Source organism: Ascaphus truei, chromosome 10 (genome assembly GCF_040206685.1).
Source record: "Ascaphus truei isolate aAscTru1 chromosome 10, aAscTru1.hap1, whole genome shotgun sequence".
NCBI classification, from domain to species: domain Eukaryota; kingdom Metazoa; phylum Chordata; class Amphibia; order Anura; family Ascaphidae; genus Ascaphus; species Ascaphus truei.
The window spans coordinates 12,882,801-13,165,091 of NC_134492.1; the positions used below are offsets into that span (position 1 = coordinate 12,882,801).

General features: G+C 45.2%; 8 protein-coding genes across 23 annotated transcripts; 4 read left to right on the forward strand and 4 right to left on the reverse strand.

Moving 5' to 3' along the window:
• Positions 1-11,787: 11,787 nt before the first annotated feature.
• Positions 11,788-27,605, forward strand: SERBP1 (SERPINE1 mRNA binding protein 1). 2 transcript variants are annotated; one of them, XM_075615869.1, is made up of 8 exons: positions 11,788-12,170; positions 15,419-15,623; positions 17,009-17,155; positions 17,270-17,341; positions 17,936-18,013; positions 20,530-20,707; positions 23,200-23,481; positions 24,622-27,605. In XM_075615869.1, exons 1-8 carry the CDS (start codon positions 11,909-11,911, stop codon positions 24,676-24,678), a joined length of 1,281 nt encoding a protein of 426 aa, XP_075471984.1. In that variant the 5' UTR covers positions 11,788-11,908; the 3' UTR covers positions 24,679-27,605. The 2 variants fall into 2 exon arrangements, with proteins under 2 accessions (XP_075471984.1, XP_075471983.1); XM_075615868.1 differs by having other exon boundaries at positions 11,789-12,170; positions 17,255-17,341.
• A 1,799-nt stretch (positions 27,606-29,404) lies between these two features.
• On the reverse strand, positions 29,405-58,952 carry LOC142503527 (interleukin-12 receptor subunit beta-2-like). Of its 4 annotated transcripts, none has more exons than XM_075615864.1 (16): positions 58,582-58,952; positions 55,118-55,277; positions 54,123-54,422; positions 53,119-53,233; positions 52,398-52,570; positions 49,948-50,087; positions 47,990-48,137; positions 45,072-45,151; positions 43,749-43,965; positions 37,409-37,576; positions 35,914-36,015; positions 35,095-35,250; positions 34,579-34,722; positions 33,736-33,832; positions 32,621-32,720; positions 29,405-31,333 (listed from the first exon to the last, which is right to left on the reverse strand). In XM_075615864.1, exons 2-16 carry the CDS (start codon positions 55,191-55,193, stop codon positions 30,911-30,913), a joined length of 2,439 nt encoding a protein of 812 aa, XP_075471979.1. In that variant the 5' UTR covers positions 55,194-55,277; positions 58,582-58,952; the 3' UTR covers positions 29,405-30,910. The 4 variants fall into 4 exon arrangements, with proteins under 4 accessions (XP_075471979.1, XP_075471981.1, XP_075471978.1 ...); XM_075615863.1 differs by having other exon boundaries at positions 29,407-31,333; positions 37,409-37,603; XM_075615866.1 differs by lacking the exon at positions 35,914-36,015 and having other exon boundaries at positions 37,409-37,603.
• An 11,445-nt stretch (positions 58,953-70,397) lies between these two features.
• LOC142503308 (interleukin-12 receptor subunit beta-2-like) lies at positions 70,398-108,863 on the reverse strand. Its single transcript, XM_075615457.1, has 17 exons — positions 108,822-108,863; positions 106,368-106,467; positions 104,900-105,178; positions 102,177-102,300; positions 99,449-99,606; positions 97,066-97,217; positions 94,205-94,349; positions 92,110-92,192; positions 90,813-91,035; positions 88,089-88,286; positions 87,229-87,330; positions 81,508-81,663; positions 79,499-79,621; positions 77,316-77,385; positions 75,922-76,047; positions 72,729-72,819; positions 70,398-71,145 (listed from the first exon to the last, which is right to left on the reverse strand). Exons 2-17 carry the CDS (start codon positions 106,435-106,437, stop codon positions 70,546-70,548), a joined length of 2,700 nt encoding a protein of 899 aa, XP_075471572.1. The 5' UTR covers positions 106,438-106,467; positions 108,822-108,863; the 3' UTR covers positions 70,398-70,545.
• A 2,981-nt stretch (positions 108,864-111,844) lies between these two features.
• On the forward strand, positions 111,845-140,332 carry LOC142503529 (uncharacterized). 4 transcript variants are annotated; one of them, XM_075615871.1, is made up of 9 exons: positions 111,845-112,062; positions 123,488-123,640; positions 123,887-124,066; positions 126,258-126,379; positions 128,298-128,402; positions 131,527-131,670; positions 134,339-134,447; positions 136,393-136,576; positions 137,883-140,332. In XM_075615871.1, exons 2-9 carry the CDS (start codon positions 123,582-123,584, stop codon positions 138,999-139,001), a joined length of 2,022 nt encoding a protein of 673 aa, XP_075471986.1. In that variant the 5' UTR covers positions 111,845-112,062; positions 123,488-123,581; the 3' UTR covers positions 139,002-140,332. The 4 variants fall into 4 exon arrangements, with proteins under 4 accessions (XP_075471986.1, XP_075471985.1, XP_075471987.1 ...); XM_075615870.1 differs by having other exon boundaries at positions 111,845-112,013; XM_075615872.1 differs by having other exon boundaries at positions 111,845-112,013; positions 136,396-136,576.
• Positions 140,333-143,346: 3,014 nt separating this feature from the next.
• SLC35D1 (solute carrier family 35 member D1) lies at positions 143,347-166,924 on the forward strand. Its single transcript, XM_075615875.1, has 12 exons — positions 143,347-143,586; positions 145,613-145,646; positions 145,743-145,829; positions 149,648-149,715; positions 152,345-152,416; positions 157,694-157,762; positions 158,057-158,159; positions 158,657-158,749; positions 160,395-160,462; positions 161,524-161,602; positions 163,088-163,170; positions 163,827-166,924. The coding sequence occupies exons 1-12, from the start codon at positions 143,390-143,392 to the stop codon at positions 163,933-163,935; spliced, it is 1,062 nt and encodes a 353-aa protein (XP_075471990.1). The 5' UTR covers positions 143,347-143,389; the 3' UTR covers positions 163,936-166,924.
• Positions 166,925-169,764: 2,840 nt separating this feature from the next.
• On the reverse strand, positions 169,765-215,169 carry MIER1 (MIER1 transcriptional regulator). 5 transcript variants are annotated; one of them, XM_075615877.1, is made up of 13 exons: positions 215,043-215,144; positions 193,107-193,131; positions 190,825-190,970; positions 188,437-188,601; positions 185,397-185,529; positions 185,210-185,274; positions 183,291-183,363; positions 181,880-182,031; positions 176,930-177,011; positions 175,731-175,822; positions 174,972-175,099; positions 174,000-174,139; positions 169,765-172,954 (listed from the first exon to the last, which is right to left on the reverse strand). In XM_075615877.1, exons 1-13 carry the CDS (start codon positions 215,049-215,051, stop codon positions 172,665-172,667), a joined length of 1,500 nt encoding a protein of 499 aa, XP_075471992.1. In that variant the 5' UTR covers positions 215,052-215,144; the 3' UTR covers positions 169,765-172,664. The 5 variants fall into 5 exon arrangements, with proteins under 5 accessions (XP_075471992.1, XP_075471991.1, XP_075471993.1 ...); XM_075615876.1 differs by having other exon boundaries at positions 175,731-175,825; XM_075615878.1 differs by lacking the exon at positions 215,043-215,144 and adding an exon at positions 196,701-196,811 and having other exon boundaries at positions 175,731-175,825.
• A 15,889-nt stretch (positions 215,170-231,058) lies between these two features.
• Positions 231,059-249,431, forward strand: DNAI4 (dynein axonemal intermediate chain 4). Of its 2 annotated transcripts, XM_075615881.1 has the most exons (18): positions 231,059-231,194; positions 232,840-233,011; positions 233,940-234,133; positions 235,534-235,643; positions 236,705-236,861; positions 237,001-237,140; positions 237,415-237,573; positions 238,395-238,589; positions 238,749-238,885; positions 239,547-239,633; positions 239,881-240,032; positions 240,471-240,628; positions 241,401-241,525; positions 243,293-243,391; positions 244,370-244,596; positions 245,448-245,601; positions 246,184-246,347; positions 249,266-249,430. In XM_075615881.1, the coding sequence occupies exons 1-17, from the start codon at positions 231,136-231,138 to the stop codon at positions 246,298-246,300; spliced, it is 2,442 nt and encodes an 813-aa protein (XP_075471996.1). In that variant the 5' UTR covers positions 231,059-231,135; the 3' UTR covers positions 246,301-246,347; positions 249,266-249,430. The 2 variants fall into 2 exon arrangements, with proteins under 2 accessions (XP_075471996.1, XP_075471997.1); XM_075615882.1 differs by lacking the exon at positions 246,184-246,347 and having other exon boundaries at positions 249,266-249,431.
• Positions 249,432-271,424: 21,993 nt separating this feature from the next.
• DYNLT5 (dynein light chain Tctex-type family member 5) lies at positions 271,425-281,005 on the reverse strand. 4 transcript variants are annotated; one of them, XM_075615887.1, is made up of 6 exons: positions 280,867-280,931; positions 280,364-280,478; positions 275,272-275,386; positions 273,346-273,437; positions 272,614-272,738; positions 271,425-271,988 (listed from the first exon to the last, which is right to left on the reverse strand). In XM_075615887.1, exons 3-6 carry the CDS (start codon positions 275,382-275,384, stop codon positions 271,785-271,787), a joined length of 534 nt encoding a protein of 177 aa, XP_075472002.1. In that variant the 5' UTR covers positions 275,385-275,386; positions 280,364-280,478; positions 280,867-280,931; the 3' UTR covers positions 271,425-271,784. The 4 variants fall into 4 exon arrangements, with proteins under 4 accessions (XP_075472002.1, XP_075471998.1, XP_075472001.1 ...); XM_075615883.1 differs by lacking the exon at positions 280,364-280,478 and having other exon boundaries at positions 280,867-281,005; XM_075615886.1 differs by lacking the exons at positions 280,364-280,478; positions 280,867-280,931 and adding an exon at positions 280,217-280,353.
• Positions 281,006-282,291: the final 1,286 nt, after the last annotated feature.

Consider the following 282,291-nt stretch of genomic DNA (forward strand, 5'->3'; position numbering starts at 1 on the left):
ACTAGGTTCTCAAGAGCAAGCCCCAGATCAGGGCTCTCCGATTCCTACATGGGACTTGCATCTGGTTCTAGATTCTATGACTGTCTCCTTTTGAGCCATTTCAGGACGTTTCAATAATTTGACCATAAAGGTAGTTTTCTAGTAGTGATATCTGCCTGAAGAGTAAGACACTTGCAAGTCTCATCTGAAAATTCACCAGGCTAAGGTCTTGACATTGTATGTCTGCTTTTTTGCCAGATTTGATAAAGAAATAACTGGCCTGGGGGCAGACCACACCTCCTTAATCCGTGTGCAGAACTCTTGTCCTACCCCAGCTTTTAAGAGGAGTTATCCCACCTGTATCTGGCTGCCATAGAGGACTTGAAGAAAACTAAATATTGGGGGTACATTTCCTACCTTATTTATTTTTTGTAATTTCAATGCCGGGTTTGTAAGATTCATCCTCTGTGCTGCATGCATTTGTAGCGTTCCCAACTGCTTAAGTATCATTATTTTATCTGTTCTGTATGGCAATATTGTATTTTTATTTATATAGCGCCAACCATGTACGCAATGTTTTACAGAGCTAATATACGAGACCTGAAACGGAAGAATTGTACAAATAAGTGCAACATTCATAAATTAATCCACGTTGGATAAATCTGCCCTAAAGAGCTTACAATCTAGCTGCTGTGTTGGGAGTCATACATAATATTGAACCCCCAAAATAACGTGTGTGTGATATTTAAAACCAGAGAGACAACATGAAACACAGACAGAGCTCAGTGCTACATCCATTAACACAGGTACACGGTACAGTGCCTATATATAGATATCTTTTGAATAAAATGGTCTTTTAGTTTAATTCTTGGGCCAAAGTGTCTTAAGCCCCTCCAAGGCAGACCACGTCTCAAGGGTCCTAACACTAAAATAAATTCTTAATAACCTGTACATTACAAGGAAGAATGATTTATAATAAATCTGTCAAAATTAGTTGCATAGTTCTCAGCTCAGTAGCACTCCTCTTTGACACATATATATTGTGGTTATTTTGGGGGTTCAATATGAGCTTATTGGGGTTCTGTATGTTTTGCAATTCTGTTCAGCTGGTCCTAGCTGATTTTGGAGGGTGGCTCCTCCTTACCACGTTTGAAGCTCACCCCCTTCCACTATTAAATGGTTAAAAGCTCATTCCATTTCACCTCCACACATGGGAACCTGCATACAGTTTGATTGTGACAAATCTAATACAGAGTGTGTTTCCTGGTAATGTACAGGTTAATAAGAGCTTCAATCAGACTTAGAACTATGCAACTAATTTTGACAGATTTATAATAAATCATTCTTCCTGGTAATGTACAGGTTAATAAGAAATTATTTTAGTGTTGGGACCCTTGAGATGTGGTCTGCCTTGGAGGGGGCTCAAGGGCTTACGACACTTTGGCCAAAGAATTCAACTAAAAGACCATTTTAGTATGTACGTATGTATATATGCGCACTGTACTGTGTATCTGTGTTAATGGATGTAGCACTGAGCTCTGTCTGTGTTTCATGTTCTGTCTCTGGTTTTAAATGAGTCATACAGATGCAAGAGTGCATGGAAGTGCAAATCTTTTGTAGATGAAAAAGATAAAGTGCATGTGCAGGGGGTCACGGTCACATTACAGTTCCTTGGAAATGCTTGGTTGTAAACGTGACTTTTCTTCGGGTGGGTTGTAAAGCACATTTAAGATGGCAACATTTAAACTAGCACATTGAAAAGACACATCGTATACTTTTAGAATTGACTTTATAAACTTTAAATCCTTTTCCGAGCACAAATAGGGCTGTTGCCCAGAACCAAGATAACCCCCAACTAATTCTGTTTTAATTAGGCTGTAATTTGAATTTTTAATTTTAAGTCCATTTATTTGGCATGCAATGACATTATTGCTGCATAAAAAAAAACAATATATGGTGGTAGTACTGAACTTTTTAAGCAATCTTTTGCGATGCCAAACAAGACTTCGGCATCCCCCGGAATCAATGAGATAATGGTATGTTTTCACGTCCCAATTACAATTGTGTCTCATTTTAAACACTTGGCCAAAAGATGATTGAAAACTGGCATCACTCCAGATGTGAACAGAAGGGCCATGAGACTTTTCTCTAACTAAATTGCACGCATTGTGTAGTGTATAATCGATCAACAAAATTCCGGACAATATTGCTTACACGCAGCATCCCTTCAATGAGTGTGGTACTGCAGTATCAGCAGATTATGTCCCTGTGTGACTGAGACTTGACTCGTGACCCTGTGTGGACGGTTGTTCTGAAATAACTGAACTGTACTCCCCGTCAGATTACTGGGGCTAGGGTGTTTCTGTACCTTTTCATCACACGAACCACAAAGCCAATGATCCCAAATGCATTGGTGGCTTCCAGATGACTGTAATGCAAGCTTTCTATATTACACTATTTATGGACACCAGAAACGAGAGGCACATCTCAGATCTAACACTTAAAAGCAAGAGTTCCGCCGAGCTAGGGAATTACAAATAGTTAGGGGAAGAAAGTCAAACAGGGTGTAAACTAAATGATTAAATGCTAATTACACTCATGTAACATAGACTTTCTCTAAGTTTACCAGAGGTGGGAGCATTGACTGGTGCAGATTCAAATGCCTGCGACATTTATTTATAAAATGTTTTACCAGGGAGTAATACATTGAGAGTTACCTCTCGTTTTCAAGTATATCCTGGGCATAGTTATGATGACAAATAACACATGGTTACAAATACAGAGGCATATACAGTAATGGTCTGTTGTGGAGAGTGCAGCGAAAAGGGTAAAACTGCAAAAATGCGGTCTCCTGGACCCTACCAAAAGGGAATCTGGAGCTTTTGGCATCTAGCAAACTTTTCCCAGATTATGCGACAGTGAAGCTTTTGCTTTCTGTAGGTATAACGTCTGTTATGATAAAAAAAAAAAACTGTTCTACGTTATTGCCAACAATAGATAGTTGCACTGTAAAAATAATACAGTAGGGCCCCGCTTCTCGGCATTTCGCTACTGGGCGATCCGCCATGTCCACGCATGCGCAGAACGGGGGAGCGGCCGAGTCTGCACATGCGCAGAAGGAGTAGGAGACATGAAAAATCGCCGGTGGACACAGCAAATGCCATGTTCCACTTTTCGGCACCCTGGAACGGAACCCGCTGTATGAGGGGGCCCTTTCTGTATACATATTGTTACTGGACTACGGATCCACAACGCAGTTACTGTATGATGGAGTGAAATCATTCACTGCACATTGATTTTTACATTCATATGGCTGTTAGAACATAGTGTATTTCTGACTGTATACTTGAAAAGAGACCTGCGAGGTTTTTAAAATCTCCACTGTAATTTCAATAATTTTATGAAGGACTCCTGTTGGTCCAGTAAAAGGTAATGCAACCTATTCCGAATCTACACTTATTGACCAGTAAGGCTACTAGAATTTGAGACTACATTAATATTACGTAACTTACTGGTTTTCAACATGTTGGAAATATCTGTACTAGGATACAGTGCTCATTGTTATTATAGGGATCTACAGTCTCCCTATAGCTAAACAAGTATATAACATGCCAATATTAGGAATATTGTAGTGTCTAAATTAGGGGTGGTCAACTCCAGTCCTCAAGCACCACCAACAGGTCAGGTTTTCAGGATATCCCTGAATGAGCCACCTGTGCTAAAGCACTGATTTCCTGAACCTGTTGGTAGCTCGTGAGGACTGGGCTTGGCTACCTACCCCTGGTCTAAATGGCTATATTACATTAACGACTTGTATTTGTTGTTTGTCCCTGTGTATGTGGGAGTTTTTCTTTGTGCAGACTTGTTGCTTTCTAACGGACTTTACAAATTACATACCACAGTGACCCCCAGAAAAAAACCAAAATAACCATGCTTAAAGCAAATAAATTTTATTTTAATATTTAATTACAAAGTGCGTTTAAAGGCCTCTGAATGGGACAGTGTTTGTCTAACAAATGTTTTCTTTATCCTGCCCTTGTCAGAGTAATGAGAAGGGGGGGCTTGTGTGCACCTGTTCTTGTTTAAAACAGACCTCTCGCACACAAGAAGGAACCCTCCCAAGTCTGGTTACCATGTTTACAAAGTAACTTTCAAATATTGTTACAAAATACTTATAGGAGGCAGATTTTGGTATAAAAAGAAACAATCAACCAGATGTAAACCTTTAAACATGTCCCTTCCATTAGTACAGTAGGACTCAGATTGCACGTTTAAAATGAAAGGTTCATAGTTGGATCAGAAGTGGGATAAAGGAAGATTGGTTAATAAAGGTCTGTTTTAGCAAAGACAAATAATAAAGTACATCTTTGTACATTCTCAGACTATAACAGTCCTAAATATCAGTGTTGTACCTACAATCAAAATTCTGGGCATAACCATGTAAGTGATGCACTGGATTAATTTTATTAGCAAGCCTCCATCCCTTTTTAAAGCAGAAATGTTACCTAGGATTCAGCCTACTGACTTAAGCAGCTCAGCCTAGTTGTGGAAGTGCAGGCAGCAACCCACTTGTATGTATCTATCCTATCTCTCTAAAGGCCAACCATAATAATCAAACCTGCGGACAAGGGAGGAGCAGTGGTCATAATGAACACCACAGACTACCTGCGGGAAGCGCACAGACAACTCTCTGATGCAAAGTATTACACCCAACTGCAGGAGAGATCTCAACAGGATCATTAAAACACTCCTGATACACATGAGAACAAATTCTGGACCTGATACCAGCTAACCCAAAACCTGGCACATTCTACATGCTCCCTAAAATTCACAGAGGGTAACCCTGGGCGCCCTATTATCTCTGGATCTGGCACACTGACTGAGAATATTTCTGGCTGGGTGGGAGGCATTCTAAAACCACTTGTCAGGAACACACCCAGCTATATCCAGGACACCACCGACCTGCTTAACAAACTTAATGCCATTGGCCGCCTCCCAACAGGAACACTACTAGCAACCATGGATGTAGAATCACTTTAAACAAACATCCCCCACAAAGATGGGATTTCAACCTGCAGATACTTTCTGGGACCGCAGGAGATACTCAGAGACAGTGACTAAATGCATCGAATTTATTCTGACCCATAAGTACTTCACATTTGGAAATGACACATACCTCCAGAACCGGGACTGCTATGGGCACACGGAGGGTGCCACAGTATGCCAACCTGTTCTGCGCAAAACTGAAAAGTGACTTTCTTTCCACCTGTCACTTGAAACCCCTTACATACCTTTGGTACATCGATGACATCCTCCTGATTTTTGGACCTCTGGTGAACAGGACTTCCTACAGTTCCATGAGAACTTCAATACATTCCACCCGACCATCAAACTTGCCCATTCACCGGATTAAATATATTTCCTAGACACCACCATTACTATAAAGAACCACAAACTACAGACTTCTGTATACTGCAAACCTACAGAGCCAGCTATTTGAGGGACAACCGATTCCACCCGAAACACACTAAGCATGCAACCATCTACAGTCAGGCCATACGATACAATCGGATATGCTCCAACACAGCAGACAGAGGCCAGCGGATTACAGCCTTGAAATAGGATTTCATAAACTGTGGATATAACCACAGAATTGACGACCAGCAAATCTACAAAGCCACCAGAATACCAAGAAGTGATCTCCTTGAATACACAGACAAGTGACAGGGTACCTTTGGTGGTCACATATAACCCACACCTAGAAGCCCTACGCAAGATCGCCAGGGAACTATAACCCATTCTCCAGGAAGATACAAGACTGCAAAAGGTCTTCCCTGAAACACCCTGATCATACAGATAACCTCATAATCTCAAGAAAATGATGGTGAGGAGTGAAGTATTCAACAGTACAACTGAATGCGGGACAAGACCATGCCAGGATGCAAGATGCAAAACCTGCGCAATGCTCCACGCAGCGGGCACAATACAAATACCACACTGGAATCTGGAGTACAAAATCAGAGGAAGGTTCACCTATTCCTCCAGCAATGTAGTGTACCTCATCATGTGCATGAAATGCCCAGGGGGCTGCTACAACATAGGTGAGACGGGACAGGGGCTAAACAAGAGAATGAATCTGCATCACGCGGAACAAGAGACAGTCCTGTCGGTGAACATTTCTCTGACTCTCTGGCCATAAGATTAACGATCTGAAGGTGGCCATACTCAAAGGTAATCTTAGAACACCGAAAGAGACGGTTGCATGAATACAAATGTATGCAACTGTTCGGAACACTTAGCGGTGGCCTAAACCGAGACCACAGTTTCATCAGTTACTACTGACACGAGAGAACTCTCTTCCCTTTGAGTGCTAAAAGCCATGTCCTTAAATTCTGCGTTATATGCATGCACACACATCTAGCTGTCTCTTACACATACAAATACTCTATGTAATTCCATCCCTATATACCAATAGGGACCACATACTATCTACACACACTTTTAGTAATGCAACACCCTCTTACATTTCCACACATACCCACACCATTGATATACACTCCAACTCCACACACACCTTTTGTAAAGCGATGTATACACTGTGGGCTCTTTGTGCGTATATGTATGTAAATATAAATGTATACTCTTGCATCACTAACATTCAGGGACTATTTAACACCTCATGTCATAAATTGCATACTACACAGGGGGAGGGATTGGTTTCAGTCACAGATAACATTCCAGGATGCACTGTTTTTTAAGTAAAACCCTTGCTTGCTTTATTCAATGTAACATCACCGGAAGAGCATATATATATTATACTAGCTGATATACCCGGCGTTGCCCGGAGGCAGGGGAGGGCGTGAAAGGCGGGGGGTGGGGTGGCGTGAAAGGCAGGGGGGGGGGGGGTGGCGTGAAAGGCAGGGGGGGGTGGCGTGAAAGGCAGGGGGGGTGGCGTGAAAGGCAGGGGGGGTGGCGTGAAAGGCAGGGGGGGTGGCGTGAAAGGCAGGGGGGGGTGGCGTGAAAGGCAGGGGGGGTGGCGTGAAATGCCGGAGGGGGGGGTGGCGTGAAAAGCAGGGGGGGCGTGAAAGGCAGGGGGGGCGACACACAAAGTGTCACACACACAGTGAGACACACACAGTGTCACACACACAGTGAGACACACACGGCAGCCAGAGGGTTAAAAGTCATCCGAGGCTCCGCCCCGTGACGTAACCTAATGACGTTCCACGCCCCGGGGTCCTCCTGACGTAACCGCCTTTCGGTGTGTGTGTGTGTGTGTGTGTGTGTGTGTGTGAACCGAGCGCGACACCCGGCAAGCGGCGTCGGGAGGGGGAAAGGCCGGAGAGGGGACCGCGCGGGGAGATTGTGCCTGTACGTGCCGTGTGTCAGGTGGCACGTGCGCGCGCAGGGGGTATTCGAGGGAGGGAGGGAGGGGGGAGCCGGGCACCGGGAGAGAGTGGAACTGCGCGCAGGTGAGACCGGGGGTCAGGGAGGCTGTGACACCTACCTCTACTTCCGGGCGCCGCCATCTTCTCACTCTGCGCCGCGAGGGAGGAAGGGGGTCGTTCCGGGCGCCGCCATCTTAGGCGCCGCGAGGTAGCCTGCCTGGCCACTGCCTGTTCCCCCGCCGGGGATGGAGATGAGCGGAGCGGAGGGAGGGGAGAGGTGAGCGGAGGGAGGGGAGAGGTGAGCGGAGGGAGGGGAGAGATGAGCGGAGGGAGGGGAGAGATGAGCGCCGGGAGGGGAGAGATGAGCGCCGGGAGGGGAGAGATGAGCGCCGGGAGGGGAGAGATGAGCGCCGGGAGGGGAGAGATGAGCGCCGGGAGGGGAGAGATGGGCGCCGGGAGGGGAGAGATGAGCACCGGAGGTGTGTGTGTGTGTGTGTGTGTGTGTGTGTGTGGCGCCGAGGGGGAAGAGAGTGGCAGTTGGGTGACGTCAGACCCACCAATCTGATTGGCCAGAGGCTGAGGACCAATCAGATTCACCGCAGCTAGTACCAACCATTCGATTTTATATATTAAGATATTATATATTTCACCTCACACACGTTATTTGTGACGATCTCCTCTGTTGTTTGGTACTATACTTTATTTGGGGGTTGAGTTTTATTTGGTTGTGTGGTGATTTCAATGTGATAGAAACAGAAAATGGAGAAAAGCAGGTTTCTGAGGTTATGAATGTTTGCATGCTCCAGTATGAATTTTCTGGGACTTTGTTCTGTAAGAATATGCTTTGTGGATGTCCAGGGAGCAGTGTTAGAACGATTTTGGAAAGCTTAAAAGATTTTGTACAAGGTCTGTGATGCGTCTTGTTATATGCAAGCCTTTTAAACTCGTGTAACGCCTGCATTCACGTAGAAGCTTGTTATTAACTTCTCCATTCTTAAGAGGTTCATAGTATATATTTTTGTGCACTCTGATGCTTTTTTTATTAAATATGCCGCCGGCTGTGAACGGAGCTAACGGCTCACACGTCCATGCAGTTCAGCCGTCGCGCATGCGCCTCCATAGTATATATTTTTAATAATAATTGATCCCTAAAATGTTATGATCAGTGGCAGATTACCCATTAGGCCCAAGCCTAAGGCGGCAGAATTTGGAGGCAACATGCCGGAATGCCGCCCCGCGCATGCGCGATCGGCAAGCACGTGACATCACATTGCCATGGGAACAGGAGGGCAGCATCAGGTAAGTGCCTAAGGGCACCATTTTTTGTTAAATTTTTTATTTTACTTTATTCCGCTACTGTTTGATGCCAATGGCCCATATTACTTACTGTTTTTAATTAGACTAGCAATTCTTTGTAAATCTGGCCCTGAGTGTTTTTTGTTGCTTCTGGAGATTCCTGTGTTGATGGATCTCGCAGTTGAAACCAAGGACCTATGTTTTTGTTGTGTTTTTAAGATCTTATTTATTAAAATAGATTAATACAAATTACAGGCATACCCCACATTAACGTACACAATGGGACCGGAGCATGTATGTAAAGCGAAAATATACTTAATGTGAAGCACTACCTTTTTTCCACTTATCGATGCATGTACTGTACTGCAATCGTCATATACGTGCATAACTGATGTAAATAATGCATTTGTAACAGGCTCTATAGTCTCCCCGCTTGCGCACAGCTTCAGTACAGGTAGGGAGCCGGTATTGCTGTTCAGGACGTGCTGACGGGCGCATGCGTGAGCTGCCTTTTGCTTATTGGGCGATATGTCTTTACTCGCGAGTGTACTTAAAGTGAGTGTCCGGGTATGCCTGTATAGGCTTCAAAATACTGCTACAGATCTCACAAATGCTACAATTTATGCAAATCGTCACCAGTTTTAAGAAGTGCTCCCAAATCATCCCATAAGGAAAATGTTGCGTTTAAAACAGTCTTAATAAATTTTATGTAGTAATGTTCAGTCCCATTTCTGATTTCTATAGAGTAAGGGGAATGAACCCCATAATGTTCGGTGCTCTAGATAGTGTATATATATGGGTCAAAGTAATGATGGACCTTGGTTGCTTGAAAGACTTAGAATAGAGGCAATTCCACTGCAATAAACATATGTGGTACTAAGTAAATAAATGGAGCAACAATGATGCAGACTTAAACCTTTTAGGGGGGGGGGGGGGGGGCCGTTATACAGGGGGTTGGTAGAGAGACTGGATAAGGAGCCTTGTAAGAGACTCCTCTCCTGTACTCACAAATCAGTCAACCGCAACCTGCTGCCCTTAGCCCGCCCGGTATCTTCACTGCTTGCTCCTCTGCTGTACTCTCGGCGATTACTCCATGTGTGCGGCGCTGCGGTGTGACGTCATCATCATCGCCGACTTGGTGGATCCGGGAGCCTTGTGCAGGGCGCGTCACGAACGCCGGCTATCCCCGCGACTGCAAGGGGAGGAGGTGACGTGGCGTCTGCCCCGTAGTGCAGGGAATCCTCAGCGTGCCCCAGCCGTTAGAAATGGAATAGGTAGATAGAAAGAGGTCTCGGCGGTCACTGCATACAAAGGAACTCTGCTATGGTTGAATTAAAATCGGTATTTATTCAATCCTGGTGCTGGACATTTACAGAGATTCAAATCCTCTAACGCGTTTCATTCCATTAGGAACTTTATCAAAAAGTTCCTAATGGAATGAAACGCGTTAGAGGATTTGAATCTCTGTAAATGTCCAGCACCAGGATTGAATAAATACCGATTTTAATTCAACCATAGCAGAGTTCCTTTGTATGCAGTGACCGCCGAGACCTCTTTCTATCTACCTATTCCATTTCTGATTTCAAATCAACAAAACACAGATACAATTTTTTTTTTTTTTGTACAGAAAATGTATTGTAAATTACACACACTAACATTTTGTTACCTTTTATGATTAGGTAGTGCTATACCGTGTAATGATAAACATAGTAAGGTGTGACACTGTTCTACAGCTTAACTTATTCCACTTCTGAATTGTGTAATAAAACGCTGTTCACAAATAGTTGGTACATCTCCCAATAGCAGGCTTGGACTTGGCCACTGGGTACCTGATGAAATTCTCATTGGGCCCTCGAGGTCAAAACTAGTGTCTGAATGACTGGGTGACTCCTGAAATCTTGGCTAGACTCTCGAGCTGTGATTTTCAACCTTTTTTTTGGTTAAGGAACCATATAGTTATATTATAAAATTCTGAGGAACCCCAACTCTCTCTAATAGCATGTCTGAGATCAGATGCATTGTAAATTATTCTGTATTTGGTAAAAATGTCAAATAACCTGAAAATTTCAGGGAACCCTTTAGGGGGATGCCGGGGGAACCCAAGGATTCCTAGGAACCCCTGTAGAAAAACACTAATCTAGAAACTGGTTGAATTGCTCATGGCAGTCTGTAAGGCCGAGTTCAGGGTGCTTACTACACGACGTGCGCGCGCACTATCGGAACAATGACATGGTTTTCAATTTCTTGCGGCGGCAAAGTATAGTGTTGTCGCTGCTACATTTTGCTGTTACAACCGAAATTGTGTTTTTTTTTTTGGGGCGGCATTCGCGTCACGTGAGGTGGTTCAGCGAACCAGCTCCGTGACACGTTGGCCACGCCGCAACCCGACTCCTGCAGCGTGCGGTGGAGGCGCGCACGGGAGGCCGCAGCTGCAGCATGCACCCTGAACTCGGCCTTACTGAGGCAGCAGGGAGAAGTCGGTCTGCTCTGTGTATTGCAGTGGTTCTCAACCCTTCTTTTAAGAACCAGTGTGGGCAACATTTACAGGGAAAGTTGGCACATAGTAGGTGTTGATTATTTCTAATTTATTTTATTTCGCTTTTGTTTCTTATATACTTTAGCAATTCCTCGTGTGTGGGGGCACACACACACACACACACACACACACACATACACGCGCAAGCGCGCACGCGCACATGCACATGCACACACATACATACACACACACGTATTAAATTTAATTTTTTATTATGTATGTCTTTATTTTTTTTTATGTTTTCATAGTGCCATGCGTTGTGCTCATGTCAGTGGCTCTTATTTGCATACATGCAGATACTCATGAACATGTGTTTTTTATTTATTTTATTTCAGGCGTTTGCTAAAACTTCCTGCTGTGTTTTGCTTTTCCTGCTTGCCACAATAATTGCTCCTGCCTCCCTCCCTCTCTGCTGGGGCCATACATCACTGACAGCGAGCAGGCTATCAACACACAGCGCAGGCCGCGGACAATGCGGGCGGCGTGTATGCCGGGAGTTGTAGTCCCCCCTCCAGCACCTCTGGTTGACATCCGCTATTGTTGGCCTACAACTCCCGTCATGCCCTGCGCCGCGAAGTCCCCGGATGTCCATCGCACCGGAAGAGAAGACTGCCTCTTTCCCAGCCATCTTTGGGCTTACTAGCAAAGCGAGCTCGTCGCTCCAGGCCCTCGCAGAATCGGAGGAACATCCACCTCTCGAGGGGCCATCATGCCCGGACACCTGCAGGAAGGCTTCGGGTGCGTCGTCACCAACCGCTTCGACCAACTATTTGACGACGAATCTGACCCCTTCGAGGTGTTGAAGGCGGCTGAGAACAAGAAGAAGGAGGCGGTCGGGGGAGCGGGCCCCGGGGCCGCCAAGACCGCTGCGCAGGCCGCCAAGCAGCCCAAGAAGGAGTCCCAGAAGGACCGGAAGAACCCGCTGCCCGACAAGGAGGAGAACCCGCCGCCCGTCGCCCTCAGGAAGGAAGGTAATCCGCTCCCCGAATCCATGCTGCACGGGTGGGAAAGTGCGAGGCTTTGTGGTGGGGGTAGGCCTGCCCCCCTCCCCCTCTGCTGAGGTCAGGGGTACCCCCCCTTTTTTTGTTTTAACCCAGGCACATGCTGTCATGTGATATTAATGTCACATTATTTTAACCCCCTTTTAGCCCAGGAGGCTATGTTGCTGGCCTCCTGCAGGGTTAGAGAGGGTATGTAGGGTGCAAAGCCAGGGGGCCGCCTGGTCAGCAGCTGGTGACCACACCAAGCTTCCTCTGGTTTGGAAGGGGGTTGTTGGGGACAGGCTCTTTTTGGGGGGTTTGGTAAAGCACGGTGCAGTCTTTTCTAAAGAAAACGTCATTTGGTTGGTGGGGGTTGTTGGGAACAGCCAGATTATGTGTTTTTAATTAGCTGCATAATTAGAGATTGGGCTCCATGGTGTTTGTTTTAAAACTTTTTTTATTTTTTGCAAAGGGCAATGTTTTTGTTTTTAAATGGAAGGGGAGGGGGTTGAGAGCCAGATCACATTAAACAGTAGACAAGACACATCTGAAGTACCAATTCCCCCTGTTCTGTAATGCCCCCCTGCCCGGCAGCAGAGGGGTTACAAGGGTCTCGCACGTGTTGTTCGCCCTGTCACTGGGAAGAGGCTTGTGGCGGGAGATTGGCTGCTCGGGCCTGGCTGCCAACCACGTGCTGAGGGGGAGGGCAGGGGGGAGTGTGCTGCTCACTACACGGCATCTCGGTGCTGCAGGCCGGAGGGGGGAAGATAGGCGAGTGGGTGCAAGTTACTGCTCACCACGTGGAGCAGGTAAGCCCAAATAGTGCCTTCCCTGGAGAGGGGAGGAGGGCACTAGTTGGTGGATTAGTTTGCCCCTCAACACGAACCATGTAGGGTGGGCATGTTTCAACCCCTCCCCCCCTGACAGGCCCCACCCTGGGTAAGTGCATCAGAAGCAGGGCTGGTAAAGTATATGCAGCAGCATACGTTTATGGGCTGGGCTGTGAGCAGCTTGCACTTGGGTGAAGAGAAAAAAAGTTGTGTTTTGTTATAAATAATAATTTATCTGTCAACATCTTGTGCCATTTTATAAAAAAAAAACTGTCAATCAAAGAGTTTACTTCCAGTGCATTTGGGTTCATGTTTGTAGGGACGACCTTTTCATGTTTGAGGGTAAATAGTGCTGACCAGGCGCTTGGCCTGGTAGGGTGACACTGGAGCCTCTTGGCTGTGGTGTTCTGTGGAAACTAATAGAAGACCTGATGTTTATCCCAAACAAAAGATTAGAATGCACCAAGCTTCTAGTTTAGAATTGAAGAACAAAAGGTTTTTGGGGAGAACTTTTGAAACAAACTTTCATCCAGGCCCAAACTAAAGCAACAGTAGAAGGAACGATTTACTCAAATACTTGAAAATAATAATCGGAAAGTTGTTTTTTTTTATTTAAAGTTTTGAAATCAAACCCAATAAATGCTTAAAAACCAGTGTTCGGTGTAAATGTGTTTTAATAGATACATGCGGTTGCTGCATGTATTAAACTACATTTAACAGTAATTTGAGTTTGACATTTAATGTTACTGTGTTTCTGTAGTGTCACGCCTTCCTTATAAAGAGGCGCACAGTAGGGAAAAAAAAAGGGAAGTTGCTGAAAAGTCTGCAGAATATAATCTGAAGGCGCAATGGAGAATAATAAAATTATACATTGTTTTACTTTAGGAAAATAAAGCCAGGTTCCTTTATTTTCACCATCATTCCCTTCTGTCTTCTCTAAATCATAGATGTATGTCTTTATTTATATAGCGCCATTAATATACATAGCGCTTCACAGGTGTTATTACCACTGGGTAAATATGGGGAGGTGGGGAGACCTTTCTGTGCAAAAGGTGTTTTTTTTTTTTTTTTACACTATGATGTATTTCGACTTCACCCAATTTTCTCTCTTTTAAGCGCTTCCCCCAGTGTGTGTTAAGCACAGAGCAGCAGTCCCTGTCATGTACTGTTTGGTGGGTGTGGAAGCCATTGTTTAAAATTGGGCGCAAGTGTTTTTACATAGTCAGCTAGTTTTTATGACCACACCCAAATATAAAAGTTCAAAGGAATAATTGTGAAGTCTTCGTGACAGACATGGAGTCAATTTCTTTTCCCATTAAATCTTGATGCGTTTTTTTTTGTAATGTCTGCATAAAAGTGGTTACATTTTAATTGACATGGGCAGGAATAGTTAATCCCCAATCTACACCACTTTACTGATTTCAGCAGCTGTTGTCAAGGCCAGATCAGTAGTAGTTCTGTGTTTACACACTGTGCTGTCACTCATAACTTGCTACATGCTTTTACTCAACCTTCGTCTCGTCTCTTATCACTAGTTTTCTGCTTTTTTCTATACCAGGGGTGCGCAATCTTCCCCCCGCTGTGTCCCCTCCCTGCTCACGCGCCCCCCTCCCTTACTTTGTCTCTGGCTTCAAATGACGCTGCGGGGTCACGGGACCCGCTGCATAATTTGACTGTTGTCATGGCGACATGTCGCCATGTCGCCGAAGACATGGTAAGGCTGCACTTTGTCTGGCGACGCCGCTCCAAAACAAATGCATTGTCGCCATCGCAAGCGCTTATAGTAAGCGGGGAGCGACATTGCGACCAAAAATTTGGTAGCCGGTCAAATTTGATTTTTCAGACGGTCGCCACGTGACCGCCTCTGAACCAATCAATGGCCAGGTCGCTAGCGATGTCGCTGCAAAGCGAAATACAACTTTCGCGGGTGACGTCATCGGTCACGGGCACTATATGCGCGGCCTAAGGCTATAGTTGCAGAGGCCTCACGCGATCCCCCGGCATTGAACTTAAATGCCTTGGGAAAGCGCTCGGGGCCTCTGCAACCACCGCGTTCCCCCTGAAAAATTATTTTTGACGTCCTGGGAAACGTGTGTGGTGGTATGTGTTAAACAGTGTATATTTGTAAACATTATTTTTATTTGTAGACTTGAATACAAACATTTGATGAATGTAGATCATCCTCTCGTCAAAACTCCCTATAAAGTAGTACATCTTAGTATCTTACGTTTCTCCACTTGCCTGGAAGTCTGTTGGAGGCTACAAGGTTTGTACATTGCCATTTAATGACTTGTTTGGCATGTGCAGCCATGGAGCCCAACATCTGTGTAATACACGAGTTTGTCCCCTGGAAGTCACTGCTGCACAGCAAGATGCTTGTTGATAGGTTTTGTTTGGTGTCTGTGATAGGCATCAGGAGGGTTGGCAGGAGGCCTGATCAGCAGCAGCAGCAGCCACAGCAGCCACCGCCTCAGCAGCAGCAGCAGCAACAGGCCCCTCAGGGGGAAGGAAAACCCATTGACAGGAGGCAGTCGGACAGGCGGCCACCTCGGGAACGCCGCTTTGATAAACCAGCTGAAGAAAAGGGTGAAGCAGGAGAATTTTCTGTGGACAGGTAAGCACGCCTCTTATTGTAAGCACACCGGGTTGGGCGCTCTATAAAACAAGCCGCTCCCATTTACGTGGTCCCAAAAAGGGGTAAACCGTAACTACACTTTTATATCTCGTTCCCATTCACAAAAAAATCAGGTTTATTTCTTTTTAAGTCACTCTAATGGGGTTTTAGGGTGGTAAACTGTTTAAAAAAAAAAAAACTCCTGATCAATGCAATTTTTGCTATTGAATGTTGGTTATTTCCTCGGGTGGCTAATTGTTCCTTCGAAAAAGTGGTGTGCACGGTATATCCTAAAATCATTACGCTTTTCTGAGCTATGTTTATTAGCTTTGCAAGCTTGTTGTTTTTTTCTCATCGGTCCTGAAACTTATATGTATAGTTTTTCCAAGTTCTGAAGGCAAGACGTGAGCATCTGTTTCTTTAGGCGCCCCAGCTTGGATGCACAACTTCTGTAAGAAACAATGTACCTTTGATGGCAATCATTGTACGGGTCAACACCTGCACTGCCAAGCAACCTCCATTCCTACTACTATATACTGTTTGCAATAATGGGAACTCCGTCATGTTACAGCCTTTCATACTTGTTTTCTAGTTAAACATTTTCTTCAGATAAATTTAAAGGGATCATGCCTTGGGCTTCGTCGCCCAGTGTGCGCACAAGGCGCACAGCCCTCTATGGGGCAAGCCCCAGTCGGTGTGTATGCGTGGACTCACAAGGCGCTATGTGCTACCGCCTTTGCCAAAAGACAAGATTTTTATCTTTTGCCGCGGCGGCCGAGCATTGGCCACGTGGCGTTTCAGCCAATGAGGGCGAACTGGTGCAACCGCAGACCACAGGTCGCGGCTGAAACTGGTGTAGGTGCTCCGAAGCGCACATATTGACTGGGACGGGAGCCGTAGCGAGGAATGGTTGCTGTAGATATGATTACTTTTATGAATAATAAATTACAATTTTTTTTTTAAATAGTTTTTGTTTGGCACACAATGCAAGAATACGGTAAAGACAAAAGCAAGCAAGGTGGAGGGATTACCATTTTAAATAGGACTTCTTTATTAGGGCATATATGGAAAGCAACTGTTTTGCAAGCTGTAAAGTGGATTATCGCTGATTTTAAAATGGTTTTGATCATTGGCAACACAAATCTAGACAAATATTTTACAATGGTTGGTTTTAAATCTGATCAGTTGACGCACCAGATAATTGCTTGTTTATTATTTGACTCCTGGAATAGTTGAGAAAATAATTCCACGAATGGAAATATTTTGTTGGGTTATTTATTTGTGAAGTATACTTTGCTTGTTCCAAATGCATCTAATTGGGGAACAGCCCATGCAACACCTTTACTGTGTTTTTTCCAGTGTGAACACTTATTTTTGCTTCTTAGGCCCATCATTGACAGGCCTATCCGTGGACGCGGTGGTCCTACTGGAAGAGGTGGACGTGGCGGTCGCGGTCGTGGAATGGGGAGAGGCGATGGCTTTGACTCTCGTGGCAAACGTGAATTTGACAGGCACAGTGGTAGTGATAGAGTGTAAGTCTTGTTTGTTTCCTTTTGTCTTACTTGCATTTTGTTGCTTTGTGTTTCCCAAGTAACTACCAAAACACTGACAATATAACTCATTTTGGGTAGTTCTTCACATTTCAGTGGCCCGAAGCACGAAGATAAACGGGGCGGCGGCGGATCACACAACTGGGGAACTGTTAAGGATGAAATGAGGTTGGTTGGAAATTGTTACAAGAATATACATGTTCCTGAGTATACTTTTTAAATATAAGGAAAGGTTTAAAAAATGCAGCAGTACACAATATAGTAACTAACTAAATTCATGTATTACTCCCATATTAAATAGCCAATGTTGGGCTGGGCAGTACCAGCACCCACTGGCAAACAGCACTCTTTGGTTATTGCTTTAAGATTTTTCTTGCTGAACCGAGTGGTGTATTTTTTTTTTTAACCCCTTGTGCACCATTCACCTTTACTACTTTGTTAATATGCAGATAATATAATATTTGCACTTCGGCCACTCTTCCCTTAGCCGATGTAATACTCGATACGCCTGTGTTTAAGGATCCTGACTGCTGCAGCAGACACATCCTGCTGTTTAACACTGGCCACATTTATTGTTTAAAATTCTATTAGCATCTCTTCTACAGAGGTGGGGTGGGACTGCAATATATTAGTGTGGCAGAATTATTTTGGCTTCAAACCCCAAATTTGGAACACATGGTAAAGGTGATTTTACGTCATTTTGGCCATCTTTAAGCATGGGGAAGGCAATGCGTTTTTTTTTCTTCCTTGTTTAATTCTCAGTGAATTGGATCAGACGACTGTCACCGAAGAAACGCCCGAGGTAGAAGAACAACAACCCGTTGCCGACTCTGAGAACAAGTGAGTGCTGATACTGTTCTCTTGTGTTACCTTTTTAATGCAGAATAATGCAAAAATTGCCAGGTTGATGGAAGCACCCTTTTAGAGTAGGTAATGCACGTGTAATAAGGCAGAGTAAAAAGTAAAGTTCTGTGCAAGCGTGTGGTCTCTGCTTTCACGCTACAAAAGTGCAGCCTGCCTAGTTACACGGCGGTAAGGACGCTTTAACCGTCTCCACATTCACAGTAGGGCCTGGCTGGTTTCATTAACAGTTGTCGAAGGCATCTCCAGGGTGAGATCCAACTACAGCAGAGCAGACATGACAGCTCCTGAAATAGTTCCAGTCCTGCAAGTGTGTGAACAGCTGTTCTCCCCCCTCCCCCTGTCTTTTCAACTGCTAAATCTGTTCTTCTAGAAGTGCTGTGTGCTCAGGTCTGAATAAGCAGCATGAGATGGCCATTGTGTGAAATCCATCGCTTTTATTTACAGCCATAATGCTTTCAAAATTGGTGTCTGGAGGGGGAAAGGGAGCAGGAAAGGTTTTGCACATCTTACTTTGCTCTTTTTCCAGCCATTAATTTTAGAGGGGGTGTCGTTTTACTCCTATTACACGTCCTGGTGTGAAATGGCAAAGGTCGCTGCACACGCATTTTGTAAACCAATGCTGGTAAATGTCACCTGAAGTGAGCAAAGAAAATGTGCACTGACCCATAACCTTCATACCAACGTCTCAGTCCACATGGTAGTCAAGATTTGAAGCAGGTCCAGGTCCACATTTAAATGGGGAAAGGGTGGTGCCGCATTATCGCTTTTTTTTTTTTTTTTTTTTTTTTGCTCTGTCATGTAAAATACCATAAACAAGTGCGCATTTTATACAGCAGTTTCTGGGGATCTGTGATGTGAGTATTGCTGATATGTTCTCTCTTTTACGCGGGTGCCTTTATGGCTGGGGTTTTTTTGGGGGGGGGGGGGTTACGCTCTTCATTGACTTAAAAGAATCTTTCGTTTAGAGCATTCAGAGCCCTTGGTTTTCTTGTTCTAACTTACTTTCCATGCTCATTGAGACCAGGCTTGAACAGGGGAAGAAAAGCAGAAGTAATGCGTGAAAAATATTAAATGTTTCATATTTACTTTAAGTATTAGACTCCTGTTTTGGAAGCATGATCTGCGTTTCTTAAGGAAAATGTAAGCACAATTATTGTTTACAAAAAAGCGTAATCTGAATATTGCGTTCCAAATGCACAGTCTGGTAACCAAAGTTTCACTTCAACAACTAATGACCGAAACAAAGTTCTGTGTTTGGGATTCTCTAGAGCAAGGGGTAGCCAACTCCAAGTTTTTAAGGGCCACCAACGGGTCAAAGACTGAGCCACCTGTGTTTAAGTAGTGATATCCTGCAAACCTGACCTGTTGGTGGCGCTTGAGGACTGGAGTTGACCGGCATTGCTCTAGGACCAAGGCCTGCACAACTTGTAAAGCGTGAAGGGCCGAACTGCTCCAAGGAAAACAGATTCGGGCCGAACGGGTAAAATCATCATCATATCTCCCACAGCACCCCTCATCATCCTCATATCTCCCCAGCACTCATCATCTTCATATATCTCCCCCAGCACCCCTCATCATCAACCTTTGCGAGACTCGCCCTCTGCGAGACTCGCCCTCTATCTCACACCTCCATCTCTCCCCCTCACCCATACACAATACTCCCCCTCCACATAACACACACTACCACCCCTGTAGACCACACACATCCCACCCCCTAGACCTCACATCATCTCACCCCCTCCTGCACCTCACCTCACACAACCCTCCTGCACCTCACCTCACATAACCCTCCTGCACCTCACCTCACATAACCCTCCTGCACCTCACCTCACATAACCCTCCTGCACCTCACCTTACTTTCCCCCCTACACCTCACATCACGGCAGCGCAGGCAGCGGGCACAGGAAGTACCACACGCATAGAGCGTGCAGTCCTGAGAGCAGGCTCGGGGAGGAGGGGGAGAGCTGGCTCGCGGTCGGGGGGTGAGCGGGATCGAGGTCGACGCGAGAGCGGACTCGCGGGGGGAGGGGGGGAGCGCCGCGTGTTGTGCAAGCCTGCTCTAGGTATTAATAACTTTATGAAGTCTTGGTGCCTCTGTGTAAAATAGTTGTTACATAGTTACATAGTAGATGAGGTTGAAAAAAGATGCGTCCATAAAGTTCAACCTATGCTAAATTTAGACGGCAGATACTTTATCCTATATTTGTACTTACGGTATATTGATCCAGAGTAGCATACGAAAACCCCCAGCTAAATATCTAATGATATCTCATAAATTGGAAAATTAATTCCTTCCTGACTCCAAGAATTGGCAATCAGATTACTCCCTGGATCAACATCCTTCCCATGTTTACTTATTTGGTTTTATCCCTTCTAAAAAGATGTCCAACCTTTTTTTGAACATATATTGTATCTTCCATCACAGCCTCCGTGGGTAATGAATCCCACACTGTAACTGCCCTTACTGTAAAGAACCCTTTCCTTTGTTTCAGGGAAAATGAAGCGGGCGAGGTCAAGGAAGAGGGTCCCAAGGAAATGACTTTGGATGAGTGGAAGGCAGTGCAAGATAAAGAGCGCGCAAAGGTTGAATTCAACATCCGTAAGCCAAATGAGGGTGCCGACGGCCAATGGAAGAAAGGATTTGTCCTTCACAAGGCTAAGAGCGAAGAGGTAAATGCAACTATGTACCCTAAAAACCTCAGTGTGTTTTTGTGACTTGCATTCTTTTCAGGATGTCATGTCTTGGTGTACACGTGTGACCATAACACACAGGTGTTACAATTGAGCTTTAGAGACTAAAACACATCTCTTGTTAGTCAAAGAGGTTGTTTATTTGTGTTTTTGTTTTGTTTTTTTACATTTTATTTTGGGTTTTACGAACTTTAAAGTTATTTGATAGCAGGCCTCATCAGTGTTGAGTTGCATGTCTTAATGCAAAATGTCTTTTAATGAGACTACATCATTAAGGCCGCAGTTACACATCTTTGTATCTAGTAGCCAAGTATCGCTTTAGAAGAAAAATCTCAAACTTTGTCACTTCAGCACCCTGGCAGCAGCTGCAGGTAGTAGAGGGTGCCCTTAAAAATAATCTGCTACGAGTCATAGGTCGCCATATACTCCTTGAGCCAACAGGCAGTAGGAATTGTTGCAGGTTCTAGTGGTCCAGTTTGCAATTGTCCTATATATTTTTTTTCTGTTCTATTTATTAAATCCTTTTATAGCACATGACCCAAAGGTAAACAATTATAAATTATGCTTGCAATCCAATCCGGATTGCACAAATTAAAGCCGCAAACAAATATCATCTTTTCCCCTCCCTTTTTTATTTAACTTTTTAGTTGCTGGTTCTCCGTGTAAATTTTAAAGATGGCTGCTGGGATTGTCCATTAGGAAGCAACAGTCTCTTCCTATAATTATAATAAATAATTGTTTGTTCTTGACCAAAAGCCGATTTCGCAGCCATTTTGACTTTTCCCAAACATGAAGCAAAAACAAAATAGCGCGGTGAAGCACCAGGGAAACCCCCTGATTCAGATTCTTTGCCCCCCGCCCACCTGCAACAAAAAAAACCAGTAGGCAATACTACTGCAGCGACTATTTCATGCAGGAACGTACCGGGCTCGGTATTTGTATTTCTATTCATGGCGGCATTACATTTTTTTAATTTTTATATGAAAGTTATTTTTCTCTTTTTAAATAAGTTATGCGCCTGCTTTTCGTGCTAGATGGATAGTTTTGCCATTTATCAAATCTTTGTTGGTACAAATGATTAAATATGTCAAATGGCACAATCATTTAGGTCAAGCGTGGCCTACTACAGTCCTCGAGGGCTGCCACCGCAAGTCAGGTTTTCAGGATATTCCTGCTTAAGCACAGGTGGCTGTCAGTCACTGAGCCATCTGTGCTGAAGCAGGGATATTCTGAAAACCTGACCTGTTGGTGGCCCTTGGACTGGAGTTTGCCACTCCTGATTCAGAGTCTCTAAATTGTCCATTTTGTCCAAGATTGAAATGCAAGTCTTGTCATATTTATGTTAACGGCACTGTTTTGCTGAATCGTGTAAATCACTGGTGGTATTCCCTCTGTTGTAAATTATTGTTCAGTAAAAACATATATTGTGGCCCATGGTATCATTCATCTGATGTTTTTCAGTTCTGCTTTCAAGACGACATTTCAAAATGGTTTAAATGCCTATTGATTTAAGAAACCGTTTCTTCTTGAATTTGTTTCTTTGAGTGTGGTGTTACTAGAACTGGATTTCATGGGTTATCTACTTTTTAATTCGACAAACAGATATTTTGATAGATGCGGATTGGACACATGTATTATATATGTATTAGATATATCTATCTATATATATATCTTTACATATAATAATCTTTATATATAGAACTTCAGTCCTTTGTTTCTCGGGAGGTCTTCGGACTCTGCCCTGTAAAATATGATGGTACATGTTACAGCTTACAGGCAGTATAGATATCTTATCATCACCAAGAGAATTGTAACTACTATAAAGCTATAAAAGCTGTGTTTAAAACAGCATGCATTGGCTTGAGGATTTGCTTGTGTAATACGAGCTTGAGACAAAAGGTGGCACTCATTTGCATGTCATTTCCCAGAATCCCTTGCTGCAGTGGAAGCGCTGTATGCTGGGCGATAATGGGAAAAGACAGGGTTGCAGACCTGTCTAAGACATGCAAATGAACATACAGTAATATTTACAGTTGCTTTATGCTTTACTGTGGAGGGTTTTTGTCACTTTTTTTACCCACCATAACCTTAATAATTGTGGTTATATATATATATAGATATCTCTCTCTATATATATATATATATATATATATATATATATATAATATTTAGAGATTAAAATGTTCAAACTTCAAACGTTAATGATGCAAATAATATTTGAATGTAGTAATTCAATGTATGTTCCTTGGCAGAGCTGTTTAAGGGCTCAGCATGTTGGCATGTTAACTGCCAGTGTTGTGATCACACCACCAAGTACATTGTAGCATGTGAGGGAGAGGGTTAAAAGATCTCACTTGTATTGTATCATTTGCTTGTTGTTGTTGTTGTTGTTGTTGTTGTTGTTGTTGTTGTTGTATTTGTCATGTAGCAATTTATGGTAATTTGAGTTTTCATCACACAATCCATTCCAGTTATTTCTGGATTATTCGTTTCAACCGAAGGTCCAGGCTGAGGCCGACCCCCTGGATCACCACTTCCGTAAGCCTGCGAACGACATCACTGCCCAACTTGAGATCAACTTTGGCGATCTTGGCCGCCCTGGTCGCGGTACCAGAGGAGGAAGAGGTGGCCGCGGTCGCGGAGGAGGAGGAGGTGGTGGTGGTGGTGCTGGTGGGGCCGGCGGTGGAGGTGGAAGTGGTGGGGCCGGCAGCGGTGGTGCTGTGAGGCCTAGCCGCGGGGCCAGAATTGAGAAGGTAAAGCTCGTGAGATACATAAATGGCAGGGCACCCAACTACTAAAAAGAATCTGGTTGAGCTAAATATTTTATTGTTGTATAAAGTAGACCTTGCCTTTTTAATAAACAAGCAAACGCCAAATAAATTATTTACTTTTACCTGCATATCGCCAATTGTAACAAGTGTTTCCCTTCCCAAATAGAGCGCATTTATTTAATACTAGGTTGTGCAACTTTTGTGTTTCTTGCTTTTTGACCTTCTAGAGCAAGGGTGGGGAAACTCCTGTGCTTGAGCCACCACCTGGTCAGGTTTTCAGGATATCCCTGCTTCAGCACAGGTGGCTCTCAGACCGCAGTGCCTGTGCTGAAGCAGAGATATCCTTAAAATCTGACTTGGTGGTGACCCTTGAGGACTGGAGTTGCCCGCCTCTGGTCTAGATCTGTAACAGCAAATATTACACAACATAGTGTTCCCAGGGGAAAAGATGCAATCACTCTCCTGATCTGAATTTGTCATTGGAGTGTCAGATATATTTAATACTGTGCATTTTATTAAACAAAATAAATAATTTTGCTCTTCCCAGCCTAACAGTATTTTAGTAACTTATCCCCCACCCTGTTGGAAAAATTGTGTGGCGTACATTTTCCACCAAATATTTTTTCATCCGGTTTTGTAGATCAGCGCTGCGCAAACTTTCACCTGCGGCCTCCTTCCTGGGAGCCGCATCGTTCGTGCCCTTCCCTCCCCCAAAGGCACAGCTTCAAATAACGTTGCGGGTCAGATGCACCTTGCCCTGGCGATGCGTGACGTCAAAATTACCCCGCGACATCATTTGATGCCGCATTGCCGTCGCGGCGCCGAAGACCCGGCTGCCAGTAGGTAAGTGAGGTTACAGAGGCCTCACGCCTCCCCGGCATTAAATTAAATGTCTGGGGGAAGAGCGCGGGGCCTCTGTAACAGCCCACGCCCCACCACCCCCCTGCAAATTTTCCCAACCCCCCAGTTTTTGTGCACCGCTGTTCTAAATAATGTAAGCGTAACCTGTAGTTCCCCACAACGTTTAGAAGCCACACTTCCCGTTTTGAGTATAATCATTTCTAGTTTTCCTGATGCCTTAGAACCTGCAAACGTTTTTATTTCTGTTCTCTGTTCTTTCAGTCGAGCGTTTCTGCCCCTGATGTAGATGACCCTGAAGCTTTCCCAGCTTTGGCGTAAACTGGATGGCAATAGTCCAACCCTGGTGCCATTGAGGCCCCCTTCTACGAGGCTTGCATGCTTAAGGAACCTAAACAACTACTACAAATTAAAAGAAAAAGAAAAAAAAGACTGTCAATCATACCATTCACACCTATGGACTGAATTTTATCTGTTTTGAAAATGGACTTCTCTCGCTACACAGAAGCAACAATATGGTAGTCAAGTTTTGTATTTAGAGATGTATTGGTAGCAGAGATGTTTTCATAATTTTTCAGAGATTATGCATTCTTCATGGATACTTTTTTGTATTGCTGCTTGAAAATATGCGTTTCCAAACTTGAAATATAGGTGTGAACAGTGTGTACCAGTTAAAGCTTTCACTTCATCTGTGTTTTTATTCCCATCAAAAAAATTGTAGGCTAATTTTGCAAACTTTAAGCTTACGCTGTCACATTACAGTTCTCTTCCGTAGCGGGGATATTTGGGGATCTGTTTACTTCATTTGGCAAGATGTCATGTGACTTGCTAAATTGTAAACATTGGTATAAATACCTAATTTCAATTTGGAAAGGTAATTTCACCTTTGTCTGTGACAGTGAATATTATTACGGTGAAAGAAATGTAGCACACATTGACATTTTATTAACAGCCATGGCCGCATGGGTTTGCAAATGTCACTCCTGACTTGGTATCAGCACACCTTGAACCCATTCTGTGCCACAGGCCTGCAACAGCGGATTAGTACTGCTTTGCATGCACGACTGGCACCGAACTGCTTTACCGGGCATTTAATAATCTTGCAGATACACACACAACATGCAACTGCATGTAATGTGACCGTTAGAAGCCTCTTTGCTGCTGATGTATAACCTTCTATGTTGGAAAAAGCAGCAACGTGGTTCATCCCAAGAAAAGCAGCACAAGTTTTTAAAGCCGTACGTCAAATTCCTTCCATTGCATCAAGCTTTAAAGCAATCTGCCAAGGCAAAGCCGTGCTGGCTGTTCCATTTGCTGCAACCCTTGTTTGAGAAGAAGATAGTGTTGGATGAAAATTATGCATTGGGTAGCACTGGGGAAGGGGTATTTGTCAAGTTTGATTCCCTGTTCTGCAAAGAATAACAGGGGCGGCCAATGCCAGACCTCAAGGGCCACCAACCGCCAGGTTTACAGGATATCCTTGCTTCGGCACAGGACTGAGCCACTGATTGAGCCACCTGTGCTGAAGCAGACATATCCTGAAAACCTGACCTGTTGGTAGCCCTTGAGGTGTTGTTGGCCACCCCTGGAACAACATTTACTAAGAAGGGGATATCTTTAATTTGCTTGGGAAACGCACCCAAAAAAACAAAACTTGTGAGATTCTCCTACTTTGTTCTCAGCATCTGTTGATGGACACATGTTTTTCTCCTTCAGGAGGGTGATACAAATCCTGCTCCCCTTAGAATTTTTAACATATTTAAATTGTCCCTGAGATATGAATATTACCACTTCAAAACACATGATAGGATAACTTCAAAACAAAAACCAATAAAAAAAATATATATATTGTCTACAGTGTTCGTTAGGATAAGCCTCTTTTATTTAATGTTCTTTTTACTCTTTTTAGCAGGCGATAACATTTGTAGGTTCATAACTATATAGGTTAATTGAAAACAAATCTTACTGCCCTCCTTTTTGTAAAAGTTGTACAGGACAGGCAACAAAGTATTTGGAACCTGTTAGTACCAAAATAGCAAGCTAGTAATTTGTTCAGTGCCCTGGAGGCCTTGCAATGCAGCAGTGTGGGGCAGGTCTTTCCAGCACTGGCTGGTTCAGTGGTGTTTTTATTCAACTGGCTAGCCTTTTCGAGATTATTTTGTAGGAGATATAATTTACTATAAGACTAAAAACCAGAGGTGTTCTGAATCAAAATTAAAGTTTGGTGCATTAACCTATGAATTAAATAAGTCTTCACAAGATGGAAGCACGTTTTCAGCAACTGAGGTAAATTGCTTTTTCTAGTCGGGAGGAGAATTTTTGTCAGGTGGTGGCCAAAGGGCCACTAACAGGTCAGGCTTTCAGGATATCCCAATTTTTAACAGTGTTATCAATGTGGCGCTATCTAATTTAAATATCTTTAAACGTAATAAGTGAATCAAGACACCCTAACAGGTCAGGTTTTCAGGATATCCCTGCTTCAGCACTGGTGCTTAATCGGTCTTTGCTTCAGCACAGATGGCTCTGTCTTTGACTGAACCACCTGTGCTGACGCAGGGATATCCTGAAACCCTGACCTGTTGAGGGCCATTGTGGTTACCAGGAGTTCGCCACCCCTGGTTTTTAGGTCAACTAAAATTATGCCAATATTGCACACTAAATAAATCCCAGGCATTAAAAAGGTAATAACCGTCTTACTCCTGGAATGTGAATCTCAAAATAAAATACCTTTTTAAAAAAAAAAAAAATAATAGAGAAACAGCACAAAAATCAGTGTAATGCCGATAACCAGACATCCCTTCGCCTGGTCACGTTAGACATTCAGCCTCCATTTCTTGGTTTAGCTGAGGAGAATAGGAATAATTAAAGTTTACATTTTAATGAAGTTTCTAAATCTCCTAGTACTAGGCCTTGTTCTTTTTTTACTTACGTGAAGATTTCCACACCCCCGACTTCGGATAAGGTCTCAAGCACGCAACAAACAAAAGTTACTGGAGAGTTGTGGCGCACATTTTAACTTGACAGAACTAGATTAATGCCGGAGTATCTAATGCTAGGTGGTCTTGCTCTCGGCAAAGGACATCATTAGAAATATCCGGTCAAACCCGATCAGGAAGAGTGAATTACTGTGCTGTTTCCCTCATTGATGTAAATTTGCCTCTTTAAAGTCCATTTCTGTGTGAACTGACACTGTGAACAAATCTGTCTTTGGTGGATGCTTATTGAATTAAAGGTTAATTGTCATGCTCTTTTCGGTCTGAGGAAAGGTAATATGATGACTTGGTTTTTCAAATGGTTTCCTCTTATTGTAATGATGGGATTAGATGCCCTTCCCTGCAGAACACATTTCTTTTTCAATTAACCAAAAGAGCCTGCTGACCACACAAGCCTAAATGTAGAAGACCTTTGTGGTTAGACAAGATCAGGGGCGGGCAACTTCAGTGCTCAAGGGCCACCACCAGGTCAGGTTTTATGGATATCTCGGCTTCCGCACAGGCAGCTCAATCAGTGGGTCAGTTGAAGATTGAGCCATCTGTGCTGAAGCTGAGATCCATTAAACCTGACCTGTTGGTGGCCCGCCCAAGTCGCACAGGTGTAGTTCACCTTTTGCAAGTGGCACTAATTGCTCTCATAGTTAAAGATTCAATGGAAACAATCGTCCCGTGAAACAGGGTTAAGAAGTGGTCTTTCAAACCAGAAAGTATGTATGGCTTGTTATGTAGACAACTGTTATTGCAAAAACAAAATAAGACTACTATGTATTCAGTTTCACATTATACTATCTCATTCCCATTTGAGATTGGAATATCCATGACTTGATTTAATAAATGCAGGTCCGAGGCCTAAAAGCTGAAACGTGAGATGTTCCAATCGCTTAATTTATGTGCTTTTTACATCGTGACTCATTGATTTGGAGATTTTACTCGGAATGTTTTATTTATTTTTTGGTTCCATCCATTGCCACGGGTGTAGATGAGTGAAATGAATCAGAAATATGTAGCTTAAAACAGAAGTTTTTGCACTTCTGCAGAAAGTGGCTGCGTTATTTTGTTTGACTACGTTGCAGCCAGGGGTTCTCCGGAGCTGAGCTGCGTTGATTTCACCTCTGTGGACCCCCTGCTTTCTCGGACCCTTAAATTGAAAGGTGGGAGGGGGAATATAAAATATCATATTTTTTGTTTGGGTGTGAAAGCTATAGTGCTTAATTTCTAACCTGTTACAGCGTTGCTTAAGTGATTCTAGTCCTAGATACATTCCTGTTGTATATTTTATTTGGCTGTAAATTATTGTTGCTCTTGAGTTTCTTTTTCGTTAATCCTAGCAATTTATTGGAGTAGAACCTTCCTCTAAACCTCCAGCTGTCACTCAAACACCTCATTTTCAATTTAAATCCCTAGTGCCACTTGGCAACATATATTAGATTTGCATCTCAAATGCTTTTCTAGTTCAGAAATGTGTGTGATGTGCTTACCGGTGGGAAAGCAAACGCAAATTTCAAACACATACAAAATTTACGACTTTTGATAGAAACTGTGGAAAGCAGCAATCCCACCAAAGCAAGCTGCCATAACCTGATACAGAATGCCCTTGTGTACAGGACGGTTAAATAGACGATTAAAAGGGAAGTCTATTCTTGACCACTATATTTTAAGAACCATATAAATGGCATTTGCTGTACTGGAGTATTCCTATTCATATCCAGGGTTTGGCAGAAACGCTGATATGTATACAATGGTATTCGGCCCGCAATAGAAATGAAGAGAATGAGTGATTCCATTATTTAAGGAAATATGGAGTAACCTTTAGTAAACTTCATATGATAAACATTGTATGTAACAGTAGTGCTGATAAAGTTTGCAAATACATAAGCACTGCTGATTTCAGTTTATCTACTAACCTCATACAGGAAACAATGAAAGCAGAAATACTTCTCCCAATCTGGTAGGAGCTTTATAAATAAACTGGTATGCGGAAACGACCCTGTAATATGCAGCAAAAATGTACAAAGATTAAGAATGGTGAAAAAATAGATTTTTTTTTCTTCTAAGGGACGGATACATGAAAGTAAGGGTAAATGTAATTTTCTTAATCGGTGTAATGTGTAAAACTGAAATTATGTATCTATTCTCTAAAGCACTATAATTTTATTTTTTTAACTTGCATGTTAATACTTAATGGCTTAAAAAGGGTGTAAGGCCGAGTTCAGGGTGCATGCTGCGTGCTCCCGTGCGCGCCCCCACCGCACGCTCCTGCAGCCCAGCGATCTGCGTTCAGGCTGCAGGAGTTGGGTGGCGGGGGGCGTGACCAATGAGTCACGGAGCTGGTTCGCTGAACCAGCTCATGTGACGCGACTGCCGCCCCCAAAACATCAATTTTGGTTTTAAAGGCAAAATGTAGCAGCGACAACGCTGTACTTTGCCGCCACAAGAAATTGCAACCTGACTTGGTTCATTGAAAACCATGTCATTGTTCCGATAGTGCGCGTGCGCACGTCGTGTAGTAAGCACCCTGAACTCGGCCATAGGTCGCGCTGTGAGGGCCCCGCTCCTCTGTCCTCCCTGATACTGTAATGAGGAGCAATAAAAGGCGGTTAAGATTTCAGAAGTGGGTGTGGATTTGTTGGGGAAAGGAAGCCATGGTTTCATCCTGTGATAGTTTTATTTGGTAGATTAGTGTGTTTGTACTCTAGCCTAGAAACAATTTTAGGTTAAATAGGAAAGCCTGCTCAACTGAATTACTAGTATGTACAGGGGTGGGGCGCTAGCACCCGGGGGGGAATCTATTGCAGTGCTGTTCAGGAACTTGCAGCTACTAAATGTGCATGTGTATTATAACCGTTTTGACTATTACCCCTTGATTTGGGGTTTATATACAGTGCAGCTTTAAGGATCCGTTAGCTCTTTTCAGTTTTCTGGTTAGAATAGAAACAAGTAACATCTCTTCACATTACCTTTCTAATGCAGTGCTTACCTTGATAATTTGAAGGTAGACACAGTGTTGCATATAAAAGGAAGTGGGTACAAACGATGTGCTTCAGATTAGGCCCATATTAATTAAGCAGCGCTTACAGCCTGTACATTAGGATGGGTGGTAGGTCTCTTATGGTATAGTACAGAGGTGGCCCAGTCCTCCAACGGCCACCAACAGGTCAGTTTTTTAGGATTACCCTGCTTCAGCACATAATGGCTGTCATGACTGCCACCTGTGCTGAAGCAGGGATATCCTGAACAGCTGACGTGGTGGCCTTTGAGTACTGGGGTTGGCCACCCCTGCGCTAGTAGGTAGGCATAGTATTGCGTGGTAAGTCTGGCTCTGAATGGCTTTATTTACAGGTTGTACATTATAAAACAAAATTATAAATTAAATTGTAATAGTCGCAACTTAAATTGTATAATCTGGTTACCTGCAGAACATATTTCAATGCAAATGTTAGTAAGTTTTAATATTGATGCAGAAGTAAATCCACGAGGAACATAGTCTTTTAAACTACAACATGCTAGTCTGAACACAAGTGGTTGACCAAAACTGATGTATCTGATATTGCATACAAACTTTACTCAGCAAGAGCGAGGCAATCAATTTTAACAGCATCCAACGTTAGTTTCCCTCCAGCTACAAACAGTGCTGGCATGAAAAACCGCAGTGGGAAATGTTCGTCTTCACTGCTCTCTTCCTCGCCATCCGTGCTACCAGTCGACATGTTTGTTGGCAAATAGTCTACTGTAATATCTTGGTTGACCAAATAATCGGATATAGGTGCCACCATGCGTTCTTGAGATTTCAAAGTCCACTTAGACAGCACTACTGCATCTTTCTGTTGCAGAATAAGGTCTTCCTTTTGTAAGACATTGCTTGTGTGGTCGCCACTGAAATTCTGGGTTTCATCTCTCCCAGAAACCTCTTCTATTTCCAGTGTTTCAGTTTCATCGTAGCTGGAGGTGCTGGGTAATTGGTTAGGAAGAAGCCTCATTTTGTCCTTCGAAAAAAAGAAAGGAGTGTCACGCAGATGGTGGTGGTGGGGGGTGGGAACAGCGGTTGGAGAGGTCCCACGCTCTCCCCCAAGGCATTTAAATTAAATGCCGGGGGACCGGGCGAGGCCTCGGTAAGTTCCTCTATCTTGTCTTCGAGGAAGCGTCGCCATGGTAACCCGGCGTCAAATTACGCTATCATGGGGGGGGGTGATGTTGCATTGCCATGGCAACATGGTCACATGTCCCCGCAACGTTATTAGACGCCAAAGCTGAGCAGGCAGGGCGAGAACTGCACTCCTCTGTGTTAGTGACTTTAATTCACAAACTGACTGCTTGATTATTAGTTAGTCGGTGTCAGGAAGGCAACATTTGTATACATTTTGGTGTATCAAATTGTCTTGTTCCTTCCTGTACGGTGAAAAACATTCCCTAATATAAATGTTACTTAAGACATGCTTCAAGTATATATTGGACCCCTTGGTTTTGAATTCAGATTTTTTTTTTCCTGCGATGCTGCTTTAATGTGTTTTCATAACAACTTATTGAATGATAAGCCATTCCTGTTACTCAGTTTTTTTAAAAACAACTGTAAATAATTTGACATTCCTAAATCTCAGGGAGGTGTCTTGAGCACCGTCTCAGCCTTAAGCTCTTCTGTTTTGTACAAATTTACTGTCAGTGAAAGGTAAACCCTCCCCCCACACACCCCACCCATTGAGCCACCTGTGCTGAAGCAGGGATATCCTGAAAACCTGACCTGTTAGGGCGCTTGAGGCCTGGAGTTGAGCACCCCAGCATTGCAGTCACTTTTTAGTGACACCACTGCTTAAAACCTCTGCATTCCATCTCTGTCACTACACGCACATGTTAATTACACAAACTAGTATGCAGATTAATAACTAGTTGTCATCGGGTACTCCGGGTTTGCAATGAACAATTAGCCTTCCTGGTCACCTGTTACATACAATGTTTGTCAGGAATTTTAAAGTACCCAGATATTACTGCGTGTGAAAATTATTTTACAGAGTCAAACATAATATAAAAACAGCTGTTTCTTTCCCCCATAAACCGTAATGCTGCTGTAACCGTTTTTAAAACAATATGAACAAGTGTTTATAATACACTAAACTGCCCATATGTTTGTTGGAAATGGGGGATTTTCGCATGCGTCATTAAATGCACACGCATTTTTCTTCTAGTGCTGCTGAGCTGAACATATTTTGGCAGGAATAGCGCGTCAAATGGCATCAAAAGCAGGGACAGGAAAACGTGCATGATGAAGTCTCATTTACCTTGTGAGTTGTGTATTCTTTAGCCCAGGTACTATTAGCTGGGTCAGGAACGGTTTTATTGCACCAGAGAGGCAGAATCCGAGCGAGGGCATGCCGCAATCTAGCAACGAATACAATGATGTGAACACACTCACTACTTCAGGCTTATGCTGTACATAGTCTAAGTCCAAGCCCTCAAACAAACCGGTCAGGTTTTAAGGCTATCCCAGCTTCAGCACAGATGGCTCGACTGAGCAGCTGTGCTGAAGCAGGGATTTCATTAATCAAAACCTTTTTTTTTTTTAGGGGGGGGGGGGTGTCTTGAGGACTGTAATTGAGCACCCCATGGCTACGGGGCCTCTCGTTTAACAATTCAGTACCAGCTTAATTAATGTAACTAACCATTGCAAAAGCTGTAATCTAACCACTTCTGAATGGGGGAAAAGCCACACTGTCTTACATCACATGCTTGCTGGGAAGTCGGTGAGGCCGTGGAGCTCCCCCTGTGGGCTAATGTACATTGGGGGTTTATGAAGGTATATACATGGATTATGTGGCTGTTCCTGTATTAATATCCATGCACAACCTAGGTACTTTAAGTGCTAAACAAATCACATGCCAAAGCCTGAAATTGAGGTTTCCCTGGGGAATACTTTCATAATAAACGCAGCAATTATCGTGCTAATTTCCCTGATAATTAGTGCTCTGGCTGGATATGGAACACACTTACATTTCTGCATTCTTAAGTGATTAATTAAAACTGCAGTCATCCCCCCGCCCTCTCTTACACACACCAGCTGCGGTGACCCCTTACTTGCTGAGATACATACCCATAGGTGTCTTAGCAACTAGGGGGTCCCCAGCACTGTTGAGTATAAAAATTACAGGGGAGCAATGGTGGGGACTGCTGCTTTAATTGGTGCCCCTGGTACTTCCACATATTAAAGTTACCCATGTCAAACGCCATTTTGTTTCCCCTGGAGGTAACTGGTACAGGTGGCAACTTTCCAAGTAAATATCTTGGGAACCAAAGGGTGGGGCGAGGGGAGAGAGTCCAAATAACAAACGAGCAGAGGGAACTGCTCCTAATATCCAACTTTTTAATAATATGTTCTGTTTTTACAGGTTATACTCACTTTTGTCTGACTGGTGGGAAACAGCAAACACAAGACAGCGATAATGCAGATAACATGGTGGTGATCACACAAATCTTCACATAATTTTCAAAAGTACCTAGGAAATAAACAATTCATTTAACCCTTTCTGCGATAGCTGGTCCTGCCTCGTCCCTCACCGGCACTTCCTGATCATGTGACCACTCCTGCGCGATCACATGATGCTAACGGCATTATGACATCGGCAGACGGGGAGCGTCTTCCTGTTCCGTGTGGATTGCAAGCTACCCCTGGGACACTAGGATAGTGCCATGAAATATGTGGTACGTCACTAGGGTTGCCAGGTGGCTTCTCCAAAAAATAGTGGACATGGTGAAAGGTGCGACGCGGTACACACACCTAAATGCTGTTTCCTCTCCTTAGCCCCACCCTCGGGCTCCTCACACCTCCTGATTGGCTGCTGCTATGTAATGCAGCCAATCAGGAAGGGCAGAAGCTGCCCAGCTCCTTAGCAACAGCCCTCCAAGCCAGTAAGGTCACTGTCCAGAGAGGTAATACCAGACACACACATGTCCAATATTACCTTGATTTTTTTTACTGGACAGTGTCCAAATACAGGACAGTCCGGTTCAATACTGGACACCTGGCGACCCTTTACGTCACAAGTGCCATTTGTGTGCAAGCCTCATGACATATACAGGGCATCAATAGGCACTAAAGGGGTTAATTAGCTAATATACCAGTACAGGTAATTCAAGTTGATATCAAACGGGGTCACCCCCTCTCCTCCCCCCCCCCCCCCCTTCATGCAAAAGGAAGTTGCCATTTTGCAGTAGATTGTTTCTATTTTTGTAACATTCTTACCTTCTAGGCTTGGGTATATCTGTTGTAGGAGAGCGTTGGTGCTCTCTCCTGCTTCAGTTGAACTAGTCAGCCATATATTATAATTAACGTTGCGTTGAACGCTCTTTATTTCGTGTTGATTTTTCAGGGATTGATTGGAGAATACTAAAGAAATAAAAACGACGTCACACCTGCTTCGCCACCCATGAAACGGATATGTTTGGGTCAAACATGGCTCCTAATGCAGGGTGGGCCACTCCAGTCCTCAAGGGGCCACCAATAGGCCAGGTTTTCAGGATATCACTGCTTCAGCACAGGTGGCTCAATCAGAGGCTCAGTCAAAGACTGTGCCACTGATTGAGCCATCTGTGCTGAAGCTGAGACCAAGTCACCTGTGCTGAAGCAGGGACTGATTGAGCCAGCACGGTTATCCTGAAAACCTGACCTGTTGGTGGCCATTGAGGACTGGAGTTGGCTGCCCCTGAGCTGCCTGATGTAGTTAAAATACGTGTGTGCTGCTTTTTTCAACATACTCACTGATGATCTTGGTAGTAGACTTTGACAATAGGTTCTGCATGTATATATTATATTTAATAATACATCCCATTTGCTTTTCTGGGGGGATTTCTTTCCATGTAACCAAAACGTTATCATTCTGTACTTCAACATAAAATTCAGGACCGGTCAAAGGAGCTAGACGAACGAGAGAGAGAGAGGGGTTTAAATGGTTTTATTACGTTGTTGGGATTCAGTATACATATATCCAATATTGTAGGCCAACATAGCATTAATGATAATTACGTTGTCTCTTGTGCTAAATGCCTATCCTACAATATGTGGTGTTATATGAATACGGATGCGTTTGGGTGTACTGGCTGCGGAGGGCTCTGGTTTAGTTTCCATTATATTGGAGATTTAGAAAATCAGGTATTTTATTCCCAGGTATTGATAGATATTGGATTTAAAAAAAAAAAAAGTCTTTATTATGGTTTAACACCTCTACAAAGGCAGGGGAATAATTGTAATAGCGGTCGGCTGATTTATCTTCTCAACACCAACATGAAAGGCTACAATATTGTACGCGTCAAAGGAAAGTTTATTTTGAGCCACATTTAAATAAGGCATATTGTATAGCTGCGGTGTCATTACACAGTGCACATCAGCCATTTCCTCCCTGTATTTTGGGGTCTTGTAAGTTCAGTGCATCCTTGGCAATCGTCTTGAGGCAATCATGTCCTGCTAAAAGTGGTGTGTTTGGGAACACGAAGGTGTGCATATTGGAACATTGCCTGGTTAGTGGTACAGCCTCTATTTTATTAAACAAAAAAGAAACGAGTCTGGAATGACCACAAATACCTTTCTGTTTGGAACATGCTGTTGTCTTGGTGGGGATACCCATTCTTTGTTCACTCACTGCATATACCCGAAATTCATAGCACACATAGGGCTTTATGTCGCCTGCATAAAAAATGCACATCATTCAATTAAGCACAACTGGAATCATTTTAGGTAGTAGTAACTTTTGAACATTCGCAATTAAAGGCTGTATATTTAATTGTGGAGAACGGGAAATGAACCCCATATCTGATGCTCAAAGAATAACCAGGCAATGGAAATAAATCAATGCATACATTTGTAAAGACTATATGTTGGTAAAAGGCAATGCTGTTATAAATTAATAATGATATAAAACCCAATGCACATGTGGACAATATAACAGGGTAGGGGGTGAATGTAGCTGGTAGGGGGAAGCCATCCAAACCGGAGCACTCCCTGATAAGAGAAATGCCTGGTAAGAAAACTGCTCCCCTGCACCCGCAACCCCCATCTTGCCCTAATGTCACACACTGGGTCTAGAGAAACCAAAATGAGCGTACGCACTGTTAGAGTTTAGCAGCTGATTGCCTGTATACCCGTAGCGCGCTCCAGCCAGGATGTGTAGCAAGAGTAAGAAGGGGAAGAGGGCAGTGCACTGCAAACCAAGTAGTGAAACACTGAGAGTCACTCTTTGACAAAGTACCCTGCATGGTACGAAACGCGTCGGAGCGGTTTTTGGATCCATGTGTTTTTTTTCCGATTTTTTTACTAAACCTAATTTTTCTGAGATTGCGCTCAGTGTTTCACTACCAGGTTAGCAGTGCACCGCCCTCTACCCCTTCTTACTCTTGTATATTTTATTGGCTATATATAGAGACGTTTAAATCCTTATATTATTTTATTGGAGGATGCTGCAGTACATTCACATGAAATATGTGCAGAATAGGATAATAATATACTCCTCCCCTACCTTAAAAAGTGATGACAAAACTGTATGACTGCTCACGTGGGAACCTAAATAATACTGTAACCCAGGGGTAGTCAACTCCTGTCCTCAAGGGCCACCACCTAGGGTTGCCAGATGGCTTCTCCAAAAATACTGGACCAAATGGTGAGAGGGGACTCTCGCCCTCTAGAGGAAGCTGAACAGCCCTGCTCTGGGAAATTCCGCCGCCCCCCAAGCCTGTCAGCTCACTATGCCCAGAGAGGTAATACCAGGCACAGTCATGTCCAGTATTACCTCTACTTTTTTTTTTTTTTACTGGACAGTGTCCAAATTCAGGACAATCCAGTTAAATACTGGACATCTGGCAAGTACCAACAGGACATGTTTTCAGGATATCCCAGCTGGGATCTCCTTAAAACCTGACCTGTTGGGAGGTCTTGTGGACTGGAGTCGAGCTCCCCCTGCTCTACGGAGCAGGGACTCATGTCTGCAAAAAATTCTACGTGCAGCGTACTATGATCGGCGTACGCTGTCGGCGCAATACAAGAAACAACTTATTATTAGAGACTAAACGGACCAAACGATCACCTGATATTGTTGTGGAGCGGTTAGACTTGGGAACCTTAACCCAGTTTTTAAAAGTCCGATTTCTTTGACTTTGTTCTCCCCACTCCACTACGTATTCTGCCGTCAACATGACACTCCTCACCGGCGACCCCCAGGTTACTGTGATGCTGCCGTTAGAACGCGCTTCCGCTGCAACATCGGAAGGAAAAGGTAAACCTTAATTGGGAAATACAAAGCGGCATTAGGTGAGAGAAATAACTAATAAAATAGGTGTTTGAAAAGTCTGAACACAGACAAGCACGCGGCCTGCTAAACTCCACCGAAATACAGGGACAGAAGACGCCTAATTTTACCAAATAATATTTGTAGGAATGTATTATTATTAATAATAAAGTGTGTTTGCGTAAAGTTATCCTCAGTCCTTACTTAAGTAATAATCCCCAAAGCGCAGGGCATTACTGGCCAATAATGCCCTGGCTGGAGGAGTAAAGGCCCGAGGCGAAGCCGAGGTAACACAGCCAGGGCATTATTGGCCAGTAATGCCCTGTTCTGAGTTGATTATTACTATTAGAGGCTAAATGTGGACTTATTTTTTTTATTTATTGTTTAAAATTTTAATTAAAAAGATAGACGCTTTTTAAAATCGTATTGATTTTTAACAGCGTGATAGTCTACATTCTTATGCTTTTAATGCGTGTGTTTATTAAAATGAAATTGTACATACATACAGCCCCCCTCTATATACACTGCAGCCCCCTCTATATACACACTGCAGCTCCCCTCTATATACACACTGCAGCCCCCCCTCTATATACACACTGCAGCCCCCCTCTATATACACACTGCAGCCCCCCTCTATATACACACTGCAGCCCTCCTCCAACATCTACACTCGCAAAACGCACACTGAAGACACACAGCAGCCCCCCTCTACACCCACAAACACACTGCAGCCCCCTGTAAACCCACAAAACACACACTGCAGCCCTCCTATCACCCTCTACACCCACAAAACACACACTGCAGGTCCCCTCTACACCAATCAGAGAAGAAGGATTTCAACTATTAACTACTTGAACTAGTGGCCACCAGGGGTCACTATAAGCCCTATAACATTGCACTCTGAAGTTACAACATCCAGTTATAGACGTCGTGAATGAATGGATATTGTATATTTAATAGGACCAAAAGAGGGATCCAAAAGACCCCATAGCAACAGACTCAAAAACGTAATTAAAATTAAAAAAAAATTTTTTTATTAAACCAATCAACAAACACAAATAGGGAAACATATAGACAAGGATATTAACATCCCCAGCTGAAGAGACGCTAGTTAAAGGGTAAGCTGGTATCTAAATATAACCTATGCTCGTAAGGAAAGGTATCCCATAAGTATATAAGGTATAGGAAGTATAAGGGATGGATAGGAATGTATATACAGATATACTGACAAGCTTCACATAAAGGTTAGATTGCCTTGTTAGTGATTGTAGCCCCCAAAATAGCTCATGTTAGGTGCATAGAAGGGTTTCTCTCCATATGAGTATCTTTCTCATTATATCTAAGACCATATACATTAATCACAAATGGATATCCGTACAGATACTCGTATATCTCGTGACCAAGGGAGGTGGTATACCTCAAAGGAGTAAGTATAACAGAATGGCCACGTTACCTACAGGTGGCGTTAGTGTGGCACTAATAGCATTATTACCTTAGTATCCGCGTAGGTATGGTCAGGGAGAGGAACCAAGTGTAAGGAATCCACTACTGGCTTTGACTATTGCCTTGCAGACCTGTGCAGTTGCAGGCTTCCTCTGGCAATCTATGGCACAGGTGCTGCCTCTCATTGCAGCTTCTACCCTGTGCTACTTCATTGGAGGAATTCTCACACACCCTCCTCCTGTGATTGGATCTCCGCCCTTTATATTCTAGGCGTTGGCTCTGAACCAGCGCCGAGCATAACTATTCATATCTCTATGTTACTGACTCTGCCACAAACCACCCCAGGCCTCTCCTAGTGTTCTTACCTTCAAGTTCCTGAGTATCCAGAGGCCTGGTCCTGGACGTCTGTGCTGAAGCGTTGTTGCCAGCACTGGCCTGCTGCTATCTCCTTGCAGTGGCCTACCCTGGACGTCTGTGCTGAAGCGTTGATGCCAGCACTGGTACTGCTGCATTCCCTCCTAGCAGTGGCTACCTTTCCTGTCCTGCGGCCTGCTGCTATTCTCCTGCAGTGGCCTGTCCTGGACCTCTGTGCTGAAGCGTTGATGCCAGCACTGGTAACTGCTGGATTCCCTCATAACAGTAGATACCCTTCCTCTCCTGCGTCCTGCTGCTATCCCCTTGCAGTGGCCTGCCTTGGACTTCTGTGCTGAAGCGTTGGTTCTTCCCGACGCTGCCCCGCGGTGAACTACGGCCAGCCTGCTGTCTCCTCCTGCTGAGATCGGCGTCATGGGCCGAGGCCGCACCTCGCGCAGAAGCCACCCCCGCGCTCACGCTCCTAAGCTGAAGCGGGGAAATCCTGACTACCTGTTGCCAAACTCCTGCTTCCATAACGACGATGCTGCCTTCTCCAATCCTGACCCTGCGATGTACGACTTTGAACTGCGCACTCCGGATCAGTCTGCGTGGACTCAGGTCGGTGATTATATAACCCCACCTCAGCCCCGCGGTCCGGTCCCGGTTTGTGGCGAGCATCGGCGTAACACCAAGTACATTTCTATGTCCAGCGCTATACTACCTTATCTTCAAGCCCCATATACACAGACGTCTCTTCCTGGTGTACGTCATACGTCTGACGTCACCATGACCCGACGTACGTTTCGCGTGCTTCAGGCACGCTTCTTCAGGGGGGGGAGTCACATCACGGGATAGTGGATGTCAGGTTTTAAAGTCGGTTGCCAAGGAGGAGCCGCATTATTAACCAATGAGTGGTGGGTATCTGGTCGTGCCTCTGGATGGGTGTGAACAGACTGCGGCACATAAATACATATACAGGGAGTATATATAGGTCATAAAGACACTGTGTATATAGTGTTTTTGGCAGGAAGAGTGTCTGAAATGAAGGGGGAAAAATAATAAAGGATAAAATGCATTGTACAGAGACCTAAAAAATAAGTTATGTTGTCTCTTAGACAGAATGTATGTCTGCCTATGTCTGGTATGTAAGATGCAAGTTACATCGATATTTAGCATCCAGTGATATCGTGATATGGATATCGTCAAAAGATGTGATGTGATCAATACGGAATCCAAACAAAGCACTTAGTGCACATTAGCAGAGATAAATGATGTGCATAGGCGCCGAGAGAGACAGCTGTATTTATATGTGTTAAGATCATAGAGACAACATAACTTATTTTTTAGGTCTCTGTACAATGCATTTTATCCTTTATTATTTTTCCCCCTTCATTTCAGACACTCTTCCTGCCAAAAACACTATATACACAGTGTCTTGATGACCTATATATACTCCCTGTATATGTATTTATGTGCCGCAGTCTGTTCACACCCATCCAGAGGCACGACCAGATACCCACCACTCATTGGTTAATAATGCGGCTCCTCCTTGGCAACTGACTTTAAAACCTGACATCCACTGTGATGTGACTCCTCCCCCTGAAGAAGCGTGCCTGAAGCACGCGAAACGTACGTCGGGTCATGGTGACGTCAGACGTATGACGTACACCAGGAAGAGACGGTCTGTGTATATGGGGTCTGAAGATAAGGTAGTATAGCGCTGGACATAGAAATGTACTTGGTTCCTCTCCCTGACCATACCTACGCGGATACTCAGGTAATAATGCTATTAGTGCCACACTAACGCCACCTGTAGGTAACGTGACCATTCTGTTATACTTACTCCTTTGAGGTATACCACCTCCCTTGGTCACGAGATACACGAGTATCTATACGGATATCCATTTGTAATTAATGTATATGGTCTTAGATATAATGAGAAAGATACTCATATGGAGAGAAACCCTTCTATGCACCTAACATGCGCTATTTTGGGTGGCTACAATCACTAACAAGGCAATCTAACCTTTATGTGAAGCTTGTCAGTATATCTGTATATACATTCCTATCCATCCCTTATACTTCCTATACCTTATATACTTATGGGATACCTTTCCTTACGAGCATAGGTTATATTTAGATACCAGCTTACCCTATAACTAGCGTCCCTTCAGCTGGGGATGTTAATATCCTTGTCTATATGTTTCCCTATTTGTGTGTTTGTTGATTGGTTTCATAAAATGTTATTTTTTTTATTTTAATTACGTTTTTGAGTCTGTTGCTATGGGGTCTTTTGGATCTCTCTTTTGGTCCTATTAAATATACAATATCCATTCATTCACGACGTCTATAACTGGATGTTGTAACTTCAGAGTGCAATGTTATAGGGCTTATAGTGACCCCTGGTGGCCACTAGTTTAAGTAGTTAATAGTTTAATTTCCCTATGCACCAAGTTTTTTACCCAATACTATTAGGTGAGCGATGAGTCACTATGTTCGTGTGAGCAAGGATTTCAATAATGCCCGGAATGTAACAGCTTTAGCCTATAATGTGCATTATTGCGCTGCAATGGTCTTGTCAGTACATTGTTTAGTATTCTTAGAACAATTATTTCCATCTCCATAATTTAGAATAGGGGAGCGCAAACTTTTAGTGCTGCGCCCCCTGTCTCTCTCCCCCCGGCTCTCGCACACCCCCTGACTACCTTCGTCCGCCTCAGATGACGCTGCTGGGTCATTTGACGCCGCGTTGCCATGGCGACGTATCACAGAGCTGCTGAAACCCGGTAAGTAAACAGTTATAGAGGCCCCACGCGATGCCCCGGCATTAAATACCTGGGGGAAGAACGTGGGGCCTATGCAACTGCCCGTGCCCCCCCACCAGAAAAATATCCTGCCCCCCCTGGGGGGGGGGGCGTGCCAAAGAAACAAAAGTTGTGTGCAACTTCTTAAAAATAAAAGATAACATACTATTCCATTTAGACCAGGGTGGCAACTCCAGTCCTCAAGACCCCCCCCCCCCCAACAGGTCAGGTTTTCAGGATATCCCTGCTTCAGCACAGGTGGTGCAGTCTCTGAGCCCCCTGTGCTGAAGCAGAGAGATCCTGAAAACCTGACCTGTTGGTGGCTTTTGAGGACTGGGTTTGGCCAACCCTGGGGTAGTCTATTTGCATTAGGCTGCTCCAAAAATGACCTATATTCAGTGTAGGTGAAAACAGAAAAAAGTTGCGCTCAATGTGGTCTGTGCTAAAGAAAAGTGACTTATATATAAATTAATAATACAACCTGATAGGTGATGTTTTGTGCTGCTGATCAGTGGGAATGGTTCAAACACCATGCTAGATAGAAACAAAAAAAGAACAGCGCAAAAAAACCATAGTGTAGTATATTTAAATAGTTTTATAAAAAATAAAGGTGAGTATTGCACGTACATCAAAAAGAAGGGTTAATAGCAAGACATGTTAGGGACATGTTACCACTCGGCAGGCATAACGGGATACAGGCACCGGGAATTGGACGTCCTCCCTCAAGATGCTGGTATCTGGATGCGGAGTATACAGCTCAGCTCGGTTCACAGCGTTGGGGAACCTTCCCGCGCCTTCACGGAGCTCACAGCAGTTGTTCTCAGGGGTGGATCACCGCGTCTCTTCCTGGTTAGGCCGAGAGACGCTGCCGGATGACGTCACACGCCAACGTGGACTAACCAGGAAGAGACGCGGTGATCCACCCCTGAGAACAACTGCTGTGAGCTCCGTGAAGGCGCGGGAAGGTTCCCCAACGCTGTGAACCGAGCTGAGCTGTATACTCCGCATCCAGATACCAGCATCTTGAGGGAGGACGTCCAATTCCCGGTGCCTGTATCCCGTTATGCCTGCCGAGTGGTAACATGTCCCTAACATGTCTTGCTATTAACCCTTCTTTTTGATGTACGTGCAATACTCACCTTTATTTTTTATAAAACTATTTAAATATACTACACTATGGTTTTTTTGCGCTGTTCTTTTTTTGTTTCTATTCAGTGTAGGTACCTGGATCATGTTTTGAACAAAAGATGCAACCAAACGACTCCTTAGTTACGGAGACTAAATGTAAACGCCACTAGTATATTTTAGCCCAATTTGGTAGGAGCGCAGGATCTGTTATGTTTTGCTCCTTAATCTGCCCGCTCTCCCGGTAAAAATTCTGAAACGATTGTTTGCATCTTTCTGTGTCCGGTTGTATAACATCAAACCTACCGGCAGAATGCAGTGCAGATCCAGCACTGGAGGGGTTAAGGACCCAAGCAACTGGACCCCAGACAAACGCGTTAACGCGTGAATATAATACCGGGAACAGCATTTACCTGAAATGTCCTGAGCGGTTAAGTTGATGTATGTGGGAGGGGAGTTTCCTCTCGAGTTGTGAGCTGACACAGCTATGACATATGAGCTCTTGTCAATGTCTCCAGTATACCAGGTGTTCGTGGTTCTGTGTCTGTGGGACGGGACCTGCTGTTGCCCCTTATGAAATACCACTTCATAATACTGGATCGGCCCTCTTGCTTGTAAGAGGCTCATGTTCTGAAAGCAAAAGTTCCATCTTTACCTGGTTGGACTTATTTGTTTTAGCAAACAAATGGTTTCACAAGCGGAAAAGGAAAAGGCCATCAAAAACTTTCAAAGAAATCTACCACAAGATGTATCTGTTAGATCAGGGGTGGCTAACTGCAGTCCTCAAGTGCCACCAACAGGTCAGGTTTTAAGGATATCCATGCTTCAGCACAGGTGGCACAATCAGTGGCTCAGTCAAAGATTGAGCCACCTCCAGTCCTCAACTCCAGTCTTCAAAGTCAGGTTTTAAGGATATCCCAGCTTCAGCACAGTCTTCGACTGAGCCCCTGATTGAGCCACCTGTGCTGAAGCAGGGATATCCTGACCACCTGACCTGTTGGTGGCCCTTGAGGACTGGACTTGGCCGCCCCTGTGTTAGAACTTTTATATATAAAGAAAAGGGAAAGAGGCAGAAAAGGACAGTGGTTCGGGAATAAAGAAATCAGCGCTACAGAAATTCTCTGTCATGCTTCGGGCGAGATTCACTCAGCGCCATTAAATCTGGGCAAATAACGTGGCATAACCTACAGCAGGAACCGACGGTATTTTCCCAGAGTGAAAGCCTTATTCAAATATAAGAGAGGAGTGCAGGGCTTGTTCACTTACATTCCCCCAAATAGCTTACCCTATGCTCCACGTATGGAGAGATCTGTGAGCACAGCAGGGACACGTAGGGAATATGCTCATTTACATCATTTAAATATAGTTGATATTTTTCCCAGGTAACTTAGGTGTATTCACAGGTATATCTGTCTCTCTCTCTCAAGCACAACACTAACCTTAACAAAGGCATGAGAAGAATAACCCACACAGCAAATAACACAAAATAATAAACCAGGAATATGGTAATGCCGGTACCTATCCCGCACCGGTAACAGCAGCACCGATAAAGATGTGTGCAAGGACACGCAGAAAGAAGGGATTTCCCGTAAACTTGACTCACAGAGACAGTATAGGAAATAAACTGTAATAAAAGCCCCAACACAGTCACAAATAAGTGTGAATTTAAACTTTGGAATTAATGTCATGGGAACTAACTATATAAACCTCATATTGTTGAACTGCATCAGTCTTACCTTCCAAAAAAGAGTAATATTCTGTATTTTGTCATTGACATCCTGCAATCTATACCAGATATCCAGCCGTTCATTTGGCACTAGTTAAAAAAAAAGAAAATGATTAAATGTAATGGAAAAAACGAAAATATATTGTTAATATTATAAACGGTGTGTGTATGTGTGTATAAACACGCAAAATACCAGCAAGCTCATATGTATATGTATATATATATACACACACATATATATATATATATATATATATATATATATATATATATATATATATATATGCAAATACAACTGTATGCTCATCTGCATGTCTAAGACAGGTCTGCAACCCCGCCTTTCCCCATCATCACCCAGCATACAGCACTTCCACTGCAGCAAGGGATTCTGGGAAATGACATGCAAATGAGCACACAGTGTCACTTTTTGCCTCAAAAACCATTTTTAACATGGTTCCCTATAGGCTTAAGCTTGCTGCATGGTCACAGCTTTGAGCACAGCCAGGGTTAAGGTGCATACCCAGATAACCACCCACAGACAGATGTTTCGACCTTGATGGGTCTCATCAGTGTGGGGTTGATTTTAACTGGGTATGCATGAGAGGCTATGGGATAGGCTATACCATAATACTGAGTTAAGTTATGGTGAGTAAAAAAAGTGACAAAAACCCTCCACAGGAAAGCAAATATGCAAATACAACTGTAGACATGCAGATGAGCATACAGTTGTATTTGCATATTTGCTTATCTGTGGAGGGTTTTTGTCACTTTTTTTTACTCACCATAACTTAACTCAGTATTATGATATATATATATATAAACATATACATATATATATATATATATATATACATATATATACATATACATATGTGTATATATGTAAGTGTCAAAAGGAGTGCTACTGAGCGTGGCAAAATGTATACAACAAAAGACAGAAAACCTAATGCTACATCCAATGTGACAAAAATACCCAGTGAAATACCTATATATTCTCTTGAAAAAGGGTCATTTAGTTCAACCCTTTGGCCAAAGCGTTTTAAGCCTGCTGCCACTTCAAGGCATGACCGTTAGCAGGTCCTAACACTCCCTGATACAATTCTCATTTACCTCTATTTTGAGGGAGAATGACCCCATTGTCCAACCCCAGGAGCATGAAAAAGACCTGCTAATTTAGAAAATGGGGAGGGGCGAGCTTAAACCCTGGGGGGTGGGCACTAACCCCCAAATAACTGATACCAGCTGAAAATTAAAGTAAATAAACACAAAACCCCAGCAAGCTCAAGAAACCCCAAAACCCACCACACATAATTATATATATATTAGTGTCAAAAGGAGCGCTACCGAGCGTGGTCACATGTACACAACAAAGGACAGAAAAGCCCAAGTTACAGAGGTGTAGCTATAGCCCGGGGGCCCCCACTCTTGGGGAGCCTGCTCTCCCCCCTGTCGGCGGCCCCTCTGCCTGTCTTCAGGTAGGGACAGGCTTGGGCGGGTAGGAGGAGGGAGGATGCCGGCAGCGGAGTGCGGCGCTGATCACAGAACAGCTGGAGGAAGGAAGCGAGAAGGGCTTTCTTCCGGCTTAACCACTTCCGGGCAGCAGGTGGCGCTGCAGAGCACTCCATAGCTGCTCCTCTGCCTTCTCCGGTAACTTGTGTCTGTTGGTAAGTGTGTGTGTGTGTGTCTGTGTGTGTGTCTGTGTGTGTGTGTGTGTCTGTGTGTGTGGCTGTGTGTGTGTGTCTGTGTTGGTAAGTGTGTGTGTGTCTGTGTGTATGTGTGTATGTGTCTGTGTAAGTGATATACGGGAATATTGACTGAGATCCGTTGTGTATTGACACACGCAATGTGGTGCTGACTGCCATTCAGGTTATTGGCATTTCCTGCCGAATCGGGCGTGTTGCAGACCTTAGCAAATCTTTCCACGGACATATACTTCTGGAATTCGCTCTCAAAGATAATATTTTTTTACAAAAGCGACAAAAACGAATTGGAAATTAAAAAAACAAAAAAGGCCCAGGAAAGGTTCTAGACCAGGGGCATCCAACTCCAGTCCCCGAGAGTCACCAACAGGTCAGGTTTACAGGATATCCCTGTTTCAGCACAGGTGACTCAATCAGTGGCTCAGTCTTCAATTCCTGGTGTCGGCTCTTTGTCACCTTGGGCAAATCACTTTATCTCCACTCCTGAGCTACGCAGTACACCACATAATGACTGAGCCACCTGTGCTGAAGCAGGGATATCCTGAAAACCTGACCTGTTAGTAGCTCGAGGGCTACAGTTGGCCGCCCCTGTTTTAGACACATTACCAATCTGTTAGCAACTGAAAAAGGCACCGAGAATGCAGAACTCAGACAACCTAAAATGAACAGAAAATGAAACCCACAAATTATTTTGCACCTTTTTGTTCCTACATCTTTGAATGCATCAAAAAGAAACTGATGGGCTCGATTTCTAAACTGGCTTGGTGAGGAGAATGCGAATTACACATCACAGAGATTGTAAGCTCTTTGAGCAAGGGACTCGTGCCCGTTCAATTCTGTGCACCAGTGCGACGTACACAGTCAGGGCAATGTAGGAAAAAATATTAATAACATTGTTATTAGAGATTTTGATAGGTTGCCCATATTAGGAAAATGAAGCTTTATCCAGTTAGTATTATCGTACCAAAACACGCTATAAACGTGTAGTAGTATAGTCAGCGGAAGCATGCTGCTGATGGTGTAGAATTGGATAATTTTCTAGGTCCTGAGACCCTTCTGGTCTCAAAATGATTGACGTAATTTGTTTAACTTGTTCATTTTTTTTAGGGTTCTGTTGTACACCCCAATAATACCAATAATATTGATTGAATCAGACCCCCTCTGGCAGTGGAGTGGATAACTGAACGGGGGAACGCAGCGAGGTCTGGAATATATATTATTTACTTACCATCTTCTGGAGTTTGTTCCATCACTATGGGGCTCCAGTTGCTCCATTTTCCTTTGTCAGTCAGAAATCTGCAGGAGACCTGGAACTCGTATCTCGTGAACGGTCTCAGATCTGTCAAGTTATGAGTTCTGGTATTCAGGATTTCTACCTAAATGATTTGTGATAAAAGGAGGTACGTTGTACATGCAAGCTCTACGATTACAAACAAGCATCAAGGTTCTAGATGACGGTGAAAAAACAAACGGGTTCTAGATTACAAATGCCCACAAATGTTCTAGATTATAAATGAACAAAAAATGCTCTCGATTACAAAGATTCTAGATTATAAACACCCGTACATATTCTAGATTACAAACAAACAAAGATTCTAGATTACACATGTACACAGGTGTAACTTGTTAACAAAGGTCTCCTCTGCTTCTTTTCCAAGGGGCTCAAGATCAATATTAACTGGCCTGCTTGGTCACTCGCTTTCAAGGAGACGCGCAATTTTTGGTTGGGGTACCTAGCACGTAGCTATTCCAACTAAATGTAAATGTGCAATCATAATTAGATTTGAGCGGTTATGATTAGCAAAAGAATGAGACTTGGAGAAAGTTCTTAGATCTGGGTATTAAAATGTTTATTCGATTCCATGTCCATTACAAAACACACTTCCACCAGTAAAATACACAGGTGAAGATGTGATTGTTGATCCAATTGTTAGGTATTCCAACATAATTGCTTTTTTTCTGCACTTCAAGAGTGGTTGGATTTTGGTCGCGTTCTAGGTAAACACAGTAAATAATGATCTCATCTTTGGGTAGGTGAAGGCTGGTCTGGGGATTCTTCACTAGAGGTGTACAAAAAATGTTCCCAAGGTCGCGAACCAGGAAACCTTTACTTTTTATTGGCTCCGAAAATATTTGGGACCATGTCAATGTTAGCAAGTGATGTGCCAGACATGAAATAAGTAAATGTTCATCGGGATTTGCTCAATTCTCTAAAATCACTAGATTCGCCTTCAGAATTCTTTCAAAGTTGCTCGATTCGCTTAATGCTGGGAGTATAATTAGGGCTCACACGATGTTGCGTTCATTGTCTGGGGATATTTTGCAGAACGTTGGCTAAATTTAGCTATTAGCCCTTTGATGCTTGGAGAAAAATTTCACAAGGAATAGAATTTTGGGGAAATCCGCCCACTAAAAATGTCACAATTACATTTTGTATAGTTTCCCACAACAGCAAAAACCGCAGTGTACTAGCAGACATATTTACAGGCCTTTTCTTGAGTTCTGAAAAGTAGAACTCAGACCAGGTACTCCTAAGAAAGAAGAATGAATAAGGTGTAATATGCAAACAAACACGAGAATAATGGTAGGTGGATAACCAGGAGGCAAAGGGTCAAAATTGCCCAAAGTTCAACAGACCAACTACATGTCAATTTGTGCACTCTAAGGCCGCACTTACAGTGACGACGATGCGACGTCACCCGAAAACAAATGCATTGTCGCTGCTGCGTGCGCTTATAGTAAGCGCGACGGGGCGATGCAATTTTTGGTAGCCGTAATTATTTGATTTTTCAGGGGCTGTCGCCTCATGTGACACCGCCGCAAAGCGAAATACAACTTTCGCTTGAGGCGATGGGTGACGTCACGCGTCGTGTCGCCGTCGCCGGCACTAGGCGTGGCCTAAAACAGATCATTTATTAATATCCAAAAAACAACGTTCCGGTCCAAATATGAACCTTCATAAGGGTTGGTCCATATTGGAACCGGAACGTCTTTTTTGTGTATCTTAATAAATGATCTTTTTTAGAAGGCACAGACTTTCAGTTTGTCTTTTTCCTGCGTTAAACACTTGCCCAATTCAAATGAATTTTTACAAAACGTAGCTAATAAAAAGTGGATGGGCACCCCGAAAATAGTACTGCAGTAAGGAAGAACAATAAACCACAGGCTTGTTTGTGGAAACGTTACCATTTGCCAAGCGATGTCGTCGACGGGCCGGTATCGTAATCGGAAATGGGAAGTGTCCTGACGATCATGGAATCGGACAGTGCAGATAGTTGAAGAGTTGTGAAATTCCAATAATATAGGGTTTGGGGGATGGGGTTTCACTAAGAGGAGGAAAACACATTTCTGGTTAAGTATAGTGTCATCTCTGCCAGGGGTGCTCAACTCCAGTACTCAAGACCCCCAACAGGTTTTAAGGCTAACCCAGCTTCAGCACAGGTGGCTCAGTAAAAGACACTGATTAAGCTACCTGTGCTGAAGCAGGCATATCCATAAAATCTGGGCTGTTGGTGGCCCTTGAGAACGGCGTTGAGACCCCTAGTTTAGGTCCTCAGAAGATTAAAGTGTTGGCACAGAGTGTAGGAGTAACATGCAGCCTCCCCCCTGCATCCATACTCCATACACAGTTGTCCTGTTTCTATTTGCACCCACTATAAGAGAGGTAAAAAAGAGAATTAACTAGAACCCCCCAATGTAGTGCTATAGCAACGTAATGGATAAGGGAAGCTGCTAGCTCTGATATGTAGACATCCCTGCAGATGTTTCAGAGGGAAAGCTGCAATTATTTATGTACAGAATTACAGCGGCGAGGCCAAAGTGGCCTGTGGTTGTCCCAGGTCAATCGGTACTAGGTGGTACTCTAAAAATAAACAAATACATTTTGAGGACACTGGTTCGTTCAGTTCAATGAACCCACTTACAGGACAGAACAAAGAAACCCAAAGAGAATGGGACACGTACAACAAGGATTGTCAGATAATGTCCATATTAAACGGGAATCAAGCTTCATCTCTGCTTATGAGAAGGATCTTCTACATTGGGTTTCCGTGAAGCTTCTACACTCCATCTCTCCCTCTTTCTTCCTTTGGTGCAGTTGTTGGTTGTGTGAAGCATTATATTCACTTCTAGCAGTGAAAGGGTTTCGTTATTACCATGAAAAAAATTAAAATGACAGGTCAGGTCGCAGGAAACATCTTTAGTGCTGTATGTTCCTCTACCTTTTCCTGTCGCAACCACCAGATGACCAGAAGCGGAGAAGCATGGTGGTATTTCTCAGGGCCGTTGCAAAGCATCTTGGAGCCTGCTGAAAGGTGCCAATTTTCTCCGCGTTTTGGGCACGCAGCAAGCAAACTGACAGAGCTCCCTACAAATGGCACCCCATCAATCATTGCTGCTGCGGCACCCCTGGACTGAGCAGTCTCAATGCCGTGTGCATGATAATCCCAAAGTAGGCTCCAGCACACTATAATAGATGGAAACATGGAGATAGTTTCAGAATAAGCCACAAATTTAATAGCGTGAAAAATATAAATGTACAAAATTGGAACTGCTCACCGACTCATTTAGCAAAGTATACAGCTCTAATTATCACACTAGGGTGGGGGGGGGGGGGGGGGGGAAGAGATACAAAGGAAAGGGACGTGTGAGGTAAAAATGAGGGTATGGGGAACAGAAAAACATATAAAGACGCTGGGGTAGGGTAAGAGGGGCAACGTTTCAGGGTAGGAACCCTTTCTTCTGGCCCGTTCCCTGGGGTTCACAGGAACCTCAAGGTACTTCCCTTGACCCTTATCCCCCCTATAAGACACAAGAATGAAAGCTTAAGCAAAAAGTCACAGAGTTATGCAATCATCTAGCTCTGCCGTGAACAGCTACCCGCAGTAAAGGTAAGTATATCAGGGTAAAGCAAACCGTCCTTATTCTCCGTGTTCACAGGCAACTAGCAAGGGCTTCAGGCTCTCTCCTTCTCTCTAGCTGCAGCTGCGGTGGCAGTTAGAGAGAAGAAGAGTGCCTGAAGCCCTAAGGACGGTTTGCTTTACCTGATATACTTACCTTTACTGCTAAAGCTTTCATTCTCGTGTCCTAGAGGGGGGATAAGGGTCAAGAGAAGTACCTTGAGGTTCCTGTGAACCCAAGGGAACGGGCCAGAAGAAAGGGTTCCTACCCTGAAACGTTGCCCCTCTTACTCTACCCCACCCCAGTGTCTTTATATGTTTTTCTGTTCCCCATACCCTCATTTTTACCCCACACGTCCCTTTCCTGTGTATCTCTCCCCCCCCCCCCCACCTAGTGTGATAATTAGCGCTGTATACTTTGCTAAATGAGTCAGTGAGCAGTTCCAATTTTGTACATTTATATTTTTCACGCTATTAAATTTGTGGCTTATTCTGAAACTATCTCTGTGTTTCCATCTATTATAGTGTGCTGGAGCCTACTTTGGGATGTACATGATTTTGAGTGGGGTTGTTTGGGCCCACTACGCTTCGTGCACCTCATTATTTTTCATCCTATTTTCTGGTTTAGAGTGCGGTCTATTATTGCTTATATTGCCATGTGCATGATGTGTGGGTGCTCTAGTCTCATTGCCCAGCGTCCCTCTGCCCTAACCAGATTGCAGCCTGGGCGATGCTTACCTGCATCAAAGTACGTAAATATGACAGGCAGGGAAGAATTGGTTCCCAGATCATTGGATGCATTCACCACCGCGGTGTATACAGAACCACGGGTCACTGTAACAGGGAGCCTCATAGATTGGATCCCATATTCTGAAGCAGTTACGTTATCCATGCACATTCTCTGGCATAACCTGAAAGTGCACAATAGTAGGCTTTTTTTAGGGGCAAATCAAACTTGACTTGTTACTTATATCCTCTAACTCAGGCGTTGCAACTCCAGTCCTCAAGGGCCACCAACAGATCAGGTTTTCAGGATATCCCTGCTTCAGCACAGGTGGCTCAAACAGTCAGTCTTTGCAATCTTCTGCACACCCTTCAGGCAAGAAACTGGTTTAAGCGATGCAGATTTAAATCAGTCCGGACCCCTTTGCTACTGTAAAATGAGCCTTTTCAGTCATCGTCTGAGCCACTGATTGAGCCACCTGTGCTGAAGCTGGGATATCCTGAAAACGTGACCTGTTGTTGGCCCTTGAGGACTGGAGTTTCCCGCCCATGCCTTTGGGGATACGCGTTCCGCATATCAATACATAAAATGGCGATAACGCTAAAATATAGCGCACTTCTGTGGATATACCTTCGTGTGCAGTCAGACGAAAACTCCCGTTCAAGTCAAGTGGAAGTTATTGCGCCTGCCCCGCAGAGTGCACAGAATACTGCGCTGTACACATAAATACTTAACTGCAACGTATACTGAGTTTTAATGTAGGTATCTCTTCCCTTTTCCCACGAGCAGCGAATACTTCCCAGTTCCCCTTCCTGTTCACAGCTCACAAACCTAGGCTGCTCTGGGGGCACTGCGAAAAAAGAAAGAGAAAGTATGACATTTTTGTGACTGGCCTCTGAAGTGGGAGATACTAGCACCAGGTCAAGTGCCTGTTTTGGGTGACACTCCCCAAGTTAGTTTATGGACTTATACTTGATTTACCAAAATTAGAGTGCAAAATACTTCAAGTGAAAATTAATTGTGTATGTATCACACACACACACACACACACACACACCCTTACTACGTAAGAAAGTCTAGATTACCCAACGCTATTGTATAAGTTATTTATTTACATTGGCTCCTTTTGAGCTTAGTTTCAACGCGTTGAGGGGCTGTTTCAGGTCAAAATTCACAGAGGAAAAGAAATAATGTAGTCCGCGTATCCCATGGCCGCCTATTACACCGATTTTATGTGAAACGTTTTGTTTTTATCGTTACGTTTTAGCAGCGCCCCCACATGGAAAGTTAAAGGATTTTTTTTACATAATTGGAGCCTCCGGTGCTATTCTCCCGGCAGAGTTACCGGTGAATGTCCCGCGATCCTCATGTAACGTGGCCGGCAATGTTGGGGTCGCCAGGTGCACAGTATTGAATCGGACAGTCTGTATTTGGACACTGTCCAGTAAAACATTAGGAGGTAATACATTACATACATTAGTGAAAATCCCTTTGGTTTCAATGGGAATTCATGTTTTTCCTTTGGAAATTCGGTGACATTGTTTTGCCGCGATGCCTATTAATATTAGGATTCAAAATTAGAATGATATGACATTATTTAGGAATGAAATATTCCAATATAGTGACAAAACTCGCTCATGCAGCCACCTCCGGCGTGGAATCCTGCAGCAAATGCCAATTATCTGCATGAGAGACTCAACTAGGATGGGGGTGGGGATGAAATTCTGATGTATACTTACTCCCAACCTCAATATCTATCCCACAGACTAATTTGTCGCAGGCTGTATAGCAGGTGTACGTTGTTCCGGGCGGGGAGAGGTTGTTTTCGTTCACGCTGGTTGAATTGGTTTCATGCACTTGCTTTAGCTCTGATTTGTTGAAAGTGTTAGATTTCACAATTTTAAGACTTTGGGGTTTGTGCCCGCAGCTCACAACCTTCATCAGCGAACAGGTGATGGTGACGGAGGATCCCACAGGTAGCACTTTGGCGGGATTGGCTTTCATCATTCCCATTGTACATGTCTCTGCGAAGAAACCCGCTAACACAGATTTTGGAGTTAAACTTTACTCTCATTGTCCCGTCATTGTTTTCACACGAAGCATTGTCAACTACGTGCATTTTGCCCAAAGCTCATTAGCAGATACAATGTCACTGACAGATAATAATAATAATTATAATAATTATAATAACTTCATTTCATATAGTGTTTTTCTCCCAATCGGACTCACAATTACAGTATAGCGCGCGGTAGGCAGCACATAGGAATGTTGCAGGCACAGGTCCCTGTCCCGTGGAGCTTACACTCTATGTTTTGTGGTGCCAGAGGCACAGGGAAATAAAGTGACTTGCCCAAGGTCACAAGGAGCCGACACTGGGAACTGAACCAGGTTCCACCTGCTTCAAACTCAGTGTCAAAGACTGAGCCACTGATTGAAGCAATGCTATCCTGAAAACCTGACCTGTTGGTGGCCCTTGAAGACTGGAGTTGGCCGCCCCTGTGTTACAAGCTTTCGAACCTCTCAGGGCAACCAGAAGAAGGAATGTTACAGGTTCGAAAGCTTGTAACATATCAATTAGTTAATTAGTCCTATAAAAGGTATCTTACCACCGACTCCCTCTCCTTTAAATAATACCAAACGCCCCCGCGTGCACGCGCCATGAACAGCGGTTTCTTATTTGCCTCATTAAGTGAGAAATGACTATTCTGATTGGCAACAAAGTCTTCAGACTAACCTGCTTCGGTCTTGATTAGAAGATACATCACGAGAATATTAAAGATAATCCGCGACATCCGAAATCCACTCTCCATAAGCAAAACATTTGTCTGTTCCTCGTGTAACTCGCGATGTCACTCGGGGGAACTGACTTCTTTTTAGCAGGTTCCCCAATCACCCTGCAAAAAAGAAAAGGGACTATTGATCATTACAGTATATAGATCACACTTAAATATGGCAATCATGCCATGAAATTGACACTTATACAACAGGTATTGTGAACATGTGTCAATTAGTTACAGTTTATCATAGTGCAGGGCACTTACTCTGTCCCATGTATGTCAGCATGTGATATGTAAAGTGGTTCTATTGAGCAATAGAGAACATTACTGTATGTGGTATTATTGTATGAGATGTTACACAGTGCAGCATCTTCACCAATTGTTCTGTTTTTGTGCATCTCTAACTCAATATTTTTAAGATAAATGAATTTTACTTACATGTAAATATTGAGTGTTGTGAGTTTGATGGTCATGGCAGGTTTGTTATCATAAGCTTATTATAGATACATAGAATCTGTCTTTCCTTCTTATAGTATAAACATTTGGAATATTGCTCATAACTATGTAACCCTTTTTTATTTATCAGGATCACACGCTCTTATATCAAAGTACAACACCGTGGTTTCATTTCTTTCATGTATTTGGGTCACTTGTGATACATATTTATGAATCATTTAGATGGTGTGTCCATCAAATATGTTTCTAAAAATAAAACATTCATCCTTTTATCGTATTGTCGCTTTAACATTTCCAAACGGTGTGTGCTGTGGTAGTCAGATAACATGTTCGTATCCACACTTCCGTCACTGCTTATTGATAACTTTGTATCAGAGAGACAATGTGATTTCCTGGGCGAGCTGAAATCTGGAGATAGCGAGGGGTATTCAACAGGAGTTCAGCCTGTATACCAGGGGTTCTCAAGACCCCCTAACAGGTCAGGGTTTAAGGATATCCCTTTGTCAGCACAGGTGGCTCAATCAGTGGCTCCGTGGCTGAAGCAGGGACTTATTGAGCCACCTGTGCTGAAGCAGGGATAGCCTTAAACCCTGACCTGTTTGTGGCCACTGAAGTTGGAAACCCCTGCCTAAGAGGCATTCCCCTGTGTATTTCCAAGTATTTTAAACACTAGAGGTAAATAAAGGACCTGCCCCGATGGCATGCACCCACGAGTTCTTAAAGAGCGACATTCAGTAATAGCCAAACCATTACATGTAATATTCAAGGACTCCGTTTCCACAGGCTCAGTACAAAAAAACAAACAAAAAATGCTTGTTACATTAAAATTTTAATTTAGAGTTGATTTTTTTTTTTTTTAAATGCTGCAAGTATTTTTTCATAGTGCAGAACTGATTTATTTAATTAAAAAAAAAAAACACATGTAGGATATTGCTTGGTCTGCAGCTTTAAGGTTGGAGGGAAGGAGATTTCACCAGCAACAAATAAATAGTTCTTTACAGTAAGGGCCGTTACAATTGGGAATTCATTATCCATGGGGACGGTGATGGCAGATACAATAAATATCTTCTTTTTTTTTCAAGTTGTACATCCTTTTTAGAAAGGAAAGGTATACACGGATATGCGAAATAAGTAAACATGGGAAGGATGATGATCCAGGGAGAAATCTGATTGCCAATATTGGAGTCAGGAAGGAATTTATTTTCCCCTTATGAGACATCATAACCCACTGGGGTTTTTTTTTTGTTTGCCGTCCTCCGAATCAAAATAGTATAAATACAAATATAAGTATCTGTCGTCTAAAGTTCATGTGGTTGAACTGGCAAATGTATTTTTTAGCAATCTCATCTACTTTGTAACTCAAACATTTTTCAACTATGTTTATTATATGGAGTTTCCATTCTGATTGCACAAATAGTGACTGGTCCGGTGTTAGCTCGTGGCTAAGCTTTTGTAACAAAAAAAAAGAGAAGAATAACAATAATGTAGAAATGATACCTTACTCTTATATAAGGGTATATATCAGTATAACTTCTACCTTACTCTTATATAAGGGTATATAGCAGTATAACCTTACTCTTATATAAGGGTATATAGCAGTATAACCTTACTCTTATATAAGGGTATATATCAGTATAACTTCTACCTTACTCTTATATAAGGGTATATAGCAGTATAACCTTACTCTTATATAAGGGTATATATCAGTATAGCTTCTACCTTACTCTTATATAAGGGTATATAGCAGTATAACTTCTACCTTACTCTTATATAAGGGTATATAGAAGTATAGCTTCTACCTCACTCTTATATAAGGGTATATAGCAGTATAACTTCTACCTTACTCTTATATAAGGGTATATATCAGTATAACTGTTACCTTACTCTTATATAAGGGTATATAGCAGTATAACTTCTACCTTACTCTTATATAAGGGTATATAGCAGTATAACTTCTACCTTACTCTTATATAAGGGTATATAGCAGTAACCTTACTCTTATATAAGGGTATATATCAGTATAGCTTCTACCTTACTCTTATATAAGGGTATATAGCAGTATAACTTCTACCTTACTCTTATATAAGGGTATATAGAAGTATAGCTTCTACCTCACTCTTATATAAGGGTATATAGCAGTATAACTTCTACCTTACTCTTATATAAGGGTATATATCAGTATAACTGTTACCTTACTCTTATATAAGGGTATATAGCAGTATAACTTCTACCTTACTCTTATATAAGGGTATATAGCAGTATAACTTCTACCTTACTCTGTTCTTTTTTTTGCTGTCAGTTTTTTTTTCTCCATCTTTTTCATATATTTAATGTATGAGTCAGCTGTCCCTTAAAAGGTTGATACATTTCATTGCTTAATTCATTTCACACTTTTCTTTTCTTGGGTGTGAAGGGACAATTGACAAGCAAACTTCCAGTAACATTTTTTTTGGGAAACCCAGAGAAATAAAGCACTTTTATAGATGTTTCAGCGTAACTTTATGTCAACGTGAAATTTTGATCCAGTTCTAGTTTGTTTTGTAATTTCGATCCCAACGCATCGCTGTGTCTCTATGAAATATGGCGATCCGGAAAACCCAGAGTGAACTCCGATATCAGCATAATGTGGAATTATGTATGAATATCTTTATTTTATTTATATAGCACCCACAGCTGTACTTAGCGCTTTACAAGAGAGACAATACAGGGAATTAAATATAATAAGTGCAACAAATAAGATCAGACAATAGGAAAGGAAATCCCTGCCCCGGAGAGCTTACAATCTAAGTGGGAGACAATTATAACCCATTCCGTTGTAGTGAGTAGAAGTGTTCTTCTGACTATTAGGCGATGTGAGTGTAAAACTATATCCTTATGTTAGCTGGCTTATACTAGGTGTAAGGAGGATATGTGATATGCAAGAAGCATGGTCACCTATTAAATAAACAAGCAGCCAGGCACCTACCTGTGACAGTGACCCGCCTGGAGTCCGTTAGCTGTAAGAAGCTTCTCACACACCCCGTGCTCTCAGCACAGCCGTGATCATACTCAATGGATCCCCCGCACAGCACAGTGTATACTGTACACCTCTCCTCTGCCTGTGTCCCCCCAGCTTTATGACTGTTTAAATGACACCGCAGAACGCGATTAGTTCCCTCTCAGCAACGTGTGGTCTGATCTGCTGATCTCCTCTCACACATGCTCAGCCAAAGAACCACAAGTGATTAATGCAGATACTGCTCCTCCTCTGTGACAAGCAGCGAGCAGTCTCCCCGCCCAGCGTGGTGACAGCAGTGTGTCCCTCTGCGCTTTCTCTGCGGGGGAAACGGAGCTGCAGCCTCCTTGCTTTAGGGATCAACAATAAACTTCATATATTGATTAGGGATGGGGCTGGAATAATAAATGCAAGCGGATACATTATTTCTTCCGTTTCGTTTCTTTATTTAAAGCAGCAAATGAAAATCTCACATTGCGAGCACAGTCACACGTCTCAGGCAGGTCTGCTACCCTGCTCTTCCCCATTATCTCTTAGCATACAGCGCTTCCACTGCAACTAGGGATTCTGGGTAAAGATAAGCAAATGAGCACACTGTGTGTCACCTTTTGCTTCTTATCCATTTTAACATGGAGCCCTACAAGCTTATTCCTGCCGCATTACACAGCTTTCTCAGCACAGCCTGGGTTAAAGAATTGCAAGCGGAATTATTTAGTGCAGCGAAGAAATTAGTTTATTTTTCATTGTTTCCTAGCACCTTTTGTCTTACAAAAACACTACTACTAAGCGAACCCCTTACCAAATGGTTTTGGGGCAACCGCAAGGACTCACTTGTGCTGCAGCATCCTTGTATAGTGATCCCACGTCCTAGGGTACAGGGTAAAAGAGACACAGCACCACTTCCATGCAGGGACAGGTAAAAAGAGACACAGCACCAGTTCCATGCAGGGACAGGTAAAAAGAGACACAGCACCAGTTCCATGCAGGGACAGGTAAAAAGAGACACAGCACCAGTTCCATGCAGGGACAGGTAAAAAGAGACACAGCACCACTTCCATGCAGGGACAGGTAAAAGAGACACAGCACCAGTTCCATGCAGGGACAGGTAAAAAGAGACACAGCACCAGTTCCATGCAGGGACAGGTAAAAAGAGACACAGCACCACTTCCATGCAGGGACAGGTAAAAGAGACACAGCACCACTTCCATGCAGGGACAGGTAAAAGAGACACAGCACCAGTTCCATGCAGGGACAGGTAAAAGAGACACAGCACCAGTTCCATGCAGGGACAGGTAAAGAGACACAGCACCACTTCCATGCAGGGACAGGTAAAAAGAGACACAGCACCAGTTCCATGCAGGGACAGGTAAAGAGACACAGCACCACTTCCATGCAGGGACAGGTAAAAGAGACACAGCACCAGTTCCATGCAGGGACAGGTAAAAAAGACACAGCACCAGTTCCATGCAGGGACAGGTAAAAAAGACACAGCACCACTTCCATGCAGGGACAGGTAAAAAGACACAGCACCAGTTCCATGCAGGGACAGGTAAAAGAGAGACACAGCACCACTTCCATGCAGGGACAGGTAAAAAGAGACACAGCACCACTTCCATGCAGGGACAGGTAAAGAGAGACACAGCACCACTTCCATGCAGGGACAGGTGAGATCAAACTGAGAGCGTATAGTGAAAAACTGACTCATTTATTGGATCACTAGCTGATATACCTGGCGTTGCCCGGGCGTGGAAGGGCAGGGGGCGTGGAGTGGAAGGGCGGGGGGGGGAGTGGAAGGGCGGGGGGGGGGAGTGGAAGGGCGGGGGGGGGGAGTGGAAGGGCGAGGGGGGAGTGGAAGGGCGGGGGGGGAGTGGAAGAGCGGGGGGGAAAGTGGAAGGGCGGGGGGGAGTGGAAGGGCGGGGGGGGAGTGGAAGGGCGGGGGGGGAGTGGAAGGGCAGGGGGGGAGTGGAAGGGCGGGGGGGAGTGGAAAGGGGGGTGGCAAGGGGTGTAGAAGGGCGGGGGGGCCAAGGGGCGTAAAAGGGCGGGGGGGGCAAGGGGCGTAGAAGGGCGGGGAGGCAAGGGGCATAGAAGGGCGGGGGGGCAAGGGGCGTAGAAGGGCGGGGGGGCAAGGGGCGTAGAAGGGGGGGGGGCAAAGTGCGGGGGGGGGCAAAGTGCGGGGGGGCAAAGGGAGGGCAGAGGGCAGGGAAGGCAAAGGGCAGGGAGGGCAAAGGGCAGGGAAGAAGGGGGCAAAGGGAAGGGGGGCAAAGGGAAGGGTGGCAAAGGGAAGGTGAAGGGAAGGGAGGGCAAAGGGCAGGGCGGTCAAAGGGCAGGGCAGGGGGGTCAAAGGGGCAAAGGGCGGGGGGGTCAAAGGGCATGGAGGGGGGGGCAAAGGGAAGGGGGGCAAAGGGAAGGGGGGAAAAGGGAAGGGGGCAAAGTGAAGGGGGCAAAGGGAAGGTGAAGGGAAGGGAGGGCAAAGGGCGGTCAAAAGGCAGGGGGGTCAAAGGGGCAAAGGGTGGGGGGTCAAAGGGCAGGGACGGGGGTCAAAGGGCATTGGGGGCAAGAGGGCAAAGAGGGGCGGGGGGGCAAAGGGCAGGAAGGGACAGGGGGGCAAAGGGCAGGAAGGGATGGGGGGCAAAGGACAGGGAGGGACGGGGGGGGGGCAAAGGGCAGGGAGGGACGGGGGGGGGGGGCAAAGGGCAGAAATACACAATTACAGTTACACCAAAGCACAGTGTTCATAAAATAAAGACTTCACTACACATTAACCCACTGTAACATATAGGATTTTGGCCAAGGCAGGGGGATGTGTAGGGTAATCTCTCTGATTTCTCCATTTCCCCTTTTGCTCTCTCTGACCATCACCTCATCTCATTCTCTTTATCTCGCTTCTCCCCTTCTCCACCTCCATCTACCCCCCGGTTCTGCAGAAACCTGCACTCTATTCACTTACCTGAGTTTGAGTCCACGTTGCACTCCTCCCTCTCCTCTCTCAACTCTGCTACAGACCCTGACAACCTGGTCAGGAACTACAACTCTGTCTTGTCCTCCTCTCTTGATCTACATGCCCCGCTTTCTCTCTGCCGCACTCGCCCTTCTAACCCTAGACCCTGGTTAAATTCCCACACACGCATGCTGCGTTCCTCCACTCGTTCCTCTGAACGCCTCTGGAGGAAATCTCATACTCTCGCAGACTTCCTTCACTACAAATTTATGCTATCCTGTTTCAACTCTGCCCTCTCGCAAGCTAAACAAGCCTACTTTTCTACTCTAATCAACATGCACAAGTCTAACCCACGCCGACTGTTCTCTGTCTTTGATACTCTACTCAAACCACCCTCAGCTGCCTCTCCTTCCTCCATCTCCGCTCAGGACTTTGCTGACTATTTTAAGGAAAAGGTGGAATCCATACGTCAGAACATCCCCTCTGTTTCTTCCTCCCATCCTACACCTCTTCCTAACTCTCCTCCTCTTCCTAACTCTCCTCCTGCCTTCCTTGACTCTTTTTCCACTGTCTCAGAGGAGGATGTGTCGCTGTTGATCGCCTCTTCTCCCTCTACCACTTGCCCTCTTGACTCCATTCCCTCCCATCTCCTAAAACCTCTTGCTCCTACTATAATCCCTACGCTCACGCACATTTTTAACTCCTCTCTCTGCTCTGGAACCTTTCCATCCTCATTCAAACATGCAACAGTCATACCATTACTCAAAAACAGCAAGCTTGACCCTACCTGTCTTTCTAACTATCGGCCTGTCTCCCTCCTGCCTTTTGCCTCTAAAGTCCTTGAACATCTTGTATTCGCTCGCTTGCTCCATTTTCTCAACACCTATTCTCTCCTAGACCCTCTACAATCTGGCTTCCACACTGCTCACTCCACGGAAACAGCCCTCACTAAAATAACTGACGACCTCCATGCTGCCAAAGACAGAGGTCATTACACTCTGCTCATATTACTCGACCTCTCTGCAGCATTTGACACCGTGGACCACCCTCTTCTCCTTCACATTCTCCATACTCTTGGCATTCAGAACAAAGCTCTATCCTGGATCTCATCCTACCTCTCCCATCGTACTTTCAGTGTCTCTTCTGCTAACACCTCCTCTATTGATCTTTCTGTGGGGGTACCCCAGGGCTCTGTCCTGGGACCTCTTCTCTTTTCTCTGTATACACTCTCTCTAGGTGACCTAATAACATCTTTTGGGTTTAATTATCACCTCTATGCTGACGACACACATATATATTTCTCAACACCCGACCTTACACCTGCTGTACAAACCAAAGTTTCTGAATGTCTCTCTGCTATATCATCCTGGATGGCCCTCCACCGCCTTAAACTCAACATGGCTAAAACAGAGCTCCTCATACTTCCTCCCAAACCTGGCCCTACTACCTCCTTCCACATTACTGTTGGAACTACGATCATTCACCCAGTAGCCCAAGCACGCTGCCTTAGGGTCACACTCGACTCCTCTCTCACATTTGCCCCTCACATTCAAAACATTTCTAAAACCTGTCGCTTTTTCCTCCGCAATATAACAAAGATACGCCCTTTCCTCTGTTGCTCGACTGCTATAAGTCTGACTCAGGCCCTCATTCTCTCCCGTCTTGATTACTGTAATCTCCTGCTGTCCGGCCTTCCTGCCTCTCACCTGTCTCCCCTACAATCTATCCTTAACGCTGCTGCCAGAATCACTCTACTCTTTCCTAGATCTGTCTTAGCGTCTCCCCTCATGAAATCCCTCTCCTGGCTTCCGATCAAATCCCGCATCTCACACTCCATTCTTCTCACTTTTAAAGCTTTACACTCTTCTGCCCCTCATTACATCTCAGCCCTAATTTCTCGTTATGCACCATCCAGACTCTTGCGTTCTTCTCAAGGATGTCTTCTTTCTACCCCCTTTGTATCTAAAGCCCTCTCCCGCCTTAAACCTTTTTCATTGACTGCCCCTCACCTCTGGAATGCCCTTCCCCTCAGTACCCGACTAGCACCCTCTCTATCCACCTTTAAGATCCACCTTAAGACACACTTGCTTAAATAAGCATATGAATAGCACCGTGGCTATTCTGAACACATGATACATAAAGCTGGGGCCCCCTGCAGACGCACTTACCAGAACTCCCTCCTACTGTCTCTGTACATTCTCCCTACCTTCCAATTAGACTGTAAGCTCCTCGGAGCAGGGACTCCTCTTCCTTAATGTCTAAAGCACTTATTCCCATGATCTGTTATTTATATTATCTGTTATTTATTTGATTACCACATGTATTACTGCTGTGAAGCGCTATGTACATTAATGGCGCTATATAAATAAAGACATACAATACAATACGTCCATTTAAGACCTTCCCTTGCAACAAGAGGAGAGGGGGTTGGTGCAATAGCAACAGGACCACACACTAGATGGGTTATTGTATAAGTAATACTATTACTGCTAATCTGAACCCTAAAACTGGTAACCAATACTTACCAAGCATCGGAAAAACAGATGAACATGTTATTTTATTGGCACGTCTGCATTTATACAGCTAGCTACAGATAGAGGGCCAATGGCAGGTAGGATAATGATGTGCATGGAGCCTGTTTTGGTTGTGCGTGGGTGAATGTAGGTAGATCTGTGTACTAAGCACGCACTCCCTCCAAACCAGAAGAGGAAATGTGTCAAGGTAAGAAACACAATGTGTCTGGCATGCACAGAAAAGGGTTATGAAAGAAGGGGGCGGTGGAGTGAGAAAAAAACCCCTACAACGAACAAAGAGATATTTCATTCATTAGATATGTCTGCACCCTAAATGAGGTAATATGGGGGTTGGATTTACCAAAACAGGCAAATATGATCAAAAGAAAAACTCAATAAGAAATCGGATGCTTGTGAATTTCCTGTGTCACGCTATTTATTTTATACTTATTTAGGTAAAATCTCCCAGGCACAAGCAGATTTGGCTGCTTAGCCTCCTCGCTGACAGGCAGAAAACAGGCCAGAAAGGAATAAAGGGTTAATCTTCATTCTCCCTTCTTCACCAAATTTCTTAACCCCCCCCCAAAAAAATCTTCTTTATTTACTACGATTAAGAGACAGTGAAATTTAAAATGTGGATGAGATAATGTACTAATAATATCTTGCGACATCTCATTTATATAGTTATTTTCAAATCCAAATCCCTTTTGTGGCCTAAAATTGGGCCCTAAAAATTGACACCGAATTTGATCACTACTGTATTAAAAAAAAAATTGGTTTCCATACCTCCCTTATCTTCCCTTTGTCGCCAATCTGTATCTGCGCTGCTACACTATGTGGAACGCAATAGGAAATTATGCTTCGTTTCCGATTTCTATTGGTTTTAACTGAACGTGTATGTTGATCGATGGATGGGGTTTTTCCCCAGAGTTTTTTTTGGGTGAAACTTAAAAACCTGAATCCGTAGATATAGGTAAGCAGAGTCAAAGTTAGATAATGTGATTTCTTAAAGTTCTCCCGAAGGGGCTCAGGAAGATATCTGCTCTGTTTATTGGAATAAGGCTTAATGGGGGTTACCCTATATTGACATCACGGGCCATTTGTTCAGCAGAAAATACCAATCGACTTCAATGGGATTTTTGTTCACCAAACTTCCCCAGCAGTGGCTTTGGACAATATAGAATTACCCCCTAAGTTTATTTGAGCTACCAAGGAAGGAGATTGAAATAAGTATCTTGCATTTGGCAACGTTCTAGCAAAACCTGAATTTCAGTAAACATGCCAAAAACTAGCTACAAATGATTGTTCAGATTGTTACAAATACTAGACTTAACACTTTTTATCCGAATGCTTCCCATCTGTGTTGGTGTCAATATGGCCAAAGGGGTAGCACGATTTAAATATGGTCAACGTATTACCACTTTCTGGAAATGGTGTTGGCACATATTCACAGTTCCCTCTAATCAAATGACCCCTGGGTGGTATTCTTTAGGATCCCTGTTAAAAATACTTCTCCCCTAAGCGATAAACTTACCACTCAACTCTTATCTTGCCAAGTGAAACGAGGACTGGCCAGTTCTTGGAAGCACAGCTCTGCTCCATGCAGGACACTTGGGTCTAACAAGATATGGGACCTTTATTAAGTTGTTTGGTCCCCATGGCTACAATATAACAGTCAACAATGTCAATATCTCTCACAAAACTTTATTTCGTAGCACTCGCCGCCTCAAACGTCCTGTGGAAATTACCCAGGCCTGGGTTGCACTGGTGACGTTAATCACGTGATACTCACACTCACCACGCTATAGCATACGCGACCCCTCTGATAGGCCTAACGATTCCACAGTTGATACATGGTAGAAAGGAGATATTGACACAAACTTCCAAAAGGAGAACAATGCCCCAGAGCACTCAGTGGTTCCAAGAAATGTAATCTTCAGGATTTATTGAACCACAGAATCTTTAAAAACGGATACATGTAATGGGTAGACCCCGGTTTGGAGAGGCTCACGAAGGTTTGTTTCTGTGCTTTTGGGATTCCAAACATCGGGGTCTCCCTGTTACATTTATACAACTGTCTGAATTGCATTTTGTGTCTTTAATGAAAAACCACAACATTGCAACCCCCCGATCCTCGTCTCCCCAGCCCCTTCTGTTCTTCTCGTTCTCATGTTCTTTGGCAGCATAGTGCAGGAGTGGCCAAGTCCAATCCTCAAGAGCCGTCAACAGGCCAGGTATTGGTGCCAGTCCTGCTTCTTGCACAGGTGGCTCAGTCAGTTTGACTGCATCACCTGTGCTGAAGCAGGATATCCACAAAACAAACCTGGCCTGTTGGTGGCCCTTGAGGACTGGAGTGGGCCACCGCTGGCATAGTGAATACATACCAGAATGAGTATAAGTGCTGGAGGTTGGACTCAAAGTTTGAGAATACCAACCGTGATTGCTAATAGCTAATCCAAATCGCCCCTTTACAGTCAGGCCTGCACAACATACGGCCCGCCCGGCCTCTCTGTGCGGCCCGCCCGGCCTCTCTGTGCGGCCCGCCCGGCCTCTCTGTGCAGCCCGCGATGAGATTTAAAAAAAAAAAAAATGGCGGCAATTCCCCGCGGTCCCGGGGGTGAGGTGAGGTGCATTGAGGTGAGGTACAGGGGAGGTGAGGTGCAGGAAGGGTGATGTGAGGTGCAGGAAGGGTAATGTGAGATGCAGGGGGTGAGGTGCAGGGGTGATTGGAGGTGCAGGGGGGGAGTGATTGGAGGTGCAGGGGGGGGTGATTGGAGGTGCGGGGGGGGTGATTGGAGGTGCAGGGGGGGTGATTGGAGGTGCAGGGGGGGGGTGATTGGAGGTGCAGGGGGGGTGATTGGAGGTGCAGGGGGGGTGATTGGAGTTTCAGGGGGGGGTGATTGGAGGTGCAGGGGGGGGTGACTGGAGGTGCAGGGGGGGTGATTGGAGGTGCAGGGGGGGGGATTGGAGGTGCAGGGGGGGGTCATTGGAGGTGCAGGGGGGGGTCATTGGAGGTGCGGGGGGGTCATTGGAGGTGCAGGGGGGGTCATTGGAGGTGCAGGGGGGTCATTGGAGGTGCAGGGGGGTCATTGGAGGTGCAGGGGGGTCATTGGAGGTGCATGGGGGTCATTGGAGGTGCAGGGGGGTCATTGGAGGTGCAGGGGGGGTCATTGGAGGTTCAGGGGGGGTCATTGGAGGTGCAGGGGGGTCATTGGAGGTGCAGGGGGGGGTCATAGGAGGTGCAGGGGGGTCATTGGAGGTGCTGGGGTGGTCATTGGAGGTGCAGGGGAGGGTGGTTGGAGGTGCAGGGGGGTGATTGGAGGTGCAGGGGGGAGAATGATGTGAGGTGCAAGGGGGGAGAGTGATGTGAGGTGCAGGGGGGAGAGTGGTGTGAGGTGCAGGGGGGGAGAGTGATGTGAGGTGCAGGGGGGGAGAGTGATGTGAGGTGCAGGGGGGGAGAGTGATGTGAGGTGCAGGGGGGGAGAGTGGTGTGAGGTGCAGGGGAAGAGTGATGTGAGGTGCAGGGGGGAGAGTGATGTGAGGTGCAGGGGGGGAGAGTGATGTGAGGTGCAGGGGGGGAGAGTGATGTGAGGTGCAGGGGGGGAGAGTGATGTGAGGTGCAGGGGGGAGAGTTATGTGAGGTGCAGGGGGGGAGAATGATGTGAGGTGCAGGGGGGGAGAAGGATGTGAGGTGCAGGGGGTGGGATGTGTGTGGTGTGCAGGGGGGTATTGTGTGTTTGATGTGGAGGGGGAGTATTATGTGTATGGGTGAGGGGGAGAGATGGGGGTATGAGAGATAGATGGGGAGTATCGCAAAGGTTGATAGTGAGGGGTTCTGGGGGAGATATGAGGATGATGATGAGAGGTGCTGGAGGAGAGATGATGATGATGATGATGATGATGATGATGATGATGATGATGATTTTACCCGTGCGGCCCAATTTTTTTTTCCTTGGAGCAGTTCGGCCCTTCTCGCTTTACGAGTTGTGCAGGCCTGCTTTACAGGATGTGTATTTCCTGTGGGGGCAATACTTAAGATGGCTGCTTTCCTTTTACGCGTTAGCGTCACTGGCAGTGACGGATTTCCCATTGGGCCCGTGAGGGCCTCGGGCGGCACAAATGTCCGCCCTCATATAGAGATGCCGCTCTCGGGCCCGATGGGAAGACACTAACATGTGGCGTCCGCCTCTTTGCGGCCGCCCTCCTTCCGAATTGCAGCGTCAAATGACACTGCGGACGTCGCTATCGTGACTTAACTTGGCGTCTCGTTGCCACGGCACCTTGACGCCGCGTTACCATGGCAACGCGACGCCGTGTGACACTGCGACTCGGGAGGAGGGCAGCCGCCGCATGTAAGTGCGCAAGGGGCGGAGGATCATGAAGTCCGCCGCCGGTCACTGGTCTGGCTGTTTCTGGTTATTGCAGGCGAAACGCGTCTGCAACAGAGGAACAGAATATGTTCTTTCCCCAAGGACAGACAATTAAGAACACGATGAACTTCTCCCAGCAGTTTCACCACATTTGTAAACACGGACATACCATTAACCCCTTCAACCCCATGGGTTCCAGCATCCCCATGCAAAACCATATATTGCTTGGCTGTGAGGAGGTTAAAGATAATAATATTATTAGAACAATTAAGGCACCTCATCGTTACGGCCATTTCTCCAATGCTAAAATAACTCTAGTTTTGCACTTTTTTTTTTTAAACCTGAAAATAACAAGGTCGTTTCATTGTGTTATATCAGGGGGTGGCCAACTTAAGTCCTCAAGGACCACCAATAGGCCAGGTTTTCAGGATATCCCTGCTTCAGCACAGGTGGCTCAATTAGTCTCAGCTTCAGCACAGATGTTCGACTGAGCCACTGATTGAGCGACCTGTGCTGACGCAGGGATATCCTGAAAACCTGGCCTGTTGGTGGACTGGAGTTGGTCACCCCCTGGGTTATATCTTTCGGTACCCAAATCCTTTTTTTTTTAAATGCAGGAGTAGAACGCGGATAAATCCTCAGGAACCGACTATGTAACCTGAATTAATTTTTGCTGAGATTCATTACTACGAATGTGATATAAATGAAATAAAGACTGTTACTTGTTATTGTGTTCTTAATGGATGTTTACTTTGCATCTTCTTAGCTTGTGCACCAAACTTTAGGTGTTTCACTTCCTTCCTGTGTTGTAAAAAAAAGTCACTCATTTGAGACGTCTTGCAGCATTCTGTGGCTAGTTTTGCTGTCCAATAAGCACAGAACAATCATTTTCACTGAAATCTGTTGATTCGTGTTTCTTGTAATAGTTTGGTTAGGTACTTGCACTTGTTTGCAGTATAAACGGACACTGTTATGTGAATCCCATTGTAAGTGGCGTGGTGACTTACAGAATTATTTTAAATCCCTGCTGTGTGAGAGCGGGGACTGACAAATAATCTAGGTCAATACATTTATTGGGAAATATTCTGTGCTTCTTTGTTTTAGGCCTAGCGGACAGGGGTGGGCAACGCCAGTCCTCAAGGGCCACCAACAGGCCAGGTTTTGGGGATATCCCTGCTACAACACAGGTGGTTCAATCAGGGGCTCAGTCATTAACTGAGCCCCTGATTGAGCCACCTGTGCTGAAGCAGGGATATCCTGAAAACCTGTCCTGTTGGTGACCCTTGAGGACTGGAGTTTCCCACGTGTGGGTAATAATATACCATCAGGTGAAAGCTGTAGGGCAGGCCTGCACAACTCCAGTCCTCGAGGGCCGCAAACAGGCCAGGTTTTCAGGATATCCCTACTTTAGCACAGCTGGCTCAATTAGTGGCTCTGTATGACTGAGCCACTAATTAAGCCAGCAGGGCTGAAGTAGGGATATCCTGAAAATCTGGCCTGTTTGCGGCCCTCGAGGGCTGGAGTTGTGCAGGCCTGCTGTAGGGGGTCAATGTAAAAATGGATTTGGGAACTAAAAGTAACTCCCTCAGTGATGTAATTTACATATGACTACCCAGACTCTCTGTGGGCAGTTTAACAGCTGCATGACATGACATTGGGGTGGATGAAGCAGGTATGGTGGCCTGGGGGAGACAGTCGGATGCACTCCTGGCTCTGGAATTATTGGCTATGCACATTAATCAAAATTCAACAATTTTCTAATTTTTTGTGAACATAGAGCGGCACAAAGCAACGTTGGACTTATATTTGGCAGTTGTGTAAGGCACAGTTTGACTGCATGCAATCGCCTCATTTTAACTCTTTCACTACCAGAGGGGTGCTGCATTGCAAGTCGTCAATCGGGTTATTGCACATAAAGTCTCATTGACTTCGCACTATTGCAGTTACAGAACAATGGCCACACTCTCACGTAGCAACTTATATTACAAGTACACAATGGAGTCATTTGTTTTCCACTTTTCTTAGCGTTAAAAATCTCTGCCGCATCTAAAATGGCGTACGCGCTGTAAAAAGTTTTTTTTGCTGTGTGACTAATCACATTTTTCAGACCCAATTATGTTCCTCTTGCTAGCATCTGTGGAAAATAGGTCTTTGTGCCTGAAAATTCTTCAACTCCGGTAGTTGGACAACACGCACGGTCCTCCGGGGGGAAAGTCTGCGCTTCAATAACCCCACCAGATAATTGGCTTTCCCATGTATATTCCAAAGAGACATTGGGTTCTGTCTGCAGGAGGCCGGGAATGTCATGTTTCTTAATATTACGACTATTTAGGAGGAAGTCCACCTCCTGGAAACCAACAGCTTGTATCCCAGTTCCACTGGTCCAAAACAAGGCCTTTGCATTTGGGTCTACCATATCACTCTCTGAACTCAATGCAATATGTGACGGAATGCAATAGGAATCCCCCTTCCCGACGTTGGTCTGGGCAGTCTGTGGCCTATATCCAACCGTCTGCTCAGGGGTATTAATATGGGGGGAGTTTAGAAGAGTTATGCTCTCGGCGTTGTGGGCATTGTTCTTGGTCACTTCGGCATATTCGGCTCTTAGGATGGGATAACTGATGTTTTCCTGCAGTAATATTTCTTGCACCTCTGTAATCTCCGGATCACTGTATAATGGGGGGGAACAGGGGGAAATCACCCCTCTATTTACCTAAATAAAAACAAAATATTTTATGAAACATTGTTGCAGACAGAATAAGTGTATAGTATGAATTAAATCAATAATCACAAACAGACTTTTTTTTTCCCGCTGAGAGTTTGCAGTGACAGCATAAGTCAATGAGAGTAGTATAGTATAGTATAATGCAGCCTATATATATATGTAATCTCCACCCTGCTATACACAGCAACCCGTTCCGGTGATAGAGGCAGGCGGCTACTTATCATTGACGAGCCGCACTGGGGCTGCGTCTGGCCAGTGACGGAGGCTTCGGTTTGGGGGCCCGTTCACCCCCCTTTACCATACGGAGGGATTTGCCCTGGCTGTGGCTACTGAGCTCCATCGCGGGGATTCCCCTATTTCCTGATGCCGCGCTGTCCGTCATCGGAGGCTTCTGTTGGAGGAGACGTCGGCTCCCAGTGATTGCACAAGATTTATAATCATCTTTCCCACTTCACCTACCTGTGAGTAATTTTACTACGACGCGATCGTGCTGCATGTGGCAGCGAGTCGGTAACAAGCCTTTCATTTACTATCTTTGCTTACTCATTACCTTCTTATTCTACGTTATCCTTACTGGCAATTGCTCACAGGCTGACACACATGGTGTGTCTATTACAATATCTAGAGACACTTATATACAGCACATCCCCAGTCACACACCTCTACAAACATTTTTTGGAGCACTGGATTGTTTAGACTGCCCTGTGGTCTGAATTTCTATATATATATATTAGTAAGTAGCTACTCCATCTTCTTCTGCCCTTAACATTCCACGGTGCAGTTTTCACCCTTCTAACCCTCAAACATCTTTTCTTTCGGGACTTTCACGGAGCCATATTTCCATGTTGCCAGGTGGCTTCTCCAAAAATACTGGACACAATGGTGAAAAGTGCAACATGCACACACACGCACACATGTGCGCTCGCTCCAAACACGCTTGACACACACACACACACACATCTCTCTCTCTCTGCTCTCCGCTCCATGCTGTTTTCTCCTCTCCTTGGCCCCACCTCCTGATTGGCTGATGCTGGGTAACAGAGCCAATCAGGATGTAGGAAGTTGCCCAGTCCTCTAGCAACTGCCATGTTCGGTGAAATCCCGCGGCCCCTCAAGCCGGTCCAGAGAGGTAATGCCGGACAAATATATGTCTAGTATTCTCTATAATTTTTTACTGGACAGAGTGTCCAAATACAAGACAGTTCGGTTCAATACTGGACACCTGGCAACCCTACGTGATGTCCCCTATCTACGTATCCCACAGCAATCATAGTGACTCGACCTCTCCTGTAGTTATAATGTATGGTATTTCTCCTCTTGTTCACGCAATAGCTGTGCTCACCCAAAAAGCTCCCACTGACAGCAGCTCTGTACTTCCCCACTTCTCAAAGTACAAAGGGCTACACAAGTCTTAAAAAAAATACTGACGTCTGAATATTACCAAGAAGAATTGTGTGTGCTTTCTGTGGGATTGTGATCATACAGTACTTGTAATGAGCAGTGCCCACGTGGATTGTCTTTATGGTACTGGAATATCAGTTACATGTAAGGTTACAATGTGCAAAGATTACCTGTAAGGACTTTACCGCTGTGCTGTTTTCAACATGAGGATAGTCTTCATGGAGACATTTCGGTGCCGATGATACAACAAATGTTTTAATTCTAAAGGAGAAAAAAAATAAAATGACATTATATCTATATCTATATACTGTATATATCTATATACTGTATATATATCTATATACAGTATATATATCTACATATCTATATACTGTATATATAGCTATATACTGTATATATACTGTATATATCTATAGCGATATATATATATAGATATATATAGATAGATAGATAGAATAATACAGTGCCCACTGGGATAGAATAATACAGTGCCCACTGGGCTCGAATAATACAGTGCCCAGTGGGCTAGAATAATACAGTGCCCACTGGGCTAGAATAATACAGTGCCCATTGGGCTCGAATAATACAGTGCCCAGTGGGCTAGAATAATACAGTGCCCACTGGGCTAGAATAGTACAGTGCCCACTGGGCTAGAATAATACAGTGCCCACTGGGCTAGAATAATACAGTGCCCACTGGGCTAGAATAATACAGTGCCCACTGGGCTAGAATAATACAGTGCCCACTGGGCTAGAATAATACAGTGCCCACTGGGCTAGAATAATACAGTGCCCACTGGGATAGAATAATACAGTGCCCACTGGGATAGAATAATACAGTGCCCACTGGGATAGAATAATACAGTGCCCACTGGGATAGAATAATACAGTGCCCACTGGGATAGAATAATACAGTGCCCACTGGGATAGAATAATACAGTGCCCACTGGGATAGAATAATGCTGTGCCCACTGGGATAGAATAATACAGTGCCCACTGGGAAAGAATAATACAGTGCCCACTGGGATAGAATAATACAGTGCCCACTGGGATAGAATAATACAGTGCCCACTGGGATAGAATAATACAGTGCCCACTGGGATAGAATAATACAGTGCCCACTGGGATAGAATAATACAGTGCCCACTGGGATAGAATAATACAGTGCCCACTGGGATAGAATAATGCTGTGCCCACTGGGATAGAATAATACAGTGCCCACTGGGATAGAATAATACAGTGCCCACTGGGATAGAATAATACAGTGCCCACTGGGCTAGAATAATACAGTGCCCACTGGGATAGAATAATACAGTAAGAAGATCTCTTCCAATCTCCAACTCAATGCGATTTTTGTAATGACACTTTGGGGGTAAACTAGATCCTTATTTCATACTCCGACTAAATAATTGCTTCCTATATATGCCGTGTAGTCACCATGGGGGGGACTCATTAAATTCCGCGGATGGAAAATGCCACCAGTCTGGGCTCTAACTCTCATTGACTTGAATAGCCCTTAACGCCGGTTCAGGTCCGTTAGCCGCAACTGACCTTAGCGAATCTCCCCGATGAGTTTGCTTGAGACGGAAACTATCATCTGCACTTTAGGTTTCTAAACGTTTGAGAACACTCTTTGCTGGCTCGTTAATAGTTTATGATACACAAAGCAAACATCCCCAGACCAACATACAGTATGACCCAACACGGAATCCATATACACAAACAAAATAGCTTCAGTTGGTCACCCAAGACCAGGGGTGGCCAGCTCCTGTCATCAAGAGCCACCAACACGTCAGGTATTCAGGATATCCCACCTTCAGCACAGGTGGCTTAATAAGTCCCACCTTCAGCACAGGTGGCTCAATAAGTTCCTGCTTCAGCACAGGTGGCTCAATCAGTCCCTGCTTCAGCACAGGTGGCTCAATCAGTGGCTCAGTCTTTGAGCCACTGTCTTTGACTGAGCCACTGATTGAGCCACCTGTGCTGAAGCTGGGATATCCTGAAAACCTGACCTGTTGGTGGCCCTTGAGGACTGGAGTTGGCCGCCCCTGCTCTAGATGACTATAAATACCACGCAGAAACACCTCACAAGATGAGGCAAAGAAAAAGATAAACTCATCAGCTACAATATAAAAAAGTAACCGGCGCAAAATCCCCCCAATAATATCAACTCGCATAAAATGAACACGCACACAGCCACGACCTAACATACAGAGCAGGACCGGCATCATTCATATGGGTTATGGAGAGTGTAATTAGCGGTATGCAACAGACATACTTTATGGAGTGATTAATTTTTTTGAATCACTAATTTTTCTGTCATATACACATATATATATATTTTTGGTTTATTCTTTGTTTATATTTGAGTATTTCTAGCCGGTGTTTCACTATTAGGACTGCTAACGTGTACTCACTAACCTCTACGTATTATGGAACTTGGGTTACCTTATTCAATAGGGGGGAATTCTCGCCAATTACCCTCCCCATTAATTACACTTCCTGTGTGAATTAGTATGGTCCTGTCTTGGCTGTGTGCAGGTATCTAACAATCTGTCTTATTGAATGAACTTCGGGGCCCTACGGCTATGGGGAGAGTTGTCGCCCCGTCTTGTGAGGTGTTTGAGGTTGGTAACGTTTTATGATTCTTCACTTGATAATAAATCAGCAGCTTAGAAAAGAAAAAGCTATTTGTTAGTCAGCGGATGAACCCCCGATACTGTTTCTGTGCTAATTCCGAAAGTGCAAATTCATTAAGATACAGCACGTGTTGCTGTGCGCACAAATCTTTTCTCGTGCGAGCAGATTGCATTGTGCGGTCTTGTGCTGGAATCTGATACAGTAAATAAGGATGATGGTTTTAGGTTTTAACCGGAAAATACCTCCCCGTGATCATCTTGCACTTCCAGTGAAAACCCCATAAAACTTGAAATGAAGCCACATTAACTATTCAGCTCCACCTCTCTTAGAGTCCCAGTCACAGGTAGGAGACAAAATGCAACACAAGAGGAGTATGGGGGGGGGGGGGAGCGTCTCTTTGCGGCCGAACGCCGGTGGAGATCTGATCGCGGCGAGATTGCCACGACCAAATGTCCAATTCCTAATTCAAATGTGTCACAATATGTTTCACTGTGAACACTGATTTTTTTTAATAATAGGTAACTGGGAACCCTCTCTCACCCCCCTTCCCCATCTCCCCCCCCCTATCATGCCCCCCCCCCTCTGATTTGACAAAAAATCACAGAGCACTGAAATGCCTGCTTTATAAATAAATGATATGAATGATAACAATAGGTTTATCCTCCATATTTGTAGGGTAACATGTCTCACCCATTTTTACAGTAGTTCAAAATGAAAAGCGTACCTTCTTCGGATTGTCTTTTTAAACAGCAAAGTCAAAGCAAAAGCTGTCAAGATGATGGCACCAAAACTTATTCCCAGTAACAGTCCAGCGTAGTTCTGCAAACTTTTACCTAAGGGAAAAAAATCGCTACATTAAGGCAGTGTCATTCAACAAGCATGATACATACATATATACATATATATATGTGTGTACAGTACAACTGAATGTGGGACAAGACCACGCCAGGACGCAAGATGCAAAACCTGCGCAATGCTCCACGCAGCGGGCACAATACAAATACCACACAGGAATCTGAAGTACAAAATCAGAGGAAGGTTCACCTGTTCCTCCAGCAATGTCGTGTACCTCATCATGTGCATGAAATGCCCAGGGGGCTGCTACTACATAGGTGAGACGGGACAGGGGGTAAACAAGAGAAAGAATCTGCATCGCCAGAGCATCACACGCGGAACAAGAGAAAGTTCTGTCGGCGAACATTTCTCTGCTCTGGCCATAAAATGAACGATCTGCAGGTGGCCATACTCAAAGGTAATCTTAGAACTCCCTGTCCCGCTGACTGACTGGGATCACTAAGGCTGCGGCCCCGCTGGCGCTGACCGCGCTCATGCTTGAGTGGTGATGTCACCAAGTCTCCAAGCATGAGCGCGGGTGTCCTTTGAATTTTACGCGCGCGGGGGGTTGCATGGGGGGCCTATTGAGCGCGCTTCAAACACTCTTTTTTTGACATCCCAAGCGCACGCGTCGCGTGTGCAGGGACGTGAGAATTCATTTTGCACAAAGTTAACTCGGCAAGTGCCACCCGCTCAGCGCGCTCAGCACTAGCGGGGATGCAGCCTTAGTGGGACGTCGGCTCTCCATGCGGCACCGTGAGATGACTGCAGCAGGTAATCACCACCATCGTGAGAATTTATATCTCTCGCAAATGCGCTTGTTCTTGCTACACTTGTGAGTGTGTTAATTTAGAAGTCTTTTACTGGGATAATAAACATCAACACAGATTTATGCTATGTGGCACGCAGTTCTCTCTTCTTTTTTCATATATATATTGTGATACCATCACGGTCCTCTAGGGCCTGGAATAAGGCAACTATAGGACTTTTTCAACACACAGAGTTAATCTTCCCTAGAGAAAAGCAGCAGCTGAAAACTAATTAATCAGGCTGGACTCCTGAGTGAATGGGGAAGTGTTTTAAAAGACACATGAAGCTGCCAGACAGAGAGGGACTGACACTGCTGTTCCCAGAGAAGGGGGACAGAGAAGAGAGTGACACAGAGGAGAGTGTCTCTGAGCTCACGTGGGTCCGAGTTCCCCTAGGAAGGAAGGATGAGAGATCGTGCGGAAGCGGGGATGTCCGGTCCTTGGCATTTACAGAGGAGAGTTTCTCTGAGCTCACGTGGTGCCTAGTTTCCCTAGGATGGGAGGACGAGAGACCGTGCTGAAGCAGGGATGTCTGTTCCAAAGGACTAACAGATAAGCCAAATGCTTTATTATTGTGTGCAGAGACTGTACACATTGTTGCCTATGCCAGGGCATGTTTTGGGGGTGGAAACCAGCTTAGCTGGCCATCCAACTAGAGAGGGCAAAAGCTATGGCGTAGTTAGTTTTCCCTAAATAGAATAGGTGTTCTTTTTATGTTTTGTTAGGACTTAAAGGAACGGTGGGCCTGTTGGTGTATGATTTAATCTCTGTAAATAAACCCCATAGCGAAAAATACAGTGTTTTCGGCCTTAAATTGGGATAAAAGAGACTGCAACGTGGTGTGGGCATCACAATATATATTTATATTTAAAAAAAGGACGGAAACAGGACAGGCACTCCTATATTAAAAAAAAGTTATTTTTTTTTTTAAATATAGGGAGCCTGTCCTGTTTCTTTCCTTTTTTGTATCTTTTTGGACAGTATGCACCCTCCCTTTACCTTTATTTTATATTCTGTTTTGTGTGTGCGCCCTGTTTCTGATTTTATATGTATGCATGTGTAATGTATATAATGCATTCGGCGCAATAAGAAAAAATATACATGGTTCAAAAAAAACCTAATGGGAGAGGGACTGGGAAATGTTGATAGTAGATCATATAATGTCCTGAGCTCGTTGTATTAAGCAATAAAGAATGTCAAATCACTGGGACTAGCTAGAGTGCAGTAATGAAAGAGTCAATGGTATCTTACAATACTAATAGAGATTCAATAGTGTACAACAGCGCAGAGTGTCTCGGTTTCCTTCTCCGTATCTCTATAATTGTATCCCACTGATTAGTTACCTCAGGCTTAGGCTGCGCTTATAGTGCCGGCGACAAATGCACTGTTTGATTTTTTTCAGCGACGGTCTCCCCTTGCGGCCAATCAGGAGCTTCTCCGTGCTTCTGCCCTCCCCCTTTTCTGATGTCACTGGCCTTGCAGCCAGCTCTGTCACCTAAACTTAAAATATAACTTTCGCAATGGCGATGGGTGACGTCACTGGTCGCGTCGCCGTCGCCGTCGCTGGCACTATAAGCGCGGCCTTAGAGTCCCAAAGCCAATGAATGTAGCAGGTATCAGTGACCGTTCGCTGGATACAATGATGTCCGTCGCCTCGGGATGTGGATAATTGCGGATCACTGGATACAGTGGGACCTTCACGCTGATAGAGCTGATAGCGTCAGGTCCTCCGGTATATGCCGGTTTTGGCAGTTCGGCGGCTCGGCTTGTCTGCCAAGTCGTCACTCACAGTAAATCCTGTAACGGCGTCTCTCTGGTCTCAAAGATCAAGACGAATCACCTCACTTTGCCACAGACCCCCGACCATCCACCGACACAGGGCAGCCTGCCCACACACCGGGCTGCAAGCGCACCGGCTCTCCTCAGATGTTCCGCCGAGCACTGCACCCCTTGGCTCCATGGGGTAGAGACGCTATCACCTCACTGGGCAGCAGACCTCCGGCAGCTCTCCGATATAGAACGGCACGCCTGCTCACCTTCAGGTGTTCCCCCGAACACCGCGCACTTCACTCTGACTCCCAGCTGAACAGAAAGTCACAGCACGGACGCTCCTCCTCAGGTATCTGGATTTAGTCTTGTCGGAGGCATGGTGAGCGGCCTGACATGCATTTACCTCAGCCCCTTTCAGCCGCACTTTCCATAACACCCTCTGTCTCTTGCTTACTGTCTCTGTAAGCTCTCCCTACTTACCACTTAGATTGTAAGCTCTTCGGTGCAGGAACACCTTTTCCTAATGTTATTTTTATGTATGAAGCGCTTATTCCTATTATTATGTCATGTGTTACTGCTGTAAAGCGCTATGTACATGAATGGCGCGATATAAATAAAGATATACATACATGCATACTGTACATACATTGAGTCTCCTATTCAATATTTCGTGAATTTGCTCTGATTTCCATTGAAATTTGTGGAGCTCAAAGCTTCCTAGCGAGACACTTTCACAGAGTGTTGAATAGGAGCAGTAATGTAGCAGTATAACATCGCCAGTGCCAATAATACTCACTTAGTAGTATCACATCTGAAACAAAAAAGTGCCAATTATTAAGTATATAGTGGTACCTGCAAAGTAATATCCTTATTAATGCGCTATCTTACCATGAATAAACACTACGCTGTTTCCGCACGGGCCTTTCCCTGCAGCGGTTGACGCAGTTACACAAACTGAATAAATTGCATCAGGGTTTAAACTGCGAAACCAAAAGTGCCGTACTGACGATTCTGCCAAGGAAATACGAGATCATGTGAAGTTACACAGCAACGGTGATGCATGAAAACCCAACCGGAGCAACCTGCGCCACGGTATGTACAAGTATAACTTCACCCTGCTGTCTCCGGCCCCTCATTACCTAACCAAGGGCAGCTGGTGGGGGTAGGTCATATGCAGTCCTGAGGGCAAATTAATTCCTGCCTGCCCATCTCTATTCCAGAAGGTAGCTAACTCCAGTCCTCCAGAGCTATCAACAGGTCTGGTTTTCAGGGTATCCCAGATTCCGCGCAGGTCGCTAAATCAGTGGCTCAGTCTTCGACTGCACCACCTGTGCTGAAGCAGGGTTATCCTGAAAACCTGACCTGTTGGTGGCCCTTGAGGACTGGAGTTGGCCACTCCTGCTGTATTCTATTACTCTGAGAAAAAGCAGCTGGGCACAGCGCTCTGACACTGAAGAGGTGACCGAGGTGTATGGTAGGGTTGCCAGGTGTCCGGTTTTGAACCGGTCAGACCGGTAATTTGCCCATCTGTCCGGTAAAAAATGAGAGGTAATACTGTATGTGACCGGTGTTCTCCCTCTCTGAACGGGCAGCGCGAGTGCTAAGGCTGGCGCCACGGTGCCTTCGCCCGTGCGGAGGCGTGCGCGGCCGCGACGCGAGTCACGCGGACATGTAATGTCTTTTCAATGACCCAGACGTAATGCACAAAGTTTCGGGGAAATCCCTTCTTCAGGTATAAAACACGTACGTGTCTCAGCGGAAGAAGGGATTTCCCCGAAACGTTGTGCATTACGTCTGCGTCATTGAAAAGACTTGACATGTCCGCGTGACTCGTGTCACGGAGTTTGAGTGCCACAGGATACTGTCCTCTATTAAAGTCCATGGAGGGATTGCTGCGGGGAGTCTCGCTTCCCTGCTTGGGCACCAACCGCCATTTTGAAAGTTGTACAATTGCGTCCGCCATCTTTGGATCCTTTGCTGTTTGAAATAAAGGGAGTCGTTGGTATGTTACAGGTAGTCAACTCCCGTCCCCCAACAGATCAGGTTTTCAGGATATCCCTGCTTCAGTACAGGTTGCTCAATCAGTGCTAAAGCAGGGATATCCTAAAAACCTGACCTGTTGGTAGCCCTTGAGGAACGGAGTTGGCCACCCCTGTGTTACAAGCTTTCGACCCTCTCAGCGTACCAGGAAGAAGGACCATGACAGGTTGGAAAGCTTGTAACATATCAACTACTTGTTGGTCCAATAAAAGGTACCGTACCCCCTCCTCCCTCTGCCTCCTGTGTTACTACATAGCAGAAAGGACCAGCACGGCCCCCCGCCCTTCTTTGCGGGTCTAACATCACTCCTACAACTCTACTATATTAAAGATTTAGTTAACTGTTTGCATTCTATTTGAGCATACCGCCACCGTGTGGTCAAATTATGAAAGACATGCAAGACAAAACCAGTATATAACAGCAATAATAACCTGTTATTATTCTGTGCTACAGAAGCCTGCAATGCATTCCAGAACCCCCCCCCCCCCACCTAACTAAACGTAATATATATATTACAGGATTGGAACTGCGGGTCCTTCCTGTTTTTTAAAGGGTATTTAAATGGCCGTCAAATAGGAAGCCGCCACCGTTGATGTTGCAGTTTCCTATTCCCCCCCCCCCCCCGAGTTCTGGCAGCCATTTTATTTTCCCTGGAGAAAGATTTAAACTAAGTAACTGGTACCACTGGTATCAAGGGAACTCGGGGGATCCACAGAGCTAAAAATCAGTCATGGTTCAGCTGCAGCGGTTCCCATGCTGTCCCAAAATGGAGACAAACAAGAAAAAAAAACAGATGGCTGTTTTAAACACGGAACAACACCATATTAAAGATTAAACGTGTATCCGTGTGTACTTACTGTACTGGGTCACGGAACCGCTGGATCCTTCCTTGAAATAAATTGTGTAGTCAGTAATAAATCCCATTTGTTCACACAAAGGAACGTCAGACCACAGGATAAGTATCTTATCTCCAAAAGATGTTTGGACTGAAGCACTGGGACCTCTTATAGGTTCTGTGGGATACATATTTATATGACGTTATTTTCTGCAGAGGTTTAGGAGTGTAAGAAGAAGGGAAAAGCTGGATGCATGAGTTTTTATTCCATTTCTAAATACCAAATCCAACTACGTTGTGTAAATTACGCATAGATCCAGGAGATTTCAGGTATTGTGTAAATTACACATGGACATACTGTAGAATTGATCGTGCAGTGTATGTGAACATGATGTAAAGATCTAACAGGGTCCAGTTGTGTTTGTGTGGATTACGCATGGATCAAGCATATTGTGTTGGATTTACGTCTGGATTCAGAAGGATCTGGTGGTGTTTGTATGAAATATGCCTGGATCGGCAGGATCTGGTAATGTTTGTATGAAATATGCCTGAATCGACAGGATCTGGTGGTGTTTGTATGAAATATGCCTGGATCGACAGGATCTGGTGGTGTTTGTATGAAATATGCCTGGATCGGCAGGATCTGGTGGGTGTTTGTATGAAATATGCCTGGATTGCCAGGATCTGGTGGAGTTTGTATGAAAAATGCCTGGATCGGCAGGATCTGGTGGAGTTTATATGAAATATGCCTGGATCGACAGGATCTGGTGGAGTTTGTATGAAATATGCCTGGATCGGCAGGATCTGGTGGTGTTTGTATGAAATATGCCTGGATCGACAGGATCTCGTGGAGTTTGTATGAAATATGCCTGGATCGGCAGGATCTGGTGGGTGTTTGTATGAAATATGCCTGGATCGGCAGGATCTGGTGGTGTTTGTATGAAATATGCCTGGATCGACAGGATCTGGTGGTGTTTGTATGAAATATGCCTGGATCGGCAGGATCTGGTGGGTGTTTGTATGAAATATGCCTGGATTGGCAGGATCTGGTGGAGTTTGTATGAAATATGCCTGGATCGGCAGGATCTGGTTGGTGTTTGTATGAAATATGCCTGGATCGGCAGGATCTGGTGGTATTTGTATGAAATATGCCTGGATCGGCTGGATCTGGTGGGTGTTTGTATGAAATATGCCTGGATTGGCAGGATCTGGTGGAGTTTGTATGAAATATGCCTGGATCGGCAGGATCTGGTGGAGTTTGTATGAAATATGCCTGGATCGACAGGATCTGGTGGAGTTTGTATGAAATATGCCTGGATCGGCAGGATCTGGTGGGTGTTTGTATGAAATATGCCTAGATTGGCAGGATCTGGTGGTGTTTGTATGAAATATGCCTGGATCGGCAGGATCTGGTGGTGTTTGTATGAAATATGCCTGGATCGACAGGATCTGGTGGTGTTTGTATGAAATATGCCTGGATCGGCAGGATCTGGTGGGTGTTTGTATGAAATATGCCTGGATTGGCAGGATCTGGTGGAGTTTGTATGAAATATGCCTGGATCGGCAGGATCTGGTGGGTGTTTGTTTGAAATATGCCTGGATCGGCAGGATCTGGTGGGTGTTTGTATGAAATATGCCTGGATCGGAAGGATCTGGTGGGTGTTTGTATGAAATATGCCTGGATCGGCAGGATCTGGTGGAGTTTGTGTGAATTATGAATATACCTTGGAGTATCTGAGAATTGATGAGAATTTTATGTATGGATCATGCGAATGTTTGTAATATACTGTGCATATTAGAAGTACATACAAAGATCACTCAATCAAGGTTACTAGAAAAAAAAGTCGGTGGACAAACCAAAGTAATAATGTTAATAGTTCCGATAAACTTGATAGTTATGTTTTGAAAACCTGTGTTGGCGGATACTTGTGTATAACATACTGTGTCTACTATAACCAGGACATTTTATAAACAACATTTTGAGAGAAAAAAATAGATTCAAATGCATTCTGGAAATGGGGATTTGTCCATTATATTCGCTTGTGTAATGTATATGTTACAACCACAATGCTGGTAGTGGAAATGTACTGTATATTAGTGCATTACAATTTACTTTATAGTGAGCAGAGTATGGGCACAAATGGGAAATTGCAGTTGATGAAGATACAAGTTAATTTACAAGAAATGAAAAATGCACCTTGATAAAAAAATAAAAAAAAGGGACAGCACCTTTAAGACAGTGACATAGTTACATAGTTACAAGACACAAGGAGACAGGAAATGTGTGCTGCTGTGTGTGCGCAGGGAGATACTGAAATGATAACTGCAGGAAACAGCTTTTCCACTGGCTTGAAAAAATCTGAATGGTTTTAGCCACATGACACACACACAAGTAGTCAATGTGGGACGCGGATCCACTCTCTCTTGCGCAGGTTACTTGTGCAGCTGTTGGTAACAGAGTCTGTGCGCTAGACAAATGCAGCCGGTTCCTGATGCAGGACGGTACCGGGTATGACTTTCCCCAGCACATAACCATATTACAAAGACTGTGACTCTCTTTATGTCATCAGGAAAGGGGACCTTCGCAATGGAACATCTTCAACCAAATAACTGGCTGTGTAGTCCTCAACCCCTCCGCTGCCATTAGGGACATTGCAAACTGGATAGAATCAGGGCTGGACTTGGACCTTCTGAGGCCCGAAGCTTATGTCACGTGTAAGAGGCCCCAAACATGAGAAATGTTTTATTCTGATTGATGGGACAATTGAAAATATAAACAGGAAATGAATGAAAGCCTTATACCAGCGTTGTTACATACAGAGATGGCGGAGTAAAGATAAAAGGAATAGTGTGTGTCCATTACATTAATTTTAATATTAAAATCTTTTTTTTCCGTGATTTTTGAAGAGCAAAGTTATTGACGATGTCTTCAAATGAGAAGCTACGAAGTTTGTCCCTTTCCATGCAGATTTTGCTTAGGGTGATATTCAGCGGCGAATTTAGCTTTCCACCGCCATTAGGCACTTGCCTGTGCCCGCCGCCTGTGCCCGCCGCCTGTGCCTGCTGCCCTGCTTCTCCTTCAGAATTCAGCATCAAATGACGTCGCAGACATCAGCAAAGTGCCATCACGTGGCGCCATGGTAACACGGCATCATGACGTCGCGACGTCAAGGTTGCCATGGCAACGAGGCGCCGTGTGACGTCGTTTGTGACGTCCGTGGCATAATTTGACGCTTGATTTTGACAGAGGGGTGGGCAGCAGAATGGAAGCGGCCGTCACACCACGCCCCCACCCAGAGATTAAGGAGCTGAACCCATAACCCGGAGGTAAGTGCCCCAAACCCGTAGTCTCCGGGTCAAACCTGATGTTGTAGCAACCCTGTAAACTGATCTGGCTTTCGCTGGAGTTGACGTTACTGGTAGCTAACCCTGGATCGGGCCGGGATACCCCGGGATACCCACATCCTCCAACGTTTCCCGAAATGCAGAACTGCATACAACCGACTGATTAAAAACAGCACAGGATTGTCAAAGTAAAAAAAAAAACATTACATGGAAAAGAATCATTTTTTTCTTGGCTAAATCTGGTTCTATTTTTGCACTAGTTTTGTACCCACAAAAATGTGATACAGAAGCGCTACGTCTAAAATCTACAAATATCTGTAATCTCGGGGCCTGTAACATACTGTTATCAAAATCCATAATGGACATTATGTCCCCGAAGGAAAAAGCGAATCCACAAAGCTAATTCTATGCAAAACCAACATGCATTAGTTATCTCGTTAGCATAGGCTTAAGGAGCGAGGGGGCAAACCCCATATTTCAGGGTTTGGATGTAAGTAACGCCACCTTTAGCTATGACCTTAATAACGTCAGGTTCAGCCCCTGCAGTACATATATATATATATGATATACGTCTTTTGCATGTCATTAGCACTAATTTATTTATTTATTTATTTATAACAACATGTTTTACCAGGAAGTAATACATTGAGTGTTACCTCTCGTTTTCAAGTATGTCCTGGGCATAGTTAATATGACAAATAATATATGGTTACAAATACAGTTACATAAATGAACAGGGTATACATTATATACAATATATTGCATGCACAGTTAGAGAAGATGTATATTATAGGCTTATGTAACAGTTACAGACCAGATTAAAATGTGAGACAGCCTTAGTTTTGAAAGAACTTAGACTGGTGGCGGATGTGAGAGTAGATTGTTCCAGTTTTGGGGTGCACGGTAAGAGAAGGAGGAGCGGCCGGATACTTTGTTGAGCCTTGGGACCATGAACAGTCTTTTGGAGTCAGATCTCAGATAAGTGCTGCATGTGGTAGGGGTGAGGAGCTTGTTCAGGTAGGTGGGTAGCTTGCCCAGAAAGTATTTGAAGGCAAGACAGGAAAGGTGAACTTTGCGCCTAGACTCGAGTGATGACCAATCTAGTTCTTTGAGCATTTCGCAGTGATGTGTATTGTAGTTGCATTGGAGAACGAAACGACAAATTGAATTGTGGAAGGTGTCAAGTTTGCTAAGGTGGGTTTGGGGTGCGAGCCATATACTATGTCTCCATAGTCGATAATTGGCATTAGCATCTGCTGTGCAATACGCTTTCTGACCAGCAGACTTAGGGAGGATTTGTTCCTGTAAAGTACACCTAGTTTGGCATAGGTTTTGGATGTCAGGGTATCAATGTGCATTCCGAATGTTAAGTGGGAGTCAAACCATATGCCCAGGTATTTCAAACTAGTAACAGGAGTTAGGGTGGTGTTAGCGTTGGTTCTGATCTGGAGCTCAGTCACTGGAAGCTTTAAAAATTTAGTCTTGGTCCCAAATACAATTGTTACAGTCTTGTCAGTGTTTAAAAACAGTTTGTTTTGGGAAATCCAGTTTTCGAGTCTCAAAAAGTCGAACTGAAGTACGTGTTCAAGGTCGGAGAGGCTATGGCCGTGTGCATATAAGATTGTGTCATCTGCATACATGTGTATTGAGGCTCCCTTACAAGCTGTGGGAAGATCATTGATGAACACTGAGAAGAGTTAGGGGCCCCAGAACAGAGCCTTGCGGGACGCCACAGGTGATATCCAGGGGGTTGGAGTTAGAGCCTGAGATGGACACATGTTGGGATCTACCTGATAGGTAGGACTGAAACCAGTTTAAAGCATGCTTCCCTATTCCAGAGCTCTGGAGTTTGTTAAGCAGGATAGCATGATCAACAGTGTCAAAAGCCTTTGCAAAATCTAGGAATACTGCACCAGTGAGTTGTCCCCGTTCCATTCCACACAGGATTTCATTGCAAACTTTTAGCAGGGTAGTTACGGTGGAGTGTTTGGGGCGAAAGCCAGATTGGAATTGGCTAGGGAAATTTGTTTTGGTATAGTAATCGCTTAGTTGGGAGTGGACACATTTTTCCATGACTTTGGATAGGATTGGGAGAAGGGAGATTGGCCTTTAGTTTGAGACAGTGTTTTTGTCCCCACTTTTGAACGATTGGGACAACTCTGGCAGTTTTCCAGTTTTCTAATGGCAATTATAGTAACGCAAGGGCTCGTTACGGCTGAATACAGCACTTACCGCATCGTTACTGAGGTTTGAAGACAACTGTAATTTAAGTTATCGCCTCGGTAAATCAGTAACGTGGTTCTGAGGATCCGGGCCTGAGTTCTCTCATTTTGCCTAAACTATAACATTAGCCCCACTGGTAATACTTTCAGGGGGATGTTAAGATTGTAAAACTTACTTGACTCCTGTGAAAAGCCGCAACCAGTGCTAGGTCTGCTCACTCCGTTACTGTATACGGCGTATAGCGAAATGTTCAGGCGACGTCCTGTCTTTATTTGGTCTGCAACACAATACACACATAAGTCACCACTCGTCTGAATCTGAGTATGAGCCACCACTCGTCTGAATCTGAGCATGAGCCACCACTCGTCTGAATCTGAGCATGAGCCACCACTCGTCTGAGCATAAGTCACCACTCATCTGAATGTAAGTGTGACTCACCACTCATCTGAATGTGAGGACGAGCCCCCTGTTTAACCCCTGTAGGTGCTGATGTGGCTCTGCTGATTGTTACATGAGGTTCTTAGCCCACAGTTTAGATTTGGAAAAGATAACAAGCAGTTTAAACTATTTTATGGAGCTGATTCCACACAAAGAAAACACAAATCTAATTAATGCTGCTATAAAACATAAGTAGCCCAGCCCCTGTAATATACACGTAGCCCCTGTAATACACACGTAGCCCCTGTAATACACACGTAGCCCCTGTAATATACACGTAGCCCCTGTAATACACACGTAGCCCCTGTAATACACACGTAGCCCCTGTAATACACACGTAGCCCCTGTAATATACACGTAGCCCCTGTAATACACACGTAGCCCCTGTAATACACACGTAGCCCCTGTAATATACACGTAGCCCCTGTTACAGATATATGTATACTGTGGACAATACAAAATGAATCTTCCCCACCTATCACATGGTGCGATAAGGAATGAGACACTGTCCCTGTTCTGCCTGGCAACACATGACAGGAGATATGGGATTACGTGTGATAACGTTGGCTGCATCTGTAGATAAGTTACGTATTTTACCTTCTATGTAAAAATGAGTCTCGTTCCTCTGAACTTTTTGCCATGAAACATTTTGCTGCTTCTCATCACAGGGAGCAGGAAGCCATTGAAGCACGAACCAAAGAACAAATTCATCTGTCTTCTCAGGAGGCTCCCATTCAACTAGTATTGATGTCTGAAGTCCGGATGTAATTGTCACATTTTGTGGTGCTGGGAAACCTATAAAATAATAACATTGACAAAGGTTTGTTGTAGTTCCCAATAGCAGCACCCAAAAGAGTAATACAGAGTGTGTATCATTTACCTGTGTACTAACACCGTTCAGTACATATATAATATCTATTCCTCCATATGTAAACATTGGGTCTGAAATTGAACCTGAAACGTGTCCTAAATCAAAAGCTCGAAATGTTTCACGATTGGCTTGTTAACATTCAAAGCCCGACATGCCCAGGCTCCCAGCTACCTGAGAGAGCTTCTAGTACCCCACACTCCTATTCGCTCACTTCCATCTGCAGGTGAAGGACTCCTAACAGTTCCCAGAATCTCTGTGACTTCCTTTGGCGCCCGAACTTTTAGCCACGCTGCTCCCACTCTTTGGAATTATCTGCCTCGTACAGGTGGAGAGGCCCCTCTCTGGGAATCTAGTAAAACAGGCTCAAGACCTACCTCTTTACCAGACAACCTGCCACTGATTGAGCCACCTGTGCTGAAGCAGGGATATCCTGAAAACCTGACCTGCTAGTGGCCCTTCAGGACTGGAGTTGCCCACCCCTCTGTTAACCTGAACAGAGTTAGGTGAATAGGTAGGGTGACCATACGTCCCGGTTTTTTGTCCCTTGTCCTGGTATCCCGAAATGTCTGTAAATGTCCCGGTTTTCTCGCAGCTTGCCGGCTGGGGCACACGCGATCGGAGCTTGCAGGTGGGCACATGCATAGCCGGCAAGCGCACGCGCAGTCTGCACTCGCCGATCAGCAAACTCTGATCACGCTTGCGCAGCTGGCAAACTCTGATTGCGCATATGCTGTCGGCGCTCGCTTTCCGCGCATGTGCGACGTGTCCCGGGAAGAAGATGGTCACCCTATGATTAGAGGGTGATATCACTCAAGATTCATCTGCATATTATTTGCATATTAATATCACTAATGTCCGTTAATAGTTTATAGCTATGCTCTTTAACGTAGAAAAAATGCGTTAATGTTACGTTATTGACTACGTAAATACAGCGCTGCTAACAGCTTGGCATTAACTACGGTTTCTAACTTGGTGGGGCTCGGTGCCGGGGGGGAGAGCATGGGGCTTCTCACCTTGTCTCCGGCACCTCCTCCCGCGGCGCGTACCTGAGAGATCTCAGGACTGACTGTTGGCGACTAGAGACGGGCAAATGCTGGGGGCGGATTTGGATCCGCAGCGGATCGGCCGGTTCCTTTGGTTCGCGGATTTCAGCGGATCAATCGCAAAAAGGGCGGTTCGCGTCGTGCGGATTTCTTGTTATTGTTGTTGCCAGTACACTCTGCGGATGCCGCAATTTGTGGACGGATTTTTAAGAATCCACCAACGAGTTGCAGAATCCGTGGATTGGATCCTACCAATCCGTCCACGGTTTGTATCCAATGGCGGTTTTTGATGAATCCGCGCGGATTAAAACCGACCAAATCCGTTTGCGGATTTTACACCGCAAAATGGATTTTTGGGGGGAAAATGCAAGAAAATCCGGGGGGGGGCAGATTTGCCCGTCTCTATTGAGGACCCGTGACCAGTCTACGTTCTGTGTGAGCGGACGCTGGCTGGAGGGAGATCAGTTATTGCGTGGAGGCCCAGGGACCATCCAAGTGAGAGCAGCAGAAGAAACTCGCACCGTCAGACGGGACCCTCAACAGAAGCAGTATAAAGGGTGCCGACGGGTTTTGTGAAGTACAGACATGCTACAATAATACGCAGTTAAGAGCTCCAACTGTGTGTCGGCACCATCACACTGGCCGTGATACCCAGGATTGGGCGGCCTCAGCAACAGACACTGACTTAAACCCACAAAGCGTTTAATGGGGAATGCTAAGTTACCATTGTTATGTGAATGTATATAGTGGTCCTCCTGTTAGGGATCATAAGGTACCAGACTGAACATTGCTACTTTCTTTATAAATACTCTTATACCATAAACACTACTGTAGTGTGTCTCCCGTTGTCTGACTTAAAACCACGTGTGGTATATCACATAGAGAAGGAGGACTCAGGAGGACTCAGGCGCCCACCCAGGAGCAGGTGCTAGTCTGGGGCGTTTAAGAGCGGTTACACTTTTATACTGTATCTCCATTCATTTCCCATGTAAAAAGTTGACTAAGCTGCCAGCACTATGCAAGAATAAAGTTATTACAAATAAATAAGAACTATAAGCTGAAAAATAAAAAAGTTCTAATTCTGTAACAACGACCACATTTTACATTTAGACAATAATTTAGATTGTAAGCTCTTCGGGGCAGGGACTCCTTTTCCTAAACGTCACTTTTATGTCTGAAGCGCTTCTTCCCATCATGTGTTATTTGTATTACTTGTTATTTATAGGAATATCACATGTATTACTGCTGTGAAGCGCTATGTACATTAATGTCGCTATATAAATAAAGACATACATACAATCATTTCCAGTTACACATCACAGTATTAACCCCTTCACAGCAATGTCTTGCAGGTCTCACTGCCACTGAACAGGTTAAAATACAGTGCAAACGACAGTAGTCACTTACCATTGGTATCAGCCTCGAGTTGTCGCACGGGGATATGACTAGGTGAAGATTGTCCGTGGGAATTGTAAGACGCAATGAAGATGGTGCCTATTCCCTCTGGTACTGCCGTGCTGCATTGCATTTCAGATTTGTTACACATCTGAATCACAGTCTCTTCTCCACCCTCTCTACAGAACACGTTATATCCCACGGTTCTCCCCCACGGGAAGTCAGGAGCAGTCCGCTGGGACACAATAAAATCACAGCAGTGAACAAGCTGTAGAGACTACATACAGATGTGTAGAAAGCTGGATCTGGTTTTATCACAACACAAACTAGACTACAACATGACACGCTCACTGCTTTTTTCTTATTACAGTCAGTCTTTTTAGGGGTTCAGGGGGGTCCCGCTGAGTGCACTGCTCCCATTTCCAGGGACTTCCTGGTTGCTGCTAAGTTAACCCCTATAATATCCCAGACAATAATACTTTGTCCGGGAGATTAAAATGGCCACCGGGTCTGTAACTGCAAAAAAACGAGTAAGTGCAGCCGTCGTCACCAATAGAAAGCAGCAGCAATATCGCCGGATAACGTCGCGACTTTCTGCTTGGGATCCCGGCAGCCTTATATGGAGTTTTATTTTGCAAGATACTACAAAACATTGAAAGTACAATTTACCAGTTACCGGGGCGTCCCTGGAACTTGGCGCAGAACGGATGCCTTTTAAGGTAAAAAAAAAAGAGGTCATTTTGGGTGAGATTGCTGCTTTATAGCCCGAAACATTATTTGGTTCTCACTACAATACCTTTGCTAAGTGACTCCTCTCACGTCACATTTTCAGCATCTGTTTGCAGTTGGGGCCTGCTGATCGATTGCTTTAATGATCCCAAAGGTGTTACAAATGCAGGGCGTGGCAGAGCATATCCCACATGTAGTCCCAAGGTGAAGGAGCAGTTTAATGTCACCTCTTTTTGGCCCAGATCCACAAAACGGTGCTATGCTTCAGCACGCCTTTACTGCCATTCATATGAACGTGAGCTGAGGCGTGCTGAAGATTAGCACGCTTTGTGACCTTGTGCAAGTGCCTTTATCACTCTGTTCCTCAGGCACCAACAATAGATTGTAAGCTCTTCGGGACAGGGGTTCAGTTTGCCTGCCAATTTACACTGCCAACGCTTAAGAAACATATATTATTATTCAGAATATATTGACAGGTCCTTATCTTCCTAAGAAACATATTATTATTATGAATATATTGACTGATCATTACCTGTATAAGAAACATATTATTATTATGAATATATTGACTGGTCATTACCTGTATAAGAACGATGACCTCCTGACTTCCGTTGGGATACACAGGACCAAGAAGCCTCCAGACATTAAACGTTCCAGAGGGAGCTGCAAAGTATTGCAGGTATTCATTCTTCTTATTAGAAACATACATGTCTTTATCATATGGATGAAAGTATTTAGGGCGTCATTTACTAAGCGATGCTACTTCCTGAGACACCTTCTGGCCCTGCTTAGTAATTATGCGCCTTTTCAGCCCATTCAAATGAAGATGTCTTATACAGTAGCACCGCTTAGTAATTATGGCCATTGAATGGGGCATTATGTGACTTCCAGCCCAGAAGTAATTGGATTCAAGAATATATATGAAAAGTGGACAAAATAAGTTTGCCCAACTTAGATTGTAAGCTCTTCGGGGCAGGGCCGCCTTTTATTAATGTTACTGTAATGCGCTTCTTCCCATTATGTGTTATATTATATTATTACGGCTGTGACGCGCTGTGTATGTGGCGGGCACTATATAAACAATGATATACATATACTGTATGTACTTTTAAATAAAGGAGCTGCTCTGGTGCTGAAAGAGACCGGTAACGCGCGTTCTACGTATGAAACATGTCGGCGTAAGACCAAACGGTTTGATATTGCAAAACCCTTACTAATCTCTCTTATCTCTGGCATTTTATAAAATCCCCCGCAAATAATTACAATTCTTACCCAGCCAGCGCCAAAGGAGGTCACTATGTTACGTGTGTGTGTGCGTGTGTTAGTGCGTGTGTTAGCGCGTGTGTTAGTGCGTGTGTTAGTTTTAGTGTGTTAGTGTGTGCGTTAGTGTGCGTGTGATAGTTTTAGTGTGTTAGTGTGTGCGTTAGTGTGCGTGTGTTAGTTTTAGTGTGTTAGTGTGTGTTAGTGTGTGCGTTAGTGTGCGTGTGATAGTTTTAGTGTGTTAGTGTGCGCGTTAGTGTGTGCGTTAGTGTGCGTGTGATAGTTTTAGTGTGTATTGTGTGCATTAGTGTGCGTGTGTTAGTGTGTGCGTTAGTGTGCGTGTGTTAGTTTTAGTGTGTTATTGTGTGCGTTAGTGTGCGTGTGTTAGTGTGTGCGTTAGTGTGCGTGTGATAGTTTTAGTGTGTTATTGTGTGTGTGTTAGTGTGCGTGTGTTAGTGTGTGCGTTAGTGTGCGTGTGTTAGTTTTAGTGTGTTAGTGTGTGCATTAGTGTGCGTGTGTTAGTTTTAGTGTGTTAGTGTGTGTGTTAGTTAGTTTTAGTGTGTTAGTGTGTGCGTTAGTATGCGTGTGTTAGCGTGTGCGTTAGTTAGTTTTAGTGTGTTAGTGTGTGCGTTAGTGTGCGTGTGTTAGCGTGTGCGTTAGTGTGCGTGTGTTAGCGTGTGCGTTAGAGTGCGTGTGTTAGCGTGTGCGTTAGTGTGCGTGTGTTAGCGTGTGTGTTAGTGTGTGTGTGTTAGTGTGCATGTGTTAGTTTTAGTGTGTTTGTGTGTGCGTTAGTGTGCGTGTGTTAGCATGTGCGTTAGTGTGCGTGTGTTAGTTTTAGTGTGTTAGTGTGGGCATTAGTGTGTGCGTATGTCAACCATAATAGCCATATCCCGTCATTTATTTTTTTAACCCTGCAGTACCACAAAGTGGCCACCAGATGTCAAAGTGACACTGGATAAATATAAAATAATTTAATGTAGATAAACCCTAATGGTCAAATCCTATCCAAATTGTGCCTGAGTTTCAACTATATAATAGGAGATGATGATTGATTGATTGATTTTTTTAGCACAAGGTAATACTATAAACTCAAAACACAGTGTGTTTTTTGGTTCCAAAATACTAAATGTAGGCGAGAAAAAAACATTTTAACTACTGTATGTATTTTGTGTGTGCACTTTTGAATATATCTTGACACAATTAACTGTGCTTTATAAACCTTACAACAAAAGTGGTAAAAAAAGATGTTAGCAAATAATATGATTTCCTTAATACATGAAATGTCTCTAATTGTGGATTTCTTGTTGGCACGAGCTGTTTCTAACCGTCTGTTCCCCTTGGGAATCAGCTCAAGTTTACATCTTAGTTTTTATTAGTTATCTAGAAGTGTCATTTTTTTTTAACGGATCATTCACCTGTTTCTGGAATTAAGTAGGGATGACTCCATCCGCTCCAATAACTCTCCCCCCTGGCCTCTCTGCATCGAACTCGCAACGCCTGGGCTTCCAGGCTGATCATCATTAAAAGGACATTGCTTTTGTTCAATACTTGTTCTTCAACCTAGAAAAAAAAATTTTTTTTTTTTTTTTTTTTTTTTTTTTTTTTACTGTCCCACAGCATTATATGTATGTATGTCTATATTTATATAGTGCCCACAGCGGTACTTAGCGCTTTACAAGAGAGACTATACAGTATAGCGAATAATAGGGCATTATATGGCAAGAAGTGTAATTACATCCACGTGTTGTTTCATTCTATTACATTTGGGTTTATAAAAGGGTTCTGGCTGGCACTGCTGAATACAGTGGGCGTGATATTTATAGGGTTGCCAGGTGTCCAGTATTGAACCGGACTGTCCTGTATTTGGACACTGTCCAGTAAAAAATTAGATGTAATACTGCACATGTGTGTGTTCGGTATTACCTCCCTGTACATGTATGTGTTCGATATTACCTCCCTGTACATGTATGTGTTCGGTATTACCTCCCTGTACATAGTGACCTGACCGGCTTGGGGGGCCGTGGGATTTCACTGAGCAGGGAGAGAGCAGGACTGTGGCTAGGGGGCTGGGCAGCTTCCTCCAACCTGATTGGTTGCTCTTGGGTAATACAGCCAATCAGGAGGAGGTGTGAGGAGTCTGAGGGGTGGGGCCAAGGAGAGAAGGAAACAGCATGGAGTGGTGAGAGGTGTGTGTGTCTTGAGAGTGTCACACCTTTCATCATTGTGTCCAGTAATTTTGGAGAAGCCAACTGGCAACCCTTGTGATATATTGTGACGGTAACTTTGTGACAGGCTATTAATAATACACAACAAAAATACCTGGGTTGAACTGAACAAGGCTTAGATATGATAAAATATAATTTATTCCTTGAAAAAGGTGAACACATGAGATATACAAATAACAAACAAAATATGCACTTACTTAAAGTTGGCATGATGAAATAGTCAGAAATCGTGACTAGCAGTTCATATAGCAATCTTGAATATCACAGAAGACACGAAGACAATAGCCATAGGCTGGGCCTTGTTCATATACAATTATTTCCCATTGAACACAACCTAAACCCTGCCCCTCTCATAAATCAGTGGTGAGGTTGACAGGCTTACCCCAGAGTAAAACTCCTCCCACCCAAGGACGTTTAAAAACTGCTTTTCCTTTCTAAATAACTTCATAACTTCAGTTCAGTGGTACTTACTGGCACGTGAGACGTATTAATACATTCCGGCACGCATGACGCTCCCAATAAGACTAAATATTACCGTGTAATACTAAAATTAAGAGAGATATTAATAAGCGCTATGTACTTTAATGGCGCTATATAAATAAAGACATACAATACAATCTGTCTCTTAGTACCTGCTAGACATCATGTGTCTGTAATCCTTATGTGCGAATCAGTCCCACGAATACACATATGTAGCTTTTAGCACGTTCAGCCGAGGACATCTCATAATATTCTTATATTTAATAAGGTCACTCATTCTGATATCACCTTGCGTAACCGCACCCCTGGCCCCCATAACCCCTTGTCAATAAATCCGTTGAAGCAGGGACTCGTGTGTAGAGAACATTTGTCACAGGTGCTAGATTTCACACCCAATGCTCCAGACATGGGCCTAGCTGTCTCTACCAGCAATATACCCTTGGTCTGCCAATTAGGTATTAACATACTGTACACTACACCCCCTTTTGAAGCCCAGATATTTCTGAAAAGACACCACACATATTTGTATTTTCCTAAACTGTAGCTCATTAACCCCTTAAGCCCCAGTGTGTGTGTGGTGCAGACACTGGCACAGAAACAATACATTTATACAGGGGAATAAACAGTTGGATGGCAGAAGCAAGGCAAAAACACATTACTGGACCCCAGTCCAGTTAACCCCTTGCTTCCCAGGTGAGAGTAGAGGGTGGCCAAATGGGGTGTAACCCCTTTAATCCCGGGCCAAATCCTCTCTCTCAATACATATATGGCTGCTGATGATATTGTATAGAAAACCACAAGGGTCATTTGTTGTACAAATTCAGCCTAAAACAGCGGAGTTGGTAAACCAGTGTTCTTTCTTTTGTTCTTCCTCTATTTTTAGTCTTCAGCTTATGTATGATTGGAAGCTCCCAGAATCACAGCCAATGTAGTCATACACTAAGACAACCTCAGCCTAATTCTGATTACAATGAAACATACATGGGCCTGTGCTTATCAGACACAGCCTACAATATATATACAATAATACACTGCGCGCAGGCAGTGACTGGGGCCGTATCTTGTTCACGCTGCGCACGCCATAGTGCGCGCAGCCACGAGCAGTGGGAACGAGGCCTAAGAGAGTTCATTGGGGGTGATTTATCACGGCAAATTTGGAGCAAAATTCACGCAAATTGCATCGTTTTCACCTGGCGTCTCTTTGCATCAATGTATCATGGTGTTTGCTCCAAGTTTTGCGTGTGTGTCCCCTTGCTATTTGGGGAGTGACAATAGGAGGAGTTAGGGGGGAGTCACATGACGCACAGATTATAATGAGATGCAGCAAACTCTGCGTCTCCCTGCGCCACTTTTTATCTTATATTTGCGTAAAAAAATCCGGCCGGTCTGAGGTAACGATTTGCATCGGATGTAAGAAACTCTTTCATACGTGTGACGCAAACAGAAAAACGAAAACGGAGAAATGCGTCAAACGTAGAAACGCGTTTCTTACATTTCATGTCTATATATCTCTCCCGTCGGTCCCTGATTTACGGTGATACCTCTCTCCGTTGTCTGTCCACACTACCTACCCCGCTCCACGCCGGGCCTCTCTCTCGCACCGTCCCGTACCCCAGTTCGCAGGAGCAGTTTGCTGGTCTTTGCTTCCTCCACTGGATGAGGATTTTGAAACGGGAGCCGTTAAGAATTTCAGCCTGGATGATCACAGGCGGGACAGGAACCACTGCAAGAGTAAGAATAGTGTTATTTATGGGGAAACTTGTGGGTTCGAGTGTCAGCTCACCGTGACCTTGTCATTTTATCTGCCTATGAGTTGGGCACCGCGATTAGATTGCAAGCTCTTGGGAGGCATATTGTCCATATACAATGGTGCACAGTGTTGGGGCTGTACACCAAAAAGATTGATGACCCATCCATTAGGCGAACCTAGGTGGTTGCCTATGGCACCAAAGGTCCTAGGGGCGCATTAATAACAATAATAAAAAAAATCCTCTTATTATTTATTTATCTTTTTTTAACTATTTTTCTTTTTTTTGGCCGGTATTTTGGCGCCCTATTATTTTTATTTTGCGTCGTGCTGGGGTACAGTCGCACCCCCTGCGGCCCCAATAGCTACGTCACTATTTATTTTCTTTTTGGGGCGCACATTTTACGTTTCGCCCTAGGGTGCGTGAAACCCTTGCGCCGTCCCTGCCTGTGTCACGCTAATGATTTATCTGGAACAGGGGCGGCCAACTCCAGTCCTCAAGGGCCACCAACAGGTCAGGCATTCAGGGTATCCCTGCTTTGGCACAGGTGGCTCAATCAATGGCTCTATGATTGAGCCATCTGTGCTGAAGCAGGGATATCCTGAAACCCTGACTTGTTGGTGGCCGTTAAGGACTGGAGTTGGCCACCTCTGGTCTGGAATGAACCATGGGGCAATTTATCACAGGGCAACAATAATGGATTTGTCCATTGCTCAGCACGGCTCTGCTCGGCTATTGCAGTTCATGAAACCCTTAGGCTGAGGACATAGAGGGTTGAGCCGCGCTGACGCTGAGGCTCGCCTGCTGAAATCTGCGCGATTTCATGCCCATGCAGGCGAGCCAGCGGGCGCGATCGGAGGCGGGGGGAGACTGAGGGAGGCGGGGCAGTGACGTCGCTGGGCCAATCGCCCGCGACGCACCAACGTCGACGTCACGGCGCCGACGTCACGGCGCCGTGACGTTGACGCAGCTCCACGCTGATTGGATGTTTTCAGCCGACAGCGCTCTGAAAAATAGCTTGGCTGTCGGCTGAAAACTCCAGCGCCTCAGCACGCCTGCGGATGCTCGCGTGAGCCCCCTCTCAAGGCATCCTCATTGAGGATGCAGGGGCTCAGCGCGGAGCGTCCGCATGGCTCAGCGCGGCCTGTCCTTCTATGGCCTCGGCCTTAGAGGTGGGATCCCACATAGCCGACAGAAAACGACATTTTATAAAGAATGTAATAGTCTTAAAGAACCATTTCCTCTCAAATAAAATAAGCCGGGTGAGAAGCCGGGCGTCTCTGGAGCTCATCCTCTTTCATTTCAGCTCCTGGGACCCCCAGCTTCCAGAGATACTTACCTCCGCAGAGGCGCCGGTATCTCTCTTCCGGTTTTTAATGCTCCCACGCGAGCCGCACCGGATGAAAAGCTAGCCTGACAGAGCGGCTACCGGCACCCCCTTTTGAGGAAGCAGGGGGGCCCCCAGTGTTGAAATAATGGGGTTCGGCTCTGGACACTCCCTGTTTTAATCCTATGTAATAATAATAATAATAATAATAATAATAATAAAAAAGGCCAGCTTGGATTGCTACTTTAACAAACGGCGTTATTTCCCGGGATTATTTCCCTATGCGCTTCTCTCTTTCTGAACGCGAGTTAAACACCTGTTTCAGAGTCTGGATCAGACAACACCAAGACGCACTTAACATCCCGTTATTGGAAGATAACACAATGTTATGCTACAGTAACATAACGTTACCCATGTTAATGAGATGCAGAATAGAATGGACGTTGTTTGTGCATATAATAAGCTTTGAGGATACACGTTATAGGAACATCAAATCTGTTCCTATATTAGGTAACATGTATGAGCCCGAATTTAACAGAGCTGAATGGAGTGTCACTAATTCAAGTACTTTTCCATTAAAATACCATATTATTTTCATTCGTTTTGGCCCAGGGGGTGGTTGATATCTCTGATCGTCTCCTACTATTAGTTAACGCCTTATCAAGTGACCCGGCCAAAGGCCATTATAACCGCCCCAATCAACCATCTATGTAAATGTTCGGGAATGAGCAGGAAGGACTTGTCCTGGAGAGCCCCAGCTGAAATACAGTACGGAGAAAAGAAATACAGAAGAAATATAACATAGCTGCTGTAATCAGTCCCGTTGGCGTGTACATATAATGTATGCAGAGAGAGACACTTTGATTGAATAGAATGTACCTATTTCTTCCAGTAGAACGTGTACAAGGTACGATTGTGACTGTCCCAGGGCATTGCTGGCCCGAACTACAACTTCAAATGCTGTGTCCTGTGATCTGTTCACTGGAATTGTGACGTTGTTACTTCCAACAAATATCTGCTCTTCTGTTGTCTGCAAACTAAAGCAACCAGTTAAAATCAGGAACCCGAACTTATACTGACAGGTAGGGTTGCCAGGTGCCTTCTGCAAAAATACTGGGCACAATGGTGAAACTTGTGATGCGCTCGACACACACCCCCCTCTCCTCTCTCTCCGCTCCATGCTGTTTTCTCCTCTCCTTGGCCCAACTCCCAGGCATGTCAGGTTTTAAGGATATCTCTGCTTCAGCACAGGTGGGTCAATCAGTGGCTCAGTCAGAGATTCAGTCACCTGTGCTGAAGCAGCGATATCCTGAAAACCTGACCTTTTGGGGGGTCTTCAGGACTGTAGTTGAGAACCCCTGATTTATTTCTGATGAAAGACCCCACAATAGGTCAGGTTTTCAGGATATACATGCTTCAGTGCAGATGGCCCAATCAGTGGCTCCCTGCTTCAGCACAAGTGGCCCAATCAGTGGCTTAGTCTTTGACTGAGCCACTGATTGAGCCACTTGTGCTGAAGCTGGGTTATCCTTAAAACATGACCTGTTGGAGGGTCTTGCGGACTGGAGTTGAGCGCCCCTGCATTAGGGATCATACTCCAGGTACTTACAAAATCAGCTCTTTTATTAACAAATGTTGATCATTTAGTTCCTTAAAGGAGCAATTCATGCTCTTGTTTTATTGTTTTTTTTAACCCAAGGTTGAAGCCGGGCGTCTCTGGAGCTGAACCCCTTTAATTTCAGGTCCGGGGACCCCGCTTCCCGAGATACAGACCTCCAAAAGGAGTTGCCGGTATCGTGGCAAAGTTTAAAGCTCCTGCATCCCGCGGGCCAATAGAAAGCAAAACCTGATGACGTCACGGCTTCCTATAGGCCCGCGGGAGCTTTGGAACTCTGCTACTACGTGAACCCTGCTAGCCAAGCGGAACAGCTACCGGCACCTCCTAGAGGTCTGTATCTCTGGGAGCAGGGGGTCCCAGAGATTAATTAAATGGGTTTCAGCTCCGGAGACCCCCTGCTTCAATCCTATGTTAAAAAAAAGATTCGCAAAATCAATCACCCGCTTGGATTGCCGCTTTAAGCCCTCTCCTGTGCTTCTGCCATCATTAACAATTTAACTGGGACATATTAGGTTTCCTATACGGTTTTATTAGAAATCAATTGTGATTAAAATCAGAATTGGTTGTGTGGCTATTACCACAACCACATAAGACTCATGTACAGCTGCGAGATATATTTAATCATAGTACCAAATTAAGCATTTTCGCACCTGAACCACAATCTTGTGCTTTGGTGATAAAAACGGGCGGCACTGTTTCCAATCTCTGCTTTTCATGCAGTCGTAAATTGTGGGCTGAAGATAACGTCCCTACAGTATATACAACGTGATACGTACTGGAAGCGACGTTTTGCCAAACCTCAAAGGGCTAACGATGTCGCCAAATTATTGAGGTTTCAGCTAAATACCGTGAGCGGAGCGCGCTGGGGTCCCTGTTTGAAGTCCGCAGAAAGCAAATCTAGCGATTTTAGAGAATTACGCAAATTAGGATTTTGAATGAAATCTCGATGTGCACTAACTTTATGCACGACAAATAACCCTGGCTGAACCGCGGCAAAATAAAGGTCAATTGCGTCTAGTTTGCAGGCGAAAAGGTCTGCTCATCGCTATAGTCAATTAATTCAATGGGAAAATACGCTGGTGAAAGAAAACAGCATCAATATTTGTACTTGAGCAAAAAGAACTTAATATTTTCATTTTTTAAAGACCTAAAATACAGCCTGTTACTCAGATGGGTGGTGATTAGGGAAAGCTTAGAATCATTTGCCGTGCAGTCATAATAAAAACCCATATTACAATTCACAAGTATTGTAATTAATACGTGATAATTTTTGCCATCTTGTTTCTTCTAGAGTGCTCAAAGTTTTAGCGTAATCCTAAAAATATAAAATATCAATGTCATCTCTTCCTCCCCCTGCTTCCTGGAACCCTTTAGCAAAAACCTGACATTCCCACACTGAGATTGCTTCAGAAGATAATGAGGCACTTTAGCTGTGAACATCAGAGTACATGACCTCTTTCAACTAATTTAACCTAGATATATTTCAACCGCTGCTGCTGAAGACTTCCTTTCGACGTGCCCCAGATTAATCAAAACGCAGATACTGAACAACTAAAACTCAACGAGATTACCATCAACGCAAAGAATACGTGTAGTACAACTATTTTACATCAGATATGAAAAACTACAGTATTTGGCAATGAGCTTTCAATAACAGGAAGCGCTATCTTCATCCATCATTTCCAGTACTCAGTCCACTTAGGCCATCTAGTCCAGAGGTCGCCAAAAGGTCAGCTCCATCCGTGGCTCACTCATTATGACTTATGTAATTCCACATGTTGCACGATGTGAATAATATACCCACTATCAAGTTGTTTACATTCTGTGCGCCAGAACCATGGTCCAAAATAACGAGAATGAGAAGATAATTGTATCCGTGTATCTCAGGCACCCAAATTAGATTGTGGACTATTTTGCGGGTAGAGCTTCATTTTGTCAAGACTTTGGCAGCCTTATATAAATAAAAATGAAGTGAACAATGCAACTTACTTGTTCAAGTGCACGGTGTATGCCGTGTGTATATGTGTATACTGGCCTCGTTCCCAAGCACACATCATATACACGGACTTCTCTTCACGTGAACACGTTACATTAGTGGGTCGGTCTGGAGGAACTACAGTGAAATACAAATCATCATTAAGTTTCCATACTCCCCATAGGAACATATTAATACATTGAAATCATAAACGTTGACGAGCTCACTCTGGGAGGATGCAAATTTATGACAGCGCCAACATACGTCTCCTAAACGTAACTTTACCTCTATTGTACTAAATGTTTCAACGTAATAAAAGACAACACTATAAAGGATCTTCGCCATATGTGTCCCTTATTAATGTAACAAAATAAATAAAAAATAAGTAGTATGATGCCTTTTATTGGACTAAGAAAGGGTGAGTGTACAAGCTTTCAAACCTCACGTGGACCTTCTTTAGGTGTATTTGTTGTTAGGAAAGACATAGAACATGGGTTGACCATCTCCTGTCTTGAAGGGCCACCAGCAGATCAGTCTTTGAGGATATCCCTGCTTCAGCACAGGTGGCTCAATAAGTGACTCAGTCAATGACTGAACCACCTGTGCTGAAGCAGGGGAATCCTTTAAACAGAACCTGTTGGTGGCCCTTGAGGAGCGGAGATGGCCACCCCTGATCTATAATATCTCCAATTTGTCAGCACGCCCTCTTGTAAATATTCTCTACCTCGTTGTACAACTTCCCCACCTGAAGAAGGACCCTGTGAGGTTTGGAGCTTGTACACTTACCTCTCACTTGACCAACAAACGGTATAGTACTATCATCTTTTCCCTGACATTTCTACTTAATACAGAGCACTCGAGCAGCGTGATTCTCTTGTCTCTGCTCCACCTACATTAAGGCCTGGGACCCGCTGCGCCCGGCGGCGCGGGCGGCCGCACGGGCGTTCCCCACCAGCAGGGGAATCCTCTGGAGCCGGTCCCAGTCCCTCCTCATGGCACAGCTCACTACACACTGTGACGCGTCAGCCGCTAGGGGATTCAAGAGAATTGTAATCCCAAGCGTCGACGCGTCACGTGGTGTGGCTGTGAGCCAATGAGGAGGGGAGGCTTCGGGAGGAGGGGAGGCTTCGGGAGGAAGGGAAGCTTCGGGGAGCGGGGAGGAGAGTGTGGAGGGAAAGCAGCGTGAGTGCCTGTCTGTGTGTGTGTGTATGTGTGTGTCTGAGTGCCTGTGTGTGTGTGTATGTGTGTGCCTGAGTGCGTGAGTGCCTGCCTGTGTGTGTGTGTGCATGAGTGCCTGTCTGTGTGTCTGTGTGTGCCTGAGTGTCAGCGTGTGAGTAAGGCAGCCCACAGCAGCTCCCTCCTGCAGCCCGGGAGCCCGAGCCCGTGGAGGGGGGGGGGGTAGCGGGTCCCTCCGCTTAAACCACGCCCCTCCCTCCCACTCCAGCCCCGGCTCCCTACAGACTGCATATCGCGGTCTGTGTCTGTCAGCGCCCCGCCTGTCTGCAGTGCGGGCGCGCTGACTGAGGGAGTGGGGCCTTAGGAGCTCAGAGAATATGCAATGAGGTTTAGAGAACTGATTTTTGAATAAGAGGAATGACTATTTCATAAGATAAAAGAAGAATCCAGTCCTATGTAATTCCTGTGCCTCTATAATATGTATTATTACACAGGGCCTCATGCAGAGAGCATCGTTATTTCAAAACTCGCCATTTTTTGTTCAATTTCCTTCAGAAAACGGCATAAAATGGCGAGTTGCGAAAAACGCGCCATTTTTTTATTTCTATGTTTAAAACTCGCCTCGCGGCTGGCGAGAACCTCCATCGCGCCATTTTTAAAACTCTCCGAATGCAGAGAGGTGCGAACGGCAAGTAGCGGCTGTTCGCGCCAAAAAAAGGCGCGATTCTCGCATTTTTGCCGCGCCACGAAAATATGGCAAGATGGCGCTCGCCGCCTATAGTAAAGGGGAAAAAAAGGCGCGAATTTGTTTTTACACGTTTCTGAAGCGCGCATCTCGCCAATTTAAACTCGCCACACGCATCCATGTTAAACATAGCAGAATTCGCACTTTTCTGCATATGGAGAATAAAACTCTCCAAAAAAGCTACTTTTTATGAAATTCGCCATTTTTAAAATTCTATGCTCTCTGCATGAGGCCCTAAGTGTCCATAAGATTGCACATTTACAGTGCTGGTAGGGATGCCTTCAACATTGCTCTCTGTCTTTGAAAATAAAGCATCAGACCAAAGGAACCGGCCGATCCAAAAGGACCTCTGCAAAGAAAACCAAACGGTGAATTGCTGCTTACTTTAACGTAAGCAGTGACGTGAAGCAGGGGTGCGCAAACTGGGGTGTTTCCAGGGAGGTCGCGAGCTTCGACCAGGTATTTAAATCAAATGTCCGGGGATATAAAATGTACGTTTTTGCTAAAAGATGGGGTTATAAGAGCCGCCCTGTCCTATGGGATGGACTTATAAATAAAGATATACATACATACATACAATTGTCTGTCGTTTATGATTGATTGTTTTTTTTTCTTAGCATCCCATACAACATTGAATCCAGTGCAGAGCAAATCCTGATATTTAGGATCATAAAATAGATTTTGAAATGATGTGTAACGGACGACTTGCTCACTTTCACCCTGGCCTGTAGCGCATGGGAGCTACCTGCGTGCAATTGTAGTAACAATATTCTTATTGATCATAATTCATTGCTTATACAAACAGAAAATACTTACATCCCGCATGTAGGATGGCCACGCATAGCAGGTGCTCCCTACCCTTACAGTTGATGAAGCAGGTGACAGTATAAGACTCCCTGACATCGGTGAGCCGAATGGTAGCTGATGTCTGATTTCTCCAGTCTGGTTTGGCGACGCTGTCATTTAGAAACATAGAAAGGTTGTCCAGCGCGGAACAGTCTTTGATTATAGATATGCAGGTTATGGTTATGTTGGACCCCATCAAGAAAACTGGAGCAGGTTCCACCGTGATGTAACCTGAGCATTCCACAAACCCTGCGCAAGGAAACAAAATACGCTCATTATCTATTTGGATCTGGTGCTGTCTGGGTTCAATGAGCTCTAAATATTACTGCAGGGTTCGTGTTCGTCAGAGTTTGCAATCCAAAAGGTACAATCCCCGCTCTCCTCTTGCCCTATCGTCCTTGTTATACTACCACCGCCCTCCCCATCTCCAACATCTCCCCTACTAAGCCCTATTCTTATTAGGAACAAGGAAGGCCAAATTCACGTTTAGCAAATGACTGCCGTGCGCATTCCCAATCAATGTATTTGCAGTTAGGGCACATGGAGATAAGGCCCCTTGACCGTAGTCACACAGCGTTAACAGTTATAAATTGGCATTTCCCACTTCAGAGACCAGCACCTTATCACACTGCCGTAGCTTCTTTTAATTCTCATGTGGGGAAAGCTGACGGCAGGTTTGACCTATATTACAGAAACCGTAGGTGTTTCTATACTGTCTGTTAGCAGAATCCTCTTTTACCCAGTAACATTCTAAGTATTAATACACAAAACCAGCTAAACACAGACCTATGAACGCCTTCTGTAGCAATGATCCCCATCGTTAAGGTCGATGCTGCCAGACAGGCCAACAACGCAGCCCCTCTGGCAGCTAAAGGTTTAACCAGCTTTTCTCTGCTCCTTTGTTTCATTAATATCTGTGTCTCTGTGTGACAGGTTGAATAAACGTCACCAGTCACATACCTGGCAGACCTATGTTTAGTTTTGCAGTGCAGCAGTGACGAGGTTAAGTTCAGTTGAGAGGGCTGCTTAATTAGTCTGATCCCAGCTGCCTCATCAAGGTGCTTTAAAAACACCAGGCTAGACACACATGAGAGCTAGCTGGTCAGGAGACAGGAGTGAAATGCTGAAGTAAGATTACTGCTACAATGTCTGTTTTCAAAGTACATGTTTGATGAACTGTCTGTGTCCTGCATGCTGAAAAGAAGCTGCATTGTTTTTCTATGCTGAAGAGAAGCTATTTTATTTTTGTATGCTGACAAGAAGCTGTTTTGTTTTTGTGTGCTGTATTTTTTTTAAGGCTCAATAAATAAGCCTTATCAAGAAAACCTGCGTGTGGTTGCATGTACCCTGCAACACTCTGTTTTCATGAAGATTAACAACGGTAATAAAATGTAAAAAAATAAAAAGATATATATTTTGGTCACGCAGCACACATCACCTTCACACATGTTCATAGCAAACACGATCACTATCCAGGCCACTTGCCATCTGTAAGTAGTATGACCCATAATGGACTTCTCTCTAGGCCAACATTGATGCTGCAGGTAAATAAGAAAAAGGTGCTGGTTATGTATACGTCTGCAAGACCCCCAGTAACATGACAATATTGCTACTGACTCCCACAAAGGGATTAACCAAGCAAGAGGCTTATTGTGTGGCTATTAAGGGTTTATTTGGAAAGTCTCGGGTAGAAACAAAATGACATTACAGTAATCGCCTCCAGGAGTTAAACTTATTCAATGTTCGGATCTTGTTTCCTGGACATGCCTTGTTCTTTTCATTTATTTCTTTTTTTAAACCTAAATGTTTATTGATTGTCAATATATAATTAATAGAACACAGCAAATAAAAATACTATTGATGAGAGAGAGAGAGAGAGATACAGAGAGTGTTTTCACTGGACAGCCGTGCAGCAAAAACGAGACAGCACACAAAGGCAGTAGTTCAAAAAAACTATTGAAGTATGTGGCGCACACACCGACGTTTCGCTCCTCACAGAGAGACCTTTCTCAAGGGAGTGAAATACACTAAACACATAGTGAAAAAATATCAAATACGAAAACACAGTAGTCCAATGCAATCGATGGAGGAAATAATCTGATAGTGAGTGGTGAATATAAAAAGTCCTGAAAAAGAGGCACAATATGGTAAAGTACACACACAATCTGGCAGGATAAAACAGCATTGCAGGAAACATCCTGGTAAAACACATAGGCTCGGTGGACGCCGCTCAAACGGAAGGTGAGTGGTATGCAGCACGCTCTGACGACTCGTGTCGACCCGCGTCGATCCGTCTCTGGGAGATGACATCAGAGGACATGACAATGTTGAAATGTCCGTATTAGAATTCGTAGCTGTATCTTAGTTAGCAGCTATCAGCTGGATACTCAACCACTTTGGTATAGGGATATGAGCTATGCGATCACTCAGCAAGGAACTCACATAACCCTACGCATTTTGCTTGAAAAAGCTTCATTAGGGGTAATGACATGTGACCGTATCTGACTCCCTACAGAGGCAATCAAATGCAGTGATAGGTTGATTTCATGGGAGGGATAGTAATCAATCAATTCACTATTTAAACAATCGTAGCTTTCAACACAATGTCAAGATTAGATCTATACATATATCAGATGATAACATGGGACAGAAATATGGTTATTAACGTGGAACAGTTTACAGAATACAATAGAGCACAATGTAGCAATCTCAACAGAGGGATAACTACATAATGATTAATACAAGTACAATACTCATAGAAATAGAGCATTTCATATGTGGCAAATTATTAGAGTAACACTATCACAAGTACATAGAAATAAGAGACTAGAGAAAGTAACAATATAGATACACAGGCATATAAACAATCAAGGTTAAGGAATAGATTGAGAGGGAGACATGTAATTGATGACAGGTTGTTAGTTGATGAGAAATACGCCTAAATCTATGTCAACATTTACACCATTTGGAAGCAATGTTTTAAGTGTGTGTATCGATCTAGTTTCTGATTTGGAGATGAAATTAACCATATCTCCTCCTCTCCAGTTGGATTTTAATTTTTCTATTCCTATACAACGGATTCCTAAAGGAGTTTATTGTTGGTGTTCTTTGAAATGTTTTGAAATATTATATTGAAGAAGACCCTCCTGAATATTGGTGATATGCTCTGCAAACCTGATTTTTAGTTTTCTGGTTGTCCGCCCAATATACTGTTCATTGCTTTATTGTTTATAGTATTAAATAGACAATATTTTGTCAGTCACAATTTATAAAAATTGTAACACTGTATTGAGTTCCTGTTCATATTGAAGAGAGCCCCCTGACTTGTTTAGGTTCATTTATATTGAATTTGCATTTTAAGCATTTGAAAAATCCTTTAATATTTGCTGTAACATTCAGGGACGTTTTTTAAGACCTCCTGAGACGGCACAGAGCTATTCTATCTGTTAGGGGTTGTGCTTTTGTAAATACTATTCTTTGTATTTTAGGAAGAGTAGGTTGTAAAATTGAATCTTTTTGGACCAAATGCCAATGTTTATTTATTATTCATGTACCCCCAACCCTCTCTAATAGCGTGTCTTAGATCAGATGCATTGTAAGGAACCCCAACCCTCTCTAATAGCGCGTCTGAGATCAGATGCATTGTAACGAACCCCAACCCTCTCTAATAGCACGTCTGAGATCAGATGCATTGTAACGAACCCCGACCCTCTCTAATAGCGCGTCTGAGATCAGATGCAATGCATTCAGTATTTGGTACAATTTTCAAATGACCCGAAAATTGCAGGAAACGCTTTATGGCTGCCACAGAACACCTGTTGATAAACACTGCCCTAGCACCTATCACATTTCGACCACTGGCTTAATGTTCATAATGTCCTTTTAAACCTACCTTAATCAGTGAGCCGGTGTGTGCTTCTGCTGCATTTCCCCTTCTCAGCAGCTCCTAAAAGTGAAATGAACTTTGCACATCACTACTTACGAGCGTTGCACGCCTACCTGTTTCTCTATCGCTTCAAGAATCTAGGACACAAAAATCTCAGGGCATGCTCATTTAGTGGCGGCCTTTTCTCACAGTCAGAATGCAACCCATTCTCCTGGGGCCTCAGTCTGCGCTCAGAGCCTGCGCTCACAGCCTGCGCGCTCTTCTGGTTCACAGCTTCTGTTTGCAGAACATATCTATTAGGACCTTGTTTTTATGGCGCGATTCATATTTGTATTCTTGAGCGAGGTATTAAACGGTGGAATAATTCAGTGGTGTTCTTTATTTACCCCCTTCTCTGCCAGAGGAGCCTGAATATTGATCATAACTAGACATATATTCAAATGCTTTCACAGGCAAATGAACACACTTGTACTATAACATGCATTTAGAGATTTTTTTTAATACACTTTGCTCAAAATATACAATTAGGCTGAGTCCCCGCTGGCGCTGACCACGCTATGCGCTTGGCGCGTTTACCTCTAAACAAGTAAATCTTCACGGTTATGCTCACGCGGTACGCGCGCAGGGTTACATGACCCTGCTCTGACCAATGGGGAGAGAGAGGCAGAATATGCAGAGTGGAGAGAGGTAAAGGGGGGGAAAGGGGGTACCGGAGAGAGGTAAAGGGGGGAAGGGGGGACGCAGAGAGAGGGGGAGGGGGGTCGCTGAGAGAGGGGGGGTCGCGGAGAGACGGGGAGGGGGGTCACGGAGAGAGGGTGGGAGGGGGGGCGCGGAGAGAGGGTGGGAGGGGGGGCGCGGAGAGAGGGTGGGAGGGGGGGCGCGGAGAGAGGGTGGGAGGGGGGGCGCGGAGAGAGGGTGGGTTGGGGGGCGCGGAGAGAGGGTGGGAGGGGGGGCGCGGAGAGAGGGTGGGAGGGGGGGTGCGGAGAGAGGGTGGGAGGGGGGGCGCGGAGAGAGGGTGGGAGGGGGGGCGCGGAGAGAGGGGGGAGGAGGGGCACGGAGAGAGGGGGGAGGAGGGGCGCAGAGAGAGGGGGGAGGAGGTGCGCAGAGAGAGGGGGGAAGGGGGGAGCGGAAGGGGGGAAGGGGGGAGCGGAAGGGGGGAAGGGAGAGGTGAAGGGGGGAGCGGAGAGAGGTAAGGGGGGGTAGCGGAGAGAGATAAGGGGGAGCAGAGAGAGGTAAGGGGGGGAGCGGGGAGAGAGGTAAGGGAGGGAGTGGGGAGAGAGGTAAGGGGGGAGCGGAGAGAGGTATGGGGGGAGTGGAGAGAGGTGAAGGGGGAGCGGAGAGAGGTATGGGGGGGAGTGGAGAGAGGTGAAGGGGGGGAGCGGAGAGAGGTGAAGGGGGGAGTCAAGAGAAGTGGAAAAGGAGAGAAGGGGGAAGTAGAGGGGGGGAAGGTGGGGGGGAGGGAAGAGAGAGGAGGAAGAGAGAGGGGGAAGAGAGGGAGGGAGAGGGGGAGGGAGGAGTGAAAGGGGGGAGAGGAGTGAAAGGGGGGGAGAGAGAGAGGTGGGAGAGAGAGGGGGGGGAGAGAGGGAAGGGGGGAAGAGAGGGGGAAGGGGGAGAGAGGGGGAAGGGGGGAGAGAGGGGGAAGGGGGGGAGAGAGGGGGAAGGGGGAGAGAGAGGGAAGGGGGAGAGAGGGGGAAGGGGGGAGAGAGGGGGAAGGGGGGAGAGGGGGGAGGGGGGAGGAGAGAAGGGGGAGGGAAGGGGGAAAGAGGGGGAAGCGGGGAGAAAGAAAATGGAGCGACACACAGAGACAACAGAGACACACAATCCATCCAATGACCCACTCCTGCTCTAAAATTATTGCAGGACACCCGTCGCTCATGCTTGGAGAGCTGGTGACGTCACCAAGCATTGGCTGCAACTTATTGTGAAGCAGAACCTCAACAATAAGGCCTAGGACATAGTAAAATCAGCGTCGTTGAGGCGGGCTGAGCCGCGCTGAACAGATGTACAAAGCCCCTGCATCTGTAATCAGCGCGGCTATAGTTTCTCCCTCCGCATGCGTGCTGATGCGTGCGGAGGCTGAGAAAATCAGAAGAGACAGGAGAGTTTGAAATTTTGCCGCTTGGGGGAGCAGAGGAGCGGTCACGTGACCGCTCCCATCCAATGGGGCTGCAGCCTTTTTTTTCCTACTGTGTGGATGTTCTGAGATAGCAGAAGCAGAGCCACCAGACCAGCAGAGGCAGCACAGAGGTGTGTGTATGTGTGTGTGTGTGCCTGTGTGTGTGTGTGTGTGTGTGTGTGTGTGTGTGTGTGTGTGTGTGTGTGTGTGTGTGTGTGTGTGTGTGTGTGTGTATATATTTATCAAAGTTGCACAATGTTAATAAATAATTTATTCTCACGTCTTTTTTTAAAAATTTTAAAATATTATATAATATACACACACACACACACACACACACACACACACACACACACACACACACACACACACACACACACGTTCCCCAGTGACACACAAACACAGACCACTTCAAAGTGACACACACACACACACACACAGTGATACCCGCCTCCCATGCGCGCTTGCTGTCTCCTCTGCCAGGACAGCAAAAAGCTCCTGGGTAGAGCGAGCGGCAGCAAGCAAGAGCGAGCAGCAGCAGCACAAAAGTGTTTACTATGTCCCAGGCCTAATAGCACATCTACCAGTGATGTTGTAATGTGTTTACAGTCACAAGATGTTTTACACACATTACACAACTATCACAACACACACACATACTGTGTGTCATGTTTGCTAAGCAATGCAGTGGGCTGCACCCACGAAGTGCTGTGCAAAGCTTTGCAGGCCTCTGGGGATCAGGAATAAGAGGTCTACAAGACTAGGAAGTCCGATTCATTTGCATTGCTGCTCATGTTCAGCTACGGACCCCTGGTGTGAATACACTGAGGTGTAACTGGCGCCCCCTCGTGGATGTGGCCTTGCCTGTCAGTTGCTGGGTTCAGGTGGAGTGTTTCCATGGTAACCGGGAGGACGCTGCTGGGCGCCGCCATGTTGGTGCAGGCAGGAAGCAGCCCCTATTATCCCAGCCAGCAAGGCAATGAGCTGCAGGGAATAGCAGCAAAGGGGAATCCAACACACACACAGAGCAGCGGGGCAGCACAGGAGCTCCTGTACTAACTGCTGTGTGTGAGGCTGAGCGTGTAAGAGCTGCAATATTGTGTGTGCAACATCAGCTGTGTCAGTCTCTGGGTCAGTGTATAGTCTGTGTGACAGTGTGTCTGTGTGTGTGTGTGACAGTGTTTGTGTATAGTCTGTGTGTCAGTGTGACAGTTTCTGTGTGTTAGTGTCTGTGTGAAGTGCACAGTCTGTGTGTCAGTGTCTGTGTGACAATGTCTGTGTGACTGTCTGTGTAAAGTGCACAGTGTCTGTGTCAGAGTATAGTCTGTGTGACAGTGTCTGTGTGACAGTGTCTGTGTGACAGTGTCTGTGTAAAGTGCACAGTGTCTGTGTGTTGGTGTCATACATATAAAGGCTGATTTCTTTTGGTTAGTGCTGGGGTTGTATTCTATTCCATTCGGAAAATAATTAATTTTTGTTTTGTTATATTGTATCAGATATTAAGACATATTCCTTTTTAGTGATGATTTGTTTTCTTTATCACATATATTATTAGTTAATTAGTACTAATATATTTATTAGCGTAGGTTTTTTTCTATGTGTCATTTTAATTTTAGGGGGTTTTGTTGTTAATGTTGTGTTATTTTCTGTGCAAATGCCATTTTTGTGTGAAACATATTAGTACTGAGTCAAACAAGTTGGTTCAGATTTGTGTTAGTATGAAACTGATATTGATTCATTGTGTGTATCACTTGTTAGTCTTGTTCCAGTTTGTTTGTGTGTCATGCTGTTTTATTCTGTGTTTCAGATACTTTAGTGCTGCCTTATGTCTGAGCTACAGTATTTGAATACTGATGTATTCGTGTCAGAAATTGCTGTTTAGATCAATTTAGTGTGTGTCAGATATGTATATTGATTTATTCTGTGTTTGTAACATATATCACAGCAGACCTGCTTTGTGTCAGACACAAGTGCCGATTTGTTTTGCAATTGTCAGATATGTTAATTGAGATTTATTTTGTGGGTATTTAAATAACCCCATTCACTGACAGAGGGTCCAGCAACACATTGCAAAGCATTGCAGGCATTTGGGTGTCAGTGTGTCAGTGATAATTAGGGTGGGCTATTTATTACAGTCTCAAGGTTGCAAACTAGTCAAAGAAAAAAAATCCCATTACTTTGTGGTTTCAATCAATCCTTCAGTCAGTGTAACTCAGCAGCTAAAATGTATTCTCCCGACTTCAGGACAAGGAGTGGCTCAGTCAGTAAAGACACTGACTGGCACTGAGTTTGAACCTGGTTCAATTCCTGGTGTTGGCTTCTTGTGACCTTGGGCAAGTCACTTTATCTCCCTGTGCCTCAGGCACCAAAAACATAGATTGTAAGCTCCACTTGTGCCTGCAAAATGTCTCTGTAAAGCGCTACGTAAAACTAGCAGTGCTATACAAGAACATGCTTCTATTATTATTATTATTATTATTATTATTATTATATTACCAAGGTCATGTTATCTATTGTTACAGTTTGCTGCTCAAGCTGCTGGGAACATTGGCAACAAATGATCACAAACAGGAAAGTGTTACAAAGATCTGTCACTGCTGAGGAGGTGGGATAAAACTTGCTATAGAAATCAAAGGATGCTCAGTATATTACAACTCATTAAATATGGCATTAAGAGTTTAATAATAATTTTAAAAAAATGTAGTTAGTATTATCTAATGCTACAGAACTGTTTTTTTTTTTAAACACATAGGATATTTATTGCAGGGATAGCTGTATTAACATGGTACCACTATGTCTTGGCTACCCTGTGGTTAACTAAATAGTAGAAGCAGAGATATACACTTGTCAATGGGCAAAAACAAAACAAAAAACGCAGCTGTCAAGATGTGGAAAGAACTTGCTAACCTTTCTTCCTGCCCAGGTAACAATGTACAGGCAAAGTGCTTTTGTGATGGATTGTTGAGCACAAAATAATAGTGAGTTGCAACACGATATTTAGCACGGTGTTTGCAGTTAATCCTTTTGCCCCCAACACAATGAAAATAAGTAGGTCACTGCTAGTGAGATTAGGCAGAGTCTTTACTATCTGTGATCTATCTGTTCCCATACCTCACATACCTCAGAATGATGACCTTTTGTGTGGCATTTTATGACAAGTTCACTGCACACAGCACACCCATCTTCAAATATTCCACCTCCAGAAAATGTCCTTTATATAATCCCCTTTACCAGTCATCATGACGGGGTGACATCTTGAATGGCGTGTGTCCACACGACAAGTTTTTAACGCTGGGCAAAAAGCTTTATTTTGACATCAATGCAGAGCGTACAATAGAGCACATCTCTGGGTTACTGCGTGGGGTTGGGAGCGCGCACATCTCTGGGTTCCATCGTGGGGTTGGGAGCGCACATCTCTGGGTTCCATCGTGGGGTTGGGAGCGCACATCTCTGGGTTCCAGCGTGGGGTTGGGAGCGCGCACATCTCTGGGTTCCAGCGTGGGGTTGGGAGCGCGCACATCTCTGGGTTCCTGCGTGGGGTTGGGAGCGCGCACATCTCTGGGTTCCTGCGTGGGGTTGGGAGCGCGCACATCTCTGGGTTCCAGCGTGGTGTTGGGAGCGCGCACATCTCTGGGTTCCAGCGTGGGGTTGGGAGCGCGCACATCTCTAGGTTCCAGCGTGGGGTTGGGAGCGCGCACATCTCTGGGTTCCTGCGTGGGGTTGGGAGCGCGCACATCTCTGGGTCCCAGCGTGGGGTGGGGAGCGTGCACATCTCTGGGTCCCAGCGTGGTGTTGGGAGCGCGCACATCTCTGGGTCCCAGCGTGGTGTTGGAAGCGCGCACATCTCTGGGTTCCAGCGTGGGGTTGGGAGCGCGCACTTCTCTGGGTTCCAGCATGGGGTTGGGAGCGCGCACATCTCTAGGTTCCAGCGTGGGGTTGGGAGCGCGCACATCTCTGGGTTCCTGCGTGGGGTTGGGAGCGCGCACATCTCTGGGTCCCAGCGTGGGGTGGGGAGCGCGCACATCTCTGGGTCCCAGCGTGGGGTTGGGAGCGCACACATCTCTGGGTTCCAGCGTGGGGTTGGGAGCGCACACATCTCTGGGTCCCAGCGTGGGGTTGGGAGCGCGCACATCTCTGGGTCCCAGCGTGGGGTTGGGAGCGCACACATCTCTGGGTTCCTGCGTGGGGTTGGGAGCGCGCACATCTCTGGGTTCCTGCGTGGGGTTGGGAGCGCACACATCTCTGGGTCCCAGCGTGGGGTGGGGAGCGCGCACATCTCTGGGTCCCAGCGTGGGGTTGGGAGCGCGCACATCTCTGGGTTCCAGCGTGGGGTTGGGAGCGCGCACATCTCTGGGTTCCAGCGTGGGGTTGGGAGCGCGCACATCTCTGGGTTCCAGCGTGGGGTTGGGAGCGCGCACATCTCTGGGTTCCTGCGTGGGGTTGGGAGCGCGCACATCTCTGGGTTCCAGCGTGGGGTTGGGAGCGCGCACATCTCTGGGTTCCAGCGTGGGGTTGGGAGCGTGCACATCTCTGGGTCCCAGCGTGGTGTTGGGAGCGCGCACATCTCTGGGTCCCAGCGTGGTGTTGGAAGCGCGCACATCTCTGGGTTCCAGCGTGGGGTTGGGAGCGCGCACTTCTCTGGGTTCCAGCATGGGGTTGGGAGCGCGCACATCTCTAGGTTCCAGCGTGGGGTTGGGAGCGCGCACATCTCTGGGTTCCTGCGTGGGGTTGGGAGCGCGCACATCTCTGGGTCCCAGCGTGGGGTGGGGAGCGCGCACATCTCTGGGTCCCAGCGTGGGGTTGGGAGCGCGCACATCTCTGGGTCCCAGCGTGGTGTTGGAAGCGCGCACATCTCTGGGTTCCAGCGTGGGGTTGGGAGCGCGCACTTCTCTGGGTTCCAGCATGGGGTTGGGAGCGCGCACATCTCTAGGTTCCAGCGTGGGGTTGGGAGCGCGCACATCTCTGGGTTCCTGCGTGGGGTTGGGAGCGCGCACATCTCTGGGTCCCAGCGTGGGGTGGGGAGCGCGCACATCTCTGGGTCCCAGCGTGGGGTTGGGAGCGCACACATCTCTGGGTTCCAGCGTGGGGTTGGGAGCGCACACATCTCTGGGTCCCAGCGTGGGGTTGGGAGCGCGCACATCTCTGGGTCCCAGCGTGGGGTTGGGAGCGCGCACATCTCTGGGTTCCTGCGTGGGGTTGGGAGCGCGCACATCTCTGGGTTCCTGCGTGGGGTTGGGAGCGCGCACATCTCTGGGTCCCAGCGTGGGGTGGGGAGCGCGCACATCTCTGGGTCCCAGCGTGGGGTTGGGAGCGCGCACATCTCTGGGTTCCAGCGTGGGGTTGGGAGCGCGCACATCTCTGGGTTCCAGTGTGGGGTTGGGAGCGCGCATATCTCTGGGTTCCAGCGTGGGGTTGGGAGCGCGCACATCTCTGGGTTCCTGCGTGGGGTTGGGAGCGCGCACATCTCTGGGTTCCAGCGTGGGGTTGGGAGCGCGCACATCTCTGGGTTCCAGCGTGGGGTTGGGAGCGCGCACATCTCTGGGTTCCAGCGTGGGGTTGGGAGCGCGCACATCTCTGGGTTCCAGCGTGGGGTTGGGAGCACGCACATCTCTGGGTTCCTGCGTGGGGTTGCGCATATCTCTGGGTCCCAGCGTGGTGTTGGGAGCGCGCACATCTCTGGGTTCCAGCGTGGGGTTGGGAGCGCGCACTTCTCTGGGTTCCAGCGTGGGGTTGGGAGCGCGCACATCTCTGGGTTCCTGCGTGGGGTTGGGAGCGCGCACATCTCTGGGTCCCAGTGTGGGGTTGGGAGCGCACACATCTCTGGGTTCCAGCGTGGGGTTGGGAGCGCGCACATCTCTGGGTTCCAGCGTGGGGTTGGGAGCGCGCACATCTCTGGGTTCCTGCGTGGGGTTGGGAGCGCGCACATCTCTGGGTTCCTGCGTGGGGTTGGGAGCGCGCACATCTCTGGGTCCCAGTGTGGGGTGGGGAGCGCGCACATCTCTGGGTCCCAGCGTGGGGTTGGGAGCGCGCACATCTCTGGGTTCCAGCGTGGGGTTGGGAGCGCACACATCTCTGGGTTCCTGCGTGGGGTTGGGAGCGCGCACATCTCTGGGTCCCAGCGTGGGGTTGGGAGCGCGCACATCTCTGGGTCCCAGCGTGGGGTTGGGAGCGCGCACATCTCTGGGTCCCAGCGTGGGGTTGGGAGCGCGCACATCTCTGGGTCCCAGCGTGGGGTTGGGAGCGCACATCTCTGGGTTCCAGCGTGGGGTTGGGAGCGCGCACATCTCTGGGTTCCTGCATGTGGTTGGGAGCGCGCACATCTCTGGGTTCCAGCGTGGGGTTGGGAGCGCACATCTCTGGGTTCCTGTATGGGGTTGGGAGCGCGCACATGTCTGGGTTCCAGCGTGGGGTTGGGAGTGCACATCTCTGGGTTCCAGCGTGGGGTTGGGAGCGCACATCTCTGGGTTCCAGCGTAGGGTTGGGAGCGCGCACATCTCTGGGTTCCAGCATGGGGTTGGGAGCGCGCACATCTCTGGGTTCCAGCGTGGGGTTGGGAGCGCGCACATCTCTTGGTTCCTGCGTGGGGTTGGGAGCGCGCACATCTCTGGGTTCCAGCGTGGGGTTGGGAGCGCGCACATCTCTGGGTTCCAGCGTGGGGTTGGGAGCGCGCACATCTCTGGGTTCCAGCGTGTGGTTGGGAGTGCGCACATCTCTGGGTTCCAGCGTGGGGTTGGGAGCGCGCACATCTCTGGGTCCCAGCGTGGGGTTGGGAGCGCGCACATCTCTGGGTTCCAGCGTGGGGTTGGGAGCGCGCACATCTCTGGGTCCCAGTGTGGGGTTGGGAGCGCACACATCTCTGGGTTCCAGCGTAGGGTTGGGAGCGCGCACATCTCTGGGTTCCAGCGTGGGGTTGGGAGCGCGCACATCTCTGGGTTCCTGCGTGGGGTTGGGAGCGCGCACATCTCTGGGTTCCTGCGTGGGGTTGGGAGCGCGCACATCTCTGGGTCCCAGTGTGGGGTGGGGAGCGCGCACATCTCTGGGTCCCAGCGTGGGGTTGGGAGCGCGCACATCTCTGGGTTCCAGCGTGGGGTTGGGAGCGCACACATCTCTGGGTTCCTGCGTGGGGTTGGGAGCGCGCACATCTCTGGGTCCCAGCGTGGGGTTGGGAGCGCGCACATCTCTGGGTCCCAGCGTGGGGTTGGGAGCGCGCACATCTCTGGGTCCCAGCGTGGGGTTGGGAGCGCACATCTCTGGGTTCCAGCGTGGGGTTGGGAGCGCGCACATCTCTGGGTTCCAGCGTGGGGTGGGGAGCGCGCACATCTCTGGGTCCCAGCGTGGGGTTGGGAGCGCGCACATCTCTGGGTTCCAGCGTGGGGTTGGGAGTGCGCACATCTCTGGGTTCCAGCGTGGGGTTGGGAGCGCACATCTCTGGGTTCCAGCGTGGGGTTGGGAGCTCGCACATCTCTGGGTTCCAGCGTGGGGTTGGGAGCGCGCACATCTCTGGGTCCCAGCGTGGGGTGGGGAGCGCGCACATCTCTGGGTTCCAGCGTGGGGTTGGGAGCGCGCACATCTCTGGGTCCCAGCGTGGGGTTGGGAGCGCGCACATCTCTGGGTCCCAGCGTGGGGTTGGGAGCGCGCACATCTCTGGGTTCCAGCGTGGGGTTGGGAGCACGTACATCTCTGGGTTCCTGCGTGGGGTTGGGAGCGCGCACATCTCTGGGTTCCTGCGTGGGATTGGGAGTGCGCACATCTCTGGGTTCCAGCGTGGGATTGGGAGTGCGCACATCTCTGGGTTCCAGCGTGGGGTTGGGAGCGCGCACATCTCTGGGTTCCAGCGTGGGGTTGGGAGCGCGCACATCTCTGGGTTCCAGCGTGGGATTGGGAGCGCGCACATCTCTTGGTTCCTGCGTGGGGTTGGGAGAGCGCACATCTCTTGGTTCCAGCGTGGGTTTGGGAGCGCGCACATCTCTGGGTCCCAGCGTGGGGTTGGGAGCGCGCACATCTCTGGGTTCCAGCATGGGGTTGGGAGCGCGCACATCTCTGGGTTCCTGCGTGGGGTTGGGAGCGCGCACATCTCTGGGTTCCTGCGTGTGGTTGGGAGCGCGCACATCTCTGGGTTCCAGCGTGGGGTTGGGAGCGCACATCTCTGGGTTCCTGTATGGGGTTGGGAGCGCGCACATGTCTGGGTTCCAGCGTGGGGTTGGGAGCGCACATCTCTGGGTTCCAGCGTGGGGTTGGGAGCGCACATCTCTGGGTTCCTGCGTGTGGTTGGGAGCGCGCACATCTCTGGGTTCCAGCGTGGGGTTGGGAGCGCGCACATGTCTGGGTTCCAGCGTGGGGTTGGGAGCGCGCACATATCTGGGTTCCAGCGTGGGGTTGGGAGCGCGCAGATCTCTGGGTTCCAGCGTGGGGTTGGGAGCGCACACATGTCTGGGTTCCTGCGTGGGGTTGGGAGCGCACATCTCTGGGTTCCAGCGTGGGGTTGGGAGCGCGCACATCTCTGGGTTCCTGTATGGGGTTGGGAGCGCGCACATCTCTGGGTTCCTGCGTGGGGTTGGGAGCGCACATCTCTGGGTTCCAGCGTGGGGTTGGGAGCGCACACATGTCTGGGTTCCAGCGTGGGGTTGGGAGCGCGCACATCTCTGGGTTCCAGCGTGGGGTTGGGAGTGCGCACATCTCTGGGTTCCAGCGTGGGGTTCGGAGCGCGCACATCTCTGGGTTCCAGCGTGGGGTTGGGAGCGCGCACATCTCTGGGTCCCAGCGTGGGGTTGGGAGCGCGCACATCTCTGGGTCCCAGCGTGGGGTTGGGAGCGCACACATCTCTGGGTTCCAGCATGGGGTTGGGAGCGCGCACATCTCTGGGTTCCAGCGTGGGGTTGGGAGCGAGCACATCTCTGGGTCCCAGTGTTGGGTTGGGAGCGCGCACATCTCTGGGTCCCAGCGTGGGGTTGGGAGCACGCACATCTCTGGGTCCCAGCGTGGGGTTGGGAGCGCGCACATCTCTGGGTCCCAGCGTGGGGTTGGGAGCGTGCACATCTCTGGGTCCCTGCGTGGGGTTGGGAGCGCGCACAACTCTGGGTTCCTGCGTGGGGTTGGGAGCGCACATCTCTGGGTTCCAGCGTGGGGTTGGGAGAGCACATGTCTGGGTTCCAGCGTGGGGTTTGGAGTGCGCACATCTCTGGGTTCCTGCGTGGGGTTGGGAGTGCGCACATGTCTGGGTTCCAGCGTGGGGTTGGGAGCGCACATCTCTGGGTTCCAGCGTGGGGTTGGGAGCGCACAGCTCTGGGTTCCAGCGTGGGGTTGGGAGCGCGCACATCTCTGGGTCCCAGCGTGGGGTTGAGAGCGCGCACATCTCTGGGTTCCAGCGTGGGGTTGGGAGCGCGCACATCTCTGGGTCCCAGCGTGGGGTTGGGAGCGCGCACATCTCTGGGTCCCAGCGTGGGGTTGGGAGCGCGCACATCTCTGGGTTCCAGCGTAGGGTTGGGAGCGCGCACATCTCTGGGTTCCAGCATGGGGTTGGGAGCGCGCACATCTCTGGGTTCCAGCGTGGGGTTGGGAGCGCGCACATCTCTTGGTTCCTGCGTGGGGTTGGGAGCGCGCACATCTCTGGGTTCCAGCGTGGGGTTGGGAGCGCGCACATCTCTGGGTTCCAGCGTGGGGTTGGGAGCGCGCACATCTCTGGGTTCCAGCGTGTGGTTGGGAGTGCGCACATCTCTGGGTTCCAGCGTGGGGTTGGGAGCGCGCACATCTCTGGGTCCCAGCGTGGGGTTGGGAGCGCGCACATCTCTGGGTTCCAGCGTGGGGTTGGGAGCACGCACATCTCTGGGTTCCTGCGTGGGGTTGGGAGCGCGCACATCTCTGGGTTCCAGCGTGGGGTTGGGAGCGCGCACATCTCTGGGTTCCAGCGTGGGGTTGGGAGTGCGCACATCTCTGGGTTCCTGCGTGGGGTTGGGAGCGCACATCTCTGGGTTCCAGCGTGGGGTTGGGAGCGCGCACATCTCTGGGTTCCTGCGTGGGATTGGGAGCGCACATCTCTGGGTTCCAGCGTGGGTTTGGGAGCGCGCACATCTCTGGGTTCCAGCGTGGGGTTGGGAGCGCACCTCTCTGGGTTCCAGCGTGGGGTTGGGAGTGCGCACATCTCTGGGTTCCTGTATGGGGTTGGGAGCGCACCCATCTCTGGGTTCCTGTATGGGGTTGGGAGCGCACATCTCTGGGTTCCAGCGTGGGGTTGGGAGCGCGCACATCTCTGGGTTCCTGTATGGGGTTGGGAGCGCACATCTCTGGGTTCCAGCGTGGGGTTGGGAGCGCGCACATCTCTGGGTTCCTGCGTGTGGTTGGGAGCGCGCACATCTCTGGGTTCCAGCGTGGGGTTGGGAGTGCGCACATCTCTGGGTCCCAGCGTGGGGTTGGGAGCGCGCACATCTCTGGGTTCCTGCGTGTGGTTGGGAGCGCGCACATCTCTGGGTTCCAGCGTGGGGTTGGGAGTGCGCACATCTCTGGGTTCCAGCGTGGGGTTGGGAGCGCGCACATCTCTGGGTTACTGCGTGGGGTTGGGAGCGCGCACATCTCTGGGTTCCAGCGTGGGTTTGGGAGCGCGCACATCTCTGGGTCCCAGCGTGGGGTTGGGAGCGCGCACATCTCTGGGTTCCTGCGTGGGATTGGGAGCGCACATCTCTGGGTTCCAGCGTGGGGTTGGGAGCGGGCACATCTCTGGGTTCCAGCGTGGGGTTGGGAGCGCGCACATCTCTGGGTCCCAGCGTGGGGTTGGGAGCGCGCACATGTCTGGGTTCCTGCGTGGGGTTGGGAGCGCGCACATCTCTAGGTTCCAGCGTGGGGTTGGGAGCACGCACATCTCTGGGTTCCAGCGTGGGGTTGGGAGCGCGCACATCTCTGGGTTCCAGCGTGGGGTTGGGAGTGCGCACATCTCTGGGTTCCAGCGTGGGGTTGGGAGCGCGCACATCTCTGGGTTCCAGCGTGGGGTTGGGAGCGCGCACATCTCTGGGTTCCAGCGTGGGGTTGGGAGCGCGCACATCTCTGGGTTCCAGCGTGGGGTTGGGAGCGCGCACATCTCTGGGTTCCAGCGTGGGGTTGGGAGCGCGCACATCTCTGGGTTCCTGCGTGGGGTTGGGAGCGCGCACATCTCTGGGTTCCAGCGTGGGGTTGGGAGCGCACATCTCTTGGTTCCAGCGTGGGGTTGGGAGCGCGCACATCTCTGGGTTCCAGCGTGGGGTTGGGAGCGCGCACATCTCTGGGTTACTGCATGGGGTTGGGAGCGCGCACATCTCTGGGTTCCAGCGTGGGTTTGGGAGCGCGCACATCTCTGGGTCCCAGCGTGGGGTTGGGAGCGCGCACATCTCTGGGTTACTGCATGGGGTTGGGAGCGCGTACATCTCTAGGTTCCAGCGTGGGGTTGGGAGCGCGCACATCTCTGGGTTCCAGCGTCGGGTTGGGAGCGCGCACATCTCTGGGTTCCAGCGTCGGGTTGGGAGCGCGTACATCTCTGGGTTCCAGCGTTGGGTTGGGAGCGCTAAACACTTTTGACCCTTTTTACAGACTGTAACTGCGACCACAAGTGACATTCAATTAGACCTAGGTAGAGCCCATGAAGAAGACAGGCACAGGGGCTATTGTATACAAAAAAAAAGAACTAAAGTAATGTAAAAGTGACACCTTTAATGGCTAACTGATGTATAGTAGGAGTGCAAGCTTGCAGGAGCACTCGCATCCCTTCTTCTGGAATGTTTGCAAACGAGGCTTGGCATATTAATGCAAGGCCGATGTCATAGTAAGACTGGATATACGCAGGGTGTCACCTTCTGCTGAATGATAACCCGGAGACTTTTATTTTTTTTTTAAGTTTTTTATTTATAAATTTAACAGGCTTACCTTCTCTGGCGGCGGCATCATCCTGCATGGTCCCTTCAAAATAGCTCCGCAACATCAAATGGCGTCGCGTTGCCATGACAATGGAACGTCATGTGACGGTGCCATGAGGCATCACGTTGTCATGGCAACACAGGGCACCCTGTTGTCATGGCAATGTGGCACTGCATAGCACCGTGATGTCACGTTGTCATGACAATACAACACCAGTTGGCGTTGCAGAGCCATTTTGATGGGACCATGCAGGGGGAGATGATGTTGGATGATTCCGCCACCGGAGAAGGTAAGAGCCATCGGACCGCTGGGGCGCACTCCTCCCCGGCCGTCCTCCTCTGGCGCCCTGCTTTGCTCCCGCCGTCCAACTCCTCTGAATCCTGTCTTGCGTCACTCTGGCGGTCCTCCGTCCTCTTCTCCAGCCAGCCCCCAGTGTGTGCACCTCGTCTGGAGGTTTTGTAGATTGGTTAGCGAAACCCGTAGTGGTGGCAAGCCTGGATATGTTTATTTATTAATGTCATGCAAATTATTAGTGTAACACAGCAGTGCAAAGATGGAAATGTGCCATTTACTGTACATTTACAAAGGGCCTGAATGTTTGAAAATATAAATCGGTTCCCTTACTGAGCCAACAGTCGATCTTTAAATGTATATACATCTTGTTGTTCTTTGTTTGCAGAAACGAAATTAGGCTGCATCCAAATGATACCTTCTCTGAAAACCCCCCTGATGGTTGATTGGACGTACGATGGCGTCAGCACCGAGCGCTTAGTATGAAAATGACATCCAAGATTGTTGAAGATAAACACGATATTATGTACAAGCCAAGAAGGTGACTAGCTCTACTGTACACTCCAGAGTGGACATACCAAGGGAAAATCATTTATTTCATATATCTTACTAAAACATGTTTAAATACTAATGACCCTACAAAAAGGTAAAGCAGGGAGTGAATTTCGTGAAACTTTGTTACGGGGCCTACAATCCCTCCTAGGACCAAAGTGAAGTAATCCACTAAGTTGTTTCATCGGAGTGATTGATACTTTTTGAAGTGAAACTTCTTTGCTGTCGCCTACAGGGTTTTCATGGGAAAAAATCCTTGCGTTGTAACGAAAAACCGTGACGTGAGTGACGTCACGGTAGTAATAGGTGCGCACTGTCGCACTCACGAGCAATGCCGTCACGCTCGCGCATGTGCACAAAATAATTGTCTGATCTCAGCCTTCAGCGTGCATGTGCAGAGGCCTCCTGCGCTCAGGTACTGGTGCACCAGCAGCAGGACACAGAGACCACACACCCACTGACTGACACACCCACTGACTGACACACCCACTGACTCACACACCCACTGACTCACACACCCACTGACTCACACACCCACTGACTCACACACCCACTGACTCACACACCCACTGACTCACACACCCACTGACTCACACACCCACTGACTCACACACCCACTGACTGACACACCCACTGACTGACACACCCACTCACTGACACACCCACTGACCGACACACCCACTGACCGACACACCCACTGACCGACACACCCACTGACTGACACACACACCCTGACTGACACACCCACTGACTGACACACACACACTGACTGACACACACACACTGACACACACACACTGACTGACACACACACACTGACTGACACACACACACTGACTGACACACACACACTGACTGACACACACACTGACTGACACACACACTGACTGACACACACACACTGACTGACACACCCACTGACTGACACACCCACTGACTGACACACCCACTGACTGACACACCCACTGACTGGCACACCCACTGACTGACACACACACACACTGACTGACACACACACACTGACTGACACACACACACTGACTGACACACCCACTGACTGACACACACACACACTGACTGACACACCCACTGACTGACACACACACTGACTGACACACACACACTGACTGACACATACACACACACACACACACTGACTGACACATACACACACACACACACACACACTGACTGACACACACACACACACACACACACACACTGACACACACACACACACACACTGACACACACACACACACTGACTGACACACACACACACACTGACTGACTGACTGACTGACACACACGCACACACTGACTGACTAACCCACACACTGACATTTGCATACAGACACACACAGACTGACACACTGACACACACAGACTGACACAGTCAGACTGACACACACACATACACTGATTGACACACACACACACACACACAAACTGATTGACACACACACCCACACACAAACTGATTGACACACACCTACACCCACACACAAACTGATTGACACACACACACACACCCACACACAAACTGATTGACACACTGACACACACACAAGGAAATCACAGTTATTATAAATATAGAAGTGCAAATAGCTAAAGCACGCGTTCTAAGTCAAACGTCTTTGCGTTTTGGCACTAAAATTGTGTTTTCATTTTTAATTAAAAACAGCACCATCACAAATACAATTTCTGTGACAAAACAGTGACAAAAGACAAAGACGTTTCACTTAAAATGCGCGTGCTCGGCACACACAGCCTTTTAAAAAACAAATCTGACATCTATCTGTATTAGTATTTTTTTATTTTTAAAGTGAGACGTGTGATTTCACTGTGTGATGTCACTGTGTGATGTCACTGTGTGATGTCACTGTGTGATGTCACTGTGTGATGAGCAAGCGGTTGTACTGTACAGCCAGAGCCCCTCCCACCCCATCACCACCACTTTATTGGTTCTCTGATAAGGACAAATAAGGGTGAATACAAAACTTGATCGACTTCTCCATTCAGAAGACATTTAAGTGACTGACTATGTGGGATTGTACCTTTAAAGACTGTGTTTACAACCACTTCCTCATCTTTCATGTTTATTTATACCTTTTGTAAAGCAGGTTAATAAAGTACATAATATATTGCAGGCTATATACTAGTCACAATGATGACAACACAGTCACCGTACCCAACAACTGGTCATGGAGAGCCAGAGGGGGCGTTGCAGGTTATTGAATTGATATTTGCACAAAGCATCCTCTGATGCAAATTTCAAATGTTTCTAAACAACATATCCCCAAATTAGCAAATTAAGTCATTCGTAATCTAAATATGGGCACTGGATCTTTGAACAACAGGATTGTGAGTTAGTAAAACATTCAATGTGGTTTCTTTCCACCTCATTAGAAGATTTCCCCCCAAAATACATTCAAACCTTCTTCTCCCTACGTTGGTTTGATTGTGCAAAACATTATAGAAATAAAAATATATATGCTAGTGAAATACTTTTTAATGCAGCGAAATAAATGTTTTATAATGCTTATTGCTGTATTTTACTAAGACATGCATACAGTTATATTATTGCAAATTTGTATTACCTTTAGACAAGAGACTTTGCCGTCTCCAACCCCATTAAGGAAACACAGAAGCAGACTGTTTGCTAAGGCGCTAATAAGGCCATTTAGTGCTTTAGGACCTGAAATAATGGAAGAGGTTAAACAGAAAGGTACAGTTCTTCATGGCATTTTTTTCTGTAGCACAGTTTCATTATTACAGTACCAATATTTTTCTTTCTGGCTTTACATGTTTTATATCATTTGATAACATCTATTTGTCCTTTGAAACTAGCACACATTTGTACAGAGAAAATGAGCGCAGAATACCCCCCAATTGATTTATAGGTAGAATATTGAAGGTGCAATTCCATACACTATGTCCAGAAATATGTTGTTTTCAAACTGCCTTTATAACTGTATGTATATCTTTATTTATTTAGCGCCATCTATGCACACAGAGCTTCACAGTCGTAATACACGGGGTATAATAATATAACACATAATGGGAACAAGTGCTTGATACATTTAAGTAATATTAGGAAAAAAGGCGTCCCGAAGAGCTTACAATCTTTATAATTCATTATACATCTTTGTTTCATTTAGTACTAGTCTGTTGCAGAGAAATATTGACATAGCACCAATTTAGCTGACTCGTACGTTCCAACGTGGATTGTCTACAAACTGCTTCATAACTGAGCTAGAATGTGTGCAAAGCTAACTAACTACCTCGTTAAGGAAGCAATGAAAAGCAACAATGCATGCTATTCATTTCTAGAACTGCAGTTCAGTAGTTCATAACCAAGGGCCATAATCTTTTGTTTGTGGTCTGTTATTGAAGCGAATTAACTTTTTAGAAATAGATCGTATACCTTTGGTGATTGATGATGTAATGAGCCTTTCTTCTCAGATTCTCAGTGTCAGCCTAAGGATGCCTTGAGGGCATCTCACGGCACAACCAGTAATGTGGCAAGACCTGCTTGGATAATGTTTCCGACTTTTCGTATATTCTGCACCTGCAAATAACCTGTGTTTCCTTTGCTCCTCTTTCCATTTTGCACTACGATGGAAAACGTGACTTAATTTGAGCACCAACTATAAGAAGAATAGAAGGCTACATTAGTGAAAGATTAAGTGTGAATCCTAATTTATGACCCAGAAAGAAGTTCCTCTTCTACTTTATAACGTTTTCACCGTGACAGCAGTGCATGGGTGGGCAACTCCAATCCTCAAGGGCCCCCAACAGGTCTGGTTTTCAGGATATCCCTGCTTCAGCACAGGTGACTCAATCAGGGGCTCAGTCTGAAGCATACCTGTGCTGAAGCATATCCTCAAAATCTGACCTGTTGGGGGCCCTTGAGGACTGGAATTGCCCACCCATGCAGCAGTATGTAGTCATCCAGGAATTGTCTCTAGAAAAACCCTTCACTAATTCTGCTAATCCAGAACTATAATTAAACATTGTTTTGCTGCACATATTGTTGTTCCCAATTAGCGCATCAGTAATAGACATGTACTAGTTTCTGGAGGTGATTGTCATGTGTGTGATATAATAACATGTTGTGCTGGTTAATTAAAATGTTAAATAGATTTTGCTATTTGTTTTGTGCGCACAGTTTGCGTCAGGCCTTTGGTGACCAGTAAGGTCTTGCCTGTTTCCTGTGATAAGATTAACTACAATGTTATCGCCTTTTTCTATACCCAGATGAAAGTGCATGATGTTTGGTTAACCGATCGAGAGGATACGTCACCCACATGCTTAGCATCATTTCACACCCCATTCAATAGGATTACTAAATACGTACAAATATATATTTATTTCCATTGAATAGGCTCACACGTACAGTAGGCAGTTTATGTTGTGTATGACACAAACTAACATGACAATATTACGATCATGAGTTTAAAAATCTAAATTCTTAATCAACATGACTGATTTTACTTGGCAATGGAATTACTAGGAACAGAGGAAACAAACGGACGGAACAATAATGAATAAAAATGATAAGAAAATAATATTAACTGCTTAAGCACATTTGCAATGAAATAATCCAAAACTCAGTGATTAACTACGTTCTCCATTTGTGTTAGAAAATGTTCCGAGTACAGAGGGAAACGCGAATAAAGCAACAAAGTCAAAATGTAAGTCTGCAAGTGGCAGATTGGACCGTGCTGCGAGGCTCACCTGGAAAACGGAGGAAAGTTTTGTTTATTTAAAAAAAATTGTAATTTTTTTGCAATGGCTATTATGCTTTCTCTATTAAGATAGGAAGTCTGTTTATTTGTTGGGTGCGCAATCCAACAAGAATGCTAATTAAATGAGCTCTGGAACATTGGATTTCCCGGGTTCTCGACTGGTTCTCCTGGGTTCTCTCTGGTTTAGAAACCATTGCCGCATAAATTGGGGTTAGAAGCCTTGAAGAGGCAATCCATGCGGTTTTTTTTTAAAATTCAGGATTGAAGGAGTAGTCTCTGCAGTTAAACCCCAATAATATCGGCTCCGGGGACCCCTGCTTCCGGCGATACCTCCGTAGTTAGTGCCGGTAGCCTCTCCAGGATTCACATTATGGTTTATTTCAAAGCTCATGGGCCCTGTGAGCTAATAGGAAGCCGTGACGTCACTCGGCGCGGCTTCCTATTGGCCCATGTGACAGGGGGCTTTAAACGGCAGGAAACTGCAGAGAGATACCGGCACCCCCTTCAGAGGTAAGTATCTCTGGGAGCAGGAGGTCCTCGGAGCTAAAGTTAATGGGGTTCATCCCCGGAGATCCCAAGCTTCAACCCTGTATTAAAAATTAAAAGAAAAAAAACGGCTTGGATTGCACAAGTAACTTTTTAATTTCATCTCATTTATTCATAGTGTGCCAACATTCTGCATTCTAGTCCAATAGGCAAAAGAGACAATGGCAACCGAAATGTTACCCATTGAACACACATGACGACAAAAGGTGTGGATGCCTCTAACTGAAGCAGCTTCCAAGCGATCATACATTTGAAACAAGCAAAAACGTTTGATGCATTTGCCTCTTAAAGCTGCAGTTCAGGAGGCGCGTACGTGATGTCACGCGGATGCACGCTAAGGCTACGCCTATAGTGACGCCGACGTCAGGCTGCGGTCGCTGGAAAAATCAGATTGAGATTACTTCCAGCGATCGCGACCAAGCCATCGCTCCATCCGGCCGACGTGTGGCGCTTACTATAAGCGCACGCGACGGCGGCAAAAAACACAGATGGCACAGCTGAGCGCGCCCTCATAAAAGGTAAATAAAGAAGGAGAGAGGCAAGCTGCGGGACCTGAGGGGGAGATCCCTGATAGAAAAGCAACCCTTAGAAACTCTGCAGAGAGGGCCACAGCAGAGGAGGTCATGTCCCTGAGTCGGTGTCTGCAGAAGCCTTCCAGCCATATCTTAATAGTCTATTTATGTCAATTGACCCCCAGCTACAAGATGGCGATCATCTGATGGATAGAGCCCATAGAGCCTTAGGTCCGAGATTTGATGACCCTTAAAGAAGCAGAGATGTAGTTCTACGATTCCACCAATATGCAACCAAGGAAAGGATTATAAAAGGCTGCAGAAACAGTGGCTCCATTGAATTTGAAAACAACTCCATTCAAATTTTCCAGGTTTCTGTTCAGGGTGACAATTGAGAGGAGGAGAGGACTGCGACCTGTAACGGCGGTACTCCAGGAAAAGGGTATCCGCTACCGGTGGGCCTTTCCGTTCCGCCTGGTGGTAAACCAAGAAAGCAGACAGATCTCGATCCGCTACCCCGAGGAATTTGCATCTTTTCTGTTGGTGCTGGGTCTGACACCCCAGGAATGGATCGTGCCAGCACCAAAGACCTCGAGAAGACAACACAGATGATGACCGAGCAGCGGAGGGTGTGGTTGCCCGAAGATAAAAGATAAAGATTTAAGACGGACTGTGACTGGTGATCCGGCAGCCAACGGCAACCCAGGGAAAGATACCCTGGATGTGTAGCTACATTTCTTTTCTCTTTTCTCTCCGCTTTTCTCCCTGTTTCCCTCTATATTTTTCCCAATCTATAATAGGGTCTGTTTTATATACGGTTTGGAGTCTACAGCCAGCCCCCTGAGTGCCGGTCTACTACAACTGGTCAGTGGATGAAACCAGTGAACACACGGATTGAACGCCCCAGCGATAGGTGAAGGGACTTTGGCCCAAAGACTTGGAAAGGCTGTAGGCCTTTTGGTTTTAGACATACTGGAGGACAGTTTTGAAATGAATATAAGATGCGTCGGGAATCAAGCTTCCGCTAGACCCAATTTTAATCATTTTGGCTAAGTCTATGGAAGATATAAATCATTACTCAGCTAAATTAATTATGCATATATTATAACGGCGGCTAGGTGCGCGGTAGCAGCAGCGTGGAAAAAGACACTGCCGCCCTCCAGAAGAGTAGGTTATTAGAAGGGTTAACGATGTACAATTAATGGAGGGACTTACCTCATTTTTTTGATAGAGCCTGGGATCCCTGGGATGTTGGATAGGGGGGAGGCCCCAATAGGATTGAGGACCGGGGAGTGATTAGTGTAGGATATGTCGCTGATAAAATGTTATAAAATTCAAAATTGTGTTTGACATGTAATGTGATTGTTGTCATTGTAAGAATTCTGTCACAAAATGGTTGTTCCCCCCCCCCTTTTTTTTCTGTTTATGTTCTGTTTATGTTTGAAAATCTTAATAAAAATATAAGTTTTAAAAAAAAAACTGTTCAAGCAATATCCTACATTGGGTGTTTTTGTTTTAATAATAAATCAGTTCTGTACTATGAGAAAATACTTGTAGCATAAAAAAAAAAAACATTTTAAAGACATTTTTAATGTATTCTATTGTACCAAGCATTTTTGTTCCTATAGCAACCATTTACAAAGTCGCATCCCCTTCCTCTTCTGAAACAGCATCATCTTTTTGAGCCCTGCCCTCTCTCTGGTCACATGATCTTCCTCGCATAACTTTGGCCGTCAGTGCAGCAGAAGAGGACCCAAGATGCATTTAGTGAGCCCATTCAGTGTGTAGATTGTATTGATGCACATATTGAATTAAAAAAAATATATATATTTTTTTAAACGACACCTTGAACTGCAGCTTTAAGAGGTGACACTGTTTGCTCATGTGCATGTCATTTCCCAGAATCCCTGGCTGCAGTGGAAGCACTGTATGCTAAGAGATAATGGGGAAATGCCGGGTTGCAGACATGCCTCAGGAATGCGAATGTGCTGACAAGTGACATTTTTATTTGCTTTAAAATATATATATACATATCTTACATTTTCTTTCTATATTTATCATTCTGCAGGTTGAATGCATTCCAAACCTGAACACTTTATGCCAACAACAATGTAAATTGCCTCTCATGTCTGCCCTGGAGCTCCGAGACATTGCTCACTGGTCCTCCTCTATATCTCCCAGCACTCCAATAGAAGACTCAACTGCATCTGGTTAGTACTAATAAAAAATTAGTATAAATTAATACTATTTGATGCTTGTATGTTTGACACAAACACTGTTGATTAAATGGTTATGAACTACTAGCAGTGCATTGTCTTCCTCCAAGCAGCAAAGAGCAAAAAATGTACTTAGTTGCTCTATGGAGATGTGGATCCCGGCCCCCTTGTTGCTCTGGGACATCATCGGTATTAATGCGATTTTCACTAGGCCCCTACGGGACTCTGGCGGGTCTTTCTTACATGACCCGATACCTTAGGCCTGTTTGGGAACTGCCACTTCCTTACAGACTGTTGAGGAATATTAGTGCAGATCCGCAGTTAGAGCTGATCCGCCGACACCTGGGGGCCCTCTTTCCTGAGGCCCCCTGTGGCGTGCCGTATTCCCTTTCCTGTAATATTCAGGATGCCAGTCCTTCTTTTGGGGATACTCACTTAACAGGTAGTGTCCCTATCTATAACATAATAAACAAGGGGCCTGTTCTGTGCTATTTCTTTATAAACATTACTTATCTACTCACCCCGAGGCTCCTCTCCTCATGGCCTGTTGGAACCTAACCTTCTTGAACTTTTTCCTCCCCATATATACTCTCTCTGTGACATCATGATCCCATGACCACACAGGGTGGGGCCCGGTACACACTAACCTTACTGGTAACCCTTTAGAGGAGGGTTACATAGGATTTTACCTGCCTGTCTTATGTCTTGTTATTGCTATTCCCTACACTTCTAATAGTGGCAAGTATGGTACCTAACCCCTTCCACTAATATATTAAAGGAGAAGTTCTTCCTATTGTTTTATTGTAGCCTTCATTTTTTTCACACAAAATCCACGGGGAGCATGGGGAGGAAACAAAAATAAATTTAAGTGCAGCAAAAAATGGCAACGTGGAAAAAGCCTTCAATTGACTTGGCTCTAATGAATTGACTACTTACAAGATGTAAGAGTCATATAGGCAGGGTTGACTGAAACGGTCAGAGGTAAGTGGATGATGCAGTTGTCATCAAAGTGGATCAGGTCCTCAGGATCATGTACCCCAATGTGGAGAGAAAAACGTCCCGCAACGTTCCCCCACTCCTGCGCCTCAGCCTCCGGTAAGCTGTTACACTGCTCCGACTGGCGTGTGACGTCACTTCCGGTTTCGTCGCTCGGTGAGTGCTGGATCCTCCTGCAACTCCTCTGCTGTATGCTCCGCTCTGAATAAGACTCCCACTCTACGCGTTTCGAAAGCGACTCCTGAGGAAGAAAGCAGTCGTTGCGGGACGTTTTTCTCTCAACATTGGGGTATGTGATCCTGAGGACCTGATCCACTTTGATGACAACTGCATCATCCACTTACCTCTGACCGTTTGAGTCAACCCTGCCTATTTGACTCTTACATCTTGTAAGTAGTCAATTCATTAGAGCCAAGTCAATTGAAGGCTTTTTTCCACGTTGCCATTTTTTGCTGAGCTTAAATGTATTTTTGTTTCCTCCCCATGCTCCCCGTGGATTTTGTGTGTTATGCTGTTACTGTGGGGGTAGAGTGAAGACTACCCCTTCCAGTGGGTTCCAGAGCAGGGGGTGAAACTGTATTTACTTAAATTTCATCACATTTTTCACTTATTTAAGTTTTAGATTAGTCACTTATTATCAGTGTCCACTTTTTATTTGTTTGCGCCTGTGTTCACTTTACCACTATACAATTGCCTTCATTTTTTTTCCACAGGGTGTTCTCTATTGAGCCAAATACTGTTATTTTCAGCTTTGGGACCTCCCCTCCCTCCCCCCTCTGAGTTCCTGAGATACCAATGAAGTTACCGGGTTGAACAAAATGACTGTCAAATATTGCACCAATGGGAAGCTGCAACATCATCAGTTGTGGCTTCCTATTGGATGGCCATTTAAAGTTGCAGTTCAAGCAATATCTTACATGTGTGTGTTTTTTAAATAAATCCGTTCTGTACTATGAGAAAATACTTGTAGCGTTTTAAAAAAATGTAAAGACATTTTTAATGTATTCTAATGTAACAAGCATTTTTGTTTCTATAGCAACCATTTACAAAGTCACATCCCCTTCCTATTCTGAGAGAGGCTCTTGCACGCCTCTTTTGCTCTCTCCAGCAATGCACGAATTGTGTCTAGTGCCTGCCTGGTCACATGATCTTCCACACAGAACTTTGCATCTTGGGTACTCTTCTGCATTTACTGACAGTGATTTAGTGAACCCCCGAGCCGAATCTTTGCCAATCGATCGGCAATTTAGCTAATCACTTGTCAGTGTGAAGATTGTATTGATGCACATATTCAATGGGAACTTTTTTAAACGGTAGCTTGAACTGCCGCTTTACATCCCCTTTAAAAACCAGGAAGGATTGCTCCTTTAAAACAGCACTCCTCTTGCCCCCCTCGCCTGCCCCCCCCGCACCCCCCCCCCCCGCGCCCCCGAAATTGATTTGAGAAAAAGCTTACATTATCCCTGGTCTCACGACATCCATTAAGTTGTGATATATCATCAAGATGGATGTGATGAGAAATCAAGATGAGAAATTCAGCTTTTGCCCTGTTTAAGTTATCCTCCTGTACATGAGAGTGGTATATCGAGTACTAATGATAATGCTTTCATTACTCTAAAATCATTCACAACTCATTTTACATTCATTCATTTACAACTTTCAACAGATCTGCCCACAATTTATGATGCCACGGGCAAATCGGATACTCAGCAATTGCAGAATGAAACCAAGTATGGTAACGTCAGATGCATAAAGCCAGGGTATCAAAGCACCAGGTAATAGTTTGGGTTATACATTAGTAAATTTAGGAGATATTTATATTAAACCTTTTTTCTGTCAAGAAATATTCAAGGTTATCTAGCAATGAAAACAATATGTCCCTGTAAGAGAGAAGACGATACTATACAATGTATCTGATTACCAGGGCCGCCAACAGGGGGGGAGAGAGGGGACAAGTGTCCGGGCCCTGTGGCTGTGGGAGGCCTTGCTGGACGGTTCTCGAAGTTGGGCCCGACCTCAACTCCTGCGTCCAGCTGCCAGGCCCCCCCAGAGCTGCCGGACTCATGCTCTCCCCAGCTACTGTGGGTCTGCCTCTCTCACCCATGCCGGACCTCTGATTGCTGCTGGGCCTCTCTTTCACTGGTGCGCGCCGGATGCCGGAAGCTGGGCCAAGCTTCTGGTGCGCACCAGCAGGAGAGTGGCACAGCGTGGGAGAGGCCTCAGACCACAAGCAAGAGGTGTGTGTGTGTGGGATGGGGGGTATATTGCATTGTTTGGGAGGGGGGGGGGTAATGCATTGTGTTTGTGGGGGGGTATTGCATTATGTGGGAGGGGGTATAGTGTTTTTGGTGTGGGAAGGGGGGCTATTGCATTTTGCGGGTGGGTACTTATTGTGTGGAAGGAATTGTATCGGTATTGGGGGGCTTGTGTGTGGGGGAGGGGGAAGTAAAGTGTGTGTGTGTGTCATGGGAAAGGGTAGAATGGGTGTGAGTGGAGGATTGAGGGAGAGCTGGATTGAGTGAGAGAGGGGTAATTAAGTGTTAGCGGAGGGGGGAGTGAGAGACATACACGGGGAGAGGGGGGGGGCAGAGGAGTTGGCTCACAAGATGGTGTGAAGGGAGGGGGGCAGTCAAAACTCTAGTCCTGGGCCCCAGGAAATCCCAGATTTAAGTCACCTGTGTGACCAGTTTTAGAAAGATAAAAAGGGACGGAAGGTCCACCATCTCAATTCTTGTTTCCTGGATTTTTGTTCTACTGTATGTCAATAAATATTAGGACACAATTTTGCTATCCGTATGAAATAAGTTGTGTTTTACATCAGAAGCTAACAGTTACTGCATGTGTATAGCGGAAACATGTTATACTTATCTTGTTATCTTCTGGTATACTCTCTATTTTAAGCTATAACCTTGGTTCCCAGACTCAGTGATTAACCCTGTACTGATGTTAAATCTACAACTAAAAGTTATGTATGGGATAGCGGTGCAGGAAATGTGTAAACCCTGAATAATTGGCATTGAATACCTTTAATTTTTGTCCCCAAATTGTACTGAATGCACCGTTTTGCCTTTCCTAACAAATGAATGTTTATGAAGTGAAACTTCTTTGTGGGCACCTACAGAGTTTTGATGCATGACGGAAGTGATGTGATAGGCACCGGACTCAGCGCATGCGCAGAAGGGGCCAACAGACTCGGCGCATGCGCAGACACATGAATTGTATATAGTTTAATATAAAATAGTAACTGTAATGATTTATAAAAACAAACACGACGGGGGGGGGGGTGCCGAACACGCGTTCTAAGTCAAACTTCTTTGGCTTTTGTGACTGAAATTGTGTTTTGATTTTTATGGTTTACATTGAATGAAAGACTTTTCAAAGTAACGCCATAGATACTTTTACACTCCAAAATATATGTATCTTACTTTAGTTATCATAAGTCAATTATATCATGTATTCCAAGTGATGGTATGGAGATTTCAACACAAGAATAAATGAAATAAATCATACTCTCAAATCTCAATCATTGAATTACAAACATCACCACGGCAAAAAGAATTTCTTTGATAAACCACAAAGTTTCACTTACAATGCGCGTGCTCAGCACACACAACTTTATTTTGAACTGTAAATTATTTGATATTTGAATCATTTACACCAAACTGGAACGATAACATGTCAGAGATGCTCCACTGGTGTCTATGTGCTGATTCTTTTCAGTAGGCACGTTGTTTTGAAAGGAGGTCTTTGCCACCAAGCAGAACAAAAAAACGTCAGCAAATCCAAGATGATCAAAAGTCCAGTCGTGCAAAAAGAAATGGTCTCTTTGAGTATTGAGGACGAAATGAAGAAACCTCAAGTTAAAATAATAACTATTAGACCACAGGAGATAACATGTGTTCAGGTAATGTCATTTTCATGTGTATTTCCTATTATTACGTTTATTGAGCCCCCTGCTGCTGGGTGGTTTCATGCATTGGGCTTTGCATGACAGAACATGTAATAACAATGTGGTACGTTACCGCCCAGTAACTGCCTATGCACGTAGCAATTTGCATCAAATGCAAATATCCTGAGAGAGGTCCCTATGGATGTTGATTATACCAATTTTAAATCAAAACCAACTAATACCAATGCACATCTTTTAAAGCAGCAATACAAGCGGACTGTTGTTTGGTTTGTTTGTTGTTTTACATAGGATTGAAGCAGGGGGTGTCCGGAGCGAACCCCATTAATTTCAGTTCCAGGGACCCCCTGCACCCCGAGATACTTGCCTCCATAGGGGGTGCCAGTATCTCAGAGCTGTTTAAAGGTCCTGGTTACAAGAGGCCGCACCGAATGACGTCACAGCTTCCTATTGGCCTGAGGGCTGTGGGAGCTTTGAAAGCCGCCATTACGAGATCCCCAGCTAGCCCAGCCGGAGCTGCTACCGGCACCCCCCACGGTGGTAACTCAGGAAGTAGGGGCCCCCCAAGCTGAAATTGAGTTCAGCTCCGGAAACCCCCTGCTTCAATCCTATGTTCAAAAATGAAAAAATAAAAACGTCCGCTTGTATTGCCGCTTTCCCCATCAGCTTTGTTTTAAATGGCTAAAGGAGCGGCAAAGGCAACAGGGGAGCCCGGCTCACATCCCAGTCTGCTCCGTGTGACCTTGGGCAAGTCACTTTCTCACCCTGTGCCTCAGGCACCTAAATTAGATTGTAAATTCTGTTAGGCAGGGACTCGTGTCGGCAAAATTCTATGTACAGTACAGTGCTGTGTACACTGTCAGTGCTATATAAATAAAAAAATATATATGATTACTATCAAAATGGTACAATCTATTTCATTAACTGTGATTTACAATTTGTGGGGATATGAAAGAGTTAACTTCCTGGACCCTGAGTTGAGAAATAAGACGGGGTTAATGATAATGGATTGCAGCAGGTGGAGATGCTGATAAATGTGCATTGGTGGGGATTTCTTGTGCTTTTTCATATAACGCCACTCCTATAGAAAGTATGACGTTTAACATGACTATCCATATTGGGACAGCTTACCACACAGTGTATTCTAGATGATACCATTTTAAAATCTTTTAAACAGATACCACATACACGTAAAAATGTTAGTTGGTTGTAAAATATATACAAATTTATTCTCTTTTTAATAATAAAAGAAATGCCATGGAGCGGTTTAAAATCAATAAAATATGTTGTTTTATTTTCACAGAATGTAAGTGAGACACATCCTGTTTTGTATTACAGTGGCCAGAAACACAATATTCTTAACACATGGCCAGGCTTGCAGAGGGATTTTATTACAAACAAAAACTACTTACCGAGCTTCCCAAACCAAACTGGTAATCCTTGGACACTTAGAGCAAGTTCAGCTCTGCAACGCAACCTGGACTATGCAAAAAGCTTCCTAAATAATAAACAAACTGCGTCACACAAGGCAGCACCAACGAGAAACAAAAAGACTACAAGACTATTATCAGCAAATGAGAAAATAATCAATATTTACTTTTTATCAGCTGACGGAACAAAGCAAATGGTAGAACTTACAAAGGATAGTACAGCTCCTACACAGAGGAACTTGGACCCTGAACGTCCAGGGAAAATTCCAACACAAGAAGGGAAACCAGAGTCAAAATCTATCAGTATCTCTCAGATGAAGCAAGGGGATGTTGGCCCTGTCATAACTGGTGTGAACCCCAGAAACGAAATAAATGAGGAAACATCTTTATACACCTCAAACCCATTCTCTGCTTCAAAGTCACTTTATTTGTCTGGTACAAGGGCAAAGACATATTCACAAGTTCAGAGACCTAACAGTGTGGGTGAAATGCGAAAATGGAACTATATATTAATATCAAAGCCATTAACACCTTTAGGGTGTCATCTTAGTTCCTCACCGCGTAACAGTGCTGACCCAGTAACTGAGGTCAGTAAGGACACAGGGAGACCTGCTGTGCATTTTAATATGACGGGGCCTCTTACAACAAGACCTGTGCTTTGTGAAAGTCAGGAAGGAAGACGATGTGCATTTATGCCGGCAGAAGCAAATTCCCAGCAAACAGACTTAGGGGCGCAGAATATAACTGAAACACAGCTGCATGGAAAGGAAATTAGACAGGAAAATGAGTGCTGTGAAGGTGAGCACTTGAGTAGCGTCAGAGAGACACCTCACATGTCTCCAATAGCCAAGGACTCACAAGAAGGACCTAAGAGTCCTTCCATCGTGACCGGTGAAGAAGTAGCAATACAGCTGTTATCTTCTGTGCCAACTTATTCCAAAGTGTTACCAGTTATCAGCATCCCAACAGCACAAACAGATGTTTCTGAATAAATTAGCTATTTTTACATGCCGACGTTTCAATGTGCAATACCTCAAAAAAAAGTTTTTGAGAAAGGAGCAGGTATGCAAACTACTTAAAAAACATATGTATTTTGTGCAATTTCTTCTTAGAATGTATTTTATACACATTGAATCAAAACTTTTTTTTCTACAGATACCAATTAGTTGCATGTTGCTCAGGATACCTTTTAGTGAACCAACCTTTGAGTGCAAAACGTGAAATCTTATAAGTTTAAAAAAAAAAATCAGTTCTGTAGTATTAGATAATAGTGACTGTTTTTTAAATTAATTTTTTATTCAGCTCTCAATGCTATTTTGAATGAGTTTTAAAGCATCCTTTGATTTCTATCGCAGTTTTTAGCGTGGTGGGAAAGGTTGATCCCTAATGGTGCAATCAAAACCCCCCCAGAGGATGATCTTCTAAATAGGTTGTAAGACTGTGTATAAACCCCTGTAAAATTGAACTATTTTGGAAATGAATCCACAAAACATCCAAAAACCCAAAGTCTTGCTTGTTGTTTGGAAAGTGCCCGTTGGCAAATAAAAGGGGAGGAGACAAGTAAAGAGAAAACTATGGCGCCCGCTGTAAGGAGAGCTCCAGAGCCCACCGGTCCTAATCAATCCATATCCCTCATAAAGACACATGTATTAGTTCACCAGGCACTATGGCCTCTGGGCAACAATAGAGAGCAGGAATAGGAAATGTCCCAGGCTATAATAAGCCTACTCCCGATACCAGAAGTTCCGGATCTTGGCGTGCTTCTGCCTGAGTAACAAACAGACATAGAAAAAATAGCGGAGCACCGCAATCATGAAGTGAGGGCAGGATGCAAAACGATAAAAATGTTTCATTGGCACAAAGGCAATATATTAAGGTAAAAAGGCCTCTCATTTCACACTGTCGAAAACGCTTTACCAAAGAGACTCTTTGCACCAGTATATATAGGGTTTTTTCAGTATCGCAGTGCCCACCACAACACTCTTTTTTTCAACGTTACACAGAAATATGTCCAGTGATTGTTTTTTGTGAACTGTAAAGTTATTGTATTGTCATCAATCTACTCTAGAGAAATATGCCGCAAAGAGGGTGGGGGGCCGTGTTGGTCCTTTCTTCCATGTAGTAACAAAGGAGGGAGAGGGAGCAGGTAGTTTAATACTTTTTGTTGGTTCAACAAGTAGTTGATATGTTACAAACTTTCCACCTTCTCAGGGTAGGACCCAATGAAGGATCCTGAGAGGTTCGAAAACTTCTAATATATACACTACTTGTTGGTCCAATAAAAGGTATCATACCCAATACTCCCTCTCCCTCCTGTGTTATTACAGAGTATGCAGTAATACATTGTGCATTAAACTTTTTGCTGCAGAGATGCATTACAAGCTCACCTGGGATTGTGTTTTATTAAGCCATATACTCGATAAAGGCATTCTGACCCAGCAACGCAGAGTATTCTACTGGACGGCAAATATGCTCCAATCCAAAATAAAGCAAAAACAAATCACCCGTAGTAAGATTTTATTAGCTCTGAACATGCCCATCTGTTCTCAGTTCTGTGGATGACTAAGGCACGTTCTATAGTGCCTATGGGTGCGTGCTACGCCGTGCGCGCGCGCGCAGATTTTTAGTTGGCTGACGTCAGTAAATGTGTGTGTGTGTGTGTAAATAATTGCAGAAGTAAAAAAAATATATATTTATTAAAGTTTTTTTTCTTTAAAAAATCTTATCTAGGACTTACTTTCACTCACACAACCCATGCACATACATACACATACACACACATATACACACATACATTACCTGCAGCTCTCGGCAGTATATACAGGAAAAGCATCCGGCACGTGAACGCGCATTCGCATAGGAACTCACGGCCGCGTGCTGTATATTACAGCCCTAAAACTTTAATATGCAGTCCTATCTTCTGTGCTTTCTCTCAGTAACAGACAGTGCCCCTGTGTGACATGTTCTGTAAATTATGAAGTTATTGCTGCACCTGGGTTTTTTTCTAACATGACGTTATAAAGCCCTAGAGGTTTTTTTACCACTTTGCTTATGATACCAAGATTTGCTTGAGGGTCGGCAAGAACTATAAAGATTTGATTGAGAATGTCAAAAGAAGATTTGGGGGGAAAGGGTCATTAAACACAGTAAGAAATCTACTCCCCCTTTATATCATGAGTCTTTTTAGCACGGGCTCTGTGAGAACCAACTCCTCCAACAGTCCTGCAAACCTTTCCCTCGTGTGCCCGGGTAAACTGTTCCACCTTTCACCCAAAAACTTAGTCAAAGGTCCACTCTGTCAGGGGTCTGAAGAATGCACTGGCTTCATGGGACAATGATCCCTGTTGCACTACCAGAGCTATTCTGTGCTACATTTTTTAAGTTTGATCTGTTAGCAATATATTTTAACATTCAATCTTTATTATGATCATTTTTCATATCAATGACACCTGGAGATTCATATTTCATTCCTGGAGAGTGTTGGATAGGTAACACAGTAGGATTGGTAACCTGTGTTTGAAACATTTTCAAATCTAAAGCATATAAATAGAGTACCTGCTAGAGTAGCCACCTGGTTGCAGATTACCTGAGAAAAGCTGCTTTCTTTAGGGGAATCTGCATTGTTCTTAAATAATTGGGAATGCGGCAGATACCTGTCCCCTGTAATCTGAAGCCACATGCTCACCCTACAGTATTTACCATTCCAATGGTTTCCCCAAATTCTAATTTATCCCAGTGTGAGGAGGAGAGATGGAAATATGCAGAATGCATTCCCAATTATCGCTCCCTGGAACTTATTTGAATACCTAGTAGCTGATGTGATTACAACGTAATGTGGGAAATCAGGTATGATGTAGCTATCGTAAAACTACCAAATATCTTTGTTTAAAGCAAAAATCAAGGCTTTTTTTTGGGGGGGGGGGTGTATTTTCTTAGTGTTTGGACCCCCCAGTTCCCGAGATACTTAAAGTTTTAGGTGCTGATGTCTGCTCTCCCTCTTGGGTGTTTAAAAATGGTGGACAAACTATGGGCCAATGGGAAGCCACAACAGATGATGCTACATCTTCCCATTGGATAGCTTCAGACACCTCTTTGAATATCCAAGAATTGGACCAGCACAAAAACAGTATCTCAAGAACCAGTTGAAAATAGCATGGACCAGTTCCTGGGGACCCCGCCCCACCCCCCATTTCGACTGAGCCACCTGTGCTGAAGCAGGGATATCCTAAAACCTGACTTGTTGCTGGCCCTTGAGGACTGGAGTTGGCCCCTCCTGATATACTTAGGTTTACAACATGTATTCTTTTCACAGTTTGGCTATTATAAGCAATATTACACTAATAATTAATATTGACTAATAGTAGCTATAAATAAACAATAAACAAGACCCGTCAATCTGTTTTCATTTAAATTCTATCAATCAGGTATTCAGCATGAGAAAGGCGTCAAAACTAATTCGAAACAGCAAATCATGAAGTTTGCAGACAGGACGCACATTTTTGTGTTACTTTAAGCACTGAAGTTTGCACACACAATAACATTTCAAATAAAGAGCACAGGCTTTGCTACATTTTATTTGATATCTTCCATATATCTGATTGATCCTCCCAGACATTTGGAAGCAGGAGTGCAAGAACTAATTTGTGGGGGGGGGGGGGGGGGTCCTGTCTGTGCATTAAAGGAGCAAAACATGTGAAATCGTATTCATTTATTAATACATTCATTCTGTAGTATTAGATAGCATTGATTTTTTTTGTTTTTATTCAACTCTTAATGCCATTTTTTATGAGTTTTAAAGCATCCTTTGATGTCTATAGCAGGTTTTTATCCCACCTCCCCAGCAGTGCAAGATCTTTGCAACACTTTCCTGTTTGTGATCATTTGTTGCAAATGTTGCCAGCAGTTTGAACAGCAAACTGTGTAGACAACAGATAATGTTACCTTATGTAAGGATACACTGTAGCTGCTGAGTTACACTGACTGAAGCTGCCATTATGTTAGGCACTCAATCGGATTTTGACAGCTTTATAACAGGGGCACCAAACGATTGCCCGCTTGGGTAAGAATGTAGAATGATACATTGCCACACGCTTTACATACACAAATAAGAAGAACAAGTTGGGATGTAGTATTGCTGCTTGAAGGTATCTTGCTTTACCCTGGGCCTGGAGTAATAACCACTAATACAGCATACACCACTGCCCCGCAGCCCCCACACAACAGATCAATCCCAAATAATATCTATTTTGTAACAGGAGAGATATGAGAGATACATTGTGGGTGTGCTGGGGGAGGAGTCGCTGCGGGTACCCTCCTCCCAGCAGAGGCGGTTTTACCCAGCACAGCCCTCCCTCCTCCCAGCTCCAGCCTCCCCGAAGCCATGGCGGAAGTTCGTAGACGTCAGCATGCTGGGGTTATAGGAGAAGCCTCCCCGGGGCCCCCTGCACACAGCGATGAGGGTTTGGGGACGGAGGCCGAAACGATGACCATGTTCATCAAGCTGCTGGCGGCGGCTTTCTACGGGGTCAGCTCCTTCTTCATCGTGATGGTCAACAAGAGCGTGCTGACCAACAGCAGGTACCGAGGCGAAGCTGGGTGCAAAGCTCAGCCTGGGAGGGAGAGGACTGGGAGCCCAGCCAGCCCTGGGGGGTGCAATGAATGGGATGTTAACCGTTTGGCTGCCAGGTTAGGTGTTGCACCCTCTGATCAGGATTAGGGTGCTGGATCCCTGGCCGGGGTTAGGGTGCTGGATCCCTGACCGGGGTTAGGGTGCTGGATCCCTGACCGGGGTTAGGGTGCTGGATCCCTGGCCGGGGTTAGGGTGCTGGATCCCTGACAGGGGTTAGGGTGCTGGAACCTGGACCGGGGTTGGGGTGCTGGATCCCTGGCCGGGGTTGGGGTGCTGGATCCCTGGCCGGGGTTGGGGTGCTGGATCCCTGGCCGGGGTTAGGGTGCTGGAACCCGGACCGGGGTTGGGGTGCTGGATCCCTGGCCGGGGTTGGGGTGCTGGATCCCTGGCCGGGGTTGGGGTGCTGGAACCCAGACCGGGGTTGGGGTGCTGGATCCCTGGCCGGGGTTGGGGTGCTGGATCCTTGGCCGGGGTTAGGGTGCTGGATCCTTGGTTTAGGGTGCATTTATTTGCTCTGGTCTTCCACGGTTGTGTTTAGCTAACCCAGTGTAGCCCACCCGGGGCTTTATTTAATGTCCCCTTGTGAAGATTTTTGTGTCACTGTTGGGGTTATCTCTGATCTGGTGTCACATTGTTGGGTTATCTCTGATCGGGCTGTAGTTTCTCCCCCCCCCCCCCCCCCCCCCCCATGCTGCACAGGGATTGGGACTGAGTGTCACACTTCCTGGGGGGGGGGGGGGGGGGGGAGGGGGGTCCGCACTGAATGGTAGTGCTGGTGACTTGGGTGAATGTGACCTGCTTTGTGTTGTACATCCAGTCCAGCCCCGGGAGTTTCTGCCACACTGTGGAGGGTAACAGTTTTTTTGTGGGGGTGGATCTGTTTGCAGAATGGTTTATTTTTTTAACCCCCCCACCCAGCCCTGGGAAATCTGCAGGAACAGGAGGTGCAGAATGTGCCACTTCGTGTACTAATGCCCAGGGGTAGCGGGTCCTCCAGAGCTACCAGGTCATGAACCTGCCCTGTTGGGGGGCTTGAGATGTGGAGTTCAGCCCCCCCCCCCCCCCCCCGCTTCCTGTCCTGCTGCTTTGCCTGGGATGTATTTGAAGTTATAGACCCTTTTATTTATTTTTTAAGTTCTATCTTGGTTGGTCATTAACACCTTCGCTGCCACAATGTGGGCTGCACGGTTATCAAAGCCTGCAACAAAACTATCATTAATGGGTTAACTTGGAGATGTCTTTCTTTTAAGCTGCTCTTCTTCTTGCACTAATTCTGTCCACCTTTATTCTGATTTTAAATAACTTTTTGGTGCAAATGACATTTAAACTACTACTAGTCCCAGGTCTACAGTGTGGTTATTTAATCCATCATTATTAAAAAATATTTAAACATATCTGAGCTTCATAAAGGGCTCTCTCAGATCAATTTTTTTTTGTATGATTATTTTTACAAACCTGGCGTGCTGTAAACAAATATTTTAATGTGGTGTGTTAAATGATATTATATATATATATATATATTATATTATATTTATTTTTTATTTCTCCTCCCCCCCCCCCACACCCCTGATTTGATACCTTGGCTTGTCCCTTCTCCCCCACACTTGTAAAGAGGATACATAGTAAGCTTTATAATGTTGAGGTTTCCAGGTTGTATTACACCTCCTTTTATTGTCACCACCTGTTCTTATTAGCAGCGGTTTAGTTTGAAGCCGTGAGTATTCAGCACCGTCCCCTCACATAACATCTGCAGATTCCCTCGCTGAAATTCCTGACCTAAAGGCCTGCGCACTCATGTGAAAAACCCTACTTACCTCTGAATAACTGCTACAATGTTCCTCTCTGACTGGGAAGCAGATGTAAGCCCATGAGCACCTTAAACATGTGCCCGGAGTGGCATGTAATTCACAGATAAATGTCCAGTTAATGAGGATTGTTTTTACTTTTTTAATGATTGTTCTTTGTGTCTTGCAGGTTCCCCTCCTCACTATGTGTAGGACTTGGCCAGGTCAGTCTGAGCGTTTCTAATAACATGTAAAGGTCTTTCTGTGTCGTCGGCACGTTGGGATACTGCTAACGCTGAATGCTCTTCTGTTCCCTGCAGATGTTGGCCACTGTGGTCGTGCTGTGGGTGGGAAAGGCTCTCCGGGTGGTTCACTTCCCGGACTTTGACAGGCACATACCTCGAAAGGTTAGTCTGACTACATCACTGCTCTCTATCTCCCTTACACTGGCATCTTTTATCAATGCGACAACTCGTGGTGAAATATAGCTTGGATGCAATCCCTCAGAAGCCTGGCTGAGGTTAGCTCCTATAATGTTAGTATTGTGCCCCATAGCATACATTAATAAAAACCAGTAGCGTTCTTTTTTTAATCTCTATAGCCAACTCCAGTTTTCAAGGGCCGCCAACAGGTCAGGTTTTAAGGATATCCCTGCTTCAGCACATTATGACTGAGCCACTGATTGAGCCATCTGTGCTGAAGCAGGGTTATCCTTAAAACCTGACCTGTTGGCGGCCCTTGAAGACTGGAGTTGGCCACCCCGGCTCTAGTCCGAGGTGACCATCGTAATCTTAAGGCGGGCCCTGGGGAGACCATCCATTTTAAGCTCCCAGATATGTAATAAGTTACCTGCTCATATATCCTGAAGGGAGCGTCTTATTATTTTATTTTTAAATAAAAACATCCCCTGAAAGGACAAGATCTCTTCTTTAAAAAAAAAAAAAAATGTCAACAGGAACCGCAGCTTTAAAACGCCTGTTCCGTGGTGACCCGATGCCTGGCGTAGGTGAGGCTTTCAAACCAGACAAATCGTAGTATTCTATTTAAAATCTGCCAATGTTTCCATTTTACAATCGGGGAATCTCGGTAGATGTACAGTACGGTGTTCTGTCCGGGGGATAAGGTAATTCTCGTGCCTTTTTTTACATTTGTCGGGTAATTAACCAGAGAAAGGAACAGGATAAGAAAGGGAGAAAAGTGCAGGGAAGCTTCCGGTCCAACTGATTTTAAATATTTCCACGATACACTGGCAGTGTATCTGCCACATTTTTGGGGGTAATTCGGTATAATCCTCAGATGTTCATCCGTTCTTGAATGAAAATGCCCATTGATCGCAGTGCGAGTTTGCACCTGATAATGGCCCGAGTTCGGCTTCGGACTATATTAAAATACACGCTGAAGTAGAAGATGAATTGATTTGATTCCCGTGAAAATGAATGTTACTTTTACTGGGTTCCCTGTTATTTCTGAACTTAAACTTCCTAGAATCTGGTAAAGATGGTCTCCTAATTACTATACAACTAAAAGACCATCTTATCATGAAAGAGATTAGATGAGGATTGCATAAACGTGGTTGCCATAGAAATACTGAATTTAAGATGCAACATCAGATGGGTCTACAGGTAATGTGGAGGAAAAAAACGTAATATGTGAAAAATCAACTATTGCTCAAGGTGACCGCTCAAATTCCTACACCAAAATACTATAAATAAGGAAGAAGGAGCAATTAACGGTCCAAAAAATACCAAAACACTAAAATGTTCAGAATGTATATTGAATCCGATACAGCATTGCAGTGAAATCATAGAACAAGACTCAAATGATCAAAATAGTATACAGTACATATGTGTCTATAGGAAAATCTAATGCATATATCAAATTACAATATAAAGGTAAAAAACAACAAATAATGAAAGAATGACAGGCAGAGGCTGACGCCCTGGGCATTGAGACTTGGCGTTTTGGGCCAAAAACTGCTCTTTATCGAGAGTCAGAACGTCTGTTTATTGCTCATTCTTCCTGAGTTATACCATAGAAATACTAAAACGTAAAAAAAAATTGTTATTACCGTAATTAAAGGCACTAATCACCAATATTTATCCTAAAACATGTAAATCGTTTCAGCCCTAGGAGGGATTTCAACGTTCCGTTTTGATGATTAAGTGCCCTGGTACCATGTTACTAAAGCCTAGAAGGCCACAGTTTGGTAAACTCCTCTAACCCCGTACAGGGGAATCTCACACTTGATAGTTCCCACTTGCTACTAGTCCATCACGTTGTTGGGTTATCACTGCGATTTCTCTCGTGTTGCACGAGTTTTATCATTTCAATCTGCTAAATAAATGGTCCGTAATCCTTTTCTTTTGAAGTTTGTGAATTAAGGTCTTTTCTAATCCTGGCAGAATATACTTCTCATTAGAAATCTTAAACTGCGAGAGGAACCTTACTCGAATTCGTGGAAGGCCCTCCTGCCAGTGAAGAGTTACAATATTCCTAGGTGCACATAAATAGAACAGAAGATCTGGTTTCTTGTAGGCGAGTGGAAATTGTATTGAAATACACAGTCTCTTATCAAGTTTGTGTCTGAAACACACTTTATTTTTTATAACTTTTTTTTATTTATCAGCGTTTTCATGGGGTACAGAAAATAAAATTGGGGGGGAGGGGAACATTCATTCAGATATGGGGAAGGGGGGAGACAATACCCTAAATAAGATCATATTGGTACATACCTAGTAAGAGACATTACTAATAATAGTAAATGGGGGGGAGCTGCCGGCCCAGCAGCCCTTTCTGGATGTTGCAAACACCAAGGAGAACGAGAGCTCGTACTGAGCCTCCGACCACCTCACCACAGCCACAAGGAATTTCCCTAGAGACCACTTGCTACAGGAGTGCCACCGCTATGTTGCCACTGCCTCGGCCCCCGATATCAGACCCCAGTGACCTGGGAACCAGATTCTATTTTTGACCATGTTCAGATTGGGGGCGTTGGGTTTTTGCCGTGAAGCCACCACACAGCATCTAGCTGCCGTTTAATATGTGGGGGAGAAGCTTGGCCTTGTCTAGTGAGATAGGGGCTGCCCTACCCAGGAGAACTGTACATGGTTCTTCTACGAGCAATGTTCTCAGGAGAGCATTGATGAGGTTGAATATTTGGTTCCAGAATGGGATTATTATGGGGCAAGACCACCAGATCTGGGCTAAGGAGCCATTTTGCCCATACCCTTTAAAGCAGGCTGTTGAGTGTGACTTATTAATGTTGTGAAGTATCAACGGGACAGTAGCTTGCACGCGTTTGTGTGAAACACTTTTAAACCCATTTAGTGTCAGATGGCCATGAAACGCATTGCTTTGCAGACATATCTCACTGTCTGGAATGTGTAAGACATTAGAACCAGGCTCTGCAACTGGGGGCTCGCAGGCCAAATGCTGGGCCCACAAATTGCTTTCATGTGCCCCTTAGATGTGGCTCCTGCTAACTTCATAGTTGTTTAGGCAGCTACAAGTAGGTGCTATTTTTCACACTTGACTCTCGCTTGTAAAGTAATATATATAGATAGAGAGATAGAGAGATATCTCTCTATCTCGGGTGCTAAACGTCGCCCCGCCCCCCCCCCCCCCCCAACAGGTCAGGTTTTCAGGATATCCCAGCTGCAGCATTGGTGGCTCAATCAGAGGCTTGGTCAAAGACTGAGCCACCTGTGCTGAAGTAGGGATGGCTTGAGCCACCTGTGCTGAAGCAGGGATATCCTAAAACATGACCTGGGGGGAGGAGGGAGGGCTTGAACTGGAGTTGAGCACCCCTAATATATGGTAGGAAAACATTGTATGTAGTGCACAAGAACAAAAGCAATACAGTACGTACTAAAGTGGTATTTTTCCTCTTGAGTATTTCGGGGGGGGGGGGGTCTCTAACATTTGTGTGTAGTCTGTTTTTTTTTTCACTTTTTTTTTTTTTTTTTTGTGAAGATCATGGAAGTGCTGGCAAAATGTTGAAATATAACAATGTCCAGGTATTTAAGTGTATCTAAAATGGAATTTAAGCTTGTGGCCCCTTCTACTCTTAAATGTTTTGGGATCTGGCCCCTTTTTGAGAAGTGCTTTACAAGCTCTGCTTAGAAACCGCTCCTGGTGGATGATTCAGGTTTTTGATGAAAGTAACCAATGTACAGTTATTGGGTCATGTTCCAAATAAATAATGTTCCCTTTTCATCTATTTCAGACTTTTCCACTACCTCTTCTGTATTTTGGGAATCAAATAACAGGATTGTTCAGCACAAAGAAGCTCAAGTAGTTACTATTTAATTGTACTATATGTTGTGTCGCTTTGTATGTTGCGCTGGGCCTTTCTGTTTTTGTTGGTTATTATTTAATATTTCTTTTGTTCTTTATGATGCAAATCCCCTGTTCCAAAACTCCCAGTTAATGAGTTTTCTGAATTCTCCCGCATATAATTTGATTGGTGATAATGGTGTATGAGTCGGCAGTGATTATTACCCCAGGAGAACACACAACGAACGTGTCTCGAATGCAAAAAGGGATGTCATAATGTGTGTGTGTGTGTGTGTGTGTGTGTGTGTGTGTGTGATATCAATGCACCAAATAGTTGGATATAAGGAATACATTGTGCCTGTAAAATTGTACTCCGCCTGCACTAGGATGCCACATTTGAATTGTAACATGATTACGTCCGTGGCTTGTTGGGCATTGTTAGAATGTGCTATGTGAAGGATGTAGGTCCGTGGTTTTCAACATTTATTTTTTAAGCACTGCAGAACCACTTACATGTATTGTGACTTCATGAAAAAGCCTGAAAAGTTAATAGTAACTTTGTAAAACCCTCTGCCCGCTTATGCTTTGTATAAAAAATACTATACTATTATTCCGTGTATATGTATTTTAATTAACAGTCATTAGATAGAATTGGGACAGTACATCATTGAAAGTTTGAATTACTGTGTTAGATATTCATTTTTTTTTAATCTCCAAAAAGTCATTAAGACGACGTAACATTTTTGTTTCTTGGGGAACCCCATGTAAACCTCGGGGTTACAGGGGGGGGGGGGGAAATCTACAGATCTGGGTTTTACTATGGCTGTGTCAGAGGTGGTGGTGGCATATTATGTATCTGAATTGTTACTGACCACATGGTTGGGAACGTGAGATGCAGATGTAATGTCCGAAGGATTTAATAATAACGTTATTTACATAGCGCTTTTCTCCCAATCGGACTCTAAGCGTTTCAGTTACTAAATAGAAAAAGAAAACATTTAAGGTTATAAAAGCGACAAAACACAGGGAAAGCTACATTACAGGAGGGGACGGGGCTGTAGCTACTAGTTGCCGGACAGGTTGTTGTTAATTAACGCTGGGGTAAATGGGGGTAAACGGGGAGATCTTGAACCTGTCTCTTTATACATTTCCAGAGCGGGGGTCTCTCGAACTGTACATAGAAAGAAAGGGGGCTAAAGTATAGATGCACAGTCCTGTGAAGCAAATGAGGATGATGGTCTCCTTGAGATTACCCCCCCCCCCTCCCGAGCTGCCTCCATGAGATTTCCCCATGAGCTGCCTCAGTGAGAGATTCCCCCTCCCCCCACCTGAGCTGGCTCTGTGAGATTTCACCCCTCACAAGCTGCCCCAGTGAGAGATCCCCCCCCCTCCCCACAAACTGCCTCCATGAGATTTCTCTCCCCCCCCCACCCCACAAGCTGCCTCCGTGAGATTATCCTCCCCCTTCCCACCCCACAAGCTAGCCCTGTGAGAGAGATTCCCCCTCCCCCTCCATAGCTGCCTCCATGAGATTTCTCCCCCCCCACGAGCTGTTTCTGTGAGATTTCCCCCCCCCCCCAACACGTCACCACCTTCAAAGTCCAAATAACAGTCCAATTAAGCACATGACAAATAAGGGTATTGGAAAAAAGACATTTGAACACAGAATAAATTGGTGATACGAACCGCACTCAAGTCTTTGCTTGGGCCAAAACAGGCCACCTGCTCAGATTTTATTCTGAGATATAGATGTATCTATACATAGATATATCTATCTATATTTCCTTATCCATCATGCCCTTAAATGAGCTGTTTTAGAACTTATAAATAACTTGACTAATAATTTGACTTCCACCTCGCAGCTGAGGAATGTCTCCCAGCCTAATCCTTTTTCCCCTCCGCAATATTGACCTTATTTCTCGTGTGATTTTACGACGATCCGTCTCCTATTTTAACACCCCGTTTATCGTGGCTATATAAAGTAGCGGTGTTCTGCATGGGGACATACTGGCACGCTTTTCCTAGACCTGAAATGAGCTCACCAGTTAAAAATGACTCTTTCTCCTTTGTTTGCCCTGCACTTAAAACAGCCGTCGCCTCAATATGTATCCTCACTGGTATACGGGGCAATATTTCCAAATTGCATAAAATGGCCACAAATCTGAAACCAACGTCTTCATTCTTAATGTCTCGGAGGTATTTTCCCTTATGGAGTAGGCGTGGTGTTTGAAAACACCAATTTGCTGCTCTTTATATTTGGCTTATGCTTGGGGTTGAGTTTTTATAATAGTAGGTGAGGTTGAAAAAAGACCTTATGTTCCAGTTCAAACTATGCTACATTTTGACGACGGATACTTATCCCATATTATATTATATACTTATCCCATTTATATTCGCAGTATCTTTCTCCAAAAACAGAGCAGAAGTTAAGACCTGTACTGCCCCAGGAGTTGTTACATGAATGTCTTCAAAGTGTAGTTCTAAAGTTGTTGGCATTGTAAAGCGCTGTATGACAGAGACTCGTCCCACACTGGTGAGGTTACGCTGACCGCCATTTTCTGAAGATGTATCTATGTTTCCGTAGTTTAACAAAATCGCACAAAGTGTTTGCTAAAGTAATTGGCCAAGTGTCCTTCTTCTCTTTCAGTCTTCCAATGTTCACCGTCCTCAGGAGGTTCTCAATCTTGTTTACAATGATGGCGGAAGGAATCTTGCTCAAGTAAGACGCTTCGTTAATTGATTCTTTGGTTAAAAAAGCTTGTTTTTGGTGTTTTTTATCTATGTATTTCTTAACTCCCCCCCCCCCCCCCCATCTCCTTCTATTATGAAACTTGCAATTGGCTAATTGCTCTAGTCCAGGAGTGGCCAACTGCAGTCCTCAAGTGCCACCACCAGGTCTGGTTTGAAGGATATCCCTGCTTCAGCACAAGTGGCAATAAATGTGTACCTGACTGCACCTTTTTGAGTTTTCATACAAACCTGAGGAGAGGGTTTTTATATCCTTGCACTTGTCACTAACAATATATCCTATGTGCCACTAACTTTATGGAATAATCTGGTTTATAGCATGTAATGCTCACAATGCCCCATAAAAAAAAATATTTAAAAAAAAATGGTATTTGTTGGTGAGGCCTATTCAAAGCACTTGCGCTGTGCGACAAAACCAGTTTAAACAGCATTTTGTACGCCGGTACTTTGGCACATCTCCCGAGGACTGGGCAGCGATCCGAGACTGGAATCACAAACTACTGTATGAAGGAGTCGTTATAAATTGAAAGCACTCGGCACTGCAACCTCTAACATTTTAAAAATAATTTGCATAATTTGGCAAGTTTTTAAGTGTTACCAAATTTAGACATGAAATTGTGACTTAAACAGCAAATGCAACTTAAAATTGATACCCATCAAGTACATAACCAGGATGTGGCAATAGCACAATTACTGTGAGGAGGATGTGATTTTGGAATTACTTTCCCCCATTAGGGAGCTACTTTAATGATATTTGATGGTCTGGGATTCGAAATTTTAAAAGGAAGATTTAAAGGTTGAGATGAGAAAATCTTTGTATGACTTCCATGTATCAGTAAATGGGAAGTGCAATCAATGATAGTCTATCCAAATATTTAAACCAGCTTTCTATGCGCTTTACAGGCGGCTTGTTATTATGCAAACACCTAACAGGTTGTAGTAACCGCCGATGTGTTATCACACTACAATTCCATGTTCACCGCCATGGACATGAATGACGGTTAATGCAGGGAAATTAATCTGCCCCCAAAGTTGGAGGATTGAATAGTTTTAGATGTGGGTTTTGTCTGTGGCTTTTGCAGTTGAATTTCTTTATTTATTTTGTATTTTGGGTTGCTGGGGTCAGGGGGAACATTTTGGATTTTGTTCTAAATACAGTCAATTTGTGAATTTTGATGGCGATTTAAAAAATGTAATTTTGACCTACACGATACCAAGTAAGGAGTAGAAAGTGACATTGCCCGATGAGGTCCTAACATCAGCTCTCTTTAAAAGCCCTTTCAGCTGTTCTTCTATTTTAAACCTGCTAAACCAAAATATCAGAGATGGCAGAGGATCTTGTGGTCACTTATTCTCCTGTGCTATATTCACATGACTTAAATATATATTATATATTTGTACCCAGCCTAGAAATATTTCAAACCAAGTATAAACCAACCTCACACTGATACCCATCAAGGTTGAAACATGTCTGTGAGTGGTTTAACTTGCTTTGCTAGTCCCATGCTGTGCTTAAAAGCTGTGTGAATGGCGATGCATCAGCTTAAATGGGCTCCATGTGAATGGATATTCCAGGCAAAAGGTGACACGTGTGCTCATTTGCATGTCATTTCCCAGAATCCCTTCCTGCAGTGGGAGCACTGTATGCTAGGTGATAATTGTGAAAGGCGGGGTTACAGACCTGTCTAAGACATGTGAATGTGCTCGCAAGTAATATTCTTTAATGTGTGTGTGTGTGTATATAACTAAATATGCTATATATTGTCCTTATGTATCCCATCGCTGCCAGAGGAGCTAGCAGTGGCGTTAAAATAGATGTGTAAATGGACAGTTACAGGGGAGTTTAATTGCTGTTAAACCCTTCCAATTACAATATTAATTGCAGCCCTCTGATCTGTAGATTGAGTTGGCTGCTCTGTCGCCCGTGAGCTGGAATAACCCGACACTAATGTTCAAACTCTGTTGCTGTACAACATTGAAAAATGAGTTGTATATTATTTTTTGGGCTTTTAACGTTGTCAAATATTTCTGTAAAAATGTCATTCCCGCCAGTTCTGGATAACTGGTTCTGGATAACTCGTTCTAGATAACTGGTTCTGGATAACTGGTTCTACAGAGCTTGTAGTACAGGAATATGGAGTCTGACAATTAGACTTTTATCTGAAATGTGGCTTTTCCTGTCCTGTAGGGAGAACACTTCTCCCTGTAAGCATTTGACACAATTACAATTTTCTCAAACTCAGACATTTTTAGTGCTGCCCCTTCTCCTCTCCCCCCCCCCCCATACCCCCAGTTTAATTGTTGTGGTTGTTTAAAGCAGCAGTCCAAGCTGGTCAAATGTTTTGGTTTGTATGATTGAATCCCCACTCCCCTCCCCCCCCCCCCTTTAATATGCGCATCAATAGAATCCACACAACAAGTAATTTGCTAAATTTCCGATCGATACGTTCTCTTGTGATCGATTGGTGAAGATTCGGCTCTGGGGTTCACTAAATGGCTGTCAGTGCAGTAGAAGAGGACAAAAGATGAAAAGTTCTGTGGGGAAGATCATGTGGCCAGGCAGTCACTAGATACAATTAGTGCACTGCTAGAGAGAGGGCAGGGCTCAAAAAGGGGTGTGCCAGTGCCTGATTCAGAAGAGGAAGGGGATGTAACTTTGTAAATGGTTCCTATAGAAACAAAAAAAATGCTTGTTACACTAGAATACATAAAAAATGTCTTTTAGAGTGGTTAAAAAATAAAATTTTAAATGTTACAAGTATTTTCTCATAGTACAGAACTGATTTAAAAAAAACACACACACACTTGTAGGATATTGCTTGGTCTGCAGGTTTAAGAAAGAGTTCACTAAATAAGTTAGTGTTTAAATTAATTCAATGAATTATAGTATCATTGCCATATAAAGGTTTTTTTTTTTTTTTTAATTATTTTTTTTAAGCCATTTCCGTGCCTTACGAGCGCTTGGCTAGATCACCCTTTTTTATTTTCTTTAAATGTTGTGTTTTTTTTTTTGTAAGCTGTGATTGTTTGACTCGTGTCATGGCTCTGGAACCCTCATATCTCAGCACGGTGACCAGAGGTTTCCAACTTTTTTTTTATAAAGGAATCCTATCATTTTTATTGTGAAATTCTGCAGAACCCCAACCCTCTCTAATAGCACGTCTGAGATCAGATGCATTGTAAATTCATCCTGTATTTGGTACAATTTTGAAATGACCTGTAAATTACAGGGGACCCCTTTTAGGGGATGCCCCAGGAACCTTTGTTGAAGGGGAGGAAACCCCCAATGACCTAGACTCCCCCAGAACCTCGCTGTGCTTGGTACATCTCGTTGGGTCACTGCCGTTTTATGTGTTGGTGTAACATTTAAGCTGGAAGTGTTATTACACGGGTATATAATAAAACATCTTTTTTAAGGTTTACTGTCATTTAAAGTGCCTAGAGCAGAAATGTGACTGACTAATGTTTATACAAGTGTGTTTTTGCTACAATTGTTTGCATATTGTAGACAAGTGAGCAGGACTCTGGTGCTACCAGACAACCATTCAGCAAATAATATCAGTTATATAGTTTTCGGACACTCCATATGAGAAGTATATATCCTGTGAGAGGAGACTAGTGTCTAGTGTGTCCGGCCGGCCACACCACAGAAGTCTGAAATTGAGAATCCATGGACCATGTGAGGCTCATTAATAAAAAGGACATGAACCACCCTGTGCCCAAACACTTCACAAACTGTGAGCAGGGGGATGTGAGGAATCTCCCATTTAGTGGGATAGAGTTCATTCCCTCTTCCCCCCCCCCCCCCTTGCTAGGGGTGGTGATCGAACTAAGAGACTGGACCAGAGGGAAGCATATTGGATCTTTACGTTGTGTACCCAGGTCCTGGCTGGTCGTGCCACAGACTGGGACCTGGGCCATTTCCTTTGATCCTCTGGTTTTCTCCTCTTATCCGGTCCTCTATTGAGCCTCCCTTCCTATACTATTGGTATATCGTTTTATACATTGACACGCTCTATTTTCTATAGTTACAATATCTCTTTCAATACATTCAGTTTTATTACTTACCGTCATGTTCCATTTTTGTCTTGTAGTTAAAATGTGTGTGTGTGTGTGTGTGTGTGTGTATATATTTTAAATGTATTATCCAGTGGTGTTAATCCACAGTTTTTATTCCCCATGTATTATTATTCATTTTCCTGGTATATCTTTAGTATTATTCCATTCCCCTGTATTCTATGGGGGTTTTTTTTTTCTGCAGTTTTGTGTCTTATTATTTATTATTGGTATTATTATTATTGTGCTAACAATATGAATGATATATAGACCTGAGTGTATATATTCTCTTGATGGTGATCATATTTTTTATAGACAAATATATACTGTATATCTTCTATACTGCCTTTATAAATAGCACCTATGTTCTGCTGATACCTCATTTTCAATGCTATAGAGGTATTCTGACGTTCTGTGGACCCATTTCAGGTCTGGTTTAATATTCTGATTATTTTTTTTCCCAGTTACTTATGTTTCCCTTGTCTCTTTCCCCATCCCCCCTCCTCCCCTTATTTCCACCCCCCCCCCCTTTTTCCCCCTCCATTCCCATTAAGTACATGTCTCCTGCAATGATATTGTGGTATACGATTATTTAATATTCCTTTTTTGTTTTTAGTACTCTTTATTCTTTTATTATTATTCTGTTTTGTTGGTTGTAGGTTAGTGTTTCTGTTTTAGCATTTTGATAAAGATTTTTGTTGTTTTTTCCGTTTTAACCTATCAGGCTCACAGGCCCACTTAGAGGAGGCGTGTATGCCTGACGTAGACGTATGTGACGTCAGAGCTCCCAGAAACCCTCTGTTCCATGTCCATACGCATTTATTAAAGCTTTCTTTGCTTTGAATCTGCCAGTCCAATGGAGAGTTAGATCTCCGATTTAGAGAAATGGAGGCGGGTCCTGACGTCACTCCGTTCAATATGCAGTTTTTAACCCACAATAGCACACCATGATGAAGCGCAATGTGCGAAACGCGTTGTGCGAAACGCGTTGTGTGAAGCTGCCTCTAGAGGTTTTAGTATGATCCAATAAATGTGATTATTTTACTTGTGTGTGAGCCCCCTCGGGACCGTTTTTTCACTCTGGATGGGGCTCTGTTTCTCCTCCGACTCTGCATATTGTACCTGCAGTGTGGCCATACATCATTGCGCTAGTTATGTTGACGTTAAATTGTATCTTTTTTTTTTTGTGCAGGAAGAAGTTTTCTCGCAGTATTCAGATGACAGTATTTGCTATGATAATTGGGGCATTTATAGCTGCCAGGTAGGTCGTTGGTTTGTGAGGACACTGCTGGTCACTAGTCGCATCCAATGTCTGCATCGTAAATGCACTAGACGCACTCACACGTTCATTCCAAACTATAGTGTATGAATGGGATTTGCTGGGTTATCTTTTTCCCTGTGATGTGTTGATATTTGCCTCTCCTAATTTCGAATGTAAATGCTTTGGTATTGATCTGTAGACCTCATGCGTCCGATACAACGCGGCATGTAACCTTTGCCCTCTTGATCAGTCTTGGTTCTCCTAGCACGTTTAGAATGGCTTTTCTTTGTGTAGCGCTGACCTGGCTTTTGACCTGGAAGGATACATCTTCATCCTGATGAATGATGTCTTAACGGCCGCGAACGGAGCCTACGTAAAACAAAAACTAGATTCAAAGGTAAGGGCGTTTCTGACCTTTTTTTTTTTTTTTGGTGTCACACAAAAGCGGTTTAATTTAAGTGGATTTTGTATGTGGCGCTAAAGACGAATCCTCTTGACCAGTCTGAGCATACCTTACACTAATCTCCTTTCGTAATTACCTCTTTGTACCACACGGATCTGCGGAGGGTAGTGTAAGCTAGCCGTGCAACGTCTCTGCCTTATGTCCCTTTAAATGTTTGTGGCTGGTAGAAGGGGTTAAATATTGCACATGAACACTGCAGGTTTAACCCTTTCACTGCTGTGCAATGCATCACAATCCACACTGGCAGTGAACATTTAATTGAGGTGGAGCGTGGAGGGGAACAGAAGACCCCAAACTGACTTTGATGGGTTACTCTGCCTTTTCTGCTTTGGGGGAAAGTTAAAAACATTTAATTAGGCTGCATAATCTTCTCAGTCTTGCCAAGACACCAAGTTAAGTTGTTTTTTTTTTTTTCACTCTCTCTGTTGTAGGAACTCGGAAAATATGGTCTGCTTTATTATAATGCATTGTTCATGATTCTTCCTACACTGGCTATTGCATATATCACTGGAGATATCCGTAAGGTAAGGGTGCCTCTCTCTGTGCCTCTCTCTGTGCCTCTCTCTGTGCCTCTCTCCGTGCCTCTCTCCGTGCCTCTCTCCGTGCCTCTCTCCGTGCCTCTCTCCGCGCCTCTCTCCGCGCCTCTCTCCGCGCCTCTCTCCGCGCCTCTCTCCGCGCCTCTCTCCGCGCCTCTCTCCGCGCCTCTCTCCGCGCCTCTCTCTGTGCCTCTCTCCGTGCCCCTCTCTGTGTCTGTCTGTCAATGATTAGGGAGTCACAGTCCAGGTGGGTTCAACTACTTATTGAAGACGTAGGGCGTGGGGGGTGTACTGTATCATGGTATCAACACTTGCTATATATGGCTTCTTACTGAAATAAATACACATTGCTGCAAGGTTAGTACGGTGGTACTTGGTAGTATTGAAAACAAGTCATCGGAGTTTTAAGAGCTACAAAAAAAAAATGAAGTTTCCTAAAAAATATGTTTTAAGGACTGTTTCACCAGAGTTTATTTCAATACATTGTATGTCCCACCAGCAGCAAATGGGTTAATCTATAGTCTTTTGGACATGAGGACAGATCCCATTTTTCTTCCCGTAGTTTGCACGTTCTTCCCGGCCAAACCTTGCACAATACCTTGTGTGTGCGCAGGCTTCGGAGCTGGGAGACGGAGCAGAAAGCAAACTTTGACACTGCCCTTGAGAGTGACTTGGGCCAGCTGGAATACTTCTTATGGAAAATGTGCTCCTTTCTCCGCAGTAGCCAGCAAACGCTAAGTAGAATGTGATCTTTGTGCTGACATCAGTAGAGCAGTGTGTTCCCAGTACATGTGGAAATGTGCGGCTTGTAGCTGCTGAATAAACCTTTTTTTGCTCATTGAAGCTTCAAACAACATTGGTAAACAAAGGGAGTCTGTCTGCAAACTGCAGGAACTCGACATTTTCTGAGTAATGCGTCTTCATGCTCTTAACAGTTGATTTCTGGTAATTAGCATCGTGATTGCATTTTTTTTTTTATTAAAGCAAAATTTCACGAAGCTTCCTCTTTATTTTTTATTATGTTGCACACCAAAGATTTTGTTTTATATGGATTATTTATATTTTTAGTCTTCTATATTTACAGGGCTTGCTTTATGCTTTTCTATAAATGATTGGGATGGAGAAGATATTGCATGTTCATCATTAATTGTTGGGCACAGATGTCAACGTTGCAGTCTAATGCTCTATGGCCCAGGAGATGAGCTTGATGGTTACATAGTACCTTTTAAGCTCAGGAGATGAGCTTGAAGGTGACGCAAGGTGCTGATCTCTGATAACCCTACTCATAAAGTCCCGAGTAAGGAAGTTCCAAAGGGGCCAAGTATGAAATAAGACAAACCTTGTTTTGTTCTAGTAAACAAATGGCAAGAGAAAATGGGGACATTAAATTGTCTGCAAATGAAAAGGATAAAATGATTTTCCAATTGGCAACCAAAACAGAAAAATAAATAGAAATATATTCTCGATCGTTGATTTAGAGGATTAGGGGAAACGACCCCTCACTTGTTTTTACATGAAACGGTTTATTTTGGTTATTGTTGCTGATGCTTTTTCAGTCTGTACAGGGAAGGACCGATCACCGTTTGTCATATCCGTGCAATTGGCATTAATATTGTATTGTATTTCCTCTTAGGCTGTGGAATATGAAGGATGGGATGACATGTTCTTTATCCTGCAATTTACACTTTCCTGTGTAATGGGGTATGTTCTATTTATTGCTTAGCGCATTATTGTCAACTAGCGATTTGCGTACCTAGATGTGTTCAAATTATTATTTTTTATTAAATGAAAATATTAATATTTATTTTAATGCTTGGCACGTGTAGTCGAATTTGAACACTTTTGTTGGGTAGCGCTTCCGAGAGATCTGCTTGTACTCTTTACATTTCAGGGAGGAATAGTATTGCATCAAAACCGTTCTTTCCAATGGAGGAAATTGCAACTGACGTGTTCCAACAGGGGACGGGATTCTGCAAACATTCACCAGCAGTTTCATTTTATTGGCTGCATAGTCCCAATAATCGTATGTACCAATCCTCCAGGCCACCAACCGGGTTATCCCTGCTTCAGCACAGTTGGCTCAGTCAGCATGACTCAGCCACCTGTGCTGAAGCAGGGATATCCCTAATACCTGGCCTGTTGGTGGCCCTTGAGGACTGGAGTTGGCCAGCGTGTGCGTGTGTTTTTTTTTATGTACAAAGCGCCTCGCAGCACTAATAATACACGTGACATCTAACACATAATGGGAATAAGGGCAGCAGGCATAAAAGTAACATTAGGGAAAGGATTCCCTGCCCCGAAGAGCTTACAATCTAAGAAATAAAATTAAACCTCACGTAGCAGGGCACCAAACTTAATATCACGTTGGATACATTTAAAGACCTAGACGTTGCTATAATTTTGCTGGCATTTAGATCACCGGTAGGGTATGGATTTATTGGCTTTGCACGTGCATGTGCATTTCAGTGCTGCATCAGCAATTGTTATGAAATTAGCAGCAGCAGAGACCACGTTCCACGCTCGGGCCCTTCTCGGGGCGCACTTGGTTTCACTTACCTTCTCGGGGTGCACTTGGCCGCCAGTTGAAGAGCCCCGATCTAGTCTTTCCTCAGGCCTATATTAGGCTGTAAAACTATGCAGTTTGTTCCCATTATTTCACTATTCAATGAGTTAGTACGTGGTAATATTTTGAGCCATTTTTTTTTTTTAATATAACTAATTCTTTATTTTTTTTTATTTTTAACCGCTTCATTCTTTTCCAGTTTTGTTCTGATGTATTCCACAGTACTTTGCACTCATTATAATTCCGCTCTGACAACGACTATTGTTGGTTGCATTAAAGTAAGTCTGACTTTTAAATGTATGTATTCCTTTATTTTCCCCCCTCTCTCATTTTGGAGTGTTTTTCATTTAAAATAAAAATCTAGTTCAAGTTATTGTGAAGTTTCTCCGCTGTATTGTAGACAAAAGGGGAAAGGTTACTTTTTAATACTTTTACATGGATTTCTAGCAGAAAATGTGCCTATGCGCGAGTGTTTCATGGAATTGTCCAATTTAAGTAAATGAGGCTTGCAAAATAAGGACTTGTAATCCCTTCTAAGTTACTATTACAGCCTGCTGTTCAAAGGCGGAAACACATTGCTGTTTAAATCTCCGGTGTAACGCGGACCAATAGGAAGCTGCAATTGGGGTTGCCAGGTGTCCAGTATTAAACCGGACTTGTCTTGTATCTGGATACTCCGTCCAGTAAAAAAAATAAGTAGAGGTGATACTGGACATGTTCGGTATTAACCTCTCTGGACATAGTGACCTGACCGGCTTGTGGGACCGCGGGATTTCCCTGAGCAGGGCTGCTGCTGCTAGGGGGCTGGACAGCTTCCTCCATTCTGATTGGCTGCATTGCCAGCAGCAGCCAATCAGGAAGAGGTGCCAAGGAGAGGAGGAAACGGCATGGAGCATAGAAGTTTGTGTCTTGCATGCGTGGCACCTTTTCACCATTGTCGTATTTTCGGAGAAGCCACCTGGCCACCCTCGCTGCAATGTCATCCTTTGCCACTTCCTATAGGCCCTAGGGACGGGAATTTAAACCGCCACGGAGAACAAGGGCTAGTGTTCCTGGTAAGTATTTTGGGGAGCAGGGTGTCCTCAGAGCTGAAATTACAGCAGTTTGGCTCTGCAATGTGACTATTTTTTTACATGGGGGGGGGGGGGGGAGAGGAGGGGAGAAAGGAACTACTGCTTTAAATGGGAATATATTCTATACATTGCATATGAACTAAAACAGAAATGCCCAGCGCAACATACAAAGTGACACAACATATAGTACAATACTTCAGTGCTAATCTGCTCATGAGTAAGGGTCATTTAGTTAAACCCTTTGGCTAAAGCGTTATAAGCCTGCAGCCAACATCAAGGCATGACCAGGGAGCAGGTCCTAACACTACCTGGTAAAATGAGCATATTAACTATTTATATGCCTCTATATAACAACAAAAAATGGTCTTAATATTTGTCCTTCTGCCTAAAAGCTCTGCAGCTTAGTCAGACTGATTTTGAGAAACATTCAGTGTTCGCTTGGCGAGCTGGTATAATTAATGATTACAACCATTAAGACATTTAGACATGAATAATTTTGCATTCAATATTTTTCCAATAAACCAGATGAACTAAAGACCTTTTAAAAAGAGATTATATATATATATATATATATATATATATTTATCTCTATATATATTTATCTATATCTATTTATCTTACATTGATCAGGATTTTATCCCCCCCAAAGTGTATACTGTATATGTTTAACACCACTTTCCTTTCTTATAGAATATTTTAGTAACCTACATTGGAATGTTTTTTGGAGGAGACTATATTTTCACATGGACAAACTTCCTGGGATTAAATATCAGGTAAGAAAGGGGGGTTTGATGAGATTAGTTGTATACTCTCATGGCGTTGCTGTCATCCTGACTTTAATAAAGACTGTTTTGTAACAAATTGGTTCATAGCACAAGAAGTTAGTGGGAATTTCTCCGTAACCCGCGCTAACGCACGTCCAAAGGTCACAACAGAGAGGCTGGCGTTTTAGAAACTAGGCTGTAAAAATAAATAAAATGGGGGTTATACATTAACCTGCGATGGTGCCGATCGGGCTACTATCACATGGAAAAACTCAAGGATTTTAATGGGCATTTCCATGATTGTGCCCCGAACTGCACTACTGCAGCTTAGTCGAGTACAAAGAACATGCCCATGGATAGAAGCTGAATGTTTTGGGCTAATACAGCCTCTAGCTGCTATATCCACTGTTCTGATACATGTCCCAGACCTACTGTGGACTACTTTTAATATTTCTGTTTTTGTATATAGTTATATATTTCTGTTAACCCATCGCACATTACTCCAGATCATGAGTGCAATACTGCAGAGCCTGTCACCCTCCTTTTTTGTTTTAAACTACTATTGCTGCTTAACAGTGTGTGTGTGTGTGTGTGTGTGTGTGTCATTTATATTGCACGTTATAAATGCAACATCTCAAATCTCATTTTTATTCTTTATTTTTTAGTATTGCTGGAAGCTTGGTGTATTCCTATATAACCTTCTCAGAAGAACATATGAATAAACAGCCGGAATCTATAGCCAAGCTGGACAATAAGGGGAAAAGTGCTGTGTGATCATAGGCACAATCTCATCTGCCCTTTTTGTGATCTCGGACTGTGCTTCGTACATGGAATATGTTCATATACATTCTGCAACATTTCAATTTGAAATGCTATTGCTAATTTGCACTTGTAAAAAGAATGAAGGTTAATGCCTTTATATATTTTAGACATGATTGTTCTTGGTGACACATTTATTTAAATTATCAAGCAGTAAACAAAGTATTTTTTTTAATGTCTAACACAATACTCTAACTTCCAATGCATATCAATCACGGAAATAAGTGTGACGCCATAAACATCTGTATGTTGCAGGGGCTGTTTCATTGCGTACAGCCCTATTTCTGCATGATGGATTACCATTACCTTTTGCCAATAACAATCAATTTTTAAAAAGTCTGTTCCATCTGAAATGTTATCAATGACTTTAACTTTTAGATCTGTATTTCACATATGGCAAGTAAATGCTCTGCGATGTGTTGCAGGCACCCTAGGGGTTAGGTCCATCACAGGCTTGCTGCAGGTTTTTTGACCTCTACGTTTGGAGCTATAAGTTACAATGGTCAATCAAAAAAATAGTTCACAGAGGCTGTTGTAAAGATTGTCTAAACCACTGGCTAAAATGTTTATACAGAATCCTAAAGGTTTGTGATAGGACAGACGCCAGATTTGTATTTTTTACATTTCTATTCATTATGCATTTAAAAGCATTACATTTCACAAACTTGATGTAATACACATTGAGGCCATCTTGACACATTGTAAGGGTTTAAATTATTTTCAGATTGGCTGTATTGTTACATATATCCTATTTTGGCAGGCGAGTGCTGCTTAGCCCTGTGACTGCACAGTAATACAGAAATGTTTACTTGGGGGAATGGATACGCTTCCATTAGTTACTGTTCTGCTTAGACATTATGCTGAAGTCTGTATAACGTTGCCATAAAGGAGACGGCAATTTATTTTCTACACACAAACCACAAGCATAGTACTTTTCTACATCTATATAATGGATATCACGTATATGTGATGCAAACAAAGGTTGTTTTAATCCTAATCTAACTGTAAATTGAGTGAACACTTTGATTTCAATGTGTCCAAAATTAGAATAAAAACATCTTAATAATGCATCACACTTTAACATTATTAATGTTTGGCAGTTGTAAATATAACTCACTGTAGAGTTAAAAACGAACATTGAGTAGATATATACACATGAATTTTTTTGTACACTTTCCTGTAATTTTATACACTTTTTTGAATTAAATTATTTTTGTGCTTATATAGTTTTGTTAATCAGTTCCTTGCATGTAATTCTTGCTGCACTCATTTGCAGCTGGGGGTAGCCTTGGGGGTTTCAGTGCAGGGTAGCCGCCTGGTCATGCACTGGGACACTGATCTTTCCCGATAGGATTAACCACATTGAAGTCAGAGTGGTCTGTATAGAGCATAATGTTTGTTGGCTTTTCTGGCAGTGTTTATGGATCGGTGTGCTATACTATTAACAGCTCACAGGTTCAACACACCCCCGCAACCTCATCGTTTTCTCATTTGAATCTCTAAATTGGCAGTGTTGACTTTGATTATGAGAATCGCAACCTACGTCCATATCTTATATATTCTCTCAGTGCATCTTGTACAACTGTTTAAGGGTTGAATGCCAGTCAGCTACCGGTAAGAGCCTTGTTACTAGAAATAGCCTTTTAGTGGGCAGGAGGCTTTTGACCATAAACTCCTGCAGTACCCAAAATGCCAAAATCCGAAGGCCCATGGGCGATGGTTGTTGTTAATTCCAGACAGGAGACTAAATATTTTGTACTTGAGGGACCTTAGGCTATGAAAAGATACCTACCAATCTGAGCCGATGTCTCATTTAAATCGTGGGGATCAAATTGTAAAACCATTGACCTTTTTATGTGAACCCATAAATGTATTTAAGATCTTGTGCAAGTAATGTGAGCTCTGCCTACTCCAGATATCCTTTTTTTTTTTTTTACAAAGTGTCATCTGAGTGTCCGTATCACTGAAGATAAGTCAGTAACATTGTTATTCTGTTAAGCGCAGACTGCAGCACTATAGTGAATTACATTTGGATTTAGTCTATTGAATAAAAGTCCATGTATTTTTATTGGATGCAATTCAACGAATTCTGCAACGGTAAAGAACCGAGCACATATACTGTACATATCCCAGAGTTTTCAAAACCTGCTTTACCCCATAAACTGCCACAAGTGACTAAATCCAAATGTAATCCAACATGTAGTTTAGGCTATTGAGCCATATAATCTTGTCTGTTAATATTTCTTGTTGCACAGCCCTTTGCTAACCATGTAGAATTTTTCCACTCTAATCGGTAGTCTACATATGCAGATATCCCTCGAATTTCAACAAGTGCCTGATAATGTGTGAAGAGTTAGGGTTAGAGAGCACACCAGTGGTGGTGTTCATACAATATGAAGTGTTTCGTACTGGTATGTGTTGATCACTTTAGTTTGTACTTGTGCTCATGCATTGGTTTGTATAAAAACAAAAGTTCCAGTTGTGGCAGAAATGGAAAATCTGGAAGTCCTGCTCCTGTTTGATGTAATCCTTTACTTGTGTTTAAAGGAACTTTTTAATATTTGGTGTAAATTAATATTTTGGATACCTATTCTTAGCGAAGTATTGTCCGAAGGCAATTTTAAAAGCTCATATACGAAGGAGAAAATGTTACAAAGCTTTGATTTCTGCTATTCAGACATTAAAAAAAAATGGCCATTTTTCACCCCTCCCCCTGTTGAGTATTTTCTGGTATTCAGAGGCATACTTACTGTTCATATCCATAATCTGGTTCTGACGTGTATTTTCAATTGAATATGAACTTTTTTTTTGTTTTCAAATGTCAATTTACACACCATACAAATATAGTATTGCTGTATTTTTAAACGAAAGTATGACAAAATAGATATGTACCCAATTATTTTTGTACATGCTTAAAATAAAAGCTTCTGAACATGTTTCAAAATTAAGTTGAAAAATTATTGCTTCCTTTTTGTGGTGCAGAAGGGGATTTTATGGGATTTAACCTGATTTTTTTTTTTTTTTTTTTTTTAACACCACATGATGCAGAACAAGTAAACCAATGATATTGGATATTGGAAATCAAGTGATCTGGGACAGGGCTTCTCAAATCCAGTTTGGGAGGTAGGGGGTGTTTTGTGTCTTGGACTGGAGTTGAATTTTTTTTAATTGAAAAATTGGCATTTGGGGGTTCTTTATTAAACTGCCCTTGTAGAATAGTGCCATAATCATCATGAAGGCCCACTGACTGACTGACTGACTGACTGACTGACTGACTGACTGACTGACTGACTGACTGACTGACTGACTGACTGACTGACTGACTGACTGACTGACTGACTGACTGACTGAATTACTGCAGTTTAATACATTTTCCCCTTGGTGTTTTGGAAAGGTCGATCAAAACAGCTTCTCTCTTTTGCCCAGCATGTACAGCCTACATCTGGAAGTATCCAGATCATTGAAGTCAGTAATTCCCTTATTATATAAGAAAGCACAGCTTTTTAAAGTGCAATACTTCCCAAAATGTGTTTTTTTTAGGGAAAGGAATTAAAATAAATCAAACATACATTAAATACATATATATTTGGGAGTCTAAAACTAACAATTACCAAGATGTAAAATACTTTGGTGCTTGGTAGGAGGAACTCATCTACAAATGAAAAACAATTGTAAAATAGCACTTTATTATTTAGGTTACTATTTTTTTTTCTAGCCACCCCCTGGTGTAACTGGGGCAGAGTATCCCATGAGACCTTTGCACAATCTCTAGATCACATCCTTTTTTGTAGGAAAAAAATACTTGTGTGTGCATCACTCCCTAGTGTGAATGCTGGAGTCTTGCTCACAGTAAGAGTTTACCAGCTTGCATAAAGTCATAAGAAATGTCAGCGTGCGCTAACCCATGGAAATCCACCAGTTGCCATTCAAGGGGGGCATAAAGTGGCTTGGGAGCATGGAAAGAAGCCACGCGGTGATAAAGCTACACTAGGTATAGCCACATCCTGTGTTTGGAGCAAGGTTTCTGTAGAAATGGCTTGTTTCAATACAAGAGATTTGGGACAGTGACAGCACATCACGTCCAACAAGAAATTCTAGTTTTATCAAGTTGCCTTACCACTCAGCCTCCAAGAAAGCATAAGGTCAGGGAATTTTCTTTTTGCAGTTAAAGCAGCAAAAACATGTGAAATCTTGGGGCTTATGCAGAGAGGTACTGCTTAAATTCGCCACAGGATTGGAATTTATAGTTATGGTATGCAGGGAACTCCGGTAGCGCGGTGTGCAGGAAATGGCTAATTCTGAGCCGCGCGGTATTAGCCCATAATACAGCCAACTTTTGTTGGCGGGCAAAATTTCCACTAAACGCGCCATTTAGTAGCTCCGATTGGCGCGTTCATGCGCACCGGAGCTACTGGAATCTTGCGTTTTTTCGCAGTGGCGAGATCACGCTTCTCGCCACACGTCTGGCGAATTTGAATAGCCCCGCCAAGTTCTCGCCACTATCTCTTTCAATGCAGACATTTTTGGCGCAAACCTGCCGAATTTGACCTTAACGTGCCTCTCTGCATAAGCCCCCTTATGTTTAAAAAAAAAAAAAAAATCAGTTCTGTAGCAAGTGTTTTTATTTCAATGCTTAATGCCATTGTTAATGAGTTAATATACTGAGCAACCTCTGATTTCTATAAGGTTTTAGCCACCACTGCAGCAGTGCAAGATCTTGGCAACAAATGATCAAACAGGAAAGTGTTGCAAATATTTCCCAGCACTTTGAGCTCCAAACTGTAACAATAGATAATACCTTGGTAATATCTGGACACATTGTAGCTGCTGAGTTACACTGACTGAACAATTGATAGGCACATGAGCACCAAACTATTGCCAGCTTGGGTAAGAATGTACAAGTCTACAATGTCACCTGCTACATATAAGGAAAGGGGAATGTAGTATTGCTGCTTTAAAAGTGCTAGTTCTTACCTACATGGACACCCTGCGGATCATTGAATGTAACCATGGCTTGTCATCATAACTCAGTGCCCAGGAAAACCAGGTTGCTCAATGTGTATTACTTGCTGGTAAAACAAACTTTATAAATAAAGTTACCAATTGCAGTCTCCGCTCACATTTTTATGTATTGTCCCGCCTTAAAGATGGGTCAGCACTCCATACATCAAGAACAAAAAAAATACAGCAGCCAATAACCTGCTCTTTAATGAGTCACTCACAGGGTATACAGAAAAAAAAATTACTCGGTCCCATAAAGATGATACATTTGACATATAAAGTGCAACGTTTCTGGGCCCGTGGCGCATTCCTAAGCCTGATTAAAGGGCACGTTATATGTCCAAAATGTATCATCTTATGGGACGGAGTTAGTTTTTGTTCTGTATAAACTGTAAGTGAATCATTAAATAGAAGCTTTTCGGCTACGTTAAAGGATATTTTGTTGTTGGTGTATTTGTGGAGTTCTGATGTACTGACTTGTGCCTAGTGTTAGGAATCTGAGCACAAACCAGGCCCCGGTGAGGACTTTTTCTGTATTGTCCCTCTTCACATATTCCCTTTTATTCACTCCTCTTTCACAGGCTCCTGGGCTTCCCCTTACTCTGAATAAAACAATGTATTGCACTGAGCGTAATCTGTTCTCACAAAAGGGAAGGTGGCTAACATTAAATAAGGGGTCTAATTCACAATTGTTCCATCAAGTCCTGTACCAATGATGCTCATCTTTTCAATGTCACGCTCCATGTTCCGTTACGTGCCCCAAAGCCAAAATACAAACAGCCCCACTTTTCAAAAAAAATATTTTAATAGGTGTTTGCAGACAGGCATCAAGAAAAGGAGGAGTGGTAATTTACCAACAGTGCAAAATGAGTGAACACGCTGACAATCTGACCAATAAATCAACGGATTCTTAGACAGACATTCAATGAAAGCTCCGTAATGGATAGACAAAGTATATGTACAACGTCATTCTTTAAAGAACTTTTTGGGGGAAAACATGAAAAAGCTGAACAACTTCACTTGAACAGCATTGGCTGCTGTTTAACCATCCATTAAAAAGCCAAATAAAAGGTTCACTTGTAAATGAAAATAATACAATTTCTATTATAAAGTGTGCATGGCCAACAAGAGTCATTTACTACGGTTTGAACTAGGCAGATAGGTAGGCAATGATAGATTTAGTTTGTTTAAACCAGGAGTGGCCAACTCCAGCCCAAGGGCCACCAACAGGCCAGGTTAAGGATATTCCCTGCTTGAGCACAGGGGGCTCAATCAACGACTGATATCCTTAACCTGACTATGCCCCTTGAGGACTGGTGTTGGCCGCCCCTGGTTTAAATGCAAGACTGACCATTAGAAAATTCTAAATTAAACACAAAGTAGTAGACTAACCTGCCGCAGTGGGCATGAAACCACGTTAAAAGCAATATGTATACAGATCAGAACTGTAAGACTCAGAATAAATCTAATCGCACATAACACTGAATTCCACCCCCCCCTCTGCCCCCCTCCCTCCCCAGACATTTGGACTTAAGGCTGCCACACTTTGGCTTTTCATTAGCAACTTCACATGGGTAAAACCACTTCAATAATGAGACCGATTTGGCAAATCAGAATGATAAATTGTACAGATAACAAAGTAAACAATTTACTTCTAGTTTTAGCTAAATATATATATATATATGCTCCATTGTACATACAAAGTTAAATCTGAGTACATAAGAAGTTTTAAAACAAAAATCTCAAAAAGGCAAAGGGTTACAAAGATAGTCATATATAAATATCTACGTCTTAAGCTTATGCAATAAAATAAATTATTGAAGTCCTATGCACATCTTTCACAGACTATATTTATTCGCCTGCTTATTCATTAAACTATGCTAGTGCCAATCGGGGCATCATTGCATGGAAACTCCCATTGACTAATGGGGCTTAATGGTTGATGGCCACCACATTGACGAATGGAAACTTCCATAGTTAATGGGAGTTACCATGCCCTAGTGCCAAGCTCCGCACTAACTCTAATGAATAACCCCCCCATCGTATGTAAAACTACTGCAGACCCAACATTGGAAGTAAAAGGTAATAATTATATGAAATACTACACAACATGTACTATTATTTACACATGTAAACGGGCATAACCTCTGTAAAGTATCTTGTGAACACACACTGACAGATTCAGACTTTACAAACCACAGAGATAATTGCATATATTTCCAATCTTTGTGACAGGCAAATGATTAATACTTACCACAGTTTGTGTAAGCCAGTGAATAAAAAAAATCAAGACAAAACCACAGTAATATGTTGTGCTTTAAATAAGGCTTCAAATAAAAAGCTGGCTATACTAATTCACCCATGGGTGCTCGATTAGTCCTACAGTTAAATTCAAAGTGAACATTAAGCCACAAAATTGGTTTTCAAATGGACTAAAATGTAAATGCCTGTTACTTCCACATCGTTCCAATGTGCGGAACAGACATGCAATAAATATACAAAACGTTCCCTTTCTGAAATTACATAAATACTTTTGCAGCCAAGTACTTCACATGTTGTGTGGATTTGTTCATACAAGATTTTATGCTGTATTTGTTAAAGACAGATGCCAAATCTGTGTGTCGTAATTTACCGATGTTGGGGTTGTGCATTATTCATTATTATGAAAGTTAGTTGCACTTGAATGTGGAACGGTTTAATAATGTGCTCTTGCTGTATAAGCTGTAAATAAAATATTCAGATATTTTACTGATGGAACTGGAAACACTTGATTTCTTCATAAGTCCCGACAACATACACAATAAGCAGCATAATACAAGTATACCATTCAAGCTGTATTTAATCAGAGTAGACATTATTTACTCTTGCTAAACGTGTGCAACGTGTAGCGCCTCATTGCACAGAATGATGACAGATTGAACTCAACCTGCAAAATGTTGCTTTTAAATTATTGATGATCATCTTTTAGACAAAAATAAAGTCATAATGTAAACATTGAAAATGCAAATGAGTGAAAAGAAGCATTTTGCAAGGAAAGAAAGCGAACATAAGACTTTCAGGATATTCATTTCTTATAATAAAAGTTTATCAACTGTACAAGTTAAGAAAATTATACAAGCTTTGTTTAAGAAAGGACAATTCATTCAAAACATAGGTACTGTAAAAATCTTTCAAAGGCTACAAAGAAATCTGGAAAAATACAGAAAGTATCTTTTTTTGGCCCAGATAGGAATAGGAGAAACATCATTGATGTCAATAATTTACATATACAAACCTGACTTGGTTTATTTCTTTTAACTTCTATCTATAAAAACAACGCCAACATAACTCTCATGGTTCAGGTATCCTTAGCAATGTGACCGGTTTTGAAACAAACTTTTAAATGACCTCTTCCCAATTAGGATAATAGTAAAATTAACAGCACATAACATTAAGCTTTCACACCGTTGATGCATTCGTCTATTGAACGCTGGATACATTCTAAAAGGTCTTTACATTTTTAAAAGCAAACCCAAAAATGTCACTAAATGCCAAATATCAAATGTTTCATTATGCTCTGGGGCGGAATCCTGTGGAGCTCAGGGGCGCATAGAAAAATAAAAATATAACTTTTTAAAGGTAACCAATTTAACCTTGAGATTGCAAGATCCCTACAAATGTTTGTTTCAAATTTCGCACTATCCTTAAACTTCTCCTTGTGAAAATACTTCCAGAGAAAATTCCGAGGATCCCGGACTTTCCTTTCCCGTGCTGTCGATACGCCGCCTCTTCGCAGATTTCTCATCTAACTCCTTATCACTTCTTGAGTTTGTATAGCTACATTTGGAATCAGTATTTTCCTGATTATACCCATTGGTATCAGTCTCATTTGAAGATTGTTCATTGTTGCTGAGGGTTGGTCCATTTAAATGCAGGTCTGATTTCATTTCATCCTTGTACGTTGACATTTCAGATGGGCCATTGACAGATACACCTAACAAAAATGTTCACAGGTACTGTAAGAACTTATATTTTTAGCACTGTTTATTCTTTAGTGATTGAGCAACACTTCAAACTATGCAACAATAACTTTGCAATTGAAGGTTTACAATTAAGAGAAAATTCTTGAAGTTCAAATTTAAAGTAGTCACATTGGCCCCGAAGTGTAGATATGTTGTAGCTTCTTTTAAAATGGACCGGAAAAAGTTCTTCATAGATTACATTGTAGCGAACATATTTTAAGCATCCCATCTCTTCATGTATATACACACAAGAAACAGTAGAGGTTTAAAAATTATCTGTATATTCTTAAGTAACCTATGAAGAACTGCTTCCACTAAATGAGACACACACACACACACACTTTGTAGCCTTCACATTCTTTACTTCTAGAAAAAAGGTGCAATCACTGCAACGTCCCTAAGTAAGTTCTGCCTTTGCTTTTACTTAAACCAGGGGTGCTCAACTCCAATCCTCAACCCCGACAGGTGAGGTTTTCAGGATATCCCAGCGTCAGCACAGGTGGCTCAATCAGAGGCACAGTCAAGCTTGACTTGTTGGGGAGGGGGGGACTGGAGTTGAGCACCTCTGACTTATATAAAATACTGCCAAAAGCTTTGTTTAACTTATTTCTTACTTACACGGGATAGGAGGTGAGGAAATAACCAATTGGGTCAACAAACTAAAATAAATGAGCTAACGTTATTACTCTTTGCAGTTACCAGCTGACAACTACCAAAAACGACAGGTCCTGTTCGACCAGTGTTATGCGCTTTACAAAACCGCCTCCTCTTTTTCCCAGTGACATGTGATAGGCATTTTAGGGGACAGAAAAAAAAAATGGCTCAATTTTTTCCCCAATAGAAAAAAATGTCACTGCCTAAGCAGAGAAGGGGATTTAAAAAAAAAAAATTTTAAAGTGTATTTAATGGTAATAGAAAATGCGCCCTTTTCAAGGTCTAATAACTGTAAACCTATTACACCGTTTGCTTTACTTGCCACTGATCTTAAGGACCGCAGATACACAAACGTCGTCTTACCATTGTGATTGCTGTTACTGGCTGTGCTATCTTCCTTCTCAGACTGGCTGGTGCTGCTGTTCGAGGTAGTAGGCGGAGGGGAAGGGGCCCGACTAGAAGCAGCGCTTTCACTTTCATCCAAGAGACGATCCATATAATCCCTAGAAGGTGAAATAAATACCAGCTCACTTGTGTGGAGTCATTGGTTCTGCAATCTAAGTCTTGAAGGGCGAATCGCACACAGGGAACAAATTGCTCCGTAAACTTCCGTCACACTTACAGTGATAAATTAATATGTTTATTTTAAGCTGGTCCCAGGCCATTGTAATCTTTTCTGGTGCTTACTGTGTACATCTAACTGCTACGCAAATAATGTAATCATAATAGCTCTGTGTTATATTAAGTAAAACAAATGTTGCTTGAAGCAGAAGTACATGCTTATCACCATGTTTTGCTTTTTATTTTTTACATACTTGAATAAATATATTCTTGCCCTCTCTAAAGCTGGTTTTATTGTCAAAATCTGATGCTTCGATCAGGCGATATAATGTATTTGAAACATCAGAAGGTTCTAATTAATCTCTTCCCAAAATCGCATGATTATCTCAGAAACTAGAGATAAAAAAACAAAACAAAACATGGTTTTATTAAACGACTTCAAGACACGCTCAGGGGGCGAGATACAAACATGCCGCAAGTTAAACAGACTTCTGGGGGCAATTGCAGCTTTAACCATTTGCCTGTTTCATAAGATTCATAAGACTTCTCTATTGTAAGACCACAGAAAACCACCACATAGAGATATATCTATCTGTAGTATCTCTCTGTAGTATCTCTCTGTAGTATCTCTCTGTAGTATCTCTCTGTAGTATCTATCTGTGGATCTCTAAAAGTTATTTGGTAATGTTTAAAGTAAAAATATTACGTAAAAAATAATAATGAAGGGCCAACATTCAAGAATAGTATCCCATCTAGAAGTACCCGTTTACTCACGTTACACCTGGGTGTAGATTGTACTTCTTCTTTCCAAATCGTGTTTGTTGTGCGAAGAAGTCGTACCGTTCGGACTTTTTCCACATGTAGTAAAATGCCACACATTCTCCAACGGACCTTGTCCTTACCTAGGGTGGGTTATTAAGCGAGTTAAAGCTAATTGCTGGTTGACCCGATGGAAAACTAGAACAAAATTACTTTTGATAAACCAGACATGTCTACATAATGTACCACGTTAACAGACACACATAGTCCCTGACAAGGTTTTGTTTTTGATATGGGGGGGAAACAGTAAAGCTGCCGCGTCCCCTCCTGGGAACGCCAGCGCCAGCATTTCCTGGTTGAACCTCAAATCTGCACAATGATTGATGAAATCGCAGTCCACTTGAAGTACGTCCTTGTTACTCATTTCGTTTCACAGTTCATAATTCACCTCTAGTAAAATGTATTTTTGGTATTTTCTGGTCTCGCTGGTTTTTATAGTATGAGTGCAGGAAACCCCATTTGTATATACCAGGAGTGGCCAACTCCAGTTCTCATGGGCCACCAACAGGCCAGGTATTAGGGGATAGCAGGGATATCCCCAATAACTGGCCTGTTAGTGGCCGTTGAGGACTTGAGTTGGCCACTCCTGGTATATACTATTGACATTAGGGAATTGATTTGTTCCCAACGCACCTAAACTCCTTTATATAAGCTCATATGGTGGTGCGGTCTGTCACTTTGTTTCTATTAATGAATACTTTGTGTTGGCTTTACCTTATTAGCCTGAATTAAATGGAAATCTTTTCCATACGCTTTAAGTCCTTGTTCAAAATTTCGACATTCTTCCTCCGTCCAAATAGAAAGTTCTTCTGAAATAAATTATAGAATGCAATTACTAACATCATGGATAGTAATCCCCTTTGTCTAAAGTATTTGTTCTAAACCGCATACCTAAAAATAACCAGTCGGTTACAGTGATTTATTCCCCCCTCCCAGCGGTGTAACACGGTCACTACATAAGTTAGGATAATAAAAATGGCAGTTTCCTCATTCATTGCAAACCATAAGAGTATTTCTATGCAGGCCGCGGTAGGTTTAAAACCTAAACTGAAGCAAATTCCGCAAATATAAAAATAGCCAAACAAATTGAACAGTTTATAGATACAAAATATGGTTCATTATTCCGGGGGCAGATGTGTCATTTAAAATGCAGTTTGACAGTTGCACTTACTCCATCAAAAATACAATTATATTTTAATATTCTTATTTCTTTCTACTATTTCACTGCAAAACAATCCAGTTGCTTGGTATATTGGAAAAATATTGGGCACCAGATTATATAAAACACTTTTTTCCCACAGACATCATGGAATACATAAATTAAAGCAGAATGTATGGACTATACGGTGAGAATTACTGCAGTTAGAATTTTGTGTTTTGTGAACTGTGAAAAGCGGTCACATGCATCTTAAATTGTGCAACCTGTTAGGCTGCAGCCCGGGTGGAGCGAACCGCGCACGCTCAGCGCGATAACTCTGAATGCCCTCGTCCAGGGTGCGTGCGCGTGCTGTACTGCTTGGCGAGACAATCAAATTTGATTTGGCTGCTCACTGATGCGTCATGTGAGCGGTTCGCCCAATGAGAGCGAGCCAGCTCTGTGACATCATGGCCGCGCCCCCCGCGCAACTAGCTGGTCAGAAATCGACCAGTCATTTCACATTCTGAAATTGTGATAAGTAATTTATCCGGCAGCACTAAGCAGACAAAATATAATAATAAACAAATGTATCAAATCAAGCATTTTATTCAATTGTCTAAATTACTACATGAGTAAGTGATTTATTCTTTAAAAATTTAACTTTAGTGATTTTTATTCCAGCACGTTTATGGGAACTGCTAGAAACCGCGGTTACCATTATGCTTTGACCACTCCCTTATTTTCAATACATCATTTCCAAAATAAATAGGTTTACCTCGTGCTGCTTTGACATTAAATCTTAATCTTCTCAAAGCCTCTTCTGTGTCAAAATTACATTTCACCAGTTCATAGAGTGCCTGAAATAAAGGTTTTTTTTCACTAGTTATGATAAAAAAGTAAGAAATGTAAACAAATTAGATTTTGGGAGGGGGAGGGGGGAGGTAAAAATGTATGTGTGGCATCACATTTCAAAAGAAATTTAAGAAATACAAAATCGTTCTAATGCACTTTATTTTAGATGTAACGAACTAATGGGGAACAGGGGGATGGGATGAGCCCCTCGCAACAGCTTGTAGGAGGACTATATATGAATGATTGTAGCACCAATCTGGGGTGCAAATAGGTTGGATATTACAGAAAGAAAGAACCCCAATGAACGAGAGCACTCTATCAAGATGAACGTCACAGAAACAACTAAAGGAATCGGTGAAGATGTGGAGGACGAATAAAAGTATGCCCAGTGAAATGATGTCAACGTTAAAAACTATTTATTGGGGAGCTGTGCTCAAAATACTCAAATAACGTTTTGGACGCAATAAATGGAGTCTCAGTGTGAATGTGAGAGACTCACTATAGTGCCTAGGCGAAGGAGCGAATTTACCTAAAACTCGGCAGAGAATTGAATGGGGTCACGGTCCGATGTAACAGACACACGTCCGAGGTTACAGCTATGGTTGATAGGGTTAATGCAGCTTTGAAATGCTGCAGTATCCACTGAATAAGCCCCATGTAATTATTTTACCCAAAGGGTGCTGGTTCCAGTAATCTTTGAGTTAATCTTAGCTATACCTCGTTTGTGTGCCAGAAGAAAAACACCATTACTCCATATATTTAAGTACGAGGATCTACTGCCTAAATTGTTGAACGTGAAAATAGTGGTCTGGATTCAGGGTTAAGAACAGCAGAGAGGATTGGCGGACAGCCAAAAATGCCTGGAAGCACTCATAACTCACCGGGTGGGGGACGTATAAAAAAGTTTATTAAAGCTACATAAAAAACATGTTGGACATAAGGGGAACAGAAAACAAAAAGGGGGGGTGTTCTCCCACGCGTTTCACGCTGCTGTAGCGCTTTCTCAAGGAGTATGCATGGAGGGGAATGATGGTGGTTAATATAGCCCCTCCTTTGGCAATGCCAGCTGTATAAAATCCATAGTGATTATACATATGGTGTTTCTGTGCAACAGCATGAATGTTTGGGTCAAAATATTAACTCTGTATAGATGAAATATATGACTAATAGCGCAATATGAGGTGATTAAATCCATGTAAATTAAATTAATCTAGATTTAGTTATATGAGGATAGAAAATTTTAGATCCAAATCTAAACAAATCAAGGATTGATGTAAATCATCTCAGATGTTTAAAGCTAAACGTCAAATTGTTTACAGAGCCAGATATGAGTCTGTTAAAATGGATGAGATAATGTTATGTATAACAGTCATGTAAATAATAATAAAACAACTGAACACTAACAGAATGAATGTATGATATATATATATATGGTTCTCATATCTTTAAAGATACAAAATATATATTGTAATAAAGAAATAAATTAAATAAAGATAGATCTAAATATATTTGTATATAAAGATATATATCGGTATATCCAACTGCACGTACTTATATCTTGATATGTGCAGTGTTTGGACAAGCAGAAAATACAAATAGTAAATGATATAAATGACCGTAGATATTAATAATACATACATAAAATATTAGTACAATGGCATGGATACAATTAGTGGATAAGTGAATTCAGCTAGATATGTATATAGATATATATATAGATATATCTATAGATATATATAGATATATCTATAGATATATCTATATACATATCTAGCTGAATTCACTTATCCACTAATTGTATCCATGCCATTGTACTAATATTTTATGTATGTATTATTAATATCTACAGTCATTTATATCATTTACTATTTGTATATCTAGCCGAATTCACTTTTCCACTAATTGTATCCATGCCATTGTACTAATATTTTATGTATGTATTGATATCTACGGTCATTTATATCATTTACTATTTGTATTTTCTGCTTGTCCAAACACTGCACATATCAAGATATAAGTACGTGCAGTTGGATATACAGATATATATCTTTATATACAAATATATTTAGATCTATATAATTAATTTAATTTATTTCTTTATTACAATATATATTTCGTATCTTTAAAGATATGAGAACTATATATATATATATATATATATATATATATATATATATATATATATATATATATATCATACATTCATTCTGTTAGTGTTCAGTTGTTTTATTATTATTTACATGACTGTTATCTCATCCATTTTAACAGACTCATATCTGGCTCTGTAAACAATTTGACGTTTAGCTTTAAAAATCTGAGATGAGTTACATCAATCCTTGATTTGTTTAGATTTGGATCTAAAATCTTATATCCTCATATAACTAAATCTAGATTAATTTAATTTACATGGATTTAATCACCTCATATTGCGCTATTAGTCATATATTTCATCTATACAGAGTAAATATTTTGACCCAAACATTCATGCTGTTGCACAGAAACACCATATGTATAATCACTATGGATTTTATACAGCTGGCATTGCCAAAGGAGGGGCTATATTAACCACCATCATTCCCCTCCATGCATACTCCTTGAGAAAGCGCTACAGCAGCGTGAAACGCGTGGGAGAACACCCCCCCCCCCTTTTTGTTTTCTGTTCCCCTTATGTCCAACATGTTTTTTATGTAGCTTTAATAAACTTTTTTATACGTCCCCCACCCGGTGAGTTATGAGTGCTTCCAGGCATTTTTAGCTGTCCGCCAATCCTCTCTGCTGTTCTTAACCCTGAATCCAGACTACTATTCTCACGTTCAGCAATTTAGGCAGTAGATCCTCGTACTTAAATATATGGAGTAATGGTGTTTTTCTTCTGGCACACAAACGAGGTATAGCTAAGATTAACTCAAAGATTACTGGATCTAAATATTGCGGTCACAGAACCAGCACCCTTTGGGTAAAATGATTACATGGGGCTTATTCAGTGGATACTGCAGCTTTTCAAAGCTGCAATAACCCTATCAACCATAGCTGTACCCTCGGACGTGTGTTTGTTATATCGGACCGTGACCCCATTCAATTCTCTGCCGAGTTTTAGGTAAATTTGCTCCTTCGCCTAGGCACTATATTGAGTCTCTCACATTCACACTGAGACTCCATTTATTGCGTCCAAAACTTTATTTTAGTATTTTGAGCACAGCTCCCCAATAAATTGTTTTTAACTTTGACATCGTTTCACTGGGCATACTTTTATTCGTCCTCCACATCTTCACCGATTCCTTTAGTTGTCTCTGTGACGTTCATCTTTATTTTAGATGTCCAGAAGGCCTCGAGTTTTTTCCCTTAAACCCGTGCTATTAGCGAGTGGCGCAGATTTATAGGTAAACGTGTCACCAACAAGAACATTTTTTTGTGAAGAACCTTAAATTCTCAAGTTTGTAAGTGTATTAAAGTACAGGTAAACCCCGTTATAGCGCGACCCGTTATAACGCGAATCGGTTATAACGCGGTTTTCACGTGGCTCCCGTTTTTTTTTACACTCTGCACACACTCTACACACACTCCTCCCTGCACTCACAGCACACTCTCACAGCACACTCTCACAGCACACTCTCACAGCACACTCTCACAGCACACTCTCACAGCACACTCTCACAGCACACTCTCACAGCACACTCTCACAGCACACTCCCCCTCCCTACCTTTGGTGTCGGCTGCTGAGATCGGAGTGGAGCTGGCATCAGGAGGGGGGGTGTCGGGAGGAGGAGGGGGGTGTCGGGAGGAGGGGGGGGGTGTCAGGAGGAGGGGGGGTGTCGGGAGGAGGGGGGGTGAGGAGCAGGCTGGGACTCGGAGGGCCGCGTGGGCTATGCCGAGGAGGGGGGGGTGAGTTAGGAGCAGGCTGGGACTCGGAGGGGCGCGTGGGCTATGCCGAGGAGGGGGGGGTGAGTTAGGAGCAGGCTGGGACTCGGAGGGGCGCGTGGGCTATGCCGAGGAGGGGGGGTGAGTTAGGAGCAGGCTGGGACTCGGAGGGCCGCGTGGGCTATGCCGAGGAGGGGGGGTGAGTTAGGAGCAGGCTGGGACTCGGAGGGCCGCGTGGGCTATGCCGAGGAGGGGGGGGTGAGTTAGGAGCAGGCTGGGACTCGGAGGGCCGCGTGGGCTATGCCGAGGAGGGGGGGGTGAGTTAGGAGCAGGCTGGGACTCGGAGGGGCGCGTGGGCTATGCCGAGGAGGGGGGGGTGAGTTAGGAGCAGGCTGGGACTCGGAGGGGCGCGTGGGCTATGCCGAGGAGGGGGGGGTGAGTTAGGAGCAGGCTGGGACTCGGAGGGGCGCGTGGGCTATGCCGAGGAGGGGGGGTGAGTTAGGAGCAGGCTGGGACTCGGAGGGGCGCGTGGGCTATGCCGAGGAGGGGGGGTGAGTTAGGAGCAGGCTGGGACTCGGAGGGCCGCGTGGGCTATGCCGAGGAGGGGGGTGAGTTAGGAGCAGGCTGGGACTCGGAGGGCCGCGTGGGCTATGCCGAGGAGGGGGGGTGAGTTAGGAGCAGGCTGGGACTCGGAGGGCCGCGTGGGCTGTGTCGAGGAGGGGGTGTAGGTGTGGGTGCATGGGGGGGAGGAAATGGATGCCGGTGGTGGGAGGTAAGGAGCAGGTTGCGGCTGGACTCGCCGTTGCTAGGGGACGTGTAGGGCTTCCGGCCACCTCTTCCTTCCTTCCTCACTCCCTCCCGATCAGGCGCGCGGCGGCCATTTTTTTTTTAAAATTAGCGCGACCCCGGGTCTAGCGCTGTCGGATCGGGTGGCCCCCGAGGACTGCGCTATAACGGGGTTTACCTGTATATTGCACGAAAGCGACACACACGTGGAGGGGGTTTGTTTTTGTACCTGCTCGTTATCCTTTATGTGGGACCCCTCAGGGACGGCATCCAGTCCTTTATCATCCCCTGTTCTCCTGGATGCTTCGTTTAGAAAGTCTATTACGTTATCTTCCACTACAAAGTCTGGGTGCCACAGCAACTGGTCATCATTTTCATACACTACATTTAAAAGCAACAAGCATACCAATAATTATAAATGGCTAGATATGGGGTGGGCAACTCCAGTCCTCAAGGGCCACCAATAGGTCAGGTTTTAAAGGATATCCCTGCTTCAGCACAGGTGGCTCAATCAGATTAACAGCTGTGTAAATTGTTTACTACAATTAAAATGAAAAGAGAATCTCCGTGCATTATGGAAAGGTAGAAAAAAATTAAGTGATCTGCCTATTCCCTGAGTACTAAGTGCAAGGCTTAGATCCTTCCTAGGTACCGATGTAGCCAACCTTATTAATCTCTCTGGTGGGATATGGCAAATTGGTATATTTTATTCTGCAATGCAAAAATGTTAACTGCACACCCATAATATTGAATAATAAAAAAAAAAGGATCATAAATGATTCGATCAGCAACCACAAGAATATACGTTTTCTGCGCTCACGGCCATTAAATCATATGAAAAGTTATATTCTCCGTGTGATCGGGATGTGTTGTGTAGTTACTAAGAACAGTAGGACATGCTGCATCTGTAGATAGGGTAAATATAATTGAAGAACCCATTTGGAATATTTCAATGATCTAAAATATACTTAAAACTATTTAGAACTATGTATGGAAGATGCGTGTAACATATTACAGACTATGTATGGAAGATGTGTGTAACATATTACAGACTATGTAAGGAAGATGTGTGTAACATATTACAGACTATGTAAGGAAAATGTGTGTAACATATTACAGACTATGTAAGGAAGATGCGTGTAACATATTACAGACTATGTAAGGAAGATGCATGTAACATATTACAGACTATGTAAGGAAGATGCGTGTAACATATTACAGACTATGTAAGGAAGATGCGTGTAACATATTACAGACTATGTAAGGAAGATGCGTGTAACATATTACAGACTATGTAAGGAAGATGCGTGTAACATATTACAAAACAGCTTTTGGGGGCCTTTCCATCCACGAAATATAATCAAACGGAACAGTTTGTGGGAGTTTAATGGCCGAGTTATTGTTGTCTTATAAGACATCAATAAATTCCACAGCATTGTAATGGAGGGAAGAGTCTACCACACACCTCTGCAATTACAATGAATCCAGGACCAGAGATTCAGACCAAGGGACAAGCTGTTATATGCTTTCAACTCGAAATGCTCAACAAATTAAAAAAATTAAATCCTTTATTGCGACCCCGAAGTTGAATGTTTAATAAAACTGCTTAGCTCACACATAAAATTAACTTAGTAACTCACCTTTTTCAGTTTCTCTGTACTCTCGGATTCCTGCTGGGATTTCAGCCTGGAACATGGAACCCACCATAATTTCCTGTGGAAAATGCATTGTTGGTTTCCAGTCTGTGCACAGGTATGTAAATGCATTTCCCACTTCCATGCGTCAACACAAGTTTACTTAGCAGGCATAATTGTGCTAAATATTCAAAATCAATGTTTAAGTGACCAGCCAAAGTAAAACATTCCTTTTAGGTCACAGAAAAAAAATTATATACCAATGTATTGATACTTTAAAAATATGCAAAGAGCAGCCAAGGTTTGTGAGCAACTAAAACACCCTCCAAAGCAGCAGTGCCCCCTTCTGGCTGCATACACGCAGCACAATGCATGTTACTTAAAGCGGCCGGGTGGGTACTCCCCCATTTTTGTTTATTTTTTTTTACATAGGATTGAAGCAAGGGGTCTCCGGAGCTGAACCCCATTAATTTCAGCTCCGGGGACTCCCGGCTGAGATACTTGCCGCGGTAGGGGGGCCGGTAGTCAGTACACTTGGCTTGCAGGGAGAGTTTCATAGCTCCCACTCCCTGTGGGCCAATAGGAAGAGGAAGCTTCCCAGTGTCCCGCGTGACGCGGGACCTTGAAACGTTGCTGAGATACCGGCATCCCCTCCGGAGGTATTTCCGGAAGCAGGTGGGCCCCAGAGCTGAAATGAATGGAGTTCAGCTCTGGAGACCCCCTGCTTCAAACAAATGTTAAAAAATGATCATGTAAAAAAAAAAAAAAAAAAAAAGACCATGATTTGCTCTTTTAAAGATGAAATCCCGAAAAAGACCAAAATAAAGCATTAGCAGCCAAATCTAGAAAAAGAAAAGGTGATGTATAGTAGCGCTAATGGGAATTAGACAATATACCCTGCTTAGAGGGTGAGCCCTAGTTGTAGAAAGGCAGCCTGATGGTAAACTGATGGTACAATCAGAATAAACAGCATAAAACAAAAAGAAATACCGGCGCCTAATGAGTCCAAATAGTGGAATCCTGGATATCCAGTAGAGATAGCTCAAGTCCCAAGCTGATCAACAGTCTCTTAGTCTTTAGATGATCAGATAGGACTTCGTTCATGGGAAGTGGAACATGAAATGAAAAAAGAGATATTTAGTGCAACACAGCTAAACAAATTATACAGACATAGATTGGCAAACTGGCTGACAATGATGACAAGACAGACAGACACACAAAGACAGATAAACACAAAGCAAAGCTAATGATAAAAATTAGTTTAATATAACTAAATGAGTAAAAATGTTGAACAAAATCTGGAACGCCGCTCCGGTGGCGCCGCTCCACGTGGAGAACAGTCCACACCAGTTCACTGCCATTAACCATCTGCCGTCCTGTGAGTGTTATTCAGGTTTTAACCAACCGGAGCGGCGTTCCAGATTTTGTTCAACATTTTTACTCATTTAGTTATATTAAACTAATTTTTATCATTAGCTTTGCTTTGTGTTTATCTGTCTTTGTGTGTCTGTCTGTCTTGTCATCATTGTCAGCCAGTTTGCCAATCTATGTCTGTGTAATTTGTTTAAGCTGTGTTGCACTAAATATCTCTTTTTTCATTTCATGTTCCACTTCCCATGAACGAAGTCCTATCTGATCATCTAAAGACTAAGAGACTGTTGATCATCTTGGGACTTGAGCTATCTCTACTGGATATCCAGGATTCCACTATTTGGACTCATTAGGCGCTGGTATTTCTTTTTGTTTTAGCCAAATCTAGAAGGTGTTCAATCTGGGTAATTACATATAATTTGATTGACGCAAAGTTCCAATAAATTATGCGGATGCGAAGTTCTCAATTAGACTACCTAACAAGACTCCCGAAAAGGTACAATGGCAGCTTCAAATACCTTTTTAAAACAAATATATAACTTTAAAACTTGTACCTTTTTCCAGTCTTCTGAAGGAATATAATCTTCATCGTCCTCAGATTCTTCTTCTATTTCATTATCTGTAAAAAGAACATTGCTGAGACTGCAATCACAAAATACTGTTTACACAGAAGACAGGAAAGGGAAAAAAAAACCCAGAAGATTATACTGAAGAATAGTCAAATGCAAAACTGCAACATACTTGCATCAAAATACTTGCATCGGCGTGGGCGGATTACTTCTTGCACATCTTGGCACGCAGCAGAAGGCGCAGGATCGCCATTAGATGACTGAGTTTCATCTTCCTGGCCAGATGAATCTTTAATAGTTTCATCCTGAAAGACATTACCCAAACATGGTACATGCTTAGAGCAAAACCAAAAACATTTTAGAGCATCTCTGCGTAATCAGCCCCTTTCTGATAAGCATGCACCCTAATTGCCTCTCTGATCCCGAGCAGTAACGGTAGGGGACACACAGACTGCCCACTCTTTGCTACCGAACGTCCTAGCCAGACAAGGAAAGACTGGCAATATGAAATATGCTCGATGTGTAAAAATATATTAACATAGAAAGGATACAGAAGGTTGTTCAAGTGCAAAACAACAGTTGGCTGTAAAATAGGAAGCAATATGCACCATGGCAAAGATTTGCAGCCAGACTTTCACTTCTGACTTTCCATGATGTATATAAAACATATATGTAAGAAAATCTAAAATAAAATGTTCGAGACATGTATTTTCTCCTTAGAAGTTCTGCTGTGTGTGATGAATGAATGTTAACCACTATTTTGGAGTGCTACCCGTTTCCCTTGACTGCTCAGGAGTTAGCCATCTATGATTTGGGCAAGGTTTAAGACACTGGGATGCTGTAGTAGTGCATGGAGTTGTTGCCCCTTCCTCGGGAGAGACACAAACATGCCCTTTTTCTCAATGCTGCTACTTAAAATATCAGGTGTACAAATACATGGAATAATGAACAGGTTTGTGATGTTCCACAAATACAGGCATATTGGTAGTGAATCCCCAAGCTATTAAGCATTCCAGTGTCAAAAATATCATCACAAATCTGAGATTCCACAAAGACGAGATACTTCAACCATATATATTGTATTAAATATTGCTATGTTTAGCTCCACTTGTGCACAAGTTCATTTTTCTAAACAGTTGTTTTTTTTTAATTTATTTTATATATAAAGTGTAGTCTGTCTTTAAAAAGGTACTGCGCAGTCTATATCGCATTGTTAGACAACCCTGTAGAGAATCTTTAAGATTCACATTGCGTGTTTTGATCTTTATTATTACAATTCATATCTATGAGAGTAGTAAGTATGTAGTGAAAACCATACAAAGAGCAGTAGCCACAGAATAGTTGCAGCTCCTCAGCACACGGTAAGGCTAAGGCCCCGCTCCCAGAGTCAGCGCGCCCGCACTGCATACAGGCGGGGCGCTGACATACACAGACCGCGATATGCGGTCTGTAGGGAGCGGGAGCCGGAGGTGGGCGGGAGTGGGAGGTGTGAGCGGGAGGGGGGGGCGTGGCTTGAGCGGAGGGACCCGCTACTCTCCCCCCCCCTCACTCCACGGACTCGGGCTGGAGCTGCTGATTGAAGGTAAGCAACACACACACGCAGGCACACACACACACACACACACACACACACACACGCAGGCACTCATACACACACACACACAGACAGACAGACGCAGGCACTTACGCACTCAGGCACACACATACACACACACACACACAGACAGAGGCAGGCACTCACGCACTCAGGCACACACATACACACACACAGACAGGCATGCACGCACTCAGACACACACACAGACAGGTACTCACGCTGCTGTTACATAGTTACATAGTTACATAGTAGATGAGGTTGAAAAAAGACGTACATCCATCAAGTTCAACCTATGCTAAATTCAGACAACAGATACTTTATTCTATATCTATACTTACTTATTGATCCAGAGGAAGGCAAACAAAAAAACCCATTTAAGGGGGAAAATTAATTCCTTCCTGACTCCAAGAATTGGCAATCGGATTAATCCCTGGATCAACATCCTTCCCATGTATACTTATTTGGTATATCCCTGTATACCTTTCCCATCTAAAAAGATGTCCAACCTTTTTTTGAACAAATCTATTGTATCTGCCATCAGTCTCCATGGGTAATGAATTCCACATTTTAACTGCCCTTACTGTAAAGAACCCTTTCCTTTGTTGCTGGTGAAATTTCCTTTCCTCCAACCTTAAGGGATGGCCCCGAGTCCTTTGTACTGCCCGTGGGATGAATAGTTCTTTTGAAAGCTCCTTGTATTGTCCCTGAATATATTTGTATATAGTTATCATATCCCCTCTTAGACGCCTCTCTTCTAATGTAAATAAATCCAATATAGCTAGCCTCTCCTCATAAGTTAGAATGTCCATCCCCTTTATTAATTTGGTGGCTCTTCTCTGCACTCTCTCTAGTTCCATGTCTTTTCTTAGGATTGGTGCCCAAAATTGTACTCCATATTCAAGGTGTGGTCTTACTAATGCTTTGTAAAGGGGCATAATTATGTCTATAATTATGCTGTCACTCCACACTCCTCCCCGCTCCCCGAAGCCTCTCCTCCTCCCGAAGCCTCCCCTCCCCATTGGCTTACAGCCACACCACGTGACTCGTCAACGCTAGGGAACACCATTTTCTTGTGTCCCATAGCGGCTGACGCGCCACAGCGTGGAGTGCGCTGTGCCGCCAGGGGGGACCGGGACCGGCTCCGCAGGATTCCCCTGCTGGTGGGGAACTCGCGTGTGGCCGCCCGCGCCAACGAGCGCAGCGGGACCGAGGCCTAAGCCCTTTAATTTCAATGTGCAGCTATCGTCATTCAGTATAGCTACAGGCACTGTGCGAATGAGTTAGGATCCAGGGCAGGAAGGGAGCGATGTCATCAGGAACACCCAGAAAAAAAGACATAAAACATCATAGTGCAGTAGGTTAACTAAAAGAATGAGAATGTGCGAATGAGACCAGAATTGTTGAGCAACACCCAGATAAGAACAGGTTATTTCCAAACAAAAAATAATGGTGAACACAATAGAAATCGAATTGGGCAAAACATGTTATATATTATATTAAAAAAAAGTATATATATTATAACTAATAAAGCACGAGTTGCTGTAAGTAGTTAATAACCAATGCAAACATTCATTCCATAGTGCATGAGAGGCAGTAGTTGATTAATAACCTATACCTTATTTTCACCACTACAGACGCTGTTCCCGTCATTATCCACATCATCTTCCTCTTCCTCCTCCTCCTCATCATCTCCATCCTCATCCTCCTCTGCTCCAGGCAGAGGCACTGTACTACCGTAGCCATAAAGCTTCAATAATTCATGAATTGGCATCTCACTTTCCTGAAATGAAAACAACGCACAACTGCTGCTGTTTATTCAACTCAGAGTCATGTTTACTAGTTGACTGTAGGGCGATATGAAAGTATTTTACCCATTTTTAAGGTGTTACCAAATGGAGACAATTAACTATTGTATATGAATGCCGTGGTCTTGTTGTTGAATTCAGCCTAGGTAAGCTCCAGATGTGATCAAAAGAATTTAATCTATATGTAGAGCAGGGGTTCCCAACCTTTCTTACATTGTGCACCCCGTTAGAAAATATTTGTTCCACGAACCCGTAATTAATAAATCTTATTGCCTACTCGTCAGACTATTGTCAACAAAACAATCTGCCAGATCACAGGCAGTATGGTGTCCTGAGCTTGTGGGGAGGAACACACACATAATAAGTGTCCAAACTGCCCCTCAGTGTGTACAGGCAGCAAGGGAGGTATAGCGGTCACTCACTGAGGGAGCTTCCAAAGTCATGACCCACAATGCCTTGCCACACTACGGTGCAGTTTGGGGCCTTACCAAGGACGCAGTCCCCACCAGGAACACACAATACTGCCTGGGATCCGCCATTACAGATTTGTTTTGGTGAACAGCCCCGAGGAAGTGACGTCAGTCAAAAAACGTGTAGGGTCAAAGGTCACGGCGCCTTCGGAGAGAGCTGGTTGCGTGCAGCGTTCCTGACCACCCCTGCAGGAAACGACGTCATTGCGAGAGAGGTCCAAACCGATGTGTGCAGTTGTGTGCAGCTCCCCTTCCCCTGTGTCTACTTTGGGAACTATCTACACATTGGAGGGAGACAGAGTCATCACTCCACACACCCAAGCGCCCACTGAGGACTCCCCCTGCATTTGGCATTCGTTCCTGTTTGGTTACCCACGCTCATTTATCCGGTCCTGCTGTAAGTAGGGTTTTGGGTTTTAACCCCTTGATGACCCGCTGCAGCAGGCTCCTTTGTTTTATTAAACAGTTTTTTATTTCAGCTTCTGTGTTTTGTGTGTATGTTCCTGTTGTTTGTATTTTGTTTTAGCTGTTTTTTGTAGTTTTATACAGTATACACTATGATCATTGTGTCTGTTTCTGTCCACATGTCACAGACCTGGGTGTGGGAGTTTGAGCTAGCTGGGAATGTGTGTTTACCACATGTCACGGACAACCTGATTGGAGAACTCCTGTTCACCAGGCTCCCCTGCTTCAAACTCTCAGTGCCAGTCAGTGTCGTTTACTCACTGAGTCACTCCCTCTCCCTCTGAAAAGTTTGCGCACCCCTGCCTTAACCTATACTTTTAAAAAAGTCGTTAATCGCACTTTATACGGGTTTCCAATAAATCCCATTCAAACATCCACCTTTAAGGAAAATCTATAGCGGTTTGTGCTTTAGAAGAGAACACATGTTAGAGTGACTATTCCAGAATACATGTACATATTAATAGCACATTTCCTGCATAGCCACCTTAAGAGTTGTGTTTGTAGACCAAAAATAAATCTGAAGTGAAGTGCAACTAAAGGCAAGAGCAGGACGTTAAGACTTGTACTCTGCATTACTTTAAAAAGGTGTATGATGACGGGGCTGATCAGTTTAGCAATCCAGAAGTACTGTATGCAAGAGAGGAGATCTTTTAGGGAGGGACTTCCATTGCCATTTAGCTTGTAGAAATATATGCTTCTACAGGGGTGTCCAACTCCAGTCTTGAAGAGCCACCAATAGACCAGGTATTGGAGATATCCCTGATGAAGCACAGGTGGCTCAATCAGTGGCTCAGTCATTCTGACAGCCATTGATTGAGCCACGTGTGCTGAAGCAGGGATATCCTTAAAACCTGACCTGGATTTGGCCACCCCTGTGCTAATAGATGCGAGTGTATTTTGCATAAGGAACCATTTATCTTGTATTATTCTCGTTTTTTTGAAAAGAGCCCACATATTTTGCAGCGTGGTACAGTGGGGGTACAGAATGACATTGTTGAAAAAGTTTGACATACAAACAAGCCATACACAGCGCAAGCAGATACAGATGGTAATGAGGAACTTGTATCAGACCTGGTGGTTTATGTTTAAAAGTTGGACTTTGGTCATGCATAATTCACATGGAATAACGTTACTAGGCAACATTGCAGCTATGAAAATGTTATGTACATATGATTCATGTTATAAAATGTGGTGCGCTCCCAAATTAACAGCAATAAAAATAAAACCTGTTTGTAGCATTTACAGATCTTCAATGCCATTTACCCTTTCAAGGTGTTCAATTTCAGTACTGAAATTGACTTCTCCTTCCATCATCTCTTCTTCTTCTAACGTCCGTTCATCATCAAATTCATGAACTAGCATGTCAGCTGATGGATCAAACTCGTGGTCATCTGATGTAGCTGAGCCTCCTGCGTTAGGAAAATAAAACAATGCGCTAGTTTTAAATTCAAATTTCTAACACCCCACATTTTCCACAAGGGAGAATGTTTGAGACATTCTGCACCACAGCTGTAGGTTATGCATCTAGTTATAGGTAGCAGGGTACCACAGCTGGCTTTTGACCCAGATAGAGATATATATTAAAGTAGCAACTCGTGCTGTTCCAATATTATTATTTTCTTTCTCTACAGCATTTGAACCAGAAGGTTTCCCCCCAAAAAAGGACATGGTTCAGGAGATGGTTATCTCTGCTGTCCAAGTCTTCTGGGGAGCTTAAAATGACCACTCACAGGATGCAGATTGCAAGGCAGAGAGTAACTACGACCTGTGAGGCACGAAGTTGCACAGCAAACATTTTGGAAGAGGGTCGTCCTCTTAATTCACACTGTAGCATGCTTAAGAGGGGACGATCATTGAGCAAGATAAAATGCCCCAAACGAGAGGGTGGTGTAGACTAAAAGCTCCTACAGAGGGAAGTCTTTTGAATTGACATATTAAACACATTGGCCTCTCATGACATAACTAACAGCCAGAATCTGGCATGGTATTTGAACAGTAGAAAGCAGCTTTTTAAAGGAACCATTATTTTTGCGGGTGACAATGAGAGTGCACCAAGTCTCCTACTATGGTTAACCTCTTGTTCCATAACCTCCTTTATGATCATATCCTGCTCCCTTATCTGGTTGCCTTCTATACCTGCCGATACTATTAATTACAATCTCTTTATATTGACTTATTCATTTACGTCGCAATCTTGTTTTTTAAACCAGACGATATATCAGTTCTAAATACCAGCTTATAGCGCTGCACACAGGTCACTGCCGATATTCACTACTCTATGACAGGGGCGCGTAAACTTTTTTTTCGCTGCGTCCCACCTGTGTGCCGGCTCCAGAGCTCGTACCCCCCACCCCAGTGACCTGGCATCAAATGACGCAGAGGGTCACGTGATCCTGCACCGTCATTTGACGCGCGTTTCCATAACTACACGTCACATGACCCTGCGTTGTCATGGCAACGTGACCAGAAGCCGCCTGAATCCTGGTAAGTTCAAGTTGCAGAGACCTCGCACGGTCCCCTGGCATTTAATTTAAATGCCTCGATGAAGAGCACGGGGCCTCTGCAACCGCCCGTGCTCCCCCCAGAAAAATCCCAGGCGCGTCCCCCAGTTTGCACACCGCTGCTCTATGACACCGACAACAGATTCTATCCTGGTTGCAGCAGCGGTTATAATGATTCTGGAAACATTGCTACTATATTATCTTACACCGAACTGACTTAGTATCAGACTGCAATACTTTGTACATTATGGTGGTCTCTGCCCGTAAACCGTCTTAGGCCAAACTTATAGTGGCGGCGGCGCTACGTGCGCGGGCACGTCAGGCACAATTCAGTAATTGGGTACAGTATTTATCCAAGTGCCTGCAGGCAAAGAGGCGCGTTGACGCGCAGTGTTTTGAGGAGACACTAAACAGTCTTTTCAGGCGGCTGCCGCGTGATGTCAGCATCACGTGAGCTGGTCCAGCCAATGAGGGCGCACCAGCTTCGTGACGCCCCCAGCACTATGAGCAGGGATCGCTTCTGCTCCAACCACGCGGCAAGGTAAGAGCTCGCACTGTCGCAAGCAGCGCCGGACTGTATGAACTTAGCCAACGGCAACACGGCTATGTATTTAACTTGAGGGCCTGTTACCTCACAGGAAAGACGATACAGATCACACTATGTAGACAAGGTCTTTTTTCTGCACGATTCTGCTACATTTGCCATGTATATTATTAGGTATTCATGTATTTTATAACATTTTGGTTCTATTCTGTCCTTGTTTTTCTGTTTTGTTTGGATACTATATTTGTTTCACACAATATACAGCAGGAGTGGCTAACTCCAATCCCCAAGGGCCACCAACAGGTCAGGTTGCAAGGATATCCCTGTTTCAGCACAGGTGGCGTAATCAGTGGCCCCTGATTGGGGAGGAATGGAAAAAAATATATACCTTTAAAGTTACATTTGTGTTTTATTGTGAAAGGTAGTATCAAAGTTACCCCATAAATCTTGCATAATAGAAGATGCATATTAAGCCGAATAAAACCAATAAAGCAATTTACCTGGGCTTGCAGTCCCAAGAGAAGGCTGTAAAAAAGGAAGAATTCGCCATTTTTATGAAATAGTAAGAAATGTAACATTTCAGATATTATATATGCTTAAACCAATCATTTTAAAAAAATGCACAAACTATTACATAAGATAATTATACTGTAGCTTTAAGAAGTCTGCATTTATAGTGTTCTAATGTTTCTGTAATGATCAGCAATGTTTGCAAATTTAAAATGGATTAAGGAAAATCATTGCAATAGTTAAAACACTCCCACTTAACCAATGTAAAAACCAAATAATAAAAAGGAACATCTAAATCACAAAACAACCCCTATTCACCTCAGAAAACATGTTTAACATTGATCTATTTTCAACGTGAAGTTTAAAGGTTTGTCAAATTGTTCCATAATTACGGTACTTCTTTCTAATGTTCGTATAATACACTCGCCAGGTGCACATATGTAAAAACATGTTACTCTGAGAAGATTGCTGCACCGAGTCCTAAGCATAGTCAAGTTAAAAAAGTTATACTACTAATATTTGACATCTTTTATTTTTTTTTACTTTTGGAAATAAATCATAATCATGTATTAGCTCAAGAACCACAAGAACAAGAAGGAAACCAAAGAGGCACGGTAAAACTGGAAATATAATAGTAAAAATGATGGAATATATACATATATATATATATATTACTATGGTGGAAGATAATTTAGCAAAATACATACAAGTGGGAATGGTAAAAGAAAACGCATGAATCAGCTATTTAGACTGTAAGCTTTGTCCCAGGTTCCTTTCAACTTTCTGTCTGGTGCACTACAGTTGCATAATAACTTCTGTATTTCGAGGGCTGGGATGTCATGAATATATGATGGCAGGTTCATAATTATGAAGAAAAAAAAATAGAAGTCAGAAAGAAAAAATGTGTAGAGAAACGGTACTGAAACAGCAAGACTGCAAGTTTTTATTTGTGTTTTTTTTAATTAACACCTTTCCAAAATAAAAATTTACTGGATGATTCTAAAATTAAGTATGTGAACAGGGGGAAATTATATATATATATATATATATATATATATATATATATATATATATATATATATATATACAGTGTTCGACAAACCTATACATTTGCTCGCCCCGGCGAGTGGATTTAACCCCCAGGCGAGTAAATATTGGCCCAAGCAGCACACGTTTGGTACTAGGTGGCGAGTAGATTTTTTGGTGATTTGTCAACCACTGTGTGTGTGTGTGTGTGTGTGTGTGTGTGTGTGTGTGTGTGTGTGTGTGTGTGTGTGTGTGTGTGTGTGTGTGTGTGTGTGTGTGTATATATATATATATATATATTCTTCCGGCGATGTTACAATGAATGAAACAAGCAAACGGTATACTTAAAAACAGTGTCTCTTGGAATGTTATCTGTGCTTGTCCTTCCCCCGGTGTGGATGAGATTTATGGCTAGAGGTGTTAAATGGTTCCTGAAAGTAAGTGATGTAAGAGTGTGTGTGTGTGTGTGTATCTGTGTGAATATAAATGAATGGAGAGCCCACAGTGTATACAGTGCTTTACAAAAGGGGTGTGTGGAGTGGGAGTTAATATAAATGGTGTGGGTAGGTGTGGAAATGTGAGAGATAGTAGCATAACTAAAAGTGTGTGTGGATACTATGTATACCCTTTGCTTGTTTCATTCATTGTAACATCGCCGGAAAAAGAGATCAGTGTATCTCGAAACCTCGCACAAATAAAAGCATTTCGTTAGCCACAGAATGGTATCATCTATTTATTTTTTGATTATTGAAGCTCGGCTAACACGGTACTGATACACATATACATATACATATATATAGTCATTTTACCTATAACTATCAAGTTTAAGGCATTTCATACAAATTTTTAGGAGTATGTAGCTTGTCAGCGAAAGTTATTATTCTTTAAATTAGTTTACAAAAAAAATATTTTGAACCAATATATTTTTATTTACGGAAGTTAAGTGCACAAAAAGATAACATTTGTTTACACTTTAAATGACTCAATATTTCCTCCAAATAATACCCTATTTGTCTACTGTCTACACACTGTCAATCTTGCAATGAGAGAAAAGAGAGAGAGAAGAGAGAGAGAGAGAAGAGAGAGAGAAGAGAGAGAGGAGGAGAGAGAGAGAAAGTAACAGTGAAACTAGCCTCACAGTGAGCGAGTTACAGTAAACTGCATTTCAAAACAAGCCATTCAAGTTGCTTAAATAAAATTCCTCAAGTACAGCAATAAGTCACTAATAACTTGGATCCTAAATGTGTTTTTATGTAATAAACCAATGCACTAGGCCTACTACAATATGTACATCTCATAGAATACTTTTTCTGAATACTGTACATGTTAATCAGTCCTAACATGCTATTTAAATGGCTTTCCATCTCTCCATGTGCAATCATTTTGATATCACCATTACACAGAGGCACAATTATCAAGGGCCGATACATATCACAACCTGTTCCGGCGTTAACTCCCATTGAAGTATAAGGGAGTTAACGTCAGAACAGGTGCGATAACCCATACCGGCACTTGATAAATAAGCCCCATATTTAATTTGATGCGGATCAGGGAAAGCCCGGAGCACAGATTTTCCAGTGTTGGAAAAGTGGCTCCAACATACTGCTGTAAATGGGGACCACATAAAGCCCTAATGTATATTGTCCAAATCGGCCATTCAGGATGGTTTCAACTTAAAATACTCACTGAAGTCAATGGGGATTTTCAGCCAAATACAGCCCTAACAACCTCGGACAACGTAGAAATACCCTTTAAAATGGGACAACAGATTTGGTCCATCTAGTCTGTATCATTACTATTTAATGATGCAAAGTAAATGAAATTCCTAGGTCATATTTGTTTAAAAGCGTACCCCTGTATACTCAAAAACTTGTGTTACAATTTACTTTTATGCCATATAGGGCAAATTACATTGCTAGTACAATATCATTTTTATATTGTTCTGATTTAATCCTCCATTGTCACGGGGTTCTGCAGCAAATGAAAAAAAATAAAAATAAAAGGAACTTGCAATCATAGATATTGCATTTCTCAAGAAACGGAGTCTTTATTTCTACATTTTTGCTGGGGTTTTTTTTTATACCAATAATGATTGTTTTAAACATCACATTATTTATCACAATATTAAAATCAGAAAGGAGATAGAAGTCCGGGGGAAAAAAATTACTATAGCAGTCATTTTAGGTAATCTAGTACTCGAAGTAACAAAAATAAGGTTTTCAAAAGGTGCCACAATCCTTACAAAGTTTTAAGATACCACTCCAAGTCATCAATAAACCCCTTGGCTGCTAAAGAGGTGTGCGAACTGCAACCCCCTTTGGTAAGCCAAGGTTCGGTTTACACTAGACATTTGTCATGTTGTGATACCTTTTAGTGGTTAGCAAACGAGATGACCGAACATGAAGAAAAAAAAAGGAGGATCAGACAGGTTTTCAAAGCGTTGCACATTCTGTATAAATGATTATTCATATGATCTATATTAATCTACCACATATACATATGGTAGATAGATGCTCCAATAGAAATGTAAACATAATAATAATAATAAATACACACACATTTACTCAAGGATCTCTTGCCGCTACTAGAACTGCAGGCTGCTGGCCAATATACAAGAGGTCCCAAAAGGGAGGAAGAGGCAGGCCTGCCAACAGGGGTTGTAGGCATGCAGGGGGTGGGGGGGAGGCGCGAGGTAGGTATGCAGGGGGGGGGAGGCGGGAGGGAGGGGGTCTGGCGTGTTTGGAGATGGGACCAGGGGGTTGGTGCGAGTCCGGCAGTTGGTGTGCGCGAGACTTCCCGCTCTCCTCGATCGGGGAGGTGTGTCCAATGTGGCTATGCAGCGGATACAGTTCACTCCCGGCGCTCCCCCGGTTACCGCTGCCGCCCGCTGCCGCCCGCTGCCGGCTGTTTGAGCGGGAGGAGGGGGGATATTAGGGTGCCTGGATGCCACTGCCCCCCCGCCGTATCCACTAGCCCCCCCTCTTTACACCATTCCAATCCCCATTCCTCCCTAAGTCTCCTGGTCAGAAAGCGTGTCGCACAGCAGATTGCTAATGCCAATTATTGACTATGGAGACATAGTATATGACTCAGCACCTCAAACCCACCGTAGCAAACTTGACACCCTCTACAATTCAATTTGTCGTTTTGTTCTCCAATGCAACTACAACACACATCACTGCGAAATGCTCAAAGAACTAGATTGGTCATCACTAGAGTCTAGGCGCAAAGTTCACCTTTCCTGTCTTGCCTTTAAATTCTTTATGGGCAAGCTACCCAGCTACCTGAACAAGCTCCTCACCCCTACCACATACAGCACTTATCACCTGAGATCAGACTCCAAAAGACTGTTCATGGTCCCAAGGCTCAACAAAGTATCCGTCCGTTCCTCCTTCTCTTACCGTGCACCCCAAAACTAGAACAACCTACCTGAGACTCTCACATCCACCACCAGTTTAAGTTCTTTCAAATCTAAGGCTGTCTCACATTTTAATCTGGTCTGTAACTGTTTCATTCGCCCATAACATATATTTTCTTTAACTGTGCACGCAATGTCTTGTATATAATGTATACCCTGTTCATTTATGTAACTGTATTTGTAACCATGTATTATTTGTCTTAACTCTGTGCCCAGGACATACTTGAAAACGAGAAGTAACTCTCAATGTATTACTTCCTGGTAAAATATTTTATAAATAAATAAAATAAATAAGGTAAGTCTGAATTTTATATGTATTGGGGTGGTGGGGGTCTTTTGAATATGTATTGGGGTGGTGGGGGTCTTTTGAATATGTATTGGGGTGGTGGGGGTCTTTTGAATATGTATTGGGGTGGTGGGGGTCTTTTGAATATGTTTTGGGGTTTGGGGGTGTTCTTTTGAATATGTATTGGGGTGGTGGGGGTCTTTTTAAAACGTGGTGGGGGTCTTGTTAAAACGTGGTGGGGGTCTTGTTAAAACGTGGTGGGGGTCTTGTTAAAACGTGGTGGGGGTCTTGTTAAAACGTGGTGGGGGTCTTGTTAAAACGTGGTGGGGGTCTTGTTAAAACGTGGTGGGGGTCTTGTTAAAACGAGGTGGGGGTCTTGTTAAAACTTATTGGGGCCACCCACCTACACTGTCACCCACCCACGCATGCAGTTACCCACCCAGGCAGGCAGGCAGTCAGTCACCCACCCACCCAGACAGGCAGTCACCCACCCAGGCAGGCAGTCAGTCACCCACCCAGGCAGTCAGTCACCCACCCAGGCAGTCAGTCACCCAGGCAGGCAGGAAGTTAGTCACCCAGACAGGCAGTCAGTCAGTCACCCAGACAGGCAGTCAGTCAGTCACCCAGACAGGCAGTCAGTCAGTCACCCAGACAGGCAGTCAGTCAGTCACCCAGACAGGCAGTCAGTCAGTCACCCAGACAGGCAGTCAGTCAGTCAGTCACCCAGACAGGCAGTCAGTCAGTCAGTCACCCAGACAGGCAGTCAGTCAGTCAGTCACCCAGACAGGCAGTCAGTCAGTCAGTCACCCAGACAGGCAGTCAGTCAGTCAGTCACCCAGACAGGCAGTCAGTCAGTCAGTCACCCAGACAGGCAGTCAGTCAGTCAGTCAGTCACCCAGACAGGCAGTCAGTCAGTCAGTCACCCAGACAGGCAGTCAGTCAGTCAACCAGACAGGCAGTCAGTCAGTCAGTCAGTCAGTCACCCAGACAGGCAGTCAGCCAGTCACCCAGACAGGCAGTCAGTCACCCAGACAGGCAGTCAGTCAGTCAGTCAGTCACCCAGACAGGCAGTCAGTCAGTCAGTCACCCAGACAGGCAGTCACCCAGACAGGCAGTCAGTCAGTCACCCAGACAGGCAGTCAGTCACCCAGACAGGCAGTCAGTCAGTCAGTCAGTCACCCAGGCAGGCAGTCAGTCAGTCAGTCACCCAGGCAGTCAGTCACCCAGACAGGCAGTCAGTCAGTCACCCAGACAGGCAGTCAGTCAGTCACCCAGACAGGCAGTCAGCCAGTCACCCAGACAGGCAGTCAGTCAGTCACCCAGACAGGCAGTCAGTCAGTCACCCAGACAGGCAGTCAGTCAGTCACCCAGACAGGCAGTCAGTCAGTCACCCAGACAGGCAGTCAGTCACCCAGGAAGTCAGTCACCCAGGCAGGCAGTCAGTCACCCAGGCAGGCAGTCAGTCACCCAGGCAGGCAGTCAGTCACCCAGGCAGGCAGTCAGTCACCCAGGCAGGCAGTCAGTCACCCAGGCAGGCAGTCAGTCACCCAGGCAGGCAGGCAGTCAGTCACCCAGGCAGGCAGTCAGTCACCCACCCAGGCAGGCAGTCAGTCACCCACCCAGGCAGGCAGTCAGTCACCCACCCAGGCAGGCAGTCAGTCACCCACGCAGGCAGTCAGTCACCCACGCAGGCAGTCAGTCACCCACGCAGGCAGTCAGTCACCCACGCAGGCAGTCAGTCACCCACGCAGGCAGTCAGTCACCCACCCAGGCAGGCAGTCAGTCAGTCACCCAGGCAGGCAGTCAGTCAGTCACCCACCCAGACAGGCAGGCAGTCACCCACCCAGGCATTCAGTCAGTCACCCAGACAGGCAGTCAGTCAGTCACCCATGCAGGCAGTCAGTCAGTCACCCAGGCAGGCAGTCAGTCAGTCACCCAGGCAGGCAGTCAGTCAGTCACCCAGGCAGGCAGTCAGTCACCCAGGCAGGCAGTCAGTCAGTCACCCAGGCAGGCAGTCAGTCAGTTACCCAGGCAGGCAGTCAGTCAGTCAGTCACCCAGGCAGGCAGTCAGTCAGTCAGTCACCCCGGCAGGCAGGCAGTCAGTCACCCCGGCAGGCAGGCAGTCAGTCACCCCGGCAGGCAGGCAGTCAGTCACCCCGGCAGGCAGGCAGTCAGTCACCCCGGCAGGCAGGCAGTCAGTCACCCCGGCAGGCAGGCAGTCAGTCACCCCGGCAGGCAGGCAGTCAGTCACCCAGGCAGGCAGTCAGTCACCCAGGCAGGCAGTCAGTCACCCAGGCAGGCAGTCAGTCACCCAGGCAGGCAGTCAGTCACCCAGGCAGGCAGTCAGTCACCCAGGCAGGCAGTCAGTCACCCAGGCAGGCAGTCAGTCACCCAGGCAGGCAGTCAGTCACCCAGGCAGGCAGTCAGTCACCCAGGCAGGCAGTCAGTCACCCAGGCAGGCAGTCAGTCACCCACCCAGGCAGGCAGTCAGTCACCCACGCAGGCTGTCAGTCACCCACGCAGGCTGTCAGTCACCCAGGCAGGCAGTCAGTCACCCAGGCAGGCAGTCAGTCACCCAGGCAGGCAGTCAGTCACCCACCCAGACAGGCAGGCAGTCACCCACCCAGACAGGCAGGCAGTCACCCACCCAGGCATTCAGTCACCCAGACAGGCAGTCAGTCAGTCACCCAGACAGGCAGTCAGTCAGTCACCCAGACAGGCAGTCAGTCAGTCACCCAGACAGGCAGTCAGTCAGTCACCCAGACAGGCAGTCAGTCAGTCACCCAGACAGGCAGTCAGTCACCCAGACAGGCAGTCAGTCACCCAGACAGGCAGTCAGTCACCCAGACAGGCAGTCAGTCACCCAGACAGGCAGTCAGTCACCCAGACAGGCAGTCAGTCACCCAGACAGGCAGTCAGTCACCCAGACAGGCAGTCAGTCACCCAGACAGGCCGTCAGTCACCCAGACAGGCCGTCAGTCACCCAGACAGGCCGTCAGTCAGTCACCCAGACAGGCAGTAAGTCAGTCACCCAGGCAGGCAGTCAGTCAGTCACCCAGGCAGGCAGTCAGTCAGTCACCCAGGCAGGCAGGCAGTCAGTCACCCAGGCAGTCAGTCACCCAGACAGGCAGTCAGTCAGTCACCCAGACAGGCAGTCAGTCACCCAGACAGGCAGTCAGTCAGTCACCCAGACAGGCAGGCAGTCAGTCACCCAGACAGGCAGGCAGTCAGTCACCCAGGCAGTCAGTCACCCAGGAAGTCAGTCACCCAGGCAGGCAGGCAGTCACCCAGGCAGGCAGTCAGTCACCCAGGCAGGCAGTCAGTCACCCAGGCAGGCAGTCAGTCACCCAGGCAGGCAGTCAGTCACCCAGGCAGGCAGTCAGTCACCCAGGCAGGCAGTCAGTCACCCACCCAGGCAGGCAGTCAGTCACTCACGCAGGCAGTCAGTCACCCACCCAGGCAGGCAGTCAGTCACCCAGGCAGGCAGTCAGTCACCCACGCAGGCTGTCAGTCACCCACGCAGGCAGTCAGTCACCCAGGCAGGCAGTCAGTCACCCAGGCAGGCAGTCACCCACCCAGACAGGCAGGCAGTCACCCACCCAGGCATTCAGTCACCCAGACAGGCAGTCAGTCAGTCACCCAGACAGGCAGTCAGTCAGTCACCCAGGCAGTCAGTCAGTCACCCAGGCAGGCAGGCAGTCACCCAGGCAGGCAGGCAGTCACCCAGGCAGGCAGTCACCCAGGCAGGCAGTCACCCAGGCAGGCAGTCAGTCACCCACCCAGGCAGGCAGTCAGTCACCCACCCAGGCAGGCAGTCAGTCACCCACCCAGGCAGTCAGTCACCCACGCAGGCAGTCAGTCACCCACGCAGGCAGTCAGTCACCCACGCAGGCAGTCAGTCACCCAGGCAGGCAGTCAGTCACCCACCCAGACAGGCAGGCAGTCACCCACCCAGACAGGCAGGCAGTCACCCACCCAGGCATTCAGTCACCCAGACAGGCAGTCAGTCAGTCACCCAGACAGGCAGTCAGTCAGTCACCCAGGCAGTCAGTCAGTCACCCAGGCAGTCAGTCAGTCACCCAGGCAGGCAGTCAGTCACCCCGGCAGGCAGTCAGTCAGTCACCCCGGCAGGCAGTCAGTCAGTCACCCCGGCAGGCAGTCAGTCACCCACCCAGGCAGGCAGTCAGTCACCCACCCAGGCAGGCAGTCAGTCACCCACGCAGGCAGTCAGTCACCCACGCAGGCAGTCAGTCACCCACGCAGGCAGTCAGTCACCCACGCAGGCAGTCAGTCACCCACGCAGGCAGTCAGTCACCCACCCAGGCAGGCAGTCAGTCAGTCACCCAGGCAGGCAGTCAGTCAGTCACCCACCCAGACAGGCAGGCAGTCACCCACCCAGGCATTCAGTCAGTCACCCAGACAGGCAGTCAGTCAGTCACCCATGCAGGCAGTCAGTCAGTCACCCAGGCAGGCAGTCAGTCAGTCACCCAGGCAGGCAGTCAGTCAGTCACCCAGGCAGGCAGTCAGTCACCCAGGCAGGCAGTCAGTCAGTCACCCAGGCAGGCAGTCAGTCAGTTACCCAGGCAGGCAGTCAGTCAGTCAGTCACCCAGGCAGGCAGTCAGTCAGTCAGTCACCCCGGCAGGCAGGCAGTCAGTCACCCCGGCAGGCAGGCAGTCAGTCACCCCGGCAGGCAGGCAGTCAGTCACCCCGGCAGGCAGGCAGTCAGTCACCCCGGCAGGCAGGCAGTCAGTCACCCCGGCAGGCAGGCAGTCAGTCACCCCGGCAGGCAGGCAGTCAGTCACCCAGGCAGGCAGTCAGTCACCCAGGCAGGCAGTCAGTCACCCAGGCAGGCAGTCAGTCACCCAGGCAGGCAGTCAGTCACCCAGGCAGGCAGTCAGTCACCCAGGCAGGCAGTCAGTCACCCAGGCAGGCAGTCAGTCACCCAGGCAGGCAGTCAGTCACCCAGGCAGGCAGTCAGTCACCCAGGCAGGCAGTCAGTCACCCAGGCAGGCAGTCAGTCACCCACCCAGGCAGGCAGTCAGTCACCCACGCAGGCTGTCAGTCACCCACGCAGGCTGTCAGTCACCCAGGCAGGCAGTCAGTCACCCAGGCAGGCAGTCAGTCACCCAGGCAGGCAGTCAGTCACCCACCCAGACAGGCAGGCAGTCACCCACCCAGACAGGCAGGCAGTCACCCACCCAGGCATTCAGTCACCCAGACAGGCAGTCAGTCAGTCACCCAGACAGGCAGTCAGTCAGTCACCCAGACAGGCAGTCAGTCAGTCACCCAGACAGGCAGTCAGTCAGTCACCCAGACAGGCAGTCAGTCAGTCACCCAGACAGGCAGTCAGTCACCCAGACAGGCAGTCAGTCACCCAGACAGGCAGTCAGTCACCCAGACAGGCAGTCAGTCACCCAGACAGGCAGTCAGTCACCCAGACAGGCAGTCAGTCACCCAGACAGGCAGTCAGTCACCCAGACAGGCCGTCAGTCACCCAGACAGGCCGTCAGTCACCCAGACAGGCCGTCAGTCAGTCACCCAGACAGGCAGTAAGTCAGTCACCCAGGCAGGCAGTCAGTCAGTCACCCAGGCAGGCAGTCAGTCAGTCACCCAGGCAGGCAGGCAGTCAGTCACCCAGGCAGTCAGTCACCCAGACAGGCAGTCAGTCAGTCACCCAGACAGGCAGTCAGTCACCCAGACAGGCAGTCAGTCAGTCACCCAGACAGGCAGGCAGTCAGTCACCCAGACAGGCAGGCAGTCAGTCACCCAGGCAGTCAGTCACCCAGGAAGTCAGTCACCCAGGCAGGCAGGCAGTCACCCAGGCAGGCAGTCAGTCACCCAGGCAGGCAGTCAGTCACCCAGGCAGGCAGTCAGTCACCCAGGCAGGCAGTCAGTCACCCAGGCAGGCAGTCAGTCACCCAGGCAGGCAGTCAGTCACCCACCCAGGCAGGCAGTCAGTCACTCACGCAGGCAGTCAGTCACCCACCCAGGCAGGCAGTCAGTCACCCAGGCAGGCAGTCAGTCACCCACGCAGGCTGTCAGTCACCCACGCAGGCAGTCAGTCACCCAGGCAGGCAGTCAGTCACCCAGGCAGGCAGTCACCCACCCAGACAGGCAGGCAGTCACCCACCCAGGCATTCAGTCACCCAGACAGGCAGTCAGTCAGTCACCCAGACAGGCAGTCAGTCAGTCACCCAGGCAGTCAGTCAGTCACCCAGGCAGGCAGGCAGTCACCCAGGCAGGCAGGCAGTCACCCAGGCAGGCAGTCACCCAGGCAGGCAGTCAGTCACCCACCCAGGCAGGCAGTCAGTCACCCACCCAGGCAGGCAGTCAGTCACCCACCCAGGCAGTCAGTCACCCACGCAGGCAGTCAGTCACCCACGCAGGCAGTCAGTCACCCACGCAGGCAGTCAGTCACCCACGCAGGCAGTCAGTCACCCACGCAGGCAGTCAGTCACCCACGCAGGCAGTCAGTCACCCACGCAGGCAGTCAGTCACCCACCCAGGCAGGCAGTCAGTCAGTCACCCAGGCAGGCAGTCAGTCAGTCACCCACCCAGACAGGCAGTCAGTCACCCACCCAGGCATTCAGTCACCCAGACAGGCAGTCAGTCAGTCACCCAGACAGGCAGTCAGTCAGTCACCCAGACAGGCAGTCAGTCAGTCACCCAGGCAGGCAGTCAGTCAGTCACCCAGGCAGGCAGTCAGTCAGTCACCCAGGCAGGCAGTCAGTCAGTCACCCAGGCAGGCAGTCAGTCAGTCACCCAGGCAGGCAGTCAGTCAGTCACCCAGGCAGGCAGTCAGTCACCCCGGCAGGCAGTCAGTCAGTCACCCCGGCAGGCAGGCAGTCAGTCACCCAGGCAGGCAGTCAGTCACCCAGGCAGGCAGTCAGTCACCCAGGCAGGCAGTCAGTCACCCAGGCAGGCAGTCAGTCACCCAGGCAGGCAGTCAGTCACCCAGGCAGGCAGTCAGTCACCCACCCAGGCAGGCAGTCAGTCACTCACGCAGGCAGTCAGTCACCCACCCAGGCAGGCAGTCAGTCACCCAGGCAGGCAGTCAGTCACCCACGCAGGCTGTCAGTCACCCACGCAGGCAGTCAGTCACCCAGGCAGGCAGTCAGTCACCCAGGCAGGCAGTCACCCACCCAGACAGGCAGGCAGTCACCCACCCAGGCATTCAGTCACCCAGACAGGCAGTCAGTCAGTCACCCAGACAGGCAGTCAGTCAGTCACCCAGGCAGTCAGTCAGTCACCCAGGCAGTCAGTCAGTCACCCAGGCAGGCAGTCAGTCAGTCACCCCGGCAGGCAGTCAGTCAGTCACCCCGGCAGGCAGTCAGTCAGTCACCCAGGCAGGCAGTCAGTCACCCAGGCAGGCAGTCAGTCACCCAGGCAGGCAGTCAGTCACCCAGGCAGGCAGTCAGTCACCCAGGCAGGCAGTCAGTCACCCAGGCAGGCAGTCAGTCACCCAGGCAGGCAGTCAGTCACCCAGGCAGGCAGTCAGTCACCCAGGCAGGCAGTCAGTCACCCAGGCAGGCAGTCAGTCACCCAGGCAGGCAGTCAGTCACCCAGGCAGGCAGTCAGTCACCCAGGCAGGCAGTCAGTCACCCAGGCAGGCAGTCAGTCACCCACCCAGGCAGGCAGTCAGTCACTCACGCAGGCAGGCAGTCAGTCACCCAGGCAGGCAGTCAGTCACCCAGGCAGGCAGTCAGTCACCCACGCAGGCAGTCAGTCACCCAGGCAGGCAGTCAGTCACCCAGGCAGGCAGTCACCCACCCAGACAGGCAGGCAGTCACCCACCCAGACAGGCAGGCAGTCACCCACCCAGGCATTCAGTCACCCAGACAGGCAGTCAGTCAGTCACCCAGACAGGCAGTCAGTCAGTCACCCAGACAGGCAGTCAGTCAGTCACCCAGACAGGCAGTCAGTCAGTCACCCAGACAGGCAGTCAGTCAGTCACCCAGACAGGCAGTCAGTCAGTCACCCAGACAGGCAGTCAGTCAGTCACCCAGACAGGCAGTCAGTCAGTCACCCAGACAGGCAGTCAGTCAGTCACCCAGACAGGCAGTCAGTCAGTCACCCAGACAGGCAGTCAGTCAGTCACCCAGACAGGCAGTCAGTCAGTCACCCAGACAGGCAGTCAGTCACCCAGACAGGCCGTCAGTCACCCAGACAGGCCGTCAGTCACCCAGACAGGCCGTCAGTCAGTCACCCAGACAGGCAGTAAGTCAGTCACCCAGGCAGGCAGGCAGTCAGTCACCCAGGCAGTCAGTCACCCAGACAGGCAGTCAGTCAGTCACCCAGACAGGCAGTCACCCAGACAGGCAGTCACCCACCCACCCAGACAGGTAGGCAGTCACCCACCCAGGCAGTCAGTCACCCAGGCAGTCAGTCAGTCAGTCTCACAGGCAGGCAGTCACCCAGACAGGCAGTCAGTCACTCACCCAGGCAGGCAGTCAGTCACTCACCCAGGCAGGCAGTCAGTCACCCAGGCAGGCAGTCAGTCACTCACCCCCCGGCAGGCAGGCAGTCAGTCACCCAGGCAATCAGTCACCCAGGCAGGCAGGAAGTTAGTCACCCAGACAGGCAGTCACCCAGGCAGTCAGTCACCCAGGCAGTCAGGAAGTTAGTCACCCAGACAGGCAGTCAGTCACCCACCCAGGCAGGCAGTCAGTCACCCACGCAGGCAGTCAGTCACCCACCCAGGCAGGCAGTCAGTCAGTCACCCACCCAGGCAGGCAGTCAGTCACCCACCCAGGCAGGCAGGCAGTCAGTCACCCACCCAGGCAGGCAGTCAGTCAGTCACCCACCCAGGCAGGCAGGCAGTCAGTCAGTCACCCACCCAGACAGGCAGGCAGTCACCCACCCAGGCAGTCAGTCACCCAGACAGTCAGTCACCCAGACAGGCAGTCACCCAGACAGGCAGTCACCCAGACAGGCAGTCACCCAGACAGGCAGTCACCCAGACAGGCAGTCACCCAGACAGGCAGTCACCCAGTCACCCAGACAGGCAGTCAGGCAGTCACCCAGACAGGCAGTCACCCAGACAGGCAGTCAGTCACCCAGACAGGCAGTCAGTCAGTCACCCAGACAGGCAGTCAGTCAGTCACCCAGACAGGCAGTCAGTCAGTCACCCAGACAGGCAGTCAGTCAGTCACCCAGACAGGCAGTCAGTCAGTCACCCAGACAGGCAGTCAGTCAGTCACCCAGACAGGCAGTCAGTCAGTCACCCAGACAGGCAGTCAGTCAGTCACCCAGACAGGCAGTCAGTCAGTCACCCAGACAGGCAGTCAGTCACCCAGACAGGCAGTCAGTCACCCAGACAGGCCGTCAGTCACCCAGACAGGCCGTCAGTCACCCAGACAGGCCGTCAGTCACCCAGACAGGCAGTAAGTCAGTCACCCAGGCAGGCAGGCAGTCAGTCACCCAGGCAGTCAGTCACCCAGACAGGCAGTCAGTCAGTCACCCAGACAGGCAGTCACCCAGACAGGCAGTCACCCAGACAGGCAGTCACCCACCCACCCAGACAGGTAGGCAGTCACCCACCCAGGCAGTCAGTCACCCAGGCAGTCAGTCAGTCAGTCTCACAGGCAGGCAGTCACCCAGACAGGCAGTCAGTCACTCACCCAGGCAGGCAGTCAGTCACTCACCCAGGCAGGCAGTCAGTCACCCAGGCAGGCAGGCAGTCACTCACCCCCCGGCAGGCAGGCAGTCAGTCACCAAGGCAATCAGTCACCCAGGCAGGCAGGAAGTTAGTCACCCAGACAGGCAGTCACCCAGGCAGTCAGTCACCCAGGCAGTCAGGAAGTTAGTCACCCAGACAGGCAGTCAGTCACCCACCCAGGCAGGCAGTCAGTCACCCACGCAGGCAGTCAGTCACCCACCCAGGCAGGCAGTCAGTCAGTCACCCACCCAGGCAGGCAGTCAGTCAGTCACCCACCCAGGCAGGCAGTCAGTCAGTCACCCACCCAGGCAGGCAGTCAGTCAGTCACCCACCCAGGCAGGCAGTCAGTCAGTCACCCACCCAGGCAGGCAGGCAGTCAGTCAGTCACCCACCCAGACAGGCAGGCAGTCACCCACCCAGGCAGTCAGTCACCCAGACAGGCAGTCACCCAGACAGGCAGTCACCCAGACAGGCAGTCACCCAGACAGGCAGTCACCCAGACAGGCAGTCACCCAGACAGGCAGTCACCCAGTCACCCAGACAGGCAGTCAGGCAGTCACCCAGACAGGCAGTCACCCAGACAGGCAGTCAGTCAGTCACCCAGACAGGCAGTCAGTCAGTCACCCAGACAGGCAGTCAGTCAGTCACCCAGACAGGCAGTCAGTCAGTCACCCAGACAGGCAGTCAGTCAGTCACCCAGACAGGCAGTCAGTCAGTCACCCAGACAGGCAGTCAGTCAGTCACCCAGACAGGCAGTCAGTCAGTCACCCAGACAGGCAGTCAGTCAGTCACCCAGACAGGCAGTCAGTCAGTCACCCAGACAGGCAGTCAGTCAGTCACCCAGACAGGCAGTCAGTCACCCAGACAGGCAGTCAGTCACCCAGACAGGCAGTCAGTCACCCAGACAGGCAGTCAGTCACCCAGACAGGCAGTCAGTCACCCAGACAGGCAGTCAGTCAGTCACCCAGACAGGCAGTCAGTCACCCAGACAGGCAGTCAGTCAGTCACCCAGACAGGCAGTCAGTCAGTCACCCAGACAGGCAGTCAGTCAGTCACCCAGACAGGCAGTCAGTCAGTCACCCAGACAGGCAGTCAGTCAGTCACCCAGACAGGCAGTCAGTCAGTCACCCAGACAGGCAGTCAGTCAGTCACCCAGACAGGCAGTCAGTCAGTCACCCAGACAGGCAGTCAGTCAGTCACCCAGACAGGCAGTCAGTCAGTCACCCAGACAGGCAGTCAGTCAGTCACCCAGACAGGCAGTCAGTCAGTCACCCAGACAGGCAGTCAGTCAGTCACCCAGACAGGCAGTCAGTCAGTCACCCAGACAGGAGGTCAGTCAGTCACCCAGACAGGAGGTCAGTCAGTCACCCAGACAGGAGGTCAGTCAGTCACCCAGACAGGAGGTCAGTCAGTCACCCAGACAGGAGGTCAGTCAGTCACCCAGACAGGAGGTCAGTCAGTCAACCAGGCAGGCAGTCAGTCAACCAGGCAGGCAGTCAGTCAACCAGGCAGGCAGTCAGTCAACCAGGCAGGCAGGCAGGCAGTCACCCAGGCAGTCAGTCACCCAGGCAGGCAGGAAGTTAGTCACCCAGACAGGCAGTCAGTCAGTCACCCAGACAGGCAGTCAGTCACCCACCCAGGCAGGCAGTCAGTCACCCAGACAGGCAGTCAGTCAGTCACCCAGACAGGCAGTCAGTCAGTCACCCATACAGGCAGTCAGTCAGTCACCCAGACAGGAGGTCAGTCAGTCACCCAGACAGGAGGTCAGTCAGTCACCCAGGCAGGCAGTCAGTCACCCAGGCAGGCAGTCAGTCAACCAGGCAGGCAGGCAGTCAGTCACCTAGGCACTCAGTCAGTCACCCAGGCAGGCAGGAAGTTAGTCACCCAGGCAGGCAGGAAGTTAGTCACCCAGACAGGCAGTCAGTCAGTCACCCAGACAGGCAGTCAGTCACCCACCCAGGCAGGCAGTCAGTCACCCACCCAGGCAGGCAGTCAGTCACCCACCCAGGCAGGCAGTCAGTCACCCACCCAGGCAGGCAGTCAGTCACCCACCCAGGCAGGCAGTCAGTCACCCACCCAGGCAGGCAGGCAGTCAGTCACCCCGGCAGGCAGTCAGTCACCCCGGCAGGCAGGCAGTCAGTCACCCCGGCAGGCAGGAAGTTAGTCACCCAGGCAGGCAGGAAGTTAGTCACCCAGGCAAGCAGTCAATCAGTCACCCACCCAGGCAGGCAGTCAGTCACCCACCCAGGCAGGCAGTCAGTCACCCAGTCACCCAGACAGGCAGTCACCCAGACAGGCAGTCACCCAGACAGGCAGTCACCCAGACAGGCAGTCAGTCAGTCACCCAGACAGGCATTCAGTCAGTCACCCAGACAGGCAGTCAGTCAGTCACCCATACAGGCAGTCAGTCACCCAGACAGGAGGTCAGTCAGTCACCCAGGCAGGCAGTCAGTCACCCAGGCAGGCAGGCAGTCAGTCACCCAGGCAGTCAGTCAGTCACCCAGGCAGGCAGTCAGTCAGTCACCCCGGCAGGCAGTCAGTCACCCCAGCAGGCAGTCAGTCACCCCGGCAGGCAGTCAGTCACCCCGGCAGGCAGTCAGTCACCCAGGCAGGCAGTCAGTCACCCCGGCAGGCAGTCAGTCACCCCGGCAGGCAGTCAGTCACCCCGGCAGGCAGTCAGTCACCCCGGCAGGCAGTCAGTCACCCCGGCAGGCAGTCAGTCACCCCGGCAGGCAGTCAGTCACCCCGGCAGGCAGTCAGTCACCCCGGCAGGCAGTCAGTCTCCCCGGCAGGCAGTCAGTCACCCCGGCAGGCAGTCAGTCACCCCGGCAGGCAGTCAGTCACCCAGACAGGCAGTCAGTCACTCAGGCAGGCAGTCAGTCACCCACCCAGGTAGGCACCCTCTTCCGTATTAAAAATAACAAGAAAACTTTTTTTAGTGGTAGGTGCTCCATGCGTTGGGGGGGGGGGGGGGAGGGGGGGTGAGCTGCTCCTTTCATTTGTCCTGGGTCCCATGATTTCTGTTGGTGGCTCTGGGAAGAGGAGGGAGATTTCTATTGCCATGGGATGGGGGAGAGTTTAATGCAGGGGGAAGAAAAATAATAAAGCCATATTATTATTATTATACACCGAGAGCTGCCCCCTATATTATTATGCATAGGTCAGGGATATTGAAGGACCAAGATGACGGCTGGTGATGGAGGGGAAAGAGCACGGCATCCCGGTGAGGAGAGGACCGGGAGGTTCACCGAGCTAGGCCACTAACCCCCCCCCCCTCTCCCCCCCGGGGAGGGGGATAGAGTGTTCTCCCCCCAGCCCTCACACACCGGCCCCTCTACACACCCCCCCCCTCCCACACCGGCTCCTCTACCCCCCCCCCCTCCCACACCGGCTCCTCTCTCTCCCCCCCTCCCACACTGGCTCCTCTCTCCCCCCCCCTCCCACACCGGCTCCTCTCTTCCCCCCCCCCCTCCCACACCGGCTCCTCTCTCTCCCCCCCCTCCCACACCGGCTCCTCTCTCTCCCCCCCCTCCCACACCGCTCCTCTCTCTCCCCCCCCTCCCACACCGGCTCCTCTCTCCCCCCCTCCCACACCGGCTCCTCTCTCCCCCCCCCTCCCACACCGGCTCCTCTCTCCCCCCCTCCCACACCGGCTCCTCTCTCCCCCCACCCCCCACACTGGCTCCTCTCTCTCCCCCCCTCCCACACCTCTCTCTCCCCCCCCCCTCCCACACCGGCTCCTCTCTCCCCCCCCCCTCCCACACCGGCTCCTCTCACTCCCCCCCATCCCACACTGGCTCCTCTCTCTCCCCCCCCCATCCCACACCCGGCTCCTCTCTCTCCCCCCTCCCACAGCGGCTCCTCTCTCCCCACCCCCCCCTCCCACAGCGGCTCCTCTCTCCCCACCCCCCCTCCAACAGCGGCTCCGCTTTCCCAACCCCCCCTCCCACACCGGCTCCTCTCCCCCCCCCCCTCCCTCCCACACCGGCTCCTCTCCCCCCACCTCCCACACCAGCTCCCCTCCCCCTCCAACACCAGTTCCTCTCTCCCCCCCCCCCCTCTCCCACACCGGCTCCTCTCTCCCCCCCCCCCCCTCCCACACCGGCTCCTCTCTCCCCCCCCCCTCCCACACCGGCTCCTCTCTCCCCCCCCCCTCCCACACCGGCTCCTCTCTCCCCACCCCCTCCTCTCTCCCCACCCCCTCCTCCCACAGCGGCTCCTCTCTCCCCCCCCCTCCTCCCACAGCGGCTCCTCTCTCACCACCCCCTCCTCCCACAGCGGCTCCTCTCTCCCCACCCCCTCCTCCCACACCGGCTCCTCTCTCCCCACCCCCCCTCCCACACCGGCTCCTCTCTCCCCACCCCCCCCCCCTCCCACACCGGCTCCTCTCTCCCCACCCCCCCCCTCCCACATCGGCTCCTCTCTCCCCACCCCCCCCCTCCCACACCGGCTCCTCTCTCCCCACCCCCCCCCCTCCCACACCGGCTCCTCTCTCCCCACCCCCCCCTCCCACACCGGCTCCTCTCTCCCCACCCCCCCCCCTCCCACACTGGCTCCTCTTTCCCCACCCCCCCCCCCCCACACCGGCTCCTCTCTCCCCCCCCCCCCCCCCCACACCGGCTCCTCTCTCCCCACCCCCCCTCCCACACCGGCTCCTCTCTCCCCCCCCCTCCCACACCGGCTCCTCTCTCCCCACCCCCCCTCCCACACCGGCTCCTCTCTCCCCACCCCCCCTCCCACACCAGCTCCTCTCTCCCCACCCCCCCTCCCACACCGGCTCCTCTCTCCCCACCCCCCCCCCTCCCACACCGGCTCCTCTCTCCTCCCCCCTCCCACATCGGCTCCTCTCTTCCCCCCCCCAGCCCTCGCACACCGGCTCCTCTCTCCCCCCCCTCCCACACCGGCTCCTCTCTCCCCAAACACCGGCTCCTCTCTCCCCAAACACCGGCTCCTCTCTCCCCACCCCCCCCCCCCCCTCCCACCGGCTCCTCTCTCCCCACCCCCCCTCCCACACCGGCTCCTCTCTCCCCCCCCCTCCCACACCGGCTCCTCTCTCAACACCGGCTCCACTCTCCCCAACACCGGCTCCTCTCTCCCCACCCCCCCCTCCCACACCGGCTCCTCTCTCCCCACCCCCCCCCCCCACACCGGTCCTCTCTCCCCACCCCCCCCTCCCACACCGGCTCCCCGCTCCCCCCCTCCCACACCGGCTCCCCTCTCCCCCCCCTCCCACACCGGCTCCTCTCTCCCCCCCCTCCCACACCGTCTCCTCTCCCCCCCCCTCCCACACCGGCTCCTCTCTCCCCACCCCCCCCCTCCCACACCGGCTCCTCTCTCCCCCCCCTCCCACACCGGCTCCTCTCCCCCCCCCTCCCACACCGGCTCCTCTCTCCCCACCCCCCCCCCTCCCACACCGGCTCCTCTCTCCCCACCCCCCCCCCCTCCCACACCGGCTCCTCTCTCCCCCCCCCTCCCACACCGGCTCCTCTCTCCCCACCCCCCCCCCCTCCCACACCGGCTCCTCTCCCCACCCCCCCCCCTCCCACACCGGCTCCTCTCTCCCCCCCCCCCTCCCACACCGGCTCCTCTCTCCCCACCCCCCCCTCCCACACCGGCTCCTCTCTCCCCACCCCCCCCCTCCCACACCGGCTCCTCTCTCCCCACCCCCCCCCTCCCACACCGGCTCCTCTCTTCCCCCCCCCAGCCCTCACACACCGGCTCCTCTCTCCTCCCCCCTCCCACATCGGCTCCTCTCTTCCCCCCCCCCAGCCCTCGCACACCGGCTCCTCTCTCCCCCCCCTCCCACACCGGCTCCTCTCTCTTTCCCCCTTCCCCCTCCCACACCGGCTCCCCTCTCCCCCCCTCCCACACCGGCTCCTGTCTCCCCCCCCCCTCCCACACCGGCTCCTCTCTTCCCCCCCGCAGCCCTCGCATACTGGCTCCTCCCCCCCCAGCCCTCGCATACTGGCTCCTCCCCCCCCCAGCCCTCACACACCGGTTCCTCTCTCCCCCCCCCCCCAGCCCTCGCACACCGACTCCTCTCTCCCCAACCCCATCCCTCACACACCGGCCCCTCTCCCCCCCCATCCCTTGCTCACCGGCCCCTCTCCCCCCCCCCATCCCTCACACCGGCCCCTCTTCCCCCCCCCCCCATCCCTCTCTCCCCCGCCCCCATCCCTCACACACCGGCCCCTCCCCCCCCATCCCTCACACACCGGCCCCTCTCCCCACCTCCCCCCCATCCCTCACACACCGGCCCCTCTCCCCCGCCCCCATCCCACATACATCGGCCCCCCTCCCCCCCATCCCTCACACATCGGCCCCCCTCCCCCTCATCCCTCACACACCGGCCCCTCCCCCGCCCCCCCCATCCCTCACAAACCGGCCCCTCCCCCGCCCCCCCATCCCTCACACACCGGCCCCTCTTCCCCCCCCCCCCACCATCATCCCTCACACACCGGCCCCTCTCTCCCCCGCCCCCATCATCCCTCACACACCGGCCCCTCTCTCCCCCGCCCCCATCATCCCTCACACACCGGCCCCTCTCCCCCGCCCCCATCCCTCACACACCGGCCCCTCTCTCCCCCGCCCCCATCCCTCACAAACAGGCCCCTTTCCCCCCCCCATCCCTCACACATCGGCCCCATTTCCCCCCCATCCCTCACACACACCGGCCCCTCTCTCCCCCGCCCCCATCCCTCACAAACCGGCCCCTTTTCCCCCCAGCATCGGCCCCATTTCCCCCCACATCGGCCCCATCCCCCCCCCACATCGGCCCCATTCCCCCCCATCCCTCACACATCGGCCCCTCTCCCCCGCCCCCATCCCTCACACATCGGCCCCTCTCCATCCCTCACACACCGGCCCCTTTCCACCCGCCATCCCTCACACACCGGCCCCTCTCCCCCCCCCCATCCCTCACACACCGGCCCCTCTCCCCCCCCCCATCCCTCACACACCGGCCCCTCTCCCCCCCCCATCCCTCACACACCGGCCCCTCTCCCCCCCCCCATCCCTCACACACCGGCCCCTCTCCCCCCCCCCATCCCTCACACACCGGCCCCTCTCCCCCCCCCCATCCCTCACACCCCGGCCCCTCTCCCCCCCCCCCCATCCCTCACACCCCGGCCCCTCTCCCCCCCCCCCCATCCCTCACACCCCGGCCCCTCTCCCCCCCCCCCCATCCCTCACACCCCGGCCCCTCTCCCCCCCCCCATCCCTCACACCCCGGCCCCTCTCCCCCCCATCCCTCACACCCCGGCCCCTCTCCCCCCCATCCCTCACACACCGGAGAGGTTCCCGCGCGGAAATGAGCGGGAGAAGGAAGCAACAAGTTTATGTGGCGCGGGAAGGGGGGGAGTGATGGGGAAGGGAGTGATGGGAAAGGGGGGGTGATTGGGAAAGGGGGAGTGATTGGGAAAGGGGGGGGTCACTCCGGCGTCGTGTCCCCGGGACAGGAGGATGGCGGAGGCTGAGAGTGTAAGGGAAAGATGGAGCACCGGCGCGGCGGGAATGTTTATATCAGTTTCCTCCTTACCTCCGCCATGTTATTAGCAGTGTTCCCCAGCGCCGCACGGGAGCGCGCGCACGTACGTACATACGCACGCAAGGGTACCAAATGACGTCATGTGGGAGGAGCGCCCGCTCCTCTTCGGTGGATGCCCCGCCCCCATGTCATAGCTGGTGATGCTTCCCCTAGGAGGGGGCGGGGTCTTCCTCATAGCAGCCCTGGGACTATTGTATTACAGGAGACATACATCCCTATGTGACTATTACAGGAGATATACATCCCTATGTGACTATTACAGGAGACATACATCCCTATGTGACTATTACAGGAGATATACATCCCTATGTGACTATTACAGGAGATATACATCCCTATGTGACTATTACAGGAGACATACATCCCTATGTGACTATTACAGGAGACATACATCCCTATGTGACTATTACAGGAGACATACATCCCTATGTGACTATTACAGGAGATATACATCCCTATGTGACTATTACAGGAGATATACATCCCTATGTGACTATTACAGGAGATATACATCCCTATGTGACTATTACAGGAGACATACATCCCTATGTGACTATTACAGGAGACATACATCCCTATGTGACTATTACAGGAGATATACATCCCTATGTGACTATTACAGGAGATATACATCCCTATGTGACTATTATATTACAGGAGATATACATCCCTATGTGACTATTACAGGAGACATACATCCCTATGTGACTATTACAGGAGATATACATCCCTATGTGACTATTACAGGAGATATACATCCCTATGTGACTATTACAGGAGATATACATCCCTATGTGACTATTACAGGAGACATACATCCCTATGTGACTATTACAGGAGACATACATCCCTATGTGACTATTACAGGAGATATACATCCCTATGTGACTATTACAGGAGATATACATCCCTATGTGACTATTACAGGAGATATACATCCCTATGTGACTATTACAGGAGACATACATCCCTATGTGACTATTACAGGAGACATACATCCCTATGTGACTATTACAGGAGACATACATCCCTATGTGACTATTATATTACAGGAGATATACATCCCTATGTGACTATTACAGGAGACATACATCCCTATGTGACTATTACAGGAGACATACATCCCTATGTGACTATTACAGGAGATATACATCCCTATGTGACTATTACAGGAGACATACATCCCTATGTGACTATTACAGGAGATATACATCCCTATGTGACTATTACAGGAGACATACATCCCTATGTGACTATTACAGGAGACATACATCCCTATGTGACTATTACAGGAGACATACATCCCTATGTGACTATTATATTACAGGAGATATACATCCCTATGTGACTATTACAGGAGACATACATCCCTATGTGACTATTACAGGAGATATACATCCCTATGTGACTATTACAGGAGACATATATCCCTATGTGACTATTACAGGAGACATACATCCCTATGTGACTATTACAGGAGATATACATCCCTATGTGACTATTACAGGAGATATACATCCCTATGTGACTATTACAGGAGACATACATCCCTATGTGACTATTACAGGAGACATACATCCCTATGTGACTATTACAGGAGACATACATCCCTATGTGACTATTATATTACAGGAGATATACATCCCTATGTGACTATTACAGGAGACATACATCCCTATGTGACTATTACAGGAGACATACATCCCTATGTGACTATTACAGGAGACATACATCCCTATGTGACTATAATATTACAGGAGACATACATCCCTATGTGACTATTACAGGAGACATACATCCCTATGTGACTATTACAGGAGACATACATCCCTATGTGACTATTACAGGAGACATACATCCCTATGTGACTATTACAGGAGATATACATCCCTATGTGACTATTACAGGAGACATACATCCCTATGTGACTATTACAGGAGATATACATCCCTATGTGACTATTACAGGAGACATACATCCCTATGTGACTATTACAGGAGACATACATCCCTATGTGACTATTATATTACAGGAGATATACATCCCTATGTGACTATTACAGGAGACATACATCCCTATGTGACTATTACAGGAGATATACATCCCTATGTGACTATTACAGGAGACATACATCCCTATGTGACTATTACAGGAGATATACATCCCTATGTGACTATTACAGGAGACATACATCCCTATGTGACTATTACAGGAGACATACATCCCTATGTGACTATTACAGGAGATATACATCCCTATGTGACTATTACAGGAGACATACATCCCTATGTGACTATTACAGGAGATATACATCCCTATGTGACTATTACAGGAGACATACATCCCTATGTGACTATTACAGGAGACATACATCCCTATGTGACTATTATATTACAGGAGATATACATCCCTATGTGACTATTACAGGAGACATACATCCCTATGTGACTATTACAGGAGATATACATCCCTATGTGACTATTACAGGAGACATACATCCCTATGTGACTATTACAGGAGATATACATCCCTATGTGACTATTACAGGAGATATACATCCCTATGTGACTATTACAGGAGACATACATCCGTATGTGGCTATTACAGGAGACATACATCCCTATGTGACTATTATATTACAGGAGACATACATCCCTATGTGACTATTACATTAGATATACATCCCTATGTGACTATTACAGGAGATATACATCCCTATGTGACTATTACAGGAGACATACATCCCTATGTGACTATTACAGGAGATATACATCCCTATGTGACTATTACAGGAGACATACATCCCTATGTGACTATTACAGGAGACATACATCCCTATGTGACTATTATATTACAGGAGATATACATCCCTATGTGACTATTACAGGAGACATACATCCCTATGTGACTATTACAGGAGATATACATCCCTATGTGACTATTACAGGAGACATACATCCCTATGTGACTATTACAGGAGATATACATCCCTATGTGACTATTACAGGAGACATACATCCCTATGTGACTATTACAGGAGACATACATCCCTATGTGACTATTACAGGAGATATACATCCCTATGTGACTATTACAGGAGACATACATCCCTATGTGACTATTACAGGAGACATACATCCCTATGTGACTATTATATTACAGGAGATATACATCCCTATGTGACTATTACAGGAGACATACATCCCTATGTGACTATTACAGGAGATATACATCCCTATGTGACTATTACAGGAGACATACATCCCTATGTGACTATTACAGGAGATATACATCCCTATGTGACTATTACAGGAGACATACATCCCTATGTGACTATTACAGGAGACATACATCCCTATGTGACTATTACAGGAGATATACATCCCTATGTGACTATTACAGGAGACATACATCCCTATGTGACTATTACAGGAGATATACATCCCTATGTGACTATTACAGGAGACATACATCCCTATGTGACTATTACAGGAGACATACATCCCTATGTGACTATTATATTACAGGAGATATACATCCCTATGTGACTATTACAGGAGACATACATCCCTATGTGACTATTACAGGAGATATACATCCCTATGTGACTATTACAGGAGACATACATCCCTATGTGACTATTACAGGAGATATACATCCCTATGTGACTATTACAGGAGATATACATCCCTATGTGACTATTACAGGAGACATACATCCGTATGTGGCTATTACAGGAGACATACATCCCTATGTGACTATTATATTACAGGAGACATACATCCCTATGTGACTATTACAGGAGATATACATCCCTATGTGACTATTACAGGAGATATACATCCCTATGTGACTATTACAGGAGACATACATCCCTATGTGACTATTACAGGAGATATACATCCCTATGTGACTATTACAGGAGACATACATCCCTATGTGACTATTACAGGAGACATACATCCCTATGTGACTATTATATTACAGGAGATATACATCCCTATGTGACTATTACAGGAGACATACATCCCTATGTGACTATTACAGGAGATATACATCCCTATGTGACTATTACAGGAGACATACATCCCTATGTGACTATTACAGGAGATATACATCCCTATGTGACTATTACAGGAGACATACATCCCTATGTGACTATTACAGGAGACATACATCCCTATGTGACTATTACAGGAGATATACATCCCTATGTGACTATTACAGGAGACATACATCCCTATGTGACTATTACAGGAGATATACATCCCTATGTGACTATTACAGGAGACATACATCCCTATGTGACTATTACAGGAGACATACATCCCTATGTGACTATTATATTACAGGAGATATACATCCCTATGTGACTATTACAGGAGACATACATCCCTATGTGACTATTACAGGAGATATACATCCCTATGTGACTATTACAGGAGACATACATCCCTATGTGACTATTACAGGAGATATACATCCCTATGTGACTATTACAGGAGACATACATCCCTATGTGACTATTACAGGAGACATACATCCCTATGTGACTATTACAGGAGACATACATCCCTATGTGACTATTACAGGAGATATACATCCCTATGTGACTATTACAGGAGACATACATCCCTATGTGACTATTACAGGAGACATACATCCCTATGTGACCATTACAGGAGACATACATCCCTATGTGACTATTACAGGAGATATACATCCCTATGTGACTATTATATTACAGGAGATCTACATCCCAATGTGACTATTACAGGAGACATACATCCCTATGTGACTATTACAGGAGACATACATCCCTATGTGACTATTACAGGAGATATACATCCCTATGTGACTATTATATTACAGGAGATATACATCCCAATGTGACTATTACAGGAGATATACATCCCTATGTGACTATTACAGGAGATATACATCCCTATGTGACTATTATATTACAGGAGATATACATCCCTATGTGACTATTACAGGAGACATACATCCCTATGTGACAATTACAGGAGACATACATCCCTATGTGACTATTACAGGAGATATACATCCCTATGTGACTATTACAGGAGACATACATCCCTATGTGACTATTACAGGAGATATACATCCCTATGTGACTATTACAGGAGACATACATCCCTATGTGACTATTACAGGAGATATACATCCCTATGTGACTATTACAGGAGATATACATCCCTATGTGACTATTATATTACAGGAGATATACATCCCTATGTGACAATTACAGGAGACATACATCCCTATGTGACAATTACAGGAGACATACATCCCTATGTGACTATTACAGGAGATATACATCCCTATGTGACTATTATATTACAGGAGATATACATCCCTATGTGACTATTATATTACAGGAGATATACATCCCAATGTGACTATTACAGGAGACATACATCCCTATGTGACTATTACAGGAGACATACATCCCTATGTGACTATTACAGGAGATATACATCCCTATGTGACTATTATATTACAGGAGATATACATCCCAATGTGACTATTACAGGAGATATACATCCCTATGTGACTATTACAGGAGACATACATCCCTATGTGACTATTACAGGAGATATACATCCCTATGTGACTATTACAGGAGATATACATCCCTATGTGACTATTATATTACAGGAGATATACATCCCTATGTGACTATTATATTACAGGAGATATACATCCCTATGTGACTATTACAGGAGATATACATCCCTATGTGACTATTATATTACAGGAGATATACATCCCTATGTGACTATTACAGGAGATATACATCCCTATGTGACTATTATATTACAGGTGATATACATCCCTATGTGACTATTATATTACAGGAGATATACATCCCTATTGTATTACAGGTGATATATACTGTACATCCCCCCGGCCCATATTTAACCCCCCCCCCCAGCCCATATTTAACCCCCCAGGCCCATATTTAACCCCCCCCCAGGCCCACATTTAACCCCCCCAGGCCCACATTTAACCCCCCCCCCCTGGCCCATATTTAACCCAAAACTCAAGGTGGAGTTGTGCACTACTAAGTGACACTTTGTTGGGAACATTCAAACTGGAGGACTGTATCATCTAGCCCAGTGGATGCTGTATCGGCCGTGGAGCAGAAGCTGTTGCTGTTTGGAGTGCTAGCCGCCTAATTGACCCAGGGTGGTCTGAATGCTTACCACAAAGACACTTATGTAAGTGCAATACTTTGTGTTTTTTAAATATTAAAGCAATATTACACTATTTTTGCTTTTTTCCTTCTATATATGGATTTTCCCTCTCTTCTTATGGAATACTGCCTGTGATATTATGAAGTACCTATCTGGATACAATCAGAGTTGGTTACTTCTAACAACCACACTGCCTGTCTATCACGTGAGTGCAAAATCTGTAAAGTCTCCAGTATTATTTCTCTATTGCTGAATTAGACAATATTGCACTATTTGGTGTTTTTGTTTCTTCCATGTCCTGATGAAATTTGCGCACCTTCATCGTTTACCTCTATAGTTAGAGGAAGAATGATCACATTGGATCTGTCACAACCAGCTGCATGAAAGAGAACTGCCTACTTGGAAAGTGGGGAGGGGCTGGGCTTAAACCCTGGGAGGGAGGAGCCACCAACCTCCAAAACAGCTGAGACCAGCTGGACAAAGTTAATATAAACACAGATACCCAGCAAGCTATAAGAAACCCCAAAAATGACCACATAATATATATAAAAAAGTCAATTGGAGTGCTACTGGGCGTGGCTAAATGTATACAACAAAAAACAAAAGCCCAAAGCTATATATTTTGTGGTGATTTTCTTTGACTGGATGTATTATACACTTAGATTGTAAGCTCTTCAGGGCAGGAACTCCTCTTCCAATTGTTACTTTTCTGTCTGAAGCGCTTAGTCCCATTATGTGTTATATTATTATGTCCCGTGTATCACTGCTGTGAGGAGCTATGTACATGGGTGGTTCTATATAAATAAAGATATATATAGGTAGCACATGTTCCCCCCCCTCTGTGAGATTGGCTATGCGACTGCTTGGTGTAGTGCTGGTTACCTGCGTGGTACAGGAGAGATGAGTTTCCCACGATGGTGTGGGGGTACAGGGAAGACCTTTAGGGATCACTCTTGTTCTTCTCTTCATGGTGTCAGCGCCTCCAGACATAGGGGGCTTCAGCAGTGCCTGAAGGGGGTCCCCGCTATGACAATCCTTAATCTCTCTACCTCTCTCCATAACGACTGCAACGGAGCCAAAGGTACAAATGAGGATGTTCTTTATTTCAGCAGCCACGGCTGGTGTTATTGCAGCGTATTCTCAGATTGATAGGGTAGATTCCTGGCTTCTGGATGGTACTGGCCTGCGGGGTAATGGTGTGAGGCCTAGCTGGATTAAGTTATGTGTTCAGCCCATGAGGGTCTGAGCACGGTCTCACTCCCAGCCGGGAGGAAACGTTCTCCAACACATCCTACCCCCATGCAGGGGCAGGCTAGAACTCTCTCTGAAGGTCTCACCCCTAAGGGGGCTGAACTTCAACCAATATATAATTTTGGCACTTCCTTCCTGTAGCTCAAAGAGGGATGGCCCAGCACATGCACCACCACTCCTGTCATTCCGGAAGTCAGCAGGAGGAGGGGCAAAACCCCATAGGATAGCCTGTCACTGTCTACATCTTATTAGAACTTTACATGACACGGGAAGGTAGAGAGCTAGCTGGACCAGCCACCGCTATACATACATACATACTTTACAAGTTATTCTCCTTCTAGAGGATTTCTAAGTTCTATCACAGATCAGCCCAGTACCATGTCCAATAGTGAATATACAAAGAGAGAAATGATAGAATGCTCGGGAAAACAATGTTTCTGCAGACTATTCTTATTACAGGAGGCAATATTTGTAATGTTTCTGGCACACCGCAACATTGTGACTGTGAAGTCTCTTAAACTTGTAGATTGTTATAAGTGTATTTGTGCTTGAACTCTGATTGTGAGAGACAGGATGCTTTTTGTGGTGTTTGGATATATTAAATAGACATTCCATCAGGACGGGTGCCAGGGGTGAGCAAAAAAGGCGACGAGCTCAGGCGGCATTTTCCTAGGGCGGCATTTTCTGTGCCTCCTTTTCGCTCCTGGTATAATACCAGGAATGAAAGCAGGCACAGACAATGCTGGCTTGATGGTGATGCCATCAGTGCTTCTGTAAGCTCCGGCATCTCCTCCTGCTATCACATGATGTCGCGTTGCCATGACAATGTCATGCCATATGGTGACGCGTTACCATGACGTTGCAACGTCCCATGATGCCATGTAACAGGAGGAGATGCTGGCTGGACAAGGTAAGAAGCTCCGCACTCTCCAACTGACTGAGCCCCGCAAAAATGTTCGTGCTTTGGGGCGGCGGGCTCGTGGCGCTCATCTCATGCACCAAATTTTGGCGCGCCGACCCTTCATTCCATTATATGTTGACAAAAAACTGAAAAATTCCCCAAACTATCCCTGTAAATGAACGTCCAACACTCTCCTGCACGAGACAGAATAATTCTAGAGACTAGCGAGAACAACCAATTAATCGCACAATCGCATATAAGATAAGTAGGAACAGAAAAAAAAGCGCTATACGTCATTCGAGGCACGTCGGCTTTTTGTAGGTTTCCTCTGCTAGGGCAGGCAGCCACGGTACTCGGCTAGTGAGTCGAGATTTTCCTCCGGAGACGTGAACAGCCCCCAAGGAGGATTCGCTCCCTAAACGGAGGCCAATACTGCTGCCATGGATGACTACTTGGTGAAGTGATTTTTTTCACATCTACTTTCCATGGACTCTCACAAGTTAGCAGCATTGAGTTGCTTTGTAATAAATTTTAGGCGCTCGATCTGCTAAAAACTTCCATTCAAGTCAATTATTTATACAGAGGTGCGCAACTGGGGGACACGCAAGATGTTGCGGCGGTTGCAGGTGCCCCACGCTCTTCCCCCCAAGGCATTTAAATTAAATGCCGGGGGATCGCGTGAGGCCTCTGTAACTTCCTGTACCTTGTCTTCGGTGACACATCGCCATGGCAATGCGGCGTCATGACGCACGGGGTCACGTGACCACAATGCGTCATTTGACGCCAAAGACAAGGTAAGGAGGTGGGGGGGGGGAGCAGGCAGGGGGAAAGCTTTACACACCCCTGATTTATACAATAGTTACATTGCTACTTGTTCAACAAGAATTTACACAGGCAAAGCCTTTCTTCCTTTCCTTTACTGTCCCTGTCAGGACAAGGTTAGCGAAGGGGAAAGAAAATACTTGGCTGACAAACACTTCCCCATTCACAGGGCTCTATGAAATGCAATTTGTAATTACTTTCCAAAGACACAAAATACGGCAAAATCTTTTAGCATGGTTAAAACAGCACAGACTTAGCGGTGCACCAAAGACTTTGTGTTACGCATAGAACTGTACACACTGATTAATTGTAAGGCAAAGAAACATATATGGTTAGTGGAGCAAAATGAACATTTAAATCAAACATAAAAATGAGCAAATCAATTAAAAAGGCCAGAAAACAGCAAAATTGATAAAGGAGCAGTAACCACGCAAGCAGCAATAAAACCGTCCAGCATAGTATGGAAAAAGATGCCAAAAACCCTTGACTTGGAGGAAGGGGGGGGGGGGGGGGGGAATGTAATATGGAAGGGGGTGGAGTGATATGGGGGGAGAGTGACAATCGTGGTAAATGAGTGGGCCCTAGGAAATCTGTCGTGGCCCTGGGTATAGGCCCTGTAATATGATAGTCACAGGGATGTACTGTATATATCTCCTGTAATATAATAGTAACATAGGGATGTGTATATTACAGGTGATATACATCCCTATGTAACTATTATATTACAGGGGATATATCCCTACGTGACTATTATATCTCCTGTAATATGATAGTCACATAGGGATGTGTATATCTCCTGTAATATAATAGTCACATAGGGATGTTCAGTTGTGTGAAAAAGAAAGTACACCCTCTTTGAATTCTATGGTTTTACATATCAGGACATAACAATCATCTGTTCCTTAGCAGGTCTTAAAATTAGGTAAATACTGTCACGGTAGCTTATGACAAGATATAATGAACACCAAATATCTGGGTTGAACTGAACGAGGCTTACATATAATATAATATAATTTATTCCTTAAATAAGGTGAACACAGCAATATAGTACAATTAACAGGCAAGAAGATAACACTTACTTAGGGTTGGGGAATGGAGAAGTATCCAATAGCAATTCTCCAGCAGTCCAGTGACATTCAAGATGGAATCAGAAGCACAACTCCAGCAATCCAGCACAACTCAAAACTGTAGGGTTGACACAGTTTATATACCTGTGCAACCCTATTCGTAACATTGAACACAGCCTATTGGTGAACAATTATATGTATCCACTCTCTAATGTGGAGACACAGACTAACAGACTAACTCATGCCCTCAGGTAACAATTTAGACTGGCAGAGTTTGTTGATTGACTAATACTTAATCCCTAGACATTGGGTAACAATCAAGGCAGTTACTTTTTGATCACCGTGCTTAGGCTACTCAGCCGTCTGCCCTTCATGACTTATTAGCCTAGCAAATGGCGTCTGCATTTTCAGAACAGATCCAAAATAAAATACATATACCCTTTAATATCTACACATATTAATAAGTTCCATTCTGGTGGGCTCAGTGGGTCGACCTTTGCCAGTTTTTAATGTCTACAGTGACTCCACATATTGGCCAAATATGAACTCTCTGCGACCTCCAGAACTGGAGATAAAACATTAAAATACGTGCTTATAATGAAACATGGGAACAGGGGAACATACATTTTCAAGGTACAACAAGGTGCAAACCTCATCCCTGGACCGCAGTCCAGTTAACCCCTTGTCTCTCTGGTGAGGTCAGGGGATGGCCATATGGGGTGCAACCCCTTTAATACCGGGCCACCCCCTTTCTCCCTCTACAAATACAACCTCAGATGAACAAGAACACATGACATATTACACAGTGTCATGATTTATTTAACAAACATAAAGCCAAAATGGAGAAGCCATGTGTGAAAAACGAAGTATACCTTATGATTCAACAGCTTATAGAACCACCTTTAGCAGCAATAACTTGAAGTAATCGTTTTCTGTATGACTTTATCAGTCTCTCACATTGTTGTGGACGAATTTTGGCCCACTCTTCTTTACAACGTTGCTTGAGTTCATTGAGGTTTGTGGGCATGTGTTTATGCATTGCTCTCTTAAGGTCAAACCACAGCATTTCAATCGTGTTGAGGTCTGGACTTTGACTGGGCCATTGCAACACCTTGATTCTTTTCTTTTTCAGCCATTCTGTTGAAGATTTGCTGGTGTGCTTGGGATCATTGCCCTGTTGCATGACCTAATTTCGGCCAAGCTTTAGCTGTCGGACAGATGGCCTCACATTTGACTCTAGAATACTTTGGTATACAGAGGAGCTCATGGTCGACTCAATGACTGAAAGGTTCCCAGGTCCTGTGGCTGCAAAACAAGCCCAACTAATCACCCCTCCACCACCGTGCTTGACAGTTGGTATGAGGTGTTTGTGCTGATATGCTGTGTTTGGTTTTCACCAAAGGTGGGGTAAATATGGGCCTGGGGGGGTTAAATATGGGCCTGGGGGGGGGTTAAATATGGGCCTGGGGGGGGTTAAATATGGGCCTGGGGGGGTTAAATATGGGCCTGGGGGGGGTTAAATATGGGCCTGGGGGGGGGGGTTAAATATGGGCCGGGGGGGGTTAAATATGGGCCGGGGGGGGGGTTAAATATGGGCCGGGGGGGGTTAAATATGGGCCGGGGGGGTTAAATATGGGGCCGGGGGGGATTAAATATGGGCCGGGGGGGTTAAATATGGGCCGGGGGGGGTTAAATATGGGCCGGGGGGGGGTTAAATATGGGCCGGGGGGTGGGTTAAATATGGGCCGGGGGGTGGGTTAAATATGGGCCGGGGAGTGGGTTAAATATGGGCCGGGGAGTGGGTTAAATATGGGCCGGGGGGTGGGTTAAATATGGGCCGGGGGGGGTGGGTTAAATATGGGCCGGGGGGGGTGGGTTAAATATGGGCCGGGGGGGTGGGTTAAATATGGGCCGGGGGGGGTGGGTTAAATATGGGCCGGGGGGGGTGGGTTAAATATGGGCCGGGGGGGGTGGGTTAAATATGGGCCGGGGGGGGGTGGGTTAAATATGGGCCGGGGGGGGGTGGGTTAAATATGGGCCGGGGGGGGTGGGTTAAATATGGGCCGGGGGGGGTGGGTTAAATATGGGCCGGGGGGGGTGGGTTAAATATGGGCCGGGGGGGGGGGTGGGTTAAATATGGGCCGGGGGGGGGGTTAAATATGGGCCGGGGGGGGGGGGTGGGTTAAATATGGGCCGGGGGGGGGGGTGGGTTAAATATGGGCCGGGGGGGTTAAATATGGGCCGGGGGGGTTAAATATGGGCCGGGGGGGTTAAATATGGGCCGGGGGGGTTAAATATGGGCCGGGGGGGGTTAAATATGGGCCGGGGGGGGTTAAATATGGGCCGGGGGGGGGGTTAAATATGGGCCGGGGGGGTTAAATATGGGCCGGGGGGGGTTAAATATGGGCCGGGGGGGGTTAAATATGGGCCGGGGGGGGGTTAAATATGGGCCGGGGTTAAATATGGGCCGGGGTTAAATATGGGCCGGGGGGGGTTAAATATGGGCCGGGGGGGGGTTAAATATGGGCCGGGGGGGGTTAAATATGGGCCGGGGGGGGTTAAATATGGGCCGGGGGGGGTTAAATATGGGCCGGGGGGGGTTAAATATGGGCCGGGGGGGGTTAAATATGGGCCGGGGGGGGGGGTTAAATATGGGCCGGGGGGGGGTTAAATATGGGCCGGGGGGGGGTTAAATATGGGCCGGGGGGGGGGTTAAATATGGGCCGGGGGGGGTTAAATATGGGCCGGGGGGGGGGTTAAATATGGGCCGGGGGGGGGTTACATATGGGCCGGGGGGGTTAAATATATTAAATATGGGCCGGGGGGGGTTAAATATGGGCCGGGGGGGTTAAATATGGGCCGGGGGGGGGGTTAAATATGGGCCGGGGGGGGGTTAAATATGGGCCGTGGGGGGGGTTAAATATGGGCCGGGGGGGGTTAAATATGGGCCGGGGGGGGTTAAATATGGGCCGGGGGGGGGGGGGGGTTAAACATGGGCCGGGGGGGGGGGTTAAACATGGGCCGGGGGGGGGTTAAACATAGGCCGGGGGGGGTTAAATATGGGCCGGGGGGGTTAAATATGGGCCGGGGGGGATAAATATGGGCCGGGGGGGGGGGTTAAAGATGGGCCGGGGGGGGGGTTAAACATGGGCCGGGGGGGGTTAAATATGGGCCGGGGGGGTTAAATATGGGCCTGGGGGGGGGTTAAATATGGGCCGGGGGATGGGTTAAATATGGGCCGGGGGATGGGTTAAATATGGGCCTGGGGGCTACATTTTCATATTTATACACATACACACACACATATATAAAAAAATACATATAAACCCCACCCAAATATATATATAAAAAAAACCAATGCATTTAAAGAAGGCCCATTGTATTTAAAAAAGACCCCAATACCCCAATATAGCTACAAAAGACCCCGATATATCTAAAAAAGAGAACAGTCCGTTAAAAAAAAAAAAAACAATACATATAAATTTAAAAAAAACCTCCCCAATACATATAAAAAATACCCCAAGCCCTCAATACATATACAAATTCCCTCGAGCTCCCCAATACATATAGAAACTCCCCCAGGCCCCGTTGCGCAGCGGCAGTGGAAGCTCGGCGGCTTGGGATATAGAGAGGAAGAGGCTTACAGGCCGCTGAGAGCCTGGCCAGAGGTCGGGGGAAATCTGCAGCGCCGGCCGGGTCCCCACCTGCCAGCGGGCCCAGGACACCAGTCCTGGCAGACCCCCCCTGTTGGTGGCCCTGCTGGGGATCTCCCCTTAGCCTGAACCCAGACATACACACCCACAGTCACTCGTACCAACCATTGTGGCCAAGCACTGCCATCTACAGCAGTTATTCCCTCACCTGCTGTCTCTGTAAGTCTCCCATCTTACCACTTAGATTGTAAGCTCTTCAGGGCAGGGATTTCCTTTCCTGTCTGATATTATTGCGCTTATTGTATTATTATAATTCCCCGTACTGTGTTCTTGTTGTACACTTTTGGCACTATATAAATAAAGACATACAATACAATAAGTGCTGCGTGTGGTAGGGGTGAGGAGCTTGTTCAGGTAGACGGGTAGCTTGCCCAGAAAGTTTTTGAGGCAAGAATGAAAAATGAACTTTGCGCCTAGACTCAAGTAATGGCCAATCTAGTTCTTTGAGTATTTCCCAGTGATGTGTGTTGTAGTTGCATTGGAGAACAAAACGGCATATAGAATTGTAGAGGGTGTCAAGTTTGCTAAGGTGGGTTTGGGGTGCCGAGCCGTATACTAATGTTCCCATAGTCAATAATTGGCATTAGCATCTGCTGTGCGATACGCTTTCTGACCAGCAGACTTAGGGAGGATTTGTTCCTGTAAATCCGCTCCACGCGTTTTGTATCATTGTTTTCATTATTACATACACCCCTCAGGGTCGATGACTTTTTGCTGTTCTACTTTACATTTTGGCTTATTCCGTTATCTACAGTACTAGTCATTACTGAGTGCTGGGAACTTATTTTAATGTATACAGTAGTTTCTAAAACTAGTTTGACAACTCTTCTGCACTTCATCATATTATGTAAAAAGAACTCTCTGGTTCGTTCTACATAGCAATTCCACGTACACACCCCCATTTAATTTTTAATAGCGCTCAAACCCTGGGGACCTCCAGATCTGATCCCCACTATTTCCAACTCCACGGACCCCCCACTTCCCAAGATACTTACTATTTAAGCCAATAGTGGTTCAGATCTAAAGTTCATCTTTCCTGTTTTGCCTTCAATTAGTTTCTGGGCAAGCTACCCATATATCTGAACAAGCTCCTCACCCCTACCACATGCAGCACTTATCATCTGAGATCAGACTCCAAAAGACTGTTCATTGTCCCAAGGCTCAACAAAGTATCCGGCTGCTCCTCCTTCTCTTACCGTGCACCCCAATTCTGGAACAACCTACCAGAGACTCTCACATCCACCACCAGTTTAAGTTCTTTCAAAACTAAATCTGTCTCACATTTTAATCTGGTCTGTAACTGTTACATACGCCTATAATATATTATTATCTCTAACTGTCCATGCGATGTCTTGTATATAATGTATACCCTGTTCATTTATGTAACTGTATTTGTAACCATGTATTATTTGTCTTAACTCTATGCCCAGAATATACATGAAAACGAGAGGTAGCTCTCAATGTATTACTTCCTGGTAAAACATTTTATAAATAAAATAAAAATAAAGTTAGTTCCTGACCCTTCTCCTCATCTCTGTGCCTCATGTGCTAATATTACATTGACTCTTATTGAATGACTATTATACCTGTAATAATTTATGTACAGCCTGTGTACACTACCAATGCGATGAGGAAGTTAATGATAGATTTTACTTAGCCAAGAACTGGAGTTAAATTCATCCAATGATGTTCCTAGAAGCCCTCAGCAGAAGATAGCGCTGTATATACATCTTTGCACAATAGTACACAGGCATGACAATGTGTTACACTGGCTAAATAATACTCATTTACACTGGCATGCTTAATGTCTTTATGCAATAATATGCACGTGTATAAAACGCACACCCAGTGCACGGTGGCACGTGCTTACACTGACCCCTGCCTTCCCTTATAACATAACATACAGTGTAGTCACAGGAGATCATTCCCCCAACAATGCAACGCGGATACAATGTATCTGTGCGAGCGTTCCAGCCACGCCCTCTCCCGCGCATGCGAGGATAGCTGCTTCTCAGGCGCATGCGCAGGAAGGTGGCAGGTCTCCATGGTTACGGATAACGCCTGGGACAGAGGGGGAGAGAGTCTGCGTCTTCTTGCTTCCTCCAAACAATGTCTGTTCCGAACACCCCGGGGGGGAGAGGGAAGAAAGCGAACCCGGGGCTCGCCATGTAAGTGTGTTATGGAGAGGAGTGTTATTAGGAGTGAGGATTGCATGCCCCCCCCCCCCCCCCCCAGCACTGCTCCCCCCGGCACAGAAGGGGTTACTATGCAAAGTGCATGCTATTTGGGTATTTATTTCTCAGTATACTGCATTAAATAGTAATTACATAGATTAAATAGTAATGCTGATGATACACATTAATAAGAGGCGGGTATTAGTGTGGTGTTCATTCTTTGGTGTGTTTTTGCTGTGTTTGTTTAAGGCCGCGCTTATAGTGGCGGCGACGCGACGTCAGGCTGTGGTCGCTGGAAAAATCAAATAGAGATGACTTGCAGCGATCGTGAACAAGCCGTCACGCTTATTATAAGCGTACGCAACGGCGGCAATGCATTTGTTTTGACGCGTTGTCGCGTCGTTGTCGCCGGCACTATAAGCGCAGCCTTATAGCTGTAACATTATCTCTCAACAGTAGTAAGATATGCTGCATGCGGTGTGTGCATTTGTGATGCTTATAGAAGTAGTTCATGTTGACAGCCCACCTCCTCTTTGCTTTAATAATAACCCATACGGCGCTTTTCTCCCAATGGGACACAGAGCGCGTCACAATTACAGTATAGCGCGCGGTACGCAGCACATAGGAATGTTAGCCTGCCCAGGTGAGCTTACACTCTATGTTTTTGGTGCCTGAGGCACAGGGAGATAAAGTGACTTGCCCAAGGTCACAAGGAGTTGACACCAGGAATTGAACCACTCCAATCGAGGATTTAATATGTGCTAGAGCAGGGGAGCGCAACCTTTTGCTGCTGTGCCCCCACCCCCCTACCCTGCAGCTGTGTCAAATGACGCTGCGGGTCATGTGACCTTACATCACGTGACCCGCGACGTCATTTGCCGTGTGTCATGTCACATGACCCATGGCGACGCGTCACAGCCATCTGAATCACGATAAGTTTAGTGTTGCAGAGGCCTCACGCGATCCCCTGGCGTTTAATTTAAATGAGTTGGGGAAAAGCGTTGGGCTTCTGCAAACGCCCGCGCCCCAACCCCCCCGAAAAATATTCCACCCCCCAGTTTGTGCTCCCCTGTGATAGAGCTGGGGTGCTCAACTTCAGTCCACAAGACCCGACAACAGGTCCAGTTTTGAGGATATCACAGCTTCAGCACAGGTGGCTCAGTGGAAGACTGAGCCTCTGATAGAGCCAGTTGTGCTGAAGCAGGGACTGATGGAGCCACCTGTGCTGTAGCAGGGAAATCCTGAAAAAATGTTGGGTGCGCTTGAGGTCTGGAGTTCAGCACCCATGAGTTAGAGCAAAGCCCCCCCCCCAAACTGTCCAAACTGCATATAACAGGATGTGAGATGCTCCATGGAAGGCAGACTTTCCCATTGATGGGGAGTATTCAGTGAAGGAAAGCAGACGTGAGTACAATGGGAAGAAATATGGCGGAGCCAGTGAAAGGGCTCCACAAGTTAAAAGAAAGCTTAGATTGCGTATTGAAACTCATTTTAGTTTTTCGACTTTACCAACGTCGTTATTCATAAGCACAAAAAGAGTTAAAAAGAACAGCTGATTAAAAAAATTTTTTTTTACAACTTTTACTTGCCATACAGTATGTTTACTAATCGACGCTCTCGTTTATATGTTATACTACAGACCTTCTAGGCTGGGGTCGCGTTTGATGAAAGCTTCCGTCATCTCTGGTTCTGGAAACCAAAGTCTTGCAAATCGCAGCATGCTGGGAACATCTAGGAGAAGCATAAGTATGCATGGTGACAGCAAAGTTTTGGATAAAGCCTTGTTACTAGGCAGAAAGCTATCGGTGCAGGTCAGTATTAAAATAGTAGCTGAGGGAATCCAAAATATTGTATTTATCTGTGTCCTGAAGAATAAACAAAATATTAATTTGTATTTCTAAGTTAACAAAATGTTGCTAAAAAATTCTTTTTGACAGTCTTTCAGCAACAGCAGTAAAATAATTAATAATAAACAGCTCTGATAATGTCAGCACTGTACGTAGAATGTTTCATGCAGAAAGAATTCTTGCCCTACACAACTTAGGCCCAGTAACCCTATGCTCCGTTAGGCTATTTAACATGACATTAACCTAAGTTAATGGTAACACTTACTAAATTAAATACCGTAACATTTACCCCATTTAACTTCTGTAAAAAGTATTGCATTTAAATAACGGCAATTAGGGAAAATGATATGCAAATGAGCCGTACTCGTAGGAATACCATATTTACTGATCGGGTTAACACGGGAAAATAACCCCATGTTATTTAATTCATACCTAAAGTTGGCGTTACTCCCATCCAGACACTGAAATAGGGGTCTTGCTCCAGCCCCAGAAAAAGCCCTATATCAGGATCTGGATGGGAGTGACCCCAAGACTTAAATAATGTCACATAATGTGAAGATAATGCAGCATTATCCTGAAATAACGCCCGTTCCAGTTTTAGGTATTGTCGTGTTATGTGCCCGGACCTCACAAGATTTCGTGAATCTGGACCTTAAAATCAAATATTTTGGTCCCTGAGGTACAGGGGGATAAAGTGGCCTGCCCCAAATCACAAGGACTTTATACAAGGATTCGAACAGGTTTAACTTGTTTCAAAGCCAGTGACATTAAAACTGTATTAGTCCCTCTCCCACTGCATACTTTGTGTAATTAAGCATTTAATACTGCTGTAAATACATCGCATTAATGGTATAGAAATAAAGCATACATATTGTGCGCTTATTTCCTGCAGGTTTTTGATGAGAAAAGAAAGGATGTAACTCCCCGCCCTCTCTTCCAACCCGAGATTGGAGCGATACAACCCAAACAAAGCAAATTGTTCGCTGTACAGGATTCAATATCCTCAATATCGGCCTCCGAAATCCTATCCTCCATTTCTCTGCAGCAGACTGGCTTTAATGCTAGTTTTGCGGGCCCATTTACAAGGTAAAAGGTAGAACACAACATTTATGCAACAAACCTGCGCATTTCCTGCAGTCGTCATTTACATTATTAGATATACAGAACACAGTCCAGTATTCTGTGGTCCTCTATCAGGGGTGCGTAAGATTTTTTTGGGGTGGCGCGGCACATACAGAGGCCCCGCACTCTTCCCCAAGGCATTTAAATTAAATGCCGAGAACAGCACGAGGCCTTTGTACTGTATCCTACCTTGGCTCAGAAGATGTGTTGCTGTGGCAGCGCGGCGTCAAATGACGCGGCGGGGTGACGTGACATGACCCGCGGCGTCATTTGATACTGGGTCGCCATAGCAACGCGGCATCAAATGACGCCGCTGGGTGACGTTACGTGACCCCGCTACGTCATTTGACGCTCTAGGAAGGCAAAGGGGGGGCGAGCACAGGAGAAGCTGTGGCAGAGGGGCACAGCGTCAAAACTTTTGCGCACCCCTGCTCTATCTAATACTAGGAGTTATTCATTAAACTACGATAGTGCTGATCAGGACACTACCACACCAAAACTCCTATTGAAGTCATTTTGAATTTCCATGCAATAATAATAAAAGCCTGATTGGCACTATCGTAGTTTAATGAATACACTCCTATCTTTATTTAAAGAATTGTGTTTACATATAACATGATCTGTCTTTCTTGCTTTACAACCATAGATCATAAAGACATCAATAATACATTTCAATTGCAGTAAATTACTGTATGTGAACAGCTTAATTCATTTGATGTTTAGACTGGAGGGTCAGGAAGTATTTTATTATTAAGCAGAAATGGCTTGTAGTACAACGTTGTACAAGTTCTGGGTTCTCGAAGGTGCCATTATCGATGGGCTTTTGAGTTTTGATATAGTGATTCTATCCCAAGTTAGGAAAAACAGCCATTGTTCCAACTTCCAACCCTTCAAACTTTAAACAATGTTATACACTTTGGTAAAGAGAAATAATTTATGTGCCAGTGTACTTTTACTTTATGGTTTATTATTTGATGTTATCTCACATTTATGAACCAAGAGTTGAAGTCACAGCAGATAATATATACTGTAACTGCACAATGATGTTGGGCGTCTCCAATACCGCATGGGTTCTGTCTGCATTGCTGAGCCCTCTGTATTCCTAGCTATGTACACATTCCCTTGTGCTATAAACCCTTCCCCCTGCACTCTTAATGTCATCTTCTCTTCCCTTCAAAACCATGCCCCCATCATTCTGTATTTTCTCCTGCCCATAATGTTTTTTCATAACACATTTTTGGCTTTGTGTGTTTTTTTTGTTTTTTACATTATTTTATCTTTAGCCTTCTACAACCAATATCTTTTGGGGAAGCTTAAAATGTCAGAAAAAAAACCTGTGTTTCTCTATCATTATTTTTTTAAAGATCGACCTTTGGAGGGAGCAGTATTTCAAAATCAAGCCGAGACGCCGAGTCAATGACAGAAGAAATAGAGGAGCCAAGTGCCAGACGCGACATAGCTCTCAGTTTATCTGGTAAATAAAACATGTTGTTCGTTGCCTTCGGTCCCTTCCTTTGAATGGTCACTAGCCCACAACGAGACACTGCGGCTTAGTGAGCAGTAAGTTCCCCAAGGTTGCAAAAGCTGACCTGGAAAAAATGTCAGGTACAACATCACTGCAGAATATTTTTGATCTCATAGTGCAGCCTAAATCTTCTTATCATTACAAATGAGTAGGGTGTATGATGCCTTTTATTGGACCAACAAATAGTTGATAAGTTACAAGAGGGGTGGCCAACTCCAGTCCTCGAGCTACCAACAGGTCAGGTTTTCCGGATATCCCTGCTTCAGCACAGATGGCTCAGTCGAAGACAAGCTTTTCAAACCTCTCAGGGTAACCCGATGAAGAACCCTTACAGGTTCGAAAGCTTGTAACATTTCAACTAGGTATCAAACCACATACTTCCTCCTTTGTTACTACATGGAAGAAAGGACCAACACAGTTACTCACCCTTTTTGGTCTCCAAATGAGTAACAATTGTTCTGCTGCTCAGTGTAGGTCTCACAGCTGCCAACAAACCTTTTATCTGTTGTCCTGCAGACTATATGCAGAATCAGCAAACAATTCCATGCACAAAATCCTGCACCCTATGTACAGTATAAACAACTATCTTCACAGGTGCCACACACTGCTGTTTTCAGTGCCCACAAGACCTGCATTTAAGTAGAATATTCTGATTTATTGATAAAATAAACCACAAGATTTGACATTCATTTAACTGATCAAAGTACTGTGCAAAAGAATGCAGAACTCTGTAAACCGAAAAGGTCTCTCTTACCGTGAACATTTTGCAAAGTTGGTTATCTCTTTATTATCCAAAAACCTGTTTTGTTGCACATATAATGTTCAGTATGGCTGGAAGACCCTTGGCTTTATATTATTAATCATTTTGATATATGACCTTTTGGTTATAGAAATACTACTTACAATACAATAATAGTAAGGTTTCAGGAAGCAAGGTGCTACGTGTGAGATTTGTCGCGTGTTTTGAAGCAGCTGAAATACTAAAGTGAATTGCGCTTGTTATGTTACAGACGTACAATTAAAGCGAGAGGAGCTGCGGGAACAGATGACGGAAGAAGATTTAGATAAAGTAGTTGATGTATGCCTTACAAGCACAGAAACTCTTTGGTTCCTGGACATGCCGGCTAAGCTGGTCTCAACCGACTCTGCAGAAGCTGAATTAGTAACGTACGACAGTTTTACACGGAAAGCAGATTGTTTGGGATTTATTTGGGGAATGTCTCTTCTATTTACCAGTATTTTTTTTATATTTATTTTTTTACCACATCTTTATACACCATAATGAAAACTATTTTTTATTTTAAAGGTTGCGGAACCAAACCTATACCGAAGTCTGCAAAGACCGGGGTAGTATTGATAGGTACATTGAAAGAATGACGCAGACTTTTAATGGTGCACCAAAGAGTAAAGAGGTTCAATGTGAAAAAATCATCTTGGAAGATAAAGGTAATTTGTTGTAGTATATGAAAGTCAGTGAAACACATTGCTTCTTGGTAGCTATGTAACATTTTCCTTTTACCCACCGTTTGTAGCTCACATTTAATCTGTTGCTACATAATTATACTACAACTGACAGTTTTGCAGTGACGCACAAAATCCCCCAAAAGAATAAGAATAATGCCGGGATCTACCCATTTCTCAGTTATTGCTGCAAATGGCAAATAAGATGAAGTGCTGTATTTTGGTATGATATGTGTGGTGTTTGTGTTGTATTTTGTAGGTGTAATGGCCACTGCATGGGACTTGTATGATTCCTTTAATGCGGTAGAAGACCCAGTAGCCACAGAATTGGAAAAAACAAGTAGACCAACAAGTGTTACCAGTAGTAAGTTGAGTATAAGCAGAGGAACAATGTCTTTGACCTCTATGGGAAGAGGAGGTACGTTTCATATCTCTGTTGTCTTATTTTTATTTGGGTTGAAATATTCACATTCATCATAGATGCTAGTCCTAGCTAAATATTGTTGGGGCTTTGTGTAGATTATTATTATTATTTGTACAAAATGTGTGTTAACCCCTGCACTGCCAGAATGGCCACTACCCGCCTATCTGAATAAGTTCCTCACCCCTACCACATACAGCACTTATCATCTGAGATCTGACTCCAAAAGATTGTTCATAGTCCCAAGGTTCAGCAAAGTATCCAGCCGTTCCTCTTTCTCTTACCGTGCACCTCACACCTGGAACAACCTACCGGAGACTCTCACATCCACCACCAGTTTAAGTTCTTTCAAAACCAAAGCTGTCTCACATTTCAATCTGGTCTGTAACTGTTACATACGCCTATAACATATATTATCTCTTACTGTGCATGCAGTGTCTTGTATATAATGTATAACCCTGCTTACTTAATGTAACTATGTATTTGTCATCATAACTCTATGCCCAGGACATACTTGAAAACTAGAAGTAACTCTCAATGTATTACTTCCTGGTAAAACATTTTTATAAATAAGTGTTGCTGGCCCATTTAACCCTGAAGGAGTTAATGTGGCATTATGGGTCTCCTATAAAAAGTGTGGAAGTGTCGGACTATGATCCGAAACTTAGTCCCTTTTGCTTAGCCATTTTTTTTTTTTAGAAACAATAGGAAAAATTGTGCATCAAACATGATCTCAAATTCATACGATGTGAATTTATTTACACATACAATTGAGGTGGATCAGAGGAGATATTACGTTCTATACATTTTCTTTACAGATAGCTGTGCAAGTTCCTTCACAGACATGGAAAGTATGCGTCTTGCTCGAATAGCAGACGTCACTGAGCAAGATGTGGATGAAATATTAAAAACAGAGAAGTTTCAGCAAGATCTATTTTTCATGGAGAGGATTTTGGTGGAGAATATCTTTCAGTTAAAACTCGCCGCTTACAGACAATTACCTGTCATTATAGGTATGTTACAACACGTGACAGTCTATTTTTCTTTTTTTTTAATAAAACACTGTAAATAGAATTATTCAGGAATAAGTTCCTGGACAGTAGACATGTTTGTATCTATATGTTCTTACATGTCAAAGATATTAAGTACAATTCCTCATGACTTCCTTTCAGATCCGGATGTCGGTGATCAGGACAAAGTCATTGCCGCAGATACAAAGTCTCCCAGTTTAGACAGATTGTGGTCTTTTATATGTGAAATGACTAAAGGTCACAATGTGAGCAGCTTATCTTGGAATAAAAAAAACCCAGTAAGTAGCCAACATAAGCTCAAGTGTAATATATAGAACAGGCCTGCACAACTTGTAAGGTGAAACGGGCCAAACTGCAGGACGCTGTGATGTCACAATGTCACTCAACATGGCGCCACGTGACGTCACATAGCATCCCGTTGCCATGGGGGCGCGGGCATTTTTTCAGGACCGGCAGGGGAAAGAGGAGCATTTGAAGGGGAGAAGACGTAGATCGCCGCACCATGCCGCAGGACCCTGCCGCCGAGCCGCACAGTGAGTCCGGGCGGGCAGCATGCGGACCGCGGGCTGTATGTTGTGCAGGCCTGATATAGACCGTTATAAAGATGAAAAAGGAAACCAATATATGTTATCCCATCTTTGATTATTCATTCATAAAAATCCCATTGTATGTTTGTTTCTATTGTTTTAGAAGAATGTTTCTGTGATCCATTGTATGTATGTATGTATGTATGTATGTATACCTTTATTGCAATAGCGCCATTAATGTACATCGCGCTTCACATCAGTAATACACTGGATAATCATATAAATAACATATTAATACAAATAACATAAAATACTGGGAAGAAGTGCTTTCAGACATAAAAGTGACATTTAGGAAAAGGAGTCCCTGCCCTGAAGAGCTTACAATCTAATGTATCATTACTTTACTTCTTAGGATCTCTTGGCTGTTGGTTATGGACAGTTTGGTTTTAAAGAACAGAAGGGAGGACTGGCTTGTTGTTGGTCACTGAAGAACACTATGGTAATACGCAACAAAAAAGGCAGTCTACTGTTTTCTCTCTTACCTTATATCCCTGCTGTCTTTTGCTACAATATAGTTTCATGAATTGAATATGTCTCATGTAGAAGCTGTGAGGGCAGAGTCCTTTGATTGGACAGCAGATATAAATATATATTTTCATATTACAGTACTCCTATGTTGATTCAGACAGCCAACACGTATATTTTATGGGGTTTTTTTTAATTGATTTATTTGTGTTGTTTTCCAGTGGCCAGAGCGCGTTTTTCATTGCGAAAGTGGTGTTACGGCCTTAGATTTCTCAGCACTAAACCCAAATCTTCTGGCAGTCGGAATGTATAATGGTACAGTTGCAATATACAATGTACAACATATTGATGATGCTACAATACTGGATAGTAGGTAGGTATTTAATCATATATTGCGATGAGATTATATTCCAAGACATTTAATAGAAAACTAGGTAATCCATAACAGGGTTTTATTAGCAAAATGGAAGTGTTTGCAGTTCAACGGGAGAGGTTCTAAAAGCAACAGAGCAAAACCTGTGGGTTTTTTTTAAGGCAAAATAATATTTGAATGCGTCTACGTTCATTTGTAAGCTTTGTTTTTTTACTATTTGAATTTACTAAAGTGGGTTAAGACCTTTAAAGATGTGAGTGCCACTTTTAATACAGCTGTTTCCATTTTGGTGGCCTAGGGACACGGGACACTTCACAGAATAAGCTCAGTGCTGTGTTCCCACAGATATAGATTTAAAAGCAAATGGTTCCATGCCAGTGTAATACAGGACAGTGCTTCCTTGCTAGCCGTTCATACGTTACCATTTCTTTTGTATAGTGACAACCCAAATAAGCACACAAGCCCAGTATGGCAGTTGAAGTGGATAGAGCAAGAGAAAGGCACTTTGGGAGAAGATAAAGGAGAGATTTTAGTGTCGATCTGTGCGGACGGCAGAATAACAAAATGGCATATTAGAAAAGGACTAGACTGTAACGGTAAGTCTCTTTTGTCCAATATAGTTTATTTGTAGGTTAGTATACACTGTACTTTACTGCAGCTTTTTGTAAGCTATTCGGGGCAGGGATTTCCTTTCCTATTGTCTGATTTTGCTGCACTTATTGTATTTTTTACAATTCCCTGTACTCTATTCTTTGTGAAGCGCTGAGTACACTTTTGGCGCTATATAAATAAAGACATACAATACAAATAGGAGTGTATACATCTATCTATACTTGAAAGCAACAATTGACTATCAACTGTATATAGCAGGGGGCTCAACTCCAGTCCTCAAGACCCCCTAACAGGTCAGGTTTTAAGGATATCCCTGTTTCAGCACCGTTGGCTCAGTCGAGGAGCTTGCTTCAGTACAGGTGGCTCAATTGGGGGCTCAGTCGAAGAGCCTGCTTCAGCACAGGTGGCTCAATCAGTGGCTCAAAGACGGAGCCTCTGATTGAGCCACCTCTGCTGAAGCAGGAATATCCTGAAAACCTGACCTGTTAGGGGGTCTTGAGGACTGGAGTTGAGAACCCCTGGTGTATAGGCTTGGAAGACTTGAAGCTCTATCCTCTGCTAAAATCAATAAGGCAGTGACTTTTTCTGGGGAGGATTTTCAAAACTTGTACGGGTCACAGATCTGCAGGGTTAGGCAATGTAGAAAAAGCACAAGTACAGTAATGAAATGCCAGTATAACTTGAGAAATGCATTGCATTTGGTGCTGTTGTTTGCATGACTTCTGGCTGTTAACTTTGCGTTATTTGACATTATAGATTTGATGAAATTAAAACGCACAGGCAGTGAAAAATCAAAAAAATCAACTGGTGAAAAAGAAAAGAAAATGGAAGCGTTCATTTCACGACAGGCTCCAGGAATGTGTTTCGATTTTATGCCCAAGGTAATCTGGACAAGTCCGTTTTTTGTTAAATAATAACGAACACAATTTATATATAAATAATAAAAAGAGATGGGAAGAATCATATATTAGTAGTTTCAAAATGAAGATAACGTAGCTATAGCTTGTCATGATAATATCTTAATTTTGGTCAATATGATGCTTCAGGGGTTAATGTGGCAACAATTTGAGTTTAAAAATATAATATATTGGGTTTATGACGGGTCAAGACTTGTCTGTGTGGGGCTTCAAAGAGGACTTAATTGGGGAGGGGCCTATCACGGATGGCCCATTAAATGGGCCATACAGTATGTGTTGTTTAGAAGGTCATACATGCTAACCAGAGATTAGCCTTTCAGCCTCAAAGAAAACTAAACATTTGTGAATAATTACTGGTGCATTCCAGAGAGAGGTGACACACAGGTTGTGATTTCGTTGTTATTTTCGATATTATCATGACACACCTCACTGTGGCCCATGATGCAACTGAAAACGGCAAAGTACTGCAAGTACACTAACACCTTTACATATGCGAACATATGTACCGTATTGTAATGGCCCGATTCTAAGGCGATGTTTTTGAAGTAAAACTTGTTTGATGGGACCAAATCACTTTTTCTTGAGACGGAAGTAGGTTATGGAAGTGACGTCACTGCTGGCAGATGAGGCCGTCGCTCCGCTGGCAGAAGCAGCCGTTGCAGTGCACATGCGCAGAAGCGGCCGCCGCCACGCATGTGCAGAACTGACTGGTGCCACTTGCGTATGCTGCGCATGCGCAGAGCTGACTGTGGCGATGTTCGCATATGCCACGCATGCGCATTAGTGATGGGCGCTGCTGACGTATGCCGCGCATGCGCAGAAGCGGCTGGCTTCGCTCATGCATTCCGCACATGCACAGAACTGCCTGGCGCCGTTCGCGTATACCGTGCATGCGCAGTAGTGATAGGCACCGCTGACGGATCCAACGGATGCGCAGAAGCGCCTGGCGTCGCTCGTGCATAATTCGTATGTGCAGAAGCCGCTGCCACCACTTCAACAAGCTGCGCATGTGCTGAAGTCGCCTGGGTTTCTAGCGCATGCACAGAGCAACGCAAACGTTCACAAGTGCCACTCCAGCATGCGCAGAGCCAGACATACGTTTGCTGAGGCGCGCACAGCCAGACAGACACACATACACAGAGACACAAAGACGCAATTTTCTGTGTTAACTTTGGATAGCATGTATTGGGAAACGCAAACACAAAGCATTTAATATATTCAGAAAAAGAACATATTGAAAGAAAATGAATGTTAAGTCAGAATATGTGTCAATAAAACAAAACTAAACTTAACAGGTGCCACCTTTCATCATAGTAAGGACAAGGGGGGTCAAATTAGGTATTTCATGAAGGTTCATGAACTGTAGCACTTGCAATACATTTTTCTCCAGTGATGTCACAATAAAGCGAAGATTCATCATCAAAGCCCCACAAAGTCAATTGCTTCAGTACGTTTCAAAGCCATAATTTTTATGAAACAATTAATTACAGGCGTGTTCACAGAAAAATAAAAAAGGGGTGTGTGGCAAGCACGCGCATTGTAAGTGAAACTTCTTTGTGGTGTGTCACTGAAATTGTATTTTGATGTTTTTGATTGAATTAAAGTCTTTCGGGGCCACCCCCTAACGGGTAAATACGGTACTTCTTTCATTGCATGCTATAAATATTCTCTTAATTGAACACAAGCAATGGGCTTGTATTGATTAGAAGCTGTTTTCTTATTCTTCTAAAGGACTCCAATATATATCTGGCTGGTACTGAAGAAGGTCTCATACACAAGTGCTCTTGCTCATACAATGAACAGTTCCTAGATACGTATCGGGCACACATGGTAAGATGTATGTATGTGTGTATATATCTTTATATATATATATATAGCGTGATCCATGTACATAGCCCTTAACAGCTGTAAAACACGTGACATAATAATATAACACATAATGGGAATAAGCGCTTGAGACATAAAAGTAACATTAGGAAAAGGTGTCCCCGAAGAGCTTACAATCTAAGTGGTAAGTAGGAAGACCATACAGAGACAGTAGGAAGGTGTTCTGGTAAGTGTGTCTGCAAGGGGCCAACGTCAGTGCATGCGATGTTTAGTAAGTTGCATGTTTCAGTTACCAGTTCCTTATTATTTCTATTTTTAAGTATCCCTCCATCCCTATTTGTTTGTCCATCCCTATCCATCCCTCCATCCCTCCATCCCTATCTGACATTTGATATATTTGTGAGCTCTTGAAAGCTTATACACAAACTCTTGTATTGATCTGTTAAGAAAACGCCACAGAGTTAGAATGATAAGTACAAAAATATGAAGTTAGACTACAACTCTCCACTCCAAAGGTAAGTTGTAAGAAGTACATGTTGTCATCATCTGTAACTGACCCTTTGTTCTATTAAAAGACTACAATGTATAAGTTGTCTGCGGCCCAAGATGCGGATTTATGTTTAAATCATTTATTTGAAATTTTTTTGACCCGGAGAGCTGTGTAGCGATTGGGCTGTGATGGTTGCATGATCTAGTGCTAGCAATGTGATTACGGGCTTCTGTGGCATCAAATGAATTGTGTTAAGAACATGCTGTCGATGACTACATTTGATTATGATCAAATTTTGAGTGCAGGTGTGTGCATCTGTGATTGCCTTTATACATACACTGAGAGATGTGAACACAAGTGTGTTTAGTTTGCTCATTGTTACATGTTAAACCCCCCCTGTAATGTCTACAAGGGAAAACATGTTAGTTAGACCTCAGGTTGTTAATGTTCTTTGTCTTAGGATAACAGATATCTGTTTTTTCCCATTTTAGGGACCCATTTATAAGGTAGCTTGGTCCAGTTTCTGCCCCGATGTATTTCTAAGTTGCTCTGCAGATTGGTGTATTCACTTATGGCGCCAAGACATATTAAAACCTATCTTAACCTTTTATTCCACGACCACTGCTGTATATGACATCATGTGGTCTCCTACGTCAGCATTGGTGTTCGGAGCAGTTAATGAGCACAGAGTGGAAATTTGGGATCTAGGTGTCAACATGTAAGTTCTCCAGTTTCTTAAATGAGATAATACAATTATTTGAAACTATTTTATTTAGTAATATTTTACTTGGTAATGGTGAAGCCTTTTAGGGTACTTCTAGCGATGAAACCAAGTTGGTGACTCTTCTTGTATGCCAATTAAAATAGCAGAACTCAAACATCAGCACTTTTGCCGATTTTGGAGATCTTGCGTCCAGTCCACCAAAACTCCCAACAACTAGTAGGAGGGGTGCAGGAAATGCCTTTTGGGTCATTTAACCAGAAAGTGGGAAGACTTGTCTATAAAGTCAGTCTTGGCCCTGTAGATTCTAGGCATTGTATCTTGAAATCCCCCAAAGTGCCAGCGTTAAAGCCGGGGTTTTAAAAAGCCGTGGGAGATTTATTATTTCACATATCTTAATGATGAAATAAGTGAATGTACAGATTTAAAATGTTGTGCAATAGTTAAATTCCCACAAACAAACTGAAGAGGCTTACACAAGTATTTTATTTCCGTTCTGTATATTATAGCTACAGTATCTGTAGAACAGAAATATAGACCCATTTGGGTGTAGACTGTAGACAAGCAGTGTGCAGGTAGCATATCATGCAAATCGTTAAATCCCACTGGCATAGAATAGAGCTGTTGATATCATTAAATATATTATCTAGGAAAGAACCCCTGCAGTCTCCCACATCATTAAATCCAAACATCTGCAAGAAGTGTCTTTATCTCATCTAATTAGGAGACTGAAGTCTCCAGTGGATATATTTGTCTGGAAACTAAGGCAATTGTTTGACGTTGGTATCTCCAGTACTTGGCTATATTCACAATTCTAATTATTTGTGTGTTTTTTTCTTTCTTTTTAGCTTAGACCCAGTCATTGTGAGCACGGCAAACCCAGGAGTTACGCTCACAACATTATTATTTGCTAAAAACACGGATTGCGTTCTAATTGGGGACAGTGACGGACAAGTTAGTGTGTATGAGCTGAGAAACATATCAAGTGCAAACGTTTCAGAGGTAAGATTCACAGGAAATGTGTTTTTTATTATAGTATTATAGTAATATATTACCCAGTTACTGGGATAATGACAACAGGTCACCAGAATGTCCAAGAGAAAGAAAAGGGCAAACAAAGGTGTGACAGGTGAGGAAAATACAAAAACATCAGAATGTCCTTTCTATCATATGATTCTTTATATAAACCGTTCAGGAACTGGGGTCCCCATGGCTCTGGGGCTTGTAGCAGCAGTGTTATCCGAGGACAACCAATTGTCTTCTTACTCTAGGAGCCACAAATAAGTTCTCAAAGTCTACTAATAGACTGGAGAAGTTACTGGCGAAGGAGCGGCTCAGTGAGTAAAGACACTGACTGGCGCTGAGTTTGAAGCATGTGGAACCTGGTTCAATTCCCAGTGTCAGCTCCTTGTGACCTTGGGCAAGTAACTTTATCTCCCTGTGCCTCAGGCACCAAACACATAGATTGTAAGCTTTACGGGGCAGGGACTGTCTCTGTAAAGCGCTACGTAAAACTAGCAGCGCTATACAAGAACAAACAATTAATATTATTACATATGATGTGGTTTTCTTTGTCATTCGCAGCAGCAAAGGAATTATCATACTACAATGTGTTCTGACAGAAGCCAGCCATCTGTTGGTGTTTGTTTCATTATTTTGGCATCTTCCATTTTTCCAAAAAGGATTCAATATGGAAATTAAAAATAATATCTGCACAATCTGAAGGAAAATGTATTATTTGGTTTTCAGTTAAGTGACAAATAAACTATTCAACGAAGAACTGCAGATGTCCACTTTGGATCTGTGTCTTCTGCCATATTGTTGCCAGAAGGGATAAACAAAGAAGCCCCAAAGCACATCCAACATGACAATTTATTAAGTACATTACTATGTTTTTCCTTAATTTTTTTATTCATAAGTATGGGTCATTTAATTCAATCCTCCGGGCAAAACATTTCAAGCCTGCGACCAGTTCATGGCAAACCCGCCTCGGCAGGCCCTACACTACCAATGTTACACCGTCTCTTCTGTATTTCATCCACTGGAAAGAGAAAGGGGGAAACAAAACAATAATATAGCCAATAGCATGGGATGTGCAAAATATATGCGGAACCTATGGGGTTAACATGCAGGCGCACGATGTCAGCTACAGTGCAGTTAAAAAATCAGGAGTGCCCTAGTGCAGGGGTTCTCAACTCCGGTCCTCAAGCCGCACCAACAGGTCAGGTTTGCAGGAAATCCCAGCCTCTGCACAGGTGGCTCCACCAGAGGCTCAGTTGAAGCAGGGATTGATTGAGCCACCTGTGCTGAAGTTGAGTTTTTGCTCGATAAGGCACTCTTATTAGCAGAAACATCAGTAAGCAAATAGGGCGTACTTAAACGAGGTAGTAGACCAGGGTGGGTAACTCCAGCCGTCAAGGGCCACCAACAGGTCAGGTTTTCAGGAAGAGTTCCAATCAGTAGCCAGCCCCACACAGAAGGAGTGTGAGAGGGAGAGTTGCTGACAAGGATCACAGGGTTTGATTTTCTGATATTTTGCTGAATACTGATTGGAACTCTTGCTTGCTTGGACTTTGGCTACGTTGAGCTATTGCTCTATTTTGCTGGACAGCAGATTATTCGTGACTGTGGGATTTGCTGACAGATTATTGGTTGGGGAAAGAGGGATAAGGGAAGTACCTTACGGTCCTTATGAACCAGAGGGAACAGGCCTGAAGAAAGGGTATTCACCTCGTAACGTTGCCCCCCTGATTTACCCTCCCCCATTGTGTTTGTTTTTTCCACACCTTGTCTTGTTGTCTCTTTCACTCCCTTACCCTGTGTTCTTTCCCTAGACCACATATACCCTAGAATCCTACCACCCTTTGTGAGACATCTCTCCAAGTTACGGTTATCTTGTGTATATATATAAAATTATTTTCATTTTTGGCTTATTTCCTGGTTGACTATTTTTCTATAAGAGGCAGTGAGTGCTGGAACATTGTTTTGTATATAATCATATAACATACATCTAAAATCTAAATGTAACATCCCACTACTAACTACCCCTAGCATGTTTATGGCTACATTGCTACTTCCCGAGAGGCTCAGTATGTATGGAGCTATGGTGACTTTAAGGTACTGAACAAAATAATGACTATAGTTCTACTCTTCTGACTTGGACAGTAAATAAAGCCATTTTGACAAGTACACAAAGCGTTGGCACTGGGATTCAAACTCACATCAGCAGCATCCGTCTCATTACTGCTAAGTTACGCCTTTGTCTAGTATAAATATTAAAAACACTCATTTCCCCGCAAAGCATTGTATCACGTGTACGGTATTCTCTGTGTATAGATTGTTTTTCTCATTGAGCATCCTGATGCAAACAGGTAAGCTGATAGTATGACTTGATACTCCCTACAGAACAAGAAAAAGAGGCAATACATTATTATGCTCAAGGCTTCTGTATAGTCAATTATAAACGTACCCCAAACGATATACAGTATACAATTGGTAGACAAGCCAATTAAATTGTACAGGGAGTGACAATTATCACCAGTTCTCTGATACCACATCTGTGGACACGACTCCATGCATGGCTGCATAGCTGTGAGATACATGTCAACACTTAGCATTATACTATTATACTATGGGTTACATTACAAAGTATAACTTCCTGGCAAAACATTTTATAAATAAAGATCATGCAATAATATTGCATACATAATTCTATTATCCACGCTGACCACACAACAACAATTTGTAAAATGTATACACAGAGACAATAAATGTAAAAGCAATAATCTGGTAAAGCAATATCTTATGTTTGGGTGCCTCCCTTCATAATTAACAGGCTTGAGTTTGATCTTACAATCCTTTGGCATTCAAACTTTGTGACAAAAGTCACACAGACATGTAAAGTCTTTTTAACGATGCAGACATAATGCAGAACGTTTCAGGGGAATCCCTTCTTTAGGTTGAAACACTTACGTACAAGCAGATTTTTAAAACAATTAAATGGGAGGGAAAGGGAGCAAGCATTGAATACATCCCACTATAATATCCAGGGGATAAACCTGCCTATTAACACTTCTCATAACCACACATCAAAAACTGGAGTAAGTACCCTGATACAATAATGCGAACAAGCCCCCAAACGAATATGCCTTTTTGTGTTATGTTTGCTTCCAAATTGCCTTGGTACGCACGCTTTTTTGTTTGTGTGTTTCGAATGAAAAAGATAAATTGATGCATTTAAAGTTTCCTATCTGTTAAACCTCGACTTTGTCGCCATTGTACGGGCCAGTGCTGCTGTGTTACGTGACCCGTACAGTACATTTGAAATACACTCTGTTCCAGCTGTATTTGATGGTCCTTAAACGCTGTCATTTTAGTGCTCTCGGCACATTTTGTTGTATACTCATGTCATTTCACAAAGTCATTCATTCACGTCTGTACATTGTAAAATGGGCTTAAACAGCAACTCAGTGTTTTTTAAGTGGTAGTTTACTGGGAGTTTGTATGTTTATGACAAACTATACAAGCTATTACTCTGTAAGATTCTCATTAATTGTCATTTCTGTAGCTGAATCTTAAACAACATGTTCCATATTCCCGCTTCATGCCTTCACCGTTAGATTCCTTTTATTGTACTATAATGATGTGATGTTTTTCTCTTTTACAGGTGGATGTTTTATGTGACATAATTGGAGCAACGTTAGCCAGTCAACTATAATTTATTAGCAGGAACATCTAATAAACAAACACAAAAATCATACTTTGTGATGTCATACAGGTGATGTGCAATAGCTGTAGCACACATTTCCTTGGAAAATGTATTGCTTTTGGTACAGCATAATAAAATATATATATATATTTACAATATGTTATGTCTGTTTTAGTTTCTATGAGGTGACATTGATTGCAGGTTACTATTACGTTTGCAGTCATTATGTGGTTCTCAAACATCCTGAGTGACCATTGCACTCATAAAAGACATGGTAATCAAATACCATTACCAAAGAAGTAGAAAATGATTAAACCATACATTTTTCATTTCATTAGGAGGTTAAACAATTTAAACTGGGACTGTTACAAAACATTACACTTAGACTACACAATACTCTTATTCCATTCAGTAAAAGGCAAACGCTGCCATGCAAAGGACACTTGGATCATTGGGGTCACCGACAGCTTTCCCGGGGCCCAGGACTGGTCTCCACCTTGGCCCCCTGCCGTGACCCTGTGTGTTCCCTTTCTCTTAAACTACACCCTCTCACTCTTCCTCTCCGCATCTCTCATCCATCACTTCTCTCACCCACCCCTCTCCTCTCTCCCGATCCCCAAATCATTTTACTTGATGGGCTCTGTGGCCTCGGGGAGCTGGGGCCATACTGCCGGATGCATGGCTCGACTTTAGTACACGCCCAACTTCCGGTGCTGGCTGGGTGCATCGGGGAGGGTGCTTGGTAAGAGAGGGCTACGAACCTCGGACGTTGGGCCCGACCTTTGAGTGGGCCGAACTTCCAGCATTGGCTAGCCAGGCCACCCAGAGCTGCTGCGCCCAGGACACTTGACACCGCTTCCCACCCGTCGGCGCCCCTGGGTGTTAGGCTAGGTCCCCAGTGGCCGCGGCTGTGAAGACGTGTCCGGCGCACACAAGGATTTAGTCTTTTCTAGTGGCGACGGAGTGTTGGCCATGTCACGGCGACGGTTCAACCAATGAGGGTAAACTAGCCGCGTGACATCATAGTTGTGCCCCCACCACGCCTCCCCATCGCGTGCTGTCTGGAGTCCATCAGGTCGTGCTGCTGCTGGGAACGAGCGCCGGAAGGCACCCGTCAAGCGCGCACTGTAGCCTTAGCCTTAATTGGTTTCCTCCAGAAAATAAGAGCAGCCAAACCTTCGCATTGTTAGGCTGCGCTTATAGTGCGGGTGACGTCACGCTGCGGTCACTGGAAAAATTGACTTGACTTCCAGCAATCGCGACCAAGCAGTTGCGCCGCTTCTTCTATAAGTGCACGCGACGGTGGCAATACATTTGTTTTGCTGCGACGTCGCCGGCACTATAAGCGCAGCCTTAAAATTGTTTAGGGGAAGGGGGAACATCATAGGTGGTGCAGTGAGGTCACATCATATCCTATATCATATGGAGAAGAAAAAACATAAATCTAAAAACACAGAGTACTCAAAAATGCATAGAATCTAACAAATATATGAAACAAAGCTAACAGAAAGTGCACAAATACAATTAAACTCATGAAGAAATACATTCTTTAAATGCGGAAATAAACCAGGAAAGATGCTAGCAAAACGGTCATAAAGGCTCAACCAAATCCTATCAATTAGCTAAAACGCCAAAAATAAGAATGTAACAAACCCCGAATAAATATGCCAGGGATTCCAGGAATTTTAATGAAGAACTATATAAAAAGGAACCAGTAATGGGGAAACAATATCTGGAACCGGCCAGATTACCAAAACTCAAGGCAGAGTATAGGGAACTACTAGATGCCACAATAACAGGAGGAAATCCAAAACAGTAATAAAAAATCTCAAAAATAACAAAGCCCCGGGTACAGGCGGCCTATTGGCAGACTATTATAAAATCATTGTTATATAATCTGATTTTAAAGGAGGGCAAAATTTCAAACAACTTTAACACTGCAAGGATAATAATAATGTTATATATATGTATGTATGTGTGTAATATATATATATATATATATATATAATCAAAAAATAAATAGATGATACCGTTCTGTGGCTAACGGTATCATCTATTTATTTTTTGATTATTGAAGCTCGGCTAACACGGTACTGATACCAATATATATATATATATGTAGCCATGCTGTAAAATGGCTGCAGTCATCTCTCCTGCTGACAGTAAGGCCTGGTAAGTTATGGGCATGCCAGCAGTAATTATGGAGGTTTGCCCTCACACCCTGGTGAGGTGCCCTATGTATGGATGGGAGTGGTCACAGGCTCTGACTCCACGGTTAGTGATGTCAGAGTTGTGTCAGCCCCAGAGGATACATAAGGCACAGCACTGATCAAAAGTTAGAGAGTTGGAAGTAGAGAGTAAGAGAGTGTTTGCTGAGTTAAGAAGTTGTTAGAAGGATAGTGTTGGAACTGTGACCAGGGACCTGTAAATAATCTCTTTAGAAAACTATAAACCACTTTTTAAAATGATTACGAACATTGAGACAGAAGTAGTCTTTTTCTATGTCTGAAAAATTATGATTATGTCACTAAATGATCAAATGTATATTACACAATGGCAGCATTCCTTGGGAAATGACCCGATTACTATCTCTGAATATATTAAAGAAATATACTGTGTGGGGCGTTTTCTAAAGAGATTATTTACAGAAATTATGTACAGGAAATATTCTGATGGTTCACTATAAAGTTGGTTTATGAAAAGAACCTTATTAATAGCAAATCAAAAATGATGAATTAATCTTTCAGGAACGGGCACAAATAGACAACAACTTGTTGTTTCCTATTGTTGTTCCCTATGTGGTATAATGGCTTATACTAATGCTTTCAGTGCTCAATTGCCAATGTGTGTTTTTTCTTTAGGGTTCTCCACAGAGGAAATAAATAAATATTTGAGTATTGCTTTACATGGATATAATGATCGCAATGTCATCAGGAGGGAGCACAACTGTTTTTACATGAGTATAGCAGTATACTTGTATTTTAAGGGTGTATCTAGTTTAGTTTAGTTAAGTTTTTAAACAATAAATTGTATATTATTGAATTGTTTATTATAATGATGTATGGTGACATTGATTGCCAAACTAAACGCGTAGTTTTGTGGAGATAAGCCGCTTTTTTAATGTACACTTGTATAAATCTGTCATTGCCTCTCCGGATGGATCGTTGTATATGAGTCTGCTCTCCTCTACTCTTAGGCAGCTCAGACGCATCGATCCGTCAATGGATAAGGCATTCTAGATTATCCACATGCGCAGGCGCGTGGCGAGGGGTCTGGGGTACTCAATTGCCGCATCCAGGGTTGGTCTCATGAGCAGCGCTGTGTTTACCAGCTGGTGCACGTCGCCGTGACAGTGAGATGATTGGTATGCGGTGGTTGTTATTATCACGGGGCTCGATCGCGGCGCGCATGCGCGAGGGATATCATTTTCATTGGCTAGCGGCGGTTTGATGACGTCACCACATATCGCGAGATTAGACCGGTCATCTGTATTTAAGTGGCTGTATATCGTGTAAAGGCACTTCTTGACAAAGTGCTTTGCACGAAACGCGTTGAAGGGCTGCGTCCCCCAATTTTATGCCTTGCTAAATAAAGAAAGTTTTTTGCCAGACCTGCTCTCGTTTGGATGCTGTGCGCTGCACACCTACATTTCTGGACTTTACTCTATACAGCAGCATGCATTGGAAGGGAGACTCTGGAGGTGACTGAGACAGTGAGTACTCACTAGGGGCTATCCCAATGAGGTGGAGGAGGGTGTCCCAGGACAAACTACCCCAACCTTCAGGGTTTTTTTTGGTGCCCCCCCATTACTATGGACTGAGTATATATACAATCAATTGATACCTTAATACCCAGTGTTCTCCCTCCCTTCAGTAACACACACAGCACTTTGAGCACCATTTTTCTATCCTTGACATGTTCACAGGTGAGCTGTTCATGATTGCGATAAATTAAATAATAAACAAGACCAAACTCTTTGGTACAATATCTGGTTTAAAAATCAACCTAGAGAAATCAGAGGCTATGCCAATCTTCCAAGAAATCACACCCTGGATAGGCGAATTCCCCTTTAAATGGAAATATAAACCATTGAAATTCTTAGTAATTAATTTGCCAGACAACACAAATGAGATTTTGTGTGTATGTGTGTATATGTATACATACACACACACTATAAAACCCATAATAGAAGGGGTGATAGCTGATTTTAGAACCTGGGAAAAACCATATTAATTCTTCTTAGGTAGATATCATCTGATTGAAATTGTGAGTTTCCCAAGGAATCTCTATGTAATACAAATATTACCTATTCTACCCAAGGGAATGACAAAAGACTGATAGAGAATTTCAACAACAATTCATATGGGGAAACAAAAAAGCCAGAATAAGTATTTTAAATGTTAAAGACTAGAACATGGCAGCCTTGTTACGATATGCAATAGATTGTGTTAAAGACAGGAGCAAATATACACTGATAGATTATGACCAACAATTCTCCCCAGACCTAAATCTAATAAGAAAACTGCAAAGTTTACTGAGAAATATCCCAGTGGAAATGAAGGAGAACCCACTCATTGCTGCTACATGTAAAGTCTGGCAAAGTAGCAGGAACAAATTGGGATTGGATTCAATGTTTTTGTTGTATCTTCCTTTAATATTATTATTAGATGGGAAACTTTGCTTTCCCAGAAGGTAAGGCTGGATTTCCATTCTCAAAGTGGGCAAAAAAAAGCCTACAGCAAATCAGCAATTTCATAAACAAATTGGATTCCTCCGTCCACTTGTTCCAATATCTTCAGGAAAAATATAATCTGGAATATACAGATTGTTATGCATATCTGCAGTCAAGGCATTATATGCAAGAGGTGGTGGTGAATCTATCTCAGGTAGATCTCGAAAATCCTTTGGGTGGCTTAATACATTTGCCATTATCGCAAAAGATTTCTATAATGTATAACTGTACCAGAAAAGGTTTAGATTATACGCAAACAAAAGGAGGGTTACAAAAATGGTGAGCCAATCTTCCTGACACAACAATACAAGACATGTTGAAGTAATTCAATAAAACATTTAAATGAATCCCTGCCTCAATCTATCAAGAGATGGTATGTAAGATGATGCACAGAACATATCTCGAGTCCAAAGTAAGTAGTATACTAAAAATAACATAATGATAAATGCAAGATGTGCTCCACCTTGGCTGCAGACTTAGGCCTCGTTCAGGGTGCCAGAGGCAGGAGTTGGAGGGTGGGCGTTCGCGTGTGTGAGCGGCAGTCTGGTGGGCGATGTGGCCACATCATCTCCAGCAGACTTTTTCAAGAGTTGAGGAAGCGGGGAGGGGGCGGGGCTACAGACAGCAGTTTAGGGATCGGTGTTGCCGTCTTGAAATCACTCAAGAATGATTTCATTGGCTGCCGAGGTACCAGTGACGCTGCTGCAGCTTCAAAAAACAACTTGGGTTGTTTATTGAAACTGTAGCCAGCGTCAACTCCGTACTTCGGAGACAGGGCAGCTGCTACCCTGACAACCACAATTTACTTTCAATACATTGTTTCGGACGGCCGCTCGCACTTAAGCACACCCTCCCTCCGAAGCCAGCACCCTGAACGAGGCCTTGCTGAGCTGCTTCTGGGATCGTGCGAAAATGTATCACTTCCACCAAGAAGACTATAACTACTGCTGTGAGATGATGAAACTGAAATCTGGGCTCACCCGGGCTATTTTCGGAAAGATGCAAAACACTGAAGATACAGATCAAATAATAGACAAACATATTATTACATTCTTAGCGATAATCTCTTTAGCTTCCAAATAAAGCAATATTGCAATGCTGGATCAGGAACACACCACCCTGGACTAAATATGGCCACAGAAAAATGAAAGGTCATCTTTAAGATGGATTGAATAGAAACAGTAAAAAATATAGACAGACAATCAGGCACATTGTTAAATACATGGGTGCATTTTATTAACACACTGCCAGAAGATACACAGCAACATATAATAAAAAGGTTCCAATATACAGATTCGTTCTCATCCAGAATCCCGAGAGGCGAAAATACTATTCACAGTCTAGCAGATCTGGAGTAAGAAACCCAGGTCGTGAACTCGTAGGCTAAAGTTAAGTGTCTGTAACGGGTATTCCCCCACCCAATCGCATATAGAGTGTATGTGAGGGGGAACCTATATGTTATCAGGGGTGGTGCAGTCCTGCTCACAGGAGGTCTGAGCGTCCGCTAGTGAGAGCCTGGGGAGAATCCTCTGGAACGTTCTCCTAATTACAATGCCTCCACCTGTGCAGGATTCTAGGAGTGTAGAATGTTCCATACACAGAACCCACATATATGAACCACATACACCAAGGTATATATAACACAGGTTTACTATATGGGCAGATAAAACACAATACACATGCATCAACCATATGACATCAACAGCACATAACTTCAGTGTCACCCTGTAACACTACTAAGCACAACTATCCACACACCTCGCAGGGCCTTAACCCCACACAGTATTCCCAAAGTCCTTGTACCCAAAGTCCCACAACCCCACCCACGTGTGGGACAGCGCTGCCCACTAAGATGAAGTGTATAGGTGGTGCACTTGGTGACTTGGATAATACCTGCCCGGTGCTCCTGCTACCGGGTGCGCATATGACCTTTACTTGGAATCCCTTTCTCCAGGAGATGATCCAAGATGCCTCCGCCTCAACGGTAGGTGGCTCCTGCATGGAGTGATCCACCTTTATAATGTCTCTTATCCTTGCTAACGCAGAGGATGTTATACCTTCACGCAATTCACCTTCACAGCAATTCACCTTCACAGCAATTGCCAGGATAGTCACGGTTCCTGGCTGGACCCTCACTTGTCTAGGTTCTACAGGACCCTGTCCCTAGTCTAAGGGGAGTCCCTGTAGTAACCACAAGCTGAGGTGAGTAGGGCCTAGCTGGGACCTAAGAGGAGACTTCTGGCCTAGTGCATGAGGCTACTTTCCTCCCTGCACAAACACACCCTCCCCTCTCTGTGTCCCAGCTCCTAACTGACAATCCTTGTCTTCACACAACATTGTTGCAACTTTGCAGCATGAGAATCTGTCAGCCTTATTGGCTAGTGCAAAAAAGGGGGTGTGTGAGGCGCACACAATATAATAGGGAAGCCAATAAAATTAAACAGGTCCTGAACTAACACTGGCATATTCTGCAGAATGACCCAGTTTTGGGAAGTATATTACCAGCAAGGCCGAATATTGTGTTCACAAAAGCAAGGAATTTGAAACAGAAATTAGCACCAAGTGTACTCAAAATTAAAAAGGAAAACACAAGAGACAACTTGGTTAAAAAATCTGCAAGGTTTCTACTCATGTGGCAACTGTAAAGTCTGTGACTTTTGCTGTAAAGGGGTAAAAAATACTTTAAAATCTAACGTAACAAATGACGCATTTAAAATCAAGCATTTTTATTAATTGCAACACAAATTTCGTCATTTATTTATTGGAATGTTCCTGCGGCTCCCAATATATAGGACAAACTACTCGTGCTCTGAAAGTTAGGGCATTGGAACATATAGGAAATATAAGAAGAAAAGTAGACACACACACAGTGTTCCAAAACATTTTAATCTTTTTCATGCGTCCAATCCAAAAGATTTAACTATCAAAGGCATTGAACATGTCCCCCCTAATTGGAGAGGGGGTGATCGTGTGAAAGAATTTATAAAAAGAGTGACCTTTTGGATTCACCGCTTAAAAACATTAAGCTCGGCAGGTCTAAATGCTGATATAGAGATCAGTGTTTTTATCTAACCCTGTGTGTTTTCTATTTTTACTTTTATTTTTATCTTTATTTTTATTTATAAATAGATGTTCCCATTTCTATAATACAATATTTATTTTGATGGAAATATATATATATATATATATATATATATAGATATATTTTATATATGTTTTATATGAAGGTCTTATATATTTTATATACGTATTTTTATTTTTATATTTAAATGTAGGTTTTATATATAAATTCATATAGTTTAATGAATCCTATAGATTAATATCAAATGCACTTATTTATGTATATAAAGTGTCTGTGCCATACTAATTTTGAACTTTCTGCTCTTATTCCTCCCCACTTCTCTTATCTTATCATATTTTATTTCAATTTATTTAATCTATGTATACATTTTTCGAGTGATATAATCCCTTAATAGTATACTAGTATCTATTGAATACCCTTAGAAATCATATGTTAGCAGTGTAATTAGTCAATATATTTATTATTATTTTTTATATAGTTTTTATATGTATTAGATAGCATTGTGTGTATTTTTGTGATATTGTTAATAAAGTTTTTATGCAATGTATATTTTAAAGATGTTAGCAACATGGAGATAGTTGTCTCGCCCACTGGCCAATCATAACAGTGATAACCAAACCAATTAGAAGCCATGAATTATTCTATCATCCAATCTGAACCCAATAGGGGTATATATATATTTTAAGCTAGGATGCAACAGATTAGACTCCTGACGAAGTTTGGAGACAAGCGAAACGCGTTGAGTGAACAGCAGCAGTACAGAAGTGCACCCTGAACCCGTGTGGATCAATTCTGCGATCGATCGCAAAACAGGAAGTGACGCGACAGGCCAAACCGGAAGTGACGCGACGCGACCTCGGGAGTGGGGCTGACGGCGAACACTGAAGCTGCGCATCTATCATTTTATGTGTCTATGCACATAGTGCAAAATGTGAGTGCAATATTTATTGCTTTATAAATACATTTACAGTGAACATGCAATGTTGCACTAAGAGTGTCATCTCTTTTATTGAGGGTTTGTCCTGCTGAAGCCTGGTACTTCATGTCAAGCATGTCTTCCATACATACACACTGCTGGTATTTTATTGAGAAATTGCGAGTCCCCACTTGTGATTTTTTTGAAGCTGTTTTTTCCTGTAGAACATATTACACTATATATTATATATTTTTTTCCACATACGGTGACATCTGCGCTTCCCACAAGTTTATTTCTGCAGCCTTATTGGCTGTCTGGCTGCCTGTGACCAGGGTGAAAGTGCAGTCCCCAGAGGTTGCTGGGAATTGTAGTCCTTGGTGGCTCTCTTTAACATTGGGGCCGTGTGCACGCTGTGTAATTGCCGCCGCCGCTGCTAACTGCGCATGTGCGAACTGGGGGATGTCCCTGACTATGGAGCGCCTCTTCTCACTCCCTGTAATGGCTGCCGTATCGCATCTGGGGCTATACTGCGCGTGCGCGAGCTTCCGCGCATGTGCGAAAGCACACAAGATGGCGGTGCCCTGTAGCTGATGTCGCCGGGAGCACCCGGTGACGCTATCACCCCTGCAACTGCCCGCACGCTGTCGCAGGTAAGAGAGAGAGAACCGAATGTCTGGGGAGCCAGAGGGGACCTGGCTACATGTCATTTCCTCATTATGTGTGATGTTATATAGGAAAATAGAACCTCTTTCTTCTTGTTTTGTTTTTTTAAATACTGTTAATGGGGGGGGGGGAATGTGTACAGTAAAAATGGTGAAAAGAATGCTAAATACATTGTACCACAATTAAACAATTAACATGCTCATTCTGTGTTGTTTACCTTCCAATCAAAACTTATAATTAAAAATAATTGTTTAGGGAAGACAATTAGACTGGTAAATTCTTTATTATTATTATTGTTTATTTGTAAGGCGCCGAGATATTCTGCAGTGTGGTACAATGGGGTATAGAGATATGATTCCAAAAGGTTGTGTTCTGGCAGGCTAAGTGGGATTGTACCTTTAGCAAGGCGTGATCATTGCAATAGTACTCTATGGTCCAGATTCACAAAGCCTCATTAAGTGATTTAGACTTCATGCCAAGTTGCCACGTTCTGCTTTAATGTGTATCTTCAGTGGCCAATAACGTAACTTTAAATCAGATTTTCAGAACTGGGTTAATTAGAAAGACGGAACCACGTGGAGAATAAGAATCCCAGTTGTGAGCACTCAATGCAACACCTAGTTGTTGTGTAATGATGAATATGTTTAAAAATAAACTTTATTTATTGTACAAGATAAAATTGGTTGGGCTCTTAAACTCAACGGTGATAAGGTAGATTGTAAAGTCGGCGAAGGGTTAAAATGTTGCCAGGGTCTGTTTGGCTTATTATACAGATAGTGACCTGAGCGTCCGAGTGAATCCTATTGCAAGACACTGCCTATGTAGCCTAACCAAAGTGTATATATTGTGTTGCGGTTGCTATATTCAGTAGTTTTTCCTTCCCACAATGTTGTGCTAGGCTAATGTTAGAGGGCATGGGTCCCCCCACCCCCTTCATTTATTTTTGAATTAATTATAAAAACTCCGTTAGTGATAATTATAATAATAATAATAATAATAATATGTGCATAAAAGGTATACCCCCGAACAGGGCATATCCACAAAAATCTGTAAAGGGTAACACAAGGAATTAACATTACGTTAGTTAAATCATACCTAAAGATGGAGTTACCCCACCTCTCTCTTTCTCTCTCATATAATTAATGTCCTGTTCTTGTAAGTTAATGCAATGAGATGTTACAGTGAAATGAAGCCTGGGCTAATGAGATATGCCATAGCTGTTGTTTTAATAGAGTTCTGTGGATACAGCTCTTTTATCAGTAATAATACTTGGTGTCACTAGACATGAGGTGGTCAGTGCCGGTCCTGAAGAGGCACCATTTTTGCTTCAAGTTAAACCCCAAATCTCAAATATTTCCCTTGGGAAATGTGGCTGAATAAAGCGCAATGTTTATTTTACGTACATCTTCCAAAATAATACTATCCCTGATAAGAAATGTAAACGGCTTACAACCATAAAACCAGCAAATCTTTTTTTATAACAGGTAATGACCGTTGTTAGCCTTTGTGAATTACGGCATAACATCATCCACTACCTATAAGTGTTTTCTAGGGCACAATTGGGATTATGGGGGTTATTCATTAAACGGCTATATTACCCGCTGGGCACAATTCCACGGAAACTCCCTTCCCGGTGAATAAATAATTCCCTATGTGTCAATGCAGAGGAAAGCGTGCTTTGATTTTGCTTTTAACTTGTTAATACATTTATAAATATTTACCGCAGATTAAAGAATAAATAATGATGCACATTCTGTCCTATCTACTCACCATAAATTAAAAAGTGATACAGATGAGGCATAAATCAGTGAGGCTGACTCTAGTGATCATGTTATGTTCTTTTCCGGGGGGATAAAATGACATATATTATTATCGTTTATCTGTGAAGCGCCAACATATTCCTCAGCGTGGTACAAGGGAGTTATGTATATGACATAATCAGTTACATACAAGTGAGGACAAACAGGCGCAAATAGGTAATGAGGATCCTGCGCGTGAGAGGTTATACTCTATAGCAGGGGGGCGCAAACTCTTCTCCCTGCGCCCCCCGCCTGCTCTCACCCCTCATGTGACATCATGCGACCCCACGGCGTCATTTGATGCTGGGTTGCCTTGGCGACGCGTCACTGGCAAGTTACAGTAAGTAAAGTTACAGAGGCCTCGCGCAATCCCCAGTGTTTCATTTAAATGCCTTCATGGAAGTGCGGGGCCTCTGTAACCGCTGAGCACCCCACCCCCAGAAAATCTCACGCCCCCCAGTTTGCGAAACCCCGGCTCTAGAGCGAATGATAGACAATGTTGAAACAAGGAGGTAAGGTGGCTGCTCATTGTAGCATGAGGTGTGGTTCAGGTTAGGCTAAGGCCCCGGGGTCGGCGCTGCACGCCTGCCAGGCTGGCGGTGCATGCAGCTGAGATCCCCGGTGTGTGGTGAGCTGCAGGAGGAAAGACGGGGCGAGAGTGACAGGGGGCACGGCCATGATGTCACCCGGCAGGTACCCTCATTGGCTGAACCACCGGGGGGCGTGGCCAGCGCTCCATCGCAAGTTGTGAGCACAGATTTCCTGTCTTCAGAGAAATCTGGTCGCGCGACGCGGCGGGCAAGGTGGGTAGCGGGCCCGGCCCCATTGAGGGACGGCTCTTGTCCCTGCAGCGCACGCCATAGTGGGCGCTGCAGCGGGGACCTAGCCTTAGAGTATGGCCCAGTCAGACGTATAGTTAAGGTCATTAAGGTTTTTTTGGGGGGGATGTTACATAGGGTGGCGATGGGTCCAGCCTCCAGTCCAGGTCCAGTTGGGGAGTTGGATGTTAGAGGGTCTAATGAATTGGGGGGTGACGGGGAGTCCTGAAAGTTGAAGGTGATTTTGCTCAATCTTCCGTTCATGCAATGGAACGAAAAAAAGTGTTTTTTTTTAAAAAGACTGAGCCGCACAGATGTCGGTTTTAAGCTAATCTAACACTCTTTAGGTTTAAGAAACCAAGTTCTGTCACCCTACAGTTTCACACGATTTGTATGGGAAATCAATCACCATCTTCAGTCAATCGGAATAAATACATCTAAAAATACATTCAAACTCTTTTTTTTTATTTTTGGAACTCATGGGGAAATTCCCACCTGAAACTGAGATTATGGGCTGTACACCAGTTTGGGATAACCGGATCTAGACTGGATGCAAAGCCTTGATTAATTCTGCTTTAGGGACCATTGTGCTGATTAGGAGAAAATCAAATAAACATCTCTAGAATTTACACCCAAAAAACAACTTCCATCCCGAGGCATAAATATGGAATGTAATAATATTGTGGGGGTGGTCCTCAGAAATGAAATATGCCAAGTTTTGTCACTTTTACATACACGTGTGTAGTCCGTGGATTATAAATACTGACATCCGCATTCACTGCTTTGTAGTGTGTTGGAGGCCTTTCTGGGAGCAAAAAGATTTTTACAAAATTGGAATTTGCCGGTGAAAATATACTCTAGATATGTTATATATGAGCACGTGCTCCGCTCGGCCAACAGCTAATTGTTTATAACTGTCTGATGATTTACTTGAAAGGCCAAGTTTTCCACACTAAAAGCGTACACATGTAATAGGATGTACATCTGACAGATACACAGGGGCACTAAAGGAAAAAATGTCCCAATTTCAATGTTTACACATTGTTTATATAATGGTATCTTAACATCTCATGTGGCAGTAAAATCTCTTAAGTAGTAGTTTAATGGTTGTATGACCTAAACTACCTAGGAAATCCTAAATCACACCTAACATTATGAGGAATTGCTAAATTATGCGCTGTTAAGCATTGTAGACAGTCGTCAGCAAACCAATCATTAGCCAGTAGACTGGTCAGGAACATTGGTATAAATTGGCTGCAGTTCTTGGTTTCTCATATCTCCTTTCCTCCAGCTCCACGCTGAAAGAGGCTGACATTGTCACTTGCATTTCCTTTGTTCTCTCTTAAGTATGAGGGCTTTACCTTTCTGCTTTGTTCTGCTCTTTCTCCTAATAACAGTTGCTGAAGTAAAAGGTGATGGGCAGTTTGTGAAGCTTTGTGGGAGAGAATTCATCAGAGCTGTAATATATACCTGTGGTGGTTCCAGGTGGAGAAGACTTCTGCCTGAACAACCCGAAGCTGTGCCTGGTAAACCTTTTTTATTTAACTGTTGACTTGTATACTGAATATGATCGTCTTATGTTTCTTCGTTTACTAAAGATTCGAATCTGATTTTCATACACACAGCTCAGTGTTAAAACCTTATTTCATTACTCTATTTCCTTTGAACAAAAGTAACATTTCTATCAATATTTTTTTCTCCTGGTAGGTTCTTATCTGCCACAATAGTCACAAAAGTTACTTTCTCTCATAATACAGATTGGTAATGGCATTTCCAGGTGTACGTTGCAGTAAAAATATAAAAATATTGTATTGGTACAAATTACAACACCCCCCCAGCAAATCTGACAATGCTTGGGTTCCCAGTTGATGGAATCAGAAGGATTTGATGTAACACTATTTTATGTATTAGGCCTAAAACTAAACTTCAGTGTTTAGACATTTGAGATATATATATATATATATATATATATATATATATATATATTTATATCTCACTGGCAGAGTTCCAATATGATTTAATAAGCTTAGCAAATTTGGCTACTGTCAGAATATTGGCCTCTGGGACTGATTATTGTACACAGCGTAAGATGCCGGTATATACGTCAGATATATGTTGGAAAATAAAAACGCATTAAATGTAGAGAATTGATGAAAAAAAACTGCTGTCCCATAAAAGTTGCTCTAATGCAGAGGTGGCCAATTCCAGTCCTCGAGGGCCACCAACCGGTCAAGTTTTAAGGATATCCCTGCTTCAGTCAATGACTGAGCCACTGATTGAGCCATCTGTGCTGAAGCAGGGATATCCTTAAAACCTGACCTGTTGGTGACCCTTGAGGACTGGTGTTGGTCACTCCTGCACTAATCTAATGTATCAGATTTGCCATGGGCTAAGGTTACCTCTGTAGGCTGGTATCTGAAGCCATCTTTAACTGGTTCGGTAGGCGCTTGGGCACAGGTTTAGAAGTATATCAGTGACTTTATTGTGATATTTCTTCAGATAAAAAAGGGGGTACAGGTTGGGTTTTTTCACTTTACTGCAGTTGTATTATTGCTTGCTAAGTGATGCTTCTCTTGTGATGTACTGTAAAAGTTATATAACATTGTTTTATGAATAACACTGTTTAGTTAATATCCCCTAAATATGTAGTTCACAATTTATTCTGACATTTTACTCTCGTTACCTTAGAGCGCAATAACTGATCTTAATGGAGACCACATTAAACATAGCTTTCTATACAAATGCATTAAACCATTTACTGAATGAGTCTTTAGTAGGATGTTTTGCGCCAGCTTTCCATCGGTCACATAATATATTATGTAAGTACAATCACAACGTATGTGGAATGTCGGTGTGGCTTGGTACAGTCAAACAAATGAAAATGTCATTATTATACAGTACTTAACATTTATATATTTATATTATGGATCAAAAGCTTGGAAATGAGTGTTTCACATGATATATTTGAGGCTAAAGCCTGTAATTGCGGGGTCGGCCGTAGGTCCATCCCACAATCACTTTAAATTTTGTCCTGCCTCTATCCTTAATCTGTTTTGATCATCAGCGACCACCACCTTCTCCTCCACAATCTTCTCGTCCTCTTCCACCACCTTCTCCTTCTCTACGTTCTCCTCCTCCACCACCTTCTCCACCTCATCCTCATCTTCTCCACATCCTCCACCACCACTCCTCTTCCACCACCTTCTCCTTCTCCATCTTCTCCTCATCCACCACCTTCTCCACCTCATCCACCATCTTCTCCTCTTCCTCCACCACCACCTTCTCCTCCCCCTCCTCTTCCACCTTCTCCCCCTCCTCCACCACCTTCTCTTCCTCCTCCTTCATTTTCTGCTCCTCCACCACAATCTTCTCGTCCTCTTCCACCACCTTCTCCTCCTCCAAAACCTTCTCCACCTCATACTCCACCACCTCTCCTCCTCCATCTTCTCCTCCTCTTCCACCTTCACCTTCTCCCCCTCCTCCACCACCTTCTCTTCCTCCTCCTTTATTTTCTCCTCATCCACCACCTTCGCCTGCTCCTCCTTCTCCTCTTCCTCCACCTTCTCCTCTTGCTCCACCACCACCTTCTCTCCTCCTCTACAACCACCTTCTCCTCCTCCTCCTCCTCTATTTTGCATTATAAACCTTCTAGGGTAGAACCTCATTTCACCCTTAACCTGTTGATTGTCCAGGTCAGATACTCTTATAACTCTAGTCGTTCTATGCGTATGCCGCACACACAACCTACCATTCTAGTCTCCAGAAAATACCATGAAATAAATCAAAGGGAATATGATCCTGGCATTTTGCAGAGTTTAAGAAAGTCTTGTAAACAATAACAAAGATTTTTCTGATTCGAGAGCAAGGTTGTAATGTAACAACAGAGACAAGAGTGAAGAAGATCAGTAACTCTGCATTTCCAAACGCTTTATAATGAAACGGTCAGTGATATTATAGTCCATTAGTAACTCAGTGGCATAGAAACTCAGGAACCAGCCTCTTGCAATGAATTCCACCCGCACAATAATACAATACGGTTTTAACTCTGGTTTCTCAAAGAATAGCTAAACAGCCAAATCAGTTTTACTGCCAAAATGATCTAAATGGAATCATTGAAGGAAAATTATTTGCTTTGAAAGCAAGAAAGCTAAAAAATGAACATCATAGTCCAATCTGCTTTCTATACAAGAAGAGTAGTAATGTTGGAAAGGGGTTCTTTTAAAGAAAAGCAACATTTTTTTCAGCCTGCAATAGTTCTTTAATTTGTTGGCAAACCTTGAACAAGGGGAGGGGGGGAGGAGAGAGAGAAAGGAGGAGAGAGAAAGGGGGAAAGAGAGAAACAGAGGGGAGAGGCGAGAGACCGAGACCTATAGTAGACGGCCCATTGATGTCTATACCTCCAAATAGAGATAAATATCCCACATGGAGAAATATCTCTCTCCCTCTTTCTTTCAAAAGCTGTTTTTCAGGGCCTGGAATTGGCTTTTATACGTACAGTACTTGGCAAACTGTGCGATGGTTGTAAGCTGTGAGCCTTTTCCTATCAGGCGCGGTAGCACCGAATCGGCTCAATTGTACTTTATAGAGTAAGCCGCTACATGATGTTGACTGAGAGAGGATACGTGTTTTTGGCCACATGTCAATACATTTTTCTTTTCTCATGGATCCGGCATCTTTTTGCCCTCTGCAGTACCACTAATGTCGTTTTTTTCTAAGATAGGAGCCAGTTGTGGTGGCTGGATATGTATAATGATGCACTATGTAAAAAAAACAAACAAAAAAAAACACTGCACTGCACCCCTCTCTCAAAACATGCAATGCAAATACAATAACGTTACAATGTGAAACTTAAGGTTTGCATTTACATAGGATCTGCTATACAGTACATTGACATTGTGTTGTTCTGCAGATAGAGGAAGTCTCTTTGCTTTGTATACTGGAGGCATCGAGCTGGCAGATCCTTTGGAATATCAACTCCAGAAAATGAACTCCCAAACCGAGGAGGTCCATCAACAGACTGAGTCTACGGGAGAGTTATGGAACACTGAGAAGAATTCTGGTCAAGAGAGGCGCGACCTGAATGAGCTTCTAACCACAGCTTGCTGCAAAAGTGGCTGCAAGAAAAAAGACTTAACCTCGCTCTGCTAGAGAATCTTTTGCTCTAGTGATGTGCCCCTTGAAAGGAGACTTTCAAAGTGTGGTTGTGATTTTTATTCCGTGATGTGGAAATGGAAAGTTGCAATGTACTCACATCGCTTCACATTGTTACTTGATTGGCAATCCTTCACTTGTGACGATAGCTTAAATTTCAAGGAAAGTGTTTGGTGTGTTTTGTAGAAATACATTTCCAGATTGTGTTAAAAAAAAACAAATGCTATTTTTTGGGGGGTACAAAAGCTTAATAAACATGATTTTTGCTCGGTACTATTTTGTAATGTTGTGTTTTGTTTGTTTTGGTCTTTAAACTACAAGCTCTAATCAGAACATTTTATTTGGTACCTACTGTATTTTTGATCTTAACAATTGATGAAATCAGGACAACTCGCATACAACTTCTTTGAATAACTTGGTCTGATAATAAGTATCACAAACTGCAATGTTGGTTCGCTCATCTTCTAATTAAAAAGACAGCTTTTCCATGGTTATTGAATTCAATTGTCATTTGGGGTGTGTGATGGTGGTAGAAATAAATGCTATTATTTCTGCTGATGGATGCAGAAGCTTGATTGAATATAGACAGCATGTATGGCTTGGTAATAAGCAACTGCTGTCTCCTGGTTAGATATTATTACTGAGGTCACAACTCCGTTCCTTATCATTTTGAAAATGTCATCCGGGAAACACGTTTTTCTTTATGTATGTATACCTCTATTTATATAGCACCCACAGCTGTACTTAGTGCTTTACAAGAGACTATACAGTACAGGGAATTATAATATAATAAGTGAAACAAATAAGATCAGACAATAGGAACGGAAATCCCTGCCGCGGAGAGCTTACAATCTTGTGTTCGACCATATGATTGGCCCACTGATAACTTTCTAGTTACTATTACTCTACCTCAATAATAGCCTAGAAGATGAACAGATTTCTCCAGTGGAAACAGGTTCCACCAGTTGGCACAGTGTAAGAGTCAGATCTTAGCATCAAAACACACCCGAGCATAGCTTAGGCCTCGGTCCCGCTGCGCTCGTTGGCGCGGGCGGCGGGTCGCGAGTTCCCCACCAGCAGGGGAATCCTCGCGAGCCGGTCCCGGTCCCCCCTGGCTGCACAGAGCACTACACGCTGTAGCGCGTCAGCCGCTGGAGACACCAGAGAATGGTGTTTCCTAGCGTTGACGCGTGACGTGTGTGGCTGTGAGCCAATGGGGAGGGGAGGCTTCGGGAGGAGGAGAGGCTTCGGGGAGCGGGGAGGAGTGTGGAGTGAAAGCAGGTGAGTGCCTTTCTCTGTGTGTGTGTCTGAGTGCGTGCCTGTCTGTGTGTATGTGTCTGAGTGCGTGAGTGCCTGTCTGTGTGTGTGTGTGCCCGAGTGCCTGCCTCTGTCTGTGTGTATGAGTGCGTGAGTGCCTGCCTCTGTCTGTGTGTGTGTGTGTGTGTGTGTATGAGTGCGTGAGTGCCTGCCTGTGTGTGCACGCGTGTGTGTGTGTATGAATGTGTATGAGTGCGTGAGTGCCTGCCTGTATGTGTGTGTGCGCGTGTATGAATGAGTGCCTGCGTGTGTGTGTTTAAACTTACCTTCCAGCTCCAGCCCGAGTCCGTGGAGGGAGGGGGGGGAGAGTAGCGGGTCCCTCCGCTCAAGCCACGCCCCCCCTCCCTGTCAAACCGCCCACCTCCCGATCAAACCTCCCACCTCCCGCCCAAACCTCCCACCTCCCGCCCACCTCCCGCTCCCTACAGACCGCAGATCGCGGTCTGTGTATCTCAGCGCACCGCCTGTCAGCAGCGCAGGTGCGCTGACTCTGGGAGCGGGGCCTTAGCCTTACAGTCCAAGCTAGGACTAAAGTGTAAGAATTATTTTACAAATGGGTGATTGATGCCTTTCTCTAAATAAAAATCTGACACATATATATGTATTTTAATATATATTTTTTTAAAGTTGGTTGTTGGTTGGTAGTGATAAACATGGTGAGCCAAAACCAGGAAGGAGAGGGAGGGTCAGTCAAGGGGTAATGGGCTAGACCAGGGGTGCGCAATCTTTCCCTGCTGCGCCCCCACTCCTTTACCTTGTCTCCGGCTCTCGGCGTCAAATGACGCCGCGGGGTCACGTGACGCCGCGTTGCCGAAGACCAGGTAAGTGAAGTTGCAGAGGCCTCACGCGATCCCCCAGCATGCATTTAAATGCCTTGGGGGAAGAGCGCGGGGCAGCTGCAACCACTGCGCCCTCCCCTGAAAAATTTGGCCCCCCCAGTTTGCGCACCCCTGGGCTACACAGAATAGATGAGAATGGGGAAGTAGCTATGGGGCATGGAGGTGTAGTGGGGGGGGGGGGGGGGGGGCGGGTGTTTGGCAAGCAAAGTGGCACCCATATTAAATACAGACAATTCTAGTAAATATCTAAAGACTAAATTCAATGAGAGTAGAAAGGCAGGAGCAGATAACAGATAAGGTAACAATAGCACAAACTGGTAAAAAATGTAAATGGCTGGATAAAATTTAAGTAAATGAAGCACCAGCACCCAAGTGTACTCAAGGAGCTAATGCTAGAAGCCTGACCGATAAAATGGGGAGCTTGAATTAATAGCTGCAAGAGAGCAGTATGATATCTTGGGCATTACTGAAACATGGTGGGATGAAACTCATGACTGGGCAGTTAATTTAGCGGGTTATTCCTTTTTTCGTCGGGACCGAGCAAATAGAAGAGGTGGAGGAGTATGTTTATATGTCAAACCGGATCTAAAACCTATTGTAAGGTTTTATGTTTAAGAAGGGAATGATAAAAATGTAGAAACTTTGCAGATATAAATTAGCAGTGGAGGTAAAAATACAAAAAAAATGTTTGTTGGGGTATGCTATAAACCACCAAATGTCAGAGAGATTGAGGAAGCTAAAATATTTGTGCAAATGGAGAAGAAATCAAAAGGTCACGTTTGAATAATGGGTGATTTTAATTATCCGGACAGACTGGAGCAATGAGATTAGCGTTACAACTACAGGAAACAGGTTTTTTGGGGTGCTAAAAGGCAATTACATGAACCAACCAGGAGAGGGGCATTACTGGATTTGGTAATATCAAACAATGTAGAAGTAATAACAAATATTCACGTCTGGGATCATTTGGGAAACAGTGATCATAACATGGTCTCATTTGAAATAAATGATCAAAAGCCATATTATACAAGTTCAAAGACTTTACATTTTAGAAAGGCGAATATAATAAACTGAGGAATAATTTTCCAAAAAATAATTGGGTTGACATTTGTGCAGGAAAAATGTAGAAGATAAATGGGCAGTCTTTTAAAACATTGTTAGAAAAGCACACTTATCAGTGTATACCCGTGGGTAATAAATATAAAAGAAACAAGTGGCTCAATAAACAGGTAGGGGAGAAAATGTAAAGGAAGAGGAAGGAGTTTAGATTCGTAAAGTCAGAAGGGACGGAGACATCGTATCAGAATTATAAGGAGTGTAACAAAAGTGGCAAAAAGGCCATAAAATTAGCAAAAATTGAAAACGGAAAAATGCTTGAATTAGAAAGTAACATCAACCCTAAAAAGTTCTTCAAGTACAGTACCTTAATAACAAAACGATTAGAAAAGATAATGTAGGACCCTTTCAGTGCAAGATGTGAAGGCAAATTAATGGAGATAAGGAAAACGTAGAGGTAGTAAATAGTTTTTTCCCCTCAGTATTTACCAAGGAGAAGCCAATTAAAAAAATATTGCAACAGGAGGAAGCCACAGCCTCTATTTCAGGGGTAGCCAACTGTCCTCGAGCTACCAACAGGTTAAGTTTTCAGGATATCCCTGATTCAGAAAAGGTGGCTCAATCATTGATCAGTCTTTGACTGTGCTGAAGCAGGGATATCCTGAAAACCTGACCTGTTGGTAGCTCTTGAGAACTGGACTTGGCTACCTCTGCACTATATTAACGAACAATTGATTAACGGAGGAAATGCACAGGTGGCTTCATAAAATTAAAGTAAAATGAAGCACCTGCACCCAAGTGTACACAAGGAGCCAAGTTCAGGAGTAGCCAAACCATGACACTTAATATTCAAGGACTCCATTTTCACAAGATCAGTACCACAAGATTGGTTTAAAGCAGACGTGGTGACTATATTTTAAAGGAACTAGATCACAACCAGGGAACTACAGACTTGTAAGCCTGACATCAATAGTGGGGAACTACTTGAAGGTTAGTAAGGGAGAATATTCAGGAATACATAGTAAATAACAAATGTATTAGTAATAGTCAGCATGGACTTATGAAGGGTAAGTCATGCCAAACTAACCTTATTTGTTTCTTTGAAGAGGTAAGTAGAAATGTAGACCAGGGTAATGCAGTTTGTGTGGTCTACTTAGATTTTGCAAAGGATTTTGATACGGTTTCACACAAGAGGTTGGTGTACAAAATAAAGGAAATTTATCTGGGTAAAACTATTTGCACCTGGATTGAAAACTGGTTGAAGGATAGACAGAGAGTTGTCATAAATGGAGCCTTTTTAGGTTGGGCTGAAGTTGTCGGTGGAGTACCTCAGGGATCGGTACTGGGGCCCCTGCTTTTTAACTTGTTTATTAATGACCTTGAGGTTGGCATAGAAAGCAAAGTCTCCCTCCATCTTTGCTGATGATACTAAATTGTGTAAGGTAGTAGAATCAGAGAAGGATGTAATTTCTCTCCAGAAGGACTTGGAGAGACTGTAAACTTGGGCAGGTAAATGGCAGATGAGGTTTAATACAGATAAATGTAAGACTATGCCTTTGGGAAACAAGAATAAACAGGCAACTTACATTTTAAATGGGGCAAAACACTCTGACCAGTATGTATCTTGGGTGCCAAGGTGTCCTCAAGAATGAAAATAGCAGGTTTAGAAAAGAAATACAAATTTGAACGGAGGCACAGCTGCTTTAAGTGCATTGTAAAGATACTAGACATACATAAACCCAAAACAAATTTTATATCAACACAGGCCTTTTTTATTTATACTTTGCTTTATACACAGACCGTTGCCTATTAGTTTTTGCTTTTAGAGCATTATGGACAATAGTTTACATAATTATGACAGTCTCATTGTTTACACGCATTATTTCTGTCTGCTCTCTGACCAGAAAACGATATAATAAATAGTTTCAGTACAAAAATGTAATAAACTAAAAATAATCTAAATACAGAAATACATTATATAAATGTATCGGATGTATTACTTGTTGTTTCCCTCAATCTATCTGCTAATTTAAGAATCCTAGTCACATGATCATCAATACAAAATATATACCATGTTATCTCTGATCAATTCATTACTTTTATGTTACTCATAGTAAACTGCATAGACATTCGCCACAGCAAACAGGGAGCCGTTTTTGAAAGAGTAGGATGAAAATGTATCATTTGCTGGATCCCAGATGCATCTGCTTCCAACTCGCATGCTCTGTTCGTTAAGTTGTCCAATGTGGATCAGCACAATTATCTTGTACCTTGGGATCATCAGGTCTTTCACCCTCGCCTTGATGACCTGAAAAAAATAAACATATGCATTTACCTGATCAAAATATAAGACACTGACCACCTCAGACATGATCCCACTGGCAACGATGTCAGAGTGATGCTGAGAAAGTTGTTAACAAAAAAGTAAGTACATGCATTAATCTCGGGACACACCATAAACGGAAAAGTGTGTGTGTGTGTGTGTGTGTGTGTGTAAACCTTCAGAGTGAAAGGTAAATGTAATTTTGTATCCTAATACTTTGTATCCCAGAAAATTATTATGTAGAAACAAGAATTAAAAGCTCATGTCGTAATGATCTATTTGTGTGATCAATGTGGTTGTGTAAACTCGGCATCAACATAACACATTGATAAACAAATACAGAACAATGAGCACAGGGGAGGAATTAAACCAGTGGCTTTCAAACTGCTCCTCGGGGACCTCTATGTCTGGCTTATGAGTTAATAGACAAACCAATATCCTAATCATAGACAAAACCAGGAGTCTGTTCCCTGGTTATTCCTAAACACCTGCAGACGGCTGATGGTCCCTGAGGAGACATGTAAGAGCCATCATTCCATGTCACACATGTGCAGAGAGTTGGGACAGCAGACAGGGCCGCATGCCCAGCGAAAGGTTGTTACTTTGTTACCTCCGAGATGGTCTTTGTCATTTGCCTGCATAATTCTGCTTCATATTTTTCCTCTTGGAGATAATTCGTAAGGACATCCTTCAAAATATTATTGACAGTTGCTACTGGAAAACGCCGTGTTGGACCTTGTACATAAGAATAACAGTTATAACGTAGCTCAGGATCTGTTATTAACTCTTTGCAAAATGATCCAATTTACCACCGATTAGATTGGATGTGTAGATTCAGGGCAGGGTTGATGCTCCCCCAATGTTACATTTATAACTTCATGCAGTGGCGGATGTCAAATTGTGCCGCCCTTAGGTACATACTGCCCGGGCCCCCTCCTCCTGCAGCGTCGTGGTGTCACGTGACAACGCGTTTCCATAACAATGCAACACCGTGACGTCACGTTGTCATGGCAACGCGTCGCCACGTGACGTTGCACCGTAATTTCACGCTGCGATGCTACAGGAGGAGGAGGGCGGCGCGAAGGTGAGAGACTTTTACACAGGCCCCGCGCTCTCCCCCGGCAATCAGTGTATATACATACAGTAGGATCTTTGTAACAAAAGGGAGCTTCTGAAACCACAATGAAAGTAGTTGCACGCTGTTCAAACACATCACAATAAAAGGGTGCCTAATGTAAATAATAAATCAAAGCCAGGAAAGGGAGATGATAGTATCCCTGTATTTACACAGACCTTACAGCGACATGAATATTTGTATCCGCGTGAAAGGAATGGGTCTTACCTAACTGATAGGAGTTTTCCATCTGGATCGCTGGACGCAAAATATCATCATGGTGACCCGGCTCATCCATATAGGACACTGTACTCATGGAGCTAAAATCATTAATTAGGAGTTTCAATTATTTCTGAACATTTGCAAAGCACTTGACGCATGTCACTGTGTTTCATTGCATTGCTATTAATGCAATTAAGCGGGACAGAAATTCTTGCACCTGAGATCAGATTCGTTATATCAGATATCATTTATGAGGAAATTAAACATAAATAGGTTGAGTTATAGCGACACAAACTATCATATCTTTGTTCCTGTGTTTTGATTATAATTGCAAATAATATTACAGGCTCTCTCTTTATGGTGAATACAGTAACGATATGATCAGAAGCAATGGAGCAATAATTACAGCTAATTTGCTCTGAGTGCAGTGGAATGGTTTGTAAAGTACATGTCAATTTTCTAAAGTGGCTCTGCTTTTGTGAAAGCAATTTGTTATATCCGTGGTTTTCAACCTTTTTTTTAGGTTAGGGAACCCCAGAATTCGATTTTTAAATTCTGGGGAATCCCAACCCTCGCCCCGTCTCACACTCTGATCCTTGCATGCGTGCGCACACACTCTCCCACACACATACACACACACTCTCTCTCCCCCACTTAAACACACACACACACACACCCTTGTAGTGTTGCAACAAGGGGCATTTGCAGGAAACGAGTTAAAATATTTCCACCCCCCCTTCCTGCGAGAGCGCGCCAGCCTGCCCAATCCTCTCTCTCCCTCTTGTCAGCCGGCGCCAACCAGAGCAGGCAGAGAGAGGAAGAATAGCCTCTGCTTAGCTCAAGAGCCGCCGGGTCACTGCAATGTGGGGGTGCCGCCGCGCTTGGTTCCGCGGAACACCCGTTGAAAACCACAGTGTGATATAAATGTGTTACTATACTATGTATATAAGTTATAGAATATTGTTACTATGCATCAGTTTAAGTGTTACTAGAACGCGCCACAAAGTACAAAGCTTAAAGCAGCAATCCTGACTATTTTCAACTCTGGGGACCCTGTGGTTTCAGTCTCCTCCAAGAAAGACAAAATAGCGGTTTAAATCTCCTGCGTCACATGGGCCAATAGGAATCAGCAATGTGATCCGCTGAAGGGGTTGGGGGCGATAGAGGAGGGGGGGAGGGAGAGAGAGGAGAGGGGGGGAGAGAGAGGAGAGAGGAGGGGGCCCTAGAGTTGAAAAAAACGTGGTTCATTCCCACGGAACAACACATTCCCACGGAACCCCACATTCCCACGGAACACCACATTCCCATCCTGTTGGCCCACAGGGCGCGGGACCTTTACATGAACCCTGGTATCCAAGCAGAGCGGCTACCGGCACCCGCTATGGAGGTAAGTATCTCCGGAAGCAGGGGGTCCCCGGAGCTGAAATTAATGGGGTTCAGTTCCGGGGACCCCCTGTTTCAATCCAATGTAAAAACAAATGGATTGCCACTTTAAAGGGGCAATCTCTTTTAGAACTAAAGTGAACTAATTCCAGTGACATCTTTAAAGGGTCTCATCTGTGTAACGGATTTATTTTACCCAAATGTAACACCTATACGCATTTTTTATTGACTTGATTAAAATTAGACTTGGGAGGGATTTGATTTCCTCTGACTGCTCCCGGTGTAATGTCACTGTGTGATCAGCAAGCGCTTGCACAGCCAGAGTCCCCACTTCCCCCCTTACCATATCTTTATTGGCTCTGATAAGGACAGGGTGGGATAAGGGGAAAGAAAACACATGATTGACAAACACTCCCCCATTCAGAGGCCCCTAAGAAATTCAACCAGCCGACTATGTGGGATTGCACCTTTAAATTATATATCTGTTTTTCCTGGAAAACAGCAGAGAATTTAATGACATTTTACAAATTAATACTCTGAGCCACTTACTCTTTGTGTCTCCCAAAGCTTTCTCGCGGTTTGACATCATGGCTGCTTAATGATGACACGCTTCCTCTTTTCTTTAGCAGACGAGCGGCTTTGTCTTTCGCGGTGTCCGACATGTCTATTGGAATTCAAATGAGGATAGAGAGATAGATATATATTGTAACATCGCTGGAAGAAGAGATCAGTGTATCTCGAAAGCTCGCACAAATAAAAGCATTTCGTTAGCCACAGAACGGTATCATCTATTTATTTTTTGATTATTGAAGCTCGGCTAACACGGTACTGATATACAGTGCTTGACAAATCACCCAAAAATCTACTCGCCGAACCAAAAAATCTACTCGCCACCTAATCCCGCCCCCAACCCCGCCCCTAGTCCCGCCCCCAACCCCGCCCTTAGTCCCGCCCCGCTTTTAAAAAAATACATAAATAAAATAAATTGAGTAAATTCCTAGTAAGAACATTCGTTTTTGACATAAGTTTATTTATTGTATTACATTATACTACAATTAGTCCTTGTTACGTGTGTGTGTGTGTGTGTGTGTGTGTGTCGGATCTAGAAAAAAAAGCCAGATGTGAATGACTAGTTTCCTGAACCCCTTAACCAATGTCTGGACGCCTCGCTTCACAATATCTAAAGCAGCAATCCCGCCTGGGATCTTACCTGATCCGCAGTCCCTCAATGTCCAGATACCTTAATTCCCGCAATGTTATACATTGGAGGGGAGGCGTTCCCTACCTGTCTTCTGGGTTAGGGGGGGGGGGGGGGGAGTTCCGATGTTTCCTGTGTGAAGCTTGAGTCAGATCTGGAAGAAAGCAGTTTGTTATTTCGGTGTAGTATAGGGCTGTTAAGATATATAGGGTAAATAAGATATCCATGTCCAGAGTGTGAGACAGAGAGAGTGTGGGTGAGAGACAGAGAGTGAGAGAGAGACAGAGAGAGACAGGGGAGAGACAGAGAGAGACAGAGGGGGGAGAGAGAGAGAGAGGGGAGAGAGACAGAGAGGGGAGAGCGACAGAGAGGGGAGAGCGACAGAGAGGAGGGGAGGAGAGACAGAGAGACAGAGAGGGGGGGGGAGAGAGAGAGAGGGGGAGAGACAGAGAAGGGGGGAGAGACAGAGAAAGGGGGGAGAAACAGAGAAGGGGGGAGAGAGAGAGGGGGAGAGAGGGGGGGAGAGACAGAGAGAGAGGGGGAGAGACAGAGAGAGAGGGGGAGAGACAGAGAGAGAGGGGGAGAGACAGAGAGAGAGGGGGAGAGACAGAGAGAGAGGGGGGGAGAGAGAGAAGGGAGAGAGACAGAGAAGGGGGAGAGACAGAGAAGGGGGAGAGACAGAGAGAGGGGAGGAGAGACAGAGAGAGGGGAGGAGAGACAGAGAGAGGGGGGAGAGACAGAGAAGGGGGGAGAGACAGAGAAGGGGGGAGAGACAGAGAAGGGGGGAGAGACAGAGAAGGGGGGAGAGACAGAGAAGGGGGGAGAGACAGAGAAGGGGGGAGAGACAGAGAAGGGGGAGAGACAGAGAGAGGGGAGGAGAGACAGAGAGAGGGGAGGAGAGACAGAGAGAGGGGAGGAGAGACAGAGAGAGGGGGGAGAGACAGAGAGAGGGGGGAGAGACAGAGAGAGGGGGGAGAGACAGAGAGGGGGGGGGGGGGAGATACAGAGAGAGAGGGGGAGAGACAGAGAGGGGGGAGAGACGGGGGGTAACGGATTGACTGGGGGGTGGGATAACTGACTGGGTGGGGGGTGGGATAACTGACATATGACTGACTGGGTGGGGGGTGGGATGACTGACTGGGTGACTGCGTGGGGGGGTTGGATGGGTGACTGCGTTTGACTGGGTGGGGGGGTGGGATGGGTGACTGGGTGGGGGGGTGGGGTGACTGGGTGGGGGGGTGACTGGGTGGGTGACTGGGTGGGGGGGTGGGGTGACTGGGTGGGTGACTGGGTGGGTGACTGGGTGGGGGGGTGGGGTGACTGGGTGGGTGACTGGGTGGGGGGGTGGGGTGACTGGGTGGGTGACTGGGTGGGGGGGTAGGGTGACTGGGTGGTTACCTCTGGTGTCCTGCACACACACATTCTCTCTCTCATACACACACACACACACACTCAATCTCTCTCTCCCATATACACACAAACACTCAATCTCTCTCTCTCTCACACACACACACACACACACACACACACACACACACACACACACACACACACACACACACACTCAATCTCTCTCTCCCATATACACACAAACACTCAATCTCTCTCACACACACACACACACACACACACACACACACACAATCTCTCTCTCCCATATACACACACACAAACAAACACTCAATCTCTGTCTCATACACACACAAACACTCAATCTCACTCTCATACCCACCCACACACACACACGGGAAGGGACGTGCGCGGAGGGGAGAGAGGAGAAACACCCTGCTACTTCCTGCAGACCCGCGCGGGCAGCGGTAGCACCGGAGGGAGGGAGGGGGGGGGGGAGAGAGAGAAAAGCCCCGGCTACTGCAGCATCTTCAGACCCGCGCGGGCAGCGGTAGCACCGGAGGGAGGGGGGGGGGAGAGAGAAAAGCCCCGGCTACTGCAGCATCTTCAGACCCGCGCGGGCAGCGGTAGCACCGGAGGGAGGGGGGGGGGGGAGAGAGAAAAGCCCCGGCTACTGCAGCATCTTCAGAGCCGCGCGGGCAGCGGTAGCACCGGAGGGAGGGAGGGGGGGGGGAGAGAGAAAAGCCCCGGCTACTGCAGCATCTTCAGACCCGCGCGGGCAGCGGTAGCACCGGAGGGAGGGGGGGGGGGGGAGAGAGAAAAGCCCCGGCTACTGCAGCATCTTCAGACCCGCGCGGGCAGCGGTAGCACCGGAGGGAGGGGGGGGGGGGGAGAGAGAAAAGCCCCGGCTACTGCAGCATCTTCAGACCCGCACGGGCAGCGGTAGCACCGGAGGGAGGGGGGGGGAGAGAGAAAAGCCCCGGCTACTGCAGCATCTTCAGACCCGCGCGGGCAGCGGTAGCACCGGAGGGAGGGGGGGGGAGAGAGAAAAGCCCCGGCTACTGCAACATCTTCAGTCCCGCGCGGGCAGCGGTAGCACCGGAGGGAGGGGGGGGGGAGAGAAGCACCCCGGCCTATTAGAGTATGTTAGGTCCCGCGCGGGCAGCGGGAGCGCCGGAGAGAGGGGGAAAGATGTACCAGTGTATATATAAATATTTAAAGTGTATTAAATTCCCCCCACCTCAAGCATCTGTACAAACTCCTCCATGGCCGGATCAGTGCAGGTCTTGTAAGGAGCTGACACAATTATACAAGAGGATACTATGGAGGAGGAGGAGACACGCACGAGGAGAAACACACGCACGCACTAACACCCCCCCCCCCCCCATTACTTACCCATGCAGAAAGGGCGGTTTGAAGTCCTGGCAACTCCATCCCGCGTCACAGCCAATCAGCTCTGATTTTTTTTTTCCGTTTTTTTTTTTTTTTCTTCGAGCAGGGGATTTTTTTTTTTAGAGAGCAGGGGAAAGGTTACTGGCCACGAGCCAATATCCGATCGCAGCTGGCGAGTTGGCGACCGGGTTTGTCGAGCACTGCTGATATATATATATATATATATATATATCAAAAGGATATATAGTAGCGCCAAGTGATTATATGTGAATAATGAATGAAATATTAAGTGATTAGTGTTAGTGAAGTTATATAAATAATCCGATAATGCTAATATTAGTGATAATATCAATAATATAAATGAATCTGTGAAATTGAAAGTGAATCATACAATGACATACAACAAAGAAACAAACAAAATAAATACAAATGTGTGAAAACAAGTATAAAAACCAGTCCCATGACAAAGTCCAACAGTATCTGATATGTATATATATACAGTGTTCGACAAACCTATACATTTGCTCGCCCCGGGCGAGTGGATTTAACCCCCGGGCGAGTAAATATTGGCCCAAGCAGCACACGTTTGGTACTAGGTGGCGAGTAGATTTTTTTGTGTGGCGAGTAGATTTTTTGGTGATTTGTCAACCACTGTGTATATATATATATAGTGTTCGACAAACCTATACCTTTGCACGCCCCGGGCGAGTGGATTTAACATCGTGGCGAGCTACTATTGGCCCAGGCATCACACGTTTGGTACTAGGTGGCGAGTAGATTTTTTGGTGATTTGTCGACCACTGTATATGTATATATATATACTCTTCTAGTAGAGGGGTATAAGGCAGCTCTCAGGGGGATGCACCACAGCCAAAAATAGACATGGAAGGGAGAAAAGAGAGCGCACGCCCCATAGCGTAAAAGAGTACATTTATTGTGGAAAGGGGGAAACAGGGTCACGCACAAGGACAGGTTAAAAATGGGCAATTTGTGAATAATACCACCGCCAGCCAGATACACCCACGATCGTGGTCCTCAATGGTGATCTCACAGCGTGGGAGGGACAGCGGTCAGCTGGAAGCCTGGAACACTTAGATGAGAAGCCGCAAAACTCGCTTCTGTAAAGCCTCCGATGTTTCCTGGCCTCTGCACGGCTCCGGGCGAGATCCGGCCTGATCGCGCACCTGCTTGATGACGTTGTGTCGTGATGACGTATCCTGAAGCGTTTCGTCGCACATGGGCTCGATTACCATTGAGGACCACGATCGCGGATGTATCTGACTATTTTTCACAAATTGCCCATCTTTAACCTATCCTTGTGCGTGAGTGACCCTGTTTCCCCCTTTCCACAATAAATGTACTATTTTACGATATGGGGCGGGCGTGCGTGCTTTTGCTCTCTCTCTCTCTCTATATATATATTTTTTTATTATGAGACAGAAACTGTCCCAATACTTAGTTATACTAAGGGCCTGATTCTATACCAGATGGATGGATTTCTGTGTATAAAGTGCACAGCGCAGCCCCATAATATTGACCAGATTTGTTTCCTACCCTTCTTAGCCTGCTTATTGCAAGCGTTCCCTGCCAAGTATCGCTTCACATAGGTTATCTGATTCAAAGTTTAGTTGTGGTTATGTTTCACAATTCTGCGGGAATTCTGCGTGGTGGCTGTTGCAACAGCCGTGACGCCGAATTCACGTGAGGAATATGCATTGCCCAGATCTTCACGTGGCTGGCAGTGTTGTGTAACACAACACACAAAGCTTGTTTCCAGGAAACACACAATGCTGATTACATCTCTATGCCTGACAACCTGCAAATAACAGGAGGCACAAGTTATTCACTGAGGGGGAAGCACAGAACCAAAAGGGTCTTCCCAAAGCCACTGACAACCCCCCAGCCCCCTGCTAATGCCTCACACAATGCTACACATATTAACCCCTTCAGCTCCAACAGATCATCTCATTATAAATATGATATGCATTATATTCTAATATAAAAATGGTATTCTAACATTATTAGAAAGATATACTCCATTCTAAACGTGGCTACAATGTTGCAATGCGTTGCAGGCTCCTCTGGCACTGAATGGGTTTTTGAGTTTATTCCAAACCTCAACAAGTAAATGAGCGTTATAAAGCAAACCGCTTTCGGATTGGGATACCCCTCACTCCCGGAGGGCAGAGAGCGCGGGGTGATACCTGCTGCAGCTCCGGTCCCAGGGGCTGTGTCCCGTGCCACGCGATCCGGGGCCGCGTTCTGTTGCTACTGGCAACGCAGCCGAGACAATGAGGCGGGCTTCCCTTCCCGAGCGGGCCAATGAGAGGCCCGGAGGAGGAGATTGACAACAGGCTGTGGGATGACGTCAGAACACACCGTCTCTCTGCAGCGCAAGCCCCTCCCCCTTCTGCAGCGCAAGCCCCTCCCCCTCCTGCACATAGAGACCTGATACATGTTGCATGTTGCATCCCAAACTGTTTGAAGAGATTTGTATTTTTTTTAATGATAGATGGACAATAAGGCCCATTATAATACTTTGTGGGCTATATTTACTTAATGGTGTTACCCCAAAGACATGTCCCAGCATAGTGTGCAAAATATGGCCCTTTATTACCCATTGAATTGAATGAGCTGTGGTTAGGGTGACCATATTTCCCCCCCGGGACCAATGTCGCCCATTGCGCAAAACAGCGAGCACCGGATAGCAGATAGATTTCTGTACACCGGGACAGAGGGCAAATAAAAACAGGACTGTTCCGGCTAAACCGAGACACCTGGTCGTCACCAGCGGCGGATTTCAAAATCCGCCAACCCGTGGCACTTCGCTGTTGCAGCCGTTTCCTTACCTGCGCCCCTCATTCTTCTGAACCACAGCGTCATTTCACCAGCGTGGTGTTGCCATGGTAACGCGACATCATTTGCCGCTGCGACGTCACGTTGGTGAAGTAAATGACACAGCGGTTAAGATGGAGGGGAGCGGCAGGTAAGGAGTCGGCCGCGACAGCCAAGTTACTTCCCGCATTCCGGCTGCTGGGAGAAGTGTGCGGCTGCCAGCGCCACACTCCAGCTCTTCCCCTCTCCTCCCTCCTCTCTCCTCCGATCCGACATTGGACCGGAAGCAGAAAAATATTTTGTCGGATATATTCCGACATTCGGCCGGAAAGGGTTAAGAACACTCTCCGGTTAAACCCGCTCACTCACTGCCCCACGCCTCTGGAATGCCCTTCTCTGCAATACCCGACCGTCACCCTCATTCTCCACCTTTAGGACCTTTTAGAAAACACACCACTTTATGACACTTATGGGTAGCTCTGTTGGCTGATAATATATATCTCATATGCACTGACCGGAACACCCTCCTACTGTCTCCAAGTTCTAACCACTTAGATGGCAAGCTCTTGGGGACAGGGGCTCCTTTTCCTATTGTTACGTTCATGTCTGAAGTACTTATTCCCATTAGATCACTTGTATTATGGCTGTAAAGTGCTATGTTCCTGGATGATCCTATATAAAAGATATATACAGTCACTGAGTGACTAATCAATGGACAGTAAGAACTATGCTTCTCATAACCAGGATTTCACAGGTACATTTCTGTGTTTGTATATACAACGAATAGAAGAAAA

What these genes read in the sequence shown, in the direction of transcription:
- SERBP1 (XM_075615868.1), top strand. Translation starts at nt 11,909, where the DNA reads ATGCCCGGACACCTGCAGGAAGGCTTCGGGTGCGTCGTCACCAACCGC. An exon ending in ACTGTTAAGGATGAAATGAG is followed by an intron (nt 17,342 to 17,935) that starts GTTGGTTGGAAA and finishes TTTAATTCTCAG; the next exon opens with TGAATTGGATCAGACGACTG. An exon ending in GTTGCCGACTCTGAGAACAA is followed by an intron (nt 18,014 to 20,529) that starts GTGAGTGCTGAT and finishes CCTTTGTTTCAG; the next exon opens with GGAAAATGAAGCGGGCGAGG.
- LOC142503527 (XM_075615863.1), bottom strand. Translation starts at nt 55,193, where the DNA reads ATGGAGAGTGGATTTCGGATGTCGCGGATTATCTTTAATATTCTCGTG. An exon ending in ATTTACGTACTTTGATGCAG is followed by an intron (nt 50,088 to 52,397) that starts GTAAGCATCGCC and finishes TCCTCCTCTTAG; the next exon opens with TGAAACCCCATCCCCCAAAC. An exon ending in GTCTACTACCAAGATCATCA is followed by an intron (nt 34,723 to 35,094) that starts GTGAGTATGTTG and finishes TTATTTCTTTAG; the next exon opens with TATTCTCCAATCAATCCCTG.
- LOC142503308 (XM_075615457.1), bottom strand. Translation starts at nt 106,437, where the DNA reads ATGGGTCATACTACTTACAGATGGCAAGTGGCCTGGATAGTGATCGTG. An exon ending in GGCCATCCTACATGCGGGAT is followed by an intron (nt 102,301 to 104,899) that starts GTAAGTATTTTC and finishes ATTTCACTGTAG; the next exon opens with TTCCTCCAGACCGACCCACT. An exon ending in CTACTTAATTCCAGAAACAG is followed by an intron (nt 92,193 to 94,204) that starts GTGAATGATCCG and finishes AATACTTTGCAG; the next exon opens with CTCCCTCTGGAACGTTTAAT.
- LOC142503529 (XM_075615871.1), top strand. Translation starts at nt 123,582, where the DNA reads ATGAAAATGACATCCAAGATTGTTGAAGATAAACACGATATTATGTAC. An exon ending in CAGAGGCCTCCTGCGCTCAG is followed by an intron (nt 124,067 to 126,257) that starts GTACTGGTGCAC and finishes TATTACCTTTAG; the next exon opens with ACAAGAGACTTTGCCGTCTC. An exon ending in AGAAGACTCAACTGCATCTG is followed by an intron (nt 131,671 to 134,338) that starts GTTAGTACTAAT and finishes AACTTTCAACAG; the next exon opens with ATCTGCCCACAATTTATGAT.
- SLC35D1 (XM_075615875.1), top strand. Translation starts at nt 143,390, where the DNA reads ATGGCGGAAGTTCGTAGACGTCAGCATGCTGGGGTTATAGGAGAAGCC. An exon ending in TATGTGTAGGACTTGGCCAG is followed by an intron (nt 145,647 to 145,742) that starts GTCAGTCTGAGC and finishes TGTTCCCTGCAG; the next exon opens with ATGTTGGCCACTGTGGTCGT. An exon ending in AACAAAAACTAGATTCAAAG is followed by an intron (nt 158,160 to 158,656) that starts GTAAGGGCGTTT and finishes TCTCTGTTGTAG; the next exon opens with GAACTCGGAAAATATGGTCT.
- MIER1 (XM_075615876.1), bottom strand. An exon ending in AAATTGAACACCTTGAAAGG is followed by an intron (nt 188,602 to 190,824) that starts GTAAATGGCATT and finishes TTTTCATTTCAG; the next exon opens with GAAAGTGAGATGCCAATTCA. An exon ending in TCTGTAGTGGTGAAAATAAG is followed by an intron (nt 185,530 to 188,436) that starts GTATAGGTTATT and finishes AATGTCTTTCAG; the next exon opens with GATGAAACTATTAAAGATTC.
- DNAI4 (XM_075615881.1), top strand. Translation starts at nt 231,136, where the DNA reads ATGTCTGTTCCGAACACCCCGGGGGGGAGAGGGAAGAAAGCGAACCCG. An exon ending in AATCATCTTGGAAGATAAAG is followed by an intron (nt 237,141 to 237,414) that starts GTAATTTGTTGT and finishes TGTATTTTGTAG; the next exon opens with GTGTAATGGCCACTGCATGG. An exon ending in CTTGGAATAAAAAAAACCCA is followed by an intron (nt 238,886 to 239,546) that starts GTAAGTAGCCAA and finishes TTTACTTCTTAG; the next exon opens with GATCTCTTGGCTGTTGGTTA.
- DYNLT5 (XM_075615883.1), bottom strand. Translation starts at nt 275,384, where the DNA reads ATGTCGGACACCGCGAAAGACAAAGCCGCTCGTCTGCTAAAGAAAAGA. An exon ending in AGCTTTGGGAGACACAAAGA is followed by an intron (nt 273,438 to 275,271) that starts GTAAGTGGCTCA and finishes TAATGATTTTAG; the next exon opens with CTCCATGAGTACAGTGTCCT. An exon ending in TGACAAAGACCATCTCGGAG is followed by an intron (nt 271,989 to 272,613) that starts GTAACAAAGTAA and finishes TATTTTTTTCAG; the next exon opens with GTCATCAAGGCGAGGGTGAA.